This window comes from Zonotrichia leucophrys, chromosome 3 (genome assembly GCF_028769735.1).
Source record: "Zonotrichia leucophrys gambelii isolate GWCS_2022_RI chromosome 3, RI_Zleu_2.0, whole genome shotgun sequence".
Taxonomy (NCBI): domain Eukaryota; kingdom Metazoa; phylum Chordata; class Aves; order Passeriformes; family Passerellidae; genus Zonotrichia; species Zonotrichia leucophrys.
Window position 1 is genome coordinate 59,902,534 of NC_088172.1, and position 282,145 is coordinate 60,184,678.

The following is a 282,145-nucleotide window of genomic DNA, read 5'->3' on the forward strand; positions in this document are numbered from 1 at the left end:
ACAACCATCATGGGTCAGACCAGTATCCTTCTCCAAATGTGGCCAGCAACAGAGGAAAACCAGACAGTGGTGAGATTTGCCTAGAAATATTTCCCTAGTTCACCATGATTTGCAGCTTGCTGAATTCCCAAGGCCAGAGCATATAATTTTAGTATTTAATAGCCCCTGACATATTTTTCTACATATTTGCATCAGTTGTTCCACAACCATGGAACTTAGCACCCTGTGTTCTGTGTCTCCAACATTAGGAGAAGATTTATTCCCCATTTTCTTTAGTAAATCATCTGCAAAGGCCAAATTGTCTTTTGGGGAGAGCTAAGAACTTCATCCCTTCCCTCTAGAGGGAGTTCAGTCCACACAAACCTACCCCTCCACTCTCAGGACTGACATGTCCCTGCAAACCACAAGGGGCCTCTTCCTATATCCTTAGCAGATGTTTACCCAGTCAAGGTGGGCACAAAGTCCCTGAATTTGCTGTTGCAGCATTACAGATGAGGATTTATATGGTTATACAGCACATACATTTCTCTTTAAGATATGCATAGATTTATGAGGAGATATATACAGTGATATATTGTAGATCAAGGCAATATCTGAGTATCTTAAGATTGCAGAGAAATCACTTCTGGGCTCGCTATGGGGAAATCTGCACTTGTGCATTACCACCATTGATATGGCCTCCAGCTCTCAGCAAGCCCTTGTTCAGGAAGCCTACAAGACTGATGCAAATGTAGAGCCCCCTGTAACTGCTTCTGGCACAGCATATCTGGTCCAGATTTCAATTTGGTAGTCTGTGCTTCTTTTAACAAAAGCGTTGGAGAAAGATCCAGGTAAAGAAATCATTGCACCTGTATATGAATGCAGAATTGTAATTTGCCTTCATAGTGCTGCACAACTAGTAACTTTTTACTTGGATAACAGCATAATATATTTTTTCATGGATATACAGAAACAGTTCCTGAGCCATTATCTGTCCCATCTGAGGTAGCTATTTGTGGGATCTCAGCACCTCAGGACTGAGGTGCCGAGTCACCGAGACCACCCTTGGGGGGCTCGGGAGTCCTGGAATGTTGCCAGAAGTGTCTGGTGGCTGGACTTTGATCCTACACAGGAGACGACACCTGTATGAGGATAGGAGGGTTTCACCGGGGTGAATGGTGAAGGGATTAGTTAGTTAGAGGGTGAGACACAGGGTTTAGGATTTCTGTACAGGGGGGTTTAGAGAAGTAAGATGGAGGAATTGGGGCGTGTCCTGTTCTTCTTCTTCTTCTTCTTCTCCTCCATCTTCTGTGGTGATGGTGGCACTTTGAGATTGGTTGTTACTAAAAGTGCACTGGGCAATAAGGGTGAAAGGTATTGGGGAAAAATGATAAATATTGTATACGCAACTTTGGGTATAAAGATAGGTGACCGCCCCGGAGGGGAGGGGAGTGTGCTCATGGCTGGCTGCTGAGCAGACCTCTGTCGGGCCGAAAGAAAATCTTTTAGATAAGCAATTAATAAACACCGAGACCGAGAAAAGAACTGAAGCCTCTTCTGTTCCTTTGATACGCGGGCCGCCCCAAGGCCACCCCGGGCCTTTCCAGGCCATCCAAACAGCCGAAAACTGGACAGCTATTTATACCAGCTGCAGAGTTGTCTGCTGTTTCATTTTCCCAATACATTTTCAGTATAAATTTCCAATGCAATCTAACCAGACCAGTAATAACAAAATCTTATTTAATTATGGTATCAGCTCACTATAATTTTTCTAAATTATTTTCCTAAGTTGTCTAGCTTTCTACGATGAATTCTATTATCTGCTTCCAGATTTTCATTTAGCTTCAACAGTAATTCACCCTCTCCTAAAAATGCAATGCTGGAATGCACATGAGAGCCTAATATACCCCACAAAAAAGTTTAAATATATGCAAAACAGGAGAATATTTTCCAATCAAAATGTCTTTAGTTAAGTGTTTACAGTTTACTGCCAGTCAGACTCATAATTGTTTCAAACAAGACTGCAATCACTTACGGCAGCGTGCTACAGAAATAGATTAGGAGATATCGTGGCTCAAATAAGGTGTCAATTAAATGTGTCAAGCCACCACAACTGGCAAAGGCAAACAGTTCAGCAAGCTGCAATCACTTCTTAGTGATAAATTAGTGGCAGAGGCAAGACAACAGTCAAGGTCCCTGAGGCCTCACTTTTTGCCCTCATTTTCTTGTCCACTTTGCTCCATCCTGCATATGTAAATTTTGGCCCTGACCATGCAGCATTTCTTTCCAGTGAACAAACAACATTTGGTTAACTTTGAACATCAAACTTTCTTATACTTGATCTGCCAGTTTATTAGAGCATGAAGGAAAATTGGTCATGACTTCAGTTCCTGTACTGCTGGAATTAACAAGCTGGCTGATGCCAGCACTAAACTTGGAAGTGCTAATGGTAATTAAAGTCTATTTTCAAATACATCTGACAGTTTTAAGGTGAAGTACTTGTTATTCATGTGAATTTCCAGACTATGTGTAAAAAAAGGTGCTACTTTCTTCACAAAGGTGTCAGCTGTGGGAACAACATAATTAGTTATTAATTAATTATTAATTCTCTCTGATACAGCATTTGTTCCCTTTTAGTGAGTATATAGCAATATGCGTTCTCCACAGTCTCTGAGTAAGGAAAGCTTGAAACTAGAATTTACAAGCATTGCTATTTTGGTTACCCTGTTTTGCACACACACACACACACACACACATACACACCCCCTACATATATCTGAGAAAGATATGACCACATAGTGCTAATATTGAAGCTGACATAAATTATCGGTAGCTTTATCATCATTTGACAAAAGTCCATGTAGCCAAACCAGTCAATTTTCTCTCAGGTGCATTTTGGTAAAATACTTCATATTAACAAAGTACTCCAACACCTAGCTCAAATGAGACTTTGTTCTTCCAAAAGGTAATCTTAATTATTCAATATATTCACACTATGTGGAGTGGAAGATAAAGGGAGGATAATCCTACTTTGTTTTCCACTTTGTCTTCTAAGCCTGCTTCCTGGCTAATTCAATCTATTGGATCAGCAGGAGAGACATGGGATAGATAAAAAAAAAATGTTGACTGTCAGATCACCAGGGGATTTGAATTAGTGTTCTTTTGCAGAGAGTGGAGGCATATGGGCCACAGAGTGCAGTACTCCTTGGAAAATTACTGTCAAAACAGTACCATCTCAATTAACATAGCTGCTGACTTGTGAAGCAGGAATCAGATTTTTCTTGAGTTAACCTTCAAAAAGCAGTTTCAGAGTAACTGCTTACTAATAACCTCTTGCTACACCAACAATATTGCCTCTTAATAGCTTATGCAAGTCACACCTGTACAACTCCACAAGTGCTACTGTAGCATATAACATTCTATAGACCCTCTTACGATAATGTGAAGGAAGGAAAGTCATACTCATCCCTGACAATTGCTATCAAGATCCCATTTTCCTCCTGTAAAATGGGAAAGCACTTTTGATCGAATACCCTTCATATAAATAATGGGAATTTCACAGTATGAGCTTACTGCTCAATTTGCTTGCATTTCAGCTGATTTCCAAGGCTGAAGTTGTTTTTGTAGCTAATCAGATACAGACATTTCTTTTCGACATTTCTCCCACAGATGTTCTAGCTGGCTTCCCCACCAATTTCCATGAAAAATATGGAAGATCTCTTATGTGTAATTTCTTTATGTGCAAGCTATGAAATATTTTATCTGAAGAGATCATTAACATCTGAAAGTTAAGCTCTAAGGATAATGAGAGGCTGCAGCAAAAGCTTTATCTACACATGAAGTAAGGCTGCAGCCCAGTAAACAACCTATTCTGCAGAAGCCCCTACCCCTCTCAGTATGTACCAAAAAGGGGTGATGAGGAATTCTCTCAAAGTACTATCAACTTACACCACTAAAAAATTACAAATAAAAAGAGACATTCCAGCTATTAAAAATGCGTGCAACAGTTGCATGAATTTATTGGATCAATTTACTAATGTCTTAAAAGAAATATAATTAAAATAAACCTCAAAACAATGGTACTTCCATCAAGAGAAAATTTTATCTTTCTGATACTTTCACTAGCATGAAATGTAGGTCTCTGACCTCATTCATCATGCATAAAGACTGGAACAAGTCTCCTACACAAATGTGACTAGTGCAGATTTTTATAATGAAGAACACCAGGATACCAATGGAATGTGCACCTTCAAGTACAGAGTTAGTTGGTTCTTTATTGTGCCTATTACACCTCAAGATCCCTGCAGCATATGATTTTATTTTCCATATGCATCAAATTCCATTTTTAGAGACACTAGAGATTCTGAGTGCTAAATATAAGAAATATATAAGGAACCTGTTTTACAGAGGGTAGCTCTGAAAAATATTATTCAAAGATGTATTGACTGGGACTTTTTTTGTTTCTGTAGTGCAGGTAAATGTTTGGGCTCGTAAATATTGTGCACATAAATATGCTCTTAAGCAAGAAAATTGCTTGAGTGGTTTGGTTTCAGTCTGAGTAAAGGGTTTGTCCTAAATTCAGGGTAATCCTATGATATCACTAGGACAGGCATTCTGCAGCTATCTTTGGCAAATATATGAGGAATATCTGATATATTTTGAGGTTCCCTGTGTTAGCTATGTATTTTTGCAGCCCTTTTGAAGTAGATTACTCATTCTTCTCAGATAAAAAAGCAAACCATTTGCTCATAATTTACTCTCTTTTAACATTTACTTTCTCTATACAATATTACAAAAAAATACTGGAGTTTCCCCTTGCTGCTAAGTGTAAAAGCTTCATGGTTTCTGATGAGATCAGTTTAGCGCACCTAATTGCTTTCTTTACTATGACAGGAGTCAATACAAAGCAAGTAACACACACACACAAAAGTTACTTAATAAGGACCAAGTACATTGTATCATATATGGTAATTCAGCACTCCCACACTTAAACTGAATGAAATAACTTAAATGATAACTTGAATGATATATGATAATGATAAATAACTTGAATGATCTCATATTGAGTGTCCGAGTCTTCCCTCACCCGACACGTCTGCCCCAAAAAACCAAGACAGCCAAAAGAATATCCATTGCCTTATCCAATTTCTGGATTTTCAAAGAGGCTGTCAGGACTTTCACAGCTTGAAGGCAAGTGAGAAGGCAGATGGCAGAGAGAAGCTTTCCAGTGAGGGAGCAGAAACACTCCCCAATACTCTGACCATGGAAATCACAGGGAAATTGTCCTTCTAACACATCAGAAAGTCTAAATTGGGCCAGAGTGGTACAAGGACATGATCACACCTCCTGATAACATGTCCTTTGGCTCTGGGCTGTGGGAACTCAGGGAACTCTCTTTCATGTAACCACCTCAGTTAGATGAAACTCAGTGAGGCTGAGAAGCAATGGGCAAAATTCACAGATTAAAATACTGTCATTCTATGCTGCAAGACAGCACTACAACCAAGAAAAGAAATCCTGCACATGAAGTAGCTGGAAGTAAGTGCTGTGCTGAGGAAGAGGGCTGCCTCAGGAGACCACCAGGGATCAGAAGCAGCATGGCAAATCCACTTGGCCACACCCTTTCCCAGCGACATCACTAGGAATTCCACCAAGTGGTTGAAGCTATTTTGCCTTGAAGCCCACTCTATTTTACACAGTAGGGTTTTCACTTTTGCGTTGGGTGTAACTAAAAGGTGAGGCAAATATGAAAATCCTTCTATTTGGCATTTGCCTATTTAAAGTACATTTTACTAAAATACATTGTCAGTTTCTGCCTCTGTCAAAAGCTGTGTACATCAGACCTCTTGTGGGATGTTCTAGAGAGTATTGATTCCAAAATGGCTCTGCTCTCCTCTCATCATCACCTGGCACTCAATTCCAAATCTTCCTGTGTCTCCTATGGGAATAAATGTGTTTTGACAAGTTGTAGAGCTTCCTATTTCAAAACTTCCCTTTTCTTCTGGGAAATGCTCCATTTCCTCAACTCCTTTCATTTTTTCATTTCTTTTTAATAGCAGAGAAACAGAACCACTGAGAATCAACATTTCCAATTACTGTTTTGGCATAAACTCTAGTGCTTTTGGGACACAGGTACCATTCTAAGTGTACTTTGACTCTGCATTTGCTATTGTTAACACCCACAATAACCTTATATTAACTGAAATGTAAGGCAGTGGCCTCTTTTCTGGAGCCTGGCAGGAAGAAACAAATATATAAGCTTTACACATCTCTGTAATCCAAGACAGGTATATGGGAAAAACTTCCTCCATGGCAAGGGGAATAAATCCATTAAAAAAATTCAAACAGAACAGAATATGCAAAAATAAGTGAAAGAGTGGAATATCTGAATTCTGAAATAAATTAGAAACCTCAAAGAGTTAATGACATAATGAGCAGGTAGAGGCCCATAACAGTGCATAGCTAAGATGTTACTGTGGAAACAAAAGAAAAAATGAACCCCACTGTAAATGTTGAGCGATTGCCGTGCCAAACACCCCACTGACCTACTGGAATGTAAAAAACTGTCAAACTCCAATTTTATAACCAAATTCCACCTTTATTATCTCCCTTTAGATAGATACCTCCTTTATTAGATAAAGGCCAAGGTCCTCATCAGACACTGAGAATGAGGAAAAAGATGCCAGGCCTAGTCCACAAGGGAGGATGAGCAGGAACTGAGAGTGGCCCCAGCACAGGAGTCAAAGGGCAGGGCACAGCCCCACTGTCTCTGGAAGCAGCAGGTGAAGAGAGTCAGTGCAGATGGGCAGAGCCCATTCACCAGAGCCCCAAACATGTTTCAGTGATGAACTGGTCCAGGGTATTTCCAGGGATTCCAATCAGGAGCAGGAGGACAGAGATGGAGAGAAGGCTGCAGTGCAGTTTCAAGACCCACACAGGAGACAGGTACCCCTGCTGACACTGCTCAGGGCAGGACTGGGCTGCTCAGGGTAACTGAGGCCCATCAGTGCTCTCACGGCCTGAAACAGTAACAATGACACACAATGTGCTTTAGTACAACTTAACTGCAGTTGTTTTAGTTGAAGTGCTGGTGATATGCGATGCCTTACCAAGGAGAGTAGGGCTGTTTATGGATTTTGGACAGTTTATTATCGTTGCTTCAGTTTTTTTGCAACTTGTGTTTCTTTCTGATAATGTGCAATAATCTGAACAATTATGAGGCTGTTAATTAAAAGGAAAAGCAAGCCTGCCATCCATATAAATAAGTAAGTGTTATATCCTTTGAACTCCAGAAAGAACGCAGGAGTAAGCCACAGGCCTTGTCCCATGAACCACAGACAGAGAAGCAGCACGGCCCTATGCCAGGACATCTTAATACTAGGCATTACAAGGGGCAAAAGGCAGAGATACCAGACAAAGTACTGGGATGTGCATACTTTGTTAAAAGTCACAAAAATAGCGGTGTGTAGGAAACAACTGAAGGCAAGGTCTCTGTAGAACGCTATGGAAACAACCAGGAGCAAAAGCAGCTGGGGCAGGAAAGCTGCGAGCCCAAGGGCAAAACTCCACTTGCTCTCTGCTGTCAAGTACAACATGTAGAAATACGGAGAGAAGTTATGACGGATATCCCTCCTAGTCAGGTGATAGAGGTAGGCGTGCTCCAAAAACTCCCAGCCATACAGGTGATAAAATGCCACAGTCAAGGCAGCCAGCACTGATCCGGCAACAGTTCCAAAGAGCAGCACGTCGCGGCTCAGCATCGTTACCAAGAGGTGCCAGAGGCGGGCCATGACCGTGCCCTTGGCCGCCCTGTCCCGCAGCGCCCCGCGGCCCGGCGCGGCGCTCAGGCGGAGCGCTATGGGCAGCGCGTAGCTCACGGGATAGATTTTCATGTGCACGGCCAGCCCGTAGCACACGGCGGCCTTGCCCACGCTGCCCGCCTCCACCCAGTAGAGCGTGGCGAGCACCAGCAGCGCCACCAGCGCCTCCGCGTTGCCCCGGCTGGACACGGCCATGGGCAGCGGGTTCAGGAGCCAGGCGGCGGCGCAGCACCCACAGGCGCGGCCGGCGGGGGTCCCCCGGCGCCGCAGGGCCCGGTAAGCGACGACGGCAGCCGCCAGGTCCCCGGCCACGAAGAGCAGCTTCCCGAAGGCCTCGGTGAGGAGCACGTTGGGCGTCAGCAGCCAGGCCAGGAGCGGCGTGTAGCGGTAGGTGGCCCGCCGGTAGGGCGAGCGCCCCTCGGTCACCAGCCGCGCCGCGTCCGTGAACACCCGGTAGTCGACGTCGGTGTAGCGCACCCGCATGGTGCGGTCCTGGTGCAGCCCGTACAGCACCAGCGCCAGCCTCGCCAGCAGCCCCGCGAGCAGGGCCGCACCCACCCCCGCCATCCGATCCGCGCGGGGCGGGGGGAATGCGGGAGCCGGGAATGCGGGAGCGGGGACACGCGGGGCTCGGGCGGTCCCGGCGGACGGGGCGCTGGCGGCCGCGCTCGGTGCCGCTTCCGCCGGTGTGCGAGTAGGAGGCGGTCCCGCGCCTGCGCGCTGCGCACCGGGCCCGGGCGGGGTGGGCCCGCACTCCCTCCGGCCCGGCGGGGAGAGGGACTGGGATGGGGCATGGGGCGCCGCTGGGCCGGGGCGCCGCGGGGAGGGACCCGTGGGGGGCGGTGGGCAGCGGTGCCTCTGCTGCGGGCTGGGAGCCTGGCGGGACATCGGCACCGGGGTCCGGGAAGAGCTGCGGGGCACCGCCACCCGCACTGCCCCCGGCACCGCCGCTGCCCATTGCCCCTCAGCCTGCCCTGAGCTGTCGGCTGCACGGGCAGAGAGGCGGCAGATGCAGCAGTAGTTAAGTAAGAGGGGAAAACAGCATCTGTTATTTACCTTCCGCAAGTGGCCGTGTTTTGCCTAGACGTACGAGCGCTCTCCGGAGCGCTTAGGTGAGCTTCCTGCCGCAGTAGATTTCTCATTTAATTAGATCTTAAACAGTGTCGTGAAAATTGGAGCTTATAGAGAGTCACTCACGACAAAGGAATTAATTCAGCTCTATTTTGAGGGCCTATTATGTATGTTTTTCAGATAGTTTTCCTGTCTGGTTATTTGCCATGTCACATTTGAATTGGGGCTGATTGAAAAACAGGCATTTATTACTTATTGCTATTGCGGGTTTCATATTAGAATTTATAAGGGATTTTCTTAGACATGCTTTATTAATCAAAAATATGAATTTGCTTGTTTAGTAGTTAATTGCAACCTCACTGTTTTTGCTGAGTGGTTTCATTTGGGAATATTTTGGGAGCTGTAGCGTTGATGGCTCACATCACTTACAGGAAATAATCTGCTTTTTCTCAGTTCTGGGGACACCCATCAAAGAACTGGGAACCGATCTTTTGCATTTGGCAGAGGCATCTTGGAGGGTGGCCTAACTGGTAGGATATTCAGGGAACAAAAGATATTTTTGTTTGTGTGCACACAGTTACTGATTTTTATCTGTTAAGGCTGATCTTCTGTATATAACAGTACAATGGAATATAGTCTGAAATATCTGATGGGAGAAGCATAGTAACTAATCTGGAGAGTCAGTTTTTCCTCTGTCAGATACCTGCATTTTTTACTAAACTGGACATCTTCAACAGGAAATCCCGAGGGAATTGTCCATTAACTCACCATATGATGTCATGAAGTCCTAAAAGTCATTGTTAGGATGTTTTTGGGAAAGGGAATGAAATTAAGGTGGTTGTTGATCCTTGGTAAATAATTGCTTGTTCACTATTGCTGTTCTACTTTAGAATGGGAAAGATTGGTAACATTTTCTTTTTTTTCCTCTTTTATGTATCTTGTACTAATGGTTGGGGTACTTTTAAAGATGCTTCCATCCCCATAACCATTGTTGGGCCCAAGTTTTTATCTGGGAAAGCTAGGAAATCGATACTGAATAAAATCACTGGGACTGAAATAACTTGGAAGTAGATATGTGTAGATACTACTAATTTTTTGGTTTGGAAAAGTTTGCAAAGAACTGTTCTTGCCATCTGCCAATGTTTTCCCAGGATTGTTTGCTGTTTTGATGCCTTCGTGAATGGAATGTGTTTTATTATTTCTGACCCTTGGAGGAAGCTGTTCATGGTCAGATCAGAACACGTTGTAGTTTATTTGCTTAAGTGTCCAGGTTTAATGACATTGGTGGAATGAGTTTTATAAATAAACTTACGAGTATGCTGGTGTCTCATGGTTTTCTTGTCTGTTTCTGACAGTCTGTTTTCAGACAAATCTTTTATCTGACATTAACCGAAGTTGTTAAGCTGTCGGTAGTGACTGTTTATCAGGATTCTAAAGAGGAACAAAGTAGGTAATTTAATTCTAAAGGGTCATGATGTAAATAAAACAGAAAATCTGCCTTAGCTACTCTGACTGTATGACATTGCCTGAGCTGGAAAAAGAATTGATTTTCCTTATCAATAATTTAACATCTTCAAAATATGCTTGAAGCTCTTTGGAGAATTAAGATTTGGCTCAAAAATGCATTTGGCTTCAGATTTGATACCAGCTTGCTTAACCTGATTTGTCATGTACTGTAGACTTAAATGCAGGAAGGAGGGCAGTCTTATTAAAGTTATAAATCTGTTGTTCCTGTAAAAAGCTGCTTTTATTTATATCAGTCACCATGAGCCACTTTTAGAAAATGCTGGGAGATAAAAGCTCATAGAACTACTGGGACTGAGGCTGATTGATTCCAGTGCACACAAAGGTACAAACAGCATGAAGAAAAGTGTGGAGTTGCCATTACATAAATAGGATTACATATGTATGTGTATATTCACATGGGCATAAAGGTTTTATTTCACTACCTGCCAGGCATTTTGTTTACATGGTCTCAAAGATGGACCATCTTATAAACCGAGGTCACTTCCAAATTTGCTTCTATTGCCTACTTGTGTTGGGGCATTATAAACCTGAACTCAAATATTAACTTCTTGCTTCACCTTCTCTAGTAGAGACTGCTTGAGCAGCACCAGGACATACATTCCATGAACTATCTCCTGGGAGCTGCCACTACTTAAGATTTACATGGCAGTGGTAGCATTAAAAGGACAATGAACTTGCACTGGTTGTGCAAGCATTCTAAAACCTAATGGAAGTTGTAACCATCTAAAAACCAAGGTACAACTGGAGGGTGGTAGCTGGAGTGAAGTAGACAGTGCTGTTCTGGTTCCTGCTCAGCCAGGGGCAATCCACACATTTGGCCAGGTTCTTGCCTTTCAGAGGTTTACTCTCCACACTGAGGTGGAAAGTTATGCTTTGAGAAAAGTTAAGCTGAGGCTACGGTCATCAGGAAAGATGAACATATGGTCGAAAGGGTAGACAAGGGCTAAATATTGGAGGGACTAACAGATTAAATCAGAACTTTGAGGAGAATAAAGAGGCTAGTGTGTTGAAGTAACATAAGGGAGATGTTGTAACTGGTAGCAGTGCAAGGAAAAAAAGAACACATGCTGAGTTGTGATGGTGAGAACCTTACTTAAGATCCAGGTGGCCTGAGGGGCTGGACAGGCTGGAATATCTGAAAAATTATGGAAGAAAGAGCAGCAAAAGGCTTTTTAGGAGGAAGGCAGTTGAAGGATGCTTCCATATGCTGTATTTTAGGTCATTCTACAGATATCTCAGGGTGAGACCTTTCTCATGCAAGTCTCGTTTCAAAATCTAATTGTTAATGGCTAGCTATGCTTTTAGACTTTGTTGTTATGCGATAAAATTTGATCATAAGGACTGTATGTTTTTCTATGAATTGTCATACCATATGTATGCAGTGACTTAAGTCTATATGTATAAAATGTGGTAGGAAAGTTGAGTATTTAAGGAAGTAAGGAAGATACTGGGCAATAGCTGATGTTAGGTCTTCAGACTTCTGAAAGCAGAGAGTGCTGTGCTATAATGTATTAGAGTTCCCTTTTAACTCTCTTGGGTTTTGGACTCAGAATGTTTCCTTGCATGAGAAGTACTCCTGCCTAATATATTTGTAAACTGACAGTAAGTTTTTGATAATATGATAAGTACAATCTGTTTCTTGTAGCACATGAAATTCTGTAGAAAAAGTGACTAACACTTACATATTTTGAGCTTGATAAAATTAATTGGCTTTGCAAATAGGATTGATGCCTTTCAAGTATTTGTAGTGTGTTGATTATTAGATATTATTAGCAAAAGAGAAATATAATTAAGATTATGTAAGGAAGTGTTTGCTTCTGCTTTATTACTGGAATGAGTAATACAGGAGGGTTTGCAAAAATTAACTGAAAAACACATTAGAACTCTTCACAGAAGAAAATCACCATTATATATAGAAAACTACCACTCTCCTTTAAGCTTTTTCTGTTAATGTGTTTTCTTAAAACTGCCTGATAAATCTATACCCTCATTCACACATTGTGCTATAAATGTGGCTACTTGGAGAATGTGATTGGAGTTGTAAAGGAATTATTTTTTTTTCACCACATCGTGATTTTGCACAGTATGCTTTCAAGTGGTGTTGGCAGAGTTCTGCTTGCAGTGGTTATGCTGATTTTATGTCAGTGTATTAGGTACAATTCCAGCCCTTCAGGCAAAATAAATACTGGATAAAAATTAGTCTGTGGGGTAACCTCTTAAATTTACCATTAGAAGGAAAAGAAAATATTATATCTGAGAATACACATGTGGTGGCAAGAAGTCCACGGATGTATGATGCTGGCCTAGGGGCCAATTGCAAAGATATGGCCTGTTTTGCTTTAAGGCCACGGAGAATCTGAGGTGTGATATGGTAAACAGGAGTTGCCTGCATCTAGGATGGACAGTACCTGGCCCTTACTGCCTGACTTGCAATACCAAAACAAAGCACTTTCCCCCTTTGTGCACTGCTTCTGTAGCTTCAGCTAACGGCACAGGCTGCCCGGTGGATTAGCACTCCAAAAGTGGGAGCATCCAGCCGAGGATTCTGTTGAATTTCCTTTGCTTTAAAATTATTTTTCTATTCACTTCTGCAAGTAAAAGGATGCAGAGAGAGAATTGATGAACCCAGGCAAAAGAGAAATGAGCCAAATGACAAATTATTAATTTAGTGGGCTGAGGATTCCTAGCACCAGACTACTGGGTTCTGACCATTGTGCAGAATGACACGTCCAGTGGCACCTCCAGAAAACACCTGTGAAAGGCTAAATCTGATTGTGTTAAGCAGCACTTCTTGCTGGCTTTTGAATGTGTAAGGGAAACATTTTGTGCATTTTTAGTTTATAGCTGCCTAAATTTTTTCCAATTCTTTGGAAGGGGAAAAGAGACAAAACTTGAAATGCAACTTTGCTGTTCTCAGGCTGTGTTGTGTTTGCAGTTACTCACTGAGATAAGAACAAGTAACTGTAATTACAGATAAAGTCTCAAACTAAATCTTGCAGAGTTGGCTGATAGGAACAGTAGGTACAATTCTCATCACCTCTGTTTCTTATGCTTTTGTGCATCAAATGCTCATCACCTCTGTTTCTTATGCTTTTGTGCATCAAATGGATTTCCAAGGTGCTTTATTTACAATAGATACAAATATGAGTTCCAAGTCTTTAACGCAAATGGAGCAGTTATTTTATATTATATAGCACTAAAAGGTTTATAAATTTAGGCAATAAAATCAATGATGCATTTTCCTGCTTTTGACCTCATGGTTAAACGTGATTAGTTGATCGGAGAAGTTAACATCTTAATTTCTTTTATACTTCATGACCAAAAAATGGCTTATGAAGCGCTGCCTATCCTTCTCACAATAAACATCTTACTCTTTCTTCTGACTATAAGCATGATGACAATGTTGCATGTACTTGGAATACCAGGTGCAAACACTGAAAATCACAAAGAAAAGGTCTCTTAACTTTCTCAGTTTTTGTTGGCATTTTGTTACGGTCACAATGAAAAGAAAGGACAGATAGTTGGATAGGGATATAGTTAAAAGTGGGTGTGGGGATCAGTGGGAGCACATGCTTCCCATTGGACGATTTTCACTTTCATTGGGGAGATCTCAGATGCTTGGGCAAGGGATTGTTGTCCTACCACCTGCTTTATTTGTGCTGACAGGATGCCTTAGATGCCTTAGCTGTTCACACAGACAGAAGACTGAAGCAGTGTGCTGTGAGAGATTCAGACCTGCAAGCGGTGTATTGGACAATAAATAAATAAAAATAAAAGTAGATGCCTTTTGGATTGTGATTTCTTTTACTTCTCGATAATATGGTTCGGCCTAACTTTTTCCAGCAGTGACTGTGCAGCAGTTTAGAAGCAGCTGTTACAAAAGGCAGAGCTCAGCTGCTGGGGCTGACTGTGCTGGAAGGGCTCCAGAGATGCTGTTTTTGAGGAGCTACAGCATGTGTGTGTGGATAGACACCCTGGGACTCCTCCTGTGGGAGTGGTGGAAGAGAAGAGGGAATAGCTTGCTGTTTAGTTTCCTATTCTTGACTGGGGATACCTAGAGGCAGGAAAACCCCACATACCCTAGTGGAATGAAGGAACTTCCTGTAGGAGAGAGGAGCAGCTGTTGGGGAGTTCTAGTCTGTAGAGACATGAGTAGTCCTCAGGTCTACACAAAGCTGATTTTGCCTTTTGCTTCCAAGTGTGTTTAAGATCTATCTACCTAAATAGATATCTGAATTAAAAAAAAAAAAAAAAAAAAAAAAGCCAAAGAAAAACAACAACCAAAACCAAGAACCATGTTAGCTTTTCTCACAAGAGTGCTCTGAGTAATGGTTGGTACTGCTAGCAGGTATACAGTGTGAATGGAAAAATGAGAATGAAGATTATTTGGGTTTCTTCATACTTCAAAAGTTTTGAAACCCCTAGTTCTTTGTTATTTTAAGCTTCAAATACTCCCTCTGGAAAGGGAAGGAAACATTCTTTTAGCTGGCTTTGGTGCTTTTGGCCTTAACCAATAAAGGGCTTCCCTGTCTTCTCTCATGAATAATTTACAACTGGTTAAATAACTGTTTAAAATCTTTTGAACTCTTACTATTATTAAACTTTTCCCCTTCACTATTTTCTTGAGGATGGCATGGTCTTAATATTTTTTGGGAAAGAATCCTCAATTTTTCTGAAACCTTTTAAATGCATTTATGGGGATATGTCCTTTTAATGCCATTGCCTTTCTCTTTTTGCCAGCTTATCAGAAACAAAATCTTGAAAAGTGTCCTTGAGTAATAATTCTACCTTATTATTCCTTTTGCAGTATCCTGTTGTATTCTGCATAGTGGTTAAAATGCCATTGTACTTTGCACTACAGAATGATAATGTACATAAGAATGCACAAAAGAATGTGCACATAAGATTGATAAGCTAAAGAAAGATGTCCTAGAGACTCAGGTCCACAGGATGTATCCTTCACTAGCTAGGTGGAAATTCACTTTTTTTCTTCCCAGTACCTAGGGTTTTTTATCTCCTAAATATTTAGCTGCTCTTCATTCAATTTCTGGCAGTTACTTGGCCAGATCAGTTGCTTATGCACTGTCTGAGCTCTGCCTCTTCCTGCGTTAATGATCTCAGGTGCTGGTGCTTGTGCGGAGTATAATCACCTGGTAGCAAAGTCCATCCTGTCTTTGGTGCTGTCTTTGGCACTCACAGTTCTGTCCCTTCTTCTTTCAGTATTGAATGATGCCGTCCCCTAAGCTTTTGTGTGTCTGTCTCTTATCTCAGACTTCAGAGCTTATTCATTCTCTGCTGATTCAAAGTGACAGCTGTGCCATCAATCTGTTTGTCAGCTTTTCCCCCAGTTGGTGTGTCGGAGATGCTCTGCTTCACACCCAGACTCAGGAATGCTGTCTGGCCCTTTGTGCTCTGCAGGTCTGCTGCACCTGGATCAGAAGTTGGAGTCAGACTCCATTGCTGTGAGGACTCGTGGTTTCAGAGGCAGAACTCCCATTATAGGAGGGAAAACCCAAGGAAGAGGACTCAGGCAAGCCACATTTGCAGACTTGGGACAATTCATACACAGTGTTCTGTATCTGCAGTGCAACTGGCAACAGACATGTCACTTGTTTCAGTATTGCTTGTCTTTCTTCATTCTGGTTACTGTTGAATTTCAATATTTGTCCTTGCTGACTGCCACATTGCTGAGTTTGACGGGTTGTTGCCAGAATTTGAGTCTGCTGACGTAAACTTTGCATATATTTAAGCAGAGATTCAACCAGTGGTTATCCTGCGTCAGAGTGGATCCTGCTTTGCTTGTATATAGTAGAAGATTAGGAAAGGGTGTGTTTTGAGAGAAAGAAGACAGCTATATCTCATATTTATTTGATGAACTTTTCAAAGAGTTGATTGTGCCAAAAAATACAGTATGAAAATATCCCCTGGATAAGATGTATGTTGGGTTGAATACCGATGCAATGAATAGAAACTGTAGTTTTTCCTTATTTTGATTAGTGTGTATTAGTACAAATTGTAAAACAATTGTTTCTGTAAAAAGAACAGATTAGTCAGAACTTGATACTTACCAAGAAGTCATGCTATTTAAGGGTGATAGAAATTGTCAGAGTTCCTTAAACAACCAAGACTAGAATCATGCAAAATTGACATTATGTTGAACTATATGCCATGCTTCTACAGAATGCATAAATTACTTGCAATGAATCTTACTACTTAAGTGCTTTCTGGGGTAACTGTTATTCCTGAAAATTAGATGAAAAGATACATTTTCTACTCCCAGTAAAAATCTTGCTGGAGTAATTTTTAGCTAGGGTAATCCAGACACAGTTGAAAAGTGAAATTTCTGCATCAGTGGACCTGGGGGCTTCTTCAGGAGGACTGCTCTGTCTTTTAATTCTTGTTAAAATAATTTGAATTTTTAAAAGATGGAACAGTTCTTTGTACAAAATGACTAGAAAAGTAATTTATTTTGTTTTGTTCTGTATTGTTTTGATTGAGCTGATGTATAAAGACAATTTTCCTTTCTGAGAGCCAAGCTATTTATAGAATTGCATAGGAAAAAATTGAGCAGGTCTTGCCCAAAGGAACATTGCTACACTCCTCCCTTAGTGCCATCAACATCAGAAAGATGCATTTATTCAGTGTCCCTTTTGATTTTCCTCTGAATTTCAGAGTTCAGACTTCAATCAAGTAAGAGTATCTCAAGCAGAAAGAGATACCATACTGAGATTTAAGTTCCCCATATTCTTTGATGTCCTAGTGCAAAACTTGGTGTATATTTTCCATTTGAAATAAATGGACAGATCTACCTCATTCCTTGGAGAATTATTAAAAACTGAAAAATTTCATGATGGGAATTTATCTCTAAGCCTAAGTCTAAAATGGTGCATCTATTTTTCCTTGCACCACACAGATTTGTCATGGTTGTGGCTTTTCATGTGACCATAGGGGCATCACACTTTTTTGTTTGAATGGATTTAAAAAGAACACTAAGAAAGTTTTCACATAAAGTGGTGAAATTTTTAATAGATAATTCTAACCTAGGTTGTTTGTTTTAATTTTTAGGCAAATATTAACACATTCTCTGTACTGTTTCTCCAACCCTAACAACTTACAAACAAACACTGATGAAACAAATGGTATAAAACATTTTTATTACCACAGTAACTGGCAATTTTATTTTGTGGATCTTTAGGATGTCTTGCCATGACTCTCCAGTTTTAGGGATCTATTTTAAAAATAGAAGAAATTTTCTGCACCTCTATTTGAAGAGGGGAGAAAACCAACCAAGTTTTCGTAGATATTCTTCAAACCAGGAAAAATCTACTTGTGTTGTAATCTTTGCCACATTTTCTGTGGATTGAACAAAACCCTGTCATCAAAACTTTGACTTCTGTGGAGATATTTGAATATGCAGATACTGCCATCAGTCTGGGAGTTGTGAAACCAGGGGGTAAACAGGTACCTAGAGTGCTTTCAGCACTCTTCTGCTCTTCTTAGAACAGTCATAGCTGACATGGTAGGGATGGTGTAATCACAGAATCATTTGGATTCCATTTTTCCAACTATGGAAAAAGTTTGGAGAAGACACTGAAGGTCAATCTGACTGTAACGGTATAGGTTCATTTCCTTCCTGCCTTTTGTAGACCTGGGATATCTGTTCTTGCTGTAGATACCACTATTCTGATGAGAGAGGTGGATAAGAAGTTCATAACAGAAACATATTTGGTTTCTTGAAATAAACAAATAAAAAAGATTAAGCCACATATGAGATATTCATTAATAGATTTGCTCCATCTAGCATTCTTGTCCACTTCTGATTTTTTGGATATGAAGAAGTTTACTGGCAGGTTAGGGGTGGCAAGTGATTCCTGGCTTTGATTGCAGCATAATCTTTGTAGAGGTGGCAGCAAATGGGCCTTGGAACAAATAATAAAGCAGAAGTGCACAGTGCATTTGTGTGAGTTATTTACTTTGAGGTAATATTTACTTATACAGTGGAGCATGCTCCTATTGTACGATGAAAGTACAGCCAATAATGATGCTCTGAAGAGTTCCTTGTTTTCTAAAGGTAAATATATTGTTGTACATGGGGGAAGGAGAAAAAAAGATTATTATGTAGGAAACATATGTGCAACAGTTCAAGGCTCTTGGTTATCAGTCTTCCCAAAGAGTTCTGATTGCATTGATTTTTTTTCTTTTTAATCTACTTCAGGTACATCATAATTTATCTTTTATTACATATCAGAGTATGTGGTGATGTTCTGCTGTAGTTCTCTGGCAATCCAATGAAAAATTATGACAAGAATTGCTAATTTTTTTCCATATTTTTCTTTGCTTAAATGCAGAGGCATATAAAATTGAAGGTAATCAAATTAAACTTGGCAGACTGTTGCTAGTTTAAATTGTTTCAAAGAAAATGACTAGGGAGAAGATGAAAAAGCCAGTAGACTTAGAAGTCTTTTTTTTTTTCCAAGTTCTCATTAAAAGGCTTTGGCATTAACTATTCCATGTGACAGTCAGTTTGATTTGAATGTCACTGAAGGCTGTCTCCACCTTCTGTTCCTCCAGGGTCTCGATGAATCTTTCTGGAGGTGTACTAAACTAAAAATTAATAGTAATAGAAAAGGGAATATGGAAGGGTTAATTCTAAGGCATTACAGGCTTGACTTACTACCTTTCAGAGAGTAATTTGTAACAAAGATTTTTATGAAGTATTGAATTTCATGAACTAAAGTCTGTTCCCATATAAACTTAAGCCTTCATTCTTTCAACCTATGTTTAAAAGTTTGAATATGTATAAGTGAAGAAACACAAGACCCAGACTTTGGTTCATCTACAATTCCCCTCAGTAATTTTCCTATTATTTTCTTTGAATGAGATAATGCAGTATTTCAAGTTTTTGTGTATGTGTATGGTCTGAAGTGGTATCCAAGTCAAAAGTGCAGAATTGTACCAGTTGACCTTAGGAGGATTTAAGAACTGAATGACTTTCTGTATGTTTTTTGCTTTAGGAAGGTGTTAGAAACTCTTATGTAGTATAGAACTGAATGGAAGTAACCTAGGGTTATGTTAGAGTCTTTGCAGTCTGAAAGTTCCATGTCCAGCCTATGCTAGCTCTCTACCTTTCCACTGTGATTAATGGAAAGAAGTAGATACCTCTAGAGAGCTGGAGCAGGTGAGTCCACCAAAATGATTTACAGAGAAAAGTAGGCAAGAAAAATACTTTGTTTGTGTCTTTCATATATTCTTACAGTAAACATTAGGTGGGAAAATATGAGATAAGGTAATAAGCTAAACTTGCTCCTTTATAAATAGTAAAAATGAAGGTTTAAAAGGGGGAGGAAATAGATCTAAACAAAATATTAGATTCTGATTCAAATTTTTGCTGATAAAAGAGCCTGCATTTAAAGGTTGTACTTAAGGAGGAAAAAGTGTTGGTTTGTGGAGTAATAAAGTTTATGCTATTCTAATTCAGACTACCAATCCACACATAAAACCCCATACTTCCAATCAATTTTTTTCCCTCGTGACCAGTTCTGAATATATATATAGAAGAGATATAAAGGAACACTAACCAGTAAATAATTTATTAGTAATGTCTATCTGATACTATTTGATTGTCCATATAAGTAGCTCTAAGACTTTTGTGAGTCTTAAATTTTTGCTTCAATTATATGTGTTATATAATAAAGCAGCTCTTCGTGTTCAAAGAAGGAAGACAGCATTTAGACTTTGCCTTTTGTTTTGAGGAAGAAAGTATTTCTTCTTCAGATAAATGGTTCTGTTTATTTTCTTAGATTACATTTTTTTCACCTCCTGTCCTCTTCAGTTTGTGAGCTGAGAGCTTGCTGGGAAATGTGAGATACTATCTTTCACCAAAATACCCTAGAAGAGCAGTGGGAATCTGCAACAGGTCAATGATTCTTAACCCAGGAAGTCCAAGCACATAAAAATCACCCCTTAATCTTCCTTGTTCTTAGACTTGTCATAATTTGTCCATATGCCCGAATTGATTGTACAGCTGAGAAAGTTACCTTTGTGGCCAGGATTACTCAGCAGTGTAAAGCAGTATCTGTCCTCCTTCAGATTCCTGTACAATCTGTCTCTGCCTACGCACCAGCTCTCACTTCTAGCTTCTTTCCCTGTTCCAGTATCTACTGCCTCGTATTCTCAGTTCATGTCCTTTTGTTAGAACCAGTATTGCTTTCTCCTTGAGTTTTTGAGGTGGCCTTTCCAGGAGGAAAACTCTTCTTTGCTCTTCATCCAAATCTGTTCCTCTCCAATTCTTGTAGAACCGTCGCATGAAATACACAACTGGCTTCTCCCTAAAGGGTAGTGGTTGACAATGTAACATCTCTAACCTCCAGCTTGGCTGATAACAGTCCAAAACAGCAAGGACAAGGAAATGCCCAATCACTGCAGCCTTCACTGTCTTCTTGATGTCTTCAGGAAAATTCAGGCTAGGACCAACACCATTTGTGGGAATAAATTTAGCTCAACAGTTTTTGGTAGATTTCTAAGAGATTTCAACACTTTTAAGAGAATGCTAGACAGCTTTAATAGATGACTTGATGATATGACCAGCCTTTTGTATGCTTGCTTATTCATTCCCTTACCATTGTGTATTTTAGCTTGGCAAGTCAATCTTGTCATCACAATTACATCATGCTATATAAGTCAGGAGCTTTGCTCACACATCAAAATTTATCCAAAACACAACTGAGCCTTGGTTAATGGAAAGTAGAAATTATAGTCTGAAACAAATAATTCTTGCAGCAAGAACAACCAAGAACTATTTTTAGAAGATGTTGAGCATGAACATTTCTAGAAAGCCAAGGACTGCTCAACATGACAGCACTTGTCATAAAATCGGTAGGAGGGATACCTGCTTAAATTTGGAAATGAGAAAGAGTATCTGTATTAAACTGAAAATGTTATTTTAAGGATGTAGCTCTTGCCTTTATGATTTTTTTTCAGTATTAGATGTGTTGTCATTTTCACAAACTGTTCTAGTTCAGCTTCTTTCTCCCTCTCTCCCCTCCCATCTTTTTTTGAAGGAGTGGGAAGGAGTCACACATCTTTAGTGCATCTTTAACATGATAGTCTGAAAATAATTCTAAGTATAATACTCACAGTAACTGTGATGAATAAAGAAGCTGTTGTCTTAAACCTTGTTACTTTTGCACTGCACCATCACAAATATATCACTCTCAGAAAAATTTGAGAGCACAGTCTTTTTAGAAAGACCTTGCTTACAGCTCCACCAGCCAATTGTTTGACAATCCACATGATGTAATAATATTTCTTCTTGTGCACTACTTAAAATATGGGTGGGTGAGGGAGAAATAATCAGTTTGGGCCTTAAGACTGTCTGTGTTAGGAAACTTAGCAGGGCTAAGGATTGTGTTTCAGCACTACCCTGTGTATTCAGTGAATTTTCTGGTGTGATTTTCACCTGAGGCAATTGCTTTTTTTTTTCTCTGACAATGCGTAGTGATGGGTATAATGGACTAGCAACCATTTGCAATGAGGAAGAACCCTCCCTTGTTTTGAGGGAGTACAGATTAGCCATATGGATGCAGACTGTTGTGCCACGCTTTCCAAAAGTAAGTGAATGGAGAGTAGCCTCTTCCATTTCCCATAGAAATGCAGTTCTCTGGCCCAGTAAGACAAGGACTTGGTGATTGGACTGAGGTCTTAAAGGATGCAATTATGAAAAGAATTGGAGTTATTTTCAGTAATTGAAATAGTAGAAGAAAGAGAAGTATCTTGGAGGAGATGGACTGTTAGCTTGAGTCTCTCACAGTATGCAAATGTTGAAGGTAACAAATGTAGTTAGAGTTCTCCGAGAATAACAATGCCTGTATTTTTAAAAGGAAATCTGAAATGTTAATTTTATTTTATAAATAAAAGTTAATCCATCTGCAAATAGAGAATGGAGTGTTGCCTGTGCATTTTGAACCCAGAAACCTGAGCACATTCAGGAAATTTTGCCTGAAGTTGCTGAAACAACTTGAAAAGCAACTGTATGTATAAAATCACCTTCGCTTACCGTTGATATTCAAGTACTGATCATTATTCAGTAGTAACAGAAAATAACTGATTCCATACCCTTCTAGTTTCCCCCACGAAGCTGACTAGTTATCTGCACTTGAATTTAGTCAGAGCATTAGGATCTATCTTTCAATCTTACTTAATCCAAAATTAAATTATGAAGGTATTTGTTATATTAAAATACCAATCATTCTTTCCCTAAACACTCTCCTTTTACTGAAATTGTGCTCACAAATCCTGCAATAGGGTTTGTATTGAACACTGATTTTTGAAAAGCTAGTATTATTTTCCTGCAGAAACAATATTTTTTAAAAAGCCTAAGAAAATCCAGGTCTGCATAATTTGTGACACGTATGAAAGTCCTTGCCTTACATGCTACATGTCTCAAAATACAAAGCAAATGCAATTTTTTCTTCCAAAATAATGCATCTTGTGCTTGAAATTGCACAGGTTTTTCTGTATTTTGGGTCTTTTACAAGCCATTCTTTCTAGTCTCTTTCCCTCAAGCAAAATATGATCCTAGGAATACCACATATAGCTTTTTTGAAAGATTAATTTCTTATGGGAGAAATGGCTGTCTGCATGCTAAAACTGTTTTTTCTTTCTCTTACTGTGTTCCCACATACCTGTTTGACAATAAAATCCTATTTTATGTCCTTTTATTCTGTTTTTTATCTCACTGTACTTGACCTGCTATGGGCCAGAAAGGTTTTGTACTATTGTCTCTTTCCTTTAAATTCATGGCCCTAACTTTGTCTCTCATTGTTCATCTGCTTGCTTCATACCTGCTAATTTTTCAGTTTTGTTTTGCTCCCTGTGCCAGAGTGGCTGTTTTAGTGCTGTTTGCCAAATTACACATTTCATATGACCTGCTTCCATTTGTGACCTGGTGTAGTTGCACTTTTCTCTGCCATAGTTATCTCCTGTTGTGTTATGTGTCAGAAACAAGCTCACTGGCTCTTAGGATGCTGCTGGAATGAGGTTTCAAATGAGCCTTTTCAGGTGGGATTCCACAGGGTCTGAAGAACAAAGCCCCTTTCCTTACTCTACCTCAGGGAGCTGTGGTTTCTCAGGAAATTGCCATGAAATGGGATTTCGAAAGCTGTGGAATTACTAAGCCTGTCCTCACCTATGGGGTCTTGCTGCTCAAATCAGGAAGTTGCTGCTGTCCTGAGAAACACTTCTGGATTTTTCTGCACTTTGGGAAGATGTGCTTTGCTTGGAGTCCTGTGCTGATACTCCAGGTGCTCCTGAGCTCCTACCTGCCTTGGAAGTGTGAAAAATCAGTGTACCAATACAGAAGGTATTAAAAAAATTAAAAGTTCAGGACTGAGAGAAAGACAACTGGAGAGAGGAAGGAAAGGGGATGGTTGCTGTGTCTGCACCACTCACTCAATCTCAACGCTGTAGCTGAAGGGTGAAATTCAGGCCCCAGTGAGCAAGTTGGACTCTGAGTTCTCTGCACAAGAAATGAGTTTTTCAGGTCAGTTAGCACTCACTTTGTGAAGTCAGTGTGTTCTTAAGGAGGGAAACAACACAGGAAAGGAAGAAGGTAATTTCTCAGCAACCCATAACTGACTTATGCTGCCAGCAGGATAACTAGGAGTTAGAGCCCTCCAATGGTGTGTAATGGAGATATTTCTCTGGTAATCATACTTCCAATCTCTTCCCCATCTCTTTGACCCATAAACTGGGAAGATTCTACGGTTTATATGCTTGTCCTTTAATTGGCAGAAAATGAAATTCTTTGTTTAGAACAAGAGATAGCCAAACAAGACCATGGACCCAAACCTTTGTATTACATGCCACTGCTATAGGTAGTAAGAACTATGTAAATTGCTACCTAGAGGTGGATGCAGTAAATAATGTTTGCTTACAAAGTGGATGGTAAAGATTCTTGATTTTTTTCCAAGCCCTCTAATATAATTTTCAGAGTCAGTTAAAACTGTTAATAATTAAAAATCACAAAGCATTGGTGACCTGAGCTACATTAATCTGCATGAGTAATGCAAATATGTTTCTTTTAATTAAACACATTTTTAAAAGTTAAAGATCTGAAAAAAATTTAATCATACATTGTGTCCCACTTTTGATGCCCTAGAAAACTCCCTTTTCTGTTCTCTTTTTTGCTGCTTCACATGTTTAATTGTAATGTTTTAGATACTGTTCCAAGAAAATCTTCAGAAATATTTTGTCAGTGTTAAGTGAAGCCAGTTGAACTTTACCATTTGGGCAGGATTCTTTGTTGGTAAGGATGCTTTATTTGGCTCAGACATCAGCATTGCCTTTCTTTAAGTGATTATTTATTTTTAAAGGAAGAGATACCACCCTTAAATGACCTATTGGAACTTTTGAGGATCAAACCTGATTTCTTGCCTCTTAATCATGCTGCTTTTTTTTTTTTTTTCCCTAGACATGAATTCTACTAGGCTGCTTTAAACAGGTTTTAGAGCTACTTGGCTTCCACTGTGAGAATAATAATGTCTTTTTTGGCAAGAGAACTGGGCAAAGAAGGATCTTGGAATACTGCAGAAAAGTTAGTATGTTGAAATAGCAAAACTCCTCACCTCCTTGTGCCCATGCATGAAGCTATGCATATTTGGTATCAGTAGAAACTGTGACAGCATTTTCACTTTTAGGGAGGACAATGATGGTTTGAGAAGGAAGGAAGGAAGGGCCTGTGAGGTGGGGATGCCTCTGTTACAGTCTGTAGCAAAAGCTGAATAAAGCATCTCATTTCTCTGGAGTTGTAGGACTTACTCTTTGAGGATTTTTGTCCCAGAATAAAAACTGCAGTGTAAGTTTGTCTGCTTAGACATGCAGTCATTGCCTCAAAGCACTCTACTCTCTGCATCCACAGACTGCCCTGATAACTGTAGAGCAGCAGTTCTTTGCTTTTCTGCAGACTGCAGGAGTCAGGAATCAGCACTGTGGAGGAGGAGGAGGAAGTGTGACTTCTGTCCTGTTCATTCCCTCTGAATTGCTGGCAAGGAGAGGTTATCCAGGTAGCATTGCCCAAGTGCTGGATAGTGAAATGGAGAGAGGCCAGAGTGAAAAGGATGGACCTGGATGCAGCACTTGTACCCTGTGATGATGCCATTATTACCTAGTGATATTCAGAATCGAAACATTTTCGCATTACTGTTAATCTTCATCCATTTGAGTTCATGACTTTATTCTCTTTCTCCTCTAATTGACAAATACTGACCTTCCATTGTCACAGATGCCTGCATACGAATTATTGGGATGTTGTGTTTAGCCTTGTGGATGAGGCTGGGAAGGACAATCAATAGCTGTGTTGTGACTGGCAAAGCACTCCTACAATATTTAGAACATCAGGAACAATATACTGGAACATGCTTCTCCAAACAAAAATGATATTTAGTTGGCTAAAAACATGATTAGGTTGGCATGTGTACTTACATTTCCATATCTGCTGTTTGCTTCCTGGATGTGAGTTTCATGTCTGATGAAGCTTACTCTGAATGTGATTGTGAAAAGTGATTGCTGCTTTGCAAGTTATTGTCAGCCTAAATTGTAGGGTTGGTTCCATATTTCAAGGTCCTTCCTCTTGTGTGTTTGCAAATTTTGGTGCTTTAGGGAATGAAAAATATTCCCGATGATGAGAACAGAAATGCCAATATGGCCATAGAAGTAATCTCCAAACAACTCAGAAAGGAAATATGAAATCAACTGGGAAGAGCTGTGGTTGAGTCTGTGGACCTAATCACTGGACCCCTGGGTGTCTGCTGTATGCCAGGAAGTACCTTGATTGCTGCTTTTTGTTTGGTGAGCTTTTGGTCTGAGGTGAACCGAGCTGAAGCCAGATTTCACTTCTGTTTATTCTTCCACTATCAAATAGGACACCACTGTCTGTGATGAATTTGTGCCAGACATAAGTGCATTATAATGGCATAAAATGACATCTATTACGGTACCTTGTATCCAGACTGGTGAATGTAGAACAAATAGTATCATGAGGTCAAATGCACATTTGCATTGCCATCCTGTAGCACTATCAGGTGACAAGGCGCTGTATAAGAGACAGAGTGTGAAAGAACTATGAACAGTGCTTTAAGTTTGTGACTGTAAATTTCAGTTCCTTCTGACACATAAAAGCTGTTTACTTAGGTTTTTAGCCACCCTACTGTGGTTTTTTCTGCCTTTAAAGAATTCCCTGAAATCCCTTGTGGCTTAGACTAATAAATTAGCTTTTCATATTTTGCAACCAGTTTTGTTCCTTACAACCTAAATTTATTCCTATATACAAAGCCATGCTGTCCTCATCTGGAAGTTGCTCAGAATTTGTTCCCTTATTATTTTAGTCATTAATATTTAAATAATTTAAAGACTGGTTGTCCTTGTTTGGTAACTTGTGGACTCTTTCTGCTCTGTACCTTTATTGCTCTTTGTTTTCATTTTTGTCCAATCTCCAAGTATTTTGGTTTCCTGTGACTCCCTGAGTCTCTTTTCTTTGTTGAGGTGAATAGCCAGGTGCATTCTTCTTTTCTATAGCATTCAATTTTTTTCAGTGTTCTTGGATTAAGTTTTAGTTTTTATTTTATTAATTTTATCCTGAAAATCAAATCAATTTGCAGAGAAAGTGGGATCAATGCTTGCTTTCTGAATTGTCTTCCTTGCTTCCTCTCGTTCATCTTAGTCCATTCTCTTACTTTACCACTGCAAGCTGCATAAGTTTCATTTGGCATACAGTCATTGAGATAGTGAAATCTGGTTTCACTCTTCTTCCTTATTAAATAAGTAGTGCTGTCCTTTCCCACTGTGGATCATTTTCCAGTCTGGATGCGTTCACGCTACCTTCCTGCCTTCAATGTTATGACCTCTTTATTCATTTTCCCCTATCTCTCTCTCTTCTGTTATCCACAGGCTAAATATCTATCCATGGCTAAATATCTTTATTTCCTCTCCTACAAGACAAACCTTTATACTGTAAAAATCTCATGCTGGACCACCTGATAGCCTTGCATAACATTTTAGTTCCCAGTCTAGCACAGCAAAGCTCTGCTTTCTTTACTACCAGATTATTTTCCTGCTCCTGTCTGTCTCCATGCCTCTGCAAAAAATAAAGTTTAAACCATTGCTGTATTGGGAGGAAAGTAATTCTTCCATGTTAAGCATTTTATCTGTCACATACCTTATCAGGCTTCAGTGTCTGCTTCTTGTACTTGAAGTAAAACCTAGTGACAAAGCCAAATGCATATATCCTTGTGTTAAGCAGTTCTCTGACTGAAGAATGATATTGTGCACAGTGCCAAAATTCAGATATTTTGGAAAGAGAATACACAAAAAAAGATTTCTTTTTCTACATGTCTTGCTCTTTTAATTTCCTTCTAGTTTTTCCTCACTGCCTGGGTATTTCAGGCTATAATGTCAAGGCTGCTTTGTTTTCCTTGCTTGCAGAGTGGCTTGGTATTATAATATAGTATAGTTCAGTAAAGATGCATTTTTTACTCACTGACTCTCAAATACTGAAAGCTGAAGCAAGTATTATGATACAGGAAATTTGTCAGACTTTTCTTGACTGTCTAAACTACTCTGACTGACCACTTTGAGCTACTGAATCTGTAGCCAGTTTAGGTATACTTTTTTCAAAAATAAATATCTTGTTATGATTTTAGGTAATACAGCCAAGAGTTTCACACTTTTCTAAAAAAAATTTGTTTTCTCAGCCAACTGTTTTGAACTATACATCTAAACTTTTGAATTTAAGGGAGTTTCCTTTAGTATTGGGGAAAATGTATAGAAGTTGAATGTTTGCTAATAATCTTGTAGACTGAAGTAAAACAATCTTGTGGTAAGGAGTGCATTCTGGGAATGACTTGAGTTTATACTGTGGTTTGAAAAAACCCCAGCAAACCCACATCCCTATTTTGTGGTTCTGTTACTTTTTTTAAAAAACTTTTTGTTAAATGGGACTATTTAGCCATTATAGATGTTTTCTTTCTGTAGTTTTTAGTCCTTTGAGTTTCTGGAGAATACAATTTAAAAAATAAAGCTCTCCTTTCAGCCTAAATGCTGTGTAGAGTTTAAAAGAATGAGAACTCCATTTCCTGTTTGAGAATGACTATATTTATTGTGTGTACTTGGATATAAATGGATGTAGATTGGTTCATTTTGTGATGCACAATCAGCAAATTGATTCTGGCTGATTTAAGCCTTTAGAAAAACAAAGCAACCTTGGGGAAAAAAGTTGTTTTCTATTGTCTGTGGATATGAGGCAGGGAATTCATGAATGATATAGGGAACTTCAAAATGAAAGGTGGAGGAAGGAAAGAAAAATGATGAACGAAGCTGGTTAAACTGCTGAGCTCTCTTTTTCTCCAGTGCATTCAGCTCAGTGAATTAATGAGATTAAGTCACATCAACTCTGATTGCTGGAGGGAATGAGCAAAGTGGGCAATTTCAGCAGTAGCTTGCATAGGCAAGTTTGATACTTGCAGGCTGCCTATGATAGCGTGCTGCTGACATCTGAAGCTATTTCCTGACTTGCTAGCTGCCACGTTTTTATTATTTTCTGGTACATGTAAGCTTTTCTTGCAGTCTAAAAAGTATGTTGTAGAAAAATTATTTTTTAGTAAGATAAAACACCTGTGAGAACTGACAGAAACCTGCAGAAGTCAGCCAATATTCTGCATTTTTTTGGCATTTACCTATTTAACAGGATTTTCTAGAAATTCTATCTCTCTGTATAGAGGATAAGATCAGATAGAATAAGGGACAACTTTTACTTTTCAAAATTTCTCAGTTGTTCCCTCATCTCCTTCTGAGCACTTGCAAGATATCTTCCCCCAAAACCATTTCAGCAGCTTGCAAGAACCGTGCCCTGCTAACTGTGACCAGTGTGAGGGTTTCTGGATTTGTTTCTTTTCTCCTTGTTTTGTTCTGCTGCATTATTCTTATTTATCAGCTCAGTTCTTTGCCACACAAATTATTCCTCCAGATAGTTCTCAGTGTTTCCTGTTAATTCTGTTAGGAGGTCTTTTGACAATTAATCTGTTCTAGTCTGTAACCATGGCATTCTCACACATGGTAATCTTTCCTCCCTCCCTTTATAGGGCTTCTGTGTCCTCCTTTCTCGGGTCCTTTCATGCCAAAGGATTCTAAATCAATGTCTTCCTAACTCATCCTTAATAAGTGGCTTATTCTATTTTGATCTGAGCAAGTGCTGTCGTATGAATCAGGCCTGTCTGAGAGATTTTCTGGAGGAATGAAGAGGAAGAGCCTGTTCCTTGGTTTTTTGCAGTTTTTTGTTGGTTTTGTCACAAAAAAAATACTATGGGTATTTTTTTCAACCTGAGACTGCTGTCAGATTGAATTAAGCTAATAGCTTGAGCTAAAAGCATTGTAGCTAAATTTACAAAACCACAATCCTTGTGTTTTCTTTCCTTACTTTGTATGAAGTTGCTCAGTAATTGGACACTCCTATGTGAAGTATGTGGCATCTGAAGATGCAGATATTAATCTATAAACTGCTCATCTTTGCCTCTGGGGAGGATGTTGTAAATACCAGGTGATAAGAGATGCTGAGAGCAACACACCCTTATTTTAATTATTTTATCTGAAGAAGGGACAAAATGTCCCATTTTGTAAACTCAGGTTTTGTTCTGTGCCAATAATAATTTATTTACGCAAAATGGAAAACATCCACAAGAGCTATTTTGGAAGTTAGGAGACCAGGATTCAGAACTGTGCTTGAATTAAGACTGTTAGTATGATGAGATCCAAATTTGACTAAAACTTCCATCTTTTTGTTCTATTTTTTTTTCTTCCCTGCAGATTTGTTCTATCTCTCCGTGCTTGATTGATTTCTCCAGCTTGTAACTTATTGTAAGATCAGGGCTTATTAATCACAGGTCTTCCAGGCAGTTTTAAAGGAATGTGGTGTGATGTTTCATTTCTGTAACCACTCTCACTTTTTGATGAAATAATGGTATATAGCCAGTTGTGGTAACCCTTCTAGGAGGGGAAAAAATCCTAGTAGTGCGTCAGCCAGCTATCGGAGCCTCTTTGTCTGAGAAAGCCTGCCCTCTTCTGGGTGAAGCTACAGCTGGATAAATTGTCAGGACTGCAGTGGAACTGCTTGAGGTTGTCCTCCTTTGTCGAGAGAAGAAGTTGGCTTTCCATGGATAGCTTTGGTGGGCCACTATAATGATATAAAATTCTATGTAGCTGTGGACTTTCTGTTACAATAACAGTAAGGGATAAAATTTGTTGCATTAAGGTTTCAAATATATGCCAATTGTACTGTGTTCTCTGTGGGGGTGTATGTATATCTATCTATCTATCTATCTATCTATCTATCTATCTATCTATCTATCTATCTATCATCTATCTATCTATCATCTATCTATCTATCTATCTATCTATCTATCTATCTATCACTTAAAAAAAGATTATGGAAATATGGGTTTTCCTTATTTCTAATAATTTTGCATTCCTGTGAAATTATGTCTCTGCACAACTCTTATTTTTCCTATCAGATCAAAATTCTTTTTGTTAATCCAGATTTCTTTTCAGTTACCTCTTTCTTTTATGTTTTAAAAATATCTTTTTGGGTTTTTTTAGCTCCTTCCCTACCTGACAGAACACCAATAGCTTTTATCAGCCACATCATAAATTGACAAAGGTAATTAACATTTTAATAGTGTTGTAAGGTAAGTGACAAACCAAATTCCAAGAGCATAAAAAAAATGAAGAAAGTGAAGTTTCTAAGTCAGTCCTGGGTTCAGTTCTAGAAAATATATACTGTGACCTGTAATCATCACAATGACATTTGAAGACCTACATTAAACAGATTGATTGCAATTCACTCCTGAAGGAGCAGGTGTTCCCATCTCATCAAAAAGGCCAAAAGCTCGCCTGGAATCACCAGGTACCTGCTCAGAGCCTGGCATTGGAACACTTGTGGATTGGTAGGGTCACAAATACACGAGTTCCATTAAAGCAGGCAGCTTGTCTCTGTGCTTAACCAGCTAGTGAAAAAAAAAAATCTGGGTCTTATACTTTAAGGTAGTGCAATATTAACTCATGTCAGTGTTTGGAGTTCAGTTAGCATGTCTACATTATTTTAGTAAATTTGAATGTGGTTGTTTATAATGCTCTAAAGCTTTAAAAACTTGGTCACAGAACAAGATCATGCTGTGCTAAGAGCTTGCACAGCATGTCGTTACTCCAAGGAACATTTAGTCTAGCCATAAGACAAGATAAATTGATGGATAAAGGGGGCATACTGATATAATGCTGCAGCATTGGCCAGCAGGACAGACAGCAAAATTTCTGATCGTATCCAGACAGATTGTTGTACACATCCTGACATAATATTTTTACTTAAAAATGCCTTGTGCATGTGATGTTACTGGAATACTTGAGTTGTACTGACAGTGAAAGCTAAACACAGAAAATGTAGTCACCACCTTGCTCAATCATGTGTACTTTATTGCCTTGTTAGATAAAGCTGCCCCTTGGCAGCCTTTCCCCATCATCTTTGTTTTATTAATGAGTAGTTTTGCCTTGCATTTTGAAAAGGCCTTTCCTCTTCTGGCAGACCACGCTTTCTGGGGAAGCTAATGCTGGTTGTATATAAGTGATGACTTTCAGCATGGGAAAGATGTGTAAGTAATTTATGAATTAAAGCTTTTTATAGGCTGTTGAACAAACACACCCAAGTACAATAGAATGAGACTATCCGGTTACATATTTTTTAAATAAATTATTTTCTTTCTACTTGTATTTATGAAAGTAGTCCAGTCCAGGGTCTCTTTCATCACAAAATGATGGCAAAAAGCAAATTCTGTTGGGTAGTTTCTGGCCTTCTGTTTAACCCCATTAGGGTTTAGACCCATTAGGGTTTAGAGTTCTACTTCATTTAGACAGTGGGTATGCTGGTGAAAAAGTTTTGTTGTGCTTCAGTGTAGCAGGTCTGTAGCTGTAAGATGCGTGACTGAGATGTTTAAGGTGTTCCTCTGGCACTGAGGACAAGATTAAAAACTATGGAGTACACTTCCTTTTGATGTTACTGGAGAAATACCTATTAACTTCCATGGGCCCAAGTAATTGCTCTGCTTTAGAACTGCATTTATGTTACTAAATTTGATTACTTTCAAAGAAAATATATAAACTTCGCCTATTAGTATAGGATTTTGTATTTTATTTACTTGGAAAATAATCAGAATGGTTAAAACGAAGTTAAAGCAAAGGCAAAATTGGAGGTAGCATAGCCAAAATCTAACTCAGTTGGGTATGCTTCCGCCCTTAGTTTTAAGGACAGTCTCAGAGAATAAAAGCTTGGAAAATGTTGCTGCCTAAATTAGTCAGCTTTGCTGGGGAGCTTTCCAAAGACACATCACTGCTACCAAAATCTATTTGCAGAATACTTTATAGAAAGTAGGTAGTTTGAAGTCAGCTTTTGAGTAACCTCATGTAGGTAGTTCAAGAACTGTAGTACAAAACGCTTTCATTTTATGTGGGTTTTTTTGTCCCTTACATTAACAACAAAATGAGGCAGAGTAAGAAAACAAATGTTGATCTCATTGGAAACTTGCTAATGTTTGATTTTTATGCTCTTTAACACAATTACTATGTTTAGGGCCTGGCAGAGCAAGTGGAAAGAATATGTATTTTATCAATATTTTAAAAGATTTTCCTCCTGTCCCTCTTTAAGGGTAAAATTATATTTGAATTATATTTTGTGCAGTTCCCATTTTTACTCTGAAAAAGAAATTTAAACTCCAGTCTGATAAAGACTTTATTTTGATGCCATACAACCACAAGGCTGTCACTTGTGTTTTTAGCAGATCTTGGGAGGCATTTCCCTTGTCTTCTAGTGCACCTGTCAGACTTACAAAGTCAAATTGCTGAGCTCTGAACACTGCAGTGCTGCTCATCTGGGATGTCTGTGTGAAAATACACTGAGGTCTTTATTGCTGATTCCCATTTCTCAACAGTGGACTGGGCTGAATCAGAGAATCTGTTGGAAGATTAATATTTTGATCCTTACTTTATTAGTCTCACTGAGATGCTATTGTATGTGAAGTGAGTTTTAGTGGGAAACAGGTCTTAGTTCTCTGTTTAATCTTTGGTTTAATAAATTCCTCTGCTAACTACTTTCAACACTGATATTTCTTCACTTTATGGTTGTGCTGTTGAATTCTTGCCTTTGTTCTCTTCCACCTCAAAACTCCAGAGTTCTGTCTTTTCCAACACCATTTGTTTTCACATTTCCTTTTCCTTGTGACATGATAAATTATTCTCCTCTATCGAAATTGAGACAGAAAATGTCTGTCTGCTACAGAGAGCTCCTTTTCTTTGCAGCCAGTGTATCTCACTGAACAGAGTGGGTGATTCTTATTGTGTCATTTCACCTTTTACAACTTCTGTCTCTGAAAAACATTCCTATTTCTGATGGAGATCATAGTTCTTTACTCCGGTGTTCATTCTTAGGACCATTATCAAACTTATGTCTTCCTTTCCTCAGCTCTCCAAAAAGTCCAGATCAGTTCTGTCCTTTTTCCTTCCTTTTATTGTTGCCACTGCGGCTCCCTATCATTGCCTGAGCTAATTCACCACATCCTCTGTTAAAGTATCTCAAGGCATCTGCAAAGTTTGGAAGAGTAGTTAAAAGTAGTTGCAGTAGATGATAATAACAAACTTCTAGCACGATATTGTTGGTTTGAGCTCTCTGAGATGTGAGAAAGGTAGAACAAGTAAGGGTGAAGGTGACCCAGTTTGCATGGAAACCTCTGCTTGAATTGCACGATTTACCAGCACACACTCCACAAGGTGCAGTGCACAGTAGAGGATTCTTTTGCAAGATCATTCTTGTAATAAGAGCTACAGTTTCCAGAAAAGACCCTTTCAAATCGAAATATACCAAAGTGTAACCACTTAAGTACCTTGTGTTCTTGTGGATGTTGAGTTCTGGGCATTTCAACCCCCTTGCAAGAGCGGCATTGCAAAATTATTCTTGTCTGCATGGGGAAGTAAGACTGAGAGACCTGATCTTTTTCTTTTATCTTAGCCAATGTGAGGCCTTCACAAGTTAGGCAGTTGCCTAGGACATGGCAAAACAGTCCCGAGGGTGTCTTGAGGTGTCCTTAGGGTTTCTTCCTATCTGCCTGAAACAGGTTCACTCTGCTCTCTGTGTTCCACTGCTCAGGAAAGTCTGCAGTGCCAACAGAGCACAGGTTCTCCATAGTTTTCACTGAAAAATATACATGAGGTGTCCAGCATAAGACAGAGGAAGAGGCAGATTCCTTGTCGGTAAAGAAATATGAGGGAGGTGACCCAGTTTCCCCAACAACTCCCCTTTTTCTTCCCTATCCCATTAGCCCACATTCTCTTCCTGCCCAGCCCACCAGTGATGCCTAATCTCATTTACAGGGCTGCTGCCAGATCTGCTGGCAGCTGCAGTTTCTTGGCCGCTGTTTTCGGTGAGGGAGCCTAGAGCGCCGAGGAAGAGGAGGAGGAGGGAGGAGGAGGAGGAAGGCTGCTGCTGTGTGGCGGAGCGGCGGCAGCGGCAGCGGCAGCACCTTTGACGTGCCCGTCCCCCACGTGACGGCCGCTCCATTGCGGGGAGGGAGCTGAGCTGAGCTGAGCTGAGCTGAGCTGAGCTGCCGCCGCTCCGGCAGAGCACGGCAGAGCCGCAGCCTCGGCGGCGGCGGCGGCGGCAGCAGCGCCTCCGCCCGCAGTGCGTGTGTGTGCGTGTGTGTGATGAGCGATCGCCGCGTCCCTCCGCCCGCTGCCGGCTGACACCCACCGCGCGGGGCGCGCCAGGAGCCGCAGGAGCAGCCGAGGAGCCGCGGCCAGCTCGCAGTGACCTTGGCCCAGAGGTAACCGAGCGGGCGGGCTCCGCGCCCCTCCGCGCCCCCGCCCTGCGCCTCCCGCCGCGGAGCCGCGGCCCCGCTCCCGCCGGGCCCCCGGGCGGCGCCGCCGCTGTCCGCGGTGCTGGAGGGAGCTGCGGGCGCCGCGCCGGGCTGCCCGCGGGGAGCCGAGCCGGTGCGGTGAGGTGCGCCCGGCCTTTGGCCGCCCGGAGCCGCGCAAACCCCGCGGGCGCTGCGGGGGCAGCGCGGGCCGGAGCGCGGACGGGGGCAGCCAAGCCCGAAGGCGAGGGGACTCGCAGGCTGGGGAGGGCTCGGGGGGTTAGCGCTTGGAGTAGGGCTCGGCGGCTCTCCGGGCTCTCCGCATCCGCCGGTGTGGTCTGTAGATGGAGCACATTCTTACACCTGCGTGCAAAGCCGGAGCTACGGCATGATCCGAGCTCTTGCTCAGTGCAGCTCCCGTGTGACCCGGGGGAGGGCGGGGAGGAGACGGGGCTGGCAGGGAGCCGGTGTTTGGCGGTAAAGTGCGATGAAAGTAGTTGAAAGCAACCGGAACAGTGTTCTGGCTTGGTTCTTCATTTTCCCTCGTCACCTGCTCCCCTGCCCCGCCGTATGGGGGGGCACAGATGAGCTGGTGAATTACAGGGAGGTTCAAAGCGTCTGGTTTGCTTTTCGTGCGTTTGGCTGTTGTGAAAGTTGCTACGACCCGAGGTGCGAGCGGAGGGCACTGCTGAATGCACGTCACGGGCCGAGTCAGTGCTCCCAAAACTGGCCTGGAAGGCGCAGAGCGTCCCTTGGTGAGCCCGCGCATGGGAGGGAGAGGCGCTTCGTGAGGAGGCGTCTGTGTGATGTGGTGGTTAGCGGTGTGGCAGGGAGCTGCTCCCAGTGACAATTCATTAACGTTTAAATTAGATCAACACCTTACATCCATAATTTACCGGCAAAAGAGAGTAATGATAGTAAATGACGAATTAGGAGCTTCGCTCCCATGTAAATATCTGTTGGAGTGAGAGCATACGCTGATTTTGATAACGTGTTGGTAGAAAGTCAGGTCCATTAATCATCAGGGAAGCAAGGAGACCTGAGGCGATGCCCTATTGAAACCACTTTTACCTTTTACAGTGCAGCATCCAAAAGCGGATCAAATTTGTGGGACATGGCACAAGGAAATAATTATGGGCAAAGCAGCAATGGGGTGGCTGATGAATCCCCAAACATGCTGGTGTACAGAAAGGTAAGCCTTTGTATTTTTCAGAAGCTGAGGAAGGTGAAATCCTGGGCTTTTTTGCCGAGCAAGTGAAGCCATTATTTTTGTTTCTCTCCAATTTCTTGAATAGGGAAATTATTGTATCTGTTGAATGGTTTGAAATGGTAAAATTTGCACACGTCAACATTGCTGCTTTTCAATTTGAGATACTTGATGTATTTCAGTTACTTTCTGCATTGATACATATTATATGTTATGGTGGTGATGTGCCAGAGACTGGACCATGTTTTGAGCTCAAGCGTTCACTTTAAAAGTTTTATTTGTAAAAAGATTTCATATGTATTAAAGCTAAATATTAACTGTACAATACAGTGTTTCTGTCTTGTGCCGAGAAGTCGGAACCCCTTATTTATTTCATATGAGGGGAAAAACTGATTAAAGATTTCACTTATCTCTGATTGCCACAAGTCAAAAACCTCCCAAAACCATACACTTTAGAATTTTTCTCTGGAAAGGCTTCTGGTGTAGTTATTCTTACAACACCAATACACGTAATTTCGAGGCCTCACTAATAGTGAGGCTTATTTAGTGATTATGCTTTAATTTAAGTGGGAGTAAAGGCTTGGAGATTTTGCATTATGTGGTGTTTTTTTTTTAAAGTCTGAATTGCATCTAAGAAAAAAGAATAACAACATAAATTCCAATAATAGTGGAGAAAAAATAATTTTGCTGTTGTAAATTGAAATAAGTAATTATACAACTGCTTGTTTATTCTTAGAACACAGTGCTTCTTAACTTGTTTGTGGTTGTTTTTACCAGGTGGCAAAAAATCAATACTTTACTTTGTTAGAGGCATTGACTTTTCCCCTTACGAGTTAACTATAATAGAAAACATCTGATATATAATCAGTTTAGTCTTTGTGGTGAACTGAAGTATAAACAGTAACTGTGGTAAGTGTTCTTTTCCCAGAAATTAAGAAATAGTCTTGAATTGAAGTCTGATGCATGCTTTTTTCTCTTCATGATGAGTTGCTGATTTCACTTAGTTTGTTGTATCTGCTGTTTTGTGAAGTTAGGTTCCTTTTTACATAAGTGAATGTGGTTATCCTTCTACGAATGCACATCTAGAAAAATATAGGATTACCTTGCCATTAACAGCACAGGTGTGTTTCAAAAGGCAATTGCATACATGAAAATATGCTGTACATATGAAAAGCAATATACTAGATCTTATATTGTTCATTATAGGTTTTTGATCTTTCTAAACAGAATCTTTCCACATTTGCCATTTACTTCAATGCTGGCAAAAAGGTCTTTTCTCCACTTATTTAGGACACGGAGGGACAACACAGAGAAACTGTTTTTCTCTTCCTTTGGTGAGTTTTGTAAAATTTGTGACCTATGGTGTTTTGTATGACCTCATGCCAAAATTTATCATGGCCTCAGGGCAGCTTCACCTCTGAGCAGCATCGAGATTGAATGAACAGCTGAGAGAAGTAACGAGAGTCCTGGTGGTGCACAGGAGATTTGAAAATGAGGAGTGGGAATAGGACACACCACCTCAGGTGTAGGCTCAGCAAATCAAGACATCAAACACCTCTTTTGTTCTCTGTGATACATCTGCAAAGGGATGATATGAATTTGTGTCCTTCAGTGCAGCAGCGGTCCTTCCCTTGTTGTCACTAAGAGCACAAGTTGTGCTCTGAGTATTAAACTTTGAAAAATTCTGACCTTCTACAGCATTGCCTGCCCTATTTGTTTGTGGGGTGTTTTTTTACCTATTTATTTTTGTTGCACAGTGAATTAAAGATAATTTCTGATTATGCACACTGTGTTAGAGTACGGAGAGAAAACTGAGTAGCCCTTCCTTTGGCAATACTCAAGAAACAGGCAACAAAATAATAGATAGCTTTTCAAGAAGTTGTCTGCCTTTTCTTGAAATAAGATATTGGTGTAAGCAAACATGTTCTAAATTCTGGGTCTGGAACATAAAAGGAGGATAGTCAAGTGGAAATCATGTCACCTTAGAGTATGTAATCTCTGAGTATAATTCTTTAATAGGAGCAACTAAATCACAGAATTTCTTGTAATACACTTGAAAACACAACACTTCTCTCTCTGTCTGTCATTGTGTTGGGAATGAGAGCACTGTATGAACAAAGAACTAGATCTGACAGCTTCGTGAAGGACTCTCTTTTTTGGCCAACTGGAAACGTATGAACAGTTTTTAGAAAAAAAATATAAACATGCTACTGGCTGGGTTCAGTCAGAACTGAATTTGAAGTCTTATATTTTAAATAATGTTGTCAAAATGCACAAAGGTGGAAATGCTTTCTTCCAGTAGTTTATACATGAACAGATGGAAAATCACACATTTTGTGATATCTGTATTGGCAAAGAGTAGATGGGATATCTCTTACTTACGTTAATGGAGAGTTAAAATTTGGCTGTCCTGTGAAGACTGTTATTTTGGCTATAAACCACAGTTTTGTAATCTGGTCATTCTTCCAGTCTGTCTAACTTCCGGACACAATCTGATCTAAGTATGTTCCTAACTACATGGAGTTACAGCCCTGTATTGCCTAAATCCCGATTCTGTCAGGAGCATTGTATAAAAAAATTTATACAGAATCAAGTCTTAGTGTTTTCAAATTTGGTTTTTAAGGCTTAATTCAAACTCTTCAAACTCTTGACAAAAAAGGGCTGGTTTTCTATTTTTTAAAATGCATTTGTTTTTTGATTAGTTGCTTATTTGAAGAATTGAACAATTGATAATCAAATTGTAATCTCAAGTAATATAGAGTGTAGATAGTATCTTATTCTCATAGTAGCTTTTATTCCTAGCTGAACAGTGGTTTCATTACATTTTGGTTTCAAAAAAGAATTTAAAAAAATCAGCATAGGATAATTCAATATTCAATACACACAAAACTAAGAATAACTTGAATCTGGAAAAGACAGCAGCACTGATAAATAGTTCCCTATATAATTTTTACTCTGCCTTTTAAGATGCTTGTGTCAGTGTTTTTATGCCTTGGGGAATAATTTTTATTTTAATAGGATGTCAGCTGCATTATTCTTTTTGTCTATCAGCCTAATTATAAAGTAATGACATGTGACACATCATTGGCACTGACATACCTTAGAAAAAGTCCTGAATTTTTCTGCTGGTAGCCCGAGGTAAATATGAAAAATGTAAAACCCCTCCTTTCATTTCTTCTCTGACAGAGTCCGTTCTAGTCAGCAATTAAAAGAGATAAGAGACTGAAATCCCTAGTATTTTAACATCACAAATTGCTCATGCAGAAATCTCATATTTTGGCAACACTAACTTGCTGCATCAAGCTAGGTCTTAGGGAAGAAACTTTAGATGTAGTAGTGTAATGGAAGGCCCATACTGTGGAGTTTTTCTAAGTTTCAGAGCCTGACCAGCCTTTTCTTTTTTTTAATAGTTTTAAATCTCTGCGCACAATTATAAGAATGAGAATTTCCTGTTAGGAACTTCTGTTTTAGACCTACTACTGGTCTTGCTAAACCTTTCTTTATCTTTCTGGTCTGTGCTTTGCTTACTTTTTCAGTCAAACATATGCTGCAACTATTAGGAGTCCTGATTTGCAAGTTTAATGGTTATTGTATTGCTGCCTGAACTAATTTCATTTGAGAGCTGATAGCTTTATTTTGTAGCAATACGATTATCCTTGTTTGAAAGGTAATATTCTTGTGGCTGAGATTTTGGCTCTCTACCTTCCTAACTGCCCCAAGTATTAAAATAGCTTTTGCCAAGTCTGATTAAAATCACTGACAGTGGGGCTTTTATAATCTAATAAAGATAATGAGGTGTTTGTTCTGTTTCTGTGACAGTGGTGGAAGGTCATATATACTCATGTATAACAAGGGCTGACTTTGTAATCTCAAACTCCTCAGTTTATCATGATCTGATATTCTCCATAGAAACCATGCCTCCAAAGCCTGATACTTTCCAATGTTGGTGCAAATGGGCAATAGCTGCAGGAACAACATCTGAGGAAACAGTGACAGCATCTTTTAATAACCATTCTCCATCTCTGCTTCCACCAGAGATGACTTCCAGTGTAGACTGCAGATAGTGCTGTGTTCTCATGTGGCTTTTGTTAACTGCTCCCTGAAAAGATTGTTAAAAAAAAAATAATATCATGGATAACTGTGTTCCTTAGAGCATGCAAGACTAAGGAAGGACATTTTAGGTGGATTTTTCTGAGTGTCATCACTCACTTTGAAAAGAGCAGAATTACTCTGGTACTACATGTTTCTGAATATGCCATGACATTCTATGAGGGCATCTTATTTGTTACTACTACTTTGGAAAATTCAGGGTGCTCTAAGGTATTAGAGATAAATTGTGTGGGGTGGGGTTTTTTTTTTTTGTGTATGTGTGTGTGGTTTTTCCTTGTGTGTTTATAAATTTTTTAAAAAAATATTAAATTATACTCTAGATTATGCTGTTTCTCCTTCTGAGAAGAAGAGTGGCACTGGTGTGAGTCTGCTTGATGGTCTTGGTGTAATTCCAACACTCATCATTATAGAATTGGTGGGGAAGGATCTACATTTGTGAACCTTGGGAATTACTGCTGTAGGAAGAAAAGAATTTATGTTCCTACCCAATAAGTTATGAGGAAGTTGTAGTCCTGAAATAGCTGGTTGATAGTGAAGTAAGATTTTGCACAGGGAAATTTAGGGAACGGGGACTTGATAGAGATGGACAGAATAGTTGCTAGATGCTGTGGAGTGCCTTTTGTTTTCCTGTATGTTCTCACCCTCATGTTTTGTATCTATCCTCTGTGCAGATTCACTTGGCTGTTTCCTCCCCTGAAATGGTTATAGTTAGTGCTAGGTGTAGCATGTATCTAAATTTTGTCATCATTTGTGATAGAAGCAGTATAAAGGATTTGATTGTCTTCACAGCTGTGTAGAATGACTGAAAATCCCAAGGAAACTCGATTAAAAAATGCATGCGAGTCTGCAGGTGGCTAGATCACTGAGAGGGGCACTTGTCCTGTTTTGGTGCTTCCTGATGGTATTTTCCATCCCTTCTGTTCTCCTCTTCCTTCCACTAGGTGTAGAAATACGTCAAGTGATACTGCAGTGAGAGGTTTACTGCTGCTTACTGTTCTGAGCTTGATGTGCTCACATCACTGGCATTACTGTCAAATGCAAAAACCCCACAGCATTCTGTGCCACCATGGTAATTCCTTTCTCCATCCCACATGTGCCGTCTGAAAAATGTATGTGCCTGTTTTGATTGTGCATTGTCATTTTCAGTTCCTCTGCTTCTTTGCTTTGAAGCAGTCTACATTTGTAGCTATGGAAACAATGATGCTATTGAGAGTGACGTGCAATATCGAGGCAGAAATTGTTTGTTTTGGAGTTTGTTTTCTTTCAGTTTAGGCTTAAAACATTCTTTGTGGACTGCAGGAATTTTATAGTAACTCTATCATATCATAATATTTGACAGGTCCCCACCAAAGCTGATAAGAACTATACTGGTAAACACAATAAAATACTTTCATGTATGTACAACTTTTTAAAATACGCTATTGCTTTAAAACTTTTCTGTCAGGGCTGTGGGAGGGTAAGCAGTGCAGGTATATAGTAATATAGAGTGTGAACAATAGCTGCTTTTCAGCTATGACTCTAAAACACAAAGCTTTTGTGAAAGAGATACATAAAATTATTCTCCGTGTTGCAGATGAGTAAAATGGGACGCAATGACATGCCAGAGCAGAGTAAAAGCTAAAAATCCTTTAATTTTTGGTAAAAAAAGGAGCAAGCTATTTTCTACAGAAGAGGGAGCATAGAGCTAAGACTGCAAAATACTACCTGGAACTACCTGGCATCATCCATTACTCTTGCCTTTTTTCCCCTGCCTCTTTTTTTTTTTTTTTTTTTTATGGAAACAGATTTCAGTAGTAGGGCAAGAAAAAATCTGAATTTTAGTAGTGTTAATATGAACCTTACCAAAATGCATAAGGAAAGAAAACTTTTGAGGGTGGGCTTAGTACTAGTAGAGATGGACCACTTCAGAAAAGTATCTTCAGCTGAAACTTTGAGATGATGATGCATTGAAGAAAAAGTCCAATTTCCCTGGGTGAAGAGATCAGCTGAGAATTTTGATTTTTGGTGAGAGACCAGCTACAACCAGCTACAACTAAAAACTGAAGATAAAAAATGTTGAGCTCATTTTAAAAATATGTGTTGGTTATAAGAGTAACTGGAATAGATACAGTGGGAATGAGGCTGGCTGCTGGGAAGCCATGGGGGACATTGGAGCAGAAAGGTCTGAGGAGCAGAGCTGGGAGCTGCAGTTTCATTTGGCACCTGACAACAGCCTGGGTTAGTGCAGGAGAGCAGCCTGGCCAAGAAATAGAGCTGTAGGAGTAGGCATAGGAGCATCTCATAAATTCATTGCAACTGCCAGGGGAAGCTTTTACCAGATAACTTATGGAATTCTTAACTGACAGGAATGGGACTGTGGCATTTGGACTATTTAGCCTCCAAAAATCTGGGGCTGGTTTTGTGCTTGTGTGTGTATTTATCTGTGTTTGAAAGCTTCCTTTTTCCGATGCTGCTGTGGATCTTTCTCAGTTTGTAATGCTCAGTGTGTCTTTGAGAAGACGGTTTTATGGGCTTAGTTTCAGAGAAACTGCCTTGTCTGTGAAGGTGGTCAGGGCATCACAAAGCCAGTGACATCACTCTTGCTTACTCTTACTGTTATTACCTTCTTACTGTTATTCCCTCAAATATACTTCTGGCTAAAAGTTTATTGCTGATGATTAGAAACTGGAAAGATGACATTGTAATGTATATTTTATCCATATTTTTCCAATGAAGTGGCCTATTTTTCAAGATTTTTATAGTTTCACTATTTTTACTCAATGGAGGACATCTCTATAGCTGTTAAATGAAACTGAAGTCTATTAGATCCATGGTGTCATTCAAACAAGAAATCCTTTTGGGGAAGGCTCTAAGAATTTATCATGTAGTATTCATATCAAACATGTGCTGGTTTGAATCTGAAAAGCCTCAATCAAGAGCCAAATAAGCACCAAGAACCATCTGGATGGAAATTTATCCATTGCAGTGAAATGATCATTCTCCTGGCATTCATGTACTGTTTTAACCCAAACTCAGTAAAATGGGAATTTTGAAGATGTATTAGCTCTTCTGCGTCACTTCTGCTGGAGTTGTGTGTTTGCTTTCTTGCTGTGACCTGTGCTGAATCCTGTTTACTAATGGAGTGTGAAGTTCTGGGGAGATTGTGCCACAGAGAAAGAGGTAGCAGGCACAGAGGATCTCTTCACAATGCAGTTTGGATGTACAAGGATTTTCTAGCTGAAAGTGAAAACTGCTCCCTGTAACATCAAAGGAATTTTTTGTGTCTTCCACTTATTCTTGGTGATGAAGATGGTTGTATAATGTGATTGTACATGTGTGTATATGCATATCCTCCCAGCCATGCAGAGTCCTGCTGCCCTAAGACCTATTGATTATTGATTCATTATTGAGTAGAGATGACCAAATGGTTGTATTAAAAATGTATAGTATTTGTACTTAAATATATTGCAGTTTTTTTACTATGCCTCATGTATGTGACGTAACACTATTGTACATTGTCTCCCATGTTATGAAAATGAAATGCACTGAAACATTTCAATTAGCTGTTTAAAACCACCCTTAATTCTGATGGAAAGCTACAGTTTTTCTGATTTCCTTTTGTATCAGGATGAATAAGCAGTTTACTGAATGTTTTTTGAAAGACATATTAATGCTTCTTAACACCTACACTTTTCTGAACTAGAAACTGCAAGAAGTATTAATCTTCTGTGAACTAGATTCTGCCCTCGGATGTAGATTCATGGCATCTCTTGATATCAGCAGGAGCCATATAATTGCATTTGATGTAGAATCAATATCAAAAAGAAGAATGACAAAGCTTAATAATAACCCTCAAAATTACAGAAACTTTAGTCAAGTATTTTACAGTAAGAATTCTCTTTATGTTGTATGCTTCTGTCTGTATGAAGGAGAAAATACAGAACATATTGTGACTGTACTGCAAACCCCCTGATATTAGCATATTTAGTGCTGCAGGCCTAAGTCCAAAATTGTGAAAAATGATGGCTTCTTTGTAATGTAAAAGTTAATATATGAATGCTATTGTAAATGTAAAAGTTAATATATGAATACTATTGTATGGGGCTATACTAAAGTTTTTGTATGTATAGAGTGGTTTGTTTTGGCTGCACAAAATAGGTGGTGTGTGGTATAATTAAACAAGTCTTAGTGAAATTTTGTAAAGATCTGTTTGCTCTGTGTAGAGTACCTTAAGTTTATCTAAGTACTACATTAGGTGGTAAAGTGCTACAGTTACAGGTATGCAGTTTTAGACAACCAGAATGCTATAAACAAGAGTTCTGTACGGCTGCTCACAGCATTACTAGTTTTCAAATGTCTCAGTTTCTTTAAGAGTTACTAAGCAACAAAAATTCTCATTCAAGTCACTAGGAGCTAAAGGTTTTTAGTGCCCTTTCATAAATCATGTCTGTGACTTGGTGGAGTCATCACAGTACCTGCCTGAAATATCTCGATTCTGGCTGCTGTGAACTGGAGGGTGTATCAGTGTCCATCACAGTACAGGAGCCATACTACTGCCCATTAAAGTTAATGCATTGGTTTGGTTTCCAAAAGTGAGAAGAAATACCATTGGTTTGCTTAACAGATGAATAGCTGATGCAGTGTTTTATCTGTGCTCATTTCTTAAAATCTGCACCACAAGAAGAGTACTTCTGCTATAGGAAAATCTTTTTCAGAGTTTAAGCAATGTGTTGCTCTAGAGACAGTTGTGCCCTGAAGCACTTAAATTTGTTTGGAAAGGAAAAAAGTCGTTCTGATCTTGCTTTCTCGTCCACTCCACTTCTATAGCATTTTTTTTGGATGTTGACGTTCATATTCAGCAGATTACTGAATACACTGTTCTGTCCTCAATATAAGGATTGAGGTAGTGTTTGTATCTTGTTTTGAGATACATTCAGAAGAAAAGCCTGTGGAAATATTCTATTTATGAAGCTGTATTTGAATTTATCTGTGATGTATCTGTGGCTGTCATGCCATCAGCCTTTCAACAGACACTGTGGCACACAGCTGGTGACACAAGCCACAGCCAACGCTTGTTGTCTCTGGGATTATTTTGCTTTACATTTGTTTTGCTCCAGAAGCTGAGGGCTCACTTTGATTCCAAGTTACTGGACTTGACAATAATTTCCAATTCCATATTCCAAATCTCAGCTATAAATTACAGAAAATAAGACATGCTGTTGTGCAGAGCAAAGCTCAGGGCATTCACTTGCCATCTTTATATAACATGTATATAAATTTAATTTAAATGCATGGAAGATTTATACATCTTCCTTCCCCTTCAAACAGAAATTCTACCTTTGTGTTCTGTGAAATAATTTATTTCAATAGATCATTGTATGGGGTTTATTCTTGGTCTCTTTTGGCAGTATTAAAGGATATGAAGTACGGTCAAGGACAGAATGCTGAGTGTGAGGCATGGAGAGAAAGAATTTAAAATTGCATCATTCTGTCGCTCACAATACACTGTATTCATGAGAGCTACACCACCAATTTCTCCGGCTGGGGAATATGGCAAGACAATCGGGGATGACCAGGACAGCCAGAATTCTGCTGGTGCTTCAGGAAGCTGGAGCTTCACTAGGTGGTGCTCTTCCTCCTGGGTAGGGAGCACACATCCCCCAGGGATGCTGAGAGGGGTTCTCTTGAGGAAACAATGAATGCTGGTCTCATAAAGAGGTCTTCCATGCTAGATGTTGATCTTGGTGCCACTTCCCTGATCAAATTGTTGATCAAGTCTTTAGACAGTGGTTTTAATTCATTAATCCTTGTTCTGCAGTTTCCAGGGTGGGAAGTCTCCGCTGTCACCATGTGTTTGTCAGTCTAAACGCTGCTGTTAATTGTCTGCACTCGTGTTACACACGGGAGGCTGCTGGGCTTAGTATTCTGTTGGCAAGCTGAAAGGATATTTTTTGTGCATAAGATTTTCAATCTAAATATAAAATAAGAAGCGCTGAAGTGATTTGGGGAGATGAGTCAGGAAAGGCTGAGACTAGGTAATTTTTTATTTTTTCCCTCAATGCATGGAATGGTCTTCTTAAAAGTATTTGAGGATCACCGAAATAGAACTGAAATTTGCTACAAATTCAGTCAATCACGTGATTTTGTCCATATGTCAGTGATTTTATTTTTTATCTTGACAGGTCTTAGCAAGAAGAAATATGTTTCTGTATGTTCTCACTTTTCTCCCATATCCCACCTCTTTAACCTTTGCATATAATCCATATAGACATGGTAAATGGATTTTAGTCGAATAGGCCATGGCTGATATGAATATATTTGCATCAGTTTAAGTTATAGCTCTGTGGTTGGCTGCATTGATAATTTTGCCCTATTCTTTTTCCAAGCTATCTTGATTAGTATTTACAAGATGGACTGTTTCTGTGCCTAGGTATTAGCCACATAGAGTTCAGAATGGTACTAGAAATGCATTGTTACTTATCCTGGGCACATCTTTGAATGTTTCAAACCTGTAGTAGACGCAGTTAAGGGTAAAGGTGCCTCCCTTTTTTTTTTTTTCTGGCTATGTTCTTTCCTATTTATCTTGTAGAAGTAGAGGTGGATTTTTGCCTTATTTATGTGGCACTAAGTGCAGAGTAACTGCTGTTCTCACTAAAGTTATTAAGGTTAATTCCTTAAAAAGTAGTACCACAAGCTTTCTCTGTTTGTGAAATGCTACTACAGAAGTTGTTGCACACTGGGGCTCTGGTGGTGGTGTTCTAGAGGTGTAAATTCCAGCTTTTCTTGTTTTCTGCTGAACTAGGCTACATTGCACAATGAATTAGATGAAGCATTAAAAAAATTTTAGTATTTTCCACTTTCCCTTCAAAGAAAATGAATTTAATGATGACTTTTAAATTACTTGGTCCTTCTCCAGGCGAAATAAGTTCTTACAATTGACATATCCATTGTAACATGGACTACTAATACAGTGAATGATATCTGACAAGTGAGAATAAAGGACATAATAGTCAGTAACCAGCATAGCACCTTTTTCCTGGAAATGGATGGAGTCTTGAGGACATAATCTGCATTAGAAAACAGCGGCAAAACAGTGGCAGAGAATGTATTATGCTAGAATTCAGCAGTATCCATACTCTCTGCAAAGGCTAGGGTGATTTGTGATCAGTGCTCTGTTACATCTCTGTCCTAATGTCAGATCTCAGCTTATTGCATCCCTATAGGGCTGAAAGTGGGAGAAGTTGTCTGGGTTGTGCTGCTGAGTGGTTTTGGATAAACCACTCCATATCAAGTGAGCTGAAAGACACATAGATACTTTGTGCTTGACTCTGGATACAGATTAAAAAAAAGGTGAGTATTATTTTAAATAATATGTGAAAAAACATTTATCTTAAAAGTAAATGACCCCTTTCAATTTCTCGAAAAATTTGGAACAACAGAAAATCTTGATTTGTGCAGTGCTTTAAAAACTGTAAACTCCTCATGGCTGCAGAATTCTTGTAATGATACCAGAATGCTCTTTGCTTAAGAGCAAGGAGTTAGTGTAAAAATTGGGTATTGGAAACATGAAATGAATAATTGTTCTTCTGTAATGTTTGAAAAAATGCTGGTTATTCTCTACCTCTCTTTCCCATTTTCAATTTGGAGATAATTCAAGTGGATTATGAAGGCACACTGATAATAACATTGTGGTTTTGAACATTGTACAGTATAGTGATGGCAGTTTTGCAATAACTATTATTTCCTTATTTTTCTGACGCGCCTTTTTCCAGTTGTGATTCCACTGTGATTAATTATGGATCCAAACTTTGGCTTTAGTGAAGTGATTTTGTTTCCTGTTTGAGTTAGATTTCATCAGCTTGGAAAACTTTGTCTGTCTCCCAGTGGAGTATAAGTGGAAACACAGTGGCTAAATCTCCACATGGTGTGCTGATAATATGCTTTCTAGAGTCATTGCTTCTGTTCCCTTACCTATTTCTAATTCTTCAGTAAGTGATGACAGAGGAAAGGAGATGTACATGACCTATGGTACAGGCCCATCTGTGAAGACCAGATGGCATATTTAACAAATTTTCCAATGATTTGGTTATTTTCCCTTCCATTTCCTGTAAATTGTCTAGGGGAAACTCGTGTGCTGAAAGAAGCAAGAATGATGGAAGTGCTGACCTTTATTGACAGAATGGCATTTTATGCTTTATAACCACTGCATCCTAATCTCACTCTGTAATGTCTCTAAGTGCTGTGTTCAAGTGCTTGTGTTTCTATGGAAGTCAAGCACATGGGTGTTGGGGTTTTTTGTTTGTTTTTTTTTTCTCTTTGTTTTTTTTTTAATTCATGCTACTGAAAACCCAGAGGGTATCTGTAACTGATGTGTGGAGCCATGTTTGTGAGGTTTTGCTTTTCAGGAATTTGAAGCTAGTCAGAACACTGAATAGGTGTCATGGTGAGTGACTCAAGGAGCACTAATCCACACTCCATTTACCCCGAGGTTTCATTTTTGTAACATATACTTTAATTGTATCTTTCAGCAGTATATCCTAACATTCATGGTGCTGAAGCAGGCTTTCTGTTTACATTCATAGGGAAAGAGTGAGTCTAATGTGGATAGTGATGATTTGAATGAACCTATGCAGCTTCATACACAGTATTCCCATGAGCCATTGGACATCTATTTTTGCAACTTTAGTTATATTTTCAGTGCTTCAGTTCAGTATAGAAATCTAATAAATCCTTAATTTGCATGATTTTATTGCACTGAAATTTAAACCATGTTCCCTGAGTAAGGGACCAAATTAAACACGACATACAGTTGATGTGGACTAAAAAGATGCAGCTTATATAAGAGGCAAGATTTATTTCTTAGTCTAATTGAAGTATTAGCATCCTAATCAGAGTTTTTATTTGACCCATTGTAATATTTACACAGACTCTCATTTCTTTATCCCTAATTATCCTATTGTTCTGGATATCAAAAAGTTTTAGAGCTAGAACTCAAACTTGAGCTGTTTAGTATCCATTACTTTCTCTGGTGTTAGGCTCTTTAGGGCCCTAGGGTCAATAATGCCAAGTTGTCTTCTAGAAGGATGGTGAAGGAACTGCATCCTGATAGAAACAGTATAAGTTTGAAGGTAAGTATTTCTTCCTCATAGCTCTTGGATCTGCTTGTATTTCTTGTTTTGTGTTTGCTAACATGATCATATTGCTTGCTCTTTATTTGTTGCTTCCCAAGTTCTGTTTTATGTTTCAGTTTTACTATATAGGTTTTGTTTTACCCAGCTACTAAGTCTGGATTCCTCAAACAGGAATTTGACCATATAGGATTTGTGTTTTTAGTCCTGGAGCCCAGGTGTCAGCCTATACCAGTACCAGCACAAATGTCTGCTATCATCTGCTGCTTGAACTTTTGGGGATTTCTGTAAAAAGACCCCTACATTTCTTTAACAACATTCAATCTTCTTTGACATAAGTAACAATTTACTAGGACATCCTTGTATTAGGCTGACTGAATTGTTCACTGTACAAAAGCAATGATGTAATATTTAGTGATACAGGTAGATATAATGTTTTGGTAATTGATCATTGTTCATTTTGTTGGTGTATTGCCAAAAGTCCCCCATAACAGTTTTCCAGTTTTCACAAAAGAAGACAAGTTAGTCTGGTTGCAAATACAATGGCCTTTAAAGCGTCTAAATTTTTACCTTTTCTGAAGTAAGAGCCACAGGATTTGTCTTCTAAATCTTACATGGTCTACAATCTGTGGACCAGAACATACCCTTTACACATTACCAGTAAAACTGAGGTAAATATGACAGATCAAATCCATAGCTGTTATCCAAAATAGTCACTTGTGCAGACTTAGACTCTCAGTGAGTGTAATCTAAGAGGCCCTATTGAAAACCATGACCTTTAGCAAACAAGTGATTATTACCCCTGTTTCCACTCAAGTCTTATAACTGATGCCTGACTTTGCAGCAGTTTGAACTTTGCAATCATCTTAAATGAATGCAGGAGAAAGACCTTATTAAATAAAAAAAGCAGAAGCGGAATGATTTTGGACATAATTTGAACATCCTCTCAGATTAATGACATTTACAGTATTAATCAGAGACCCCGAAAATCAGAGTTGTTGATGCCCAGAATAATTGAAGCATCTCAGCTGACAATGTTTATGCTCTTGAACTTGATATACGTGAAAGGCAGTTTATTTGCATATAACTTCTCTTGTTTCCAAGTGCACTCTGTCATCATTGACTATTTTTAAGAAAGGCTAAGAATTCAATTTCCATTGTGAGGGTACAAAAATATGTATTTTTTTTATATTAATCAAGCAATATTGCTCTGAAAGCTACAACTCCGTAAATCAAGTAACAATTGCAAGTGATATTTATAGAAGCTCTGTTAGAACCATATGTCTTCTCAACCACTGCAGCCAATGACTCCTGTTTGTTACTTTTTAAGCAAGAAAGTCTCTCTGAGCTTATTTTAATAATAGTCTGCAAGGGCCTTTTTCAGTTTTGGCTGTTCATATTTTTTCCTATCTTGAAGTGCTCACCAGACGTTGTAGTTCAGATGAACAGAGTCTTTGATTGTCAGTGCTTCACTAATATGGCAAGAGAAAAATGCCTTTTATCTCACAGCCTGACAAATTGATTTTTTCCTGCAGGATACTGTTGGATCCTACAGCTTAAAAGTGCTCCAGTAATGTTCCAGATATATTTCCATTTGCTGTTCCTTAAATGGGATTTGCAGTTTCTGAATTTTGCCTTTTTTGGAGACTCTTTGAAAGAAATGAGATTTTTTTAATACACAAAAAGGTGGGGAGAATGTTTTATACATTATTTCATTACTAACTTCAACCACACTCCCTCAAAGGAGGTGTATTTATTTTCTTTCACTTTTGAAATACTTTGAATTCCAGTTTTAAAATGAAGTTTCAAGGTTGCATGAAGTTTTGAAATTGTTTCTATTATGTTAGTTCATTTTTCAAATGTTTTAATTTTAGAGAAATGATTGGGTAATTGAAACTAAGCTGTACACTTGTGATTTTCCTTTGAAATACATACTCTTATCAGTGCAGGTGCCCTAAAACATGATGTGATTTTTGCAAGCACTAATTGGATGAATTGATGGTAAACAGTATGAAAAAAAAAGCTGGGTAATATTACAATCTCATTTTATTACATGGAATTAATGTGCTTGGAGAAGGGAATGTTTAGGGAAATAAATTGCCAAAAGAGCATTGTCTTTTATTACTCTGATTTGATCGATCAAATATATGACATTGTTATTCTGTTTTTCAGTTGCTCTACAGTTCTTGACTGTTGCTCTGTTTGAGAGGCTCTTAAGTTTCAAGCTTGTATTCTGTCTCATGTGTCTCTGTATGACCACTTGCACTCAGCATTTCAATCCTTGATCATCATAAACTTTGAAATGCTGAAATACTACCTGTAGGTTCTTGTTGGCACAAGTATTCCTGTAACTGTGTTGGTGACTGATCACTTAATGGGCAGGCTAGTGTATGCTTTTGAAAGAGATGTATTTTAGTATCCCAGATGCAGAACTTAAAAAAATAAAAAATTAGTAATGGCAGCATAAACTGCAAGATCCTGATTGAGTGGTCAAATTTTATAACTGCCACAAAATGGCACTATACTTTTAAGGAATATTCTGAACCACAGTTAGTAGAAAATAATAAAAGATTTTTCTGACTGCATACCCATGACTATCTGAAATTTGACAAATATGAATAACATTGCACAGGTCACAGTAAGTTAGATGACTTTTAAATGTCCCTTCCAACCTAAACTATTCTTGTATTCCATTAAATAATTTGAAAATGGATTTCTTTGTAGGGGATTGGAGTGGTGTTTTTTTCAGTGTGGGTTTTATTTATATTTTTTCTTATTTTTGTGGTTGTTTTTGGGTTTTTTGCCTTTTTATTAGTATCAACACTGGTTCTCTAAGTCTTAGCAGGAGACAGACTGTTGCTGAGCATTTATGTTGCCAAAATGGTAAATCAGATCCATTCATTAGTAGGACTACATGGCAATGTATTTTTAGAACCTTCCTGTAGTTCATTTAAGGTAAACTGTGTGATTTGTCTTTGACACAACAACTAACAGACACAATTTACCATGCTGCTGAACTTACTTTTAGCCTGATCTGGTTTTATACCTCCTCTTGCACTGCAGAATGTTTGGCTTAGAAGCAAAACACTTGGCAGGGTTTTCTAGTTGAAGAATGCAGGCCTTAATGCTGGTGGGTACAACAGCTAGAGGTATGAATTTGGGGATTCCTTATTTTCCTTCTGAAACAATTTCTGTATTCAAGGAGAGGCAGATTTTTTGTTGTTTTGGTTCTTTCCCTGAGGAGGGTCCATCATCTAACCGCCTAATTATAATAAAATCTCTTCCTGTCTTTTCCAAATGTTAATTATCTATATTGTATAAAGTAGATGATACATATTTTAACTGAACTAGTATTTTAAAATTGACTTTTAAAAGGAATTTTTATTAAATTGTGCTTTATTTATTGAATACAAATCCAGTTTTGTTGATAATGAGTTTTGTTAATGTTGCTTTGCATATGGAACCATTTGTTGTTTGATGACTTTCTTGAAGGTGTACTAGTTGACATTAAATTAGTGGTTGATATCATTGTAATTTGTCAGTGTTCTCATCTTAGGCTGCATTGTATTGATATTTAACTACCTGCTTTACCACTGATAAGTATCTATTGGCTCACCTACTTACCTGCACATTACTGTATTGATCTCTCTTCTTATCTTGCATTTTGTACTCTTGTACTTGAGTCAATTTATTCCAAGGACACAGAGTACTTTTCAAGTCATTTAAACACACAGCAGGAAGATTATCCAGGTGATAGTTTTATCATTGATTTTTATAAAAAGGACTGTTGTTCTTTATTCTGAGCTGGCACTTAAGCCCCACACAGCTGCTCGCTCTCTCTTCTCCCTTATGGGACTGGGGAGAGAATCAAAAGACTGGGGAGAGAATCAAAAATTGAGAAAACTAGTAGGTTGATATAAAGACAGTTTAACAGGAGAGCAAAAGCTGTGTGCACAAGCAAAGCAAACCAAGTAATTTATTCACCACTTCCCATGGTTCAGCCATTCCCAGGAAAACAGGGCTCCATTATGTATAATGGTGACTTGGGAAGACAAATGCCAACACTCTGAATATCTCCTGCTCCTTTTCTACAGATTTATATGCTGAGCATGATGCTGTATGGTCTAGACTGCCCCTTGGGTCAGATGTTTTGGCTCTGTCTCCTTTCAATTTCTTTTGCACTCCCAGCATACTTGTTGGTGGGCTGGGGTGAGAAGCAGCAAGGCCTTGATGCTGTGCTTGTGCTGCTTGGCAGTAAATAAAACTTCCCTGTGTTATCAACATTGTTATCATCTCAAATCTAAAACATAGCTCCATACTAGCTGCTGCTTTGAATTATAGTTTAGTGTATAGTGGTTCCCATGTGCTTCCAAGCTTCCACAGCTATGAGGTGTGGGTTTTATTGCTGGAGGACTCATAATATTGTTTTGCAAGCTTGGAAAACAGTTCTTCAACAAACCTGCCTCCATTGTACCAGGAGGCATGAAGAGCATAAAATGTTTTTAATTGGATGATTTAATGACCAGGCCCAGAGATAACTTACTGCTCAAATTTTTGTGATGCTACTGAAAAAGTTTTATAAGTGGCTAAATTTTTGTCATCTCATCGCCTTCCTGTGAAAGGTAAAGCCCGTAACACCACTGGTATCTTAACATCCAATGCATGATGCTCTTGTTGTTGGTTCTGTTATCCTTCCTCCTGGTGCCTAATTTTCCTGTTTTTTTTATCTTGTTCTGTCTTACCATATTCTGAATAGGTGAACTCTGTCTGAATTTCTTAGTATGTGAGTGAGGTCCTTCTAAATAGACTGCTATGCAAAAATAAGATACTCTAAAACTATTGGAAGTAGCTTTTCATCAGGAATATATTCTTTCCTTGTGTGCATTTTCAGAACTGGTAAAAAGATTACCTTTTTATAAAGTGAAAGTGGCTGCAGCCACAAAGAGGCTACTTTTAGTTACTGTTGAGGATTTTGTGTGTCTGTGTGTGTCTCCACACAACTGTGAATTAGCACAAATTTAATGACTCTTTCTTTCCCTGCTTAACATTTTCTCAAAAAACAGTTTAACAGCTTCCTTTTTCAAGTTATTTATGAGAGTGGATGAAGTGACTGGTTAAGCATCTGTACCCTGAAAATTTGGTGTTAAATGGATGGGTAATGGTCTTGTCTGCTTGGTTAAGTGAGACGCTCCAGCCAAAGTTTGTTTTCAGCCAACAGAGTTGCATCTGCATAAACTGGTGGAAGATTTAGAACAGCTTCTTTTACCAACTCTTTCCTCACCAGTTCCTGGTTAACACAAGAAAAAGTCTTCCAGAGCTCCACAACAATTGTTTGTCTACTGTCACAGCAAAAGATTCCTTATATGAAGCCTTCTCTTTTCTAAAATATTAAGCTGTTTTCAATGTATTGAAGTAACAGACCTCCCACACTCTCTCTCTAAATATATGTTATATCCAAAACATGCCAAGATGATAGGAAAAGCTGTGACCAGTTATTTTCTTATAAAATGAAGCTATTCTGTAGATAACTCTCCTAATCGATCTTCTCTTAAAGAAGGCAAACATTAATTTATTGTCTATTTGATTAGTTAATATTCTCTTGCAGAATATCTCATGATTATCTTTGTCTTGTGGAGCCCATTTGTGTCTGCTCCAGCTGACAGAACTGTTCCTGGTACCCACCCTGTTGAATACACTTTAAAGAGTGCTGCAGCACTCTCTATAAGGCAGATTATTCATTGTTGTTTATCTTTTGGTACATTTTCTACTTCGCACTAAAATGGTGGAAAATTTTGGTTGGCTTGCTCCCCGGGTGTTTTATATTGGTGAAATGATATTTGAGCAAAATAATGCCAACTCTTTCATAGGCTGAGAAGTTTTCTGCTGTATTCCCTGTTCTGTACAAAGAAGTATGAGGTTTCTGTGCTGTCACAGTGCTTCTGATGAGTCAGCTTCCAGCATTGCTGTTAGGAGCCATCCACGGAATTCAGGCCTAAGGTGTGCGCATCTCTTTTTAATCTATGCTCTAATTAGAGAAGCTGTGTGGACGTGATGCTAAAACTCTTCACTTGCAGTACCACCTGTGTTTTCCCCTTATTCATTAAAGGTACTCTGCCTCACAAAGCACCCCACAGTAGACACTCTTTAAGTCCAAGTGTTTTGTAATTGGAGTTCTCCTATCACCATGGCACCTTTGCTTTAGAGGCAAAGTCACTGTTCTAAGTTGATAATGAATGCTCTTATTAGTTGGTAAGATAAAAACACGTTTTCTGAATTTATATAGATATGCCATAGAGCACTGGATTTTTTTAAAAAAATCCAAATGAGATTCTATAAACAGTTTTGAAATTTAATCTCTTGGCCAAGTCATATGCAGTACACTAAATACTTATTAAGGATAAGCTGTTTCTACTTTTAGAACAAACATTAAATGGCAGATGCCCATAATTCTAATACCAGATGCCCCTGATGGAAAGGATTTGTGACCTAAATACTCCTGAACAAGTTCTTCCCTAAATGCACATTCACAGTGGCACATGACTTAACTGATCTAGGTAACTGGAGAAGCCTTTATCTTTGCTCATGTTAGGAAACATATATTGGCAAGGTGCCCTTGATACCATTCTGTTTGCATAGAATGGAGAAGATAAAAGTACAGAAGATATGGAGTTACTTTCTTTAGTGAAATCAGTTAAAGCACTCTGACTCCAACATGGAAGCCTGTGAACCAATATTTTAATTGCAACCTGAGAGTGCTAGAGAAAAGTATATTGCTCACCTTCTCCTGAAGAGGAACTTTTGGGTATTTTTGAGTTACTACCTATTGTACACTGAAATTGCTCATAACAGTACTGATCTATGTTAAAAGATAAGATTGCTTGGAGAAGAGAAATGTTTGTGAAGACAGGGTGGATGCAAGAGGCTGGCTTTTTACTTTACAAGCCATTTAGAAGTCTTAGGCTTGCTGCAGAATTAATTAGAGGAAGTTCTTTTGTACTTTGTTATATACAAGGTCAGATTAGATTGCCGTTATGGTCTCTTGGAGCTTTGTGTTAAAACAGTCACAGTTTAACCCTGGCTAGCAACTGAATAGCAGACAGCTGCTTGCTCACTCCTCTGCCTTCTGAGTGGGGAGGAGAATCTGAATAACAAAAAGTAAAATTTGTGGGTTGAGACAAGAGCAGTTTAGTCATTGAACCAAACAAAAATATACTAATGATAATAATAAAAACAACAACAACAACAATAATAATAATAATAATTGTAATGAAGAGGAGAGAGAAAGGGAGGAATAAAACCCAAGACAGACAAACAATGCAATTGCTCTCAACCTGCTGATCAACGCTCAGTGCCCTGAACAGCGATCAGCTCCTCTTGACCAACTCCCCCAGTTTCTGCACTGAGCATGGTGTTCCATGGTATGGAATATCCCTTTGGCCAGGTCAGGTCAGCCATCCTCAGGATGTTCCTCTCAGCTTCTTGTGCTCCCCGGCAGAACATGGGAAACTGGAAAGTCCTTCCCTTAGGGTAGGACCTGATCCACAACACCGAAAGCATCAGTGTCTTACCAACAGTATTTTCATGCTAAATGCAAACCACAGCACTGCACCAGCTACTAGGAAGAAAGGGAAATCTATTGCAGACAAAACCAAGACAAACAGTCAAAGGAAATTACACTTTCTTATGAAGTTCTAAAATCAAGGTTACCTAAGCTAGAGAAGGTTACTTTTGTTTCAGAATGATTTGTCAGTTTTGCCAGTAAAATATCCAAATTTTAATTCTTATATTTATTTATTTATTAAACAGAATTCATTATTTTCTTGAAGCTCTTTTCCCTGTCTGGGGCTGTATGTGTCTGCAAATGTCACTTTGAGACACGGTGCAAGAGATCTCAATCTGTGGTGGATTCTAGCAGTGTTTTAAAGCTCAGTGCTTATCAGCTTTAGCTGGTGGCTGTATGCTTGTCACTGGCTATTGTGCCCCAAACTTTGAGTGAAGGGGTACTACTTTCTACTTTCCACTGCTGCTTGCCCTTGAAATTTTTTTAAATGAACAAAATATGCTTTAAACTAACTGACTTGAAAAAATTTAAAATCCACCTATTAATCTGGATCCTAGCTGACAGGGAAAATTTTTTGTGCATCTATAGTCTCCTTTAAAGTGAATGAAAAATGCTTGTTTTCCCTTAAACACATGTTTCTCATGGGCTGGTGATTGGTTGAGTATTTTGTCACAGATATCATCCAGTCTAAAGTTTCAACACTGAGAATCATTTAAAATATTTCTCCTTATCTCCTTCCTCCTTTTAAATTTTTTTTTAATTCTCCCAGGAATAATATGTTTGCATTTTTTCCCAAAAAAAAGTAAACCAAATTACACATAGCCTAAGCAATGGCCTTGCTCTATGGTTAACGTCAGTCTGTGTTTATTCTGTATTTTGGGGTTAAAATTGGTCCTTGAATCTAAATGTGTCTAATAGTCTCTTTTTTTTAAATTCAGGTTTCTCTTACCTTCTTTCAAGTGTTTTCCTCTCTTCTGTGTTTTTTTGTTTGTCTGTTTGTTTTCCTTTTTTTTTTTTTTTTTATTTTCCCATCAATTCTATTTGTCTCATTCATAGTGCCAGGTCATTCAGGAATGATGTGTGGTAATGCTTTTTTGGAAATGTTCTAATTTTGCCATGGATTAACCTCTAGAAATACTAAACTGTGATGCTTTGCTTAAAATTTGTTTACAGTGCCTTTCAACAGATCAAATGGAAATTTGATCTGTAATTATTGAACCTTGTCTCTTGATTCTATTTATTTACTAGATGTTCATTTGAAAAATTGGTGTTCTCAGAAGAGAGAAACTAGTGAGATTCAATGTTGAATCAGAGTTGCAATGGAAGTTCTAATCAAAAGCAGATTTAGAAAAAACAATATGAACTGTGGAAGGAAATCATAATGAATAAGTAACCTTTTCATTAGAGTTGATGTTATCACTGAACATGTTCTGTATTCTTAAATTTTGCTATATTTGAATTTATGTGTCTTTTCTAGAGAATAAGAATGCAATGTAGATGAAGCTGCAGTTGGTGGAACTTGAGCAGAAACTTCTACATTTATTTATTGACAGCAAAATTAAATTACTTTCTAAAGACATCTCAATACAGGGAAGGTAACAAATGTGACTGAAGCAAATTAATTTGAAACATCTGTTAATTTGTGGGAAGTATTTTCCTTCTTTTTGCCTTCCTCTGCTTTCATATTCCAAACCAAACAATGCTAGAATGCCAAAGACAACATAGCTGCTGTGGCGGATAAGAAGAAAATACTGGAAATCTCAGTGTGATATAACAATAAAACATGGTGTTTTGGTCTAGTAACAAGGTAAATTAACTCCCTTCTCTTTGTAGCTTGTAATGGTACAGACAGGGAAAAATACTTTAGAGCTGGAGAAACCAATAAAAATGGACAGTCTGCATTGCAGTCTGTAGAGAATCAAACGGTTCTGTTGCTAAGACCTTGGTAAATTAAATAATTTTGTTACTAAAACTGTAAACTAAGTTATTTCTGTGACTCAGAAGGCAATGATGCTACATGGTGTGAAGCAAAAATTCTCCTTAATCTTTGATACTAGTACGTAAGTGCAAATTTTGACTGCATTACTTGGAAAATATTAATTTGATCAGAAATGCAACTAATATGTTGAACAATAGGCTTGTTTTGTTTGTTTGGTTTTTTTTTCCCCCTTTTAGGTGGGTGCAGGGATTTATTGTAAATTTTGTTACTATATAGGAGAAGTTACAACAGGAGAAGTTAACTTATCCCCAACACATGCTCTAGTAAGGTCAGTGACCAATGACAATGCTTCTTGTAGAAAAAGTCAATCTTCAGAGAATTTAATCAAGATAGAAAACAAGGGTTGGAGGTATCCAATTCCTCTCTCACATACTCAACGGGACAAGAAATTTCTAGTCTGTTTACTTTGAATTTTAGTGAAGTAGCACCTATCCTCAAAAGCACTGCTATGTAGTTTTCAGCATAAATACCCTTTAGAAAAAGGTCCCTGTGAGAGTTTTATCATTCAGGTACAGATTCCTGTCTGATTATGATAAACTGGTCTTCATGATGTTGCATGTCAACACCTATGTCTGCAAGGCAGAGAGTACTTATTGCACATTATGACATTTGAATTGCCTATCAGCTGCCCATGGCACATTCTAATGTACAGCAGTACCTCTGTTATGAACTCATCTTTTTACAAGTTCAGGGTACAAATTTTTTACAAAGACTAATGAGCAAACAGAAGGAGATGTATGATGCATGCATCCTTTCAGAACATCCTTCTGTGTACCAGAGGGCTGATACAGAATAGTCTACAGTATGTGAAAGAATAGAATTTTGCCATCAAAGATGGGCTGGCACAGTATTTTTAAGAATGAGTTTATACTGTTCATTTCTTGTTAAGATGGAAAGGTGAGACACGTAGCAGCTCTTTCAGTGCATTTCTAGCTAACCCAGGAGAGTATTGTCAAGACTATCCTAGACAATAGGATATTTTTCTATAGCAAAGGTTTACACTAGTGCAGGTGAGCACACACTGATATGGCTGTTTTTGTAGTCGTCTGTACATACACAAATATTACTTGAAATATATATATAAAAGGCTGAGTGATGTAATAATAGATTTAAGAGCACTTATTATTGCAAACATGCCTTGAGAGAAATGCAGAATGTCTTTTACAGAAAACATGATGGTGAGCAGGTAGATAAGTCCCTATTGACTTGTGTGGATGTAGCTGCCATAATCATGTCTAGGAAACAAGTTCTGTTACTCATTTATCTACATGAAGTACCAGATATGGAATAAAAGCAATGGAGGCATGCAGATGGAAATTCAGTTCCTAATAGTGTAGCAAATAGGGAAGAATTTAGAAATATGGTATGCTGTAACTGGCATTGCTTGTGAGAATCTGTTACATTTACTTAGTGTTCCCTGTTGAAGTATCTGTATATATAACAACACATTTCTCATCTTTCCTATAATTTTCATTTCCAGTGAGTATTCCATGAATGAGGCTATATTTTATGAGTGATGGGGAAAAAAAAGAAAAGCTTTATGCTGGAAGTTAGCTGTAGAATCTGGAGAGATTGCAGCCAGACTCTTCTGATGGGATTTCATTCCAGCCTATACAGTCTCCTTGAGCTCAGTGGGGCTTGTAGCTAGTGAAAAAGTGCTCACTTCACTCAAAAGTTTTTGTCTTCAAAAAACCATAAGAAAATTTCCTCTCTTCTCTAATGGTAATTGGAATACTTTATTTAATCTCCACTTCAAGTATTAATGTTTAGTCTTTGAAGATTGTAAAGGTAGAAATCTTTGTGCATCTGTTCTGCATTCTGTGGTGAGTCAAATGGACTTGGGTTTCATGGAGATATTATTTGTTTATATGACTGTGCTGTAGTTTGCCCATTTTGTTTTCTGTCATCTTCTCGATTTGACGCAAATATTCACATTTTATTTAGAGATGTATTTTGCTTTCTTGGTGTTTGTTTGGTAACAAGCTAGGAGTGTTGTGAATTAATTAAATAATCCTCACCTTTCCCCTTTGGAAGCTAGTTTCTCTGCAATTATGTAAATTTCTTAAAAGGAGTGAATGAATGAATGAGAATTTTAGCAAGTAGTAACTTCCCAAGCTCAGTGATCGAGGAGACAGTGAAAAATGCTCTGCTGGACCTCCCTCAGACAGGTAAGGGCTCATTGAAAATGTGAATGTGACTATGAGATGATAGAGTTCAAGATTCTGAGATAAGGAAGCAGGGTAAAAAGCAAGATCACAGTGATGTTACTTTAGGAGAGCAGACTTTGACTCTCTGGCTTCAGAGATCTGCTCAGCAGCATCAGGATAAGGCCACAGGATAAGGCCTTGAAGCAAAGAGGGACCCAAAAAAGCTGATTAATATGCAAGTATTTGTTGCCATTATATTGCAGGAGTTCTATTGTCTTTCATTGCAAAGGTTCCATGTAACTAGAGTTTCGTTTCTCCTTGATGTTTCTTGTAGGCAGCTCCTCTAAGCACTGACTCATCCTTGCCCTCACAGTAGCCAACTGACTCCAGTTCCCCTCAGCCAACCAATCCACTCTTTTATAACACTCTTCTTCTTATCGGCTACAGGTGTGGCCTGTTAACATCGGGCCTGCTCCTAATCCTTAATAATTAACCCAGCTGCAACTCTTTAGGGGGTAAAATTACTTTCTATACTACCTTTATTTTCTTATATTTTATCCTCCTACAAGTATTACCTTGTTCAAGCTCAAGAGCAGACCATCTTAAAGAGTAGGAAGTTAGGAAAAAATGGCAGGAGGTTTGCGTGGAGTTCCTGTCAAAACTGACTCTCAAAAGCAAAGCGTATAGAAGGTGGAAGCAGGCATAGGCATCCTGGGAAGAACACAGAGACCCTGTTTGGACATGCAGACATGGAGTTAGGAAAGCCAAATCCCAAAGGCAATGAGACAGACTTCTGTAAGTACAAAAGTGACAAAAAGACCAGTAGTGAAAATGTGGACCTGCTGCTGAACAGGGCAAGGTAGTAAAGGCTGAAATACTCAATTCCTACTTTGCCTCAGTCTTCTAGTAAAGACTGTCCTTCAGGAAATCCAGGCCCCAGAGACTGGGGCGAAGACCTGGAACAAGGTAAATGTGCCCTTGGTGAAAGATGATCAAATTTTAGCAAACTGGACATACATGAGTCTGTGGATCCTGAGGTGGGAGGCACCTACAAGTGCTCAGGGAGCTGGCTGGTGTTTTTGAGTTGTGATTGAGTGTGAGGCCACTCAGTTATCTTTAAATGATTGCAGGGACTGAGAAAAGCTCTTGAAAACTGCAAGAAGGCAAGTGTGACTGCTATCTTCAAATAAAATAAGGGGGACTCAGGGGCCTACAGGCAAGTCAACCTTGAACTCTGGAAAAGTGAAAGAACAACTAATACTGGAAAGCCTTTCCAGGCACATGGAAGGCTAGAAGGTCATCAGGAGTAGTCACCATGGATTCAGCAAGGGGAAGTCCTGCTTGACCAACTTGATAAACTTGTACACTGAGTTGACTGGGATCCTGGACTAAGGTGGAGCAGTGGTATTGTCCACCTTGACTTCAGTAATGCTTTTGATGGTGTCTCCCATAAGATCCTCATAGAGAAGCTGCTGTAGGATGAGCACACAGTGAGGTTGGCTGACTTATTGAATGGCCAGAGCCAGAGGGTGTTGATCAGTAGTACAAAACCCAGCAGGAGGCGAGTAACTGGTGATGTGCCATGGAGATTTTTCAAGAGTCTTAAGTTTAACATCTTCATTAATGATCTGAATGATGGGGCAGAGTACCTCCTCAGCAAATTTGCTGATAAGTGGACTGACAAAGGACCTCATGTAGCTGCAAAATTGTTCCTGAATGTTGGTTGATTTTATAACAAAAATGCAATGGAAGTGCTAAGCACTATGCAAAGGTGAGCATTGATTTATACCATTTCCTATATATTAGTAAACATCGGAAACATACAAACTCATTTGTCAGTCAAAAGCCCTAGACCTTCTATATCTCCTTCCACTTCCCATCCTCCTGTCAAGTCTGCTTTCTTTCATGAGAGGCTGAATATGATGTGATACTTACTTTAAATTATTTCCTAAATAACTCTGTTGCTATGGCATCAACTGCTGCTGCTGCTGCTGGAATTTACATGCAGAGCACTCCAGTCAGGAGATTTACAGAAAAGTAATTTAAAATGGTCAAGTTTGTCAGCATTTTTGTAGCCCACCCACAAAGCAGTTCATTATGCATCTCTTTGCTAGAAACCATATGATCTGTTATGACAGGCACAGTTAGCAATATAATAAAAGAGAAAAAAAGGCCCAAGCTATCTAGTGTAGGGTTAAGTAATTTTTTTTAGTTCTTGTGGAATGTATTTTGCTGTTGTGTAGGAACAAGACCTCAGTATGATCAAATGATTAAGTGCAATGGCATTTTATGCTTTTGCTTACAAAATTAGGCCGAACTCTTTGAAAAAAAAGCTTTTTGATTTTTTTTTTTTCAAATGAAGACTGTTTCAGTGTACTACTTTTTGAAACATTCTGACATTGCTTTTGAAAGTGTTGTAGGACTTCTAACTTTGTACCCTGACATCTGCTTTCAGAGGTGAAGCCCAAGAATTGCCATGTTCAATTGATTTGCAGGAGTGGTTTTATATATAGACTGAAGAGAATATGAGTATCTGAAAGGGCTCAGCTTGTGTTCCTCCTTAAACTTTGTGGTGAGATTGAAGCTTTTTCCTGAGTAGTAGTAGTGGATGTTGTAATTTTTACTCTATGAGAATTAAAAATAAGAAATTTTTCACTATTTCACAAACCTTGGAATAAAAATCAACTTTAAAAGCCAACTGATTTGCTTTTGAAGTTTAATTACAGGTATTACATTGGGATGATTTGAAATTATATTTGGTTTAAAATGGAAACTCAAAGTACATATGACAAATGATACCTGGTTTAGGTGTATTAATTGCATGGCATATACTAAGCTTCATAAGAGGGTTCAGCCTTCCTTCCTTCCTTCCTGCCCTCCTCCCTCCCTCTCTCACTATTCTTTTAAGAATGGGTTAAGGTGTATTTTATATGTTTCTGGAAATAAATGCGACTGGTGACAGCACTGCATTCACACTGGCTGTCAAGAAAACTAGTTATGAACATTTGATCTAACAAAACAATGTTACTTGACCTTGTCATACTCAAAATCAAGCATAACACAAATTTATGCTCTCAGAAAAACCACTAATTACATCCTTGGTTCTGTGTTATAGTATGTAAAACAGAGAACTATTAAAATACAAATGGAGGACGTGCAGCTGTAATTAGAGATTTTGAAGCAGGATTTGAATTTTAAAAATGCATTTGCCTGTGAAATCATTTGCAACAAACAGCAGTCTATCCATGAGGCTAAATGGAAAATGCAAGTGAAAAATAAATGCATTCATAAGCTGGTTTTTTTTCCTATCACTATGTACTTCCCCAAAGTGAGGTGAAGCCTCAAAAAATATGCCCTAAAAATTTCAGGGCTTTCATTGCCACAAAGAATTTTCCTTGTATGGTGACTTTTAATGCCATAAAAAGACACAGCAAGCTCAGAGTTTCAATAATATCTCTATTAAGTCTGGAATAAAGCAGATCATGCTTTCACTTAATTAAGGAGTACCTGAAATTTGCTAGACATGCCTTTACTGAACATGTTTTAATTTATTTCAGTTCACAAGCACTTATTTATGAGGTAATGAATTGCTGAATGAAGTAAATATAGTATGATGCTTTATCAGTTTTGCTAATCAAAGTACTGAAATGACAGGATTGCATGGCAAATACAAATGCCTACTTGCAAAAGTTAAATGTCTTAGAAATCTCTAATTATACCCCTGTTCATTTGCTATGTATAAGAGATTCCAAAATTCTTCTCTGTGCAATCTGTCATTATACTATGCCTAAAATGAAAAGGGCAAATCTGGAAGAGTTTTGGTCAGATGTGGTGCCTTTGGTGGAAGTTTTGAAACCTGGTTTTGGCTGGGAATGGAAGAACAGAATGTAGGGTAATGCTGTACCAAAGAAGTCACATCCTAAGTGCTCAGGTCTTGGCAGTGGAACATTACTCTTGAACAGACTTGCTCTAGACTATGGGGTTGAAAGAATAGTTTGTAGAAAAAACAGTTTTGCAGCATGCAAATAATTGTTTCTGTAAACTTGCAGACTTCAAAAACTCTTGCCTTTTGCCATCTGCCTTCCCTTCCTGCTTTTAACTATCTCTGGCTTTACTGGCTTGCTTATAGGCAGCACTTTCAAAATTCATTATCACCATCAATAAATCTCTTGGAAAAAGTACTCAATATATGATTGGAGGTACATGATGAGGTTGTACCTAGGACTGGTACTACGCTGAGCAGAAGTGGGATTTGTTATCATTTTGTAAATTAATGTCTACATTGTTACTGTAGACATCATTATTTCTTTTTTCCTTGTAGGAGCAAAAGGGAAGTGTGAGAAAGGACAAGATTTCAATGCTAACACCATATTGACAGTGACAGAATACTAGTTGAGCTAGAACCTCAACTAGGGTTGAAAAAGGAGCCATCCTAGATGTTAGTTTACCTTAATATTAAGGGAGCTTCTGATCTGACCTGATAGGTTTTACACTGACCAAAAAAATCTGAGAAATAAAAATTTCCTAAAAGCTTGGTTATTCCCGAATCTTTTGACTGCCCTGCTTATGCAGAACTTGACTTTCTCTGCTTGGCAAGGAGCCTAAAACATGGCATGGTAATATTTTGGGTCACTCTTCTCCCTTCCTGCCCTCAAAGCACTACATTTAAAGACATTACCTATATCTTTTATTCTTCTTTCAGGTCAGCCAATTATAAAGTTTGAGTTCCATATAAAGTAATAGTAAGAACCTGTCACACTTTTCAGAGTTTTTTGGTTTTGCTTCTAGTACACATTATGGGTACTTTTGAGGAAGTTTTTGAAGGCTGCCATACTTGTTGCATGGATTAAAAGATTTTTTTGGTTAGTCATGGTAAATGGGCTCCAAAATAAAAACTCTACTCTAGGAAATAGCTATGCTTCCAGTGAGACAATCTCCTCTTTTCAGGTTTTATGTGTGGCAGCCTATTGGACAACTTGATAAATGGTATAATGCATGTTTTTTTACTGTTCCTGAAGGAAACCAAAGACTTGCAGTCTTAAATTTAGTGCCTTCAATGTGGAAAGCTCTGTGGAACTAGGAAGTGGCCATTGTCTTAGAAAACGTGTTTGGTTTTACTTGTCCAACTTAGAAACTCAGGGCTGTGCCTCTGAATCTAGGTGGTCAGTCAAGATTGCCTTTAGAGGAGGCAATGATTTTCTCTACTGCTGTTGCAAGGAAGGAATGTAAGAAAGAGGTGTTACAATTCTTAGTAAATTAAAAGCAATGATTAAAAAATAGGCTTTAACAGTAACTAGTAATTTTTGACAAGGTGCATAGATCTAACATTTTAAATACTTCTTCATGGCAAGACATGCTTTTATGAAGAAGCAGTTCAATATATGTGCGATTCTAATGTTTTTTAAAACTGATTTTAAAAAGAAAACAATCCCAAAAGAGTCATGTATGCTTTGCAATAATTATGTAATTATGTAAATGAGACCACTGCAGAGTTTTAGGCTGTAAAATGTCCAGTGCTGCTTGTCAGGACAAAAAGTGTGTTGCTGGGAAGAATATATTCCTTTGAGTATGGCACAGCTAGTGTCCTTTTTATGTAATCAAATAATTTTGCAGATTTCAAGTATCTCTAAAATTCCCTTAGAAAATAATGTAATAAAAATGCAATCAAGATGATGATAGTAGTTCTTGTGGAAATTTGTTGGTGGTAGCTTACTAACCAGAATTCTTTTTCGTTTGTAGATTGTGTAGTTCAAGTCATATGCTTTGCAGTCGTGTATATTTCAGCACAAGTCACTGAATACTAATGAAATATGTTCTTTATCAAAAAAAGCTTACATTTTGGGTGTTGAAAATTAGGAGACTTCATACATTAAAAATGGCCATTTGCATCAGCATTTTTATGAATCTTTTAAGCTGAATTTGGCTGACTTCAAAGGCAGCTGTTCTGTTGATTTTTGAGTATTACGTATCCTTGAATGCTGTAAGGCAGAGCAGCATTATAGGCAGAAGATTGGAACAAAGCCACAGCACACCAGAGCAAATAGGCTAAATGCTAAATATTTTACCAAATAATCTTAGTGCTGTTTAGCTTTCTTGTCCTGAGACAAGGATTTCTTTTTCCTTTCTAATCCATTAGGTTAATAGATATAGATGGTTTCTGTTTATTTAAGTTTTAGACACACTGTGTCCTTCTCACAATCAATCAGTTTAGGGTAAGTTTGCAGGGTACAAACCTCACAGTGCCCAAAAATGCTGCATTACATTTCTGCACTCATTACAAATCTGGGTAACAATGTAGGGACAGTTTGTTCTGTGGTTACACACAGCAGCAGCCCACGTAAGAAGTAACTGATTTAAAAGAAAGGTGTCTGACCTAGTCCAGAGCATGCAACATTAAGAAACTCCCTATCAAACCAGGTTTTGAAAAAGAGTTCTCAATGTCTGACAGCTGTTTTTATGCACTAAGAGCATATACTAGAAAAAAAGGTGACTTGCAATTTCAATAAAATTTCACAAAATGCCAAAACACAGGTTTTCTTGGAAGAGATGGAGAAAGGAAAGGAAAAGGATGAGACTTGCTTAGGTAGTACCATGAGGGAGAAATTTTGTCCTTTTATGAAATATGAATTTCCATGCCTTATCATGTGTAATGGTAATGGTATGTTGAGTCCAAGTGAAATGGCAAGCTCTCTTCAGAGCATGGTAAAGATAGCAGAAAAATCTAAAGATAAGAAGTGATGCATTTCAGAGAGTCCTACTGTTTATTCTAAGAGCAGAGAGAAGCTGTGATTAAACTCTTGCTTAAGCTATAGATGACCCAGTTAAGGCTTTGCTTGTAACAGAAACTGTAACTTTAATCAAGCCTATATATGAAATCTAATTACATTTCAATGTGTATTTAAGATTGAAAATGTATTTGTGCTTAGCTGGGGGGCAACAAGTTGCAGCTTGCTATAGGCAATTTTGTTTGTGGGTGGTAATGAATGTAATAATTTAATTCTGTTTGCCTTATATTTTAATTGATTTAAAAAATTCTTATGTAAGTCTTCATGTATTTTTACCTTGTCAAAACCACTTTTTATCATCTTCCTCTATCCACAACTCTTTGGGGTTTTTTCTATAGATATGCAAACTGTAGCTTCCTGCAGCTTGATTTGGCTTTGCAGACAGGGATTTCATATTACAGGAAAATAAAGGGGAGTAGAAGAAACTTCCGCCTTCCTGTAAGATAATTTATTTGTAAGGAGCTATATTATTGTTGGAGGTTTTTTCCAGTGAAGAGTGGAACACAGTGGTTGTTAAAGAGCAAAATATTTTACTTTGAAATAATTTATATTTGCTGCTTATAAAAAAATATCTAAAAGTGAACTGAAAGTACATTCACACTGCCTTCTAGTAAAATTAGTGAGGGAGTGGAAATGGCTTATCACCCTGAAAATATAAAATTTTATCACTTGTCATTAGACTCACATCCATGATCTTCGTTCTTACCCACTGGACATTGTTAGTTTAATGAAGTAGTCTTACATATTCCTTGTATTTGCCTTTCATGGAAAGAAATTTTATGTGTCAGATTAGAAGTGTTGGTGTTACAAACATCTATTTATTAGAAGAAAATGTATTAAATGGTTACATTTCTGAATCAACCAGAAAGCTAAATTAGAGCCTGAAAACAATACACAGAAAATATCACTCCTCCTTCCTTTTCTCCTGTTCTTTGTCCCTAAGTTGCTTTTTCTTTAATGAAAATTTTGTGAACAAAAGGAAAAGTCAAAGCTAGTAAAGAAGATAAAACAACTGGAGATAGGGGAATTGATGCAGAAGAAAAATAGGGTGGTCCAATTGAACAAGTGAGCAAAAAAAAAAAAAGTGTGTGTCCATGTCTTCCTGCATTCAGAAGAATTTAAGTCTTAAATTCATTTTAAACAGGACTCTAACCATGATTTGTAGGTCTAATAATTTTCCTACCTCTAGCACTTTTTCATTGTCTGCCATAAGCTGGAAGTCTTAGCTTGAACTACCTGATCAGGAGATGTGAAGAATAACATGCTTCTCTTGGTGAACAAGAGCTAATTCTGGACAAAGCATGTTTCCCTATATTTCTTTGTGTAAAAACTAGGTTGTTAGCTGTTTTTTTTGGTGAGGGAGACCCCTGTTTTAAACAATGCTCTGCTTCTGGCCTGTTCTCTAAACAAGCCATGTGACTAGAAAAAGAATGAGTGATTAGAGTTCTAAGTGTGTGATGGCTACCACAAGTGTCAGATGATCTGGCCTACATTATGCCTCTTATCCCATGGTTCAGACTTGCTGTGTTGCTGAGTGGGGGCATTCTTAAAATTATTGCTACATTTATAAAAGCACTTACTTTTATCTCTGGTTGTGATTAAAAACCAGAAAATAATTATCTCCAAAGCAGCGGAGAAGAAACTAAAATTGATTTAGTGTCCAAGGCCCCAGTAACTTTCCAGTCTCAACTGGTAGGTGCTCTTTTATTCTGATATTCTTTGTTCTAATTGAATAATGTTAAAATTCTATTAAACTCAAGGGAAACAAAATTGGTAGAGGGTTTAGAGCACAATTCGTACAAGGACCGTCTGAGGGAGCCAAGTGTGTTTATCATGAAGAAAAGGAGGCACAGGGGAGACCTCATTTGTTCTCTACAACTACCTGAAAGAATTTGTAGAAAGGGGGAGGTTGTTACTGATTCTCCCAAGTAAAAAGCAATAGAAAAAGAGGGAAAAGTCTACAGTTGCACTTGGGGAGGTTTAGACTGAATATAAAAAAAAAAAAAATTCTTCACCTATGGGGTTGTCATGTGGAGGCACACAGTTTGTGGTAATTGGCTGAGCCTCATCCCCAATGGGCCCCAGCTGTGAGCAGCAGGTGAGCAGCACTGAAGGCAATGAGAGCTGGAGTGCCCAGGGGCACTGACCAACCACCAAAGGGAGCAGAGGGCCCACAGTGCAATGCATCAACATGAGGGGTATCAAAGGTTGGGCTAAACAGCAGGAAGGGTCAATGCTTGCAGTCTTCTGAAGTGATGTGGTGTTACTCTGTTAGAGCAGGTGCTTGAAGCCTTCTGAAGTGGTAAGGTTTTACTCTGCAAGGGCTGATGCTTTCTGAAATTGCATGATGATACTCTGTGTATTGTGGTGGTCTCAACTGTGACACATGCTATGATAGTCAAGCATTGAAGCAGACTGCCCAGGGAAGTAAAGTCTAAGTTTAAATACTCCTGGAGGTATTTAAAAGATTTGTAGAAGTGCCTAGAAGGAACATGGCTTAGTGGGGGACTTGGTAGTGCTGAGTTGATGGTTGGATTTGATGATCTCACAGGTCTATTCTGAGCTAAATGATTCAATGATCTGAAAAATCTGGAGATTTTATCATTAAATTGTATTATGTTTTTGAGGATTTTAATTTTGCTTGTTATGGCTTATTGTCAGAAACAAGGCTTCTGCTCTTTAGATAAGTACCTTTGTTCTGATAAGCACAATTAGGCAATTGTTATTAATGCCAACATCAGCAGCTCCCTCCTGTGACTGGCAGAAATGACAGAATTACATTTATAGAAGAATATTTGCTGGGGACATGCTTAAGTGACAGCTCAGTAAAGATCAAACAAACTATATTTTGCTGAGTAGTTAGTGTGTGGGCTTCATTGGTCCTAGCTTGAGCCAGCACATATGGCCTATATCCTGTCTTTTTCCTCTGGTCCCCCCCCTTCCATGTTTCCCTTGCCCTAATACATAATATTCCAATATATAAGAAATAGTTAAGTGTTGTCATTTTTTATTTCCATAATCATAGTAGGTAGTAATTATTGCAAAATGGCAGCCATTGTAGAGCTCCAACAATCCTTGCTCCAACTAGAAAATTACAAGGTGTCAGTGTGGCACTTTCTGTATAATTACATTGATGCTGTAACCTAATTTTCAAACTTTGAGTTTGCAGTTTGGTTTTTTCAAGGGTGCCTAAAAGTCAAATATTTGAGTGTATGTGTTCAGATATACTGCTGTTACTACAGCATTTAACATTGTGTATGGTAGCATTTCAAAATGTTTTTTTAAGCTTTTAATTTTTTCCCCTCATAGAAAGAAACAATAATGTGACAAAGGAAAGGTGCTTGCTGAATAAGCATTCATTATTCCTGTACTTATTTCTCATTTATATGAATACAGGAATACACACAGGTAGAAGGTTTGAGATTTCTTGTCCTTATTCAAAGACAGAATGTTCTACTGTCTGCCAATTTCAAGTTTTGGTTGTCCTGAAAGACATCTCTGGCAGAAATTAGTCCAAAAGCAGAGTGCAAAAGTGAATAGAACTATTGCTTAGCTCAGGAAAAGACTACTAGTTTGAATTCCTCAAGATTCAAGGTTATGAATAGGAGTGCCCAATACAGCCCATTAGAGATCAGGGTAGAATGGCCTCTGTGACTGGCCAGGTTTCAGACTGATTTCTATTCTAAATTGCAGGAGTTGTTTTAATATTACCGTAATAATTATTTCATTTTCTTTTGATTCTTGGAGCTATTGGCTTTTCTGAAATATTTTCCAACAGAAGTCTTTAGCACATGTCGGCATTTGGCACCTTTAGTTAATTGGTTTATTTAGTATAGTTTTATAAACAACTAGGAAAACTTTTTATTCTGGGAAATACCAATCTGTTTTAATAAGCAGTGCTGTAGGCAGCTCTGTTAGGCAGATTTTATCACTGAGCACTGTCCACTGCTAAGCAGAATGGTAGTGACATCTTCCTATTTTACTAAATAGAGTTCCACCTTTTGGGAACCATCAAAGCTGTAGAAGTTTCTTTTGTCCCACTGTGTTAATATCATAAAATATCATAAATTAATTTTGTTCTAACCTTGGCAGACTCGATGAGGAGTGCTCTCACCCCTTTGCTCTGTTAGGTAACTTTTACTGTAGGACACAGGCAAAAGTACAGATGATACCTGGGGTGATGTTCTTTGGTATCTTAATTTTTTTTCCTAATTTACTGATAAATGGATGTTGCTTTACATATGTAGAGCTATTCTGTGTATCTCTAGCGTTGTGTTGTCTCAGCTCTGGAGATAAACACTCTAGATATACCATGATACTTTTTGTATCGTGATTTGATAAGGAAGATGCTTACTTCCTCTACTCCTTTGCTGTCTCTTCTTTGCAGACAGTAAACGTTATTTTCATTTATGTGGCAGAATTCATTCCTGATAAAATGGAATAATTCCTTAATAACAAGGATGTAAATCAGTAGGGATTCACTGTGGCTTTCCATGTTGTTGTTAATGAGGTGCAACTTTCAGGACCTCTGGAACTGCTTCAAGCTCCCTAATACTGTGTGTAGACTTTCATCATACTGACATCTGAAGTCAGGGTGTTATATTTGGTTATCAACACATTCTGCTTACACATATAACACATATTTAAACTGATTTGGTTCTCCTGTGGTATCCAAGTCATAGAAAGTCTTGCTAATCTGAGTCTCACTATCACTGCACTCCAAAATCTTGTACTTCATTTTGATGCACCCTTCTGTGATCAAACTTTGTCATCTCTGAAAAAAATGTTTCTGTATAATATCCAAGTGAATGATGTAGGTCTGAAGCTAATTTCTGTTCCTCCAAGGATGGTAAAGTTCCGTCTCTTGTTGAAGCTATAAAAGTGTTCTTCCCTAATTTGATATTACAGCAAATTAATTCTGTCAAAAAATCCCGTGAGCTCAGGTTTCTGTTCAAGAAGTCAAGGCCTAGAGCCCCTTAGAGGTTCATAATAGTTTGTTAGATGCTGTAGAATCTGAATAACTGTGGACTTCCACAAAAATCAGTAGAATTGGTTCAGGGATTAAATTGGCTCTAAGCTTCCATGACCTGTAATGTGAACTTAATATTATGTCTAGCCCATTTGTAACTTCTTTCTAGATTTTCTGATATCTTCAGATTGCCAATTTACAGCACCTGTTAGCAAAATCTCTTCTAAAGAAATGGATTGTGAATATATATTTGAATAGACCACTAGATTTTATACTTATTGAAGGCATTAGGAACTCTGCTTGAGTAAATCCTTTGCTCTTTACCCTAATGATTTTTTTTTCCAGTGGAACTCTCCTTCAGTTTTGCATGCATAAAGTAACTTGCATGCATAAAGTATGAAAAATTTGTCCCTGAATCCTTAGAATGCCTAGGAGAACACAAACTGGCATCTCTGTCTTCCCACAGTTCTTGTTGGCATGAGATCCAGACTGAGATTTCTTTAGGTTTATCCTCTATACCAAGAGCCAAGTAAACAGAGAGGTATGAATGTTCCTGTTAATGTAGAGCTGAATTTAAAGCATATGTTCTACTTTCTGGAATTAAAAAAAAATTCCTTTTAGGAACTACTTTTGTTTTTGACATCCCTGAGATGTTTGAGCAAAAATGGTTTTCATCTACCTTGAGAGACCTGGAGAAGGATGGTCAGATCACTTCAAACTGTAGCTCACACTCAGGCTTCTGTTTGTTTGAAGATTGAATTCAAAGTGATTTGCAATGAGTACAAACGTCCAGTTCTTGCCAAATTTGCCTCAGTTCTCCAATCACTTTTAACACCACCTCCAACACGATTTAGAGTCAAAGTTATATTTGTTCTGCAGTCATACTAAGATTGCAGTGGGTAGGTAAGGCTCTTCTGAATTTGGCCAAGGCTGCTAAGAGGCTGCTGGCACCCTTTTGTCAGGGATTATGGCATGTTTTTTTATAGTTGTTGTAAAAATTTTGGGTTGCAGTTGGGAAACAAAAAGCTTTTTTTAAAATGATACGTGTCTGAAAAAATATACATTGTGAGAACATGCTGTGTTGAATACTGAGAACTGTCTTATGCATTCCTTGCAAGACAGAAAGGTCTGCATCTGGAGTTTTCATTGATTTCAGATTAAAATGTGAAATTGAGTTCTATACTAAAAGCTTTGAATATGAAAATGAGTAGTGGGATGTCACGTCCTTCCTGCTGATAAAGTTTTCAAAGCCAAATCATAATATCTAAGAGTTAGAAATAACAGGCTTATTCTTTGCATTCTCATTCTAAGATGTAGGAGAGAGATGGGTTTGCTTGAAGAGCATATTTGATTAACCATGAGACAGTTAATGCTGATGCTGAAGTGAAACTGAAGAATTCATTGTTCTGAGCTCTTATGTCAGGCTTTATGCAAATTCAGGCAAACATGACTTCAACAGCTTAATTGCAGTTTATGATTTTAGGTCTTATTTCCTACCAGAAAGCTATGCTAGAATTACATTTTTTTATGCTACAGTATCTTGATTTTCTACACAGATAGTGTGGCAAACTCTACAGCTGCATAATTGAAAAAAAAAAAAAAACAGGCTCTAGTATGATTTGTTATTTGATTCTGGCTCTTCACTAATTATACCTATGCTCATTTATAAAACATTTAGAATATGTCCTTCAGGAAAGTATGCATATTTCTTTTAATGTGTTTTGTTAGATAACAAACTGTCTTTTTCTTCCTCTCTAGTTTTAATACAATTTTTTTTTGAGCTGCTCTGTCCCTACCTACAGGTGTACCTATGGAAGTGTAGCTGCACAGGGTGAATCCTACCTCTCTTATGCTGTGCTCCCATGAAGTTTGTAGCTGTGTCTCATTAAGTCAGATAAATGAAGGCTGCTTACAGTATGAGGGATAATTGGGAATCTGAACACAATTTTAGCATAAATTTACCTCTGTCAGACCATTCTTATGCCTTTGATTATAGGATATGGAATATCTTCAGCAGATTAATGCCTGTAATTAAAGAGCAATGTTTGAAACTGGTGAATCTGTTCATCAGTGTTTTGTTCCACGACATGGCTCCAAGCATCCTGAACAGAAAGCACCATATGCTTTCCAGTAGGAATTGAAATTTGTCAGTGTATGTAGGTGCTGGTGAGTTAGAGTAAATAAAAATATGAATTCAAGTTTGATAAGGGAAACCAGCTGTGAAAACCTGTGAAGTATACTCAGGTTTGAGACGGCTTCTGCCAGGTGTGTCTGGCTGTAAAAAGACAGCTAAAATTGAGTTGTAGGAATAGGGATTTTTTTTTCTATTTTATCTTTAACAACATTGAGAACTTAAAAGTAGGAGAATTATTGCGTGAAATTGTCCCTGAAATAGAGATATATCAGATTATTTTTTTTTTTCAGGCTTAGTTCACTCCATGCAACACGATGATGACTAACAGATAGCACTCTTCCTGGAAAATGTTATTTGGCCAAAATGCTTGTGTGATGCATTATTTAGAGGTAGGAGAATTTACTGAGCAGAGACGTTTGTATCAGCATGAATATTTGACTCTGGTTGAACCCATTTTTAATTTTTACTGGTGATGGGATTAGACATGATCATCCAGCTCATCACTGGGCCTTCTCCCACTTTTCAGAAGATAACTACAGGCCAGTTATAAAGTTCTGATGAGCTCTTGAAACAGTTCTTCCTTCACCACAAAACACACTCCAGCACTTCATAATAAACTGCATATGCTGCCAGATGGTAAAAATGTGAATCTTCAAATTTTTAAATAGTTTAAAATATATGCTGTCTCCTTTCTCCCTTATTTTTCTCCTTCCTTAAGGTTCTTGCTCACTTCTTTCCCACACCTTCCCCCATACTTTATGACTTCACTCTCAAGCACCAATTCTTCTTTTTCCACCCCTTCACCCAGCTGCTTCTATTGCGCCTCCAACTCTTTAATTCTATTCTCTGCTTCTTTGTTTTTGTCTTTTTGCTGCTCTTCTAATTTGAAAGCTTTAAATTATTTCCTACATTTTTAATCTGACATTGGAACTTTTCTTCCAAATTGTCTTTATAAGGTTCTCCATGAGTTGCCCATTCAGAGAGAAATTAGAGGGGTGAAATTAATGCTTGGCACCGTCCTCAGGTGTCCAGTGGTACTTAAACAAGATTGTATCAGTTTTTGCTTTCTGCTTATGGAGATGATATAACACATTTATTGCTAAACTCAAAGCAGTTCAGTACCTTTAATACAGAAAACAGATGTGTTTTCAGAAAAAAAATTCAAAAGGCTAAAAGACCACTCCTTGAAATGGGTCTTTCTCAGTCAGTGCTCTGCCTTTGGTCTATTTGTACATCCACACCAAGTAAAAGCAATTCTGATGGTTGGAGCTAAGGTCACTTCCAAATTTCAAGGGACCTAAAATACATTAGCTTTGTTTTGAATGAAATTCTCAAACTTTGGCTTTCTCTGATTATATTTCTTTTGCAAAATACAGCATATCACTCAGATCTCAGTTTTCTCATCTCCCCTCCATAAATCCTCTGGGTTTTATACATTTGGTGCAGTGCATGCAAACTTTTACCAGTCTAAAGTACCCATTTTAGTGTCAGCCTTGCAAGTCTCTTGGCATATTGGGAAATGTGAATCACTCTTTATGTAAGGAGTATTTGTAAACACAGAAAACCCATTGAATTCAATAGAGAGTGTATCACATCTCTTGTTTTAGGTACTACTATGGTGCAGTGAGGAATAAAATGCCTTGAAAATAATCTCTATCAGTGTTCTGTGAATATTTGTTTTCAATTTCATATTAATTGGTAAATATGCATTTGTTCAATGATTTCTTACCAGTTTGGAACATGAATTGCTTCCTCCATCCCTACTCAGCCATCTCAGCCTCACAAATAAAGACCTAAGTGTAGCTCAATTTTTAATAATCAAACATAAATTATGACAGGAAATATTGTTTCATTTAAGGCTCATTCAAATGGTTCAAAATTATTGAATATTACAGCCTAGGTTTTAGTGATTTAATTTGACTTTGAAACTTAACAATGATGTAGGCAAACCCAAAATATTTTAGACTTTTTCCAAGCTGCCTTTATGCAGGGGGAGAGAATATAAGAAAATAAAGTTAGTATGGAAAATAATCTTACCCGTAAGGAGTTGCAGCTGGGCCGATTATCAAAGGTTAGGAACAGGCCTGACTTTAACAGGCCACTCCTGTAACCAATGAGAAGAAGAGTGCTATAAGAGAGTGGGGCGGCTGGTTGAGGAGGGAACTGGAGTCAGTTGGCTGCTTTGTGAGGAAGAAAGAGTCAGTGCTCTGAGGAGATGCCCACAAGAAACACCAAGAAGGTATGGAACTTCTGTGTTAGGAGACAACAGTATGGAACCCCTGCAATAAGATGACAACACCTTTATGTTTCTGCATAATAGAAACGTGACATTTTTTTCCTTTCATTTAAGGACTGAAAATACATTTGAAATCTTGTCTCTTTCTTCATGGGAAAGGAAAAGTCTTGGTCTAGCTCTTGGAGCAACTGATGAGTTTTCCGTTTAACTGTATATGTAGGAGTTGGGACTTGTATGTAGATTTGAATGGGAGCGGGGATCTTTTAGTGTGAATGAAAAGAACCTGATTCTCCTTGTTTCTGTCTTCATGTCTAGTGTCCCATCTCCTTAGCCAAATGAAGGCTGTGTGAAACCCTGACGGAAACAAGATGTTCTTTTGAGCACGTTATACGTTCCAGAATTATAAATTTAGGACTGCTGGATTTTTGCCTGAGGAAACCTAGACAGACATGCAGGTGGATGTGTTGGAGAGTACACACGATGTAAAAAAGTTTTACTAGGGATCCAGCCGCTATATATACTCAGTCAACCCAGCTGCTGGACTGCACTCAGTGGGTGGAATGATGCTGGAATTGCTAGAATGCTGCAGGCCACGGCTGGGGCTCTAAGTTAACTATAGACATGCAGTTGATTTAGTGCCTTCAGATTCTCTTTATGGTCAGTTCTGATAAAGAGTTACTTTGTGGGGTTAGATTTTTTTTTCCAGCCAAATGTAAATGTTCTCTTTAGCAGAAGGAAAATCGCACCCTAGGAAGATTTTTGGGCTAAAAAGAGGTCTCAGAAGGATTGGCTTACAGGCAGATGTCTGCATTGCATTGCCTGATGGAACCGATTCAGATGTCAGCAAATCCAATGTGAGTGTATTCTCTCATAAGAGAGGGTCAAAAGTTTTGTGGTCTTTGTACCCTCACTGCATTTTCCAGGTCCAGCCTAAACCCAGTTTTGTCCTGTTGCTGTAGCTGAACTTGTTTGAGGCAAGAGACTGCAATAAGAACCTGGTATGAAGAGTAGAGAATAAGCCTGCATCAGAGGGAAGTGTTTTTCATATGAGGGATGTATTTCGAGGCTTAGACAATCTGTGGCTTCCTGAACAAGTCCTTCAAAGAATCTGTTTGCAGAATAGAATAAACTACATAACTCAGGCTTTAGTTACATCGTATCAGCAATTCAGAAACATTGAGGGGGAAAAAAAGGGGTGAACAGAGTCCCTCAAGCACTGCAGTGTGCAGGGAGCCTTGCAGAGGACTGAAGGAAGTGCTGTCTTGGTTTTCTAGAAGTGTTTTTCAAGAACTGAGGAAAGAAAATATTTCATTATTCCTTTCAGTCCTCAAAGTGTTAATGGGCTGCTAAAATACCTCAAGGCTGATGGTGGGAAGGATAGATATTTTCCCTTTGACAGCTGAAAATATTGTTCCTGTTTTTTTTTTAGACCTGTGCAATTATAAGTATTAAACGAAGTAGTGTGGTAAACTTGTAGACAGTAGGATTTTAAGTTGGTCTTGATTTTGGTAAGGAGTGGGTAATTTACCTCTTATGAAAATCCCATTTTCCAGCTGAATTTTAGTGCAGAGGTTGAAGAGTAGATTGTATTTAATAAAATGCAGACCAAATTTAGAATGGAGGTTGTTATATCGTGTCAAAGGATGTAGACTTTTTAAAAGCACATTGCTGTTGTTGACAGCTGTATAATTTCTTGTCAAAAGAGTTGACAAAACCCAACAGGACCTGCAATGTCACCTTCTCTCCCTTAGAAGAATGCCACACAACCCTGCTTCACTTAAAGATTTGTGGTTAAAATGCACAGATGGTTAAAATAATCTCTCCTGATGATTTCAGGAAATGAAATGTAGATGAACAAAACTTGTCTGAGCTTTGGCAAGGCAAGGGTTGGAAAATCAATCTGTGAAATAGAGAAAATGTCTGTGAGGTCAGTCAAACTCGGATAAGATGTGAATCCCAAGATCATGTGTAAGGATGTTTGAGGTGGGATTATACCTGGAAGGCCCTGTGCAGTGTCTGTGTGCACTTCCTCACTGCTTTCTGTGTCTTTTCACAGGCAAAAACATTGCTCTGTGTCTGGCTGTACAAAGATAGCCTAAGTAATATAAACTGTGACATTGGCTAAGCTCTGAACCAAATGTGAGGCAGCTATGTTTAATTTGAGAGTAGTAGCATTCTAAAGGCTTTAAGCCATGCTCTGTCAACTTTAACAAATGCAATGTACACCCTTTTCCTTTTGAATGGAGGGTATATTTTATGCACTGATCTCTGAATCTTATGCAATTGAGGCTTTTTCTTTTTAGTGCTCATATTTCCCTTGGCGTTTCTTTGTATTTCATGCTTTAATTGAGGAAGGGTTTGGCAGAAGGGCCTGTAGTTTAATATTACTACCCAAGGAAAGTTTTAAAGGGTTTGTATTTCATATTTTCCTCCAGAATCTTTGTTACAAGTGATTTGTAGCTGGCAAAGGAAATTCCTTCAGCTGACTGGTTGGACAGAGATGTGTGAGATGGGTGTGTATCTGGGAGACGATGCTAATATGAGGTAATACTTTTTTCATAAGGAATTGCATCTTGTCAAGAGAAATTTTATTTGGACCTGGGCATTAGTTTTCCTCCTTCAAAGGAGGTACCTTAAGATTAAAGGCATCTTTTCTACCAAGAAGGTCATTATTATTATCATTATATCTTTAAATCCTGTATTAAGGTATGTTTTTATGGCAGTAGAAGTATGTCTGAAATACTCATTAGACATTGTAGCATGAAATCATTTTCCTAACTAAAAAGTATCAGAGCAGCGAGCAGATCCACAGAATTGCTTGTTTAGGCTGAGCTGATACTGACCCTTGGCTCAAGCTCATCTATCCTGTCTCCTGCTGGGATAGTGCTTAATGACACCATGCCACTTTCTTTCTTATGTGGGCTGTGTCTCAGAAAGAGAATTCAGACTTCTGCAGCTCCTAAATGATTATATTTTTTTTTATCAAGTGAAATAAAAATAATGAAAAGTATTGTTTAGCAAGTTGGAGGATGCCAAGGGAACACCTTTTTTTGCTTCTTGAGGCTTCTTGTCAGGGACATCATTTCTGTCTGGTGTCATTAACTTTGATTGTTAGCATAAGTTAATGATAGTTAGCCGTACAGCTAATCATCAAGCCTCTATAAAAACTGGTGAAATACATCAAGATTAGAATTGTTTTGCCTGTATCTCTGAGAAGTGTTTAGTATCGTTGGAGATTTTCCATAATATGAAACAAAATGGAGACTAAATCTCAAATGGAGTTTTCTTAATAGGTAAAAATCCTCAAGGAAGCAGAACATCTTTAGGGCAGGGTTTTTCTTTCTGAGATTGTAAAGCGAAGTATGAGAATTGCTTGATGACTTTTTTTTTAAGCATTTCAAGATATGTTATTTCTTTTTTTGCTTATGAAATGAAATCTAAAATGCTCCTGAGCGGAACCTCAGTTATACTCTGAAAACTGGAGCTAATGGGCAGCCTGCCTGCTCGCACAGCACTTACTGTGTTTCTAACTTGTTATTGTTGTATCAGATGACATGGTGTTATTCTCAGAGTGGCAGTGTGGGCTTTAGGGAACTTTCTGGTGACTGGAAGATAAAACCATCTTTTTTTTTTTTTTTTTTTTTTTTTTTTTTTTTTTTTTAATTCTAGATGCACTTGATGCCATTAAGTACCAGAAAATAGTCTCTCTTAGAATGAGCTGGAGGTATTCAGAACCTTTCTCTGTAATGCTACATATTTTGTGGAAGAGAATCATAAAGGAGGTAGAGGAGAAGAAGATCTTATTAACTCACATGCATGACCTGAAAGGAAAACCATCTTTAGCACCTCAAACCACAATCTTACTCTTTTTGCAAGCAACAAAAGAATTTTTTTGAATGACTAGATAAAGTCGAATCCTGCCTTCTGATAACTTGTTTTTAATGAAATTTGCTGGGGTGTAGTTATCCCTTGAGATTACCTGTGCTCAAGAATTGTGATGCTTTGTTTATACTCGTGTTGGTTTTATAAAGCTAAATAGCAGCATTATCATGGGAGGAGGGTTAACACTCTTTTTGTGAGGCAGTCCTATTTAATATTTCAGGTAGTAATAACACCACTAATAGTCTCACTATTGTCACAGTAGGAAGCCTCAAGACTTTTGAACTACCAGTAAAAGCTCAATCTAACTTGCTGTTTACTTGAAAAAGTCTGTATTGGAATGCTGTCTTGACAGTCATTTAGTCTTCTGACACTATTTATTTATTTATTTATAGTACCATTTTTTTTTCTGTGACAATAGTCCTTGACTATCAAATCACTGCTGGAATGTGAGCAAATCCTTACAGTTCTTTTGTGCAATGATTTTGTCCTGGTTGTTACTTTTAGGTGGTAACTAGATGGATGCTATCTGGAGAAGGATTTGGGCAGAAAGGTTTGTTTTCTGGGGTAGGCAGCACAGATCCCTTGGGAAAATCCCCTCTGGGGGTCCTTGCAGCACCTTACACGTGGACTGCAGCTGAAACTTGCTTTGATGAGACAAAATGCTTCTCACAGTCAGGGATGATATAAAGCTTTGAGTGACAAAGTCTCCACACAGGGTAGCAGGGGGTAATGAGAGGAGACCTGTGCAATGAAATAATTGCTGTGGTCCCCATCACATACACTTTAGGGACATTATTTCAGTCAGCCTCTTGTCTGGTCCCCTGGTACAATGGATAATTAGGAGCATATTTTTGTGTTTACCTTAGTGTGAAAATAATTCAGCTGATCTCCTGTGGGGATGCCGCTTCATAATGCGAGATCTCCCTGGTTAGGTGGAAAGCTTGCATTGGAAGTAGATTTGTCACCTAAACTGGTGCACTAATGTAGATGAGTTCACAGGGAAGCTAATCATCCTGTTAGGAAATGCCAGCAAGAAGTACTTCACCCCAAATATCTAAGCCTTGGGTATGGTAGATATAATGTAATTTCCACAGCTATTGATTCACTGGCAGCTTCTTAATGACAGTATTTGGAATTGTTGAAGTGTGAATACTATCTAGATGTGAAGCCTTTTAAAACCATACTTAATAAGAAGCTTTCTGGAATAAAGTATGGCTTTCCTTTTGGAGAATGTTGAAATTTTAAGCATATCTCTTAAGGAAAATTTATTCCTTGAAAGAGAATAAAAACCTCAGAATAACTCTAAAGGAATGTAGTAAATGATTAAATTAACAATTGCAAAAGATTCTTTATTCAATGCATTTCTGTAAATTTTTGTGATGAGTTCTGTTACTGGACAAGAAGGTTCTGAGAGTGTTTGATTTTCAATTGTCTTTGCATTTCGACTTTTTTTCTTTTTTTTTATTACCCCATCTTAAGCTATCTGTGGGTAATTGCAAATGCAAATTTTCTTTGAAAAGAAAATTTTCATCCCGATATAAGAAACAAACTTTTACAGTAAGAACAAACTAGAATGATCTCCCAAGGAACATGGTGGAGTCCCTGTGACTAGGGATTTTCAAGATGTGACTGGACAGGGTGATGAATAATCTCATTTTAAGGTTCCCTTTCCTACAAAAGTTTGGCCTGGAGGATTTCTTGAAGCCTCTTAGAACCTGAGCTGCTCTACTTTTCTAAAATGTGATGTCAGTTATTTTGTATCTGTGTTACTGGAGGCTCAGTGTGTTCTATAGTTGCTTGAGTAGCAGTTAGCTGGAGTTCAAAATTTTCCATCAGACTTAAACACAGTGAATTGATGCATATAAAACTTATGTGGGCTTAGACATTTTTGTAGTTACAAACACTTTTACTGAGCAATTGAAGTATTTTTCTGGAGTGTAAAGCTTTATTTTCTCACTCCTTACACTGAGTAATAGCTTTGTCCTCCTCTTGCTCCCTCGTGTAGCTTAGTCACCCAGGAGTGGCTCTCTGAGCTCTGCCTCTCTGCAGGGTGAGCATTTCTGGGAGCTGTTGGTGGCTCTTCATGTATGGCTGGGGAGGCCGTAATTTGTGGTGACTTTTAAGTGTCTGTTTTGAGGTTGTTGGTTTTCTGTAAAAGATTCACCTGTCTTTCAAGTATATCATATTTGAAGAATGGGAGGAAGGCAAAAAGCCTTCTGTTGTGAAGGGGCTTTGGTGGAGAGCAGGTGTAATTTTTCTTCTACACATTAACTTCTTCCAGCTATTAATCTTCTTTCATGAGAAGTTTCTCTCAGATGTGTAAAAATGCTTTCATGACTTTGTACTGTTTTAAATCATGCTGAAGTAATTAGGATATAAAATGGCTGTTCCTCTGTCACCTCGACCTAGGCAGCAAAAAAACAGTGTTTGTTTGCCATTTGTTCTGGCAGGATAATGCATTCTTCAAGAAAGAAGGGGAGCTGAAGAATAAAAATAAGAGTTCAAACAAGGCTACCGAAAGTGTTTCAGAGCTCTGTCTTCACTACCAAACCAGCATGACTTATTTTAGGAGAGTTAGGAAGCAACTTGGAGGTGATATTTAACAAGTATGTTTAGTATGTGTCATTTTCCCTTACTGTACTCTCATCTTAATGCACAACTGCTCAATTGATTGTAACTATTTTGGATCTCGTGGCAGCCTTTTGAGGGAAAATGAAAAGACAGTGGCTTCTTTTGCTTTTGTCTTCTGATATGTGAATGATTATCTGATGTAATGAGATATTAGAAGACATAGGATGAGCTAATTTTACCTTATACTTGCATTAAGATTTAAGTTTTGAAATTAACTGGGATTCTGAGTTTCTGGCTGAAAATGAAAAGAAGGGAGGTGATGGAAAAGAATTTCAAATCAGCAATGAATGCATAGAGCAGACACCTAAAGGGATAATGTTATAAATATTTGAAATCTGTCTCTCAAATATGAAGACTAGTATGTGTTTTCTAAAAATTATCTTGTAAGTATTATTACTGGTTTCTTTGTTACTGCTCCCTCCTCCCACTATTCATAGTACAAATTGCCTAGTATGGTACTAAAACCTGGACCTGAGCTCTAGTACTTGCAACATATTTCTACTACTCAGCAGGAGCAGTTCAATGAGTTTAAGTTGCAGATATTCCAGGCCCAATTTGTATCTAACCAGGGTTGTCAGCTTCTGAGAGTAGGATGTTTGATTTTTGTGCCCGTGTGAAAAGGAAAGTTTCTTATTCCTGAATATGTTGGTGAGTTCAGGTTGTAGGGGTTTTCATTATTTTGGATGGGCTTTGGTATTTCAAAGCTAATAGAATTTTTAATCAATTTCTAACCAGATAGTCGTCTTTTCTCTTTCCTAGAAACACTGAAATGTAATGTTTCTAAATTTTAGCATTCTCCCTGTATGCTAAAGTTGCTCAGTGACATTATGAAGATAGCAGCCAAGGGTTCCTGAGGTTCTGAGTCACAGTTCTGCAGTAGGGTGCCAAAATCCTTACTAGACTTCCCAAGCATGCCTGATCGCAAGCTGAGGCTCCTGGGACTTCTAGGCTGCCAACTCTGTGACAGAAACTCTGGCACAACTTTCTTTCCTGTATCTGGCAAACTGCGGGCGCTGGTGTCCTCTGCTAGATGCACCTGGCACACTTTTCCACAACCCAGAAATCTCATTTTTGAATATCTCATGGCATGAACGGTCTGCTTGCTGTATGTGCCCTACATCTATGGATTTCTTCATTTCACCTGCAACCTTTTGTGCTGAGAGTTTTGAAGAATGTCTTGGAGGAAGTCTTCTGGCAGGAGAAGACCTACTTCTCTGTCCTCATTGTTCTGCAGGAGATGTTAGGTGTTAGAGAGTATCCTTTTAAATTAATGCATATTTTAGGATGCCAGGTACATTTTGAAATTCATAGTTAAAACATAGAATGTATTCCTGGAATTGTACCAGAACTTTTTCAACAAAAAAAAAAAATCCCAAAAAATTGTGATTGAGGTTTGGATTTTCAGAAAAAAGACTGGAATAAAGTACTCATGAATATCAGTTACATGCACAACTACCTCTTTTTAAAAGCTCCCCCTAATAAAACAGTACTATGTGAGTAATATACATGTTTTTTAAATGTCAAATGTAAGGAAGCAAATTCATACACATGAAGAAGCTCAGAAATCTGAATTAAAAAGAAAATAGTGAAAATAACTAGGAAATTACAGGGAAAAATGTTAAGAATGTCTATGATTATTCATTTATATCACTTCAATAATACATGTTATTACATATCTACTATGAATTTTATGTCTTACCAAACTGCTACAATTTTGATGTTTCAACAAGTTTTCTCAAAGCACTCCATATTAACTTAGGGCTGATAATAATTGTTTCAGAATAACAAACATGGACTTTGAAACAAGAGCATAATGTGTTATGGCTGTTCGACTAGCAGAACAGTAAAAACCCTGTGTCTTTCATAATGGTAAATTAATAAAATGTGTCTGTTCACATAATGGAGATATTTGGATTTCATTTTTCAGTCAGGCTTATATTGTTATGGAGCAAAATGGCTTGGATCTAGCATCTGTCCTAGCAATTTTTTCTACCCATGCACACCAGCAGTCAAAATGCCTGGGCTCATTTCTATGTATTTGTGGGTGGAGAAAAGCTAACAAGGAGAGTGTTCCAAGCAATGTCTGTTTTTTGTTTTGCTGCTGTTATATAAAAGGCCAAAATAATATTATGAGATCATCTGAGCATCTTAAATATGCAAATATGGGTTACTGTTACCTAACACTTGCTGTTTATTTTTCTGTGATTACTTGTTAGTTTCAGGAGGATTCTATTTTGTAGAAGAATGCCAAATTTTAGGGATTTGCTATAAGCAGCACATTTAGATTCTGTGTATTTTTAATGAAATAATGCAAGTGTAAATTTCTGTAGCTCAGTGGACCTTATTACTCTTATATTTACTTGATTAAGTAAAACATTGAGTTCTCCATAAATTTTGCCTATACCCAATGTGTCAGTGGGGTTTCTGGCATCACAAATCAGTTGGGTAATTTATGCTGGTGATGTCAAAAGTCAGACAATAAAAATAATAATATATGGAAGTGAATTTGATTAATTCAATTTATTGAATTGCTTATTTGAAACGTTTAATTATATCTGACAGTTATACTGCTTCAAAATGTGGAACAGGAGGAGTCTTTCTGTATGTCTGGAGAGCACCTACTGCCTTGATAACAAGCTACTTGGAAGAGATGGTGTTTGCCCAGGAGTGCTGCAGGAATTCAAGTGGTTAATAGCTATATTACTACTGGTGATGTGCAGTTTCTCATTTAAAATTTTCTTGATGCCTAGGATTAGAGGATGGTTAACACAATGCCAGTGTTTAGAAAGGACTTAATGTGAAATCTAAAGAACTGCAAGCCCGTAAGTCTCTGTTCTATATATTATAGTACTAATTACTTAAAATAGACTTTGTGAACCAGTGGACAAACGTGATATAGGTGCATTAGATACCCTTGGGAAGTGTTGGCAAGGCTTTTGTGAAAGGTGGCCTGGCATAACCACTGTTTTGGAGTTCTCTGAAGGATTTGGCTCATTGTTGATGAGGGTGACCTGAATGCTGTACTTGGACATCCCATATAAAGTAACAAAATCTGGCTTCATAAACAAGATGATTTTATGGAAACAAGGCAGTCAAGACCCAAGTGGGAAAATCTTTCCTTTGACAAAAAGTCAGTGGAAAGCCAAAAAATGAGAATAGTAATAAATTATTTAGTTTGGTGATGGGAGGAGGGAGAGAAGACTTGCAGGGGTTTGATCTGCATTCTGAGCTATTCAGCATATTTTTAAATGACTTGGAAAAGGGGACAGTGTAATGACAAGTTATTGTGGGACTAGGGCTAAGGCTAACTGGGCTAACTGTGAGGAATGGCAGAGGTATGTTAAAACACTGTCTGACTGGTTAAAGAAAGGGCAGGTAAAATTTAGGTAGGTAAATATCAGCATCTTTTTACTTCCATCAATTCATATATGACATGATGGTTTCCAAGGTGGTCCTTTCTACACAATGAGTTACTATCTAACAACGACAAACACCAATCCATCCTTGCAGACACTGTCACGGAAACATCAACTTAGTGCTAAATAGTGGTAAAAGAAGGAAACAAAATGCTGGTAGTCATTAGAAGAGAATGCAGGGCAAAGCAGAACACCAGGGCAGTGTTGCAGAAATCCGTGATTTGTCAGCATTCTGAATTCTGTGGAGGTTTCTGCTCTTCTCAACGTAATGAGGAGAGAGTGGAGAAAATTAAAAAATGTTTTTCAGTTGCTATCATTATTATTTCTTATCAGGAAGCTTGTTGCTTGTGCACTCCATAAGATGAAATCACAATATTTCACCCAGTTTTTAGTCTCTTACAAATAGGAATTCAAGCTACTGCTTCCAAAATATGCCTAGTTTGATACAAATTGTAATATGCATCCAATTAATGTTATTTTCCAAGCAGTTTTTCAGGATGCAGCTGAATCAGAGCTTAATGACATCAGCTGGCTAGGTTCCTGTGAACTGCAGTGGGCCTGGAATCAGGCGTCCCAGAACAAATTACAAGAGGGTTTGGGTTCTTACATAACAAAGCAGCAAAAAATAAGCATTGTGCAGTTTTGCCAAATGTCCATTGGATGCACTCTCCCCTAAAAAAACTAATTCTTTATGCCTGCATCCCAATTTATAAGGGGGAAAAATGGCTTTTTAAAAAAGCTTTATCACTCTTCAGATTTTTCTTCCTATTGCCAATATCTGGGTGGGATATTGTAGGAGAATTCAATAGCAAAATATGTAATAAGGAGTAAGATTGAGAAGGTTTTCTGCTCTTTCTTTGTGTAAGAAAACATGTAGCATCTTGAAATGCATAAAGAGATATATTGCAGAAAACTATTTCCATTAAACCACTGCTAGTTACAATCAAGTTTTTGCAAATCTCATCTACTCTTCGTGTTATCATCTGCATATAGGGCAGTTTCTCAATTTTTCTATTATTTGCAATTTAAACTTGTATTTCAATCACTGGCAGGAGATATTATTTTTAATAAGTATAAGCAGATGCCTTCTCTTGCTTTTGGCAACTTTAATGGGGTGGGGGGTGGGGGGAAGATTTGCTAATTAATGTTTTTGCCTGCTGAGACGTCTTACCTTAAGCAAGCCCTGTTTGTCACAGTTGTGAAGCAAATGTTTTGTCCTGAGGACTAATTGGCAGGCTAGATGGACTGTGACATTCAAAAATATGGAACAGAAATCAAGAAAATGGAATGCAGCCAGAATTTTAGACACTTCTGTGCATTTAATATGAGGTAATCTCAGTGGTTTTTCATACTGCTTACAGCTTCTAGGTATTTTAAATTGCAATGGATTCTACAAAGGTTTTCTTTTATTTATTTCTTTTTTTTTCCCCTCCATTTAGAGTAAGCATCTGATTTAAAACCAAACCATTTTTTTCAGAAACTACTTAATATTTTTTTGAAATTGTGGTATAATGATGGAAAATCAGTTGTGGTTTCAATATACTCACCCTTGACTGTTGCACTATATTTGGGATATTTTTTCCCCTTCTTCCTTTAGTTTACTGAGAAATTTAATAATTGGCTGTAGTGGGTTGATGCTGGCTGGATGTCAGGTACACATCAAAGCTGCTCACTCCCCTCCACAGCTGGGCAGGGGAGAGAAAATATAATGAAGTGTTCATGAGTTTACATAAGGGCCTGGAGAGACTGCTCATCAAATACCATCGTGGGAAAAGCAGGCTGAAAGTAGAGATAATAGTGGGATTTGTTGCTAACAAAATCAGAGCAGGAAAACGAGACCTTAAAAACCTAGACCTTAAAAAACGCGTTTCCCACATCCCTCCCTCTAAAAACAACACCTCTCCCCACCCCAGGCCCCCTTCCCAGCTCTGTCCCCTCCCCCAGTGGTGCAAGGGCATGGGGGTTATGATCAGATCATTACCTGTGCTTTCTGCTGATGCTCAGGGAGAGGAGTGCATGCAGCAGGATGACATCAGGCATTGGGGGGCACCTGCTGCATTGTGAGGTGCCTCCCACAGGAGACAGTTTGCTGAGAACTTTTCCAACATGGCTTTGTCTCATGAGCATAACTGGTATTATAAATACTCTGCTCCCACTGACTCCATTGTGAATACTGATCCCATTCAAAAAAATTGAACCTTATTAAATATTTGCTTAAATTTGTGCATTCCTTTTGTTTTGTCTAGACTTGTCCTGCCACTCTCCCTTCATTCTCCATAGGTTTTATATTTTTACTTATCTGCTGTGTACACTGTTCAGAATCAAAACTCCTGGTTGCTTGGATTGTGGCAGTGCCCATAAACCTCAGCCAGGATCTGCACCTTTCTGCGGTGTTTGACAGAAGAGCATGCTGTTTTTTCCCTTGGGGAATCCTCTGACAGTTGCATCCTGGAGGTTACTTATCCCAGCAACTATAGGCTGGGTACACATCTGACAATTTTCCTGTGTGCTGCAATTCTGTTATATTTTGTGATAGCACACTAATGACCAATATGAGTGCAGAATACTTTGCTTTGGCTTTAATGGTGATATTGAGATCAAGTTTAATCTCTGGTAAAATAAATTTGAATTTGAAAAGAACAAATTTGGTGTTCTTCATCATTTAAAAAAGCTGAGAAAAAATCCAAGCAAACCAAAGAAACCTGTTGTGCTAAGAATCCACAAACCATGAATGGAGAAGGGGTAGTTTGCTCACTTGGGGTGTAGACTTTAAATCACTTGTGCTCCCTCCAAATTTGGGCCCTCTCTTTTCAGAATACTCCTAGTGAATGCAGTAAAACAAATCTTTTATGGATTAGTTGCAAGTTAATTCAATGATTGGCAAAGAACATGCTAGTTCAAGTGTAGCCATACTTCCTGTTTGCATTTTCCTATGCCGTTGGCATATTTTATTAAAGTATAATCAATCCTTTTTATCCCCAGATGCTAGCCCTTTCAGTGTTTATAGTAATTAGAGAGCAAGTCTCTAAATTTACCTCATCAATGTCAAACAACATTGAATACCTATTGAGCTTTTAACACTATGTCTGTAGAACCTGCAATTGATGTTTTTTAGGAAATATATGGGTTTTACTGTGTTTCTAAGTGTTTGATTATTTGATCCTTGTTTAGACTCAGTTGTGAATAGTTAGCCTGAATGACAAATTAAAATAATATAAATCATGAATAGACCTTAGATGAAACTTTTTTAAGACTAAAATGTTTGCTGAGAATTTAAGGTATGGGTGAAATGTTGACATGAAGGGAAAAAAATTAATGCTTAGTAAAATGATGGGTTTTCAGTTACTAATAAATGCTGGTATAGTTATTTTTTTGCAAAATTTTGTTTGTGGGACTTTTATTTAGCTGACTATTATGCTTTGTTGCTTTGAAGCCTAGCATTGCTAACACGAATTGTATCAGCATACCTACTGAGGCTGCCTTATTCAGCAGTGATAACTTGTACCTTAATCTATGATTTTCTGTAGCTATGATTTTGTGAAGCAACAGGGGCATGATAGAAACTACGTAATATTAGACAGAAGCAAGATGTGGACCAAATTTGAAAAGCTTCCTTAAATTTATCTCTCCTTAAAATAGTATTTTAAAGAATTATGTGGGATCCTGTCATACCTCACATGCCTGAGTGCTTCAGCACCTGAAATGCTGCTGGGGATTCAACAAGCTCTGTGTTAGAGACTGCTATAGCTTTGTGGACATGTGTTTTTTCTAGTTTTCTTGGCCCTTTAAGAGCTGTTTAGGTGAGAAAGGATTTTTCTGTCCTTTAATATATTTTAATTTTCATGTGTTTTTCTCACACCAATTTTCAGTCTGTTATTGCACCGCTGCCCTGAAAGGATGTCTTGCTTTTAGATTGACTTGGATGATAGATTTGTGTGCATTAGCAGTAAATGAATATATTGCATATGTAATATTTGAATTCTCTGCTACTCACATGTTTTGTTTGGGGCTTTTTGTGGATTTCCTACTCTGCATTATTTGAGAAACATGAAGGTGCATTACTCAAAGCCCTAAGTTCTTCGACAAAATTCAATGTGTATACAGTAAAAGAAAATCAGTTTCACATTTTTAGTCATCTGTGGGCTTTGAATTGTATGGATTTTAACATGTAATGTAACTTAGCAAAATCCACCATGATCCATGGAAATATCAGTGGCTTTTTGATCATCAAGCCTCTTGAATACTCTTTGTGAGGTATGGGAATTTGCGAATGGCCAACAAACATTGTTCATCTGGCCTATGACTGATGCATTCTGCTTTGTTTTCAGAAGGAGTCCAAAAAATTAGTGTTCAAGGCCTTGGAGACTTGATTTTTGTATTTAAATAGGGATTTAACCTAGCTGAAGACAAAGGGGCTATTGATAAAACTAGTAACAATGATGTATGTGTTAAAATGAATACACAAAACATTTAGAAATATCCTTGTGCACTTTTTCTTGGATTGTTGTCGGAAATGTTTGGTTCAGAGAAGAAGAAAATCTTGTTTGTGTTTTGATTTTTTTTTTTTTCCAACTATTAAAATCAGGCTTGGATTTTGGAATGTGTTCTGTCTGTATGTTTGATAGCAATTTTTAATTAATTGAAAGAAGGAGTGAGATATTTGTTTATCTGTATTTGTGTTCTTGATAGGAAATGTTTGACGCTGTTCCTTCTTTCTCTTTTATTGCTTTTCCTCTTGAACCACACCTTGTTGCCTTCTGGTATGAAAGAAGTATTTTTTTATTAATTCCTTCATTAACTGCTGAAGTTTAGCATGGCACTCTTAGGTGAACTGAAGTTTGCTTCTTTTGGACACCTTCATATTTTGGATGAAGTTTTGAAAGTCTGAAAGGTTTCTACTCATCCAGAACAGGGTATAGATGAAGAAAATCCTCTGCACGATTTTATGGGAAGGCTTTTTATAAAAGAATGAGAAATTATATATCTTAAAAATTATTCAAAAGACTGATATAGCAAGTGCTTATATTATCTCAGAGATTACCTTAAATGCTTCTGTAGAGTTTCAGTATGTTCTAACTGAAAGTTATATTTAGTACTTTAGCATTTTCAGTGTCATTTAGAAGGTTAATAAATTTGGAAACTGTATCAATTGCTTCCCAGAAATTGCAAAATTACTCTTTCAGTTGAGACTTCCAAGTACATAATGTTCTGAGACTAAATATCAGTATTTACTGATAATAAACCCGATAAGAGGCATCTTCAGTGGGCAAATGAGAGAAATAATGACATGATAGTGCTAGAGGTAAATGACTTAATGAAAATAATTTTTCAAGAACACCTTTGTTCAGTTTGAAAAATGGGCTTCATTCAAATAAAAAACCAGTTAAGTTACCAACCAGAGATGGTATCAGACTTTTTTTCCTTCTGTAGTGTTTTGCCACAGGCAAATGGCATCTGATGATTACAGTGGCAAGATTGCTTTTTCCCTAAGACAATTTCTCCTGAAACCATGCAGAATTTAGTTTAGATTGTTTTCCCACTTTGTTGCCAGGAGATTGTAAATGACATGAATGGTTAATTGAAAATACTGTTTCAAAACCTTCTATTCTGCATTATGTGTTTACATGTTTTGAAGGGATTTTTACCTTTAAATAGTGTACACTTTTCATTACTGGATTCAATGTGATGGATCTGAACGTGTATTTGGAGACAAAGCCCAAACTAATTCAGAGATGTGCGTGTTAACGAATGTAACTCCCGAGTTTCGGTAATTCTTTGTGAATGTTCATTTTGTTACTATATGGGTCATGTATGGCTTTTTGTAATGTTTTTGATAAGACAAATTCTATAGTCTCTAAAATATCTAACCCTGAAACACATCCTAAAACTGAGACTAGCAGGTGATGCCAACTGGTGTTCTGCCAGTTTAGCTGTTACTGATTATATGGACTAGATCAGTGCGCCTCAGAATAAATCCATGGTTAATCAAAACCATGAAAATCCTTTGCAGTTTTTCCTTCCCTTATCTCAGAAAGGTTATATTTAAAGCTAAAAAATATTCCACGATGGATGAGAAGTATGCTTAAAGGTATGGAATGAATTACTTGCTATCAGTCCACTATTAAATTTTGCCAGAGCGGTTTTTTGTCATTATGAGAATTTGTGCTCATGCGTTATGAAACGGCAGAGCTTATTGGTTACAGCAAGTACAGATCACTTGTTTCCGTTGTTGAGACTGTGATGTCATAGTGTGACATATTAGAAGCAGTAATGCTTCTCATGGGATAAGTTTTGACTTTCTCTTGACCCCAGATAACAAATAGTAGCATTTTTTTTTTCCTTTAGTGTACGAGCAAACCTAAGTATAAAGATTGTGTTAAAAATCTCCTTTCCAGAATGGGGGTGTTAAAAGAAAAATCTGCTGTTCCCATCTGCCTGGAATGTGTCTCATGCTTACCTTAGAATGCAAAAGAAATTCAAAATACCTCTGCAGTACCTTCTGTTGGAGACTCACTTTACTTTCATTAAGTAACTGGAATTATATGACTTGAGGGGGTTAGAATTTTTCTCCCTTCTGAAAAAACAGCACACAACAAAAAAAACCTATTTTTTTGTACAGATTAGATTCAGAAAGTTTTTAAGCAGTGTTTTTTTAAAATAATTTTACAGCAGAGTTTGAGTAAGGAAGTACTTGTAGCTATGTAAAACTGCAGTTCTGTCTATCATAGATGCACATTTTATTTAAAAATTCCTTGAGTGGCAGCAGAATGGAAAATAAATAACAATGGAAATAATTATATAATAATTATATAAACAGATTCTGCACTGTGTATTTTCATGTAGGAAATATAAAGATATGTAGGTGGTGACGTGGTTCATGAGGCATTATGTAGGAGGAAAAACTGTGTTCATAGAACTAAGGAATATGTGATTAGCTGTGCTCACACTGGGGATAATGTGACATGTAAAAATTGTAGTAGTAAGCATATTTGATCATGTGTAAAAATTGTTCTCTGCGTCATGCATTTTTTCAAAAATGCAATTGATTTATCTCGACTGCATTCATACTAAACTATGGCTTGGATACCAGCCTGTGCTCAGGGGTTGGAGAGGTTTAGGGATTGAGAAGAAAGCCCTTAAGATAAGCCCAAGAATGTTTCTATGAGGACATGGGGCAGGGAGAGCATACCAAGTGTGTCCTTGTCCTTGCCACATGTTCTCTCTGTCCCTATGCCATCTATAGCCAAGCCCCTGACTTGTCACCCAAGATACAGCTTGAAAATCTTATATCCCTACCTAAGATTTATTTAGGATTAATAAAACCTGGAAAGAAAATTTTTGGATCACAAATTATGTGGCAAGGAGATGAATCCTCAAGATATTTAACAAATTCTAGTGTGAAATTCATTTTCAAACTGGCACTTGTACAATAAGCAAGTAAATATGGCACTCAATCAATAGAAAATTAAATTAGAGAATTAGAGTGGATCTTAAGAATTATCTCAACTTTCCTGATTGTCATGAAATAAACAAAACTAAACTGCTCAGTATAGATTTAATAAGTACATGAACTATTTTGGTCGAGTTTGTATTACTAGAGCCACATACATTGCCTGATGGGTAAAATTGCTTTTGAAGTAAGTGCTGTAGAAGTGGTAGCCATTGATAAATTGATCTCACTTTTTCTTTAGGCAACTTAATACTTCCCACATTGAGTATAAGGAGTTTATCTATTAGCACAATCTTAAGAGATTATCTTTGAAAGGAGATATAATTTGCACATGAATACTCAGCTTTCCTAACAGATGTTTAGTGGAAGAGAAAGATGCTACCTGTATGACAGAATGATTTGTATGATACTAATTGGCGGCTTAATTTTGACAGACAGACAAAAGGATGCTCAGAAAATGTGGAGAATGTTGGATCTGAGGGACAGCTGTGCTTACATGCTGGAAGAATCTTCACAGATGTGAATTTATGAAACCCAGTTTAATGGCAGCAAACCAAAGACGCTATGACTCATACAAATTGAAATCTGCTTTACTTATTCATCACTTTAGCAGGTTTTTTTTTGGACATGTGCATTAGTTAACAAAGACATGGACTATATCTGGTTACAGTGAGTTACTGGAGCTTTTTCTGAAAAAATGCTGCCAATTTTGCAAGAGAAATGCGACGCTAGGGTGGGTTACTGAAATTTTAAAATCTGTAGAATATAAGAAAGGCCTAGGAGTAGTTACTTTTCATAATGCACTACAAATACTCTTTTAATAACAAGCACCAGTTGGAAAATATGAAATTAGTATATACTCAAACTCTCCATCTGACTATTCCGATGATCAATGATTATGTAACTGGACCATGCTGGAGTCTACCTTTGAAAAAAGTTCTAAATTTCATAGTGGTTTATAAATGTTTTTATTTAAGCTTGCAAATGTATTTGAAAAATACTTGAAAAACATAGAATGATAGAATAATATGGCTTCTGACTTCATGCTGAACAGTTTCTTTTACTGGGCAGTGGTGGAACTCAGCTGTTTTGTGGCAGAGGATTACTGCAGCACTTTGTAAGTTACATTAAAAAAGAAAAAAATTAGTTGTATTAGTATATTTCTGCATAGACACATTTATTAGAGGTCTGCACCTGAAATTTTTAATAGCTTCACAATTTGATTGTGCATCTAATTCCCTAGTCTTGAAATATAACCAATTTAAGTCCTCAATACAGATATCTGCTGAATCTAATAAACTTACATGTGATTTTGGTGCCAGTAAATTCTGAAAAAACCTCAGTCCATGTCTCATTTGCATGTCCTTGTATTTTAGGTAAAAGCTAAATAGTGTAAGTTGTTTCTATTTTTAAAATTCTTGTAGTGTTCAAGAGCTAATAAATTGCCATCCTGGTTCTGACTAAAATAATCAGACCTTAAGAATAATATGTATTTTATTGGCTTTCTTTGTAACTATTTTTCTACTAATTTTGAACTCAGACTTTTCTGACCTCCCCCTTGCCCATGCCAAAAGATCAGTTCTGTTTAGTTTCTTCTTATCAGTTGTAAGGGACTAAATTTGTGTGGCTTCTTAGCAGTACATATGTTTATTAACATAGTCTATTCAAACATGGTAGCTAGAGGAAAAAACTAGAAACTGCCATCCCCTAGCTGTAGACAGCAGTTAGTCATACAGATGAGGAAATTTTCTTCAATGTGTGGAGCTGCATGAGTACTGAGTGGCCAGCACAGGAAATGAATAAGAGCTAAGGAGTGCCTCTTTCTCAAATTAGTTTCTTCCATTAGCCACTGATTCTCCTAAATTTTGCAAGAATTTAACACTCAGGAACTTTACCATTGAGTAGAATGGCTAAAACTGTCCCTTGAATGTAGGAACTAATAGGACTGAATGAAAGGGAAAAAAATATCAAATAGGTGATAATAACTTCATAGCCTTGATGTTTTTTGGAAGCCAGCTACAACCTCTCTCCCTTGCTGTCAAAGTTAGGAGTAGCAGTGTAAAGCACTTCCTCCACTCTTGTCCTTGGACTCTGAAGTGGCACTTCAGCTCTCTGCTACCAGTAAAACCTTTTTTTATGGTTCCCACTGGCTGAAGGGCAGGAGTGGGACATACCTTTGACTCTCAAGCTAGCATTCAGTTTTAAATGTAAACCATCTTCTTTGTGGTAACTGCTGTTATTTAGTTTTCATGGTTTGTCTTTCTTCCTTTACATGATCTTCCTTCCTTCATGCCTGTCTGTCTGTGGAGCACAGGCCAACATCCTTGGTCCTCTTCTTCAGTGATAAAGTTACAGAATGATTTGGTTGTGATGATTTGAACTACAATTAGTGTGCCAAATTGATGGTGTTTTTCTATTTGAAACTAGATATTCTTGTATCCAAACTAAATCTGTTTGTCTAACCTACATGGTCAGCTGGATTTTTAACTAGGAAAAAGATTTTTCTTATAAACCTTTTCTTAAAAATTGTATTAGCTCCTGGAGACCTCAAGCTAACCAATACAAATGTCTTCAATTCAGACTGACTGAACCTAGCCATGTTTTCTAGCACAATATTTATTTTATTACTTTTTCTCTCCAGCTGTGCAGCACTAATCCAGACTTTGCCTAATTATACATGTTATTGAATACTTCCGTCTCTGTTTTGGGAAAATGCAATCTAGTCCCACTCATACCTTTCAAATGCTTTTTAAAATTCTGCCTGTTACTTTCACTATGGATACTTTTTCTTCATTTACCTCTCCCAGTCCAAGTTCTTCAAATATTTCAGATTTACAAACCCTTTTGTCTCAAAATTTCAAATTAGTTTATATTGAAGTCTTTCTTTCACAGCAAGGTGTTGCTACATTTTCCTGGCTCATTAGTGGTGACAGATCTCGTTCCCCTTTTGTTAAATTTTGAAATGAGTGCTTGTTTGGAAGCACTTGTTTAATGCTCAGTTAATACTTGGGCACTCAGATTTCCAGCATCATCTTAAACTTTTTGTGCACTGTTTTGCATGTGCTTATCCACTCATTTAATTTTGTAGCATCTCTTCCTTTGATGTTGTGTCACTCTGGGTTTTTCTCTTCGGTACTAACTCAAAACTATCATGGGTCTGTAATTTTGTCTTGCTTAGGATGTTCAGTTTGAAATATGCACTGAATTTTCAAAAGCAAATGTGTCCCTTATTTTGTGGTATTCCAAACACATTTTGAAAACTAGATTATCTAATGTTTAATATTTTTATGCAAAAAATGCTAATTAAGAAAGATTGCCATATCACAGGCTTTCTTGAGTGGTAAACGTTTGACTAGAAACAACAAGTATCACTTCACAGTGTTTGAAAATGTATTAGCCTCCAAGTTATACAAGTTTGTGTGGGTATATGTCTGATTGTTTTCTTTTTGCTGTGATTGCTGTTGAAGCAGAAATAAAAGTCTTGGATAAGAACAGGAAAAGGTACATATCCACAATAATGGTACTGTCTTATCAAAAACGCTAAATACAGCAGATTTTTGGCTCTTGACAAACAAGAAATGTTTTCCAAGTCAATACTTGTCATTAGACATAGAGATAACATTAGAAATTCAGATAAGTGTAATGAAAACATAAGGGGATTGAATGCATCTCTTGTTTGCTCTTCTCACTGCTGCAGCCTAATTCCAGACTGTAACTCTGTAGACAGGAAATTTAATTTAATTAAGGTAAAGTGAGGCATAGCATTATAGAAAGAAATATTGAACTTCAGAGGAAAGAAATAGAAATACAGTTCGTTTCTTGACAAGAAGCTGAAGAGATCTCTAAACACTGCAGTTCTCAGTCCTTTTACTGGCCTAGGAAAAGTAAATGGCTGTGGTTATATTTAAGCACATTACTGTAGCACAAAGTTCTGTCTTTTCATTAATCACATTATTTTGAAAATCAGCTAGCAGAATATTGGCAGAGCTTCACATCAAAATCTGCACCACAAAGTTCATAAGGATGTTTGAACATTGGTCCAATTAAACCTAGAGCAACTGATGCACTTACTGTCTCCCTTTCTTAGGATTAAACTAGACATGAACAAACATTTCTGTTTATATAAATAAGATGGCCTTTGTTCTTTTGCAACACTTGCGTATTCTCAGTAGCATATAGCCTCCTGGAGTTCTATTTCCCCATGTCAGTTGGAAGAAATAGTTAATAATTTCTTGTCATTACCGCACTAATAAAAGCTGTTCAAAGAAGTTAGTGTAGAAGTTTCTCCACAGGTGGCATTAACAGCAACTTTGCAAGGACTTTTTCTTGGGAATGACAATACATGATAGGAAAGGATTTCTAGCACAAACAATACAATGGTTTTCAGAGAGAGAGGGTTTAGTACACAACCCTAGACTAAAAGCTGCTGATTTGTTGCCAGATTACACAGGGATGCAGAAATCTTTTGCGTGCATATTTTCAGACTGCAGGCATCAAAGGAGTTTGTTTGCTGAAATGCTGTACCGAGATCTGATCATAGCAGTTATTAATTACTGCTGGTTTTGTTTGTGGGATATACCCTGCAACTTTCTCTAAGCTCCATGTCTCGCTCAAAGTGAAATTTAAGATCTTGATATTTTTCTGAGGATATAGCACCAGTGTGCTTTTCACAGTCAATCAATGTTTTTTCCCTAAGCTTCAAGGCATTGAAAGGAAAATTTCAATCAGTCTCAAACAAATTGTGAGAAAGGAGACCAGGAGTCTTTATTGAATATGCAGGAAAAAAAGAAAACAACAGGGAAATTTAGTTAATACAAAATGCTATTAATTTGCTTTATGAACTGGATTTCTTTTGTGCTGGGATGTAAATGAATGAATGTATCTGTGTTTTTCCTCCCTGGTTTTTCTTGAATTAAATTTCAGCTTGTCTGCCTCCAGAAGTACTTCCCAACTGACATTTTCCAAACTTTCTAATTGACATGATGCTATTCTAGTTAAGTCCCCATGGTAACCTTTTCAAAGTCTACAAGTGGAACAGCAGTAAGATGGAGCTGTCATTGAGATGGTGAAAGTTTTTCAGGCCCTTCAGCATCGGGGAAATAGCACCATATAAAAATGTTAGTGGCATGATTTGAGTTACCTTTTTTACATAGAATGAGTACTTTGGTTTCAGACAGATTCTGGGCATTGGATGTGGACAGAGGAGAAAATCAATACCAGCTATGTCAACACTTAGCATTATTTTGAAGCTTGAAATGAGTTTAAAAAGTCATATTTTTTTAGGATGAACATCTGTGCAAGAAATAAAAGATATTTGTCTAAGTAAAAGCGCACATTTTTTTCAGAACTTTAGCTCCTGCAGGCATATAACTAAAACTGTCTCCCATTCATTAACATCTGTTTAATGTTTTGTTACTTAGTGTTCATCAGTAAACATTTTTCACTTTGCTGTGCACTTTTAGAGTGTTTACCATTCTTTAATTAGGATTTTCTTACATCGATGAAAAGGTGAAAGCTTAAATAATGTTTTACTTATTCTGTAGCACGCATTTCTCCCTCTAATTAAAAGGGACTATTATTTAAACCAAGCAAAGCTATTTACAAAATATCTTTGCTTTTTCTACAAAAATGTAACAGTTTTAACTGAAAGTTCATAATGTTCTGCTAGATAATAACACCTGCAGGAATAACAAAATGATTTAAGCTATTAGCTTTGGGCAATGCCACAGAATTTTTAATGCTACCACTTGCAAGTGTTCTAAAATTACAGATTAGGCCACTGAGGTTTTGCACATTCAATTGCAGTGTAATTGACCCTGTTTTGAGCAGTGTCTTGTGCTAGATGGTTCCAGAAAACCCTTCTAATCTCAGTGGTGCTGCTTCTGTGTCATACAAGTGAGCAATAACAAGAGTGATTTCAATGTGCTTGCAAGGTCCTTTGGCCTGGTGTTTTAGGGAAAGGTGTGGAAGGAGAGCAACTGGACTAAATCTGTGTTAAGGAATGTTTTAATTGTCTACAGCTTTATGATGATATGCTTAAGGGTCTGTTGGGTAAGGCTCAGGAGCAGAACCAGTAAGGCAGATGCCATGGTGAGAATGTGTAATAGACCCTTCAACCAGGTGAAGAGCCAGATGAAACGCTCTGTGAACAGCTGGGAGAAGTCTCACCATCACTGGTCCTCATTCTCTTGAGGAACTTCAGCTTACCAGATGTCTACTGGAAATAGCACACAGCAGAGAGCAAACAACCCGGAGCATTGCTGGAGTGTGTGACAGATAACTTTCTGATACCACTGATGCGAGACAGCTAGGGAGGATACCCTGCTGCATCTGTTTTCTGTGAACAGAGGGCTGGCTGGTGAAGTGATGGTTAGAGGCAGTCTTGGGCACAGTGATAACAAAATGATAGCTTTAATTATTGGAGAAAAAAAGAACAGGATCACCAAAACATGGTCTTCCAGAGAGCACACTTTGCCTCTTTAGGAGACTTGGTGAGAGAGTCCCTTGGGAGGCAGTACTGAGGAGCAAAGGAATCCAGGAAGGCTGGGCAGTCTTTAAGAAGGAAGTCTTAAAGGAATTGGAGCAGGCCATCCTCTGATAATAACTATAAATACATTGGCAACAAAATTAGGGGTAAGGAGAATCTCCAGGAAACACAGTGACAAAGACTGAGGTTCTCTATCTCATCTTTGCTTCAATTTTTAATAGAAAGACCGGTTGTTCTGGGGATCTCAAATCCCCTGAGGTGGAAGACTGGGACAGAGTGTGAAATGAGGCCCTCACACTCCAGGAAGAAGTGCTTCCCAGCCTGCTACACCACTTAGACCTGCACAAGTCTATGGTACAGAATGGGATCCACCCTGGAATCCTGAGGGTGCTGGCAGATGTGTTCACTGAGCCCCTTTCCATCAGTGACCAGCAGTCCTGGCTAACTGAAGTCATTTGACTGGAAGAGACACTCATCCATGACAAGGGTTGGAAAGAAGATCCAGGAGAGTACAGGCCTGCCAGCCTGGCCTCAGTGCCAGACGAGGTCATGAAGCAGATCATCCTGAGTACCATCACATGGCACATGCGGGACAACCAGGGGGTCAGACCCCATTCATGAAAGGCAGGTCCTGCTTCACTATCCTGATCTCCTCCTATGAAAGGGTGACCTGCTTAATGAAGGAGGAAAATCTTTTCTTTAGAAAGACTTTAGAGTCTGGATGTCAAGAAGGAGTTGTCATAGGAAGAATCTGTTTCCATACATAGCAATTTCCTTTCGGGGAGGAGTGATTTTCAGTGCTTTAGCATATTGGTGTATCATCCCTGAGGTGAATTCTTAGACTGTTTGTTTTTTATTATTGAAACTCTTATTTAAAACAATGGTTTTCTGCCCCTTCAAGAAAGCTCCCACCCACCCAACAAAAGAAACATGAAGTAGGCATGACCTGGATGCTGAGACAGCTCTAAGACAAAATCTTTGTGGCTGATGTTTTGGTACATGTGTGTCATAGAGTTTGAGGTAATACAAACTGGCTGCAAAGAGTTGCTTCTGTCTGCCAAAACTAAGTCATAAAAGGAGAAAAAGTTCCATGAAATGACAAATGTTTTCTTCCTACCCTTGCATTTTGCAGTTCCCCTGTGGAATGTAGTCAGCTGGCATAAAAGCAATAACTTTATTTTGGACCTATCTTCTCTCTCTTAAGCCCAAACTTGTGTTTCATAGTCACCACACTATATCAAACTTGATTCAGACTGACAGCTCATGGAGCAGAAAGCTTACCTCTGAGAAATGCTGCTTATGTAAGTAAAAATCTTACTAAAGGTGCTTTCTGTGCATTAGGTCCAGAGTATTAGGTAAATCATAGAGGTTACTTAAGAATTTCTCTTTAAATTTGTAGTCCATTGACTACATGTTCTTTCACAAAATTCATGGCTATTCTGAGTGAATTAGACAAGAAACTAGTACTAAGCAAGTGTTGCAGGCTTTTAGAAGTATTTTCTAATGGAAGCATAGAAATAAAAATATGGAAGTCTTCACACTTAAAAGTACCAAGAAAAAGATTGAGTATGTAGTTGTTAAGAAAAAGCACATAGTTACTTTCTCCCAGGGAGGCAGAAAAATATGTCTGGTGTCAAGATTATGAACCGTTCAGTTGCCTGCTCCTGTTTGATCAGAATATTGTTTATGAGTTTATTTAGAACTGTCTTTGCTGATGCATGTTAAATATATGCAGCTGTTTGGGTGGTTTGTGCATTTTTTTCTTAAAAAAATTTGCTAACTTCAGTTCTTGAAGATACCCTACAGGTGCTTTTGACCACAGTTAAAATAACTCTACTTTCAAAAGAGGAGCATATTGCCATTGTTTAAAATTTAATTCCTGTGACCTATACTATACTATACTATGCTTTTTCTTAAAATGACTATTGGTGCTAGCATTTAAAAACAGTTTAATTCTTTTATAGTGTGACCAAAAAATTCCCCAAACCAAAGGAGTTGGAGAGAGGGGGTGGGGGGATAGTATTTCCTTTGCTTGTAAGTGAAATAATTAGATATAATCAGAGAACTATGTATATTGTTTTGGGTTTTTTTTTTTAAATTATAAATGTACTCTTTCTGTTACAGAACTGCTACTAAAGAGAAAAAGGCAGGTAATTTAGGGATTTTCCCAAATCTAGGGAATTTTTTCCAAGCCAATATGGTTTTCTCACATTAGGATTTCTAAACCAGCCCCATCCTTGGCTGCTTTTTTTCATTGTTTTGTTGCCTCAAACAGTTGTAAGCAGAGACCAAAGTGTTGCAGAGGGAACTTCTTAATGAAACTGAGGGATGGATGTGTTAGCTGAATCTTCTGCTGTTTCTATCCTATTGTAATTATTCAACTTTTTCTAATTTGCATAATTTTAATTAGGAGACTGTTGGTGTTAAAACTCACCAGCCACTCAGTAGTGCATAGCAGCTTTGAGGAGTATCATGTTTTTCATCATACTCTGTTCTTCATTATCCTGTGTTGCTTAATCTTATGCCTAATACCTACTCCAATACACCTTAGATACTTCTCCTGTTTCAAAGCATTCTTGAGTTTTCCTGACTTATTTTGATTTTTTTTTTTTTTTTTGCTTTTAATATGGAGGAGGATTCTGCTGTGGTATCTCTTTGGATATTGCTATTTAATCAGCCATCTCCAACTTTCTAGCTACCCTGTGATAGGACAGATGTTTGTTGAAAGATTCAACAATCTGTTGTCTTCACCCCACAAAGGTGACCCACAAAGAGTAGTGGGGGGAACGTGATTTTCCTTTTTTTGAAAAAGAGCAGGAGCAGATTTTGTCAGGAAGGAGGGAAGGAAAACAAAATGCTATTTGTAGTATTGCAGTAGGGTAATAATCCTGAAGTGAATCATGGTGATTTCTTGGTGAAATGGTGATGGTTAGTCATGGTGAATTCTTATGTGTCCTTGAGAAGGGTGATAATCAGATTCATGAGGACAGTGATTAATGTGAGCTGGGGGATTACTACACAGGCTTAGACATCCTGCTCCAGGCTACCTGCAGATTCAATTCAGGATGGCTGTGTCATTTATGCTTACTGTACGGTTGTGATATGTCAACTTTCTGAAAAAAGAAGTCAGTTTTCCAACAGAACTGGGGGAATATCACCTGCTTTTTTTTTGTAAGGATGCCTCCCATTTGGGATGAGGACTATTGGCAATAATGTAAATAGGTAGTGCTGTCTCTTGGCCTCCGGTATTGACTGCAGCTTTTCCTTAGCAGTGGTTATTCTCATTGCTTAAGGAATAATCAAGAAAGAGTATAAATGAAAGCAATAACTTGTGAGCTTTTCTGTCAGTGGGTTGTGGAGTCAGCTTGGACTGCTCTAAGTCAGTGCTTCTGTAGCACTTATCTTGCCAAATCCTCTTCACATGGGAGCTGTTTGTTCTTAGTGGAACAGATAATCTAGAGTCCTAAGCCTCTTTTTCTTCCTTTCAAAGTAACTACACAATTTGTCCTCAGTTTATACAGGAGATTAACTTAGATCCAAATGCCAATGCCTGTCTGCAACAGTCACTTTGTTGATAAGGCCTAATGATTCCTCAATTCAGTAAAAGAGCCAAAAACCATAGTATGACTCTCTGGCTGAAGGAAAATACTGCAACAGATTGAAGAGGACTCTGGTTTATATCTTATGAACATATTTATAAGCCTTGTTTGTTTCTTTTGCATCGTTCCTTTGTCCAAACAGAAAGAATACCTATTTCATTCTACTTGCAGAAACAAAAAGGAAGGAAAAGAAAAAGAGCAGAAACAAGTCTTACTTTCAGAATAACTGTAGGTGATTAAAATAGGCTCAAATTATCTACATTATAACTATTTAAGAAAATAATAATGAACTTTAAAATGCGTGTTTATTTTTCAAATAACTGCTGAAGAATACTATGTGAAAATATAAAACAGACTTATAACATCTACATATCTTTTTAGCTATATGTAAAGAAAGTGTCAAATGTTTTATCCTGGTTTCTTGCCATCTGTGCACTAATGAAAAAGATAACTTTGATTTGAAAATTGTATTAAGTGTCTTCATGCAACACACCTTGTTATGGAAGCTATGATGGATTTTGACTAAAAAACAATATCCAAAATGTGTCTGAAAGACATTATTACCACAAAGTAACAATAATAAGCTTCATGTGGTTATATTTGGCAGTTTGTATCACCTTGATTTCATTGTGCCCATTAAACATTACATTTGCATTACTGCGAAGAACCACAATAGTCTTTCAGCCTGACCCTCACAGGTATCTAAAAGGATTTTTTGATATACTCTGAATAGCTTCAATATGAAGCTGAACTATAATACATTGTGAATGGCCATTCTACGTACATTAGAAGTTTTTATGCTTTATAGCCCCATCAGGCCATATGTCCTTTCGCATGTCAAAGGTAAACTGTTACACATGACATCAGACTTTCACTGCTTTGGTGCCAGTAAATAAAATACTGAGGTCCACAAGAAGCCTGCCTTGTTTCTATTTTTGTGCTTAAAATGGCAAACAGACATCTCTCTTTGACCTTTAATGAGGACAACACTCATTAGCAGCTGCTTGTGCATCTCCCATCTCATACCGTTTCTGCCTTGGCAAAAGCATGCAGCTGTGCAGGTAAGGTTGAGTGCTTTGGAGGCATTTCCAGCTGTGGCAGCAGAACCAGCAGTCACCTGGTTCTCCACAGGCAGAGTCTAAAAGCTTTTACAAGCTGAGCTCTTCCTGTATTTCTGTACCCTGAACAGATCTGCTTTGGGTGGGTCAGCTGTAGAGCTTCTCATGGCCTCCTCTCATTCTGTGCAGTGGGAGAAGAGGGAGGCGGCCTCCTGCTCCTCTGTTTGCTCTCCTTAAGCTGAAGGGACTGCTGCACTAAGCAAACATGAGTAGCCAGTGGAAGCTGTCAGTGTGGCTTTTCTGATGTCAGCAAGTGAGAACCCTTGCTGACAGCACTTGCTTGTTCTTGGGTGATGGGCAATGCCTAGTTCATGCAGTGCTGTATGTATTTTGTGCAGTTTTTGTTGAGCTTTTCTGTAGGTTTTCTTCGAGCAAATGATGGCAAATAAAATTGTCAAGCAAATGACTAAGAGCTAGATAGCACGGCATATATAAGCATTTCAGCTGAAACAGTGAAAGTAATAAAATCAAGCTGAATATTTTCCCCCAGTGCATTTTCTATTTCATAATTCATGGTAGATATGACAAATTGGGCTATTAGCTCCATATCCCAAAGCTTCAAGAAATATTTTGCATGTGTTGAAACTAAACTTATATGCAGATCAGGCTTAATTATTCTTCCTACAGCCCAGACTTTTGTATTCTCTAGGACTCACAGAAGACTATGTAGCCACATCTAAGAGTATTGCAGATTTTGTTTAATAACAACAAAAAAGAAGCAGATATGTACTGATCCTTAGACATATGTATATGAACAATAATTTGTAAAAGTGGAGTTGCATCAGTAGCTTTTGCCATCAAATCTATTCAAATTATACACAAATGTTACTTCCTTTTGATTTATGATGTCTCTCCATTTATGAACGTATTGCTCAAACTTCTGAAAAGTTGAAAATGCCTTTTGAATTAAAATAGCTATTTTGAAAAAACTCTCAGAAGTTTGTTGTTGTAAAATAGTGTTTAATTCTGACTCCTGCATGTCCAGAGAATGTTGAACAAAAACTCAGTACTGCCAAAAAGCACTAAAGCAGTAGGCTGGAAAAAAACTATGGAGTTGTCAGCTATGCCTCACTGTTTTCAGTTAGACTTTGATCTTTTGAGGTGAGGCAAAAATAGTACAATGTCATGTTAGTGTCTGAAAGGGAGAGCATGAAGGCAGCTAGGCTGTGCAATTCTGGCAACCCTGATTTTGGCTTTGCTTGGTGTTTGTAATGATTAAATGACAGTTTATGTTTTTGTTGTTTACCAGTTTTTTAATATCTATGCAATGATAATATGGTTATTATATTATGCAATTGTGTGTAAGTAGATTAAAGCCAAATAATAAATGCCTTGTTTGTGAAAGAAAGCATATTATATCTTTGTACTATTCAATTTAACTTAGCTTAGCCTAAGATTTTAAAAGGTTCATTGTTTGTGTTTTGGATGTTCTTTCATTTCCTTCAGAGGTGAACATGGTGTTTCTGAGTCCTCAAGCTCAGAGAAATTGAAAAACAGAGTAGACAATTTATAATCTCATTCACACATGTTGGTGTCTTTCAGACGGCAATATAATCTGGAAGAAATTACATGTCATTCTTTTGCTTGAAATATGTTTTGGCAAGTGACATTTCATAACAATTCACAAAGAGAAAGTTTGCTGAAAAAGACTTTTGTTTTCATAATAAGGATTCAACCGAATGGGAACATTAACATGAAACAATTGATTTCTAGGTAGAATTTTGAAGGAAACTTCCATCGTGGCTTTTTCAGTTTCTATCACTTTTGTATCTACCTTAAAATAAAGTTTGCCATATTTCATACATAGTTTCTTGAAAATGGACCGTGTATAGAGCGTGTGCTAAGTTTAAGGTATATTTGTATATGAAAAAACCAAAGAATGAAATGAAAGAATGAAAGTACGAAAAACAAAGAATCTTCTTTGTAGTGCCAAAAAGCCAGAAACATAACTATAGTAGGAAAGTCTTGCTCATTGCTGGTGCTCTCAGTCATGCATTTTGAGATTGGTAAAAGGAGTTCCTGAGACTGTTTTCTGTCAGGTTTACCTCTTATGATTGGTACCACCATTCTGGCAAACCTTGGCAGAGCACCTTGCTTCATGCTTCATCTTCTGCTTGCTCAGCATGCACACAGACCATACATAAATGTGCAGTTCCCGTGACTATGTGAAAGGTACTGTACAACTCAGTGCAGAAGCATCATAAATATCAAAAACATGTGTACGCTGAATTAGATAAGAATCATTGAGATAACCAATTTAAACCATGATATTAACCATTAAACCATGACATCGGCTTTCCTTCCTCAGCTCTATCACCTTCAGCACAAAATCGGCCAATAATCCTTTTTGTCATAGGCACAGCAATTGCTGTATTCCAGTGAAACAATGGCTGGTTGTATTTGTAACATATCAGCTCTTGAATCTGTGATGGTTTTCATGAACCAATGAAACAGTGATCACTAGTAACCCTCCTCCCCTACCCCCAAATTACTGATAAAAATGCAAATTTATTATACCTTTTAAATATTTCAGTTTGCATTCTCTAAGACAATCTTGTACCAAAAATGTGGTGATACTCTCAATTAGCTTAATTGGTGTAGGTTCACAGCAGTGAAGAAACTCTAGAGGCAAAACAATAGAAAACAGTATAAATATCTAAAGATTTGTCACAATACTCCAAATACTCCAGATGACACGATCTTAGCTTTGTCACTGAGCTGATGGAATTAGCATGCTAATCACATTAAATGGAAATGCCTTCATGGATGTTTTTCAAAAGCCTCAGTGAGCTTTCTAACTCAGTTAAATATCAGTGCTGCTTTTGTAGATCAGGTACCTCACAGCTCTGACCTCCGATGACACACTGGCTCAATCTGAGCTTGTAAAAAGTCACTCTTGGGGGAACCATTTGACCATAAAAACAAAGCAAATCGGGCAAGTGGAGCAAAGTTTTGCAAATGCGGTGCTCTGCTGCTGAGTGCTGTCTTTGGAGAGAAATGTTTCATGCAGGTGTGAATGGTTTTCTCGACTTTTCCATTGAGCAAGGGAAAGAGAACAGGCTGAATATCAGGCTTTGTCTGTGAAACCCTCTTTTTAGTTTTGATATGAGCACATGTTTGTATCCCACGTTACCAACAAATTTGTGGGAGGAGCAAAGTAACTATAACTGACAATGGCACAATTAGAAATGTAAATGCTTTAAATGCCTTTGCATGTGAGCTATCCTTAATCTTCTGAAAGAAAATACCTTTTCTTTTCTAGGATTAGCAATAACAAAATGGCATTTATGGACTCATTTCAAGCCCACCAAAGTGCCTTTACACTGGTAGTATTTTCTTTTTTAATGGAGGGGAGGTTTAGGGCTGTGTAAATATGCAGTCATATCCACCTGTTCTGGCTGGGCTTCTCTGCAGGCTGCCAGGGAATCCTGTCCCTGTGCAGATGGCACAACTTCCCGCCCTCTGGGATGACCTGGGTCTTTCCAGAGCTGTTTCTCACACATTTGTCCCTTGTTGATCTACAGGCATTTTTTGTCCTTTCAGAACACACTTTCCTCAGGGACCCTCCAGAGTGGCTGTGGGCCTCAGCAGGGCACTGCAGTGGGTTGGTGGGAGCTGACTGGCATGACCTGCTCCTGGCAGGGGGCAGCTCCTGTCTCTCCTGCAGCACCCTGGTACCTGGCAGGGACACCCAGAGCAGAGACTTGTGACAGTAGAACATCAGCTTGTGCTGTATTCTGTGATTCTTCTGGAAAAGCAACAGTGAGAAAGGAATCTGCCATTTCAATCATGGCCACAGATGGCAGACTGAGAGTGACTGAAGAGGGGTACCTGTGCTCTCCACTTCATGAAGTTTCCCTCAGGCTTTGCAAGGTGTGAGTTTTAGCTGAGTGGCACTGAAACACGGAAATCTTTAAGGATTAAAAGAGAGGCTGAATGATGAGAGCATGGGCACCGCTGCTGCGAGCTCAAGCGTGGGGAGGGCATCCCTCAGTTAGGGCACAGGTCTCTGCTGCAAGCTGTGAGCGCACCAGCCTGGGCTCTGAAATGCCATCCTCAGCCTGGGCATCTATGGTGGTCAGCAGTTTTTAAGGCTTATATGGTTTCAGTGTCAAGTAATTGTTTCTCAAACTTGAAGCAGCTTTATAAAAAGTAAATTATTTTCTCTAAAATCTCACTGATTCCATGACCTCCAAAAGCCTTGAAGAAAGATTTTCTTACCTACTCTTTTTGCTCTCTTTTATGTGACAGACTGATGACTCATTTATCTGTTAGCAAAACTATAACATCTGAAACTTAAAAAAAAAATCAATCCATATGGAGTGCTGTGCCTAATTACGGCAGTTACTAAGAAGCTGATAACACTTAATAACAATAAATGGTAGAAACATTCAAATTGAAATATTAATGCAAAGACTGTTTTCAGTTATGGTTTACTGAAGTGTTGTACATCTCCATTTCATAAAACTTGTGTTTAGACTCAGGCAGAAAGCTGTGGTGGTTTGAAATGGCCGGCAGCAGGACTGAGATCTTGGCTTGAAGGGCTTCTGGTAGCCAGATAAAGACCAGGAGGGGTTGAGAAATTGGAAGATGAACAATTCCTGTTTCTTTCTTCTTGGTGTTTATAAGTGTAGGAAGTTCTGTGCGTGGTGAATATAAAAGGAAACTCTCAGAAGTCAAGGCATTGCTAAGTTGTTCACTATGATGGTATGCCCACTACCTTCTCCCTCTCTTTTCTTGCCTGCCTGAGTACTGGATATCAGTGGGGATCTGACTGCCTGTCTCTGGCTTAAGCTGGATGCTGGGAAAGCTGCAGAACACAGTAGTTAGGACTGTAAGCCTTGCTGAAAAGCTGCGGGCTATGTGCCAACCAAACTACAGCTGGTACATGAACGTGACTATAAGTAAATCATCTTACTCCCTAAGTAGTGGACAGCCCAGGCCTTGCTGAACTTCTGTGCATGGCAGAAGGCTGCATGCCAGAATCTTCCCTTGAACTGGGACACCTCTCAAAGTTACTGCTTTGGGCTGAGTCAGTAAGTGAATTGGGAATAAATATGCTGAAACTTTGAAATCTTTTCCAAGTGATGTAAAGGATTGACTGTACACATATAATTCTTTAGACATAAACTATTGGCTAAGTCTGGGATTAGGTCTGGATCCAGCATGCCTTAAACTCCCTCAGAAAGGAATTTAGAGAGTGAGGGGGTCCTTTCTCAGTTTTGTCTGACCCTCTACTCAAGAGTAAATAATGAAGTGTACCTTGCCATTGAGTCTTGTTAAAGCTCAGAGACATTTACTACTCAGCTTTGTTACATTGCTGTTTTATATCAACAAACTTATTGCTGCTTCTCTCTTGCAAGTGCAGTGCATTGCTGCATCCGCAACACCCACGCAGCAGAGTGTGTGCATCCTTACGGGGCCTCTTGTCAGCAGCTCTTGTTTTGTTACAGCTTTTCTCACAGCAACCCAGCTCATTGACAGCATAGTAAGTGAAGACCTCGTGGAGTAATACAAGGTCTTACACACACACAGATTTAGGATTTGATCAGCGTATATGATGCGGCTGCAAAAAGAAATGTATCCATATGCTATCTTTGAAATAGATTCCTTCTTTTGGATTTTGGAACTATTAGGTTCTTACACAGAAGCTAAGCAATCTCTCCCTGTTTGAGGTTTGAATGGGTAAACTCTGTTTAAAAGAATTTTAATATTTCAATTCTTTTAATAAAATTTGTACTAGAATAGATGTTTCTAAATGCTTTAAATTATTATATTTCTAATTTTTTGATGCTGTGTACAAGCATGTGTGCATAACATGTATAACCAAACCACGGCTTGTGATGAATAAACTGTCCATATAAATCTGAATGTGTATGTAAAAGAGAACAGTTAATATTAAAGTGTATTTGTATGAATAGGCAGAAACATAGTATTGTTATTAGCTTACACTGGAAGTCTCTTTATCATGTTGTCTTTCCAAACAATGTGATACTTCTTTCTATTTCTTTCAGTCTTGTTTGCACAGAAAATGCAAGTGTACCTTTAAAGTTCTCACTACTGTGTAAACCTAGTGGCAGTAGCAACTCCAAATAAGCATTGGATAGTATGTTTCTATTTCCATAGCCATAGTGTGGTGTTCTCTGTTCCTAGATGTTCTTTTGAGATCTTGGCATGGAAAAATTTGTCATATATCAAATTACAAATGACACTGTGCAATTTTACCATTACAAAACAGAACTAAACTTGAAATAAAATGCTCTTTAATTTTCATAATTCTGAATTAATAGAAACAGTGTTTCTATAGTATATGAACTATTCAACACTTTATATTTGTATCTAGCAACTTACTTTAAATACAATAGAATTGAAATTTTTAAAAAGTAAAAAAAAAAACCCAACCAAGCAAAAACCCCCTTTCTCAATAGAAGGAGCAGAAAGTGGGAAATTGTTAGTAAGAGGAAGTGCTCGGCTTTAAATAAGAAATACAATATTAATTGAATTTATTGTATGAAAACTCATTCTTTGGTAACTGCATCTTGAGCTTAAGCTTGGTTTTCTTTGAAATTATGCATCAGGATGCATATTTTTTGTACTAGAAAAACACTAAATTTTAAAATGTCTTTTTAAAAAATATTAAATGTCTGTAAGTTCTATATGCACTTGTTTAGTTTTTTGATATGGTCATATTGAGATTATCCTTCTGTAAATGAGCACAAACCCTGTTAAGATTTTGTGAGTATGTATTTGCAGTTTTTGAGAAATGTGTGAAGTGAGGAATTTTTTGTCCAGGTGTACCAACTTGCTGTTTCCTTTCCCTCTCCTTTATGCCCCTTTTCTTTTAAGGATTGTCTCTTTAATAACTTGGATATAAGAAGGTTGTAGTGTAGTTCAGTTGTGAAAGAGAGTGAATGGCAACAATGTCTTCATACATTTATAAAAAGGCCTGAATTAGCACCAAAAAAATGTAAAACTTCTAGCTCAAGACCTGAACTGAAATGATAAGTTCCTGAGAGGATTCATTACCAGTACCAGTCAGTTCTTTGTACGTAGGAGAAACTAAGCTCTCCATTAATAGCAATAAAAAAAAATCACCAGAAGTTTTTTATGCTTTTTTTTTCTGACATTTTTTCCTCTCTCATTCTGAAGCAGTACATCCACTATGTGCTCTCCATAGTGTTCATTAGCTGGCTCATCATCTGTCAAAAATGGATTTTTGATTTTTTCAGACACCTAAAAGAAACTGCAGAAATCAGTCTACATAACTACAAAATCATTAACAATCAAGTTGGAACAGAGTTAAACCATCTGTCTACAAGTAGCTGTCTTAATTTCAAGATGTTGCATGGGAGATATTTCTGTGTAGTTTACGAACAAATTATTGTTCTTGATTTGAGGATGTCAGTTATAGTCTCTACCTGATAAATCAATGACATGGGGGATATGTACTGTGGGAGCCTGGCAATGTCACAATTGAATTCTGGAGGGCAGAGAAGAGTTCTGTTTGCTGTTACTTTGGATAAAAGTAACTTAACCTTTAGCTGAATTCAAGGATGTATTACTAACAGCCAGAAGGCAGATGAGAGGGCAATGAGAGTTTGAAAGGGAAGAAGAAGTAGGTTACATTTGGAAAAGCAGAAGGCACAGAGAAAAAGAAAATGCTGAAGTTGATACTCAGACAAGTAGTGGCACGCTTTTATATGGAACTGTTGAGAAGACCAGCTGTAAATATTGGGGTTGAATTGCATTGTACAATAAAAAAAAAATCCTATATGTATCTGATAATAACTGTGAAACCTTGATTCAAAAATTTGGAAGAATTGCTATATGTTATGGTAGGAATTGATTTAGCTTCCAACATGAGCAAGCATTCCTGTATTGCTATCAGTCTTAGTTCAATTATCTTTAATTGATTAAAAGAGTTTATGAACCAAAATTAAATCCAAAAAGAAATTTACATACTATTAGGTGAGAGGCTCTGCTGACAAGTACAAAAGAATTTATGAATTTTATAAGCCCTTAGCTGCCTTGGGAATAATTCTTTATTATGACTGAAATAAAAATTAATTCCATGGTAACATGTGCTGCAGTATAAGCAAATCATTTTTAGTGGGTTTTATTTTATTCTTTGCACTGTTATTTAACAGTATCATTTGATCATATAGATTACCTAATGAGCTGAACATTGAGCCTCAAAATAGTAAGTTTTTTTAACTGATAAGCTATAAGTATAATATATGCATAAAAATCAATTACAATATATGCAAAAAAAAAGTAAATCTCATATATGGAGAATCAAAGCTAGGACAGAGGACTTGAGTATTATTCTACTCAAGGAGGGACAGACAGGAGCTTCACTATCTTGCAGCTTTAAGCAACAGTAAAGGAAGTCTTGAGTGGTCAGAAAGTAATAAAATATGAATAATGTAGGTGGAGTTTATAGAAATCTAAAATCAGTTTCAAATGGAATCCTTTGTCATTTTTTGTATGTGTGTGTGACATTTGTGTGTGTGATTTGAGAGAAGGATTATTGAATCAGTGTCTTCTTGGCACCTGAGCTGAGGCCGGTATTAAAGATACCTCTGGTCCAGTAGGAGTAGAAGAAAAAAAAGCTATAAAAATGCAATGTTTTCTACATTTTATTTTATTCCATTTCTTTTAAATTATGGCAAACCTCTTTTGAATTCAAGTTGATTGTCTCAGTCTTTGCAGTCCATGTGTCCTAGGCCCAAAAACTAGATTGCTTCAAAACATGGGATGGTGGTTGCAAGTACTGATGGACACCTCAAGAAGGGAAAGAAGTTTGACTTGCTTAGAGGGTATCCTTGTGAAGCATGGATTAAATTTATTGGGTTTTCCTGTATTTATTTCACAACCCTTATTTAGTTACTAATAGCAGAGATGTATTGTAGGTGAATGTGACTGAGTTTTGCCCCCACTGCCTTGGGGCTGCACACAGAACACAAACCGAATCTCGAGCTGAAAAAAGCTGTGAGTCTGGCTATCTCAGGTTCTTGCCTTTGTGTTCATGTGGCTTCTTGGCTGCTCATTACTGCAGAGCACAGGCAGGGCCTGCTTGTGTTTGTGTGGAGAATTTTGCCTAGGAACATTCTCTTTCTTCAGTGCCTTATGTATAAAATACAGATATCACGTCTCCATAAAAGGTTGCTCTGAGGAAAAAGGAAGTGCATGTTCTGAGGTGATCAGACTTGGTCACTGCTGCCAAGATTGCCCCCCAACCAGGTTTTCTTGAGAGGTTGTGAAGCTCAAAAGGGCACTTGCGCTTCTCAGATTATCAATCATCTCTGTCAAGAAGTTACCATCAGTGCCCTCCAAAAACCTCCTGGGAAGATCCAAGATCTCCCACTCCTCCTGCTTGTTTCTCTTGCTGTTTGAGTTGGTGTACAGGCGCTTCAAAGAGGCACTCTGTGTTGATTTCCTAGGAAAGGCAGGATGGTTTTTCCTCACAAACTATGTAGGCACATGCTTACCTAGTGGACACGCTTGAGGTGGGCTCATTTTAGTCCTCTGCTGCTGATTAGGAGGACTCTTGTGTCTAATAAACCCCAGACAGCTTTTGTTTATCCATCTGCTCCACCACTTCCTCACTTGATTGTCGATGGTCTTTTTGCATCCCTTGTTGGTCTTAGTTTATAGCAAAGATGCTTTTGCCCTATTTAGTCAGAAATAACTTGAAATAATTATACTGCTGTGTCTGGGGAAAATATGGGTTTGAAACCAAAATGTACTATTGTAGAATTTTTTCAACATTAGTGATATAAAATTGAATTACTGCATAAAGAGTTAAATGATATATTTAAAAAATAGTGTTACTTAAAATAGCTTTTGAAGATCAATGTTCTTAAAGACTTTGATGGGATGGGGAAAGGATGAACATATGATAAAGTTCTGAGATCTAAATATTGAAAACATGTTTTTGTGTCTGTGCACTGCATAGCATGCACAGCAATGTAGGTTCTCTTTAAAAAGTGTTTCCGTTTTTTTTCACTGATTCGTTTCATTATTACTTGATTTCATCATAAAACCACTACCTCATTTTCTTCCTTCTTCTGTGTCTGAACTGTTTTCAGTAGTATGCACAAAAGACACGATATATGTAACACTCCTCTGTCGTGCATCATCCTAACCAAGCCATTAAATGGTTACTAAAGCTCTCAAAATCAGTCACACCCTGCCAAACTTTTTGCAGTGAAATTTTGAAGATACCAAGGATGAGAAAACATGACCTGAATTGGAATAATGTGTTTAAAATAGTATAGTGCTATGCATTTTTAATAACTGCAATTGAAGTTCTTGCAACAGCACTGAAAGCTGTGCTTTGCTCTCAGTACAGGTAATATAAAGATCATTTAAATTTTAAGAACTCCCATGTGCTGCAGAAGCTGGAGCAACCATTTATTTTATTTGTCTAAATTGAAGTTGTGTCTCACAAGTCATTTGTGTACTCATTTCTTTCCTTGCCTTAAACCTTTTACATAATATAATTTAATTTTTTAGTTTGTGTGTTACACGAAATATTAATTCTCTCATACTCGTTTTGTTTTGCCTTTCATTGATCAGTAGATCATCTAGTAAATCTCCCCTGCCACTGACGTGGATATCTTTCACTAGATCTAAAACCTGTATATTTCTTTCATATCTGTCCTCTACCTATTTGGTAATCTTGATTCTTCCTTTTTCAGTGCGAATGTTTAACCCCTTCCTTCATGGACCACATTCCATAACTTCATTTGTTCTTTTCCACACTTCCCTTTTTCATTACTACATCTTATCCAGATATAAATATTAATTATTTCTGTTTCGTCAGAAGATGGAGTGATACTGTTGTTTTTACTTCTGCAAGTTAAATTTTAAAAATCTAGAGAAGTTAAATGTTTTAAATGCTGTTAAGTTTGTAATCAAGGTAACAAAACTACCGTGAATGTTTTAATTACATGAGCCTTGCTGTAATGTCTGAAGTTCTAAACTAAACTTCATGTTAATCACTTATTAATTATATTAATCTGATTTTTAGTGCTGTAGTCATGGATTTGACAGCATCTGAGAAGACATTAGGTGAGCATTAGTGAGGCTAAGAGCTAATTATTGTTTTATGTATGTGCTTGGCAAGGATGCAAGAGAGAAGGCAGCAAGAGCAGTTTGGTGTTGAGAGCAGCCCTGGGGGCACTGCAGTGTCCCAGTTCCTCCCTGTGAAGTGCAGAGGGGCTGGGGTGGGGCTGTCCTGGTGCTGTGCCCTCTCAGGCTTCAGGCAGGGCCAGGGAGAGTTTGGCCCTGAGCTTCATATGGATTGCAGAATGGATTTTCATAGATTTCAGCAGTGTGGCTTACTGCTTCACCAGTGTGAAGAAAACTTATTTTGGATATGAATGAGATGTTCTGGCACAGTAATTTTGTAGGACTCTTGGTTTGCCAGCAACAATATTCAGTATTTATAAACTATGGGAATTACCACATGTTTTTCTGTATTTTGGCACCTGATTTATCTTTTAATTTCTATGTTTTTAAGGGCTGTTGTAGGACATGCACTGTGCTGCTTTTGAGCTTTTGATAAAGTATTACCGTTTTACGATCTGGTTTGGAATAGGTAGTCCTTGGAATAACTTGGATCCTAAATTAAAGTCTAGATTCCTAATTTTGCTATGCATACTGTGGAACAAATTCTGATTCACACTTTCCAGTTGCTTGTTACCATTCCTTTAGATGCTTTAGAGCACAGTGGGGATGGTCTCACAGGATAATGAGCCTAACTGACATAATAAAAAAGGAAATAAAGCAAACCATAACTGCCCCCTTTTTTGGGTCAAATTGATCTCACAATTATTCCTAATGAACTTTCTACATCTGGGGATATCTTGCATGTAAGTACAGTTAAATGTGCAAGTGATTACTGTGTGGATTCATAAATATAACAAAAATTTTAGAATTTTAAGTCTAGGGTTTGATAAGAAATCTAAAAGCAATACAATATTCCAAGATCTCCAGGAAAGCCATTTTGCATCAAGTTTTTTTAAGACATGCCCATAACTACTTTGGTATGGAGAATGGACTACTGCTTAGGAATGAATGTATTAGACTTCAAAGGTCCTATCTAATTATCTTTAAGTAGGATTATGTAGGAAAAAAAAAATTCCTAGAATTTAGAAAAAAATAAATAGAAAAATAAAAATGAAAAAAAAATTATAAGAGTCTGTATGATGACCATTAACTAAAATGCAAATCTACACATTTTCAGAGGAGATGAACAGATAATGAGTGTGGATTTTTCCTTTGCTCACCTTGTGATTCCCTCCTCTCTTTCTGCTTTGTCGAACGCATAAGAGCCTTTTAAAATTATTTCAGTGTGCAAGTTATTCCTTATGTTTCTCTTGCAACATCATGTACTGCAACAGGATGTGATAAAGTTATGGTGGAACAAAGAGGCATACGGTAAACAAATATCTCTAAAAATTCTCCTTCACAATAATGAACTTCTCAGCTAAGTTTAACATATTAAATGCATTCAAGACATCAACATCTAAGAGGTTAAGTTAGTTGTAAAAAAACTTTAGAAAGTTTATTATTTAATGTTTGTTTCCTTAGTTGTTTTTCACATTTCTCAGCCACTGGAGGTTACAGTGACTTGCCAAAGGTCAGTTGGTAGCAAAATGGAGAAGAAAACCAATGATTCTCAAATCCTCATTAAGTGATTTCTGTACTAAGTGTAACTAGTTCTGTTTTTTCCAAATGCCAGAGGAATCTTCTCTGTGTGTGGATATTTTACTTTTCTCTGACCTTATTTTAAGCCATTTAAAAGAGCAGAGTTAGGGACAGAATGAACAGGTGTTGTACTCAACATCTACAGCCCCTTAATTTTTTCAGGTAATGACTAGTTGTCTAATGTAGTACAGATTTTCAGCCAAAAGCAGGAATCTCTGGTTTCTGCTTGGAAGATGTAGGTGCTTGCAGACTACCTCTATGTATTATATTTTAATATATTACTGTGGAGATCACTTTCAGTGTAATCACTCTGTATAGGAAAATATGGGGGTTTATTTAGTAAAAGTCTCATTTCTTCCAGCAATTTTTCATATCTATTTGCAGTATGAGACAGGTCATTCTAAATGTTTCCTAACACAGCTACAGGATTAACTGAGGTTGTGCTTCAGTGGTTAAACCTGGTTACTTTCTATCCTTTAAACTGGTAAAACAGATAAACTCATGATGAAAAAAAATCTCTTTCAAAAGGCTTGTGATTTCTCAAGTGAGAAATGGCTTTATTGCAATCAAGCTTTTCTGTTCTGAAAGTAACTTTTTATGAAAATTGTTCCCGTTCATGCTAACAGATCCAACTGGATCTAATACGGAGATTCTGACTTTTCCAAGTATTCAAATTAACCAACTACATATCAGTTGAGAGATCTGAGGTTGAGTTGAGAATGTGTTGTCCACCCCTACAGAAAGGCTGACAAGAAAGGTGGCTATGGCATTCAAAATTCCAGGGAGCATTATGTCATATGTGCTGCTCACTGCACCAAGTAACTAGAATGAGTTTGTCCTTCTGGCAAAATAAAATTTGACCAAAAAATAGCATTCCATGATTCTTTCCTGCGGTGTTTTGCCTATTTTTTTTTCCTGGAGTGAAAAATAATTCCACAAATTAATTTGTGGACTTAAATTCTGATTTTGTTTGGCTTTATGTTTTTTAATTTTAATTCACTCAAATACATTTTCATTTTTTGGTTCTTAAGTTACAGTGTGTCTGATTTTAATATTGTTCTATTCTCATTGCATACATATAGTAGTATGTGAATACCAAAACTTGTTTATAACAAAAGAATATCTCCTTTCCCAATCGTGTATCAGATAGAATAAATAAATGGTTTTACAGCCAGTATTCACAATTCTCAGAGCTCACATATTTCAAATCTGTTAATGACTTCTGCTCTACTTTCTTTTGTGGCGCAAATGTGGTTTGACAATAAAGACATAGAATGTTTCTAATCAAAAGGAAAATGACTGCAAAGGAAAATAAAATGTAGATACTGTAAATGTCAAACTATGACTAAATTGGACAAGTACAGAACATCCAGACCTGATTTGCTTTTAAGTGTCTAAATAATGAGAATTCAAAAGCTCTAGTGTTTTGATGGTAAGATAGCCTTTTCTGCTTTCTTTATTCCAAAGTATGATTGGTTTTTCTGGGAAAATAGAACATGAATTCATAAGAAAAATTAATGTTTTTAAAACTGAGAAAAATTAAATAAAACAAAAACACATAGTCATTTTAAATTTCCTTAATTCCTTCAGTCCAAGTCCAGTGAAGTCCTAGGGCTGATGCAATTTCTGCATACAACTCAAAGGAAGTATCATAAAATGTTCTGCTTTTCCTAATTATGCTGCTACCAGTCGAAATGTAAATTGGGAAATGCCACATTGGAATGGGATCCTATTTCAAAAAGCATGGAACATACACACTGTGTCACCCACTGTCTTTTGATATGTCAGTTCACTGGTTTTTAATGAGTTAGGTCTTTAGTTGCTTCCATTTTCTTAGAAAATTTCATCCTTAATGTTTACGAATAGTTTAAGTGCATTGATAAATAAGCCTTTACTGAGATTGCTCCCAAATCATTGCATGGCAGAGGATCCCTGTGAAAATACAGCAGTTTAGAGTGGGATTGAGACCAAACTATGTCCTTTTTCAGTGGTGGAGAAAGAAATCAGGTAAATTTAATTACAAGCGGTGAAGCCAAGAGGTCTTGGCTTGTGTGTTTGTAAGGTGAGTGTGTACAATGGAAACAAGTGTGGACTGGCATTACTGCTCTTTAGCAGTGATTTCTTTTAAGTAAACTCCTGTGAAAGCTTACTTTGATCAAAGAATATGGCTAACTTAGCTTTCATTTGTAAATAAGGAACTTTCGTTTCTGTTTTGCCCATTTATTGTGTAGAATCAAAAACCCATATGCAAATTCTTTCTGACTCTCTTCTTCCAAATGGCTCCTAAAAGAAACAATGGGCTACATTCTGTTAATCAAATTATTTTTCAATGACTTCAGTAATTTTTAGAAGAATGTCAGGATTTTGTGAATGCCTATTTTGTAAACAGAAACATTTCCTCTGTTCTAGGAAAATAAGATTTTAAATTTGTCTTAGAGTCTGACTGCTCCAGTTATAATCCTATACAGGTATAACTCTGGAGATGCTGAGAAATTATAAATCAAATAGTGGCAGTTTTTGAGTTCTTTGCGAAATGTCATTCCTTATTTAAATTAAATTTTATAATTTTATTTCATACAAATGCATTTTGTTTGTGTGTTTTTCCACAGTCAAAACAAAATACATTTTAAAACTGTAAAAACCAATTCAGAAAAACCTGTTTATTTCCACATAAATTCACCCCAATGTTTTTCTTTTTAAATGCATGCAGAATTATTTTTTATTACTCCTTTCTGAATAAGAAGACCTATGACCTATATTTCTTAAATTCTAATGTTCTGATGGATGAAAATCTTGACTAATTTTTGTAGTCAATAGGAGATGAAAAAAATTGCTTGGCATGTAGAAATGCATGATTTTTGTCACTGAAGGGCAGGCTAATATTTGTATGCATTGCTTGTCTTACATAAGCCTATAGTTTGCACTACAGCTTCTGAATTGCTAGTAGCAAGTACTAAATAAAATAATTTTGATTTTTAGCATGAAAATTAGTATGAGTGTGTGTGTGATCGTCTCAAGAGGAATAAAAAGATGATCAGGCCTGGAGCTTCTGCTGGCTCGAAGGGGAGATAATGATAAGACTTTTAATAAGGAGGGAAAATGTACTGGTGTTATTGGGGTGCTGGGAGCTAAATTGTTATGGAAAAAAAGGTGTAAGTGTTCTGGTTCATTTATTTCAGTACTCAGCTTGATGTTTAAGAAAACCCCACAATCATGATACATTTCCAATTTTTCTGTGGACTTTATCCATTATTATCTGTATTGTTCACTTGGCAGATCAATAGTTCAGTATTTCATTTGTTTTCATTTCTTTTACATTATTCTTTAAGTGAAAATGGGTGAATTCAACATGCTTAAAAACTGACATAGCCAGAACATCCACAACTGTCTATCTATTCAGATTAGGTAAGAATAAAATATTTGTTTTCAAGTAAGTTGTGTAACAGAGGGTGAACAGACTACTGTGAAACCAGTCCATCTGTCATATAGTGCTACATTACTGTATTACATCAGCAGCCTGTTTTTTTAATGCCAAATAGAATTGATACTGAAAGCTTTCCATACTGTAATACAATTAAGAACTCTTTTTTTTACAACAACATGATTTAATAGTCACTTGTAAAAATTTATTTTGATGGTACCAGTTTTACTTCTGTATTTAATGGAGTTTAATGACTCAGAGCAATTTCAAGGACCAAGAGAATAGAAGTGAAGTTTTTATACAGTATTTCTGTTCTCTAGGTGCTGAAATATTAACAGATCAGCTTGCCTCCTTCAGTCTTCCCCCATTACAGAGCAGACAGCAATGTAGAAATCACCAAAATACTTACCATTTACCATAAAATGTTATTTCTGTCAATGTAATTTGAAACATTTCTTGTAATTAATGTTTTGCTTATCAGTATTGGAAGGATAATGATATTGTACTTTTTAAGAAAAGTTTCATCCATGGTCAACCATGGCTGCTTCTAAAATGATCTGTGGCTCTGATGTGGCTTTGTAATCTTTGGGATCATCTGACAAGTGAGGAATAGACATTCCAACAAGAGAAATTTAGATTTAAAACCATTAGTAACAGAACACATAAGAAAGATGTACCAATTTAGATAAAAACAAATCTGTTTTTCAGACTTCAGAGTTAAATGAAAATATTTTGGAGTAAATGTAAGTATTCTCCAGAGGAACATCACTTTTTTTTGTTAGGTGGATGAATATATCATAACTGTGTTATAGCTAATATTTTTGTGACTGTTTTTTGTGAAGGCAAAATATGCTATTGGCTAGAATTCACTTTTGTATCTGAGTTACATATGTATAAGCTAACTTATTTCATTATTTTCTATCTCCTACAAAAATGTCTGCATCTGTTTTCTTCTTTTAAATTGCAGCCTGTGTACTGTCCAGAATCTCTGCTTTGACTGGTTTTTTTGCTGTTGAATTTTGAAATTTTACTTTTTTCTTTTTTGGAAAAACAATTGAACATTTTGACCACTTTTGTAATATCGTGTTGAAAGGTGCATTTGGGATCTCAGAGATCAGGTTTCCATTGAACTTCTCTGTTTCTGAAATGTACAGGGGACTTCACTTTTAGTGTCAGGACCATTGTATTACAAATGATCAGTACAACCCAGGAAACAGCCTGGCTTTGAAAGACTGTATTTTTAAAGATTTATATTTTGCCTAAGAAATGTTATTTCTATCTCTGGTAGCAGAGTCTTGAAGCTCAGATTTTGGCCTAACAGATTAATGAAAATTATTTATAGTTTAGCTGCTGTAAAAATACATATTTTATTCTGAATGAAGTATTTTTGTGGACATCTCTCTATTAATAAAAACAGTCCTTCACAAAGACCTTCTTAATCAAGCCGTATTTTCTTCTGAAGTGTCCATAGTAATGCTTCTCTTTCCTCTGTCATTCCAACCAAAATTTCATACATGTGATGGAAATAATTATTTTACTGAAAGCAGAAATGCAATTTCCAAAATTATCATTGATTTAGGTGGTTTTGAATTTTCACCATCTGGATATGTTTTTTAAGTCCTTTGGGTAAGCTCTCTCTGGGTTTTTTGTGCAACAATAGCATTCAAGGTTTGAGAAATGTGCCTTTTTAATTTATTCTCATTAATAATTTCTAAGTTCCAAAAACCAGGTAAATAAAATGAAATGCTTTTCTTTATCTATCTGGAATTTAAACATGAGAACTATTTAAAGTAGTAGTTTTTCCATCAGTTCATATATTTTATATTTTCTGTATCTGATTCTGACATTGACTAAATATAGGAAATGCTTCTTAGCTAGGAAAGGCCAGGGTAAAAAAAAATATGACGTATTAGTGATATGAAAAAATTTAAAATCATATCTGAACTATTTTGCAAGTGATTAATTTAAAAAATAGCCTTTTTTTTTGCTTAAGATATCTTTTCGTTGTCCGAAATTGCATTTTTATGAGGGCTAGGGAGCTGGGATTGCAAGCTGCCTGACTTTTCATAGGCTTAGTATAGCATTTTCTATAACCTTTTCTTGATTCCAAAGCCGAATCAGTGTGCTATATTCCTCCAAAGTTATAAGATCTTTCTGCAATGCCAGTTGAGTTGTTTTTAGCAACTACTTCAGTCTGCTCTTTGCAGTCCAGCTATATAGCATTGATATACATTCAGTAAACTGAGTGTATGTCTTACAAATCCAGATGTAGGATTCTTAGGTGAGATAAAAATTTAATTGAAAAGAGTGATAGTAATATAGCCCTTGCAGTGTTGTAGGTTTGTTGGCAGTGTTCTGATACGTTGAGTTCTCAAAAATATTACAGTGATACAGGCAAACTTGGACTATTTTTCTGAATTAGAATGAGGAATTTTTTTTTAATTTTTTTTTTTTTTGGTGGAGGAGTGGAATGCAGTATTAAGTGTTTTCAGATCAACTTATCCAAAGAAATAACAGTGAGAAATAACTGTAGAATGATGGAGGAAATAGAAAGTCACTGGGAGATCTTCAGTTTGCCCAGTGTATGCAGCTGAGAAAGAGTGATGCATCAAACCATGAGCTCAAGGCTAGCAGTCCTTAGGAGAAAAGATAGTTACTGATTGGCATAAATTACTACCTACAGAATGTACTGTGTGGTATCGTCAAGATTTTCCATTCCATCTTGTACACTTTCTGCTGACAGGGATTACCCTTTATTCAATCTTTACCTGGGCATCACTGACAGCTTTAGCTTCCAAACAGGCCACATGGTTACAGGTTAGTGACAGGAGCTCAAAGTATGCTTTCAAGTTGTCTTTCTTTCAAAAAGCATTATAATAGGTATTTGAAAAGCCCAAGAACTCCTTGTATTGTTCGTATTAAACTACAAGAACCTTTTAAATGAAATGCTGGTTTTGATGAGTCAGCATTTTGGTTACATGCACAAGACAAGATCATGCTTAAAATTGTCATTCAAACCCACAGTTTTAAATCAGTGAAGTGTGCAGAGCCTATCTTACTGATGCAAGTTCAGTGATGAACATACAGGGTTGATAGTAAGGGGAAGCCCAGTGGGACTGTTTGTTTAATTAGGCCTCAAAAATAATTCCACAAAACTGGCGTCAATTTTCAAATAAATTCAAAATAGCCTTAATTATTCTTAATAAATGACAAAAGTTTTCCCTGCATTCATTAATGTAAGCACAGGCTCATATATATAGACCCACTCTTGTTTTACAACCAGTCTGAAACATTACCTGTATGTTGAATCTGAAACAGTATGGATAATTAGGGAAAATAAATTTGAACCTTAATTACAAATTCACATTGACAAGTACAAATGAAGCCCTAAGATAATGATTCAACACAGATCTTTGTGTTGAATCTTTGCTACTTGTGAAGCCAGAACATCATCTCCTCTCCACAGATAATTCTGTTTAGGGACAGAGTATGAATTATTTGCTCATACCAGTGTCATATACAGATGGAAAGGAACATGAGGCAGAAGTGCCAGTGTACATCATAGGTACATGTAGAAAATTAGGCTCTTGAAACCATATCCAATGCATCTATTTAATATGATTGGAACCTTTTGTGATGGTTTGTCACTTGATTTTATGATGTCAAATAATTATTTCAGCAAATAGAGGCTCTAAAGAAAATGAGACCAGTTATTCTTGTATTCTTTTAATTAAGTTATTCTATAATTTAATGTTCATCAGAGAGTACCTAGGGCTGTTTCCTGTGTTGGTAGACCAGAGATGCAACACTGCTGTCTTGGAAAACTCGTGACTGACTGCTTTTATATCAGCAAGCTCAGAGAATTCGTGCATGACTGTCATTAGCAGTTTGGTTAGTCTTGCATGTTTCCAGCCATCTTTCAGCACTGGATTTTAGTCAAGAATCTAAATGTACTTTTCTGAACTTCTGAATATTTTAAACTTGGTTTTCATACCAAGTAGGAATAAAGAGTTGAGATAATCCAATTCTGCATTAAATGGAAAATGCTAAAACCTTTGAAGATACTAAACCATCTTGTTTCTACATATTTGATTTAGAAAAAAAGTTGTCAGCATTCTTAAACTGAACTTATTTATTTTACTTTGGTGACTTTGCCTCATACACTGGATAAACTGAAGGTCTCCCATAAACGTATTTCCACCTCCAAGGTTATTCCTTACTGATTAGATCTGGCAATCAGTTTGCCTGTACCTGTGCTTTTCAGTGAAGCAGTCAGAAGAAAAGAGGCCCTTACTTTGTAAGGAACCTTGTATCTGTTTCCTACCCTGCAAGTTTTGTTCAGCTCATGTTGCTTGGTGTGCATCTCTGCACAGGGGACAGGCTGAGGAAAATTTCCTGTGACCTTCTGGCCAATTGCACTAATGACCTTGGACTCTGTGAAGTGTTAAAGTAGGGGAGAAAATGGCTAAGGAAACATGTTGCATACTGTAGGAAATATATTGTGACTCTTTGTACTTGTTAACAAGTTTGGATCAGGTTTATAGCTAGTTCCACTGGGCTATTCCACCCCTGCATTTGTGTAAAAGGAGAAAAAAGATTTTAGCAAAATGAAGAAAGCTGTAGTGTGGGTGGACCCCAGCACACTCAACCTAAGAGCAATCCCTGTTCTAAATTATGCTAACTAAGTACAAAATTATGCTTATTTCATTTTGGTATTCTTGAGTACAGTCTTAATTCCTTGGCACAGAATTTATTTATTTTTAAGGGACAGAAATCAAATTAACACATCTGTGTATGCGTAAGTAGGCCAAGGCTTCAAGCTTTTACTACATATCTCTTGAACTAGCTTATTTCCAGATGAATTACTTTTTCTACTATTCTTGTGTCTAGTGATCATCTTTATTTGGAGTAGATTTAGGTTCAATTTTAGTGGAAGAAAAAAGCTCTTTTCCTGCGCTAAAAAGGGTTTTGATTTTCACTTTTGTTGTGTTTGAATTAATGAAAAAAAGAAAACCCAAACCAAAACCAGTTCTTAAGATGCGGTGATGCTGAATTATGGTTCAAGTTGATAATTTTTGCAAGATGTGCAGATGAGCAGCAATGAAATTATTATTTAGATTTGAAAGTTTAAAGATCAGGGTTTCACCCCACAAACCACACGGCACAGTGGCACTGAGGAACCACAAAAATTCTGCTCTTAGGAGCTATATTCCTTTCACCTAGCTGTAAGTAGCTAAAAGATACTGCCCCTGGTGTGTTGTCAAGACCTCCACTGGTCCTGGGGTAAGCTGGGCATGCCTAGCTCCCAGTGTGTTCAGAGCTAACTCAGTTGTCATTTTTCAATAACTCCTGTATCCTGTAGCCCTTCTATTACAGGATATTGTTATCTGCCTTCTTTTTGCTTTAGAAAAGATGCATTGTCACTGTTGTCATAGAGTTAGGCTTTGAAATAGATTTCACAGAGTCTTCATGTGTCAAGATGAAGGCTGCAAATTATCTTCACAAGGAGACAAGTGAAGCCTTAAATATTAATATTGGAAGTTTGTTCTGAGTTGTCTAAGCATCAGAAGTTTCGTGAGTTTTTGTTAGGGTTGGAATTATCTCACTGGTAAAAATATGGCACAAATTTTGAAGAAGACATTTATTTAGAAAGCTTTCTGTAGGATCTGTGCTTCACTGAAATGTCTTTCTAGCTATACTTTCCCAGTTAATGATGTATAATGATGACTGAGAAACTAAAATATATGCTTTTACAGCTTCCTGTTCTCAAGCATATTGACCTTCATTTGCAGAGTGATTGAGACAAATTATTTGTGGGTTTATTTGAGTTACTTGAGAATGTTTAGCATTAAAAAGGATCCCACTACAAGATGAGGGTCAGGCAGATTTAGCCGGGTAAGAGCATGTGACTAGAAAAAACTATAATTCTGAGGTGAAATGAAGAAGCTTCTATTTAATTTTTGACCATTGGGTCAGGTGACTCAGAAACAAACAATGATACATCAGGAAGGAAAATTATTATATCAGGCAGCAGCATGTGTTTCCCAGATTAGGCTTCTTGAGCAAAATTAGATTAAGATTTTCTTTCATCTTTCTAATTAAAATATTCTGCCCTTTTCATTGTCTTAGGTCATTGTTGATGAATGACAGAGGAGTGCCTTGACTGCTGCTTCCCAAATATAATTAAGTTTGATGGTTTTCAGTGGAAGAGATTATATATTTGCTGAATTTAAAGCAGCTGTAACAGAAACAGCAACTGCATATTTTTAAACTGTGCTCCTGCATATATTAGACTGGATAGGTTTGAATCTTTAATTTAAACATTTTTCTTTTAAATTTCCCTTCATTTTGTAGAGCTCTTTTGTTAAGATTTAAGATAACCACAAACCACAAGTAACTTCTTAGATTTCCATGCAAGAAGTCAACTGTATCTAATTAGTGGACTGCTGTTGTGTTGTGTGTTGGGAACATTCCTGCTCACTTAGGAGGCGATCTTTGCTCACTGAGTTATCCAGGCAGTTCCCAATAATGCTGGCTGCAGGGTGAGCTGCCTTTTGCACAGACAGAACACTAATATGAGCTTGATATAAAGGGTATAAAAGTGTAATTTTGCAGTGCAGACATCCTAGAGTTCATTTTGCTAATCAAAACCAGAGGAGTCTCCCAGAGCTTCAGTCTCTGTCAGAGTTAGAGTTTATGCTACTTAGATTCAATCCTATGCATGAAGAAAGTTTAGGAAAGCATATGTAAAAGTTAGGAGTTTCTTCAGTGTACTCTCAAAAGACTGACTGCTGACAGCACTGGGCATTTAACATTTGCACTCATGTGTTCTTGAGCAAGCAGTAACTCTATCTCTCCACCTGCAATGCTGTGTTTGAGAAGTTTGGCCTGTGTTTGTAGCAATCCTTATTATATTGAAAATTTACCTTTAGCATGTGCCCTTATGTACAAATTGTTTTCTGTACTTTGTCCAAGTGTAATGTACATTGTTCACTCCGTGGTTCTAGCAACGTTCTCACAACCTTACTCTGCATGCGTGGAATTTATCACCAAATATGATCAGCAAAAATATTTACTTGAATTCGAGTGAATTCCTATTCACTTAATGGCAAAATAAGACAGTTTACGGTCAGAATTTGGAAGGAGTTGATACAAACCTTCAGTTACTATGTGGATAAAAAATGTAGGGACAGATGCCATTTCACAGACAATGGCTGAAAAGCATAGATATGCTTAACAATTTTCTATTAATAGCCTTTTCTATTTAAATAATTAAATGCCATGTCAGATGAATATTGGCTCTTTTCTTCTGTTATATTTTGCACACTGTTTAATTCTGAACAATAGACTCAGTTTTCACACCTTGCTAATAATATCTACTCTTTGTGCTTACTTTTTGGTTTGGACAATGACCCTGGATTTGTATCCCTTAAGTTGTTAATATGTGATCTATAAAAACAAGCAACATGGGAACCTCTAGACACTCTATGTATAAGTAGCTTTTTCATGAGCAGTCATGCTAAATGATTTTGTTTTCTTTTTTTTTCTTTTTTTTTGGTATGGATATTTGTTCTTTTTCCTATGTACACCCCTGGTGGCCCCAAATGCTGTTCCCTTTCCTGGATCTACATAGCTCCCTTATTTATTGGTCCAGTTAAAGCACAGCTGTGCCCAATGCTGGTTTTCTATTTGCTGATGTGGGTCATTAGCAAATAAGGACTTTAGAGGAAAAAGGGGCATGACAGAATTTTTTTCTGTTATTCTGTTTCCACAGTATAGCCCAGCCACAAATTTTAATGAAGTTTTTGGGAATCTATTAGGGATATAGAAGTGACATACAAAAATTTTTAAAACTTTGAATAATAAAAAAGTATAAAAGACCCTGTCACTCAGAGTTGTTCATATGGAGCATTTTGGTTATTTAAGAAAAAAGAAAGAATAGTTGTAATTGATGATTTCATCATCATTTTATTGAACATTTTGAGAAGTTAGATACTGAAAGAAAGAAAGAAAGGTGGAAATTATCAAATCTGTAAACTTCAAATATGAAATGGGAAAAACTGGCCTTGTAAGCCAGTGACTCTACTTAAATATTCTCCTTTTTCCAGTGAAAGAGTTTTCCAGTCATAGTTCATAGGAAAGTAGACCTTTGAGTTGGGCACAATTTTTAAAATATATGGTCCAAATTAGCCTAAAAAGTGATCTGGAAAACTGAGCCAATGTAAAAATAAATACATTAAAAAAAAAATCAGAAAATTGATTTAAAATATTTTTTTTACCTACTCCATTATTGCCTATAAAGAAATCCTAGGTTTTTGGCTCTGCTGTCTCCAGGAATTACAACATGTTGTATTTTTTCCCCCTTCTCAAAACAAAAGAAGGAATTTTAGCTTTGAAGTTAAAAGCTCTTCTTTGTCTTGAAAATTCTATTTGAGTACTTTCTCAGTCCCCTAAAAGCCTGTATGTGTCTATTTTGCTTTTATATGTGGTACAATACCATTAAAATAATCAAAACATGAAGTTTAATATCCAACAATGGTTTTTGACAAGTTGTTTTAGGTACTTTAACTAAATTTAACTTTAGCTAAGTTGTTCTGCATTGCTGTTTATTTCTCAAGAGTCCTTGAATACATATATTTTCTACTGTTTGTCATGAATAAATTACTTGCAGTTTTAGCCTGTTCGATAAAATTATAGAATATAAATTAAAGAAAGAACTAGAAAGTGAGGACATATCATTCTGAGAGACTGATCTAGATTTCTTGGAGATTTACTTTAGGAAATAATTATGGATTTATTTTTTCTTTATATTTTTAAATTTGTTTTTTATTTCTCTTTTCAGATGGAAGATGTCATAGCCCGCATGCAAGATGAGAAAAATGGGATTCCTATTCGGACAGTGAAAAGTTTTCTTTCCAAGATTCCCAGTGTCTTTTCTGGTAAGAGTCAAAGTGAATTTCATACTATTTTAGTTTTGTGTAAGGGGATGCTCTAGTGAAAAACATTTTTAAATAAGTACTGTCAAGAATTCAGAGTGATCTGATCTGGAGGAGACATTATTTATCCTTTGAATAGTTTAATTATAGAAGTCTGATGTTTCTCTCAGATTGGAGTGGATTTACACAGGGATGTTTTTGTCCTGAAAATTAGGTGAAGGGAATACTTAATTTGCTGCAAAAAGTTAATTATCTCAGACTGGGAATATTTTTATGGCAGGTCATATCTGATTTTTAGCCAACTTCCATAGCAAGTGTAAGTTTAGTGTGTTGGCCAGTACATGAAGATAAGAAATTTCATAGCAGCAGAACAAAAGAAAAATCATCACCACGCTTTGCAGCTGGTGCTGATCAGGAACTGTGACATTTATTACAATATTCATGATCTGCTTCTGCAGCTCAGTGCCTGTGCTTGTGAAACTAAGTGCTGAGATCTTTGTGGGGATTTGCACGACAGCTCTAAACTCTATAGCTGCTTTAGGTCAGTACAGTCATAGGCACAAAAATCTGTCTATTTATTAATTAGCATGTAATTCCTCTGCTATTTACATTATTTTATGACAATTTATGCATTTGTGTATGTGGGTATATACTCCATTGAGTATTGAGTTTCTTTGAAATAGATGCCATTTTTTAATCTAATTTTTCCATAATCTTTAGGAGCGTATCCTTGTACGGAAAGTATTATACAAGTTTCTACAGTCCAGAACACCAAGAAGAACTCTATATTTTAATTTTCAACCTGTGGAAATTTTTTTCTAGTGAATAATCCTGTCATAAAGAAGGATAGTGTCCTAAGAGTGAACAAAAGTGCTTCCTGATTTTAGAAAATAAATTTTAGATTTTAGAAACTTGAACAAAAAATAGCCTCTGTAGAATGGGCCTTTATTTGCCTGGAGTTGGTGCAGCATGGCATTTTATTGAAGAATTCACATTAGTTGTTAATCTCTGCCTTAACTTGTGTATAATAGATTTCAAAGTACACTGACCAAAATGTCTTTTTTCTTTTTTTTTTAAACTGGAATAGGCATCATACTTTTAAAGGTTGAGTTAGAACATATATTGAGTTCTACATAGTAGTTACTGATGTACCAACTTTTCTATTGATGCTTTAACTTTATTAGCTTCAGAGGGAAATAAAAATCATAGGACAGTTCATTTTTTTTTCTCTTTTATGATTTTCTGCCTTAAATACCAGGGAGTGCCAGTAATTTTTGCTACACATGACTGAAACTCCCACCAGAACAGCAAAACTGTCATTTCATTTCAACTAATCTACTTTCCTGTCAGTTCTCTATCCTGAATGGAATCTGAAAGCTTCAACTCTATGTCCTAAGTCACTAATTTCATTTGATGTGCTAGGAGTTTGTATATGTAGCAAACAAATATCAGCTGAACTCAAAGCTGTTGATTGCTAGGAAACATGGGAATAGTGTCTAAGGGTCGCAACAACAATAATGCAAATACATTTACCAAAAACTTAGAGTACTGTTCATACCCTCAAAAGCATCAAAGTAGATGCTCTTCAGTTAAAATATATATATTTATATTTATATGCTCATATATTTTATATATATATATGTGTGTGTGTGTGTTATGTGTGTCTGTGCATAAAAGATGTTGTGTACACACCATTTGTCCTGGATTATGCCCCATAAATACGGGATCTTTGCAACTGTTTGGTATTGTTTTTTATGGGGAGAAGCAAAACAGATAATTCTACCACAGTGAAATGATATTCCTTCAAGCACTTAGGAAAGACTCTACAAGTCCTTTAAACAAAGTGTAAAAGCTAATGATGTCCATAAGTTGTCATAGGAATAGGGTCTTATGTGATATAGTTGTCATTGTTTTGTTACATATGTTTATGTAATCTACTTCTATTTCATAGTATTGCTTCTAAAAACAGCAAGTGATAAACTGGTTGAGAGTCCCTTTTTATTGCTAGTTTACTGACCATCTCTAAAGATGACTGCATTAGCAAAATCAGCCTGAGGTGTGGTATTTGAATTTCATGGAATGTTGTGATTGTAACAAATAGGATGATGTAACCATACTATCTCATTTACTGAGTCATTCCTGAAATATTTTCACAAGTAAAATATGAACAGTGAGAAACATTTGAAGTACAGATATTTCCCTATACATTATACAGATTTTTGTTCTTGAGAAAAATATAATCCCAAATTAAAGATTATTCCACTTTGTGAAATTTTGAAAAGATGAGGAATCATTTTGCTTTATGTTGCATATATTCTATACATTCACAGAGAGCTAATAAAAATTTGAAACTTTCAAGGCTCAAAGGAAAAATGTAGGCAGGAGATTTTGCACCTTCTATGTGATTATGCATTTTGATGAACAAAGAAAGGACATACTGTTTTTGTCCTCATGCTTTGGAAATGTTTTGGAGGAGTGAATAAGATAATGTATATAGACATCTTACTGGTCAGCAATAGTGATTGCATGAAGGTTGTCATGTGCATTTGTTATTAACATGGATTAGAGTATTAAGAATAAAAAGGAGGTGATTTTCCTGGTCCATGGTTCACCTTTAGACCTGGAAATGGATTAAAAAAAACTTTCTTGAAATGATGAATTTAGGGAGTCTGACATATGAATCATAGAGATTAGGAGCTCTAAAATATAATTTATATTTTTGCTAGGGAGGGATACAAGAAAATGCCAAAGATTTGCTGTTCACTTTGAAGAAGAAGGAATCATTCAGAATTTACTGACAAATCAGTTGTTGGGTGTTTGTTTTGGAAGTCTTTGTGAGGTGGCGTGGGTGGTTTGCCCAGTCCTTTTGCCGAAAGCTTCATAAGCTAATCAGAACATGAATATTTCATTAAGAAGGTGTAGTGATGTCTTGTGGTCATTAGGAATATCAGTGTGATTCTTCATAGGGCTTTAAAGTGTGCAATACTTGGGTGAGCTTGCTGATAAAACCTGTGGAGAATGTGCCAGTTGAGTGATGTGTAAGTTTGATGTGGAACATGAGTATTTTTATTAAGGAGCAGGGAGAATTATTGAGAAATGTAAGTTCAGTTAAAGAATACACACAGAGGGAGAATAAAACCTTTTCAAGAAAAACACGCTCATACTTGTTATTACTGGGTGTTTCTGATGCAGGGCTCATTGATCTTGGAATGTAGTCACAGCTTGAACCGACAAAAATAGGAGAAGGAGATCAGTAGAAAGGTGTGGTTTTTACATCTCCTGGGATAAAGAGAAAATGAAAACATTCATTTACCTTTCACTGGAAAATATGATCCATGTGAAGTCTTAAGTTTTTTTCTCATTCCTGCAGGTGAAGCTGATATAGTATCTTTTCCAAATAAATATTGTGGTTTTCCATTTTTTAGAAAGATTATTGCAGTTATTATATTACATCTATTTTTTGTTAAACGTTTGCTATTATTACATCAATTTTTTGTTAAATGTTTTACTTGATCTCAGAAAATGCTCATTTCCCTTTTACCTGGGAAATCATGAAAATAACGAGATGTTGCATTTTGATTAGCAAATGTATTAATATAATGATTAATTACCAGTAGCAGTATGCTTGGTAAAAAATTAAAGAATTTATGTTTCTGAACATAAAAAAATCCAACTTAAAGCAGTCTTAGTAGCTGGACAGATGTCATGAAAGACTCCAGAGGAAAGCAATGTTATAATTGCTCATCATTCTCACAAATCACAGGTGGGTGAGCCCAAGGAATGAGTCACAGGGGCTACCTGCAACAGTATTGCTTGTTATACAGAGGCAGGCAGCAAAAGGTGAGGCGTATAGTGGGGATTGGATGACTCAGGGGAATAATAATAGGAGAGTTTCATCTGTCATTAGTTTTGATCTTTTCCAGTTGAGTAATGAGTTGTTAACATCTGATGACTTCTCAGAGCTGCAGGTGAAATTACTTGATTGGTTTATCCACTTCAGTACTGGAGATTACCAACCTGAAGCACAAAGTGAAATAGAAAGCCCTCTTGGTTTGACAAGAAGCAAAAGCCACAATGCATAACACTTCCATCATCTGGTGCCTTTGGAGCAAAGTAATATTGCATTATAGGTAAATAAAAGGTTTTTGGAATTTCTGGTTTTAAGAGATTTTTGAGAGTAAATGAACCATTTTGGACAATCTAGGATTCCCAGATACCAAGTCTTGAATTTTATAGACTTTGTTTTTAACTTCTGTTTCTCCCATGCTGGGTTGATGACAGGTTCCTACGTTGTTGTTCTATCTATTTCTTCATCTCTCTTTTCTTGCATTGTCCTAGTGTGATTAAATGATAGAATCATTGCTGATTTCTTTGTTCTAAATGAGCCTCTTGTTACTTGCAAACCAAGCTTTCAGAGTTAAAACTGCAAGCTCACTGCCTTGATGAGTTTCCACTCTTAGTGAATGCTTTGATGAAAAGCTTGCTGTCAGTTCAGCAGGGACAAAAGCTGGATCATTTCCTCTCCTGTGCCCTCTCAGATGAGCAGATTGGAGCAGGAACTTGCCATGTTTACTGTTTCACTTTTCAAAGCAGAATTTTGAGAACAAAAAGTTAATAAGCCTCTATTCCCAACTGAATAGTTTGTTTGAAGTTCTACCACCAGTCTCTTGCATTTGTAATTTTTTCATAGTGACTGATTTGCGTTCAAATGTTCATAATCTTTTCAGAGTGGATATTTATTTGTTTATGATTTTTAGTCATGAGTAGAAGAGATTGACTAAGTGGAGCCATAAGATAGGACACACAGTAATTTCCAAGTACTGACATAATTAATGACTGATTAATGACTGGTGGTTTTTATGCCTTACAGAAAACCAAAGTGGATTTTTGAGTGCTGCCTGCATCCCTTCACCTTCTGTTTCTGTTTGTTTGCCTGTCTTGGCCTCGTGATTGGGATGGTTACTGAGGATGATCTTAAGCTGCTTAAAACTTGACAGAGGTTTTGTATGTTACAGAAAATCAGGATTGTGACAACTTTACCATTGGGAAGTGCAGAATGAACGAGCTGGGGTGGGCTGGGATCAAATAAGATGGATGCTCCTCAGAAAGAAATTAAAAACTCTTTCCACTATCTTTATTAGTAGAATTAAATGAGAGTAATTCTATAAGAGTAATAGAATTGTTTGGGTTGGAAGGGATCCTAAAGATTACTTAGTTCCAGTCTCCCTGCTATGGGCAGGGGTACAACCCCACTAGATCCTGTTGCCCAGGGTCCCATCAAACCTGACCTTGAACACTTCCAGGGGTCCTGCAGCCAAAATTTGTCTGGGCAGCCTTTTCCACGATGTTTGTGCTCTCCATTTTCATTTTAAGGAATGTATTAATATCAGACCTTTATTAAATTACTATTGGAATGAAAGGCTTTTCAAAATGTGAAGTTATTTTAAACAGAACAACAAATACTAATTCTAAGGTTATTACTTATTCCTAACCAAACAACATAGCAAAAAATTTTATTCATGTGCTTGCTTTTTGATTCAGTGGTAATTGCCATTGGGAGCTTTACTAAAAAGAAGGAAATAAAGTATAAAAAAGTCCGAGGCAATTTTGCAAAATTGTCCTAGGAAACTGAAATATACTGAAAACCCATTTAAAAAGTCTTTTAAAGTAATCTATGTGCAAAACAATCATCATAAATTTCTGTTCCCTCAAAATATGAAACGATTATTTTCATAGACATTTGCAAAAGAAATAGGTATAGAAGTCCTGCAATGATGGCAAAAATAACCTTAGTAGTTATTGACTTACTGTGAGATGGAAAATTGCTAGGAACATTCATCTTTGAGGTTTGTCCACATAAAACACGCACCTTGAATTAAATGGTCTTGTTTCCCGAATGCATACTTTCTCCCAGACTCCTGTTTCCAGAGAATTTGCTCTGGGCCTTGTTGATCAGCCATAGAAAATTTTTGTTGCCTTTTCATACTATGTTGTTTCATAATGAAAATACTTCCCTGCCTTTATTACGTCTTCTTACTAATCTCCTTGTGTGTAAGATTTTGCCACTGTTTCAAGTGGAACAAGATTGCAGCTTTGAAGTATTAGAAAATTTAAGAGGAGCAGGGGAAAACCTACTGCATTCAGCAATGCCGAAAATGTACCTAGTCTGGCACCCTTGACACTCAGTCTCTGGACCCTGGGCGTGTGACATTCATGGAAAATGTGGGGTGAAAAGGGAGCCCTGAATCAGCCTCACATAAACCTGAAATTATCAGAAATTCCACAATCTTTCACAGCCTCAATTTCAGTAGCGTGCCATTTTTTTCTGTTGTTAACACTGGTTAATAATAGTGTTCTGCTGGTTTTCCATTGGCAACAATGGATAGTACTTTGAGAAAGCAGAGAAAATAGCCCCATCCAAATATAAGTATAAAGCTTATTTATGCCATTTGTATTTGCCCATGGAGGCAGTGCATAATATATCAGCTTAACAGAAACCCTCTTAAGCTGATGTAAACTACATCTGTAGTAGTGATAGCTTAGCTAAAATCTGTTATGTGCACAAAGCCCTGTAGGAAGAAAAGACTAGATTATGTCTAACAACAAGAGAATGTACAGAAATATGTTCAGGAGTTTTGTGAAAAAGGTTTTCTTTCCTTGCTATCTCTTGGAAATCTCTTTAAAATGAATATTACTGATGCTGGATAGCAATGGTTAGAACAAGTGGAATAATTATCAGTGAGAATTTGTTGGAGATGTGTATTTTAAGTATTTGTTTTAATTAGGAAACAGAGCAAAGTAAACTATTTAACTCCACATGTTTAAGAGGTACTTCTATGACTGCAAAGATATTTAAATCGCATGAGAATTTTTACACAGAGCAATTTGAATGAGGCAGAAGTGCTTTCTCAGGGGAAAGGGTTGGTACTGTGTCTGCCATCACTAATGATGAGACAGGAGGGAAATTTGCAGCTCATATTAAGAATGGGGAGAGGAAGTGTGTAGCTGAAGACAAATGAAGTCCTCTTTCAGCATTAGTAATGTTGCTGCAATATGAAATCTGTTTCATTGTACTCTTATTAAGTAGTCTCTGGATACTATTTCAAGAAGGAACATCCACTTGGACAAAAGGAAAAGAAAACCAATCTGGTTTCTCTAAGGTCATAACCCTTGAGTCCCAAAAAGTATCCATAGTCTTGCTAAAAATCAAAACTTTGCAATGGTACATGGGATTTGTAAAAGTCAGTTTGCAGAGTGCAGTGTAATTCTGAAGCTGAGAGTACGGATTAGCAGGTTTGGGTACTGAATATATTGTTGGTTAGAATGAAATAAAATAGTTACAGGGAATTTCTGCATGCAATGCTGTAGTTAAGCAGATACTGTAATTGTTTTATAAACAGACACAATAATTATTGATGCAATTATATTTTGGAGTGCACGGTGAAAAATATCTAATTTCTAAATTTACGTGACATTTTACCCTATTGTCCGGTGGCATGTTTTTGGTTGCGTGCTGACTATTAACTATAATTTAGCAGGCAATGTAGACATATGATAAGTATTGCTGGTACAGGCAGAAATAACATATTATTTACAGACATCCTGCTAGGTATAATAGAGTGTAAGCAAATTTCCTTTTCTCTTTAGGATGATACATATGTGTCTGGAATAGTAGTCCCCTTTTCCTCTTAAATTATGTCTAACATTGATTCCTTTTTTGACTTATCGAGCATAATTTCTTTCTAATTCAGTTTTACTTTTTTAGTACATAATTTTCTATCTTATTGTCTTTAAATCTGTTGTTTCAAAGTAAATTGAAATATTTAATTTTCTATCTTATTGTCTTTAAATCTGTTGTTTCAAAGTAAATTGAAATATTTAAATGAACTTTATGCAAAAAGAAAGTGGTTCTGTATTTGCAGAGTTCAATCTTCCATTTTTACAGGCTCATACGTATAGTTGGCCAGCAGTTAAAATAATCAAACTAAGTAAAATCATTCCCCAGAGAATATGGCCCTTATGCAAGAAATCAAGTTAGCAGGGTTTACAAGGTTACTTGTGACTTAGCCCCTAATTCTGTTGGTTCCAGCTATGAGGAAAGAGACATTGGCATTGCACTTGCATCAGAAGACTGCAGACTTGTATTTGCAAAAGGAAGCAAGGAATATATTGTAGTAACTGTAATTGTTTATATTTCTGCTTTTGCTGAAGTTATCTATAGGCTAGTTTTGCATGGTACTGAAGCAGTTCTGCTGCTATTTTCTGTCAGCTGCATTCCTGAATAAAGTAACACACATTAAATTAGAAAGTCACCCTTGTGGGAAGTAAAGGTAACTTCATGAAGCATACATACTGTGACTGACAATCTATCACTATGCACATAAAGGGTCCATTGATAGTAATAAATTTTCTACAAATTAACAAAATTATGTTAAATGGAATTATGGTATCAAGAACAATTTGTTAACAGGAAATAAGGGTGCTCAAAGGCACGATGAATGTTGCCTACAATGCTCCACACATTTGACAAAGCCTATTTTACTCCTGAGCTTCATAATAAAAGTCAATAATTGAGTTAATTGTTTAAAAACCTACTTTCTAGTCTATGCAGTTGGCGAGTAAGCCTTGATGTTACAAAACCAACACGTAGGCTGGCTGTAGTTACTGTGTTTTCTCTGACCCAGCCCCACAGTTTCAGCAGTTCTCGAGGCCAGAGGATGTTGGCAGCTTTGGAGGCACAAAGCTTGGCATTCCTGCTGGGTGCCTTGCCACACAGCATCTGTGTCTTTTTGTCTTAAAGGATGAAGACCTCAGTGGGGATGCTCTTGGTTTGCTTATTTCCTCTTCTGGGGAAGATCACTGGCGTAGGTGCTGCTTCCTGGCACGGCTCTCCATAACAAAGACCACAGTGGGAAACAGGAAAGCTGTTGCAGTGGTTGTCAGGAAGTCAGAAATAGCAGGCTGGTGAGAAACAGAGGAGAAACCCAGGAATCCAAATTTGGTGTCTGAGGAACAGAGCAGAAACCTAGGAATCCTCTGGAATCCAGGTAGATGGCAAAAAAGAATGACTTGGTTGTGGGAAGGAGGACACAGTCATTGCTGAGACTTGGCTAGTGAAGCCTAACTAATTGGAAAGCATTAAGAACATTAAAAAAAAAAAAAAAAGGCAGGGAAATTAGTATTAAACTCCCCTCCCCAAGCAGGTATATTGTGAGATAATATTTTTTTTATTAAAAGGCATGGTGGTGCTTGAGTGTAGAAGCAGACACATGGGACTTTTTTGCATTCTTTTTTCTTCAGAGTCAATTACCCTAATATGTGCATGCAAGGCTCTCATGGATACTAGCATCCATATTCTTGTCTGATACCAGAATTCTTGCCTTTTGAGATTTTCTAACAAAAAGTGAGACAGCCATAATGTGGAACTAGTTTAAAAACATATAGAACTCAGTCTCTAGGTCTATACGTCAGATGCTTTGCCTTTTCATCAAGACCATCTTCTTGTAGGTTTTGGAATTATTATGAAAAGAAGGTTGCAGATCCTAATAAGTGTACAGTAAAATACTCAGTTGTTTTCTGAGCTGTATCTCTAGACCAGGCAATATGCTGTGAATAGAGAAAAGGCATTGAGCCAAACCTGCCTGTTAATGGCTTGATCACATGAAATCAACCTTCTGCTTTTCTTCCCACATTTTTACCGTCTCCTCATTTTTCTAGTTGTTTTAATCAGTAATCAAGTTGAATTCTCATTTATTTCATACACTTTAGAGAAAAATAGACTTTCTTTGTTCTCTATTCACTTGTTTTCTGAGTAGTAGTATTTTTGTGTTCCTAGTACCTGAGTTCTAAAGTGGGTGTTTAAAAAAAAAAAATCAATTCCTTTCATACTTAGACAAGCATCTGTTCAATAGGACAAATCACAATCTGTCTTAATGAAAGGTGGAGGGGGAGTGACTCATCTCCTTGGCTTTTGTACCGGAGGTCAAATATAGTTTACAGAAATATTTAGGCCTTGCCTGTTACTTACATCTTTTCAGACCGTTGATATATCATCTAAAGAACTTATCATCAGTACTAATATGACAAGCCATGAAGACATGGTTACCATGGTCAGCATTTGCAGAGGGACCCCATATATTCTGTGTGAGTGATGGGTTGGTTGCTCTGGACTGGAAGTAGGTAGAAAATATGGTTGTGTTAAAGAGCATCATGTTGCTGAAGCAGGATTTATGAGGCTAATCTTAATTTTGTGTTGTGTGTACAAGGAAGCTTCTGTCAGGCATGATGACCCCAAACTCTAGACCATTTAAAGGCCAGTAATTGAATTTATTTTCCAGAAAATGAGTGGAAAACTGGTCATAGTAGCAATTTACTGTTCTAGGACGGTTGCTGAAAGTAAATAGAAGGGTACAGCTTGTCTCACTTTTTTTCCTCTCTTTTAAAAATACATTTCTTCACGTTTGAGAAGAAAAAACAAACAATCACCCCCAAACAAGTGGACATCCATCTCTCTCCATTTGTTGGTAATAGCTCCTTTTGACTGCAGTGGGAGGGAAAGGGAACACAGCTCCACATGTTTAAGAATTGTACTGAGCAGGTACAATTCAGCCCTGGTTGTCCTGAGCTCTGTCACACCAGCAGAAAGGTAAAGCATGCATGGATTGGATGATCTAATGTATTGTTTAATTTCATGTGATGTCACTGAGATCTAGGACACTGCTTCTAAATTACCTCTGCAATGAGTTAAATGACCTCTGTAATTTAGTCCCAATTAGTAGAGCTGCCCTCCTATTATTCTAAGGGATGATATGCCATATTTAATCCAAACAGTCGCCTAGTTAGTTTTGGATTTAGTCTGGTATAATTACACTTTTGATTATTATTAAACTTTTTATTTCTAATCATTAATGATGGGACCCAAAATTTAAAAAAGCATTTGAACAAGTGTATATGGACACAACTATATTAAAATGGAATTGTGTATTAGGCAGAGGAAGCCTTATGCGGCAGTTTATAGGCTATGAAAGCCAGGCTATTTTAGGAGGCTAGAGGGAAACCATTGTCAGTGAAATGCTAAAACTGAGAATAAATTGAACATGAGATTCTATTTTAAAATGTATTTTAGTAGAACCAAATAAATTGGTAGAGTAACAAATTCAAACTAGTGTACTAATTGGAAAGTCCCAATAGAGGAATGGAGGACTACCTGATTTCAGAAAGGGGAAAGGAACCTGTGAGCTCAGGGAAGAATTGAAACAGACTTCTGAACAGGAAAGGTGCTGGGGAGGGGGAAGGCACCATCAAGTTTTTTTAACTAGGGAAGGAATGACATTACCAGACATTACCAGTTTAAATGTTCCAAAGTGCTTTTAAGATTTATACTTTTTGATCAAAAGCATTGCATTTTTTTGGAAACTGTATCTGTTTGCATTATTTGGGAGCAGTGATTACTCATGTATGTGTCAGAAGAATAGGAAAAGGCTTCCTCAGTGTACATAAATTATTAAACCTGTAATGAGTCATAACTTCTTGTGGAAGAAACAGAATTTTATATGGATAGTGTGTCGTAACATTTGCATGATGTGAGTTTTGAAGGACATTCATGTTCTATAAAAGGCTGTTTGAATTACGGTTATCCAGGACAAGGTGTCTGTGTAGACATTGTTTTTATTCTCTGCAGTAATCTTACTATTTTGTAAGAATTAAGTATCTCCAGTACATATGTAATGGTGTTTTAAAATATAGTATTATAATTGGTTTCAATTGAAAAATCACTGATTGATAGCTGAAAATTTAAAAAATTAAGTTTCTTTCCAATTTTATTTCTTTTACAACAGCACAGAAAGCAAAATAAATATTGAGGTTAGAGAGTGAAATGCCAATTTAGTTCTATATATTACATCTATTTTTGATCAAGTCATAACTGTTTGTCTGAGAAGAAGCTCCCACTTTAAGGGATTTGTGTAAAATAGTTTTGGATCTTTTGTTATAAAAAATGAGATAAGAATCTCTAGTTCAGTGTATCTGAAATACTCTTCTGGCACATCTCTACAGCTCGGCTATTCAGGCCAATCCATCAAACCTAGACATCAATATTTGCTGAATCTCTGTGCTCAGTTTGTTACTAGTCAAGCCAAATAGAAACTGTCTGTACTATCTCTACTCAAAAATGGAATCCTGATGTGCAGATAGATGTAGTGAGAGATCAAGAAGTCCAGAAATAAGAGAAAAAGATAAAATATAATTTCATTATTAACAATTTGGTACCTTCTGTCCAAGACTACTTTCAGATGCAGATAAGTATTTGCTTTAAAAATTTACATGTCATTTGTGCTTTAGCAAGGCAGTTATTGAGTGTTAATGCTGTATAATTTTATAATGGGTTATCCAAACAGGAAATTTTATTTACAGAAAAATAGCAAACAGAAAGAAAAAGGGACTCCGCACAGATTAAAAGCAAGAGTTCCTAAGTTTTGCATTAGCTTCAGAAATCATAAGAGGTGCAATACATGGCAAAAGGAAAAATTGACTATATTAGTTATAACATTTGCAGTAGGTATCCTCAGTCAGCTGAAACTCTTCTCAAATCAACAGATCTGTCAAATAAGAAGGAGATTATGGCCCTAGGTCTCATATCTAATGAAGATTTGTATCACTATTGGAAATCTTTTGGAACTATCTTTTCTCCCATTATTTTGGAAAGGAAAAAGTTCCTCTTGCTGACATAACTAAAAAAATAAAATGTGTTTTTCATCTGTGATTAGTATTGACTTGGTAAGAAAGAAGAATAAAAGAAAGAGTGTAAAAAAATTCTGCCTCAAATCCAAAACGCACCTTTTTTTGCTGAGTATTACTATTTCCAATGTGAGATTTTTCTGTTGGTAAGTGAAGCCTGAAACTTTAGTGCTAATGAAATAAATAGATTCATGTAAAAAAATTTATACTCAAAACCAATACCTACATATCTTTTATGGGAAGACAAACTTGAGTAAAATCCATGCACATTTGATTTGATCATTCTTCACTCAGAATCTAACTAAATCACTGAACTGCACACATACCATGGCACCAGTACATGATGTATGTGTCTAAGCAGCTTTGAAATAATCCAGTTAATTGTCTGAAATCTAACAATGTGGGGATGCACCCACTAGGAGTTAGATGTTGCCTTGGGATTCCAAAGGTGTTTACTCTTTATCTGGAAGGTTCTTTACAGTTTCCAGTCCAGGGTGTTTATTAACAGCATCAACCCTAGCACTGAATCACACAAATTGTCCTTTCATGACCATTTGTAACTGCAAAATAATCCTGTTTTCCCAAAGCAACTTCTGTATAATATAGCAGTCTGAGTGTAATTAGCATTTCAAAAAATGTAAAGGACATGATAAGAATCAAAGATCTGGAAAAGAGTGATTGGTGTTATATACATGCTATATTTTTTAATGGTTTTTTTTTTTATCTGGCAGATACTCAGGGTAATATATAGTTATAGTGCAACAAAACCAGATAGAAAGCCTGAAGTTGAGCTCTTTTCATTGCTTGAATGTTCAGTTTATATTCCCTCTCACCTGCTTAAATAACAGCAAAAAAAGAAAACCTGGTAAAATGAATGCTAATGTTAATAAAAAAAGCACAAAACCCCATTTCACTTATGCCCAGCCATCAATGCAAATGATATGAAGAATTTTCATACAAAATAAAATCAAGAACAAGCCTGATATACTTTGAAGTCCTGCCTGAATTCATGAGGTTAAACACTGACCTTTATCTGTATGTTTTCCTGTAACTTGCATGGCTTTTCTAAATAAATAGACCAAGGGTCATTCGTTATTAAAGAAGTATTGCAATAGATAGTGCAGCAGGCTAACAATCAATGTTATTAAGGCTGAATCTTCCCATTTGAAGCAACATGAAAATTTGCCTGTCATTCTTTAATTGTTTTTTTAAAAATATTTTGAGTATGACTATAGTATTCGTCTTGTAAATGCAGCAACCTCTGCACCTCCTCCCCTCAAAAAAAAAAGAAAACCCCAAAAATCGTGGTGTTGCCAAAGGCATACTAGCATAACCTATGGCTCTTAAGTGAAGCTTGAAATTAAGGCCCTTGGATTTTCAATATTGACTTAATTATTCTCTCTTTGTGGCAGTAGTCTTTTCATTTGGCCTCTCTGACCATTACCACAGCTATAAAGTGAACTGTGTGCTCACTTCATCATAGTACAACTAGGGGACTTAATGTTGCTGGAGTTCTTCCATATACCATTGTACAAATTGTAAATCAATTAAATAATTTCTCTGTAATTGTTTGCAGGGCACTCTGTAAGTTTTACATCTTTAGGAAATAGCACTTGTTTTAGTAGTGCATCTTCTGGGACAAACCAAGCATTGTTGTTTCCCTTGCTGAAAAGCTTTTTTAAGCAGTGATCATTCTTCTGTCAAATCCTTTCCCCTGTGCCAAATATAGGTAACCAGCTTTGGTGCAGGTGACCACATCAGTCAAACCCAAGACAACCGCAGGTCCTTCAAATAATATATCCCTCAATAGCCTTGTCCCACTTGTTTGTACACACCCACTTGTCTTTCCTTTTGCTTTCTTTTCAGCATGGTTACCCAACTGGCCTCTAAGACACTGCCTTTTCTGACACCCCAGGGACCTGTCCTCCCTCAGCTTCCCTGCACACAGAGAGGAGGGAGCACAGCCTCTCCTGGTTTTTACACACATGACTTTAATTACCAGCATTCATCTTGTGAAGGCATCAATCATACATCAAACAAAGTGTTTTTGGAGGACGGAATATCATTACATTGCTAATGCCTCTGGTAAAACAAATGTGGTTTATGTCAAAATAGTCTGAATGTTTCTTCTTTATAGAGTGTGATCATGCCCAATTTAGAGCATGGTTGCTTTAGTTTGCATATCCCAGGGAGGTGCTTGAGAGACGATCAACTTCTTCAACTTCTTAAACAATATGAGGAGTTGGAGCCTTTTTTTGCACATCCCTTTCACCTGTCAGGTAGCCAAAGTGCAGATGAGAATTAAAAATGTACAGTATTGTACAGAGAAGTTTTATGTTAGAAGTAAATAGCTCTAGATGGTTGTGGTTTCACCACAATTTTGCATGCATAATGACTTTAGAAGGAGTAAAAAAATAGATTTAAAATTTCTTAAGCAACTTTAAATAACCATTTGTTTTCTGTAAGTCTCAACATATGTCATAGCTGAGAAGAATTTGAGCCATATTTCAATATCTTTTTCAGTCACTTATTGAAACTATGTTGATTTGAAACTTTTAAAATGTTTTTAGTGACCATAATGGAGTTACTTTGGATTTTCCCATTGAAACTAAGACAGAGAATGATTTTTTATTATATTCCCTTTGATTTATCATTCATTAAAGAGAAATTGCTTTTTAGACTAGTACCAGAATTAAAAATAGATTTGAAATTAAATCTTAGGAGGACATGAATCAAAACTGCCAAAATAGTAAGTTTGCTCTTACTCTTATTTTTGAAGAAAAAATCTTTTAGAAGCTAAATTCCAGATACTTCCCAAATGTTTTCATCCCCATTGTATATAACTCATTGTCTGGAAACTGGCATAGTAGTTACAGGAGCTGTTTTTTAGAAATACACTTCCCAAATGGTATTTGCTATATAAAATTTCAACAAGTGTTAGCTTTTCAAGGCTCATCTGGTTTTTTCGCTACATGGTAAGAGGAGAGATGACTCATCAAGAAGAGAGAGGAATGGTATGAGATAAGGAGAGCTATCACTGCTATCATTATAACGTTTGTATTGCACAATAAGAATACCTTTGAATTTAGTTTAGGTTAAAATGGAAGTGGCAAGTTATTAAAGATGTACAGTGGAATAAAAATTTTTATTTATTCTGATAATGATTGACAAGCTAACACCTTGAGAGAAAAAGGCAGAAAAAATTGTCCATTATTTTCTTTTTTATCTCTTGTGTCTAAGACTCTCAATGGAATGTCCTTGAGTGCTCTGTGTTGCAGATCCTATGGCTCTGTCCTCTGGTCTTGTCAAAGAGATCATAGAATCAGAGGATAATGAAGCACATCCATCTTAGTTCTGTTCAAGCTTTCTACATCTGCTTAATTTAGAAGAATTATCCATTAAGAGCATTTATGATGCTATATCTGAAAAACCAGTTTTCTGCTGTGAAATGTTTTCAGAGCCACACTTTTTCAGGAGGATGTTTTGACATTGTCTTTATCAGAAGGTCTGAATTACTGATGGTTTTTTATTGTTTTATTATTATACTAGCATTAGAAGCTGTCGTATGAGTCAGAAAGATGAAGATGAAAAATTCCGTTTGTTTTATGCTAAGAAAAAGGTTTTGTCCCTGTTGAATCACACGTTTTGATAGCATTAAAGGAAAATATTTTTAATTTTTCAGTTTGTGCAAATCTTTGATGTTTGATGTTGGGGTTCCACTTCATATCAAAATGAAGTTTGAGAGCCTCAAAGTTTGCTGCAAGTTAAGAAACTCTGGTGTCTCTAGTTCTGTTGTGATTTGTGAAGCATCCTTCTGAAGATGCACTTTTGACTGGGGATACTCAGAAAATAACAAGTCAGGAGCTTTATTGAGCAACCACTGAGCATGATAAACACAGAACATCTTAATTATTCAGTTAAATTGTCACATCAGAAATGCTGATTGTAGGGTCCTTAGCAGAGGTACTGGCTGTTCCAACATGTTTGAATAACAATTAGTATAAAATGCTTCCAAATTAAAATTACTGAATGAGCTCTGCAACATGAAATAGCAGAGTAACTCTTACCTCTGCTGGATGATCTGTCTTCACTGATATGCTTGGTTTGATAATCAAGTTAGATAATAAGTTTAGAGTGCATCAAATTTAGGCATCGTTGAAGCATTACATGTTTGTATTTGCTGTGTGTGTAACAAGAGTTACTTGTGTGGGCTACATCTTAAAAACCTGTGCTCAGGTCTGTAATTTTCCTCTGTATTCTCTGTGTACACGTTCTTGTTTGAAGAACAAGAACTTGTCTACCTTTGTTAGTTTACTTGCTAAAAACAAGAAAACACTAACTAGCAAGGACATCTTTCATAATGCAAGCTAAATGATAATTTTAAGTATGTGAGAAGGAAAAATTGCTGAAAAGTGTATTAACAGTAGTAAAACCTTGTTGCTTCCTTTCCCTGAGTGACAGTCATTTCTAGAAGCATAGCTTGTGAGGGAAAACTCAATACTGTAAGTAAGAAAAGAAGACAGTTTTAAAGTTGAATCTACATATACTTTTTAATATACTTACTTAAACTAGTAAGCCATCACTTTCTTTTAAAAAAATTAAAAATACAAGCACATAAATATATTCCATCAGCCATTACTTAAAAATGTGGAATGTTGTCCCTGAAATAGCAATAGCCAAAGACATACTCTTTGTTAAGTCAATAAAAAATGAGAGCAGTGCATTTGAGATGAAGAAATTCTTCTGATATTTTCTGACTGGTGTGAATTGCTGCTGTGTTTTTGTGCTTCAGGACAAATAGAGTAATCTCTCGCTTGAGCGCAGCATGTTTTACTGGCTGTTAATGTGGCCAGCCTGTTCCCATCCACTGGACATAATTTGTTGATAACAAACAGTGCTAAGGCAGGTATTTATTTGTGTATTGGTTATTGACAGGAGCCCAGTTTTATGCCAGATCAGATAGACTTGCAATAGTAGAAAGGAGGACTAAACCAGCCAAATATATTCTTTTTTTGTTTTTAAGTACAAACCTGCTTCATTCAAAGTGAAGCTGAAATTTGAAGGGGATAAACTGCTTAAGACTTCCTTTCTATGTGGGGAATTATTATCCTATTTTGCATCAAGCAAAGCTGTCACCAGTAATATTACTACTACTCCCTTTCCCCTTTATTTTGAGAGGAGAACAGTTCGGTTCCCAGGATGTCAAGCTGCCATAATCAGTCTTTTTGCTAGTCCAAGTACAAGCACCCTTTGCTGCTGTCCCCTGATTTCTTATCTGACAAGAAGGTAGCAGGAGAATTATATTAATTGCTGGTGCCAGATTGAGCAGGATATATTTATCTGTGAAGAAATACTTTAAATTTTTGAATTTTTGGGTTTTGTTGGGTTTTTTTCCTGTTGCAGGGGAGTGCAGCTAGTTTTCTTTTGTAATCTGTTGATGAATTCATTTTAGCTCCTTTAAGGATGTAAGACGATTGAGCAAGAACATGTTTTTCCCAAATGTCTTCTTACTCCCCCCAACCTTGGGACCATATTTCGGGTAGACGTCAGAATTCCTTAGCGGATTGACAAATGTTTATTGTCTCCAGGCCCTCAACACAAGAGTTGTGTTTACTTTTGCCTTCCACTAGTGAACAGTAATCCTAGTACTGGATTTCTATTTGCTTTATGTTTCTCCACTGATCCTGCCTTTATTTTCCCAAGAGAATATATATCATCTGTTTCTGAGTCTGTAGTCAGTGGTTAAGGAAGAAATGGTGGCCATCAACAGTTTTACATAAAATATGTACAAGTCCTCAAAAATTGCATGGAGAAAGCAAAAGTCACATAAATGGTTTGTACAGGGGCTGGGAAGAGGGCCAGGTTTGGATAGGTAGCTGAATGGCTGTGTACCTGTTCCCTCACCAAGGGTGATTTTACATCTAGATACTATTTATTCTTACTCTGACAACGTAAACAGCAAAGACGCAACAGGTGCTAAAAGTAGTATCCACGTCACTGCATACTCCTAGGCAACAGTATGAACCTAATTTTTTTCTGCATTTTGTGAAGAAGGAAAAAAATAATGGAAAAAAAAAAAAAGAGAACTACAGTCTCATGTTTACAAAGAGCTTCTGTACTCACAAGTCTAAGTTATAAAAGACCCATCCTATATCCACGGTAAGACACCGTCGGTTCTTAGTTCTTTATTTCTAAAGAAATAAAATGTTGAAATTTACATTAAAATAACCTGAAGAATAGACTTCAGGCTCCAGGACATGCACTATTATTTATTGCACTAATTCTTGCAGGTTGATCTTTTCAAAATTCTTCTTTGTTCTCTAGCCCCCAAAATCTACAGCACAGTATGAGGAACTATTATCTTTACTGTAGGAATAAATACCAAAGGTTACATCTTGGGCTAGTGGTCCAGGATTGTTCAGAATAATGTCTTTTTATCATTCTTCTAGTTGATAATGGTGGAAAATTACTCTCTCCAGCTTGTCCACATAAACTTACAAATGCTTCCCATGAGGTTGTGGATTAGTGTTATTAAATGGTTGCTCTGGATGTAATGAATGTGAGGGAAGGGATAGGAGAAAACAGAAGGTTTTTGCAGAAATTTTTTCCTTATCCAGGCTCCAAAAGAGATTCCTAAATTAGAAACATTAGTGATGGCTCTCATTGCCTTATACTGATGGAAAAGCCAAGTACTTTGCTTCAAAAATGTATTTGAGTAATGTGGTACCACATTACTTGTCAAAGCAGAAAGGTGGCTTTTGAATTCCTATAAAAATATCATAGAGAAAAAGCCAAGAGTAACCACAGGGCTGCAATTTATATCTTACAAATGCTGATATGAATATCCCTTAGGAAACATAGCAGCAAGAGAATGTGTGTGGTAAACTGAAACATAGAAGGATTTATTTTCTCCAAGTTTTACTTTTTGGTTTAATAAGTTCACTGTGATGGATGGGAACATAATATATAAAATGACTGGCTTGTATACTCAAATTTATGAGTATATACCATTGAGCATATACCATACTTCAATTTTCAGATTGAGATAGAAATATATTACTTATTATGGATGATATGATTAAGTTTATTTTAAATCCAAGAGCCATTGATTGCAATTAAAATAGTAGTTCATTTCTATCTCAACTTCTGGTAAATCTCTATTGATGGATAAATCTTTTTAGAGAATTTAAATTGTCAGCAGAACTTATATTTCAGTGAATAATTGGGAATTTTCTTCAAGAACTAATAAATTTTACCTTTATTGTGACAGCGTTCTTGAGGTGCATATGTAAGGAATGGCCATGAGAAGAACTCTGAGATTTTTATATCTTTGAGAAGAGACCCAGTAATATCTGCTTCAGATAGTTGCGCCCCACAATTATCAACATTTAGAATAAATTAATTCATAATCTCTGAATAGTGATGAAAGACTGCAAATGAAAATTATGCTGAGTTTGGTGAAAGTATTGAGTTGGGGGAAAGTAATTTTTATTTCTAACTCATTTCATTCCATACTATATAGTTTTTTTTGTTATGCCAAGCAACTAAGCGTACTAAAGTCATATTTTGGTAAAAACTGGATGGGATTAGATTTTCAGTAAGAATAATGCTCAAAAATATAGGTACTTAAAATTTGAATAACTTAATTTTCTTTCTCTTTTGAAGATGTAGCCCTGCAGCACATCTTTTGAAGTGTAAACTCTGAGACATAGGAGTATTAAAATAATCATGGATCTGGAGGAAATACCACAAAAACATCCAGCGCAGATTAATCAAGAATAGAAATTCATTTGAACTTTCTGTGGTCTATTGAATATGAAAACATTTCATATTTCAAATAGAAAAAAAAGGAAGCCTTGAGCAAAGTTTTGATCAGTCAGTGACATTTCTGGTGTAAGACCTGAATACTCTGATTAAGGCTTAAGGTTTCTACGCAGCTTCAGCAAACTTTCTTGTATTTTATACTTTTTATTTATTAGTACTATTTGAAAAACAGCTGATCTGTGCTACAGGCTGAGGAACAATGGTAATAAAGAATGAAAACTTCCAGATGACTGCTTTGGCCAGACATAGTATTTTTATTCTGCAGTTTCTTGGCATTCTGTTGTGAAATTCATGTTTTCAGACTTTCTGTTATAGCCTGTTTCCCTACACTGGATTGTTTCTTTGAAGATAATTATTTTGTGCAACTCCTGTATTGCAGACTTTTTTTTTTTTTTATTGGGCAGAAGTTTCCTGTTGAAGTGGTTTCTGTATGTGTGAGAGTAGCTGGGTAATGATCAGATTCTTGGGAAACTGGTGGTTCAGGAGTTTCTGCAGAGAACTTTGCTTTTGTACTAAGCATTACTGAATCTCTAAAGGGTATATTTTTTGTCAAAATAACTAAATTCAATAGATTGGACTAGTCAGGAAATCGATACTGATCAAAGAGGTTTTTTTGGACATCAGTTTTGAGAGTCTTTAGTGAAGAGAACAGTAAAATCATGAGTCACAGAAAGAGTGTTTTGAAATAGCAACAGTGGAAAAACCCGTTTTCAAACCAACTGTATAAATTAACTAGTATTGTGTAGGAACACTTTGTGAGGAAGTACATTGACATTGTTGCTGGGCAAATGTCAAAACTGCAAGTCACTGTGTCGCCACTGACTTTCTTCCTGGAGTCAAAATCCCAGATCAAGTCTAATATTATGTATATATTTATTCCCATTACCCCTGAATTAGGACTTGAGGGTTTTCCCCTGTGAAAATCCTCCATGAATGTTAAAAGTGTCTAGCAGAAATTACATTGCTCCTCATTTCCTTCCATTGCCATCTGTGTGTGGGTGTCTTTTGGGGGCCAGTATGACAAGAATTGGAAGAAGCATTTCTGAACTAAAATATTGTATTTCTTAGAGATATTAATGTGGAAATATAAAAAAATACATAATTGCTTGAAGCATGGTCAGAAGTTTCACAAAGCTTTTTTTGTTGAACTTAGAAGATTTTTGGTTCTACACTCTATTTTCAAACTACTAATATAAAAAAATAAGAAAGCAAAAGAGTTTATTGTGGCAGAGATAAACTCAGGCAGCTTTTACTGTGCTGTGAAGATTATCAAAGTGCAATGTGCAAACACTTACTGATATGTGTATGAGAGAAAGCACATATGCTTATCAATCTACCTGTTTTCTATATACAAAGTTGTCAGCAAGACACAGTAAAACATCCAGTAGATAGAAAAAGAAGACTAGATGAACTATTTATGGCAAGTAGCAAATTTTTCTCTTAAGAATACATTGTCAGTTTTCCTGAAACAATCTTGGATGAGTTTTTCACAGTGAGAATTCAAGACAATTAGACAAAAGTGATGTTACTATTGCCCTTTTACATGCTGTTTTAGGAATGGAAGGTCAAACTTGGCATAGGAGTCACGTATTAATTTCCTTCTCAGCTTTTCTTGAGGGTGACTGGTCTTACATTCATACCCTGCAGTGTTCTCCACCAGGGTACACGTGCCAGTGATGTTCTGCTTCCCATTAAACAGACTGCACAGCAGTAGGGAGGGGAGTCCAGGTGCTCAACTTCCCACATGGGTGTCCTACAGGGCTGTAAATAATTTATTTTCTCATCTCCCCAGCTATTTAACACGAAAGTGCTACAGCTCCGGGAAAAGGAATTAAAAGGGGCCAGAACCAGAATGCCCTGACCAGAATGCCTAAAAAAATCAAATTGTACTCTGATCAATGATGGTTTTTTTTCTTTTAAAAAATCAACCCACTTAAATAGTAAAGGTCAGAAAGGTAAATATGTAAGTGCAATCAGCAGGGTATTCAAATTATCGTTATCAGCTCTGTTGCCACTCATGATAAAAAATTCTACCTAGTTAAATCTGTAAATATATTTTACATTAATCCAAAAGAATACAGAAAAGAAAGAAAAAAACTATTAACTATAAATATAGGATGGTAAGAATTTATGGGCTATATGATTTTTCAGGCACTTCTGCAACCCCAGTCTCAGAGAGGAGTCCCTTCATTCTTCTTTCACCTTTCTGTGGACAGTGAAATCCAGTGATGCAAAGCCTGTCTTTGCTCAGCTGTAATAGACATAGGGAAAAATTAATTTGAATAATCCAGTATATGGATAATAATGTATTTTTCCATACTTTAAGCCAAATATAATATAGCCACTGTTTTTCTTCCCTCTGCCCTTCTGTCTGTAACTATATAGTAATTGATTTCTTTCAGATATATGCATGAAGAATTCATACACAAATAGTGTTTCTCAGATAAAGAAAATAAATGTTAAAATATCCATGCTGATATAACTGTGGCAATATATGCTATGGTTTGTGACTGTGAAAACTTCAGGGAGAGTACAGATAATTTTTGCCCCATTCACCAATGAAAGGCCTTTCTTGCAGAGTCCTCCTCGCCATCAGACAGCAATTTTTGTTAAAAAGCAGGTAGTGCTGAATGCCTGAGAGACCACTGGCGTTCACAATCTCCCTGCTCATCTAATCCACTTTCTGTGTTTCCAATGTCTGAATCAGTGCTGAGAAATGGAATTGCACATTATATTTTTTTAGTCATGATCAAGAATTTTGAAGTTTATATCAGTGACTAAACTTAATTTCCTGATGCATCACCACAAAGTGATGATATTGAAGAGGGAAGTTAAAATGACCCCATACCCTCCTCTCTCAATATAAGAATAAAGAGAAATAATGGAAATAGAGTACTGCTTCCTTGCTGACTTAGTAGTGGTCTTGTCTTAAATTTAGACAGTGATGTTTTCTAGAGTAAGGTTTATTAAGTTTTCTTAATAAAAGAAAAAAGCTCCAGGTTCCCAAGGCAAGGCAGTGGTGAAGCAATGAAGCACAAGGCTCCCGTGAGGGAGCACCCAAGGGGTCTGCTCCTGCCTCCCAGCACCAAACAGGCGCAGCTGCCCAGATTTCACAGTGCTGGGCAAACATGACCATCATGGTTATGTTGCTCTTGAGAGCTCAGATGGCACAAGACTTGAGTGTCAACAGCAAAACCCTCTCTCTTGCTGTGAGCAATGCAGGGGAGCTTCATGCGTTGCTTTCCCTCTTCAATATCTGCAGATATTCTGAGGTCTAAAAGTAAAAAGGAGAATAGGTTTCAGTTATTAAACCAAGATATCAACAGCAAAAGACTATTTTCTTTGCAAGGTTGAACCTATGTCTTTATGAAGTAAGAAATCATTGAATTGTTTCTCAGTGGTCTCTTGGTTTGTGGTTCTAATTAATAAATTGTACTTTCTTGCAGCTGTTTCTTCTTCCACTAGATATGTTATTGAATTTTGAAAAAGAGCATTTTGAATTTTACTTTTTTTTTTCCAGTACTACTATCATATCTTTTTTCTGTCAGATCAAGGCTTACATGGCTCATTGCATCTGTGCATAGAAAAAATTTGACTTATAATTCCCGTGAAACTTTCTATAGATCAGAACCAGCACTTTTTGAAAATGTATTCTGTAAGGACTTGTTTAGAATAGGTGATTTTCTCTGAAGGGTAACCTTAGCATTGCCCTGGCCTTTATGACTTTGACTTGGAAATTACTATTGCAGAGTTCAGAGAGCATGCTTTCCTCAAAAATATTTTCTTAAAATGCTGTGACAGCCTCAGCAGCTGCTATTTTTGGACCATTTCATTTAAAATTAATCACTTGTAGAATCTTTAGCAAGTACATTTCACAAAGAACATGACGGAGTCTTTTTCATTTGTATATGAATATAGATGTGGTTTTACCTATTTCTTTAAAGAAGATTAAAGTCTGTCTTTTTTTTGGACTTGAGTAAGATCTTGTGAATTTTATTGCCTTTATCAGGATAGGTGTTGGTATTTAAGGAATCTGAGTCTTGGCTTTCAGGTTCTATGTCTAAAAAACCCCTTTTTTCAAATGTTTTCTGCTTTTGCTAGCTTTAAGGTATTATTAAAAATTATTGCTTTGCCTTGTTCAATTTTATTTGCTTTATAAATTGGCATGACTACTGAAGGTTTTTCTGGGATTTCAGTTGGCAGTTTGACTGAAGTCTTGTGCACCTTGCAGATCTAATATCCAACTTGCCTTTTTTTGCTGCTTGCTGGAAGTGAGGCAGGGAGACCTGGAGAACTTGAGAATCTGCTTTGACAATGTTATAGCTGGGTCTTTGATATCACACATTAAACAGTATACAGAAACTGAGTATCTGAAACAGCATTTTCTATTTTGGATTGCTGAAATTTTCCTTTTCAGGTGAGTCCAGTGCCAAGGTAGTGGCTTCCATGAAATTTACATCATCTGACTAACTTATCTTTTTGCTAGATTTCTGGTGATAAGACAAAATCAGGCTTGAAGGTTAAAGATTTTTCATTCCATGAGTATTAGTTCTTGTTTTGAAATAATGAAGTTTATAGTCTTGAATAATAATTCCTATAGATGTCAAGTGTCATGTATGAAAACTGTCAAGAATTTACTGAAGTATTATTTTCCAGCAAAACAGTTTTCAGCTGTTTTGCTGCCTTGGTGTAGTGTTTTATTTTTTTTTTTCTTTCCCTGAGATAAGAAATTAGAGTAATGGTTTTAATGGTTTTGCCTTTAGAAACACTTTGCCTAAGTAATAAACCTTAGAAGAGGGCACAGGAATAATTAAGGGAAACAATATTGTTGATTAGACATTAAAACTAGTAGCTACAAAAACACCCAGCAAGTTCTACAAGTTAATACCTTTATTATTGTAGGACTAGAGTTGGCCCCAAGATCTCCCAAAGAAATATGAAATAATGCATTTCTTACTTGCCATATGACAAATTGCAAGTTTGTTTCGCTTGAATAGCCTTCACTCTAGAAGGAGAGTGTTGATGTTGATATTTATTCATCTGTCATGAAAGTCATACTTCTGAAATCATCAGTGTGTTAGAATGCAGCAGCTGGCTGAAACTCTGTCCAGGCTTTCATATGCCGGGGCAATGGCTTCAGGGTAAAGTGTGAATGGAGCATCAATGAACTTTCATAATCAGAAGCTGCCATTTTCAAGCAAGTTGATTTCCCACTATTATTGATAATAAGCCAAAAGACATCGGAACATATGGAGGTGAAATTTCTGGTGTGCAGGCCATGTATACTCAAATGTGAGTTTTAAAAAGAGGTAAAAAGGAAAAAGTGTTTGAAGGCAAGATGAAAAGAATAGAAAACTTCTTCCCATATGGTACCTGAGAGATTTGAAAGAAGACTAAGTTAAAAATCAGTTTTCAAAATGTCATTTTGTTTTTCCAATTTTTGTCTGATCTATGAAGATTTAGGAAAATATTTAGGGCTGACTAACTTCTCTAGTCAGCTGACAGAAAAATATAGCTATGCTTGGAACTGCATCATTGACGTTTATGAAGTTTCATCTTATTTCTTTTAACTAAAATTCTTCCTTCAGTGTCAACCTTGTAAATGTCATATATATATATAAAAGGGATTAAAATTTTATTTTAAAAAATAAAATATTTTTGGGGTATGAATATCTGTCTGAAATATTGTGTATCCCTCCAATAGCATGCAAAGGTAAGTTCCATTTCAGGAATACAGCAGTGTAAATACTGTGAGAAAGTCTGCCACTGCAATTTAAAATCTCTCAAGATTTAGGCATTTAACATAGCAATGAAAAATACTTGCTCTGGACATGGTTGTTAAGTCTCTAGAGATTTTTACTGCTATGTAATCAAGTTTGTAATGTGTACACACATGGAAAGCTATGATATAATCAATGAGGCTTTGTAAAATACATGATAAAGCTATTCACTGAATGTAATAAAATAAAAGCTAGAAGGAGAACAAGATTTCCTTTCTTTTCTGAAATGCCATTTAAAATACTGTTTTCATTGCTTAAGAACAGCAAAGAAAAATATGCAGTATGTAGAATACAGGAAGAAACTGAATCTAAGGAGTGACAGGGGAAATATACTCCACATTCTAATGTTATATATTATAGTGCATTCAAGAGCTTTTATTGCTTTGATTTGGTTTATACTTGTGTAAGTTGTATAGATTTTTATTGTTGTTTTAAATTTAAGGTTTATAAAAGTGGTTTGTTGTTATGCTTGGTGGGGAATGGATGAGCAACTTAAATATTCGTTCTATAAGCAAATATGTGATGTCTCTCTCTATTACATTGCCTGTTTGAACTGGGTTTTTTTTTCATGAAACATGAAGAACATGGATGTAACATCCCTCGGTGTTTCACCCATTTTCCCTCTAAGCCAGTTTGGTTATTTCAAGTTGCTCAAATTATGAATGTGGTTTGGGTTTTTTTTTTTATTGTCTGCAGCAATGATTCGTAATTTATTTTGCAAATCATATTCACAGTGGGTAAAGTTCAACTGTAGTTCTCTGTCTGAAATACAAGCCTGACTTCAGCTTGTGGCATAAAGTGCAAAGTGTGATACAAGTGCAGTTGATAGAGGTGCATGCCCAACAGGAGCAGATGGATTAGGAATTAGGAGGTGAGATTGGAAGGATCCTCAGTGTGAAAGGCAGGAAGAAATCTGGTAGAAAAGGTGTTAGGAGGTAAGCAATAGCATGGGACCTTAAAATAAGGCAGGGAATTAAATAGAAAGAAAAAGATATGCAATAAATGAAGGGATAGAGAGCAAGGGAGACTGGAAGGTAAGGAAAGCACTTCAGCACTGAGGGAAAAATTAATTTTGTCAATAGCTTAGCCATGAGGTGGAATTTGATATGCTGGTAGTCCCTGTATAGGTAACCTTGCCTTTACTGGTAAACTAATTTTTAAGCAGGGTTGGGGGGGTGCGCAGGGAGTGGAGAAACAGATTAATAAAGTGTTTTTCTATGTACATTTTGTGGTAGTGTCATTTTTAAAATGCAGACTACTATTGTGCACTTAATGCAATTCTACTTTTTGTCTTAGCCTAAAGTTCTATGCTTCACTGCTAAAACAAAGCTAAAAAAAGAAACTAAACTAAAATAGAATGGCCAGTGTTTTTTTTTCTAGACAGACTGAGCAAAAAATGTAGATCTCTTCTCTGAAGGAACAATATGAACTGCCTCAGGGGCCTGAAAAATAGCAAGAGAAAACATACTAATCTATAAATGCCTTTTCTTTTGCTCCTAGGTTCAGATATTGTTCAATGGTTAACGAAGAACTTATCGATAGAAGACCCAGGTAATTTCTCATGTTTTCTTGTCTTCAAATTCCAGGGTTTTTTTTCAAAGTTATTGGACTTGACTTTGTTTTCTGCTGCAATGAGAATGCCAAGACAAACATTGGACCGGAACAATTTCAATGGTTAAGCACACATAAAATCTTAGATACCTTTGCTAACATAGTGAGGATTTTGGTTATCCATTTTATTGCAGCAGGTATCAGAAAACAATATGAGAATGATAATGACAGTTCTTTGGTAGAAAATGTGTTTGAGTGCATGAGGAATTTACTCAGTGTTAGACTGAAGAGTTTGTTAAATACAAGTTGTTTTCTTACAGAATTTTTCAATACACAAAAGATGCATAGAACTATTAAAATACATTCTTGTACTGTTACCAAAAGTGAATCTTGAATTTGTACACTTCTATAGCATCTTAAATGGAAAATGAAATGGAAATAGAATCAGTGAAATGAGGAAATGAGGAAGAACAGTTCATTATTGATCATCTGCGTTAGGACATGAAAGTAAGGGCTTGGTTCCAAACTCTGCCTTGGTTTCTTATGTGCCCAGCAGGAAACACAGTTTGGTTATTGTATTTAGCTATTATTTATTTCCTGGACTTACAAGAATCTATTTACCTGATCAGAAATTTTCCATAAAGGAATTATTTCTAGTAGAAAATGCTGAATTTGAGAAATAAAATATTCTATGGAGGTTCTCATTTTCTTTTGGTGAGAGGAAAAATAATCTTCCTTCTTTAAAAAGGATCAGAAATTATCAAAATTTGCTTTTTCTCCCTTGCTTTCTTTCAGTATTTTTTTTTTCATTTTTGGGTGTAATTTTTGTCTTTATTTTTAAAATGTGTTTTTCTGTCAAATTAGAACTCAAAGTATGATCATTGCAAAAAGCAAAATCATTTAAAATTGCGACTTGAGCAAGGAAGAGCTATCCATAATTTGATATTTAGAAGTAGTCAGTTCACAACATATTGACATGTTATGTGAGAGAGATGACTACTTTTTTAGCTAACTTTTAACAGTGTTGTATGCTTGATTCCTGGAGATAATCTGGAGGCTTCAAGTGACCTAAGTGTGATATTGCATTTCTCAGTTGTCAGCTACAAAACACTCACCTATTTGTGTTTATGAGAGTTTGAAAGATTTTTAGGCTAAGATTTTTTAGGTTTGTTTGATATGGAAGCTTAACCTTTATTTTTCAAACCAGAGCTGCAGTACTGGAATAGGTTGTCGTTCAGATTACCTGCTTGTTGCAAAATTTGGAATAGAAAAAGCTTCTGCTAAACAGAAAACATGTCTCCTTGGTTCCTTGTGTTCGTATCCAATTAAAATTAAACAAACACACAAACTACTAACACATGGAACCAAAACACCACAGTAATTTAAGTGAAGCTGGGTTTTAACCTCTCATATTACATGGATGGAAAAAAATTATCCACAATGACAAAAATGTCTTATGTATTTTGGTCCTAATCCAAAGTCAGCTATCTGGAGCTGGTTAAATTCTGATCTTCAGAAAACAAATCGCCCTAAATGCTTCCTTTGGGTAATGCTCAGAATTGCCAGATGACAGTGAACTTCACAGATGGTGAGCAAGAGATTTTCACATGACAGAACTTCTGAAAATGTTCTGTTTTTTCAAAATCCATAAGTGTCTTTCTTTTCATTTCGGTTCTGGACAAGTCAGTCTAGAACCTTGTGTGGAAAAGGCCTTAATTTCTGCAATCTGTTGTCACTGTAATTTGGATTTCCAGTGTCTTCTGATCACTTTTTACCTGTGTCAGGGTTTAACTTGGTTGTCTTTTAAAACTACCCTACAGGGTCCTGTTACAAATCATTTGTGAACCTGTGCAGTTTTGTGATGCAGAAATAAATAATGCCTTAGTTGGCACTGAGAATTGTCATCTCTGTCTAAATCTGATATCAGCCACATACCTGGAAGAACAACATAAAGTAGGTTGGAGTGCATATTTTAAGAGTATATTTTACTCTGTTCAGACTCATGCAAGGAAGGCAAGTGAATTGTGATTTAAGGAGTAAATAGAGAGATTCTCAGAAGGGTCCTCAGGTTAGAAGGAACCTCAGAAGATCAGGTGGTCCAGACTTCCATGGAGAGGCAAGCCTGGGTGAGATTACCGAGCTCTCTGTCCTCTCTCATCCTGAACACTGCCACTGACGGGACCTTCAGCACATCCAGTGATTGTTCTCACTGTAAAAAATTTGAATAGATGAAATGTCTCTCTATGCAACTTGTATTCATTGCCCCTTATCCTCTCAGTGTGGCTCCCTGTGAAGAGAATTTCTGTCCTCAAGGCACTGGAAAAATGTGTTGAGGCCCCACCCTGAGCCTTCTGTTTTCCAGGGTGAAAACATCTAACTCTTACTGTCAACTTGTTCTTTAACAAAACACAACTACTAAGAAGGAAGTGACGCTACCTCACTCTATATAAAAAGGAGTAATATTTTGAAATGCAATTTTCCCCTTTGTTTTGCATAGGGAATACAACTCCAATACCATTTAAGTGAGAATGAAGTAGGCAACAATATGGGGAGTGGGAGAACATAAGGCAGAAGGCCTGACAGCAACATTTGCTTCAGTGTATTAAGAAGTGTAAAGCTTTCACCTGGAAAAAGCAATTCAGTAAAAAGTAGTAACAAGCTGGAATTTATAAACTGCCCGTCAAGAAAACCATGCAGATTTTTAATAAATGGAAAATAATATTCGGTGGAATATTCGAAAGATTTTGGCTTGCTGCAGTAGATCTCCATCAAGAAAATAAACTGGAGATGAAAGGTGGATTCTACTAATTTGTACCAGATTTGGAGTTATTTCAGTGGAGCAGAGCTTGTGCCCAGAATAGCTGTGCACAATCACTGTACAGTTGCTGTTACATTGTTTGCTATTCAATATGTAGTTAAAAAATGTTTGTGTTTCAGCCTACAATTCATCTGTAAAATTTTAAGGAACAGAAATTGTCCAAGTTATTTTTAATAGGGAAGTTTTATTCAGGCATAAATATAAGCATGATCTCAACCTGAAACGAAGCAATTAACTGAGTTTACAGAATTGTAAGGGCTTGTGGTTTGGCACTTAGACATGTGTTGTCGAATTGACCATTACAGGGTAAGTGCTGACACTTCACTGATGTTGCCAATTATTCTTAATGTGGAAAATCTACTCTGTTTTTCTACATTGTGTTTTTCTTTTTTGAAATGATCATTAATGACGTGAAATGCACCAGACTGACCACATCAGATACTGAAGTTCCTTTAATCTGTAGTGGGAAAAACAGAACAAAAAGGGTAAATTATTTAAAGGTATCAGCTCAAATTCCCAAGAGTTGAGTCCTGTACTTGGTTCTTGCACTGATTTCTTCAATGCCCTTTCAGCAAACACTTTATTTCTCTATTCCCTAATATTCAACATCCTAACAGTAAGTGACGCTGTTGTCTCCTAAAGGAGAAGGGACACTATGAGTTTTCCAGTCTTTTCACAAGAAAATGGTGTTATTTACAAACACTCATTTCCAGTCATCCTGTGAATAATTTTCATCTAGATGTCTCAGAAACTGCCTTTAAGTGTAGATAATATATTTAGACATAATCCTCGTGTTCCTTTAAAATACCTTTATTCCTGAGTGTTGCTTATTTAATTTTCTCACAGCTGCAAACCAGCTGAATTTGGCTGGAGGCACTTCTTTATCAAATGGTTGCTGCAGCAGAACCACTGCAGCTGCTCTAGAATGCTCAGCCTCTGCATTCACATTGCTTTGCTCCAGCTCATTTAGACAGCCTGTTGAAGTAGTTTACTATTGCTCTTGGTCATCAGGAATTACTGAAGTCAAAAATATATATTACTAAATCTAAGTTTTAAAATTATGAAAAAAAGACTACCTTGATTTTTACACCCTCCTGTGATTTTCCAGTTTCAGTTCTCACCATTTGTACGTAGTTTTATCATGTAACTGGTGTTACCAATCTGTAGCTAGATGCCCACCAGTATCCATGTGAACTGTGGTCATTGAGCCAGTGCAATAACAAGGGAGGGCTCAGTAGCACAATATCTGTTTTTGTTTCTTAGTTTTCCCTCTTTAGTAGTCTCTCTCCAGCAGCTGGTGTACTAATAATGACCTAGAAAATACACAGTACTTGTTTGAAAGAGTTAGAAGAAAAATGTCAAGGCTTTTATTTGAGTTTATGAAAGTTTACTTGAAAAATTGTTCAGTTCTCAGTTTTGCCTTTTCCTCAGTTATATGCAGAAAGGTAGCAGCAAAGAGCAGGAGCCAGACAAGATGTTCTAAACAATTGCCATTTGGGAAAATGTACCAGAGACCTGCAAGCAAAGGGGAAGTACTTCCAGAGATTTCTAAGAGAAAAAAGAGTCTCTTATGAGAAGGAATGAAGAAGAGAATGGAAAGGTCACGTTTATCTTTGCGGTCTTTGCACTAATCAAAACCTGTGGAAGTGGAGCAAGAGTAGAATGCTCCCTTTTTATTATCCTGACTTAAAAAAATAACCAGCCCAAAAGCTGAATAAAAGTAATTTATACTGCGGGCACACATGCTATACCTCTCATACTGGGAACCTAGGAACATCAGACCCTCTCATTTTTCACATGCCTGATAGAAATTCAGGCACTTTTTTTTTCCATAACAAACCTCACAAACCTTTGTCAATTCCAGTGTAACTAACTTGCCAACTTTCTTCTACTGGGTGAATTTGATCTGAGCTTGTCAGATCTTGTAACATTTCAATGGAATAATTACTTTAATCTCAGATGCACAAAAAGAAAGTAGAACAAAATTCTGTTTGAAATGGAAAATCTCAGAATTTACAGACACTCCTTTATTACCAATAATATTAACATTGTGATGCTCATGCAAAAAATCTATGGGTCAGTTTTCCTATAATTACAAGCAGCATAGGGAATACTTACCTGTGTGGCAATCAGCAGGCTTCTAGCCACTCCTGAGGTTCCAGGAGTGCAATGGTAAATGTTCACATGAAGAGGGTGTTTTATTTGCCCAAAGGCTTTAGAGAGGTTTTGTAAATGGTGAACAGAAGTGTAAGGTCTTCAATTCGGTTGTGACAGGATATGTCAGATTTAATGGATTTCATGTTTTTTTCCACTGAAGCTTCTTCCAGATTAGTATAATCTATTATCCTGTGTAGACTGCATGTGTTAGGAATGTTTCCAAGAGCACACAGACCTGCACAGCCTCTTGTTGTGAGATGTTTTTTCTGCAAATGTGCCTGTACTGTTTGAACAGTTTAATTTCCATGTAGTCAGTCTTGGAAGTGATTAATATGTTCCTTGTTAGGCCATTTTATTTTCTCACTTGTGGATAGGTAGTAGGTTACATCAGCACTCATTTTCAATTTTCTTTGATGGAGCAGTCATTTCTCCTGGTCTTTTTGGTAGTGTGGCATCTGGTTAAAAAAGAAAAGTTTTTTGCACTTATTGGGAAGGTACAAATTTTGTGACTGGGATTGATGCAAAGTATGTTATCAAGGTATTGGTGACAAAGTGTTTCCTTCACATAGCCAGACAGGTCAAACTATTACAACTGTTTTATCATGCTAAGCATGACTAAATAAAATTCTCCCTTTGTTATTCTCTTAAGGAGGCATTGTTTTGCAAGATTTCATAAAAATAGTTATGTATTTTCACCCTAGTAATTATGAAATTTTATAAACTTTTGAATTACCTGAGAAGTATGAATGAGTTTTGTCTGTTTAATTTATAGATAAATGTCCATCTTGGAGTAATGGGTAAAGATGACAAGTATGGAATTTGTTGCTGTCTACCATAATATTCTGTACAATAAAATGATTGTGAAAATAAAATTATAGTACTAGGCATTGGTATGACAAAATACACAAGTTCAGCTTCTGTGAGCAACCTTTCTGATATTGTCAGTAAAATACTGATTCAAAATGACTCTCTTTGGGCTTTGAGGAACCTGACCAACTGAAAGGTGTCTCTGACCATTTCAGGAGTGTTGACACTAGATGAAATTTATGGTCTTTTCCAAACCAAACAGTGCTATAATTCTCTGATTCAAATATAGTGTAACTATAACTTGTGTGATATACACATTTTCTGTATAAAACTGATCTCTATTGATGCTTTCTTATTTCTGGTTAAAAGCAAGGCATCAATTGAATTTTTTAAATTTTAGTTTTCTTGATAATTTAGTTTTCTTTTCCTGATTCCATGGTGCTGACTTCAAAGACATTTATTTTAACAGGAAATAATATTGTCTTTAAAATGAAAATCTCCAGATTATACTCAGAATTGTTTTCAGTAATCAGTACATCAGTGTCTGATACTCAATTTGGTTTTAAAAATTGAAACAAACCAACAATCATCTTACAATTCAGTAGGCAGCATGGCCTTTATTCCACTGAGGACTTTGAGAGTCTTACTGAGAGAAAAGGACGAAAAAAAGTAATGACTAGAATACAAAATATTATTACAAAAATAAGTCTGAAGAAGCCTACTGAGATAAAAAGTTAATTGTAAAACTATTACCTGATCAAGATGATAGTAGCTGAGACATCAGTATACTTTAATTTCAAGCAAATTTTTTTGAAAATACTTCAGCTGCTCTGTTGCATCATTTGAAGGAATTATTTTCATCCTGTTGCAGAACAAGTTAGGGCACAATCTAAATTACAATTGAAATCTTTACCAATGAAGTTAGGGCAAAATATGCTGATAACTTTTAGAAAGAAATAAATAATTTAATTGCATAAGTTGAATTATAATGATCCTCTTAATAAATTATTTTATCTCATTTCTACTACAGTTACTAGGAATTTTTGTAGTTTTCTTACCATTTGACAGCCTCCTTCTGAACCTTTGTGATCAAACCAAGTTTTGGAGGTTTAAGAGAAAGAGCATTTGCTAATTCCCAATTCACACTGGCATAATTAATTAAAAGCAGCTAAATAACAGTCTAGAGACTTCATTAGATTTCTGCTTCCTTGTTTGCCAAAGTACTGTGCTACATAGTAATGGAAAATGCAAGTAGGTGGAAGTGAGATTTTAAATCTGGCCAATTTAATTGAATAAAAGCAGTTGAAATCCTATTTCATCTTGCCGACAGCTGCTGCAGCTATTTATAGTCAAGTAAACAAAAATGTTTTGATATTTACATGTCATATGTTAGTATTTGATGACTGGAAGGTTAGTGTGAGGCTTTCTCTTGATTTTGCTAATTATTGACCTTAGGAACATTTTAAGTTTTTCCATAGTACATGTAGAGAAATACTGCTCTACATAAAGAGCATACATAAAGGGGCAGAGTGATGGTCCAATATTTACTGTGCAAGGACATGGCTCACAATTTCTTCTTGGACAGATTAATATTCCCTAGGCACTCCCTCATTTTTTTTTCAATATTTCCTCTCCTCTGCTCTTTTGTTTATCTCCATGGTTCATGTTCCAGTTTTACTGCATAGAATCTTCTGGTTCTCATTTTTATGGCTGGTGGTTGGATCTAATTCATGTGTTCTTCTACATTCAGATGTTCTCCCTCAAATGTTTCTCCCTTTTTCAAATTTCACTTGTTTCGTTCCGTCATCTACTCAAATTCCACAAATTATCAGGATTTTAATTGTTTATGTCACAGATTGGATGACGAGAGCCATGTTGACTCTGGTTTTGTAGCTGCAAGACTGCATTTGGCTTCAGAACACTTGAACCACAAAGTATAAAACATCTAGTGTCACTAGAATTTAATTTTTATTGGTGCTAAAAAACTACTGTTCTCACTAAGTCTGATGCTCAAATTAATTAAAAAAATTAAAATCAAGCCATAAAAAGACTCTATTCACCTCAATTAGGCATGCAGAAATTGTTACAAGTAGTTTACACTTCCTTTTGAAAATTTGCTTCCTAATTGCTGTCTACTTTATAATATTCAGTTAAACTGGAAAACTTAACCTTCTAATAGCCTTTAAGCTTATTAGAAATGTTAAATATTTGCTTCTTGAAATGTTGGAACTATATCATCACATATAATCTCTAGCATGAATTAAAAAAAACCCAAAAATATAAGAAGCAGCTACTATAGCATGGTATCTGCGGAACAAAATCATAGACTCATTATAGTTTGAAAAGATAATTGTGTCCAACCATTAACACAGCGCTGCCAAGTCCATCACTAAACTGTGTCCATAAGTTCCACATCTATACATCTTTTAAATGCCTCCAGAGATGGTGAATCAATACTTCCCTGGGCAACCTGTTCCAATGCTTGACAGCCCTTTCTGCGAAAAAATGTTTCCAGTCAGAATCATCCCTTGTGTAATTTGAGATCATTTGCTTGTCCAATCGGTTGTTGCTTGGAAGAAGGAGCTGACCCCCACCTGACTACAGCCACCTTTCAGGCAGTTGTACAGACTGATAAGGTCTCCATAAGATTTTTTATCTCCAGGCTCAGGAGCCCCAGCTGCTTCAGCCACTCCCCACAGGACTTGTGCTCCAGACCCTTCACCAGCTCTGTTGCTTTTCTCTGGAGATGCTCCAGCCCCTCAAAGTCTTTCTTGCAGTGCAGGCTCAGAAAAACACCGCTGGTTTTTCTTGAGCAGCAGCAGCAGCAGTTACCTAGCAGTCTCTTACTGGGCATGTATAATTGGGAAGGTTCATATCTAAAAGATTTAGCATTTATCAAAATCCTATTTCAACTCTTTTATTGTGTAATGAATTAGTATCATGTAGTTTTACATTTTCTCCTCTCAGTTTACTTTTTGCTGACCTCAGTAATTATACTTCCAGCAAATTTTATATCTGATGTAATTCATCATTCACAACCTTCTGTAGATAATGTAGGATTATCCTGAACAGCCTAGGACCTACTAAACATAGTTACTGTGATTAACCCCACTTCAGTGTAATATTATTATTTCAGTGTAATATTACACTATTTAGTGTAATAACTGACCTGCTGTGCCTAACCTTTATTCCCTCTTTTCTACCTATTACTTTTCTCATGATCTGCTTAATACCTTTAGAAAACATTTGAGGTAATCGTGCCAAGAGCTCCCTGGGAATCCAAGATAATATGTCAACCAGATTTTCATAACCTTGAATGTTCTCTATTTCCACACAGGAACACTCACAGAGTTATGAGATGTATCCAGCAACAAAATTCATCCTGAATCTTCCTTTTTTGTTGCATTTATCTTCATTTTCATTCCTTCTATCCTTTATTATAGTCCCTAACGTGCTGTCTGTATGCGTGTCTGTTTTGTGCATCCTTTTTTTCCCTCACATTTCCCCAGGGTGTCTTTCTGAAACCTAAGGACATATTTTTCAATTTTTTTTTCCTTTAGTACTAAGGATTATTAAATTATAAGTGGCGCACTATGGCTAACAGTTCAGCCATTTAATATTTAACTTGCCATAAAACACAGATTGACCATTATTTTGAACCAGATTCTTCTGCTCATTTGATCAATTTATTTTAAAGACTTTGATAGTTTTTGCTGCTGCTGTTCTCATGAGCCTATCTCTTCCTTCTGCATTTAGATTCTGTCATCAGAGAAGAAATAGGTCATTCATTGAGGCTTCTCTTTTTGTGGGGAAAAAAGGCACTTCTGAAAGAGTTTTCACTGAGCTATTTTTGCTAGTTAATATCTGTCAGTATTTCTCTATTTTTAATAGCAGAGTTTGTCTGGCTGAATTGATAGTTCTCTATAATTATCTGTGTAAATCCATTGCAAAGGGGAGAAGTGAGCACTAGGAGTGGGAGTTATGATAATAGAAACATGGGATGGTATAAAATGGAAATTGGCAACCTTGGAAATTTTGCTCCCTCATTTTGATTAGGACAGTGAAATATATTTTATTTGCCAACCAAACTACTATAAATAATGGACAAATAAAACTCTCTAAAAGTGATCCTGTTTGTAATAACTGCCTTGGGGAGCCTTGTATATGTGCATCCCAGATAATTGAATCTGGTCACATGGGGAGTGGCATGTTATTCTTCAGAAAAACCACCTCCACACTCTTTGTTGCTATCCTTCCTGAGCTTTGATGCCATTTTTTTTCTTGGTGTGTATCTCAATGACACTGATTTACCTATAAAGCTGTTAACTCCTCATGGACTTTAAAAATCACAGCACTCTTCCCACAGAAAAAAAGTACATTATTTGCAGTATTTTATGCTCTCAGTTTGCTGGATGTATGAAGAATGTTATAAAGAGAATTCTTTTATTCTTTTTTGAATTGAGTGCAGTGAAAGAGGCAGTTATTTTTCTAGCTGTGGCTGCTGTGTGTTCTTTGTATTTTCTGAACTGTTTGGTCATAAGTGGGTGTTTTGTGATTATGATAGCAATGCATGGCAATGACACAAAGGTAATGGTTGGTGCAATAGCAATTCATATCAAAACAGACTTAGAGACTAAAAAAATTGTCATGATTCATCTTGACCAGCAGTAATCATTGTGAGAGTCAGGGCTACCTATGGCTTCCCTCACCCAACCTCACAACCTCCATGCTGACTGATGTCCCTATGATTCAACAATATTATTTTCTGTACAAATGTTATCTTCCGAACAAATATTTTGTGCACTGAAAAAGCCTGTGCTTACCCTGTGTATTTGCTGGCCACGAATCCAAGTGGTGCATCAACCACACTAGTTGTTCACACGCCCCACATCCGCCAAACTTTAAGGACAGGTCTCCTCCTTTGAAACCCCATCCCAGATATAAAACTGCCTGTGGCAGTGCCTATTGGTCATGTGCCTGGAATGTGCTTTTCTAAAAGCTCCAGTGCTTGTGGTGTCCAAGCAGAGCTGACTGAGAGGGGAGTTGGCTGCCGTGCCTTCCCTTGAGCATGGCAAAGAAGGGGAGAATCAATGGCTCTGTGCTGTGGCCAGGAAAGCACACCATCACACAGGGCACTGTATCTGAGGGAGCTGGGATGTAAAGTACCTTTTCTGGCTGATACTAGCACGCACAAATTCCTGGGTGTCATGTGGAGAATGAATCACATGCTTCCCCACCGAACATTTGCAGCCAAACAATTTTGTCATATATCTGTAGACTCAGCCACTGGGGGCGAGAAAAGTAGGAAGATCTGGTGTGCTAGCACTATACAAGAAAACCTGAAATAATAGCATAGTAATTATGATACTGAGCAGAAGTATTCCATGCCCAGTATTTTGGGTCTTTTACAGATGCTTGAACCTGTGGAGCAAGATTTCATCTGAAGGAATTCTCAGAAGTAGTGTATTTGCAGTAATTGGAATTTTTGTAAAACTTTGTTTTTTGTCTTTGGCAGGTTTGGTCACAAGGGTGCACATATGACTTTAAATATCCACTCAGAGTTTCATACTGGAGGAGGGAATGAGTAAGGTGTTTGGAAATGTCTTACAGAGATAAGTTCAGAGAGTCATTAGGGAAAACAAGACACACAGGTTTTGATTTCCTCTATTTTGCCTTAGAGAAGCATGGGAATCAAAGCTTAAACCAAAAAGTTGCAGTTTCAGAGGAAGACCCAGAAGGAAAAACAGGAAACCCATACTTCAAAGGAGTTTGGATTTCACCCTTCTATCATTTTGATTTGAAGAGACAAGACATATCAGTGATAGAAGAGCAAAAAGTCTGTAATTTCTACAAAACTGAAAATAAAAAAGATCAAAGACTAGTAATAGTGAAATTAGAGGAAAAGTTTTATGAATGCTGACTTTCATTGGTACAGCACTAGATTCCACCACTGGAAAGCCTGATTGCTACTGTGATATTGGTAAGTACTTTAAAAAATTGAGGCTGGAGATGACAGGGAAACTATGAAGGCAATTCTAAACATTTTCAGGCCACTTGTCATGACTGCGTACTGGACGCACAGTGGCAAAATCTAGTTACCAGATTGTGCTGTGATCAGTTTTGTGTGGTAATTAAGCCTACCTGTAGATTACAGTTTGGATGAATTTCTTCCAGCCTCTGTAGCGGAGCATTTCCAGTTTGCCAAACAGCCACCACAAACAAATATTCCAAAGGTGAAGTTACAGCACAGCTCAATGCCAGCACCTCACTCCTCACTTGTCTGTTTCTTGACACCTCATGTTGCAACTCCAAATTTTTTTTCTTTTTATTTTTTGGTCAAAATGAAAGCTTTGGTTATCATCTCAAGTCATGGCATTTTGACATGTCAGGCATCTGCCTTTCAAGAGACAAACTTATTAAGAGAATAAAAGCAGATTTTAATAGGATATAGCAGCAGTTAACGGGTCTGAGCTGAAATACAGCGGGAAACAATCACATAAGAAAATTAATAGGAAATACTTAAAAAGTTTTAAAATGGAGAGTTTGTGTGTTGCTAGCTGGGAGATGCAGCTTTTTTTAAAGGACTTTTTCCCCCTCCAATGTGATAATTTCTTGCTTTTATTTTTCCTTTCCTGTATTTGAATCAAGGTCTTTGGTTTGTTTTTGTTTTGTTCTTTTCAGAAACTGTAGGCCAGCTTCCCCTTTCCTTCAGTCTTTGATGGTAACATGTCTTCTGTTGATCCTATCTGGATAAAAGTTTTTCAGATTTAGGTCAGTCCCCCCATTCACCCACATCCTGAGCACATTAGGCAGGTGTCCCTGTAGTACAGTAATTGAGAAAATGTACTTGATCAGGCATGAGAAGTAGGACATTGTGATTATGTAGATGATTATGATCAGATTTATTGCTAATACAGTATCTAAATCTTACCAGTACAATATATAAATAATAACTGTATCATCTACCACAGTGGATTATAGCATAATCAGGCTGTGGTCCTTCCTGCTGAGTCAGTAAGACTCCTTTGCTTTCTGAACTTCTCGGGCAAGACTGGGTGCAGCTGAGTCCACTTAGTCTCAGATTTGGTCAACAGTTGATGTTTAAAGCCTTATATTATAAGGAGGTGCAGCTAGAAATGTACAGTTTCGCAGTCTTTGGCCTTGCAGAATTCATAATTACAAAGCAACAAAGTATAAATATAACTACTTCAGGATTTTCTCTCTGCATTTGACTGGATCTTAGGGCATTTTAGTCACCCATCCTAAGGTGTTCTTCACCTTTGGGCTGGATGTACTCTTCCAGATTCCCTGCTGGGGGGAGTTTCCACCCATAAACTGTATCCAGCCTTGGAAGACCAGTTTCCCCAGCGGAGTCAGTCTCCAGAAGCATTTTACACCCTCTCGCAGGCTGACGTAGATGAAAGTCAGTCACAAGCATCTCATCTCCCCATCGCTGGAATACACTAATCATGTGAGCATGGAGAAATTCATCCTGAAATACCCACCTGGCGTTCTTATCTTAGGGCAAACTACACTGCTCATCAGAGACGGGGCAGAAAGGGGAGGTGGCAAGAGGATCCAGCTGTCTTTCATCACTGTCACAGTGCCTGTTGTGTTGGATGTTTTGCAAAGAAAGTAGTTGATGTTTCAGGCATGCATCATTATTCTAGACTTGGGATGCACCTCATGTTACGCATCATCTCAGACTGTAAGGGTGGAAATTACCATTCCTTGGGCAGATGGCGACACATAACCCATCTTTGATAGGTTTTCCTCCTTAGCTGCTGAGTGATGCTCCTACTAAAGCTTCTGCCCTGTTGATGGCATCAGCAGGCACTGTTTAGCACAAGAAAAATCCTACCTATTTAGATAAGATGCTTTGTTGACAGATAATGTAGATTGTGATTGTTATCTTGAAATCAAGTATGAATCTCGTTTTAATTGTGTTTGAGTAAATAGTGCCTCTTCCTTCACCACTGAGTTTATCCTCCTTAAAATGACTCTTACCAAGTGCTTCTCCCCTAAGAAATTCAGATGGGACAAAAGAGTGTGGTTCATGGTCTTGTGGGTGTTCAAGACTGTTTCTAGCTGGTTTATTTTCCCCTCTTTAAACACCAAAGTCAGGCCAAGACAGCGAGTCTCTCCTACGCTTCGTGTCAGCGTGAGAGGAAGGTTGTATTTTATTACTCTAATCCTTTGCAGCTTGTGTTCACACTGGCAATGAAATGACAGCAGGAGTGAGGTGAGAGTAAGTGATAAAGTCTTGGCATTAGACACTTACAATGAATGTGTGCTTGTGAAGTTCTGACTCATTAATTCCTTTTCCAGGCTGCTGTGTGACTTAGCAGTGCACTTCAGTGCTGTGGTGGATTTTAGATTCAACAAATAACCCAGAATACCAAACGCTTTATTGTTTCATGGAAAGGGAAGCGTTCATTTGTTTGATATTTTTGGACCCAAAAATATATGAGAACTGGGCAGTTTGGGGTTTTCACTGTTTTTTACATCATAAAGCAATTTTAAGGATGCAAAATGCCCCAAGTCACGTTCTGTGTAGGAAATCTTTCCACACAGAACATAAGACAGACTCCAAATAAGGACTTTCAAAAGTGGAGCATGATTGGAAAATACTCTATTTTTCTTTCCTCACTCCCTCAGAGATTACTGCAAGGTGGCTCAGATGTTGTAAGACTATACTGTTATGATAGCATGAAGTATTTTATGGACTTTGGAGTAAAAATAAATATAGATATCACATCACAGATAGACCTTAGATGTGTAAGAAAAATCAGAATTCACACTAATCACAGAAAACCTATCCTTTAAGGGTTTTCAAAGCACAGAAACATCTTTATTCCAAAGAAAAACAAGGAATGTTCTTCCTTTTTAATTCCCTCCTGTGGACATATTGTAAGAAACAACTTGTTCCACCAATACCATACCCTGCAATTTAAGATGAACAAACTGTCAGCAATCCACGTGATAATTATTACAGTAAGGAGAAAACTGCACTATGTTTAAAAAGAAAATAAAGTCAAAACTCAGCCAGTAGGGTATGTTTTTTATTCCTTAGATTTTGTCAGATTACACTGTCCCAAAGCATTGAAAATATCTGACTCTTGTATAACAAAGTATATTAAAAGTGACTGACATTTAATCTGTCAAGATCACTGTTTTGTAATGGCACAGCAGATGGCTGGGCAATATTATTTCTCACTGAAATGATTTCTAATCAATCTATGTATATGTGTTGCTCACTTCACCCACTCAACTAAATAAAGTTCAACAGCAGAGTGAACCATGGAATTTTTAGCTTTTTCTGAGAGCTTTTAGCCCAGCAATAAAATACACATTAAGAATCAAACCTACACTCAAAGCAGTATTTTGATTTTATATGAAGTATTTTGTGTCCTATTGAATTGAAGTGGGCTCATAAATATGCATTTCTGTTTTTCACCTGAGGAATTCTTCTTCCATTAGCTATTGTTGCTCCCAACACTTTCCTATTTATACCTATAAAAATTAAAACAGTGGTTAGGGTAAATTTGTGTTTTAAATGTGCTGCTCCACTTTTCCACAGTTTAATTGCTAGGAAGGATCTGGAACCTTAAATCAGATAGTTGGTATATTCAAAAGAGGGTGTTGAGTTGAAGAAGCCAAAGTCTATTCCATTTTACCAGTTACACCTTCAGGAGCTTGGTCTTCCTCAGATTTTTTACAAGACATCTTTGGCTGCAGTTTGTACCCCATGTATAGCAGCTGACTGCCATTTGAATTATAGCTCCTCAGTGAGGCTATCTGGGTGTGACTGAGGATTTTGTTTATGTTCTGTGTTTTTTATACAGTGTGACTGAGGACTGCAAAATACTAGTTGCGTAGATATCACATTTCTGTGTGCATCTATGTTCACTTGCCATCTGAAAAACCTGTATTTTTTTTTTTATTCTGCTCCTCCAATTTTTTGAGTTTGTATTCTGAATACATATAAACATACTCTTTCTACCTGACAACCAGTATGTCTAAAAACATTTCTTTCAGACTTCTTTTTTCTTCTTATCTAATGCACTTCACAGATGTTTTTGATGTTCCCAACCCACATTTGCCATTTTTCCAGATGAAATGTGCTTCTTAAATGAAAATCCTCTAACCTCATACACAGGAAGGAAGATATATAATCTGTCTGTATTTGAATTCTAGGCATTTAGTCGTGTCAGATTGGTCTGCTGCTGGCTTCATTTTCCTTTTCAAGCTCATGGGTTTATTTCCTAAATACTGCCGTTGTACTTCATTGGCTTCTTATAGTAGTTATTTTCTCAGTCTGATTTTAGCAAATTGAGATGGGTATCAAAGTGTTGCCTCTGTAATACACTGGACAACCTCTTGCTTAGAGAATAGAAACCTCCTGAGAGCTGAATTTTCTTTCTGTGCTGTAGTTCCACTGCTGCTGCACAGAGAGTATCAGTATTGGTCCTCTACCAGCCTGGTGTGAGACAGGAGACTTGTGGATATTACTCACTGGGTATAATTTTGTAACACTCAAAATGTGAGCTATAGTGGATGTTAGGTGGATACTAAAAGGGAATATTTATGCATTTATATTCATGTAATTCTGAAAGATACCGATGGATTGGCAATCATAAAAAATGAAAATTAATTGTGTATTAGTTAAAGAAAAAAAGAGAAGTTTGTTTGTCCTTATTAAGGCTTAGTAGGTGAAAGGACAAAGATATACCTTAACATTGAGTTAGTGTGGATTCCAGCTCAATGAGATTGCCTGAGGTAAGAGTATAATCACCTTACTCCCCATACATAACTGGAGAAGAAATATAGGCTGCTGTTGGGACTAATTCAGACCTTAAATAACTGTAATTGACTTCCAAAGAAAGGCAGGTAACTCTTTCTATTTTTTCGTGATTATTTCTTTCTATTGTGACTCTACTTGCTTATATGTACTGACTCAGTCAGTGAGAGAAATACCAGCCCTTACTCCTACTGCATCCAGCCTTGCCTGGAATATAGGCTGTTCTGTCAGGAGCTTCCAAATAGTTTCTTCTCCAATTGTCTTCATCCCTTTTTTATCTTCTGTATTCCACTTCTGCTTGACCCATCTAGAGTCACAGAGCTGTAATATAATTCAAGCTGAGAGGGACCTCAGGAGGACTCTAGTCCAACTCCTTGCTCAGCTCAGTGAAAACTATGAAGTCAAACATATTGCCCTGAACTTTATCTGTTCAGGTCTTGAAACCCTCCAAGGATACAGATTACACAGTCTGCCGGGGCAGCCACTCCTGCTGCTTGTCTGAAAGTCAGAACTAGACCTGATTTGGTTTATTACCATTTTCTCTTTTATTTTTTTCTTCTTTTGTTTACTTTATTGCCCTGCAAATCCATAAACATCTTGCCTCCTACATTTTGAAATCTTCTTTCAGGTATTGGAAAAGTTCTTCTAGCCACCTCCAAAATTTTGACACCTTCCTTTTTTCCAGTCTGACCAAGCCCAGCCCCTTCAGCCTCTCCTTATGGGGTGCATTCTTCAGCCCTAGTGATATTGGTGGACTCCCACTTGACTCACTCAAAGTTTGTTGCTGTCTTTTTTGTACTGCAATGGACATGTTAATCGTAACTGGACATAGTAGTCCAGATATGCTCAAAAAATTGCTGTGTAAAAGGAAATAATATGAGTTTCTTGTGATCTTGAAAAATATTATGATTCAGAATTCAGGAAGCACATGAAAAAAATCTGGAGCCTATTTAGTGTAGGCTTAATCAAGAGAATGCACTCATCTGTGTCAGAGCTCCCTGGCAAGCCGTCACCCTTGTCTGAGAAAGCTTTTCTCTAGAAAAGTCAGCACATTTCTTCTTTGTTTTTCTCTCATTCCACCAAGATACATAATACATGCAAAAATAAAAAAAAATTTGGGTTGGCAATAAGTTGCAATGGGAAGAACAAAGAAAAGCTTAATAAAATTGAAAGGCAGATGAACTGAAACAGTAAAAAAAAAATCTCACTGGCTGACATGATACAGAAAGCATTGATTCAAATTTCTGATTCAAGGATAATAGCATTTAGCAGCTTGAAATGAATGAATAACAACAATATATCAACTTTTTATATTAAGGACAAAGTTCAGATGGGAATTTACAGACATTGCAGGCACAAGGAATAAAGCAGCTCCCTTCCTTCTGTTAGAGAGATTTCTTCTAGGCTTGCAGCTGGGAAAAGTCTAAATAGCATAGTGGAGTTTTACATCAGGCTGGAGAGCTCATAGCCAGAGAAGGTGTGTTGTATTTTAGATGATGGTTCTGTCTGGAGGGACAGGAATCAGTTTGCTAAAGATGGGGATGACAATAAATGTTTGGTATCAAATAAGCCCTGTAGGGTTATGTGCTCTCAGTTAATACTGTCCAGATCCCCTTTCTTGTTCCTTTCATGTGTTTGCTGGCTTTGGGTTAGCCTAAACTTGTCCCACTGCTCCTCCTGTATCTCCTATGTGAGTCAATGTCTTCAGGTGAGCAAAGGGTGAAGGAGGGAATTTTTTGAATGCTAATGAAGTATGGGTAAATAAATAAGCCTTCTCATATTGAAAATAAGAATGGGTGAAACATAAGTGAATGTCTCTTTCTGTGTTTGTCAGCAAGAACACAGATGTCAGGACTTCAATTTCTTTCTGTGTGATGATGCTTGACTGCAGGTCAGGTGCTGCAGTGGTGCTTTTAATACAAGACTGTGCTGGTCATTACTGACAGCCAAGTTATAGGCAATAGGAACAAATGAGCATTTCTTAGAGGATAAATATAAATCTGAGCATTATCCAGAGGGGTTGTGGTGTTTCACCCCTTTGAGTTATTCAAAAAACACTCAGACAAAGTCCTCAGCTAGTAGCTTAAGGTTTCTCTGCTTGATTGAGTTGGACAAGATGACCTTCGCAAATACCTTCCTACATCAACTGTTCTAGGAACCTATTATCCCTTGATATTTTTCCAGTAATAAACTTTTGAGGACATCTCTATCCTTTACAGTAGCTCTGACAAAGCTACTGAGAAAGATATCATGCAATTAGAGTCAACTATTTTAACATGTAATCAGAAACTGTTCTGAAGAAGAAAAGCAGGCTGAGCCATCAAGGTAAAGGTGATAGCTGTTTTCAGCTTCAGAGCAAGTGAATGAACATTAAGGCTACCTTTTAATGTCAATATAAGTAGTGGAACCGCAGCTAGAAGTGGGACATGTAAAAGCTACTTGTTAAGGAAAGTGCAGTGTTTTTTTGGTTGCATCATTATGTTACACAGAAAAAGACAGCTCTTTCAAGGTGGTAGGACTTTGAGAACAAAGTGGTTATCTGCAGGGTATCAGGTGAATATTAACAACAAAACTAAATTGCTGAAAAGACGTTATTTAGCTCTTTAGTTTATCTTTCTTTTTTTTCTTGAAACAGTTGAAGCTCTGCATTTGGGAACTCTGATGGCAGCACATGGCTATTTCTTCCCAATCTCAGACCATGTTCTAACTCTGAAGGATGATGGCACCTTTTATCGATTCCAGGTAAGTATTTTCAATATGTTCTTGACTTTCACAAATGGAGCCTGAAAGGCCTTACAGAAAAGTTCATGGCAAATTTAATCATGCTTTGTTTTTTACATAACCTGGTAAAGAGTAGAAATTCTCCGAAAAGTAACAAATTGTAGAAGTATTTTATTTATAAATTTTCGGCAAAGTGTTGAGATGATAATGGCTATTTTGATATTTGGGAAAAAAGTGTGAAAATGCTGAGTGTGGAACTATCTGTCATGAAATAAATTAATATAGTATTTTTGAAATATAGTAAACTATATTATGTTATTGCCTCTTATTTCTAATATGGTCTGACTTTAGAAAGGGGGAGATATTTTAAATATCAAGTCTATACCAGAAATCTGATAAATAATGGAATTAATATTTATGTTTTTTTTATTTTGTGAGTGTTTCCTTACTGGTAACTCAGTAGTATTGGAGTGGTGTGTATTCTTCTAGCAAGTGCAGAGACATTTTTATATTGATCTGTCAGTCCCATTGCATACAACCAATGGGAAGATGGTTCAGAAAAAGCTGGAAGCATAAATATGTATATATGTCTATGCCTACACTTTCACATATATTATTCAGAAACACACATAATTGTATTTCATTATATTCGGTTTCAAACTAAGGCCCTGAGAGCAGAAGTGTTGTTTTTCTAATAATGACTCGTGGGCTAGAATTTTGCAGAACAATATTGCCAATAACTTCAAACAAATATGACTGCAAAGTACCAGATTGTAGATTCAATTGAAAGGATTCACTTTGTTTGTCATGTGCCACTTTTGACAATGGTGGCTGTGTTCTGTATTGCTCTTTCTATCCAGTGGTATTCCTGGTCAGTATCACCAAGAGCAGCTCCTAGCTCTTGTTTAGATATTTATTGCTTTGAAATGACATGATGACTCTCACTATGAAATTAAGTTTGTTAATTCTTCTGGTAGAACAAAATCTATTTTCTTCAATATATATACATCTAAACTTTGTCTTAAAGATTCTTTAAAAAAGATGCCATCAAGAACAAAATAGTACTGAAGTTGTGCTCTTCCAAATGCAGAAGAAAACTGGTGATTGGAGACCAGTCATAGTTTCAAACATTGTATTATATTAATCTCTCTACAGTATTTTCACCAATATTTGGCTCAATTCGCATAGACCTACATAAGGGAAGAGAAAGACTTGTAATATTTGTACAAATCAAAATCTTAGCGTGAGTATAATTAAATATGCACAGCACAGTCTGGCAATGAAGAGTATTGTTGCATACATGCAAACAATATTATCCTATTTTCATATTTAGATCTTGTGAGTCAGACTGCAAAAAAGTTGTTCTTCAACAGAGCAGAAAGTTAGATTTGTACATGGGTAATACTAAGAGTAAGCATTCCAAGCCTCCTCCCCTAGATCCACAGTTACCTTTGATCCTGGAGAGACTATTTGAAGGAAAAGGGGTTTTTTAAGCTCATGAGGCTTCAATCTCCTCAGTGCTCAGTATAAAGTTGAAAGATAGCACATGGTTGAAGGGGCTTGCTGAAGTGCTTATAAGGCAAGTGGAAAGGAATCATGGAGTGGGTGAGGTTCCAGTTCTTGGGTTGGTGTCTAAATAAACAGCATCCAGAAGGACAAAATGTACAAGAACTTAATTTTGTGGAGAGTAGTACTTACCTAGAGGAGTGCTTGTCATTGAATTCTGCACAGCTGCCTCCATCTCCAGCACGAGAAATGAGCACCTCTGCTGGCATGGCAGTCTGACTGAAGGAAAGTATGGACTAGAATTATCTGCACCATGGACCACTCAGAGTCCTGCAGCTACTCTGCTTTGAGCTTTCTTCACAGAGGTCCACAGCCTAAGTTTGGACACAAAACTTCAGTGAGGGCTAGATTATATTATCTTCTCAGTGTATTTACATAAGTTAAGAATTTGGCACCTATTTGACAAATGCATATGAAATAAGACTCTTTAATCAAGTGTTGCTCAGCCTGTATCTGCTGTGTTTGGCTTGTTTGCTTTTCTGTGGTACCTTTTGCATTGCCATTCCTATGCCAACAGCATGACTTTGTTGTTGTGACAATGCAACTTTAGCTGTTAATGTATAGGATGAGAAAAAATTCATGGTGGTGACATATTGTTAACTGGAGTTATAACAACAAAATTTGTGTGCTTACATCTCCACGTTCCCCACCAAAATAAGGCTGGTATAAAATCTGTTACTGAACTGCTAAATTAGAAGATGAAGAGAACATATTCAACGGGGAGGAAAGTTTGACTGCAAATGTGTGAATTTTGCACTAGAATAGATGTTCAGGTTCTCTGCGCATAGTACCCTCTTGGTACTGGACAGGATTCACAAATTTCCAGATATTTTGATAAAAAGAGAAAACCATGCACCTGCCGGCACTGAAAAGTTCGGAAGCCACACCTGCAGAGAAATCTTTGCAATACAAAGACCTAACCTACAAAAAACAGATTAGCTATAGTAATGTTCTCCATATGCTTGATGTTTTGTTCTCAAAAGGGTGACACATTCCCTCCTGACAGTAAAATTATCTCTAGCTTGTTTTAAATCACCTTCTGTTGTATAGAAATAGCTAAAAGCAGTGGAGCTTCGTTTGGACAAATGCTCTTTTATGGGCAAAAATTATTCTTTTCCAGTTATTACTCTTGCCATCAGGAGGCAAGAGTATAGTTACATCCACTTTTTTAAATAATATGAAATTAAAAAAAATTATGGATCATTCAGTGACCTACTCAGGTGTTAATTAGGTTCGTTTCTGTGATATCAATTTAATTCAAAGGAGATGAATATAAATATTAATTGCCTTATTAAGAGAGGAATCTTTTTATTAGACTCAATAAGAAAAAGCAGAAACAGCTACATTGCCTTTTCCTGGTAACTTAAACCTGTGACCAAAAAAGGAGCTCACCATCTTCCTCTACCCGAGACCAAATAAATTTGAGGGGCCCAAATAAGAAAAGCAAGCTGCATCTTGGAAAACATAGCTTCCCTGGGCCAGGGATCGCTCACAGAGATATTTAATTTATGTCCACACAAATGAGAATATGACCATGTTGGTGAGGAATGCCTGACTTGCCCTCTCAGCTGGTAAGCTTCTGTAATATCATCCCACAGAAAAATATACTAATTTCCTCTACAAGCCCTGAATGCATAGTGTCTCCTGATGTTAATTGTGAAAAAAAAAAACCCATTTCCCAGTATCTTTTGGCTGTAAAAAAATTCCTAGGATACCCGAGACTAGTGACAGTCGCACTCTCATTTTTAAATGAGATTACTTCATGATTTACATTAAATAATTTTCTGAGATGGGGGTTAGGTTTTGCTATTGTTTTGTACCTTTTAAGATGAAAGACACAAATATATGAGGAAAAGTATGCAAACAGGAACAGTTTCTTGTGAAAGCAAGAGTGAAGGTAGTAGCAAAATTAATGGACCTTGGAAACATGAAGGACTTTAGTATCTTCTCCTGTTCTGCCACTGGGAACACTTTCTCGACAAATGCATTTAATTGATCTGGCCTTGTTTCCCCATGCCTAAAATTTGGGATAAAATTATATAGGAATCTCTGTAAGGATCTTGAAATATCTTTGTTGGAAAATAGTTTAGAGTGTGAAGTGTTGTGGGCACCTTGTGTCTCAGGTGGAATGACATTGCTTCACGCATCTCTATGAGCCAGCCTTACTGAGCTGGCTCCTTCTAGGCTTGTTCTGGACCAGCCTTTGGCCATTCTGAGTCTGCGGCTGAACATCACAGCTCTTCAGCCACTCTCCAGAGCCTTCCTGGATAATCTACTGTGCCTTGAGGGAAGGATTTTATTTGAAGTCAGATTTTAGAAATGAAAAAGAAACAAGTTATATTATGCAGAATTTTGCAGATTTTTTTGCCAGTTGCAAGTGTGATAACTAAGTAATTGTCTTTTCAGATCAGGCTTGGTATACACAGGTTCTGTTAAGGTTTCCGAGGGAAAAAGATTTCAAATCCATGTGTCGTTCTGACTGCCCCATCAGTGCCACTTTTGATTTTTTTAACTCCTTACTCAGACACACTTTGCCCCACACTGCTTTCCGTGCTCGTCCTCTTTTTGGTTAGAAAAGAGGAGCCACAGAGCCAAAATCTTGTTTCCAAATTCCTCAGCCTCTTTTTTAATTATATTGAGCTAACTATGGAGCACTACTTGCTTCCTGTATGGGCATGATAGTGCTAGACTAGCAATCTTACCCTTTTACTTTACCAAGAAATCATGCTTGTGAAGTGCAATGAATGTAAAACAGAATGCCAGTGAAATCCGCCATCCATCATGCAAAGCATTTGAGATTGTGCACAGCCACTTTTCAGCAGAGGCTTCATTTCTGCTGTTTATAAAGACTCCCTGGTGCCTGAGAGAAGAATAGCAGCAATATGCAAAGGTTTATAAGTGGTTTGAATACTCCCCCCCATCCAAGTAATTGGATTTTAAAAAATTTTGTGGAGTGGAACGGAGCAGCTTCAGAGACAGCTCTTTTCTTATTACTATCAACAAGGGGTAGCTGAAAGATGCCTAGTGATTTCCTTCCTTGGTTATAGAGTTTAATGCATAGAAATTAATCATGTTTTATAAAAGCTGATGGGTGACACTGATTTTTACAAGTGGCTGTTTCATTAGCTCAGATATTGTTATTGATTAATTTTGAGGTAAAGCCGAAGCAGATCTATTTACTTTATCACTGTATTCCTTACAATGCATAGCAGCCATTGCTGCCAGTTTGTTTATTGTGGAATATGTGCTATATTACAGGATTTTGTTTCATATGACTTTATTACAGAAGGATTATGGATTTATGTGGTTAGGTTTACTTAATGATATTAGTGTATAACTCAAGAGAACCAGTATGTGTTCGTGTGTGCAAATCTTGTTTTCTGGTTAAAGGGCATGAAGGTCCTTATAATGTTTTGCTCAGCTTAAATGTATCTGCAATCGTATCTGCAGTGCTAGGTAAGCCTTGTTTCTCTTGCTCCTGACTTGTTCTGGCTGCTGATTCAAGTTACACCTACAATCAAGCAAAGTGCCTCAAAAGCATACTGATAAAAACTGGCAGCATTATTTCTGCCTGGGCTGATAAACAGTTCTTGACTTTCCCATAGCCGCTCTACCGCCCACCTTCCTTCAGCTGCAAGTGGGATGTCATGGCAAAATGACAAATGTTCCCTCTTTAATACTTCTTCATGATGAACTGCTTCATATTTCCTTCTGCGGAAAAGTAAAATTCTTAAGGATGATAATTCCTAAAAGTTTTCTACACTCATGAAAGATAACCAAACCACATCAGTATTTCATTATCTTCCCTTTGAAAATGGTGGAGTTATGTAATGTACATGCTAATAAATGTACATGTTATACCTCATCCATAGCTCTCCTGGGTGAAATCTTCACTTAGGAGCTTCTAGATCGTGAAACCAGGCACAGAGATTGTGTAACATTAATTGTATAGGAATATTTGACATTGTAAGGGATGCTGTAATTATTTTACAGTGTATTTGGATATGTGATTTGTAACAAATAGTTGAACCAAGCTTTGTTTGCATAGTCCAGCAATTTAGAAGGTGATTTATGTGAGCAGAGCCTCCCTGCATTGCTGTGGGATATTTTTAATAGAACAGATGAGAACAGGCAGGTTTTTTCCTTTGCACATGCCTCCTATTCTCATTCCTGACCTCATTCCATTAGACCAGGGATCTTCTTATCTGACTCTTTTTATTTCCTAATCCTTCTGTGTTGAACAAAGCAAATCTTTTTCCCAAAGTCTTTATGGATAACCTCCCTAGCAAGTTCTTCTCAGAGATTGTTAAATATCTGGAGCGTGAAATTGTGCGGAGACTTTTGGAACAGAAGTGGAAATGTAAACTCAGCACTTGCATTATGGTCACATGTTATGTGATTAAACTGTTTGATGTCTATAAGCAACAAGGTATATTTCAGATTAAGACCAGAATTTTATGACTGTTAAAGCCAAGCAATTAGACAAGAAAATGTGGAATATTCCTTTGGAAAAATATCAGTCATTTTAACTACATGCATGTTTATCGTTGGTGCTTTTTGTCCATACAATCACAGCATTGCCAAAGTCCATTAAACAGAAACTGATTTTTACATCAGGCTTCTGTTACATCCAGAATTTTCAAAGATCTTTTTTCCTTGATGTTTTGGACTTTCTTTCTATTTAAATCTTTGTCTGTACCTCATCCTATTTTTTGCCCTTTTTTAGGAGAGTTTTCCTAATCTCTGCACACATCAATGCTATTTCCTGCTTTGAAAATGTATGTTAGATATCTACTCTTTGAATACAACTTTATCAGCAGCTGTAGCTGTATTTGAGCACATATCTTAGGGTGATACCATAAGTCTTCACTAGCTGGTAACAAAGTAATGTAGGACTTTGCCTTGGTAAAAATACATAGCATCTAATGTTTATTTCTCTACTAGTAGGGATTTTGCACTGTCAGTGACCTAATATGCTTTTGAAAAATCTAAATATTAGCAATCCTTAGCTTTCAAAGATTGGAAACATATAGAGTATTACACCTGTTCAATCTAAAGAGTGGACATAGAAACATTATAAAAGAGAAAATTTTAGATTTATACCTTTTCTGGAAATACATCTCTTCCCTTTGCTGTAATCTTCTGAAGCTCCTCTGCTTTATGCAATATTTTTAAAAATAACTGTCCATGTTTCAAAGGTTACTTGAATGAATATTTTTTCCATGTATAAACTACCCTTCAGGTAATTGCACCCCTTCAAACATCATGCAGACAATTCAGTACTTTTGATAACTCTCATCAGTTATATAGTCATTGTTACAAAGTCCTGGAGATAGAGGAGAAAGAAAAATACCAGAGGAAGTATTTCATCAAAATATTTACACATGCATATAAATCACAGTCCTGGGGAGCCAGGAGTTGTTCTTTAGCTTGGTGAGGTTTTTTGTTTTGCTTTTTTGGAAATAAACACAGTTTACCAGTGTGAAAACACAAAAAAATCCTTAAGCTTTCTGTGCTGAATTTCATCAGCCTTCTAGCCTGAACTGTCTGACCTCATAAAAACATTTCCCTCTCTGAATTTTTTTTTGCCCTGTGCTTTGCCCTGTAGCCTTATCTCCATGTCCAAATTAATTTTGGGCATGTTGGCAGAGCTGATTGCAGGCAGAATTGAGCTCTGTTCCCTCTGGGAGGCAGCTGGCTGGGGGCCAGCCCTGGCCGTGCTGCAGTGCTGAGCCCTGAGCTGCGCTTCTCCAAGTCCCATTAAACGCATCCCAGAGGGGTCAGTGCAGAGACAGCGCTGCCTGCCGGGCTCAGAGCCTCGGCACGGAGACCTCGTGCCTCTGTGAAAGACCTCTGTCTGCCCACCATCTCCTCCTTCTGCAGACTCAAACAAGGAAGGCATTTAATGATCTTCTGTACTTAGCTGTACTAGCTGTTATTTGAACCCCTTTCTCATCTTGTGATGTCTGCCTTTTACTGGGGTTTCTTTTTTGCTTGCCATATCACACATCTTTGAAACCTTTTATTATGGCTTGTCGTGTGCTTTGCTAATTAAAACTAATGTTCTGTTTTAACTTTTCTGCTTTTATCTCCCTGACACAGAGACGCTTACACTCATCCTTAGTAGCCAGCACATTATTTTCTGCTTTTTCCTCAATCTCTTCTCCACATTTAGGTTGCACCTTTTTATCCTTCAGAAAAGCCTTGGTCACCTCTGCCTCCTAGCGAGCTAAAGTGACAACATTTCACAACACTGAGGATCATGCCCCCTTTCCAATATTGTGTTTAGTGTCCACACTGCTTCACCCCCAAAGTGCAAGTTTCAGTAAAATTTAAATGTGTTATTTAAACTAAATGCTGAAAAAAAGTACTCTGGCCACACATAGCTTTCCATTTATGTATGAAACAGGAGAGTCCTCCTCTACCATCACTAACATAATTGTGAATATATAGTATTTGTTCATAGCCTGCTGTGAAATGAGTGCTGAAAGCAACCTTTGGGATTTTTCCCTAAGTCAGAAGATGGAATTTGTTTTTAATTTCAACTGGGATGGGAGTATATGCAATTTGTCATGAGAAATCCTACATATGCATGAGGGGCTTTAATATGGACTTTGCAGCAAGTATGCCCACAACTGGGAGTTTCAGCTGGAGAGCTGCTTGAGCAGATATGGCTTCTATGTATTTAGTAACCCTCACTACACACTTTTTTCAGAAGCTCTACGTGAACCTGTAAACAGAGGTTAATCTTCCCTTTAGCAAAGAAATGATGTAGCTGTGCTTTTCTTCTTGGGCCTCTCTGGATTTACGTTTTGTGCTCTAAGGAAGGACTGTTCTCACTTCCTGAGTTTGTAAACTGTATATTTCAATGATGGTGACTTTTTGCTTTATATGAATCACTTTTTTAAATTTTATAGTTGCTTCTCCAAATTGCGCTGAGTACTGCAATTCATTCTTTAGGAGTTAAACTTCTTTCTATTTGTGCTCATATGTGCTTCTACTGGTCACTTTGATTTCAGTGGCACTGTGAAGGAATGGTTGATTGGAGAATTACTTATTGTTGGTCCCTTAAAATGTACCAAATGGCTTTTAAGAAACACATCTTAGCCTTTGAAGTTAACTTGTGATAGCTCCTTTTTTATCCTTTAGGTCTTTGCTGTTGCTTGATAAATAACAAGTTCTAAATTGGTTCTATTAAATTTGATGTGTCAATGTTACAAAACCAAGAGATTTTTCACAATATATATTTAATTTGACAATTGCTGTGAATGTGTCACCCTTCAGCCCTGTTGGTTTCCAGATTAACATTAAAACAGTTTTGAAGGCAAGTGGGCAGCAAAGAGGTTTCCATTTTTGCAGCTGGGAGATTTTTGAGAAAAAAAACAATAAGAAATAGAGAGTAAAGCAGAAGGTTTTCCTGAAGGACCACCTGTGTTTTGAAATACAACTCAAACCACTTCACACATTTAATGAGTTGCATTCAACTGCTCAAATATTATGTAATTCTCTGTAGCTGTGTGTATATGTTTATGGATAGATCCGTGACTCAGTCACAGAATATTCTGAATTTGAGGGGACCCACAGGGATCATTGAGTCTGACTCTTAAGTGAATGGCCTGTATGGGGATTATGTGCTCTATAAAAATGCTATAATAATTTCCATTTTAACCAAAAGTTATGATTTAAAAAATGAAGTCATTTGTATGAAAATATATATACAGTCTTATATTCTCCATTTGTTTGAAGTGAATTCTTTGAACAATACATGTAGCACAGTCTTAATAAGTATAGTGTTGAAGTAGTTTTTGATACTTTGTCTTTCCCTTACAAAATCTCCACATTTCAAATCACAACCAGTAAACAATTATTAAAAAGGAGGTGTTGATGTCTTTGGGAAAACAGGATGTTTTTAGAGGCACTGTTAAACAAATAACACCTGGGAAAGATAATTGAATATTAATCTGTGAATGAAAACTCTCAAAAATCAAGAACTGAATGAACTTCAAAGCGTCTTCTGTCTTTATACCTCTAAACCTGATTCTCCAGGACATATGAGAGATGTATTTCTAGGGAAAATGTAAAAGACAACCCCATTATCTAGCCTTGTGGATTTTGTTCCCTTAACTTTGAGAACAAAAACCCCACTTTTTTTTCTTTTTCAATGTCATTTCTTTTTCAATGTTTAGTGTGATAAACAGGTGTACAAATGTAATTTTCTGTTCTGATGCCAATTTTAAAAATGTCAAGTTAACAGTTAATAGATCTACCAAAAATATAAAATTATTCTGAAAACCAGTAACAATTCAAGGACTGTATAATGCTTGTATTGTCTAACTTGAGTTTCCTACTTCTTTTTTTTTGCCTATAGACGCCCTATTTTTGGCCATCAAATTGTTGGGAGCCGGAAAACACAGACTATGGTCAGTGTAGAAATACTTCCTATTTCTTTTGCAAATTACGCATTTTGTTAATGAATGTGTCACAGCAATCTGTCTTGTTTCATCCCACTGTTTAAAACATAATATGTCATGTAATTCCTGTGCAAGAGCTACTGATATTGAAATGAATATGTTGCTACCTTTTTCAAAGTTTGTGAGAAGCTTATCAAAGTCATATTTTGGAGTGGATCTGAGGAAAAAAGAAAAGAGCCCAAGCCCCAAAAGTCAAGAGTCATCAAAATCTACCTTACTATTTATATTCTCTGTTTGCTCCAGCAAGTGTGATTATTTACAATGAGAGAATCTCAGTGAAGCAGAGGAGACTTTATTGATGGTTGTGCAATGCTTATTATGAGATTGAGAACCAAAGATTTGCCTAGTTTAAAACTCTTATCTCCAATATACACCATGTGGAAAATTAGTGATTATGAAAACTAATATAGTTCTAATATGAACTGTATTGGAAAATACAGTTTATTTTTTATTTGCCTGTGACTTGGGAGCAATGTATTAGGAAAATATATTATTAAAAATTATAACAAATTCTGTACTTCTGTACAGATTCTGTACTTCTTCTGTACTCAAATAGTGACCTAATTTTTAAAGAAAGTGTATCCATGAGCAGCCTCCTGTTCATTCTAATCCAAACTGTAAGTACTGAGCTCATCTGAAGACCAGGTAACTGAGCATATACATGATAGGTTATGTTCTCAAAACTTCAGACCATGAATATCTTATTTTACAGCTTTTCAGAAATGTAGGTGAATGTTCACTTGTAATTTGGATTCTCTGCCCTTGGGAGCCAAAGACTTCGGGATGGATGGTTCCAATAAGTTCTTCCTTCCTTTTTAGAGCAGGCTCAGTTTAATTTCAAATACATTGCCAAATAAAGTAATTTTAAGCTGAAACGCTCAGCAGAGCTGCATGTCTCCAAGGTATAGTTTGAAAATGTGACAATTTCGTCATCCTATTGGAGTAGAAAAGTGTTCAATTTTTCACTGATATTTGAAGATGTCCAGTAAATAGTTACTGAGAGCTCCCAAGGAAGAGGGATTGTTACCATATGTGTGTGCTGAGCCACTCTGTATGAGGAAAATAGTCACTAAAGGAAAAATGATTGATTTACCATTTATTACTTCATTAAAGTCACCTAATATGTTAAAGATCAGCAAGTAATTAACTGGTTTAAGAGACATTGAGTTCTTCAGCTATAATGTATCACATTACTGGGATGGTTTTAATACATAATTACATGCTTACCATGTCTGAATTTAAGATCAGGCTGAGAAAGTTTATATTATTGTCCTTTATTCTAAAGTAGGAGATACTAACTTTCCTGTCATACCTGATCAATGGATTGGTCAATGAATTATAAACCTTAGTAAGTAGAAATCTTGTATAATGTGTCCAGGTTTGCATGCCAGGAATACAGAATTAAACTTGGAATCAGCGTCTTCATCATGCAGGGAGGTGCTTTTGTTGAACAGTAAATTTACTCATTTCAGAGCTTTTGAGATTTAAATATGTTTCAGTTGCTGAGGTAAGCTCTTTGGTGGCAGAGGGAGCAAGGAAGGGAAGCAAACCCTCCAATCTTGCTATCACATTTCTCCTTCAGTGTCATGAGTCAGAAGTGCAGTCCTGTATGAAACAGACCCACAGCCTCCCCACGCAGCAGGGCCAGAGCATTGTACTAGAGCTACCAAAGGGGACTGTAGGTCACCAGAGCTGGATAATGCTGGGGCATTTGCAGGAAAATAAACTTTTAAGGCACCTTTTCAATAATGTTTTTATTAGGTTAGCATCATCCAAATCCCAGAGATTAGGATTTCCCTTGTAAACAATGGTGATCAGAGGAATGCAGGAAAATCAATATATTTAATCAAAATGTTTAAGGAACCAAAATAAAGCTAAAGTAGGTTTGCACATTCTGCAGATTTTCATGGTAATTGTTATTTCCTGGAAAATATAGTACATAGAATTTATGTTATTACAGATATGCAAATGCATTTCATACTTGTCATGCATTATGGTGCTGTGTAGTGCTACCAATTTCATGGACTTGTCTTGAACGAGCTTAAAACTGTGCCCTCTAAAATTATTGACTGAGGCAATTTTTAGTGGCAGGCATTAGAAGTGTCTCAAGAGCAGGAAAAAGCAAACTCCCTCTGTAATCTTCCTTGATCAGAATTACTAACAAGGCAAATAAATTTCTTTGCCATTAACCTATTTTAACTAGCCATTGGAAATACTCTAGAATTTTATTTTATTTTAATTTAAAAATTAATCCTAACCATTCATCTTTACTCATCCATAACTGAGCTACTGTCCAGAATGTAGCATACTGCCAGGAAAATAATCTATCTTAAACAAGAAATTAAATGAGATTGAGATAATGTGTGTTAGTTTATTGCCAGAACTAACTAAGAAAAAAATAATCCTTACATATTTGCAAACATGTTAATATCTTCTATAAAATATAATTTGATCTATATGGGCTTGTAATAGCAATTATTTGCCTTAAAAAGTATTTTTCTATGGAAAGTATAAATGAAAAAGATCTACAAACAGAATCTTCCAATATGTCACAGACACACTCTGATAATAAAGCTGTAGTGCACTGCTACGTCGTAGTGGCAAAAAGAGGGCTTGGATTAAGTTATTTTATGTCAAAATGGAAAATAGCCTTTTGATTGTAATTTCCAAAATATTGACTATGATCATTCTGAAGTAGCTGAGAAACAGTCAGTTTTCTTAAAGTGCTGAAAATCTTCCTACTTTTTCTTGAAAATCATGCTTTAAGTGTTGTCAAGAGAGATTCCTCAAATTGCAAATAATTTTTACAAAGGCAGGTCCTTAAGTTCCATCTGTTGAAGTTCTGTTTTAGTGCCATATGTCTTGGAGTCCACCCAGGCAGGACATGTTGTTCTTTGTAGAATCCCATTGGTTTTAGAGTGATTATGTTAGTGAAAATAAGTAATAATGATAACAACTACTATTATTAAGGCTAGAGTAGTTCAAATAAATTTGCTTTTTCCTGTGAGTTAAGTCATGTTCCTGAATGTGTTTTTGTGACAAACAGAATTGGATCTCAATTCAGAAAAACTGGCTCTTGAAATAGGCACAGCTAGTGGCTGAGCATGTGACCTGCTTGGAATTATCTTCTCTTTTGTTACAGATAAAATTTTGTAACTGATGGATTCTTTTTTTTACTGCATATTATAAACAGGTCATGTCATTAAGGATTAGTTAAATAGAGGAGCTAATTAAGACAATTGCATCCCAGAAAGGGGAGATATAATGCCACATATGATGTTGTTATTCAATGTGCATTTGGTCTCAGTTCTAATGGAACCTGTCAGGTTCTCTTGGAGGTTTAGTGACTCACAGCTGTTGCAAATTTGAGGCATTTAGTCCATTACTGTCCTCTTTTTTGAATAAGTAGAAAATATGAAATGTTAGGGAAAAATTCCATTCACAACAAAATGGAAATTTGTCTTTTTTTCAATTCTTTAGGCTTAATTTAACATATTTGTGAATATGTAAGAGGATTGTAAGAATTTCAGACATAAAATAAGAAGAATTAGTAACTTCTATTCATTTTTTCTAGTGAACTTTTGCTGATAGTGCCCTACTATCAGAGGGCACCCAAAAGAATCTTTGACATATCAGTAATAGTCTTAAGGATGTTTGAACATACTAGAAGACAGAAAGTCAACTGTGTCTATATAGTTGCAACAGGATGTTTGAGCATTGTAAATTTTTTTGTGTGCATTTCTCTCAAATGAGTTAAAAATGGAGGAGGACTGCAAAATGTTGTTGAGTTTGGTGAGTTATGGAGAACACAGTAGATAATTGATAATGCAACATAAGTTTAAGGGCACTTGACCATGTGATCTTTAAGTGATGCTAAATGAGACTGTTTTTCTCTATCTTCAAAGCAATTTCTTAAATTCTGTTGAAAGACAAGTTTTGAAAATGTAACATATTTTCAGTAGCCTCCCAAATAAAGTCACTACAAAGTATTACAAAGGCAATCTCCTAGGAAATTAGAGCAATTATGGGGGATGGGGTAAGTCTTAATTAATTGCTCCCTTTTAAAGCGTGAGATACTTTAAAAATAAACTGACAGAGGCTTCTCCATGCTTTGTCTCTTCTGCTCTGTTCTGAACATGAGCCATGTCAGCTGGCTCATTTCCCTCTTCTCTCCCTAACCCACAGCAATGCTAAAAAGTACATATTGCACAAAAAGTAACTGCAGTCATGTATCATGTTTTTCATATGTTGAAAATTTTCATATAATTTTCTCTTTGGAGTCTCTTGCCTGCTTGTTTTCCATGCTTAGCTTCAAATTCCTCTATGAAAATTTGAGTAGTTCAGGAATTTCCTCTCTCACTTGTATTTCTATATCCTTTACCATAGAGTGACTGTTTGGAAGAACTGTGTGGAGAATGCATTGTATATTTTCATTGCCCAAATGCACAGGAAGGATTTCCTTGGCAACAGCTTATTAGTAAGCAATTTGTATTTGAGAAATACTGATCCCTATTGCTTAACTGAACTCTGCTGGAACACTGCATGTTCTCAGCATCTCTGAAAATCAATCCATAACTATGAGTCAATAGCTTGGGGCAAAACTGGTAGCAGAGAAGCACTTTTGATACAAATTGTCATATATATATATATAAAATATTTGTTCCAATTCATGCCATGAGAATTTACAAAGAATGTGTGAATAGTTTCTGGAGAGCTCTGCCATTCTATAATCTCAAATCTTGATTCTCAGTTCCCTTTTTTTTTTTACAGCTAATGTCAGACTATGTCAGCAATGACTCCCGCAATCTGTTCTTTAAAGTCCTTAATACAGATCCCTCTGTTAAGGACACATCTCTCAAATTTTCTGGATTTCTTGGTGTAGTAAGAAACAGACTTTTCCTACCAGATCTCAAGTAATTTATTAAACTGTTTCTACGACTGAGTTGTGACTCCTTAAGTGAATGACTTGCCTTTAGGAAGCTATATATACATAATATATTGACTAAGATCTTGGTGACAGGACTAAGTGTCACTACAGTCTACCAAGAATAACAGCCTCTCAGGAAAAATGTGACTAGTGTCAGTGCTTGCTATGCATAAAATTTGATCTGGGTAGGATCAAATCAAATGAGCTTTAGGAAGGACACTTATATTAGCAGAGAGGTGGTAGAGGTTACCTATAGTGTTTTTTCCCACTCTGAATTAATATACCATTATATTTCTCTGCATAAAGACATTGTTCACTCATTAGAAGCTACCTCTGTTATATAAATGATGAAAGTCTCACTTCAACAAGCATGGCCTTGAGTTTTGTTCTGATCCTTGCTGATTCTGACATTGACAAATCACTGCAATGAGGCCTCTGTAACCAGAAGGCATTTCCAGATAAGGCTTTCCAGTCATCTCACCACTTCAGAGTTTTGTGCTTACCTGAATGATTCTTTCCATAAAATTGTAACTTATTCCCATTGTATGAAGAGCATGAAAAATGTATTTGGTCAATGCACATGGATGCACACATAAGAAAGGGTAACTGATGCAAGTACATGTTTCTGCAGTACTGTTTCAAAAGCATTGATAATCTGCATCTAGGTCCTCTAATAATAAAAATAAAGTTTCTTAACAGAATTCTGATATTTCTAAACATAACTTGGAATTTTTTTAATTGCTTTTAAGTTTCTATGTTGAGTAAACTAAATAAGTTACATAGAATGTCAGGAATTGGAAGGGAATCACAGGGATAATTGAAGTCCAGCTCCTGGCCTTGCACAGGACACCCCAAGAATCACACCATGTGCCTGAAAGTATTGTTCAAATGCTGCTGGAACTCTGTCAGGCTGGTGTTGTGACCATTTCCCTGGGGAGCCTGTTCCAGTGCCCAACCTCCCTCTGGGTGAAGAACCTTTTCCATGTATCCAACCTGAACATCCCTGGACACAACTTCTGGCTTTGTCGTGGGTCACTACAGAGAGGAGATCAGTGCCTGCCCCTCCTCTTCCTCTAAAAATTAAGCTGTAGACTGCAATGAGATCTACCCTAAGTCTTCTCTTTTCTAGGCTGAAAAGCCAAGGGACCTCAGCCCCTCCTCCTGTGACTTTCCCTGATCCCGTCACCACGAGTGTCCCAGATTAGTAAGGTGTGGAGGAGGCAGTGTTGGTGTGCTGCTGTGATCACTGTGGCATGTCTCACGTCTTCTCCAGCACTGGGGTCCCTGTGGGCACTGTGGCTATTTGAATGCTGACCCTAATGGAATCTTAGTGCTGAGGCTGAGGTCCCCATCACCGTGGGAGGTCCAGGTAGAAGGTGTGGAGGCAGCAATGCTGGCACTCTGACATGCTCTACTTTGCATGCCTTTTCCTGCCCATTGTCCCTGGAGCTGTAGGCTTTCTGACTCTCTGAAAATATAACCATAATGGAAAGTTGAAAGCATTATGATAATATCAAGAAGCATGAAATGATTCAATGGATGTAGTTTTAAGTCATATTTGACAATTGGATATTCTTAGTCTGATCTTGGGTGACTGTCCGGTTTATCTCGGCTGTTTGGGGGGCCTTAAAAGGCCCGGGGTGGCCTTGGGGCAGCCCGCGTATCGAAGGACGAGAAGAGGCTTCAGTTCTTCTTTCGGTTTTTATGTTTATTAATTGTTTATCTAAAAGATGTTCTTTCAGCCGAACAAAGATCTGCTCAGCAGTCAGCCATGGGCACACTGTCTGCCCTCCCGGGCAACCACGTATCTTTATACCCTTGTGACGTATACAATATTTATCATTTTTCCCCAATACCATCTATTCTTATAACTCGGTGTACTCTCAGTAATAACCAATCCAAAGGTGCCACCGTGGCCAAAGAAGATGGAGGAGAGGAGGAAGAAGAAGGAGGACAGGACACACCCCAATTCCTCCATCTTACTCCTCTAAACCCCCCTGTACATAAATCCTAAACCTTGTGTCTCACTCTCTAATTAACTAATCCCTTCACCATTCACCCTGTGAAGCCCTCATCCTTGTCGTCTCCTGTGTAGGGTTAAAGTCCAGCCACCAGACACTTCTGGCAACATTCCAGGACTCCCGAGCCCCCCAAGGTGGTCTCGGAGGCTCAGCATCTCAGGACTGAGATCTTGAGATCCGACAGGTGACCTTTCTCCCATACCAGTTTTTTGTCACCTTGGCAGGGTTTTCCAAGGGCAACATCATCTGGGGACTTCTGTATGTTGAAGAAGAATTAGCCTTTTTCTAATTCTTGATCTCTTTGGTAGTTTGAAATTTGGGTTCTTTCTTGCCCTTTGTTTATGTAAAAAAGTCCTCTGCTTGTGTAAATCTATAATTGAATTGCTTTCCTGAAGTGTTATGGGAAAAGAATAGGATCAAAGAGTAAAGACTAGAAATGGAGAAAAGTGTTTCATAAGTTAACGTTTTGATGATTTGGCAATTTAATGCAAATAAACCTGATCATGGTCTTCCTTCTAAATTAATTTTATTAGCCTTTACTTAAAAGTATGGTTTTTTGGTAGATACACAGGGCTCTGTGGTGACCCATTTTTAAGACTAAGTGAAACTCAATAGCTGTTGCTAAGGGCAATTTTTTTTTCTAGACTAAAAGCAGAGGTGACCTAAAGATGGTATGAAATAGCCCTAGAAATCCCAATGTTTAAATAAAAGAGTTAATTTCATGCTTTCCATCCTGCAGTCATGTTTTGTGCTGATTGTCCTGTAATTCTCCATCTGAAGCAGGCACTTGCATATAGAGGGAGAACTGCCTGCCTGCAGGGCACTTTGAAACCCTTAGACCTTGCAGTACTTGCTTTTTTCTTTGCTCTTAGATACAGACTAGGCTTATAACACACTGGCTCTGAAAACAGGATTTTGGCTCAGGGAGTACATAAATTTAGCCTGGTCTCAGTGGAGATAACGAGTGGTCAGTGAAAGCACACTTGTGTGAATCCGGCTGTGATCCCACTGGTAGTTATGGAAGGAGTTTGTGTGCGTGGTGGGAGGGGTGCAGGTGCCATAGTCTGTGGTCTTCAGAGGCCCAGTTGAACTCCCATTGAATTTAGCTGTGGCCTTTGCTCCACTGTGGCAAAAGGGAAGATTTAGCCCCTGTTTAGCAATAAGATAAAATTCCTCAGTGTGGGTTTTGGGTGAAAGTTCTGGGTTTTTTTTTGGTTTTTTTTTTGTTTTTTTTTTTTTTTGAGTAACTATAATATAATGTGTATTCAGTCCGGTTTCTTGAGCTAGAATGAAGCGTGTCATAAATCTCTATGATCTTATCTAAAGAAAAAAATCTATTGAGGTTTCATAGGAGCTTTCAAATGCAAGTGAACTGTCAAGAATAGGAAACAAGTAGCGAACCATGAAAATGGTTTGGTTTTTTTTTGGATGTGACAGTTTAAAAACTTGCAAGAGGCAAAGTACAGGCATCCTCTCTATGCAACTCTGGCTTTGTAGTCTCACTTGAAACTCTCAGATTGCCCACATTTTCTGAATGCCTGAACAGAATTTTCGAGAGCTAGTAGACTGTATTTACTGCATAGCTACAGGAATGTATTTCAACACTTGTTTCTTGTTCAAATACCCATTTATAAACATCACTGGCCATCTTTCATTATGAAATGTTACAAATTAATACGGCCTTTAAAATTATTGGCGAATCTGTTCGCTCATGGTAATAGTCACTTCTAAAGCACAAGCTATAGCATCTAATACATAATTCACTTTAGTAGAGGCAATTATGTTGATTGCAAAATCCATCAGAATACACTGGCTCTAAAAATAAGTGTATAAGGCAGTCCATATTTAGCAAATTGAGGTTATTAATCAGACCCTGTTCCTTGCATATCATTCATCCCCATGGTGAACATTTTTCAGCACCCTTGTCAGGGAGGGGCAAGGAAGGGCAGGTAGGCAAGAACTGAGGTTGGCAAGAGTGCAGGCAGGAACGAGGTAGCAGCATGGATAGGCTACAGGGCTGGTTAGAGATCTATCTACAACACGACTGGAGCCTGTGCCAGGGGCAGTAGCTAGGCTTGAGCACAATTCCTGGGTACAGGCCTCAGTGGAACCCCTGGATGGGGTCCTCGATGGAATTACAGATCCTTGGTGTTCTGAGGGCCCTGACCAGGAGCTTTGTGGGATAGATAAATAGAGAGCTATATACAGAAATAGAGAGCTTCAGTTAGAGATCCTTCCTACAGGCTGCACGTCTTGTGAAGCTGTAAAAGCACTGTCAACATGTGGGATTAGAAAAGCAGACACTGTAATTCACTGAAATTCTGCGAGATCCTGACTCTGCTTTGAGAGGGAAATTGATTGACATCTTCAAAGTCCAGCTACTGGACAAGTACACTTACTCCATGTGTGATTTGGTGCAGAAAAGGAGTGGTGCCTGTGAAAGGTACCATATTTCAATCCATATTTCAAATGTCATTGTCCTGAAAGTCAGAAGAACAAAACCTCACTACTCTATATCTTCAAATGATCTGAAAATGAGGGTGATATTCACTTTCTTGCTTTCCAACCTGCTACTAATTTTTTTACAGATAAGCCAAATAATGTGATAGATAGCATAAACTGGTGAAGACAAATTCCTGAGCTGCTGCCAGCTTTTTGTGGCAGTACAGTTAGCTGTTGAATAGAGGCTCAAACATGCACTTTTATAGGATGTAATTGTTAGCACAAAGCAATGGCAATAAATTGAGTCAGAGTAGGAATGTCCTCCAGCACTTTTTCCTCCGACAGTAGTGGATATGCTGTACTTCTCACAACAGTAATTTCTCCTTAGGCATATTCTACCTTATTCACAGTGGCACATGGAGACATTTCTGGCATAAGGAATCCAAGCCACAGCTGTTTTAACCATCAGACTCCTCTGAAGGGGAAGGGATCTGGATATTTCAGTTTAAAAAAAAGGGTCTGAGGGATAAATATGATTTTTTGAGTCTTGGCCAAGTCATGCTCATAAATGAAAACCAAACATCTTTATATGGACTGGGAGGAAAGAGGGTCATTAAAAGAACCCTGAAGGGAAAATGACTGCAGTAGAGTTACAGTGTTAAATTAATAATTTGTCAAGCTAATTCATCTCCTGGTGACCTGCTGGTTGTTTCTCTGGTGTTGAAATCTCTCGTATCTGAAGATACTTTTTTGATGCAACCTATCCTGACAGAAAGATGAGCAGTCAGCTACCTCTGAAACAAGAATTTTTGTAGGAGTAGCAGGAAATATTATCCCAAAATTTGCCCACAATGGGACTCAAGGAAGAGCTAAACTAACTAAAAGTGTCTGCACTGGGACTATAAGAATGTGCTTTAAAAGTTTTGATCAAGTGCAGGAACAGGGAGCTTTTATTGTTTCTCTTCAGTTGGTATTAAATTGGTAGAGAAAATTTTGACTCCTGGAATTCCCAGAACTGTCTACACATTATATAAAGTGTGTATTTTATTGCTAATATTTACAAGGGGCTTAGGAATTTTTTTTCTTGTTCAATGAAATAACCAATTTTGAAGGAAAAGAGGAAAATACTTCACCTTAAAAGAAGTGAAATGACAAAGACTTTCTCTCTCCTCAAGAATCTCTTACCAGTGTACTAATTGTGAATGCAGCCTAGGTACAAAGGGTCCAAAATTCATCCCCTCATCTTTTTGTGATGTTTCAGCATGCATGCCAATGCATTAGTGTAAGTGTATAATATAATGCAATGCATGAAAGCTATAGAAACTCTCTGTCTGCTGTGTGTGACGTGGATCTAGATCTGTCTTTGTAGATTTTGTAGACACAGAAACTGCCTTGGAACCAGAGGGTATGTGGGGGGGCAGGGAATAGAGAAAGAGACCGTGGCTTCTTATGAGAGTGGAAAGTGAAATATTATAAAATGAAGTACACCAAATAATACACACAAAAAGAGGAGGGGAAGAAAAGAAAAAAAATTCATTAAAATAGAACTCATTTTACATCAAGTAACACCTTTAATTGCAGGTAGAAGTGCTTGTAATCAATTCAACTAAAAGAGCATTCACTGCAGTGGGTTTGCATGCATTTGCAGGTATCTTGTCAGGAATAAATATTTCCATGGCATCTTAAATTATATTTGGGTTGACTAACTTAATATTCAAACCTACGTGTAAGATGAGCACATCCTTCTTCCTAGTTAGGAAGAGTTAAGTTCCTGTGTGAAGTTATTTCCCAGAGAGGCTTTGCTTCTGTACTAGACCAGCTGGCAGTGGGAACATTCCTAAGCACAACCAGCAACTATGGGCTCTTTTTGCTGATTGTGGAGATAAGTTAAGGTTTTATCACCTAATCTGATCAAAAGATTCATCCATCTCACATGAGCAGTGCTCTGAAGTAATGAAGTGGGTAGGAATTAGGATAGAATTCCAATTAGGAATTGTACTGCACTCACTGGTGGGGGAATCTGTAAAATATTCAGAGTTTTTTGGAAAGTATTTGCTGCTAAATAAGGTCTATTGAAAATGTACTTTACCATTTTATTACTAAAGATTCTGCATTCTGTCTAAATGAAGTGGAGGAAGGACAGGTCTTCTGAAGGATTTTTGGATTTAGAAAATAAATGAAAGAATATTTTTTCTCATATGTAGCAGATGACGCTTTTTTTCATTTTTAGGTCTCACATTATTTTCTAGTTTAAGTATTGGTTATAGCAGACTAATCTGTATGAGACATGAATTTTATCTAGAATTATTTTTTAGCTAAAATCTTCTTAGGTTGAAAGTTTGTGTTTTCTAAATATAGACTCAAAATAAATAAAAACATGTATTTGTGGTCTTACAATCCTGTTTGACTAATGCAGCAGCAGCTCCTGCTGAAACTCTTATGCATTATGATTTATACACAGACAGTTTGAAAAATGTCTTTGCCATTTTTCTTTAATGTGCTAGTTCCCTGGCCATTAAAAAGCCCTGACCTTAAGTACCTCATGAATTTTGCACATGATGTCTGTTGCATAAAGCAGATTTTATTATTATTTAATGAACCTATGTATCTGATCCATCATTTCAGTTACAATCCTGGTAGCCTTGATCCCATATTTAAAGCTTTCTAGAACAAAGGGAGAAATCAAACAATAAAGCTAGCTTTAAGCCAGACATGAAGCTTTATTTCTCATCTGCCATGTTTGTGAGATGGTGGCAAATTCTGTTTATTTTATTCTGTTCCAGCTGTTTACCTCTGCAAGCGGACAATGCAAAACAAAGCAAGGCTAGAACTAGCAGACTATGAAGCTGTAAGTACCTGGCAAAAAGTAAATTTCTCTGCTGGGCCTGATGAGCCTGTGAAATAATGTGAAGCATGAGAACTATGGGCATTGTGTGTGAAAATTTATCAGTTATCCTGTTCTTCCAGCTTGTGGGTGTAACAAGCTGGAAGAAGCTTGTCCAGTTAGCCTTCACTGTCATCTCTCAAACACCATTTAAGAAATGATAACGAAGGCTAACTGGACAAATGTTGAGAATACAGCCCATCTGTAATCATACTCTGCTCAGATCCCCATGCCAGGATCGCAAATAACTTCACAAATCCCAGCTGCACCACGAGTGTTTGGAAGAGGTTGTTCTCTACAGCATCTAAGGTTTCAACAAAGGATCCCTGGCAACATTTCCAAAAGCTCTTGATGGATGTAGAAATGTGAATCTCATTCTTTATAAGGGATGCTGACACTTGAGCCTTTTCCCATCAGCTAGATGAGAGGCAAAGAGGCTCAGACTAGAGGCATTCCTACTCCCTGACAGCTGTGCTGTGCCTTGGGCAAGGTAAGATAATTGGGGCCAGGAAGAGCTTGAAAAAGGGAGACTTGGATTAGCTGATGAGGATGGCATTAAATAAGAAGAGAGATGGCTCGAATTCCAACTCTACCCCCAAAAATTCCTGAATTTTTCATGAATCTGTCAACACAAAATTCATGAACAGCCCTGTCTCTGGGCTGAAAGCTGTCCAGCTGTGCTGCTGTGACCTGATAGCAGGATAGTCAGCCTGGCCTCTCAGCACACCAGACACTCCAGCCACAGCGCCATGCTGACACACTGCATTGCTTCTTTTGGCACAAGCTTGTTTTTCAGTGTGCTGCGCTGTGGGACATGCATAATTTTATACTCACACGTCTTAGAAAACTCCCCTTCAATGTACAATCCATAAGAGCCTTTTCTGGTATTGGCAAGACCTCTAGAAAGTCTGCTCTTCTCTTTCTGTAGTCTTCATTTTCAGTGAGTATGGCACAGAGATATGTTTGCAATGCATAGAAATATAGTAAAAATAACACTTTTGTTAAGAGACTGCATACATGCTGTTTAAACTGGGAAGAGATTTAGAAAGCTCTGTTGGAGACAGTGAAAATGTTCCATCATCAATGGAAGAAAGAATTTTGCAATGATTTTACAATTCTTCTTCCTGTTATTATTAGTAGGCTGCAGAATAGATACATTTCCTGTACAGTATTGAAGAACTATAGTCTGTACTTTTAAAAATGAGGATAGCTGTGGAGGTTTGACTGTACTACCAAAAATGGCAGCCAACGCTGTCCAGTGGAAACCATTTGCATGGATGACTGATGAAGAATTGTCATGTGGATCATCCAAATGGACATAGCTGCTGTTATCTTTCATTGATACATACTTTCAAAACAAGGATGTTTCTTTGTACTATTTCAAAATTGCTAAAATAGCACACAGTATATACAAATGTTTCAGAAATCCCATGTTCTGCTGAAGGATGCATCTACCCTTTTTATCAGAGTTTCAAAACTAAAATAGTCGAGGCCTTCAAAAGTATTCCATCTCATTGGGTGGCAAGAACAAACTTTATATCAGATAAGTAAGGTCCATTTACACTGACACAGATATCATGACTTGTATTACGTTTTGGTGAGGGGGAGGTGAGGAGAGGAGGGAAATATAAAGTCAGAACCTATTAAGGAGTAAATAACTTGCAAGCTAACCCGCTAAAATTGTGATGTATTTGCAGGAGAGTTTGGCCAGGCTACAGCGAGCTTTTGCTCGGAAATGGGAGTTTATTTTTATGCAAGCTGAAGCACAAGCAAAGTAAGTTCCTTTGGAGATGTGCAGTTTTCATGTCGCATGATTTTTTCAGGGGAGGGGAAGTGGTTTGACACCTTTGATGTTTAAAATTACTGTCCTTGACACTGTTTCCTTTAAATGTCCTGTGACATTGCCAGGGTTGACAAGAAGAGAGACAAGATAGAGAGGAAGATTCTCGACAGTCAGGAGCGAGCATTTTGGGATGTGCACCGTCCGGTGGTGAGTGCTGCTGGAGCCACGGGGTCTGTGAGCAGGGCTGCTGAAATGTCACCTTCTCTGCAGCTTTGGGGTGGCCTGGGCACAAGTAAAACAGCAGCAGGGTGAGGGGTTGGGGCTTGCCTCCCTCTTGTAAGGATCTTGAGTTTATATGAATCTGGTATTGCAGACTTCAGATGTGTCTGCATCCAGTTCACGATTTTCAGTGAATAGATGTGTTGTGCCTGGTTTTTTTGAATCAAAAAGTACCTGTCTTTGACTATTATCATCTCAAAGGTTTCCTGGGTATGAGTCACACAACCAAAATTATCAGCATAACTAAAAATACTCTTAAATAAGTCTGACTATTTTTCTTTTTTAGTCTTCTTTTTTGCTTGCTAAGCCTTTTAACTTCATTCCAGTTATGCTTCCAAGCTATTTTTGAAGTACATAAAGATTAAATATTGGCTTTGAGCTGTGGGAGTCACTGTCTAAACAAGATTTGTCTGAGTTCTTTGTCAAAGTCCATCTGAAACAGAGGTTTAAAAAAGAAAGTTTCTTACATACTCAACTATACTTGAGTGCTAAAATTGTGAAAAAGAATGTCAATTGTTACAATAATTCCAAGTAAACTGTACTTTTTTTTTTGCTTTACTACAGAGCAATATTGTTTTCCCTTACTTAGATTTGAGCTTTCCTTTCCTGTTTATGCAGTTTGGTATCATTACCAATGAAATCATATATGAACTATATCTTTTGCTCTGACACTGGGGAAAGCTACTTTTAGTGGGGGAAGTAAAATTAGGTGATGACACATGTGGAAGAATAGAATGCAATGAGACAGTTTAAATACAAAATAATAAATTGATCATGGTCAGCTTACATTTGCAGCTGTGGAAGTGAAGTGGTCATAGAAGAAATGGATTTTTAGGTAGGATTTATATTGTCAGATAGCAAAAATAACTTGATGTGAAAAATTCCTGCCACAGGAAATAGATTCAAAAAGACTGGGATATTATTGTCTAATCACTGACATAAAACAAGGAAGGAGATCAGAAAGTGATTTTCCATCTGATGTAGGTTGGAGCTACATAGGGAATAAACACAAAGTATCTGTGGACCTGAGACCTGTGAAGGTGAAGAGAGCTTTTATATTTGCTGCAGAAATGGATCTAAAGGTTTTGAATCTGAGAATGAGATGTTATTTTCAGGTTTGGAAGAGATGCATTGTTGAAGCTTCAAGAGAGTAAAAGGGACCAGGACAAGAGGAAATTGAATCTGATTAAGAGCTTTGGCTGAACTGTGGATAAATCTGCCTGGTCCAGCAGATGTTTTTAATCTGGCTGTAAACATACCTAGGAAATATCAGAGGCAAAAGGCTGGCTTACAGTCAGCAATGCAGGTCCTGGCTTTAGAAGTTATAAATAGATGAATGGAGAGGTTCATACTTTGGTTAAACTGCTCCTCTCAAGAGTCAGTGAAATAATATTATTTTTAAAAACACCATTATAAATTTACTGTCACAGTAAAATCCAGAAGCTTCTTTTGAAAAGAACAAAAGATAAAACACAAAAAGACTGAAAAGAGGAGGGTGATGCTAGAGCTAGTTTCCATTTGTAATGGATTTTCAAGCCTCCAAAAGGCCTCCCAAAAAATTACAGAAATGCTACTGCAACTCTGGAGAACTAAATTTTTTAAACAGTTTTTAAAGGTGATGTTTGGATAAGAATCTGTGTATAATATAATGCTTATTTTTATTTACAGCGTTTCACCTTTTGATAAAAGTTCAGAGGCTAGGGGCAGTGACAACATAGTTCTAAATCCACTCCAATGTAATTTTTTTTTTTACTGAAAACAAGTTTTGAGGATCAAATGTTTTATTATTTTTGGTTGGATGGTTGGTTGAAGGTGAGTAAATAAATATTTTTTGGGGTTTTCTTGCAGGCATCCTGGTCCTTAGTTGCTTTATCGCTATGTTTGTTACCTACCCAGATACAGTACTGATACAGAAGATGTACATGAAAAATATAAACTATGAATATTAAATTTGCATTGTATTTCAACTTTAAGTTGATGAAAGGAGCAGAAGGGGAAAGCAAGGCATCATTCCTAAAGGACAGTGCAGCAGTGCACTATGGGAATGGGAGACATGAGAACAGCTGCATGGCACTGGAGCCAGGAGAATGGGGAAGCAGAAAAAGCGGATGATTAGGTATCAGAAATGTCACTGTGACTCATAGGTTTAAAAGAGAAAATTAGCCAAGGTTCGACATGTGAAGAGGATTTGACTCAAAAAACACCACTGTTTCATAGGTCCAAGTCAAAGGCAAGCTTGTAGGTGATTACAGAAGTTCTAGAAGATTTATGCCAGTCTGAGGGACAGACAAATTCTTTAAAGTCATTTTGACTGTTACTTTGGATTTGCTGCTCCATAATTTTTTTTCCTGGGTCTTCAGACTGAGATGATGCTTGGAGACAAGCTAGAGAAATTGGATTTGGAAAGGTTTATTCAAATAATCATCTACTGCTCAATTTTCTTCTGAGAGACAGTTAAGAGAACAGCTTTGTTATCTCACTGTTTAGTTTCCATTCCAATGTTTATGTAATTGCTATTTCCCTGTGGGGGTGTTTTGGTTTGGTTTTTTTTGTGGGGGGGAGGAGTGGGGGTTGTTATGTGTATTTCAGGGTAGGTATGTGGGAGTGCAATCTTGGCCATTTCTGTAAATCCCAATTTCTGCTTTATGCAGAAAGATCTTAGCTTGCAGTTAAAAAGTGTATGGCCGAGCTTCAGCTGTACATAACTGCAGCCAGCAAAGACATCCCAAACCATATTTAGTTTTACTAGTTCAGATACCAGCCATAGTAAAAACATGGAAATTTGTGTCAGGGAGAGCTGTATAAATTCCCTTGCAATCCTAGGAGAAAGTCCATGTTGTTATTTCCAAGGTAGAGCCAGTATCTGGCATAGGTCTCAGATTAGTATTATTCACATAAGTGATGCATTTCTCTCGTTGATGGCAGAGTAAACACATCTTGAAAATCTTTCTCTTCTTTTCACCTACCTAGAAAGTGTATTATTTTCACAATTTTGAAACTTCTGTTGATAACAGTGTGAAAATAGGCAAAAAATTGGTTAGGAGGATTAAGGTGTTAGTCAGAAACAATAACAAATCAGGCTAAATTGGGGAAGTGAGTTACTTCTAGGAGAAAGAAATTGAGAAGCTGCTTTTGCTCAAAAAGAAATATCATGCTCCTTATTAAAGTCTTTCAAAGAGAACTTGTTTCATCTTTTCTGAATTATTATCTCTTTTTAAACTCCATAATCTTACACTTGTTAAAAAGGGACAAACAGGTACTAAAGCAGTAAATGCTCTAAAACATTCTCAAACCCACACTAACTACAGTCAGAGCAAAGTAGCTGTGGCTCACTCTAAAATTAACTCTTTTAGGTAACAAGCAAGATAGCTGATGTCTTGCTGCTACAAATTATTCATTTTTCTTCCTGAGTTACATATTAATGAAATAATATGGCCATAATAAAAAAGTCCTTTTGGATACTTGCTGAGATTCACATTATTTCAGAAGATAGTGGGGGAAGTATCCTTTTCTTTGAAAGTCACCTGTGTACTTTGTAACTGTGAAAACTTGAAAAAGCATTTCATTTTCTCCAATGCCTCTCTGACCTTTGCCATCAGTCTGTGTTGATTGTATTACGGTCATGTTTAGTAGGTTTCTGTGCAGTTGTTTTTAAAATGAAGATGGGAAATACACAACAGATGTGCTAGAAAACTGCATTGTCATGTGTCGCTCTTCAAAGTTTAAACACTGGCTGTGGTTTAGTCATACTGTGATTTGATAAAGCATGAGCATGAGTCAAAGTGTGAGCCAGTTCTTTTATTCTGCCATTTTTAACTTGGTTAAACCCAATCCACAGGACTTCTATTCCCATAATAGCTGTTACTATTTTGCTTGATTATGGTGATTATTTTGGTTCTCTGGGAAAAAATGGATATAAAATATTGATAAGGGTCAGACTTAATGACCTTCAAGGTCTATTCCAGATTCCATCTATTCTAGATGATTCTATATTTTATGAAAAACAATAACGGTAGTTTGTGTGATTTAATACAGGACAGAGAAGTATCTGGGGCGAGTATGTCTGGATTTGGGTGCTCCTTGCCATTGCTTCCTAGCACCAAACTAGGAAAACAATGTTCTTGAAATATTTTAAAATTTGTCACATATCCCACACCTTTTGCTTCTCTCTCTCTTAATGAGACTCTATGTCCATTAATTTAATTTTCTCTTTTTTTTTAATTGTATTTTGAGTCGTCTGAACATAACCCTTGACACCTGACCTGGCAGGTAACATTACCAGGAGGTGAGAGCCAGGCAGTGGGTTCTTCTGTATTTTAATAATTATTTCATTCTGTCTTTCAAGATCAGCCTCAGAGAGTTGTCAAAACAGTGCATTTACCTTGGATAGGATAGTGCATGCCTGCATTTCACACTCAGTATTAGACTTCTCTGGGCCAGTCACTTGCAGAGCCAGAGAACTCTGCTTTTTCATAATATTTTCAAAAAATTTATAGGTGTCTTCAGAAAGCAAATGTGAATCACGCCATCCAACTTCTCTAGTGATATGTACACATATAATTTTCATGTCTTCTTTTGCACCTCTTTCACCATATATCATTACAAGGGAGTTACCTCTACAGGAGTCAGGGAATGCAGCCAAACCAGGAGTTGTCATTCTCAGATAATTGCCCTTCTGGTAATGAAATGAAACCCAAGTTAAATGCTTTAACTTCAAAAAATGGTTGTAATGTTTATGATCCATACTTGCATGTAATTGAGGCACATATTTATAAGCCCTCTAGCTGGCCTGCTATCTAAGATCTTTGCAGAAGATTTTGAACTCACATTATTTTAGCATTTTTATTTAGTCTAATACTTGAGTAAAGGTGGGGCAGATGGGGAAAAAGAAAGCAAGTTTCTTGCAAGAGTGCAACAAAACGAGTTTTTGGAAGTTAAAATTGAAAGGAAAGCTGTGAGATAGTTAATTGATGAGATGGTGGAAGGACACCAAGAAAAATGATATGACAATATGGTTTTGAGTAAGACCCAGTTCTGTGTGAAAATAGGAAAGTGACCTGAAGAAGTAAGTATAAGGAATTTTTTTATAAGTGCAATGTTTATACACTGATCTTTGTATCTGTGGGAAATAAATTTTCTCCTTTAATCCAAAGCATTTTGTCAAAGATCTTCTTATAAGTCAAAAGGCATATAATCAATTTCTAAATGTCACCTGTATTTGCCATCAGCTTTTTCAGAGATGTGCTAGACTTTTCTGTTGCCACTTATTTTCAAGTGAATAACCTCAATTTCTTCTGTATGGAATCTGTAAAGCAGCAGTTTCCTGCCTTTTGTGGTAAAAAAACTATTGAGAAAGCAATAATGAATCTAAGTATTTAGCAAAGGGGCAAGAAAATGGAAAAATTTAACAAGTTTCCTTGTGCAATACTGGAATCTTGACATACACAAAAATCATTTTAATACAGCCTTAAGTAAAATTAATCCTACTGAAATATCATTTGAATAAATACAATGGATCTAATTTCTGTGCAACAATTTCTGATTCTGAAAACCAGTCATGACAAACCTGAAATGCCATATCATAAATTAAAACTAATTAGAAATTTAATCAACTTGCAAAAATAATTAAGCATAGAACTTCAGTGCAGGAGTATTTTCTTGGGTACAGCTTCTTGTTTAATTTCATATAACTTGGCTCAAGAATTAAATTTTAACATTCTTATGCATTTTGCATAATATGTAATTCTGTGACACACACACACACACACACACACAACTAATGTTTTTTTTAAAAAAAATGATCAAATCTTGTTCCCTGTAAGGTGAAAGCTCAGCTTTCAACAACATCTGTCCTTAAACAACCAGGTGTGTGAGAACATGAGGATCACTGTCATGGTTTAAGATGTTTTATCTCCTATGGATACATTTTATGGTTTCATTAATTAGTATTGCATTCCTTGAAAATTTCTCTGAGTCTCTCTCCTGTTTCAAGCTGATCTTCCATTTGCACAGCCAGTGGGATTCCTCGTGTGTCTGATGTTACTCTGGGAAAAGATCTGAACTCTTTAGGCATGAAGTGGAAATTGGTGCAGTGTAGGTTTCTTTATTTCGGAAATATGCTAAAAATCTTTGAAATTTTAAGTGGTCCTAAAGTCTTTACTAAGTGAGACTTCAAATCTCTTAGTTTGAAAATCATTTGAATTTTACCTTGCTGCAAACATAATTAAAGTTTGATCAAACTGGTTGATCAAATGTCTCTTCTTTATCTGATTTTGTTTGAATCTCATTTATCTTGTCCAAATAAGAGAAAGAGCTCATAGTTGATCTTTTATCCATTAATTGCACACCTTTCAGTGTTTTGATTAGGTCAGCTGCAGAACAACAGTGGAAATACTGTTATTTTGGTAGTAGTCAGTGATCTGCAAATCAATCCTTTAATAAAGGATGTATTGATTTTACTAATTGATCCAGTTGCAAGATTCTGTCCTCCGTGTGGGGCTCTCTACAGTATGTTTAACTTATGCATAAATGCAAAAATTCATTATTTCTCCATCAGTATATTCTAGTGTATGACACAATAAGTTTTATTGTTCATTCATCTTAGTTTAACAAATAAGTCTGTAACTTTTTTATTATTTATCTCTGTTCTTTAATGAGTCAAAATGCAATTAGCTATTGAGGACAAGTATTGAACATTTAAATTCATTCTATGCTATCTGCATAATTCTCTACTAAAACCTTCAATGGAAGAGAACACTTAATCCTAACAAAGGTTTTATTAATTCTTATGAATTAAGACAATCCCTTCCTTTGAAGGAAGAAGCTCAATAAGATTTTACATTCAACATTCTGTGGCCTGAAACATCAGTCTACTAAATGAATAAGAAAAAATGAAAAGCTTTTATTTCCTTAATTAAAAGCCAGCTGATAGCTGGTTTTAGCAGTTAAGCTGTGTACAATTTATTTCCATTATCCTACTTGACTGTAGATCACTATTTTCAGGTGTATTTGCAGCATATCAACAGATGGTTTGCATGGTTTATAAATAGATTTGTATTAAGGAATATGAACAAATTTGAGGTTATTCTATGCAAGTCCAGTTCCAAGTTGTATTCACTTACTTCAGTGTCATACTAATCCATACATTGCAAGTATTTATCCTATCCTGAGTTCCAAAAAAGATAGTGTTTGTAAGTATAACACATACATAATGAAAAGACTATAGGTATTGAAAATATCTAATGAGTTAGTAGGACAAGCAGGTTCTAATAACTTCACCCTGATTATCTGGCAAATTTATGAGGCATCTAGAAATAACATATGAATCGTGCTTGTAAAGAATCTATACTTGAGAACAGTCTTGTGATTTGCTTACTAAAAATTATGTTTCATAGGTGGTAATTGAAAGATATAGCTATAATTCTGAGAGGAAGTAATTTCTAACAGGCATGAATCTGTAGGAAAGCTAGTAACATCATGAGCTAATTTGAGAAGCTTGGTCTGGAACTGTAGAGGTGAAGTGTTGATAGGAGCTCTTTCCAAAGTAGTCATCAAACTTACATACTTATTACAATTTACATTTGTGGTTGCCGTGGCTGTTGGACTGTATTCCAAATAATAATCTCTGTGTTTGCTTCTCATTAGAGCTATGATGCAAGTGAGAGCTCCACAAAAGCACTATGATAAAACAGCAGGTGTTGAAAGTCCAGTCACACTACTTGTTTGTCAGTCACACAACTGAATCAAAAGGGCATGTTTCCAGAGAAACAGTTGTGCTAAAATTAACTGTGCAGAAGCTTGGACTATGGTACTACTACAAGTAGCATGTAATAAGATAATTTACACTCTACTATATGTGTGTATGAAACTCTAAGTACCATAACATAATATAATATAACCATTAAGTAGCTAGACCCATCCAATTTAGTTTAGAGTTTGTAGTTATGGGATTATGCTGCGTAGTGAAAAAAAAATCTACCACCTGTGTCATAATACTTCAACTCAGAATAATATTTTCCCTTTCTTCAGACATCTGCTGATTTACTGGGAACTTGTTGCTAGAGGTGTTGTCAAGTCCTAGTGCTCACACACGTGATTTCTCAGAGTTATTTTCACAGAACTGCTGAACCAAATGGGAATAGTAATTAAAACATACACTTTTAGGGAGGATCATAAAGTTCATAAAAGTGTTTCAGATTAGATACACCTAGCTGATTGCAAATTAACCCCTGATTAGGTTCTGCAGTTTTATGTAACAGTATCTTTTTCTAACCAAAAGGAAGTGGTTCCTGTAGTCCAGTCCCTGTCATGACTGGTTTGTCTTTGCTGCCTTGGATGCTATAACAGGGGCTGGTGAGACCTCCTCTGGCAGCACTATCAGTGCACAGTCCTATGGATTTGCAGGTGCTGGCAGATACGGCTCCTGGGTTTCTTTTTTTCATCACTTTGTTGAGGTTTATTGATTTCTAATTATAAAGTGAGCTACATTTTTTAAAAGGTGAGTTTTCTGAAATTTTTATCTGAATTTGCAATTTTGCTAAATTTCCTTTGACTGGGCCTTAAGATAACAGCCATTTTTCCAAATCCTGTAAAAAGACCTGGCCACATGTACTCATTATGTTTGGAATGTTCCTCTGAGACTTTCTATTACACCAGCAAAATTTTTAACAGTGCAGCTCTTCCACTGGAAAAGCCCCTTTATTTGTTGACCCTGAAGTGTGTAAAATGAGGTAAAATCCCAGCATACAGTGACAATCATTACCTAAACCTCAGCTTTTCCTTGTAAGCCTTAGTGGGTTCTGCACACTCGAATAACTTCCATCTCAGTGAAATGAAAAATTGGTGCAGTGCAGAAGAATGTAGCCTGTGTTTTTCTTTATGAGAGCCTCAGTTTTAGCCATTCCTGACAACTTACTCAATATAGGATTTTAATGTCTCCTTTGATGCTAGATTCTGTATGAGAAACAACAGTCTTCCCCACATTACCAGAGTTGAACTGGGTATTTTTCCAGCTAGTAACTCTCGGCTTTTTTCCAGCTGAATGCCACTGATATTTTTTGCCCTCTCATTTCTTTATTTTGTAATCTTCCATTTCTTTTATATAACCTTCTCCCCTTGATTTTTAACTATGTACTGTTCAGATGACTGCACAAATAAACTGGACTCGAAAACCTACAAATAAAAGTGAACTCTGCTGTTTTGCTTATCACTCACTGCCTAATTAGCTTCTTTTCTCTACTTTAGAAAGTGATATGAATAGTTACTGTCGAGGGTTAGACGACTCCCAGAAAAATGACAGGAATAGCACCAATGACAGAAATAGCAGAATAGGTTGTTGCAGAATCCAACTCTAACATTTGACACAAAGAAAATTTCAAATTTTAAGCTTAGTCCTTTGTGATAATCTTCTATTTCAGATAATGTAAAAGAAAGATTTTAATCTCCGCTTTTCCTTTATGTTTGTGTGTCTGACTTTTATCTTTTCCAGCGAGAGAGACAATCTGTCATGTTTGTATGCAGGTCCATAATTTAAATTTAAAGTCTTGTAAATTCTGAAGCCTGGAGATCTTAAAACTTGGTATTTTGCAATTACACTTAACAAGTTAGCCTATGCCTGCAAAACAAATAAAAATATCTATTTCACAGTATACTGACACTGAAATGTAATGAAAGTGCCTAAGGTATGTGAATCAATCTACTTAAATATTTACTGCTTTAATGAACTCTGAATTTATGGGTGTGCATATTGAAATGAGGTAATTATTTTAAATAGCACCTATGTATTTGTAGCTAAAGAGAAATTACATTTCCTTAAATCAACCTGAGGTTTGTTTGTGTGGGTTGGGAGTGCAGCACAGGCTGCTGCAGGGCAGAGGCAGCAGTAAGGAAGCAAATACCAGTCTTGTTCCCACTCTGCTGCTGTGGGGCGGGGAAGGCAGAGAGATGAGTTTCACACCAATGTGAATACTTGATTGGAGTGTTCTGTAAAGTGGATTCTTTGAATTTCACTCCCTTCAGTTTGTGAAAAGTAGGCTGTACCACAGAAGTGTAGGCTGAGAGGGACCTCTGGAGGTCTTCTAGTTCAAATTCCTGGTCAAACCAGTGCTGACTTCTAAGGTGAATAAGATTGTCCAGGCACTTGGGTTAAACAAGCTTTGAAAATCACCAAGGACGGACATTCCACAGCCTCTCTTAATTTTATTGTGAAGTATATTTCTTTACAGCTGACTGGAAATTCCTTTACTGCAATTTCAGATTACTGTCTCCTGTCCTTCCAGAGTGCACCTTTGGAAAAGGTCTATCTCCCTAAGCCCCCCTGTAGGCACAAAAGGCAGCAGTTAGGTCTTCCCTTTTGCAAGCATAAAAAAAGTCTGTTCCTCCACTGGATTTTGCCATTTGAAATATATTTCTTGTGTTGTTTGTGGGGCTCAAAAGTAGTCTTGGTGTCCCAGAAGTTTCCTTTTGATGCTGAGTAGAAAGAAATAAGCACTTTGCCTGCTGGCTAAGCTGCTGCTCGTGCAGCTGGGGATGTGGTTTGTCTGCATTGCTGCAGAGAGATACTGCTGACTCATGTTCAGCTTCTCCTTCAGATCATTTCCTACAGAGCAGCAATCCAGACAGATAGTCCCCAGCCTATCAGAATGCAGGAGCTTACTCCCTCCCACATCCAGGGGTATATTTATCTCAGATACATGAAAACTTCTGGTTATTTTGGCTTAAGTAGATTCACAGTTAAATTGCTGTCTTCTTTGTGAAAGATAAAAAAGACATCAAAACTTCAGCTGACCTAATTATAAATATTAATTTACTCTCTATTGAGCATTCTGCACTTTCTAGAATTACATCATAGCGAAGAGGTTTTTATACAAAAAAAGCATTAACAGCTGTTGATTTGGGCTATATGGCCAGGCAATAAAAAGGGTACTTGGAGTGTGCAACTTTGTGCAGCAAGCAGACTATAAATACTCCATACCCTGCACTGCTTGGATGGAAATGTACCGTGGTTCAGGCATGCCATATTCTGTAAATAATTAATTCTTCCAAAGAGTTGTTACAGGTTTCCTAAAATTAATACACTGTAGCACTATTAGAAGGGCTTAAATAATATATTCACTGTTGCCACAGTTATCAGGGATAGAACATTAATATCAAGTGGATTTTTTTAACTCACCATCCTCTCAGATAGCTGCTTCAAATGCTGGTGATAGCCAGATCAAGGCATGTATGTTCTGGTTCCTCCTCTGCATACAGACAAGGCTTTTTTCTTCTTTGGTGTGCATCCTCCTAGACAGCATCAGTAGAAAGTGCTGCTGCTTGGGATTCATGCTAACCTTGTTATCCAATAATTGAAGTAGGGATTGAAATTTCTCTATATGTGAGGTTCTCTATATGTGGGGTTCTTTTATATTATATGTGATTGAAATTTATCTACATGTGGGGTTCTTTTATATTATTTATCTGTATCCATTTGTTTCAACAGTGAATTTATCATGACTGGACTGACCAGTCCTTTGATTAATAGTAGGGCATTTGTACTTTGAGATAAGTACATGCTAATAGATGGATGAAAAAAACTTAGTGAATGTATGACAGATTTTCACAGAGATATTTAAAAATTGATGAAGACCAGATTCTACCCTGCTTATGATCTTGCTCTATGATAATTTCAAGAAGGTCACAAGGCTTTCCTCTGTGTGTGTTGGGGGAAAATTTTTTTTCACACAGAACATTGCTCCTGAAAGAAATAAGCACTCTATTTACACATATAGAAGACTTCTCAAGTCTTCCAGGAAATCCGTTTGAAAACTATTTACAGTATTAGTATGCAAATTATATACCACACACTAAATGGGATTCTTGTAGCAGAGCACTCTGACAGGCATCTCACTATTTGAACTATGGTGGTACAGTTAAAAAAACAACACAAAAAGAAAACACAGCTGGATATAATTGTATTCAAACACATACTTATTATGTTAATGAGGGCATACAAATAAAATTAAATGTTGTCCAGCAAAGGTTTTCCCACAAAGGCTGAGTTATTTTAGCAAGATGTTCACATAATGCAACTTTTTGTGTTTATTTTAATTGAAAATATGTTTGATATTTATCCCTAAATATTTACAGATGAAATTTGGCAGCATCAGAAAAACAACGAAACCCATCTTGTATCAAGTATAATTTAATAAATATACTTCAGCTAAGAAGAAAACTTAAAATGTGTCCCAAACTACATTAGGTACTTCTGATCATATAATTTAAATAAAGAGAATGCTCTTGTGTAGAGGTAGTGATGCATGTCTTGAGCTCCTATTGTTACCCCAGTTTGTCAGAGTAGCTGATGCACCCTTTAGCCACCTCCCCTTCTGCCCTGAAGCATCCTGAGAGTTCCTTGCCTCTGCCTTCCTGGGGCTGCTCTCCTGCCAGCTTCTCTTCAGTCCCACCTTTGTCCAGCTTCTGCCCCCACAGCCTCTCCCTGCCCGAGCAACTTCACTTCAGTGTGAGGGCTTTGAAGCAGCCAGGTGTCCATAAGAATCCACAAAATGCTGGACAAGGTCACTACTGGGTTGGGCCTCTTTGCAACCAGCAAAATGTTGCTCTTGTTTTGTCCCTGAAAGTCTCCCAGGAGTTCTTGTCCCCCTCACATCAATCTGTACAATTCTGGCATGGAAGGTACCCAGGCAAGTTGCAAGATCTGTCCATACCAATTTACTTCTGGTGGGCTCAAAATTTTTAAAAATAAGAAGCTTCAGATGAGGTTTATCCCTTTCTTTTCCCCCTCTCCATTTTTAGGACATAGAAGCATAACTTCAAAGCATGCTTAGAAGCATAAAAACCATAACTGAAAACTGAACAAATAACAGTTTGTGCCTTATGTAAGTGTGCCTGCTATTCAAATTGTTACATTCAAAGGCTGTGGATGTTGTTAAAGCCCCTGCTTTCTTCACTGCCAGCTGCTGCTGTAATCCTAAAGTAGATGCACTTGGTTTTTTAAACTTTATATCTCAGTATACTGCCCTGGGAAATTGCTTTCTGCTTTTAAATTGGCCATCATGCAGAACTTTGTATTTTTCAACCTGTTTTTTACTTTGAGATTTGCAAGTTATTTCTGAGTTTAAAACTTCCCGTTTTTGTTCAGAAGCACAAAAGATACTGTCCCAATTCTAGTGTGTCAGGTGCAGTCTTAAGGATATTGTCTATTTTTATCATTAGCAGTGAGAAGCTGTTTCTACTTCAAATGTTATATTATCAAATGCACACTAATTTATTACTTTAAAATAGAAACTTATTTATATATTAATTTTTTAAAAAAACATACTGGATTAAAAAAAAAAAATCAGTCTGTTGTTTAGAAAATTCTCCAGAGGCAAAGTAACATTGCTTTGTTTAATAAAAGCTATTTTTTCTTAGCTATGTAAGATATTCTTAGCCTGTATAAGCCTAAATTTTGTCTTATTAAATTTAGAGTCACATCAAGCATTGTCCATTATGATAAGAAGACAGAGTTGTATCTTTAGAGCAATAATAAGTCCAGCTTGGCTGTTGGGCAAGTAAATTCAATATCTAGCTACTTCCATTAAAAATACCCCAACCTACTTTCAGTAGAAGCCTGTTCCCATTAGAGAACAGATTTTGTAGTTTCCACTCAGTGTCAAATGTAATCCCTCCAAAATCAATAGATAAAACTCACCTGAGAGCAAAACACTTTTTTAAAATTTGTTTCCAGCAATGGGTAAAAAACAGATGTACAAATAGATTTTTGTACTTAGAGGGAAGTGTCAAAAGAAGATGAATTAGGAGATAGAGTACTTGTGTGCTTTGGGAGGCCACAGAGTTGTGAGAATGAACCACTGAAACCCAAATCTGATGTGTTGAGAGTAATTTCATTTAGGCTGTCAGTCTTCTGGTTAGGCTGCAGAAGCCTTTTTTGTTGGTTTGGTTTGGTTTTTTCTCTTTCTTTTCTGTAGAAACAAAACCTTTTTTTTTTTTTTTTTATTTAGTTTTAAAACATAATCCTCTTTAAATTTGACCAAAACCAACTGCTCCTGAAGCGAACCTGAGGTGCAGAGCTGAGGTGAATATTTCATAATTCTGTTTATTTTGTCTCATTAGGTCAACCATGCTCCTTAGAGGGATAGCTAGAATGTAATGAATGGCTTCCTTGGCAAAACCGAAGCAGAAACTGACTGGTTTCCACTGTCTTGGCAATTTATTTTATTTCAATTTCATGGTGGGGAATTTATTTTTCAGTCTTGCACTCTGAAGAGGAGTAGCTCAGAGAAGTTCCATCACAGATTAGCCTTTGCTTTCCTTTCTCTTTCTTTTAATAGCCTGGCTGTGTAAACACTACTGAAGTGGATATAAAAAAATCTTCAAGAATGAGAAATCCACATAAAACAAGAAAGGTAAGGTATTATATCAAAAGCAGGAGGTGGAAGAAAATTTATAGAATGAATTTTCATAATTTCTTAAAGCACTTTTTTCTTACAGCTTCAAGGAGCAAATGCATGAAATGTATGTTAATATTTCATAAGCTCTTAGTTGAATTAGTATTAACAAATTTGCTAATGCTAAATGAATGCTATCACATAGAATTTTGGAGAAGTATAAACAGATTTTGAAGATAAAATTCATTTTTGCATGCTTTATTCATGTTATTCAGTAGATTGAATAAAGCACATTAAAATGTTTCTGTCAGTAATTAAAGAAAAAAAAGATTAAAAATTCAGTATAAACTCTAACAGCAGCTCTTGTCCTGGTCTTCATGAAAAGGGTGCCTCTATATTGCAATTATGCCCAAAATGGATGACTGGAAATGATGGAAGAAATTAGCTCTATCTAAATTAGGTTGTAATTACAGTGTAACTTCTCTAGGGATGTACAGATGGATTTGCTCAACACTTTAAAATCCTTTGCACCATAACCATATAAATTGACTCCCACTTAAAGTACTTCCTTTGAGGTGCATTTGCATGTTGACCTATAGGAAGGTAAGTTTTAAAAAGGAAAGTGGATTTAGAGAAAGTTTTAGCTTGGCTTCTTTATGGTAGTGAAAGGTCCAGATTAGTGTAATTTACCAGATAGTAATTGCAATTTTGGAAGTAATCCAAATAATCTGTGAGTTAGTGTACCTCTCAGGATACTCCACCAACCAGTCATCTCCTTACTGTAATAGCATCTCCCAGTGTCGTTCCCCATGTTTGGTGTGATGCTAATATAGAGACCTAATAAAAGTGGACCCTTGCTTGTGGCTTTATGGAACTGTGGGAGTTTGGGAGTCTTTGTTGTACACTCCAGTGCAGAAGCACGATTTTATCTGAGTGCATGGGTTATTGAAGTTTCTTTAGGTAAAGATGATCTTGGCTAACTTGTTAAGCACAATGTAGTATGGGTATGTGTAGAAAGCATTGTCTGAAAGCAACCATCATTGTTTCATATTTTTTTGCACAGTCTGTCTATGGCTTACAAAATGACATTCGAAGTCACAGCCCTACGCACACGCCGGTGCCAGAGAGTAAGCCACCCACAGAAGATGAACTACACCAAGAGGTTTGGAACATAACTACAAAAATGTACTTTTAAAAGAACTTTTTAGGTGGTAACTTTTTAGGTATAAACCCAAAAATTATTGTAACTGGGAAGTTATTCAAAACAGCTGTTGCAAACATTTAATAAACCTTTTTCTTGTCCCAAGGTATATGGATTTAGGCATGTAACATCATCAAAATTAATGAGACAAAACCTGAATTTTTTGTATCTTTATTCAACACCTAAAGGCTGTAGGAAGTAGTCAAGTGAGTGGGTTCATTGCATAGCTCAGCCCATTAGCCCCTTTAGCTGTAGACAGCTTGCTCTTCTTTCAGCGCTGATTTGAGGCTTGGGGGTATACTTACCACTCCATACTTGCATGTATAGGTTCACACACTTATCTACTGTTAAAACTTAGAGTTTTAGAGTCTGGAGAAGTTAAATGTCTGAAGAAGTATTAGTTCTCCTCAAAAAATCTAAAAAATGGCTAACTGGATTTCTGTTGATGAACCTTTAGGGAAAATGTTCTATTGGGCACATTTTTTGTCTCTATGAGCTTTCCTCTTTAATGGAAACTTCCATTTATTTTACAGCTACACTGGTGAAATGTTGTTTTAATTCAGATATATTTCTCTTCTGTGCCCTAGGGTAAATTAATGTTCAATTACAGCTCTAATAAAAAAAGTTATAGAAATAGAGTCAAGTAATAAATTACTCATAAAACTCTTTTCCTTCCTTTTTTGCAGATTAAGCACTGGCAAATGCAATTAGACAGACATAGATTAAAAATGTCAAAAGTTGCAGAGAGGTACGTATATTGTCACATTTTCTATTTTTTTCAATTAGACCGGTAACTATTGGGAAAAATGTCAGTGTGAAATAGCTTCAAAGAGCTATTCACTGCAAATAGGTCTTCAAAGAGAGACATGAGAGCTCAGATGTCATAGAAATAACTGATGAGAGTTTACTTTAAGTGGAGAAGTATGAAATTCTTTTAGTGATAAAAATATTCTAGATATTCTGTGATACATTTCTGATAAACCTGAGTCTCTGAAAGAGCCTCTGACCAAGTGATTATAAGTTTCACCTTTCACTGGCAGGGAGGCTAAATGGGAATAGGTCTGGGGTTGTTGTTTTGATATTTCAAAAGGGCAGTCACTGATGGAGCAAGGGAATTGGCTGGTGTGGAGCTCAGTCAGTGCTTGAACAAAGTGAGTTTGGGCTCAGGTTGGGTCAGAGATGTAACGCTAGTAGGAATATGTCTGTAAATATGACCTAAGTTTGTCAGGAAGGGCCTAGAAAGCAAATAAAACAAAAAGCCCAACATTGCAGAAAATTGAGCTGCATGGGGCTTAGTAAAGGAAAATAAGGCCAAATACAAATTGCTCTTCATCTTCTCATAAACATTTCTGCATATATGTCTACTCATTTATGTGTATGTGTGTATACATATGCAAATCCAAATAAATATTTATTTATAAAGAGAGCAGGCTAAGAATTTTTTGTTTGCTGAACAGTAAAAAAAAAGGACACTAAATATAATAGGAATTGAAAAGAAAGAATAGTTGTCCTCACTTGTCAATAATTTTACAAGAATTATGAGACCAAAGGAAACAGCAAGCATAAATAAGGACAATGGGAGATGTAAATTACCAGAATACAAGCAAAGTTTTTAGTGTGTGCGGCTGAGCCTGGCCAATTCCTGAATATTAAAAAAAAAAAAGTTTAAAAATTGATTTATTTTTGCTGGGAATAATGTCCTTGGATTAGGAAATAATAATAATAATAAAGATATTTAAGAGAAAATAAAAGGAGTACTAGCAGCTGCAGGCCAATAAATATAAAAATATAACCTGTGTCAAATGCAGTGTTTTAGAACAGATTTTAAGGAAACTGTTGATTAAAACCATAAAGGGATATAAAACATGTTCCTTTATGAAAACAAATGTTCATGGAGCAGGTTGTATGATTTAATTTATTAGTGCCTAAAGGAACCTTAAATGAGCTATGTGGAAGTATTAGGGAAGCTTATTTTATTTCTACTCTGGGTATACCTGAGCCACCTCTCCTTCTTCAGTGGTCCACTGTCAGACAGCCTGAGCAAACCCTGAGCTTGTGGCTGCCTTCTGAGTGTGGGCACACAGTTACCATGGCTTGGTGATGCAAGGTAACTTGTTAGCTGGGGTAACCTCATCAGGTTTCTTCTCCTCCTGACGTTTGATGCTTTTGTTTTCCTAGTCTATTAGCTTATACAGAGCAGTATTTGGAATATGATCCTTTTCTTGTGCCCCCTGATCCCTCAAACCCTTGGATATCAGATGACACCACTTTCTGGGAGCTGGAGGCAAGGTATACAATTTTATTTCTTCTTTGGAAGTAAGGCAGTATAACATGCTTTTCTGGAAATATGAAGATTTCAGGGAGAGGTACTGCAGGAGAATACTGAGGCCTTAGAAGGGCAATGCAGTACCCTTTTGGTCTCTCCAGTTTTACAGATTTGTAAGATGGGAAGTGCTATACATTAATAAATCTGTGTGAAATGTTACAGTAACCAGTTTCCAGACTTCTAGGTTGGTAAAAAAAAAAAAAAAAAAAAAAAAAAGAGACAGCTTTTAAAATCTGATAACATTCCTAGTTGGAAATCTTTATTTTTCTGTGTATTACCTTCTTCCTAAGTAAGTACTAAAAGTCTGTTTTCTTATTGCTGATTGTTGCACAGATGTGAGCACTCTAAAAAGTGAGAAAACCATGGAACTTTAGGACTTAGTCTAAATTATGAATACATTGTTAGAATACTGAAGTATTGGTCACTTTGCGTTCTGTTGTTTTTAATTCTGCAGCAAAGAGCCAGGACAGCAGAGGGTGAAACGATGGGGATTTGGCATGGATGAAGCTTTGAAAGACCCTGTGGGAAGAGAGCAGTTTCTGAAATTCTTGGAGTCAGAATTCAGTTCAGAAAATTTAAGGTAAATGAGAGTTAGTTTATTTTTAATAGCTTGTAAGTTATATTGGATTTTTGCTTTGTTGTTGTTTTTTCCTGATACTTTTCATTTTTTGACCCCTTCAACAAATTTCTTCATCTTTCAGAATTAATTAATCCAGATTGTTACTTGCTTTCATGTATAGGCTGATGGAAATATTCATACAGTTAACAGAGACTCACATGAAGCATATTCTTCCATTCATATTCAACTTTTGGTCAAACTACTCATATAAGAACTTTTCTCTAAGCTTGTCTTTTAAACAGATATAAAATGGATTCATTCAAAGCCTGTTAAATATAATTTATTTAGTCAAATATTACGAGAAAAGTAAAATGAAAATAAGAAATATTAAAAATAAATAAAGGATCTAAAAGTAAAATTAATCTACTTTCATCAGGTTGATTGGTTTCTGGGGATCATTTTGAATGTCTCCACCAATATTCTAGTACTTGTACATCTGACACAGCTGAAGTAGGGTGACATCTAGCTCTCAAATTCCTCACTAATTGTAAAATGGAAAGTGTTCTCAGTGTATGCAGCATAGATGGTATGTTTTTAAAAGTGTGCTTACAGAATTACTTTTAAGTGAGGGGAAAAATGACTTGATTTTAAAAATGGCAGTCCATCAATTGGTTAATAGCATGTATTGTTTTTGCTGTTCTAAGAAAGTCGTATTTCAGTAAGAGTTATTTCAGAGAGATTATTAACAGCCTTTCTATAGACAGAAAAAATAAGCTAAGCATAGTACAAAAATATAGGCAACACATTTTTATCTTAATTCCACCTTCTTGTCAGATGTCATTTGTATCACTTTCCATTCACCAATAACATAAGTAGTATAAAATTCTATTTGCATTTACATTCTAGAACTCAGAATAATCCTAACCTACTTTTTTCCTATGCCAATTCTTACTCTAAAGTGGTGCAGCATAGCCATTCATACTAAAATTATGCTTTTGTAGCATCTTACAAGAGGCATTTAATATTTATGGTGTTGATTTATAAATGCCGGGTAATTGCACAGATCTCCTTGTTGTTAATTTAAATTTGTCAGCAGAATAATTAGTTGGAGTCCTCTAAGTTAAGTAAAGTTTGAATATGACCATGTTCATATTCAAACATTAACTTTGCATCAGAAATATAGCCTGACCTGTATGTGTATGTTGGTGACTTTATTTGTCACAAATACAGATTTTTCTTATTAAAAATTCCAGTTGGTAAATGCATGTTTAAAAATCAGAATAAGACCAAGAAAAGGAAAGGTAATTTTTTTCTTTTTAAATAATTGTTTAAAGAGCGTCCTTGTTATTTGTTATGCAGAGCAGCTGTTCAAACATGAACCTATTGAGCCCAGTGTGTGCTGCAGTTTGTGGTGCTTTTCTGTGATTAATTTGTCTCTCTGCCAACTAGACTGTTACCCACATAATCCCTAACTCTTTCGTCTAATCCTATTTACAACACTAAATACAGGCAAACTGCAAGTAACTGATCTAGAAAAATTCCCTCAAGAAATTTCTTCAGAGATGATTCCTTGACATGCCATCTACTCTTCTGTCTCTTCCTCTAAATTCTTAAATTGGCATTATAAAATATAATATCTGAGAAACAGTGAATATGATCTTAAAGGCCAGGCAGGGGATAAATTTGCTCTGAGAAGGTGCTTTCTGTGATAATTAGCTGAAGGGAAACTATCTCAGAAGCTCAGAATTATGTTTGTAAATGCCTAAGCTGTAGGGAAATCAGCCCATTAGGTTCACATAGTAAATTTGGGTTAGAAACATGAATTTGTAAAGCTTGTTGTGTATGGCTGTCAAAATGTTTTAGATGTCAATAACAGAAGTTAAAAGCTTGATGATTTCAAGCATTACCAATAAATAAACCTTAGAAGGCAACCACTTTCATTGCTCACCTGTTAACTCCATCGTGGTAATTTGGGAGTTTTAGTGGTATTTTTTTAATTATTATTTTGACAGCCACCCTAAGAGAAATAATTACGTCCACCCACATATTCCCACTGCAACAAATTCAACTCAAATCAGTTGCTGGTTGTTGTACTTATACAGATCTAATAATGTTAAAATTTACAGCACTGCCAAGCCTATAGTTGGATAGGCAGCTGGGACTGCTTTCGAGCTTTCAAGCTGAGTACGCAGGATACAGCAGGGACTGCAGGCATGGCAGGAGCTTCAGCATTAGGTGATTCGGTGTCTTATACCTCCTTTTGTGAAACAAACACCAAAACCATGAAATGATAAGTCTACCAGATACACCATTTCTATTCAAGTGTAATGATATTACATAGCAAGAAGTTCCAGTGTTACTGTTACATTACCTTTGACTGAGAGTGCCTACGGTATTTGAGAATTTTATTCTTGGCAGATAAAGATCCTCTCTTAAAGGGTCTGTATCCCTGCCTTGGGATACTGATCCTGTCCTAAAGGGTCTGTATCCTTTCCTTGGGACACAGATCCTGTCTTAAAGAACACAGCGAGGATGAAGGATCTTGAGCTGCGATTTCATACTAAGAATTGTGCAGTGATCAGGAAAATAACCAGGTTTCCCCTTCTTACTTTGTATCTCTGTTCTTTTTTCTTTGCCTGTAAATGGGTCTTAATAGTATTTCACTCTCTGAAGGAGTTTTGAAAAGGAATAGCAAAGGAATAAAACTGCATAAGCAGTCCTGTCAGTGCAGTAACTTCATTACAGTGTGACTGCAGTTAGCAGGTTGGATTCTGCACTCACCTGATGCAGGGTATGACTTGTGATCTCTTGTTACCATGCGCATTTTTTGGAAGAATTGCTTTGTGTGCTGCTCAATACACAGAACAAATAGCCAAAGTAACATATGATTTGGATAATAGATTTATGAAATTCCCAATGCCTATTACAAAAATGGTGACCATTGTTTAAAATTCACAAGACTAAAGTCTGAGCATGATCCAGTGCTATTGAGCTTAGTCACAAGGTTTTCCAAGTGCTAAAAAAAGTACTTTTCAAAGAGAGTGAGTTTATGAAATCAAACTTACTGCAGCATGGCACCTGGAGACCTAATGCCTTTACTTTCTACAGGAAATTGTATTCCTCTTCTTGTCCTTCATTTGTCTGTAGAGTAGCAGAATTATTTGGAAAATTAATATTTGTATGCTGACTACAGGTTTGCTCCCAAGTGGTTATTCTGTAGGAATTGCAGCCTGTAAAGATTAAATAATTTCAGACCTGCCAACCTGAAAGCCTGTCCCAATCCTTGTGCAGTGAGTGTGATCTCCAAAGCAGTTCAAAGAGTGAAAAACCTCTTAAGTTAGTGAAGGGAGAGTGGTGACAGGTTAAGTTCCATGATACACAGAAGGAAAAGCCACTGGATCCCTTGCCCCTTCCTTGATGCTCATTTCTTAGGTCTGCAATGTGTGACTAGTAGGGGAAAAGGGACTTTGCACTCTTGTTATCCAGACAAAATAAGAGAGACTGAGAAATTTGATAGATTTGGATGTCTTCCTTCAATAATTTTTGTCTAACCATCTCCCTGCAAGCTGACATTTTATGAGGTGTTTATCCTTTACAGTGGTGATTATGAGGCCCTGTTGTGGGTGCTAATAACCTGACTGAAATTTAATCCTCAAAGCTGAAATTGCCTGTGAGTTATTCCTCATTCAGACTCAAGATTAAATGCCCAGTGCCAGCAATGTTGCCATTTCTGCAGAGCAGATGAGAAAGAACTAGTTGCAGGATTTAATGAGTTTCTCCGTCATATTCTTGAAATCCTTCAGTTCTACTATGCCTTGAAACTTGAAGTTGTAGTGGGCAAGGGGGTGGACTCTAGAAAACAGAGGGCAGTGTTTCGTGGCCCTGCAAAAATATAATGTGATTTTATTCGTTTGTTTAGGTTTTTGTTTGCTTTTTCTGAAAATGCTTAAAGGTCTAGCCTCTTACTTGTTTTGTCACATGCACTGAGTGCAAAGTTAACATAATTCCCACTTCAGTGTTTCCACACTGACTCTACCTCATGTGTTTCACAGAGAACCACTGCAGCCTTTCTCTCACTCATTGTTCCTGTGGGCTAAATTTAACTGATGACCTTGATCTGGAATCTGGCTGCACCTGCCTTTAGGTCAGTTAATGGGACAGAAGCTGTGTTGCAGCTGTGCTATTTATCCATGAGGCCGCTGTGGCTTTGAAAGCAATCCAGCTGGAGGACATAATCCCCAGATACCTTGCAACATGTGTTTTAGCAGCCCATGTGGCTGGATGTGCTGCCACTGTGCACTGTGCACCCTCACTCTGCTCTGTGACCCAGCAGGTGGCAGCCCAGATGCTGGGGTAGAGGACAGCAGGGAGGTTCACACTCAGCTACTCAAGTCTCTGTTCAAACAGTGCTGAGCATCTGCTAGAAAGGGTCTCCATGGCACAAGCAAACCTCCACCAACAGGAAATGCAATTTCAACCCAGGGCAGCCAGACTGAGTTCTAGTTCCTTACACAGTCTGTGTGTATCATTGCCCAAAAACTGTAATTCCCCTTCTCCCCTCACCTGCCCTTGCGCACAGTTAATGTTGCAGACTGTGTGCTTTTTGCCACAGGAGTCTTCCCTTGCTCTGGTCACAGCTCATGAGGCAGAGAGCTGTAAAAAGGTACAAGGGAGCTCTTTTGATTTGAGGTCCTGTGCTGAGGTCTTGTGACTCCATTTCAACTTAATCTGTGCTGTTGGTTGCCATGGGATATTTGAAAAAAGTTATTTTTGAAAATGCAAGAGGGAGCAGCCTTATTTTTGTCATTTCTTAACTTTGAATATTTGAATTCAACTCTCTGTGGGAGGAGGGCAGGCATCTTTTTCTTAAAAGATAAGTAGATTAAAATCTTAAAATGTGTGTTGGCTGTGAAATAAGCACCCTAGACATAACACAGAAATCATATTTCTTCCCACTTTTGGAGAGGTTTCTATATTTAGAGTTTCACATTTTTAGTTGGGTCTTTGAATGCTATTGTTAGAAGGGTAAAATTAAATTAATCTATCAAAGAACTGGTGTTCAGCCTGCAGGAATTGGTCTATACAACCTCCCTATTCTATGCTGCAAGCATAGAAGTTAAATTTATTGAAATTTATCTCCCATCTATTTTCCTAGAATTGAGTATAACCTACTATATGAAAACAGTTTACTTGCAAAAGCAAATAGCATCCTAAGGCATGTTTGCAGTGACTTCCAGAGTTATTGGCAGCGATACAATGGAACAAAAAAGGGAGTGACATCTCTGAGCGAGATCTGCAGGATGTCTGCAGGGAGACAGAAAATGTGTGTTTACAAAGAGCATCCTTCCCTTTCATTTTTGTGTTCCTTACCTGACTTGGAGACACATGAGCAATCAGTCAATCCCAGAAGATGCACTTGAAGGGGTTAGCACTGCAGGATATGTGCTTTTAAATGCAAATATCTAAAGCAGCTTAAGGAAACCAAAGTAGGTTGCCCGTATTTGAAAGAGTGAACTGAATTAGAGTTTGTGAGCCTTGCAGTTTTAAAACTTGAGTTATCAGGCATTCCTGCATTGCCATCAGATTCTCAGGATACATCTCCAGGCTCTGTGCAGAACTATGTTCAATTCACACTGTAGTTCATTAATAAAAGAGATGCTACCCAGAAGTTTTGAAACTGGAGTTCTATTGGCACAGGTCCCCTTTGTGACCTTGGAGAAACCATTGTACATTATTACATTAATAATATATTTGCAAAACTGAGACAATATTGCTTCTCAGTCTCTTGGAGAATCTTAGATGGAAAAATTGTGCTTATGTACAATTGAAATTGAAGGTTGTAGAAATACCTAAAATAGTCTTCTTGGTAGCATGAAGCTAACCATGCTGGCTTGTGGAAAATGAACACAGGCCTCTTCCATCTTTGCTAAAAGGAAATTTCAATACAGAACTATGAAGGAATAATTGCTTCCTGAGAGGAAGTGAAGGATATCTTATAGCAAGAGTACTATAAGGTTTGATATGCTTTACTATCCTCTCTTAAGCCTTTTGCAATAATTAAATTAGATTTTGGATTGAGGGTGATGTCATTTTGCTTTCTTGGGGATCTGAGTACAGTTTCACTGTTCTCTCCTATCCCATCCTTGTTGAACTCAGCTAAGAGAATTTAAGTTGATCTCACAGTGTAAGCAGGAGGCAAACCACAAGGTGTACCCAATTTATTTGTGAGCCTTGGAAAATCCAGCTGATTTCAAAGTTAAATCACTTCAAAGCTCAGCTTCTCTGTTTCATAGGATCAGCTGTGTCAGAACAATAATGAAAAGTTGCAACAGTATATATTGCATGTTTACCAAAGTCAAACTTTAGTTGAGCTTCTTGGATTTGGAGGAGAACTAAGTGGTCTGGATCATGTCTAAGAATGGGATCCTGAATTAATTTAGGATTATTTTGTGCCATGAGAGAGTTGACACACCAATAGAAGAAATAACAAAATAAAGCTTGCAGCTACTTAGCTATGATCATAAAGTGCTCAGGACCTTTTCAGTGGTCTTGTTCCAGACTGAATGAGGATACAGTGAAGTGGCTGCACTACATATGGCTGCCCAATGTTGGTTTGCTCAGCAGCAGAAGAGAGAATGCGCAATTTCATTTAGCATTTTTAGCAAAAATATGCATGTAAATGGAACGCTGAAAAGAGAAATTAAATTATAATTAACAAAAGAAATGCTTTTTCAATGTGTGCATGATTTCTGAGTAACAAAATTAGTTCCATGGTTTAGGACTTAATAGGACTCAGAGATTCATGTAGATAGCAAGAATATAAATGATTAGTTTTTGAAAGAATGTCAAAAAGCAGTTAGGTTATAAGTAATATAAGCCCTTGTGGTCCAGCAAAAATGAAGTGTCAGTTTAATTCTAGCTAAATCTGGAATCTTCCTGCAAGCACGTTACCCATACATAAGTAATGAAGGATTTCCTATCTATCCCATGAAGAGCCTTCTAAAATTTGCTTCCCTGGGTGGATTGATTGCCTTGAGACAGTACACCAGAATGCTGATCCCAACATAAAATCACTTAGCTTTTTCTTATTTTAGCATGTCCAGATGAAAACTTCAGTTACTTAATTTTTTTTTTTAAGAGCAAGGAAGAGTGTGGGCACTTCATTAGTGGTTATCCTGAGCTGGAAGTCAAGGTGCTGTGTTGTGCCATAGGTTCTGGTTAGCAGTAGAAGACCTGAAGAAGAGGCCAATCCGTGAAGTTCCTGCTCGCGTCCAAGAAATCTGGCAAGAATTCCTTGCTCCAGGTGCACCCAGCGCCATCAACCTAGATTCAAAAAGTTATGACAAAACCACTCAGAATGTGAAGGAACCTGGAAGATACACATTTGAAGACGCTCAGGTCAGTTTGAAATTGTGTTTATGGACATCTGAAATGGAATATTGGCTAGTGAAATCTATATGCAAAAATGAGATGTATTTGGGAATTAAATGATAACCCCCTGTTTCCTAAAATGCCATTTTGGCAATGCAAATGTGTAACATTCTTTCTTTCATGAGGCATATGAAGTTCTTCATGAAACTCCTGTGCTTGATACTGAGGTTTCAAGTGGACTTTGAATGGAGGAAAGCACGTAGTGAAGAAAATATTAAGTACTTCTGTATTACATGCAACACTTCCTGTGACTTATAGCTTAATATTTAATCTCTGAAGACTTCTGAGAAAAGCAATAGAAAATAAATGGATTCACAGTAAAAGTACCAGAACTGGTATCATCCCCCATTTTCATCAGCAGCCCAGTGATGAAAATTTAATTATTAATGCAAAGTGAAATGGTGTCAAAAGGAGAGATTGAGATCATATCCCTGCAGAATTTCCTGCAGTTTGATTATTAGGTCGTCATCTTGGGAGTCAGGAGATGCTGCTACAGGGCCCATGAAGGAGAAAAGGGAATTGAATTGAGGCTTTCTACTTTTTGGGAGAATGCCTCTGCTGTAAATGTGAAGGAGAATAATTTTACCTCCTTTTAATTTTTCCATTATGCGAATAGCAACCTATGAAGAAACAATAAAATTTTCAGTAGACCCTACGTCATAGCCACTGTTTTGAAGTACTCTGCATTAAACCACACATACAATTTTTACTTGAGTCTGCTGACCCCTGGAGATTTAAGAATGCAGTGTATAGCAAAGACATAAATGGCAAAAGTAAAAAATAGAGCAAGATTAAAGGTTTTTAAACAATGTGTCTTTGCAGCTGAGTGAGTAATTGACATTTAAATTCCTTGCCAGTATTCTTTTTTTTGTAATAAGTGTAAAATTTCAATACCCTTTTACTGCCAGATCTCCCTTCTTGTAATTTTGTCCTTCATTTATGAAAGACATGGAATATTCAGTGTTTATGCAAGCAGGACTTTGCCACCTGGAGAGGACCTCTGCTTCATCCAGTTCAGCACAAAACCTTAAACCTGGAAGCCTCAATTCCTGTGGAAAAGGAAGAGGCTGCACCTGCTGTGTTCTTACTTGAAACTTTAGGAACTTTAAAGTGTCCCACCTGAGGTGGAGGATTTTGTCAGGGCTAGGGCTCTGCCTCTGCAACAGGCTTTTTTTGGCCTGCCAGCTGGGAGGGAGACTGCTGGTGTGCCATTCTGGCAGTTGGTTGGTCATTTAATTGTGGTTAAAAATGCATTCAAAGCATTTCTGGACTGGAAATATAGAAAGATGAAACTCATGTCCAATATAGATACATAGGTAAAATGGGACACACAAGTAAAAATAGCCCATTTGTGCTAAATATATGCATTAATGTGTCCCTGGCCAACTTGTACATTAACAATACTGATACAGCCCAATTTATTCTTGCTTTTACAGGCATATTTCTTGTACATAAATTAAATTTTAGTGCTTGTCACCAATTTCTGCTCTCTGTTGACTGCATTGTCTGCTTTCACAGACACTAAGTGGAAAAAACCTTCCCCAAATAAAGCAGTCTAAGTTTTGAATATACACCAGAATTTCTCTGCTTACTGTAAGAAATACATTTAGAATAACTTCTATGGTTTCTAATACAGCACAAAGTAAATATCAGTTCTAATTTTACTTTGCCTTAATTTTCACACAAGGTGGGGAGTTTTGTTTGGGGCTTTTTTTGTTTGTTTTGGCTTTTTTGTGTTTACTAATTTTATGCACTACCAAGCTGAGAAACAGTATTTTCTTTCCAGTTTGTTTGCTGTTTCCCAATTGCTGTGCTACAAGTTTCCTACAGCAAAAAATAGAATCTGAATAAAACAAAAAGTCCATGAAAATAGGTAATGATAGAATAGCTAATGATTCAGGGTTTTAAAAATATATTTTTGAGAGTATTTTCTGTTCTGGCTGCTTTTTCTACAAATCTTTTCTCTAGCATGTCATTAGAACTAGAATTATCAAGTGTTCTACATCACAGATTTTTTGTTTTTCATCTTTTTCAGAAATTAGAACATTCCAAAATTAAGTTTTTTTAAGCTGCTCTTGTCATTTATTTTCTGAACAAAGGTTTCCAAATGTTCACATGCCTCTGAAGAATTAATATCTTGAAAATTAGATTAGCCTGAAACTGTTTTCCAAATTGCATATGTATTTTCCTTTTTTATATTGTTAACTGGAGAGCAGACTAAACACCTGTCAAAGGATTTTGTCAAGAGTAGCCAGTGGAAATCCTCAGTCACCTAAACATTAATTGTGATGCTGAATTGAAAACCTCTTCTTAGACTCTGAAATCACATGAGTATCTCCAGAAACTAATTCAGAAAATCTGGTGAGGAGGGACCCAGAGCTCTTAAATTCATCACTTAGCTAAACTAACTAATGTAAGGGAGGTTTGAAGCTGGACCTGAAGCTAGGACTCGGTTACCAGTTCTCAGAAAATAAATTTGTACTGGAAAATTTGGTCAATAAATTAAAGGAAGGTGTGTTGTGTAATTATATATAAGAAATGGGTGGGATTTCAGATTTAAGAATAGAAAGCAATTCAGCCTTCACTTCAGGCTGAGACCTGCTATCCTGTAATACTTCCTATTCATTAGCAGTGCTACCTGGTGTACATTCCATGGCCAAAACATGTGGCTGCCTCCCATTTTACATGCGTCCTCTTCTGTGGCAGTAACAGCTCCTCCTTTCCTTTTCAGGAGCACATTTACAAACTGATGAAAAGTGATTCTTATCCTCGTTTTATACGATCCAGTGCCTACCAGGAGCTGCTACAGGCCAAGAAAAAGGTATTGGTCCATCTTGCCTTTGTCTTGCCACTGTGCAAAGCAGTGGTTATGTTTGCAACAATACTCAGTCTTCTCTCCCCTGTGCCAGTGCAACTGGATATCTGGTAGGTGACCAGCTTGGCGTTTTTGGAGGGTCACATACACACAGGAGTTCTATATACATATATGTGTATATATCCTGCATGCGGGCATGTTTCAATAAGTTAATCTAGCAAAACTTATTTTTATTTTTACATCCCATATTGTACTGTTTTCTCTGTTATGAAGCACCTTAAATTGCAAAGTGCTTTAAAAATACATTAAAAAAAATAAAATAAAATCCCAGAAGAATAGTCTTTCATGTTTGCAAGTTTGCTTATGTAATAATTGTTGTTCTCTTTATTCCATCTATGAAAGCTACAGAATGTGTTTAGAAACAATCTTATTCATATGAATAACTTCTAGCTTCAACTATAAATATAGGGGCTTCCCAATTTTGTTTCTGTCCCTATTGCTACATGAATAGTTTTGAGTAGGCTAGAAATCTGACTTGAAAGACTGATCATGTCACACTTTGGCAAACAGAGGTTCATGTCTTGGTATGTAATATTTTCTTAGAAAAGTCCAGTTATGGAATGGGTTCTGAATAGCCACAGCCCAGAGTATGTGGAGCAGCTTGTACAATGGAGATTTCCATGATGATAAATAATTCTATTAGCGGGCTCTAAACAGTAATCTCCTAGAATCAGCTGGGGGCCCTGTGCCTGGCAAAATCGGGGCCCCGATTGTTACTGGAACAAGGTAGTTATTAACACTAGCATTCTGTTGTTAATAATGACAACCTAAAATTATATGAAAGTACTGTGTGATTTTGTTTTTTGTTCAAACGTTGATTTCTGAAGATCCAATATAGAGAGAGATGTTGAAAATACCAGAAAGCTTCAACTGTCCGTGTGAAGTCCTTAAGTTTGTGAATGTCAGTTCATTAACACAAGATGTGCACTTCATTATTTCTTTTTACTTTCAGTTTTTCTTTAAATTCAAACCAGTTTGATCCCCATGAAAAATTACTTTTGTCTAGTACTGTATCTGTTTTGCCCATCCCCTGTTTTGCCAAGTCCCATTACAGCCTCACACCTGTGTTTGCTTCCTAATTTATACAAACTTTGTTTTGCAGTCCATTGTTACATCAAACCTCCTTTTCTACTCCATTGTTCTTGCTTTTCTTTTCCCCCTCCTTTTTCTTTTTGTTTCTTTTGTTTTATTTATTTCAAATTTAAGTTGGAAAACACTCTGGATCGTCGAACATCTTTTGAGAAATTCACACGCAATGTGGTAAGTTTGTTGCCTCGGAAGACTAGTAAGCCTGATGGGACATCCTTCTTCCCTTCCCCTCACTGATCCCTACTTTCCCTTTTGCTTCTCTAACTTGGTGGTTAAAAGTGTATTCATCACAGCTTGTGAATTTTCCTGGGAATGACAGCTTTATAATGTGCTTTCATTACAACCCCTCCTCCCTAGTCCCTTTCCCGCTGATCTCAATAGTCACACATGGAGGAATGGACCTTTGGGAGCCATGCTTTTTGCATTAGGAAGCATGAAACTAGTCACTTCCCCCCCACCACCTATAATTTTAGTAAAGAATCTGTGAAAACATGCTTGATGTTGTTTCTTTTTCTGGTGCCTTCTAAAATACTAAGTCTAAAACAGTTGAATGCATTGGAATTCCATCCTGTCTTCTTTTTATTTTACTAAAAAAGACTCTGTCCCTGTTTTTTCAATTGGGCACAGGGAAAAAAACAATAATAATTTTCCCATCTTCCTTAATGTCTAACAGCTTCTACAGGACCAAAGAATTCACGCTGTTTATGTGCAAGGGTTTTATTTGGATTCATTTTCATAATGAACTAAAAGAAATGATTTTTTTTTCCTTTCAATGTATAACTTTCAAAAGCTATTTATCAAAGGCAAAAAAAATGAAGGCTGGTAGATTTTGTCTGGGCATTCTTTTGCCACCTGCCAGAAGATCCACTGATTTCATGATACTTGGGATTCTTTTTACTTATCCAGTTTCTTTGGGATTTTTTTTTTCCTTTTACATTGTGAAAGTTCCAACTAAAGAATTCAACGCATTTATTTTTGTAGGGCAGAAACATCCCTATTTTTCCATGCCATAAAAACTGTACACCAACACTGAGAACGAGCACTAACCTGTTATGAAAAGAGGTAGAAAGATCTTGGATTATACTCGAGTTTGTCTGCATTGTCTGTTGAATTGTGCAGGTGACGCTGCTCTGTGTGTGTGTGCGTCAGTGGCTTTTTCTGTGACCTGGTTAGTGGAGCTGTGTGTGTTGAAATGAACAAAATGAGAGCTTTCAGCAAAGATCATGGTTTTTGTTTTTTCAGTGTCTAGGGAAGGAGAAGCAGTTGTCAGAAACTGTCTCCCCTGTAATGAGGCTCAAGAGTATTGCCTCAAGTATTTAAAAAATACATGTATACTTTCCAGTAATCAAAAAAAGAAAAAAAATGCAGTGAAAGTTTTGTGAGGCTGTGGGAATATCTCACTTTTAAAAACAAAACAGTAATTCTTTAACTACTTTCTTATAGGTAAAGGCTTCCTGTAATATACTTTGAATCCACTGTAATCAGGAAGAAATTTGGATTCAATGGGACAAAGTCAGTAAAGGACACTAAAAGTAAATAAACAGCTACAAAGGAAACGATCCCAATGTTTGAAACAAAAACCCCTATGTTTTGCATGGTGGTGTTGCCATAGCATGTTGCAGTGTGATTTGTGTGTTGTCTAAACAGGTTGGATCTATAAAACAACATTGTACATGATAGCCTTATACATGGTAACTCCATTATAATTCAATAGGAAGTTCCATATTAATAAAAAGTCTGTAAAAGAGAGTGCATAGAGGGGGGAACACATACGGATCTCTGCAAGCCAGACTTTTTCCCAGTCACAGTGCCTGGAAAGCTGCAATGCTACATTTATTCATGGCTTTTTGAGCAGCCCAGGGGTCAGGAATTGGCTGTGGTAACACTGTGAAAACAGACGGCCATGAGGGGGGAAATAGCAAGCTGCAGGTAGAGGGGTCGGGAATACAGTGCAGAAAGGGAAAATGAAAGGACAGGATGGGGAGATGCTGAAATCCCTCCCAGAGCAGCCTTACAGATAAACCAGCAGTTCCCCAAATATGGGAGCATTGTGCCCTGCAGCCATGCCCAATTTTCATCCTGCTAATCTCAGGGCAGAGGTACCAGAATAGCAGCATGACAGAGATGCAAGACAGGCCCAATAAACCAGCTGTGAACTAGAAATGGAAAAGAGGATTTCTGGACATTAGTTTGGTAGAAGAGGAGTTGTTTTCTTTTCTTTTTCACTGAGCAAACTCTGAAATAAAATCTGTGGTTTTGCTTTTTTTCCAACTACTACCTGTTAACCTGGGTGGAGTCTGTCAAGTCGGGTGAGGTATGAAAGAAAAACATGTCACTGCTAGATTTATAATCTCAGATTGACAGCTCTCAGCCTTGGAAATTAATCCAGAGCATCAGGATGCTCAAACGCAAACCTTTTTTCCAAGATGACTGAATTCATGTCAACCACTTCCTCGGGACCTCTTTCCACCAGACATCCTTGTTCTTCCACTCTTGTTCTTGGTTGTGATGAGTTCGTAATATGTAATTATCTATCTTGGTACAGTGGTTCCAAACAGCAGGGATGAGGGAAACATTTCTCAGAATATTCCACACTGTACAGATTAACTTGATCAACTGTGAAATGAGGGACTGTGGAATAGATCTGTTCTACTGATTAGTACAGAAGATAGGTGTGAAAAGGGTCTTCTGCAACCTGGATAAAGCTATCATCTCTGCTTTATTGAGATGAAAATTACAGTTTCTCTTCTCTGATGGTTTGCAATATTTAGACTGATTTTCACTGGATTTTTTCCCTCAGTTATATCAAATATATTTATATTATATCAATATATTTGTATTAAACTAAATTGGACCTCAGTTTCTTCCATTTGAAGTGTTTAATAAAAATGCAGTAACCTTGGCTGTGTCTAGGGACTCAGTCTGAACAGATGGACTTGTAATTCATTATCTGATTAGTTGACTCTAGGAGGCTCCGGATCAATGTTAAACTAAATTGGGTTACACTTGCCACGCAGAAAGCATTTGTTAAACTAGAAACTTTAGAAACTTTGTAAAGGGCAATTACTCCATACTATTTCATAAATTACATGGAAATAACCTATTATAATGACTCATTATTTTAGTCTGATAGAGAAAAAATAGAAGTGGAGCTACACACTAGGCTCAGCTCTGCATTTCTTTGACATTGAAAGGTTTTCTTTCCAGAAAATTTTCAGCAAGCTGATGCAGTTCATGAAAGGTCTAAATGCTCAGTTTAAAAACTGACTAATTAGATGCTCTGTAGATTTTATATTGCAAAATTGCTAATGCCTTCAGCAGTCTGTGGCTGAAAATATGGTTAGCCTTAGAAACAGGTCTGCATTCACATAAAATATACACAAGTAATAGCAAGCTGGCATTTGCTACATGTAGTATTTATTACTGAACATTTTATAGTTTGTATCTGAGTAGTAACTCCAGCTATGCTTGGTCTGCCTCACTCACACTCCTGGGTGCTGTGTGACAATTCAGAGCACAGACCCTGCAGCACTGCTGGGATGAAGCCATCAGATAAGTGGAGTGACACAGGCAGCCAAGTGTGTCACAGCTTTGAGTCAGAGGCACAGAGAGCACTGACACTGCTCTGGGCTCCCCCCTGCCTGGCTCAGCCCCTCAGCTTTCTCTTTGAGACTGATAAAAGTCCAGTCACCTGCAGCTCCCCAAGGGACAGGGGAAGTTAAAGATCTAAGTGATGGAGCGGGAGGATCTCATTGCGCGCTAAAGCGGTAGAGAGACCAAAACCAGCAGTTTCTGTGACATTTAAAAGCTCAAATTCTTTTGAAGAATTCACATGGGGGAAAAAGCAATGAAAAAAATTAAAAATGAAAAATTAAAAAGCTCAGCAAATTTACCTCAAGTGCTAATATCTAAATTACAGGGGAGAGAAGTAGGTGAATGCATGCTGGTAATGTTGATGGGGGAAAAGAGGTTCTTTAAGGGACAATTTTGTCTGTAATTTCTCATGTACATGCAGGACTTATGACAGTGGCAGACTGAGCAGGACTAGAGCCCCAGCCTGGTGCTTAGCTGTGATTGCTGGTCTGGAACCCTCAAGACAAAGGCACCTGCTTTACAGAGGGATGAGTTAGTTTCATTTCCAGTCCATGCAAATTTTATTGTCCTACCAGGGACTAAGTTAGTGAGGCAAGAAGGGGTAGCCTCCCTCCTTAGAGCTGTGGGGGAGCCACTCTGTCCTCATGCCTTGGTGCCATGACTCCAGACACCACCATCAGCATTAGCATTTCATCTGTCAGTTACACAGAACACAAAAAAAGAGGTGCTTGTATGTTTGTGAGGTCTTGGGGAAATACAGCCAGTACAAAACAGACCAAGTTCAGTTCTTCATATATTAATAGTAAGCTAACAAACTATATTTATCTCCGCTCATAACCTCATAAAAAGGACCCCATTTAACAATTCTGAGTTTGAAACCATTATATCTTATATTACCTGTATCCTTTCCAGCTGTCTTCTCCCACTTACCTGGAAGAACTTGCTGACCAGAGCCCTTTGATTTTTCCCCCTCCGAAGCAGTAACAATAGACCATTTCATGCACGACATTTGAAATGCAAAGGCCATTGAACACAGCACATTTTCACTGAGTTTCAATCCAATGTCCCTTAACATGACATTGTGAATTACTGCCTAGAGATGGAAATTAAAACTCATAAAAGTAGCTTCCTCAGTTCTTATCAGTGGGTCATAGACTTTCTAGATGTTTAAAAAGTGTAATCTCTTTTCAGGTTAAAACCTATGCCTTTTATAGAGGAACAAAGCACATAAATAATTTCATCTGTTAATCATGAAATTTTACTATATGAATAGGTAAAACTTGTGTACCCTACTGTGCCAGACCGAAAGTCCATCTAGTCCTGAAACCTTGCCAAAGGCTAGATTTTTGTCAAGTATATTTTTATCCAAGAAACTCAACGCTGTTTCAGCTCTGGAATCTCATTCTGAATTTACTTACAGGTTATTCCCAAAAATTAAACAAAAAAAAACCAGTTAGTCAGAAGAAATATAAATCACAAAGCTACTTATTTGACAAATCCAAAACAAGAATGAAAATAACAATTAATTGTAGAAATGAAGGCATTCTCCATTTCAGGAAGAGATGTCTTGTTCATATTTGAACAAAAAGAACAAATAAATAATAGAAATTTTTATTTTGCCTACTAATTTGTAAAGACCCCTAGTTTAAGGAGTTTTTTTAAGAACTGTGCCCACAGAGGAGAATTTTAAAGCACATGCCAGTGAGGAATGGCCTCCTTGTGCTGTTCTGCACTGACTGGAGCTCAGCTGCTGTGCTCTGTGCTGGAAGAGAGGAGCTTGGGAGTAACACTTCCACAACCAGGGTCATCCAAGCGAGGAGGCAGCACAGACTGCTCAGGTACTGGGCCAGTGTCTGCCCTTTTCCAGCTGACAAAAATTTACCTGATTCTTAGGCTATTTGCAGGAATGGGAACTGCAGAGAGGTATGAAAACCTGAGGAGTCAGGCCCAGAACAAATATACTAAAAAAATATTTTTCTTGTGCATCAGTTCCTACATTTCAGATGGTTATTCAAATTCAAACTACCCCATCTGGCAAGAGGTTTTAGGTCAATCACAAATGAGAGCAGCTCATCAGTAAATGCAAAGTGCAAAAGGAGAAAGAAATGGATGTCACTGGATTTGGAGTGAGCCAAAACAGGAAAGCAGTTGTTCAGCCATTGCCTCCTGCTTCAGATCATTGCAGGAAACAGTTTGGGCCTAATGAGAAAGGAACAAAAGGCTGAAAATCTCAGTCAGAGGCAGAAGGATTTCCCTGCACATGTTATCACTTAGGCTGCAGCTGTGCTGACTACTTGTTCCCCAAATTCAGTAAATATTAGCCTTGTCCCCTTCCTCTCATCTGCAAGAGAAGTACACCTGCACAGATGGCTGACAGCAGCATCCTGTGCTGCTGTGGAAGCTGAAGCAGAAATCTGAACCCCAGAGCAGTGCTGAAGCGATTCCCTTGTGCTGGTAGAGCAAGGGCTGCCTCACCATGGAAAGGGATCCACTGCTTCTTCTCCCATGTCTCTCCAGATGTGCTCCTGTCAGGGGCTGTTTACCCCCCAGCTCTGTGTGTCGTGCCCTGCAATGTCACTTGGAAGCTTTCCCTGCTGATGTGGCTGAGCTGGGAGTGTGCTGCAGGTGTTTCACACGTGAGCAGATGGGGAACACCGAGACCAAGGAGGGCTGCTTCTCACCCCACATCTCATTTTGCTCTCAGTGGGACTCCACCTCTCCTTCCCCATCAGATGCATGGAGTTCTTTTTTCTACTGCTACCACTATAGGTCCTGGGGAGTAGCACCTGCACTGGCAATAAAGAAACATGAAGAAGGAACAGTTGAGGTTGCATAGCAGAAAGGAAGATAATTAATCTTCTTAAAGGAAAAGACCTGATCTTTCTCTACCATACGTTGGAACTTCAGTGTCTGTAGACATTTCATATTGATTTCTTTTAAGCCAGATGTGTAAGGAGGTTGTTGCTGACTTTTTTCCTGGATCATTTGAGGTGTTAGGGTCATGCTGCATAAATGGGTCAGTCAGCACAGCTGTATTTAGCAGCATCTGTATATAGCTTTACAATTTTGCCCCCTAAAATCACTAGAAGTAAATCTGAGAACTCCATGTCAAGCAGTTAGTATGCTCAAATAGGGACTGAATGCTGAGGCCAATTGATTTTGTACTTTTAGATGTATTTGGTTGTTGTAGTGTAGGCCAAATACACCTCGCTGCACTTGGTCACTCCACCTGCTGTGCTGCCTTCTTGTACTCTGACTCCCTTGTCAGGGTATGTGTGCAGGATTCCATTTTGGCATCTGCATTATTAGTAAAATTCCTAAATAGTTGTCCAAAGTGCACTAATACAGCCAAAAAAATCCTAATCATCTTTAGAATTTAGCCATATGCTTCTAAATGTTGATGGCAAGAATATATTGAAAATATTAAGGATCTCCTCTTCATTGTTCAGATAAACATTTACTACTTCTGATTTGCCCCTCCTCCCCAATTTTGTTTAATCGAATTAGCACAAGAAACATCCTCATATGCTACAGCTCTGAAAACTGCCATGTTAGATGCAGGTTCCCAAATCAAAATCTATCTTATAGAAATGCTATTAACATTGTATTTGAAAGAAATAGTTAGGCTGACCTCTTAAATTATGACCCACAATGGATGATCCTTACATCAGCCTGTAAATTAAGTAAATCTGGAAATCTTCTAGAAGCAGTAATTATGAAACTCTACCACAGAGAGCTAAACTAAAAGTATACTCTGGAACAGAGTTTGAAAGGAATATTTTGTAACATGGAAAATAAGAAGTCCCTGCAGATCTAATAAGAAGATGTGATAATTCTGTATCTGAGCCTGTGTATTAAAAGCTTATTTTCCTAATCAGAAAACTAAATATTATTCAGAATAAGCATTTAAGAAGATCTCTTAAGGAGGATGTATCTTCTGAGCTGTCACTTTTCCAACTTTGTGAAAAATTAGAACTTCTAAGGCATGGAAAAAGGCCATTTGTTGTTGTTGTTGTTCAGATGGAGGTTTCTCTGAGGCAGGGAGGGGAGGGTCCCTCTGAGAAGGAAGGGACCATCAACCAGTGATCCAGTGATCACTGTAGGGCTTTGGAGAAAAAATATCCAAAGATCAGCAATTGGATATTGGGAGCAAGTTATGTGGAACACAGAAAAAAATTGTCACGACATCTTACTGTGTCTCTAGGGGGAAATTCAAACAATATGTAGAAAATGATCACGCAAGTGACATCAACTAATAACTACCTTTTGGCTTGATTTTATCTCAGGACTTCCTATTTTATGTGATAACATAACTCATTCCTAAGATGCTAGAATTTGTTTATGGTCCATCTAGAAATTCCAGAAATTTTGAAACTCCTAAATAGTTGTTACAAATAACAAAAAAAAAAAAATTATTTCACAGATTTTATGCCACAACAAGCATTTATGCAGCTTTCCAGTGTAGTATTGAGCAAATTGTAAATAATAGAGAACTCCTGGTTTTAGTATTTTAATTAAGTGGGTTATACAGTTCAGTACTAAAGGGAACTCATACATGTTTACAGAAAGTAACCAGACTTGTACACCTGTGAACTTAAGTGCAAATAACCTAATGAAAAGCAAATATAAGCATATGTTCAATATTTTCTGAGATTATGTCTAGCACCAAAAGTCCCAAATTGTCTAACAAAATTGCCAAACAAAATGTTAATCCAGAAATGCTTTTAATGTTTTAAATTGTGTTCCAAGGCCACACTGCTGCTGAGGCTCTTTTGACTATTTGAAAAAGAAAAGATGTCTTACTATAACAGCTTGCCTGCTGCATTAGAGGAAAACATAATTTAAAGGTTAGAAAGTACCAAGAAGGTGTGAATTTAATGTACATAGAAAGTGGCAGATACAGGGAAGACAGAGTGCCAGGAAGGAGACTTTCCATCTTTCACAGAAGTAGGTAATAATACTGTCAGGTGATATGGGGAACCTGATGGATGACCAGTCTAACCCAACAGTGTAAATCATGAGTTTCCTTTCAAATTATGTTGTAAGGGAAGTATTAATCCTAATTTGTTCAACTTGTATTTCACAGTACAAAGAATAAAATAGTTATTCTTCCTTTTATGGAGACCCACTCTGATATATTGCATTTGAGCGAATGCTCAAGACCCACTTACAGATCCCTGTGAGCTTAAATTTAATTGATAATGACAATAGACATTAAATTGTGTAATTCCACTGAGTTATAATACTGCAGATAGCTTAACAATTTATTGATATGGCAGAATATATTCATTTACTGCAGAAAATGAAGCATCTCTCCATAGTTACAGTTTTTTTTACTGTATTCTCCTTGAAACCAGTTTGATATTTCTGAATTTGGCACTTAAAGTGAACAATATAATAATTGCAAGTATTAAATATATAACTGGTGAGTTAGAGCCATTTTCTATTTAGTGTTTTATGATATATTTGTGTTACATTGTCAGGGTATGCCTGTGATGTCAGCTTGCTGTGCCAGCTCTGCCTCTGTTGGATCAGAGCCACAGTAGGATGGCACTTGGGGAGCTAACTCCTTTTATGTGGCCGTAGGAGAGCTAATTCCTGTTCTGTGGTTTCTGTCTGGCTCAGATAAAGCTCAAATCTGCTTGAAATATACCAGAGTGACATACCTTACACCATCTCCTTCATGCTGTAGACCTAGCTCTTGTGGGACAGTCATTACACCTTATTAAAAGAACTTGTTAAACGATTGAAACCACATCCTTGCAACAGGAGAAATGATGAGGAAAACAACAATTTGGAAATCCAACACCTTCAAAGCAGTGTTATGCAGTCACATGTAATATACCTGGCCAATGTTCCTTATAAATAGTTAATATGGTCTCAACAAAGCTATAACTGTGTTCATGGAAAAGCTGCTTTCCTACCTATATGCAGTCTGCCTCTCACTTTCTTACCTTAACTCAAAAGTAGCTTTTTTGTCCTCTGTGACAGAGCTACTGCAGTTTGCACATTCATCTTTGCAGCACAATGCACTCCTGCTTGTCGTAGCCTTCAAGTTCTGGGTGTGACTGACAGCAAAAACTTCAGCATCAATTTCTCATCAGCCAAAACCAATCTTGTTCAAAAATGGCCTTTGAATTTGCTGGCCTATTCTGTGAAACAATCTGGCTGGCTGGCAGTGCAGGTGTTTAAGTGTAAGGACTTCCTGTGGTTTAAGATTTGACAGACTCCAGTTGGTGCCCCTAGTTATTTGAGAGTGATGTGGCAACACTGAGTGGTTGCTGATGAACAGGTTTGCAGTGATCATGCCTCTGTTTTCTGTTTTTGTTTTTTGTTTTTATCTTTTCCTCAGGGGAAATCGCTCACATCAAAGAGGTTAACCAGTCTAGTGCAGTCCTACTAAAAGGATCACCTTGTAGCATGGAAGCAGACTCAAATCATTATACATACTTTGTAGCTCACTGATTGCCTGACTCAGAGGACAGTAGAACAAGATGTTGCATGAGCAAGGACCTGACTTGTTTTCTTTTGTGTATACTAAGGCATTACAGACTCCGAGGGACTCTCTAGCCTTTCGATGCCTCCATTTCGAAAACTGTCTGCTCACTTCCTCCTTCATATCAAGCTGGATCTGTGTCTTTTTATTTTCTGCAAGCTCAAGTACAGTGAAAAAAAAGCTTCTGCTAGGCACAGTTTATTAAAAAAATACGTCAATCAAAAACTGGAAGAAATGTAAAAAATGCATATATTAATAAATATACATATGGCATCACATTTATTGCACAATAAATTAGCACAGAAGGTTTCATTTCACTGATGTATTCACATTGAGAAAGAAAGCCTGTGTCTTTGTCTGTTGTCTGTATATTCTCTGTTAATGTTTCTTGCATTTATTTTTATACCATATTTAAAAAAAAGAACACCTTTTACTCCAGATGTATTAAAGTTGATCCTTTCTCTGTAAATTTGTGTATGTTTATATTGTTGTTTTATCTTTCATTAAAAGATGCAGAATCTCTTTCCTTTGGGAAGTTTGAGATTTTAATATTGAATCTGAAGATTAGTCAAGAGCAAAATGATCCCCAAAAGTTACACACCTTGTGCTTTCTAAAAAGTGACATGAAATGGCATTTTCTTTCTCTCAGTGACACCTAATCAAACACACTTTATTGATAATCATTTACTTTTTCTTTTCTTTTTATCAAGCTAGCAGCAGAGAGACCTTTCCCGCTTGCTCACCATGGCATAAGCAAACCTTTCTTTAAGGCAGGCTGTGTAACAGCGCGGCCCGAGCGGCGACTCAGCCGCTGCCCCAGGGCCGATGGACTGGACTGCACTTCCTTAGCAATGGACATGGGCAAAGCTGCCTGAGAACAGCAGGCTGCACTTGCTAAATAGGAAGGACAGCGCTTCTTTCTCCTTGCTGTCACTCACGACGCAAGGCAGCATTTTAAGCGGAAAAGGTGGTGCTTTGGGAGTGATCTGTGCAGTAAAGCTCCAGTAGGAACGCAGGAGCAAGCTGTCATTTTAATTCTAGGGCTCTGTTTGGGGATGCTGTTGTGTGTCCACCGCTGAGCTTACTCACACACAGACCTGTTGACAGATTTGTGAGCGTGTGTTGATGTTGCCCGTGAGACAGTAGACACGGAGCTCCTGAAGCTGTATCTGAACTGGAACCAGAAATCTGCTTGGCCTAAGAAACAACACTGTCGGCTGATAGAGGTGATATAAGGATAGTGAGACAGAACCTCAGAGTAGAAAAGAAAGGATGGGAACTAATTCAAATGACAAAATGCTGATACCTCCAGGGCATGGTAGGGTGCACATGACAAACAAGCCTTTTTAGCAATGCACAGAATAGACTCAGTACAGCCAACTTTACTACCATCTGTCATGCTGACTTTGGTTTGGTATTGAGAATCTTGCTTCAAAGGGACTACGAGTCCTAAACACGCACACACAAAGTGGGATGGTCATAGATACAAGGAGACAATCAACTTGAATGCCTTAATACCAGAGATATCTCATTGAGCATTGGAAAACCACCTGCACTGGTGCCATTAGGGACAGGACCGTTGCACACAGCAGCTCTGGGCAGAAGGGAGCTGGGCTGCCTTCTGCAGGGAGCACTCACTTCTCCACCAGCTCTGTCAGTAGCCTGGTGCAGCCACAACCAGGAATGCAGCATCTTTAAAGAGGCAGTCTGAGTGAACCCAGTACAAAATGTATTACAAATCCATGAATGGCTGTTCCCTATAATCTGCTCAGCTGAAGTTTTTTGAGGTCTGGGGATTCTGTTTGTTCATTGTTTTCATATGCCACTGTGTTTCTGGTTTCTAGCTAGGATGACAATTACTGCTTTAAAGTGTCTCTGTTTTTGTTAGCACAATTCTACTAAGCCTTAATAGAAATACTCCATCAGAGCTGGGTCCTATCAAGATCTTAGCAAGAGCTCCATACAGGTCAACTCAAAATATTCACAACATAGGGAGATCAGATGAATTTTAGTAAGTAGCTGCAGTGAATCACAGATCTTAAACTGAGATTTAATTTTACCACAGAAATGAGAGCTCTGAGACATGAGCTTGGGGCCAGGCAATCCACAGAAATCTGAGCTCTGATTCACTTCTCACTGCCAAATAGAGATATTTATTTCCAAACTCCTGCTGCCACCAATTGCATCAACTGGTATATTGCCTCCTTTGCCTTAGTAGTTAACTAATTAGATACCGCTGTCTGCTTCAAAAAATCACTGGCTCCAAATACCTAATGTTTCAATTGCAAGCATTAGGCATTTCATGCAGCTTCACCCTAAGAAATATTTTCTTTTTTTTTTCCAAATCACTTTGCAACACCTACTGGTCTATAAAAAGTCACTGAGCATTGGTACTCCTGAACCCATTCTGTACTTATTCTAGTTTTTTCCTGATGGTTTAACTCTATCTGGCAACTAAGTACCCTGCAGCTGCTTTTTCACTCTCCTCTATCTCCAGTGGGACTGGGAGAAAAAGAGGAAAAAAGTAAAACTCATGGGTTAATATAAGAAAAAATTAATAATTGAAATAATTTATATTAATAATAACAGTAATCTTAATGAAAATGAGAGCAAGAGAGGAAGGAATAAAATCCTCCACCCAAGACAGACAAATTATGCACAATGCAATTGCTCATAACCCGCTGATCAATGCTCAGCGCCCTGAACAGCGATCAGCTCCTCTTGACCAACTCCCCCAGTTTCTGTACTGAGCATGGTGTTCCATGGTATGGAATATCCCTTTGGCCAGGTCAGGCCAGCCATCCTCAGGATGTTCCTCTCAGCTTCTTGTGCTCCCTGGCAGAACATGGGAAACTGGAAAGTCCTTCCCTTAGGGTAGGACCTGATCCACAACACCGAAAGCATCAGTGTCTTACCAACAGCATTCTCATGCTAAATGCAAACTACAGTACTGCACCAGCTACTAGGAAGAAAGTGAAATCTATCCTAGCCAAATCCAGGACATTTCCTTTCAAGAAATATGAAGTCTGTATTGAATGGCTGCCTCTCCCTGTATTTGCACAGGATTTAACATGATGTCTCTAAAGTAAAACCAGGCATTACTAATAAGGATGTCAAAGTAGTCAGGGAGCTGTGTTAAGGTTTCATTTGAGCTTGCTCCAAGTGATAAAACTCCACTGTTACATATGAGTGAACTTGGCCCAAACAAAATCAATCCTACTACTAGACGATTTTTAAAAGGTTTGTCTACAATCTTCTGGTACTTCACCTCATCACTGTCATCAGGCAGTGAGTGATACAATACTGGGACTGGAAACTCCAAGCAGGCACAAACTTCCTTTTGCTTCCTCACAGAGAAAAGCTAAATTTGTGTTTCAAAATTTATACAAAGATTCACTTCAAGAATTAAGATTATCTCAGATAAACGCATGTTTGTACAATAACTGGACAGTTGCAGCATAACTTTGGTTACACAGCAATTTACCAATTCAGAATGTCAGTGAGGCCACAAATCTGCTGAAGAAAAATGGACCAAGAGAGAAAATCACTCTAAAGGAACCATATTTCTTGTCTTCTAGGGAAAAGCCATCAGTCAGTGCCTCCTGGCTCTGCCCAAGAAGCTTAAAACCCCCATGTGAGATATTAATTGTACTTGTCCTTAAAACAACTGGTTGGAGCTTAAAACTTTCAGATGAGAGTTGGGGTCCTTCAGCCTCTTTCCCCAAACATCCTTGTACATAAAACAGCTCTAAAGCCTACAGGATGAAGTGTTTGATGGTGCTGCTACACACTTCAGATGGTTTTGTGCTCCCAGGTCAGCCTGTGAAGGAAAATGCCTGGTGGGAGAGGCAGAAGATGCCCTGGCACCTACCTGACAACAGTAAAATATTCACCCATTCTTCTGTAAGAAGCTAGTAAAAAACAGTCCTTCAACCCTAGAAAAGCAAAGGGGGAGAAAAGGGGGCTTACAATAGTGATGAGTTAAATTGCAAAATGCTGAGCCAAAACAGTAGTGGAGACCTGCCAAAAACTAATGAGTTGAAGGTGAACACAGGACTAAGAAATGAAAATTAATTGTAGTGACCAGAACAGAACCAACAAGGGAGGAGAACTGGAGAGCTGAATAATTAGGAGCAATAGAGTCAGAATGCAGCTGGTGAATTGCCAGCCTGTTGGCCACAGCCATGCTGAGCTGGAATTAAAACCTGAAAAATCAGGCAAGAACAACTGTGACTGGCACCTTAAAACCCAACAAGAACATTTTTTTTTCATCTAGAAAGCAATACTGAATAATAATAAAATATCTGAAGTTGCTTTTGTCAAATTTCACAAGATATAAATGCTAGATAGTCTCCTAAGAAATAAAAAATAGGAGGGCAACACCCAGTTCCAGATATCAAGACTTGTAGGAATTAATTTAGGGTGTTTTTTTAAGAAAGAAAAATTAAAGCCAAAGCAGGTAATCTTAGTCAGGAAAGGCTGTTTATTATATGTAACTGGAACTAGGAAAAGCCAGAGATTTATTTGAAACTTTTCCAATTATTTATTTTTATGCATGGTGAATAACAGCATGCATAAAAATAAATAATTTGAATTTAGGTTTTGAAACTGACATGTTTTTTGTCTTTTCTAGCTAAAGACATCATGCATAGAACTAACACCGCCCCTATTTTAGTAGGTGCATAACACTGGACTTATAATAACAGGGCCATAAAACGTAGGAATTTTGCTAAAAGAATTTTAATAGCCACAGAGATTTAAAGAAAATAAGGTTTTAATCCCAACATGTTCAAGGGAAATTATCAGCAAATTATTTAAACATATTCTGTGTCCACAATTCATTTAAGCAAGTTGCTAAGTGATTGTGACTCACACCAGTCTGCCTTTTGATCTGACTATGATGAACAGATTGCTTTATTCTCCTGTGAATTGAAGATATGCTGAAGTCTCAATATTAAAGAGGTGAAGGGGAAGAGAGGATGAGTTCTCTGAGGGTGGATTCCCCTCCTCATGCTTTTGCTGACTGTGGAGTCCTCAAGTGGTATTGAAAGTATAATTAAAAGCATTTTGTTTGTATATACATCAACTTGAGGGCTGCAGAGTCTCTCCAGGCAATCATTATCTCTGAAACAACGAAATTTTGTTTCCCTAATAACTTAAAAGAATCTTACTTGCTTTGATTTATCCCTTTATTTTTGACCAGGCTGCTGCACTCACTACAATAATATGTTCCTAACATAAATGGATATTGCAACATCACAGCCTCCTTTGGTTTTCTCACTGGTTTTCTCTGAAGTGTTGAGTGATTTTATTATTCTCCTCTGGGCCAGGGTTTCTTATGAATTTGTTGGAGATGATTCTTGCAGGAGTCCCACCAGGGTTTTACAGGAGGAGGTCAGAGGATTGTTGTTGTACTTCTGCCCATACACACACCTACAGGAGTTGCCCATTTTGCAGTAGATTGCCTCTACTGAACTTTGGCAGTTTATGTGGCACAGTGATGCCCAGATCCTGTGCAGTCCAGCATAGATCGTTGCTCCCCTTTGTGTATAGCTGACTCCTCTTGGGTCAGTGAGGGGCCTTGAGTTGTCTCTTGAACAGCATCGTCTTTTTCCAGACCATCTTTCTCTTTTATTTTTTATTCTACCTGTGCAGCACTAGCAGTCCTTTTTTCTGGTGGTATCTTTACGTGAGAGTGAGGAATCTGCTGGCCTGGTTCTTTAACACAAACACTTGAATTAGAATGAGTACCATCATCACTATTTGCTGTGAGGGATCTGTATGTGTAAATTGCAAAGAAAAAATTGTCCAGATAATAAACTCGGAGAACCTGCTCAAATGCTAGATGATAGTCCTTATTTACAAGTGTGGACATGGACAGTAAATATCAAACAATATTAAGACACGATGGTAAATGTTACCTTGTTAGTGGCATTTGCACAATTTTTATTGTACTTTGCTCCCAAAATATATCTGCTGCATTTGCCTTCATTGGCTTTCTTTTTGATTTGACTGGATTTTGAAATATCTTGTTAGATTCATCACATATGTCATCTTTCAAAGGGGGTACTTACTATTTCCCACCCTTCCTCTTAACCTGGCAGCTGCTCCTTCAGTGTGGGTATCACATAAATGAGGCATTTCATTATGCACATTATCTGTTCTATCCGCCTTTTTATTTCTGTACCCCTTCCATTTTTAAAAGATGAGTGGCACTGACATATTTAATGTGACTTACTTTTCTACCTTTTTAGCTGAGAGGAATGTATAACCTAAAATCTGTGAACTTTTTTGAGTTCACCTCTTTTGATGCACTGTTCTTTAGACAACTTTTCTTTCAGATTCTCTTTCTTCTCTCCCCCTCCCCATCAGTAACATCTTTTTTTTAGGATTCTTCATCTTTTATGTTTTTTTTTTTTTCCCTTTGTTCCTCTGATTCTTGCTCTATTGATCTCTCCTTCATGGTCTTATGGTGCCCACTAATGCGGGGGAGGTGTCTCTGGGAGCCTCAGGAGATTCCAGGGAGCTCAGTTGTTCCTTTGCTTAGGTGAATGGAGATGGACAAAAAGTGTGACTCCTCTGGAGCCCGGGACTGCTGGAAGGAAGGGGGTGGGTACTTGGGCCTTTCACTCCCAGCATCACAATTTGGAATAAGTAAGGAGCTTGAGCTTCTTCCATGATAAGAGTGAGGTGAGGGTGTCCACAGAGTGATGCAGAATGTCTCTGTCTGTTATCAAAGTGTCTGTGGGAGGCAGCAATGAAGATTAAAGCCCAAGATTAGGAAATATTTCCAAGTCCTGGTCCATACTGGTCTGGGTGGCAGCTCTAGTGAACAGGTCTGTGGAAACCCATGTTGTGCCTAAATCACAGATAAAATGTTTTGGGGGAGGAGGCACAAATGTGGAATTTCATCAATGGATAGAGTAAACTGCTGATAGAGTTCAGACATTTAGATAGATATGCTCAACTAATGAGGGAATTGGTTTCCACAAAGTTGTTGTTAGGGAACTACAACTACAATGTTAAGTTTTTAATTCTTAAGTAATTTTGGGTGACTCCATTTCCGCTTCGTCCACCCCTTCTGAATTAGTTCAGCAACCTTTCTTGACTAGCAATCTTTTTTGGCTTTCTCTCTTTCCTTTATTTCCTTCTCAGCTGTTTTCCTAATCCTTTTCTGACAGTGTGGGAGACCCCAGCCATAAAGGAGTAGCTGAAGCTGCTCTCCTACCAGTCCATTTGTGTGCAGAGGGGAATTTTCACTTCCATCTTTATTTTTACCCTGTAATGAGAAAATTGAAATATTAGACTTCCACTATGTTCCAAAGGGTTTCTTCCCAGTGCAATTCCCACTGAACAGACCCATATAATCTACCTTTTCTGTATACTTGTGGTATTAGGAAAAAAAAGAGACACATCTCATCCTCCGACCAACTAAAAAGCAAGCATGGAAGATATGATTTTTAGATTTTTCTTCTGCTGCTGGTCAGAGATAAGTGGAACAACAGAAAAATACTTTCTCAAACCTCACTGCTGTATTAAAACTGTACTCTGGGATCCCATCTGCAAGGAGTGCTGGTTATTCCTGCACCAAAGCATACCTCCACTGAAATCAGAGATGTGAAACCTTTCAGACTGGTTTTAAAATGCAGTTACTCTTTATTCCTAAAATTGTGCTTGCTAGCTGGATGTCAGTGAGGGAATCCCTTTGATACAGTAGAGTGGACTAGTAGGGTGGATTTGGGTTTTTTTTGAAAGATGGTTTGGATTTCTCCTGCTTCTTTTTTCACCCCAGACCAGAGGATGTGCTGGGAATGCACCTTTAGGTCTCTAGAAAAGCTTTTGAAGACAACTTCTTTCCATAGAAAGCATGGACTAGGTGGAGTGGCTTTGATTATTTTGCATCTTTTAATAAGAAAGGAAAAAGCAAAGGTTTACAGGCCAGAAGACCTCAAGGAATACGAGAGAGAGGAGGGAGTGATAAAAATAACGAAACCAGCTGCTTTTATTGGACATCTAAGTAAAGGTTTTTGAATATGTTACCCTCATAGCATCGGGACGGGAAAAGGAAAAAAAAGGAAGAAAGAGGAGACACAAAAAAGCCTTTCCATGCCCAACATGGTGAAGACGACTGATGTTGCCTGGAGAAGCTTCATCCTTTTCAGATCCTGAGAGCTTCTGCACCAGGATGGAGGTCATTACTCCACCTTACTGAGGTCTTGCTATCTTGTGCATGCAGCAGCAGCTCTACCAGAGAAAATCTGTCTGCAGCAGTCAGCATCAGTCCTTCATGTAACACAGAAATGGCTTTTTAGCACCTCCATCCCCTGCATAGTCCTACTTTCTGTTTTATAGGTACTGACATGGTAGGACCTGCCTTGCTAGTGTATCAGCACTGCTGCACTGCTGCTGCAGTTTCCTGCAAAGAAAAAATGTGTAATCTGAATGGTACTACTATGAATTGTGTAATGTTTGCTACAAAAAATACTCATTAGAGAAATTTACTGGATGTGACTATTTTGGTATTCATTATAACACATTGTTTGAGAAAACTAAATAGAGCATAAAATCAGAAACAAAAGAAGAAAGTCAAAGCAGTTTTCTTTAACACAGTAGAGCAAACTAGCTAGGTATTATCAAAAGCCTGGTGTTTTTTTTTTTTCCTTCCTTTTCCCTCCCGTAATCCTGAAGTGATCATATACCTCTTTTTTTCTATTTGACATTTTCGGTTTGAGTCTTGCTGATGTGCGTGCTGACAAGTGATCGATATCCCTCGGAAACAAGCAAACCCGATATTCCGCTCCTCCCGCGCACCCTCCGCTGCGGCGATGTTGGAAGCAGCAATTCCGAGCGTCCCTCCCGGCGCCAGCCCCGAGGGCTCTGCGGGTGCGCGCGGCGCGGGCGCGCTCCGTGCCCGCCGGGGCTGCAGCGACCCCTGCGGGAGCGCGCAGGAACCGCGCCCGCGCCGCTCCCGGGACGCGGCTGCCTCGGGAACAGCGGGACCGGCGCTCCCTGCCCCGCCCCTGGCCGGGAGTCACCTTCTGTCACATCCTACAGGGAGACCGCGGAAGATTTTTTTCTTACATCGGAGAAGACCATCACCATCTGCTTTTAAGATATCCAGGGAGCCAGCGTTGCTGCACTACCTGAGCTCCTTCTAGGATGTTGGGGTTTTATCAAGACATATTTCGTTTGTCAGAAATTTGCTTCAGTAGCCAGTGGCTCTTGGTTTAAGAAGAAAAAATCAGAGCGCTGTGCAGCCAAATATGAAGCACCCCCAAAGGAAGAAGTAATGGTGACAGCTACGGAGCAAAGCCAATACATCAAGGTCTGATTCGACTCCGGAGACGTGCAGAGGCTGATGGAATAACCAGTTCTACTTCTACTAGTATCATGTCCCCAATAAAGACTGCCCCTCTTCCAGCTGGCTGCCCACAGGAAGGGCAGTTTGGAAGCAATGCATGGGAGTGCACAGTTGTTCCTGTTTTCCTCCAGAGCAATGAGATTTTGGACCAATGATCTGTAAGGAGGAAACCCATTGCTTTCTGATTTCAGGGAGAGCCTCTTGACAAAGGCCAAAATATAACTGGTTAACAGCTGCCAGACTGCAGCAGTATGGTCTGTATTGCTCTCCATGCTTCATTTATTCTTCATTTGTTCAATTCTGTATCTTGTTAAGAATGAGAAACCAAATCTAAAAGCTGTGCTTGATTTTCCTGGGCTTCCACCTGCGCAGTTGCATTGATTTTGGTCCTTCCTCCTCTTCTCCAGAGCCCCTACTGCCTCTGATGGGATTGCTGAGAAGCTCTGATTCTGTATTTCAACCTTTTTTAATCTCTTTTTTTTTAAATATACCCCATTCCAGCTTGACCAAAGAACCTGTGCTCTGCCCATAAGGACAACAAGCAAACCAGAAATAGGCACCCTAAAAACCTCAGGCACTGAACCATTCTGAGGAGGTTTTTCTGTTGAGAACCATGTATGGGAAGGATCTGCTCTCCAGTTTTGAAAGCTGGAGGATAAAAGAAATGCTTTCTCTCCATTAGTAATAGACAACTAACCTTCATAACACAATATTTAATGAAAAATATTTCTGTTATTTGTATATAATATAGTTTTATTTCTGCAGTCGGTACTATGGGAAAAAATTGTCCTGGCTTTAGAGGATGGAAAGGAAGTTTGTCTTTACTTGGATATATGGCACTACCCTTTGGGATGGTGTCATTTGATAATTCCTGCCACATGTTCTTATAAGTAGGATGTTTTTGTTTCCTTACTGTGTCTCCCCTCAAGTCCTGCTGGGTAATATTTCAGATGGTCACGGTCAGAAAAGGCATGTGACAACTTCCAGATGTGCAAATAATCAAAGCGAGCTGCAGATCTAAGGGAGCACACCAGCAAACAAATGGAGGATAACTTGAAGGGCTGCAGTCTAGGTGGGGGGTCACGTTCAGAGGAGGTGCAGCAGGCTGAAGGATAGTCTTTTATTATCTGGAGAATTCACTGATGTCTAGATCATTTGCTAAAAATGAGGTAGTCTGATGATGTGGCTGGGCAGGCAGTAAAAGCCTAAAACATGGGGTCTGGTTGTGGTTTTCCCACAGCTTGGAGCAGAGCTGGCTTCCCTGGGGAGCGAGGAAGGCTCTCGTAATGCGCCACAGCTCTGAGCTGAGCTGCTCTCTGGGCTCCAGCTTGCGTGATGTATCAGAGACTAAGAAATGCCCTGCTGTCATCCACACCACCACCGCATCTGGGGCTGCATCCTTGCTGAGCTGGTAGTGCCTGAGACAGTGCTGTGTTCAACTGGGAGAGGGGAGGACGCATCTCAGCTCAGAGAAACCTGTGTGCTTCTGTTTTGCTCCAACTTGGCTTGTATAGGCACCTTGTATAGGCAGCTTTTAGATTTGGCTTGGGTACTAATAGCTAGTTCTAAGCTGAGTTTGAGGAGCCCTTAATCAAAGCTCTTAATCAACCCAGGTGACTCTTGTTAGTCCATCCTCCCGGCTTTATAGAAACAGACAAGACTATTAAAAATGTGTGGTGGGACACAACATTCCTCTTTGGGAATGTAGAACCATTCATCATCAAGATTTAAAGAACTCATATTAGTCACTGGCAACCTGGAATTTGTAGAGGTGAATGCACATGACTGTGGTGCAGTGTGTGTGAAGCAGCAAGGAACACCAGGATGGAGGATGTATGTTGCTTCTGTGACACAGACTGAACAGTCTTCTCTCTGGTCACAGGAGGGACAATGTTCACTCCCCACAGGATCCTACAGCAAGTTTCCTGGTGCCTTTTTGTAAGCTGACGTTTGATGTCACAGTGCCTGCCCTACTGGCACATCTTTTAAAACAGATGTTCTCTGCATCTGCCCGCTCTGTGTGCAACGGGCACAGCTCTGCTGGAAGATTGCTTTCCAAGCCCTTCCAGTGATGGAAAGGGGTGGGCAGTATTACTACTACTATTTCTGTTACTATTAATTTGTTTGGAAACACTGCTGGCTCAAAACCTGGCTCAGCTACTGATGAAGAAGGGAAGATCTGCTCATGTCCAGAGAGCTTCAAAGGTTTTGAACTACAGGCTGATGTTTTTGAAGCATAGCTCCTTGGGACAGTGCTACCAACTGTTCTTTCCCCTTGGTAATAAAGCTTTATAGGATATTTCGTGCAATCCTAGATGGGTCTTTTGCTGCCTGGGAGGTAATGGTGTTGTGTGCTAGAGAATTCAGTTCCACTCTAGGAAAAGGAACAGCTTTGTGCCAGTTTGTCCATCATCAATGGCTGCTTTTGTCAGCTGGTTTCTCCATATGGCATTCCTGAAGCACCTGGAGAATTAATCTGACAAAATTAGTCTTTGGTTTTGTGCAAAGAATACTTTTTTATGTACATGGAAGGGGAAAGACCAATACACTGCTCTCCTGGAGAACCAGACTGGTGCCTGTGTGCTAGGAGGGGCCTCAGCCTGAGGAGGGCATTGACAGCAGCAAGTGGGGGCTTGGAAGAGGCGCACCACAACATGGGTAAACACACAAAAGGGAGGAGGATCCTTCAGTGCATGAGAACACTGGTACCTCAATGTGCTGCAGGAAAGTGGTGGCCATGGAGAATTAGGTCTGCATCATATGACAGATATTTATTGTCATGGCTCATCTCTGTCCTGATCCATGTTCGTAAGACTGAGCTAACAAGGTCATCTTATGTAGTAAACTCTGAAAATATTGGAGGCCTGCATTCTTCTACTAGCTGGGGCATTGACAGCACATGTTTCCATCACTTAAAATGTGGCTGTCAAAATTGCAAGCTCTTTGCCTATGTCCACAGGGAAAGATATAATTATGTATGTATGGTATATTAAAAATGGAAACCATTCAGCACTGGAAGCCAACTCAAAAAGGACAGATGGGGAGATGTGATAAGGGAAATAAAGCTACTACAAAGCAGAAAATTGTAGAAGAAACAAACTAAGTGGCCTCTATCTACCAACTACCCATCTGTTGGTCATCCACCAATCTCTCTACTTGCTACATATTTGGATGTTACTATTTAAAAAACAGACAAGGGAGCAGCATGTGGAGGTCTGGCTGGGACAAGAGGAAAGCGGCTAAAGGACCTTTTTACTGGCTGGTAAATTCATGCCTGGTCTCCCTTCAAGATTTCATAGTTTAGAAAGAATTTCAGTTTGCTCTTCAAAAGATGCGTCAGTCTGTTCTGGATTAAGAAGACAATATGCCTTCCACATTTACTCCCCCTGCAAAGACTGATTTTTGGAGGATTTACTAGTCATTTTGTTTCAGACACATTTCTTAACAAGTTGGCTTTCTTCATGGTTAAGCTTAAATTCTGTCCTTCGTGAATCCTATAAGGCTCCCTATGTGGTGTTTGTCCTTTCATGGTCATTGCTGACACATAATCGCTGCACTCACTGTGCTCTACTAAAATTATTTTGTCAGGGTAAAAATCGCAAATTAAAACATTCTCTAAGAGGGAGGACCCCAAATATAATTACATAACAAAAATTCCCCCAATCATTTCCAAGCAATTTAAAATTGAATATAAATCTTTTCGTTACTACCAGATGTGATCTTCCCAAAGCTTCAGACATGAATAATCTCTCTGAATTTTCCTGCTATTTCAATATCCTATCCATAGAGAAACCAGCCTGTGCCTCTACCACCCATTCAGGAAAATTTAGAAACCAGGTCAATGACTGGTATCTTTATCCATTAAAATCAATGATCATACATATTTTAATTTACTTTCTCAGTTTTCCTTCCCTTCCATTGCTTATTTGCAGCTGAACCTCCATTTTCCTCTCCCTGACCCTGCCTTTTTTTTATGGGAATCTAGGAATTTCCCTCTATTTTCCTTTTTCTGCCTTTTCTTTCTTTTCAGTCTCTAGTCTCTTTCCCTTATTTTAATAGCCATGGTTCTCTGTTGACTACAGATCTTGGCTATATCCTGATAAAGTCAACAGAAAGGTTTTCCCTGGAATTTCAGATGTGTTTCCATATTGGTTTTTCTTTCCACTCCTCTCCTTTTATTTCTTGATGCCTGGCTGGCCGATTTAAACAAACATTTTCAGAACAACTTGTCCTCAGCTGACTAAACTGGTAAATAACAGATAAATATAGTTTCAATTGGGAACAGCTTTCTGGCAAAGGATGGAGAACAGCACTAAAGAAGAATTTTTCTCACCTTGAGTCATGGGACCTGGTTGGTTAAATTAAAACCATTTACTTAACCTGCATGTAGAACATGCAAACAACAGAAATATCCTTTACTTGTACAGATGCCTACAGTACCCTTGTTGTTGTGAAACACAAATAGACCATTTTTCTTTCTTTCTTTGAATCCAAAGCAGCAAAAAAACAAATTTATGTATTTAAGCAAAGGCCCAGGCTTATTTTTTCAGTCATTCTTTTTTTTTACCCACTACCTAGAAAGCTCTGTCATAAGCTCCAAGCTTCAACATGTAATGATAGAATTATAAATTCTTTGATGTCCTAAGGCCGGCTACCTCCCATCATAACTCAATCTTCCTGCTACGCATTACTGTCTTCTTATCAAAGTGCACTTCACCAAGCACACAAAAGGAGTGTTGCTATGTTTGTTAAGATGATAATTTGTATATTTGCTATGAAGCATACAGAGGACTTCTATATATATTTTTATATGTGTTTATTCATACAGAGGGGCTAGAAATCTAGATATTATAGTGCTTTTGATATATGGAGAGAAAATAAAAAAACAATTCGCAATAGTAAGTCATTGTATTTTGAAATTTATTGTAATAAATTATAGCAATAGTTCACACAACCCAGCTATTATCTCAGATTGTCTCTCTGCAGAATCACAAAAACAATCTGAGTCATCCTGACTTGATTCATGTTCAGTTCCTTTTTGGGAAGACTTCCCTCACCATCAGGCCGCCTCGCCTGGTAGCATTTTTTTTCTGTAAAAGCTCAAATTCTGTACAACAGTCCCACAGCCTATGTTGGGTTCTGCAGAATGAATCATGGAAAATATGCATCCCTGCTTGTTTGCAGCTGGTTATTTTTTGCTGAGGTCCATGTGGAAGGAGAACTGTGCAACTTTTTCCTCCATGATACGTGTCGTTTTAGCACTCTGACAGGAATGGATTAATAGAGACTTACCAAAGATATCAAAAGATGTTCAGCATTTCAAAGAGGGAAAAGAAGAGGAGCTGACATGCAGAACCAAGGTTGAGTATCCACCATTTTCAGAAAGAAAGTTAATTCATCTTTATGAATAAAGCAAGGCACAACAGAGTTGTTTCCCTTTTCCTCCCAAGGTCCTTTGCATGGCCTGTCACTAAATTATTGTGAAAATTTTATTTATATTTGCTGTGGCTTTCATTTCACCTACATATGTTATATGAGTGGGTACATGCAGAATATATTATTTTAATTAGATCATGGAGTTGATTAATTAATAACTTGCTTCTCTTACCTGAAAAGCATGACAGGAGCTCAGAAAATTACTTGCACTTGCTACCCTTCCTTACATTATTTGAGAGAGATCTCTCTGAGCTGAAAATGCAGCACGGTAACTTTATATAATACCTTAGACATGAAGTGAATAATAATGTGTGACTTCAGGGAAATGAAGGTATGCAGAGTACCAATGACACTGGCTAATATTTCTGCAGTTGAACAGTTCAGCAGTGAGCAGTCTTGCTTCTGACAGTGTCCTGAAAAATTACGGTACAAATTTTACTATTAAAATCATCACTGAAAACATGACAATCATTACGAAGATTTCCAGATTCCTCCAGCTAAAATGAGGACTGAAGGAACTTTAGAAGCAAAAAGTTGAAGTGTTTGATTATGTGAAGCTGTATGACTGAACAATTGCTATTTATCTGCTGAAGAAAAGTGAAGTCAGGTGCAGAGAGACAAGTTGTAGGGGCTGCATGAGCTGTGGGGAGAACACCTCACCGGGCTCAATGGGCTTAAACTGGATATGGATATATAAACTGGGCATTAACTGGGTGTCAACTCCAGGCACAAAACTGGTTGGGAACTAATGTAAACCCTGGGAATATGCATTTTTGGCATGAAGTCCTGATTTCCTCTGTATGTGCGTTGAGCTCTGAAGCACGGTGCTTGCTTCAGGCACTCTTAAAGATTGTACTGAGACCAACTAAAAGGCTTGAAAGCATCTTTGGATAGAAGTGGTAGGTGTGCAATCATTTAAGCATGCCAAGAAAAAGTTTAAGGATTTTGGTTGTAGATGGTAAGTATTTACTTCAGGACAAATGCTCTTCCAATCTAGCAAGAAAAGATATAAAAAGACCTTGTGGCTGGAGCTGGACAAATACACAGGATGAAAAGGCTACACATTTCGCCAGGGAAATACTTAGCTACTGGTGTGGATTGCAAGAGGTTATTGTGGCTTTTCTACCATTAGCAATTTTTAAATCGAGAATAGATGTTGTTGGGTTTTTTAAATCTAAAAGATTTACTCAAGTTTAAACTGGATGAAATTCAAGGATGTCCTGTGTCCTAAATGGTGTGGTTAGGTGACCACACAGTGACTCCTGGTTTTATAATCTGAAAATCCTATTGCTCTGGCAAATGGGTCTGGAGGAGCTTTCACTGCGACTGATGCCTTGGATTCATGGATGCGCACTGTGTTTACTGGGGTCAGCACTCACCTTTCTTCCTTGTGAACCAGCTCAGCACTGACTGTCCAGGCTGCAGAACTGCACTAAGCAGACCTGTCCTGCCTAGCCCAGGGATGCTCCTTTTTCACTTATTTCTCTCCTCCCAGGCTGGAAGCCCACATTCCTTTTTCCGAGGAGCCAGGAGCCACCTTGAACCGGGGAACTTCTGTAGCGCTTTGAGAGTAACCATTCACAAAGACCTTACAGCTCTGAACTACAGCACGCACAAAGAACACTTTTTTTCTAACAACTACAAAATGCTGCAATAAGCTTTGCTCCAATGAAACTTCTGTTAGTGGTAGTGGAGCTTGGTATGCTAGTGACTAAGGATTTGACTATCAGATAATTGCAATTATATGTTCCTTCCAGAACAACTTGCATTATTTAAGAAGAAAAACAAACTCCAAGCAAGCTGGTCAGAGGTTTTGAAATATTCAGATGCAGAGCTCCAAGCTTTAGCCACTGGGGTTCAGTGCAAAGTGCTGCTAAGCAGGCAATAGGCTCAGGATTTATTTCAGTGACTGAACTTACAAATACAGAAAGTTCACAGAAAAGCCTGCTCTTGTGAACTTTCAACCAGCATTTGCAAACTAAGAATCCATAGATTACTTATATAATAAATGGATGCATATCTGTCCAAATGTTTAATAAAGATACTATGTGAGAAGCATGTAAAAGTAATTTTCCTCTGCAGTAACAATATATTTTTGGCATTGTATACAGGATAGTCACAATAGCAGTTTAAATCTTTTGAAGCTTCTATGTTCAGAAGATGATATTTTGACAACAATTATACCCAAAATGCAGGTATTAGAATAAGAATTTTCAGGTCAGATGAGACTAAAATTTGGTAATGACTGAATTCTCTTTAATTGTTATTGCTATATATGCACCATTTAAACAAGACCTTGATACTTAAAAGTAAACTGAACTGTGCAGTATGATCCAGTAAAACCTGTTTTTATAAGTGCTCTTTGTACCCTGGAAGACATGGGGATGGTGACACTATTGATTTTCAAAGGCCAGCTCACCTGTTTCTGGTTACTTTGGCTAATGGAGTGTGCGTGGCCTGGAAGGGAGAGCCCTGTTTGGCCACAGTTGCCATGCACCCTTGCAGCTGCCTGCTCCCACGCCTGCTCTCTCTGGCTCCCCTGCGAAGCGCTCATCAAGTGCACACGAGTTACATCCACACCAGCACAGCCATGGTGATTTTTATTTCCCGGTTGCTCCCAGAGGCATGAACACGAGCTCCAGCCCCAGGCTGACACTTATTGCCCTATTGCCAGCACAGCTGGCCCCAGGTCTGGAAGTCTGGTAAGATGAGTTGAAAGTCCTGTTTCTTCCACGTGCACTCATGTTCCCGTTGCAACTCAAATATATTAAAGCGGTTTTCTCTCTCTAAATGTATCTTCAAATATCTGCGTTTCAGATTTATGCTGTTGCCAATTCACTTTACATTTTGCATTTTATCAAATGCCTGCTTTAACTGCGGATATTTGGGCTCGACAAGAACAAGAGGGAAGTGAGGAGAGGGAAGAGATTAAAATGACTTGTGAGTGTATTAGTAGGATTTCTAAACTTGGGTTTAGGTCTGATGAGTCTTTGGCAGCACAATTTCTGTCTCAGAACTGTAGTGGTGGGTGCCTACCAAGACTGGGCAGTTCCCAGGCTGGGAGCCCGTTCTGTCCCACTGGCACTAACCACACCTGGAGCATGAGATCTGCTGTTCTGTAAGCACCAGTCTGCTCTCTCACCTTGTTTGCATCTTTTCACTAAAGCACACACAGGGAAAATGCTTCTTTTGAGTCTAGCTACTTCATCCTGAGAGGATGCAAAGATACTTGTTCTTCTTGCAGCCAAAGGACTCTCAAAGCCTTGCATTTTTGGAAGAGGTAAGTGACAGAGGAGATGGATCTGCAAAGGTAAGAAAGACCATTCCTCAGAGATAGAAATTACAGCACAACTCTTGTTAAGTTCCCAAGCTCCAGCTTTATGGATTACAGTGGAGAACCTCTGCCACACTAAATGCTGCTTTACTCCTGCTATCTGTATCAGGCAAGGAGACTCTACAGTACTTCCAAGATACCACTCCACAGGATACCACTCCATAGGATGCTATTAGAATAGCAGAAGGTGAAGCCAGGTGATGAAAAACACATTTGTCAAGTGTTTGGTGTGACAGACATCCATTCCTGAGCTGTCATGTGCTCTAGTATCTGTTTTACATTCCTACACAGGGTTTTGTAACAGTGAGAGGAAGTGGTCAATTCTTTCAAATTTGACAGAGATGTGCTGGCACTGATTTCTGTGGCTGCAGTCATGTGTCAAGAGATTATTTGTGCTGGCACAGTGAGCTCAATACATGTCTACATTCTTGATACTTGAATCTCAAAAACTTCACTAGAAGAGATGCCAGTAAGCTGTTATTTCCTCTAAGTACCAGTTCTCCGTAGATATAATCATAGTAATAGCCATCATATTTGTGCTAACCCTGGCCAGCAAGGATTGAAATCTTGGCCCTGTTGAAATCTTTGGTAAAGATTTGGCTGAGAAGTGTAAATAGGTTTCCACACAAAAAAAAAAAAAAAGTATGGAAGGAAAAAATAGAGGTCTGTGTAACAGCAGTAAAATGTTTTTTATTTTCAGCATCCCCAATGTCAATGTTCTTCCTCTATAAAAAGTTCAAATTTGTTTGTGCTGCAAGGAAACCTCCTCAACAAAAGTTCATTCCTCATTTTCATATCTACCTCCAAAACAAAATTCCTGTCAGGGCTGTGTTTTAATCCAGATGGTGGCAGAACTACAGCCTGGCGAGATACCCAGCAGCCCAATGAGGGGTGATGGGACAAGTCATATGCCAGCTGAATTCCTTCTGGTGAACAAAGGGATTTTGTTATTGTTCTTAAAAGCTGATGATGCCCCAGAGGGTATCCAGCCTTCGGACTGAAAGTTTCATCTTTGCAAATGTGATCTAACAGGTGCCTAATCAAAACAAGTTTGTTCCGTGATTGGTTTTAATTGATTTTGGAAGCCAGCTCCGTAAAACAAATACCTGTGGCACCAAATATCTAAACCATGAAAAACACTGTGGAGCATCAGGTCCTCGACCTAATAGCCACAGGAAATTCCAGACTAAATGTTCCCAAAAGTTGAGTTGATTGTGCCTCATCTTTTTGATGACCCTAAGAATTACTACTAACATGTTACACAAGGATTTGAAAATGCTGCCAAAAGTTAAAGGTTGAGATTTTTCCATTCTAGGCTCTTTACCTATTTCCCTTTTGATGTACCTTTTATTTATTCATGATGCTGATTCATTTTTGCTCAAAAACGTGGGCAGCGTGAGCAGCAGGAGCAACAGCAGATGGCAGCACCAAGCTGCTGGATCGGGGCTGTCAGCGCAGGCAAGGGGAAAACACGAACTGAGATTTTAACAAAAGTTTCTGGGAGTTTGTTTGCTTTCAGATCTCCTTCTTTTCTCCCATTCCTTTGGATTTATTTTGTTTTATTTCGATATTTCTACTCAGTATTGGAAAAATAAAGAGAAAAAAGAACAGCAGATGAGGAAAGTTGCTATGTCAGGTCATCCTGTATTGATTTAGAAGAAGATGGTAAGACCTGATGTGACCTGCTGAATGGATGACATGAGGTTATGGCCTAGCCTACCAGCACTTCACGTCCTATTAAACACTCCACAGGGGCCACATCTGGAGGGTTAAACAGCTGCTGGGTAATGCAATTTTAAATACCACTTCATCAAAGTAATAGACTCCACAGGACCCTCTTGGGATCTGCACACTGATGTGTTCCAGGCTTTGTGTGCTGCAGCCCTTTTGTGTAACACATTAAGGAGATTCTGATAGCTCTCACTTTAGCAGAGTGATAGAACCGAGGTTTGCAAATTCATCTACGGAACAACGCCTTGCTGAGCCTGGGATCAAACACATAGCCTTTATGGGTTTTCACTTTTTTTTTGTTTTCTTCCTCAAAGCTTGATATTTGGTGTACCCAAAATTACAGCAAGCTAAAGAAAAGATTTAAGAAGAATAGATTTACTCTTGAGTCTATTTTACAGCAATATATGAGCTTCCAAAGGAGATCACAGCCATGTTTTCTGTTCTCCAGGAGAACAGAGGAGGGAGCAAATCTTCTCTGTTCTCAACATAACCAGCCAAGCTCTCAATCTGAATAACAAAAGGATTCCTCAGGCCCTTACCAGACCTGGCTCCTCTTCTGCATTCTTCAAATACAATCCCTAGCTGCAGCAACACAAATCATGAAGGAAATGTGGTCTCCAATTTGGTCGACCATGGAGGCTGGTGCCACCACCTAGCTGCAAATCAACACGCCTGAGAGTAGGATGGTATGCAATTTTCCAAAATAAATCCTTCCAGTTTTTCATAGCTGCTAAGCAACAGTTAGGAGAAGATCCATTAAATAATTAATTAATCAATCGCTTTAGTCACATTGAATAATTAATCACTGTGAGAGACGACAGCCAAATAACTTTTTCTATTGCCTGCTAATGCAACATTTGCTTTTTGATTCTGAATCCAGTGAAACCCTTAGCAAACACATATCCCTGCTCCTGGGCAGGCAGAATTTGGCAGCTGTCACTGATTGAACTTTGTCACTACCTGGAGCATATGGAAGGACACTTGGCAACTCCTTTCCAGGGAGAAAAGCACAGGGTAAAACGTGCAGTCAGCATGAGCCAGTATCCTTTGGCCCAAGTCCATTGAAAGACTTCAGTTCTTTCTGAGCGAGTATCTGCCCTTGGTGTTGTCTTTACTTGGACATCATTCTCTCTGCTATATTGCAATCATTTCAGATTAAAGGGCAGAGGAAAATTCCTCACTTACCTGCCATAGTTTTGGTTGAGGTATTCTGAGCAATTTTCTTTGTGATGCCTTTTAAAGAGGGATGTAGTCATAGAGAAGCAGGAGGAGTTATGAACCTAGCAATAGCCACCACTGCCATTTTATTTTGGCTATTGGGTACTTATAAACTTTGGGATGTTAGGAAAAGACCAGAGAAATGACTTGTTTCATCTTTCTCTACTGAGCTGTACAAAACAATCTCAACAGAGGCACTGAACAGAGCCCTGAATTGTCTCTGAAGTGTATGCTGTAGCCTCACTTGACATCCTCCATGCCACTCCTGCACAAAGTATTTACACCAGTACTATCCACAAATGATTCTATTAGGTAACTATTCTTTGGAAATTGTAACACTTTTGAATGCACATATATGAAAGATGCCCTCTTCTCACTAAACTAGTTTGTGGCCTATGCTTTAGAAACAGAATCTATTAACACTGCAGGCATATGAGCTACTGTAATTTACTGACCGAAGTTATTTTCCCTCACTCATTACTGCTGAGGACACCACGGCTGCCCTCCATCTGTGGAGAGGTCTTCATAAGAAAATGGGGAGCAGTAGGGAAACAGCATGGATTCTCCAAAGAATGCATTAGTTTATTTATTTTTTTCAAATGTCTTTCATGTCTTGGCTTTGTGCATCTTTTCCAAGAAGCAAATGCTTCACAGATGGAAAGAAGCAATTTTCAGTTGTAAAAATTCTAAACAGTTCAGGTGAAATGAAAAACAGAGCTTCCTGGAGACATACCAGCTTTTTCTTTTTATTCATTTTTTTTTGCCCCAGCCTCACTTTGATTGTAAAAATATTCACCCACCTCCAGACTTTATAGCATGAGAAATGCCCTTCCTGGGGTCTAATCTATGCCTGAGGTATCACTGCAGGTCGATCAGAAAGGAAGGCTCCTATTTCCACACAGACTTTACACATCTGCTCTGATTCTCGGCAGGGTGGATCCTCAGTAACCCTGCTGCAAAAACTGAGTCTTGTATAAACCAAGCTTATACTGGCATAGCTCCTCTTCTTCTACATTGCGATCAGGCAGAGGTCTAATTTGTCCACTGATACTCTGTTTTCTGTCAATTCAAAAGGTTTGGTAGTGAAATTAGGGGAAAAGATCACAGTCAATTGGTGAGAAAGAGTAATGAGCTTATTTTTGGATTCCTCCTGCTGATAAAACCTTTAAGGATTTATGGCAGATCAAATTAGCAGGAGCTTTAGTAGATAGCCTCATAACCTTTGGATAGCCGACACTGCCTATGAGGCAGTTAAATCTACTGCAGACTCCCAATGGGGAGCTTAATTCATCCTCCAGGACATCTGCCTTGGAGCCAGACACCCATAGCCAGACTCTTACACATCCAGGGCCTCCCATGTGGAGACTGAGGCCCAGCAGTGGACAAGAGTGCCTGCCTAGCGCTGCTGGTGGCCGTGAGGGTGGAGCTGGAGCAATCCCCACATGGGGCAGGCGTCTGCAATGAGCAGAACAAGCACAGGGCACCAGATCATCTCCTGGGTGCTGGGGGGTGAGTCCAGTTCCATGGGCTCTAAATCGTTTGGGACCCTCAGGATTAGAGACCAAGAAAAGCAGAGAAGGTGGCCTGTGATTGTAGGCTGCTGCCACGTCTTGGGGAAGGCAGGTCTGACACACACTAATGCCTAAAGCTCAGTCGCTGGCGCCCTTTGGATATTGCAGTGGATTTTACAACGCACATTTGACAAACATGCCGTGCGAGGGCCTGCAGGAAGAGAGCAAAACACTCAGCAGTGGGTGCTGAATCAGGGTCTGAGCGTGTAATCCAAGGCTATTTGCTATAAAGTCTAGGACATTCCCTTAAAAATGTTGAGTTGTGCAGGAAATGTCTGGTTACTTGTGTAACTGTTTGCAAGATACACAAACTCATCAGGCTCTGACTCCTAAGTCTTATGACAATAATGCATTTTCTTCCAGACATGTTCAGTTGCATATCTGATACACATACTGCTCAGCCAAAATGACTTGTTAGTGATTTATTTGGAATATCCAGCCTTTACCATATGACATCACCTCCTCAACTTGATGAAAAAAAGGTTTAGACTGAATTCTTCCCATTAAAAATAATGGGGCAATAGGTTTCTTGATGCCAATATTTACTGATATCAAAGAAAAATATTGTCTTGGTTATTTGTCTTAATTTAGCTCAAGCAGTACACAAAGCACAGTGTACAAAAACAATATGTTCCTTCTTCTAAACCAGATCATCACTTACTAATTGCTATATGATTTTAATGAAAACAGAGGCATGATTCAGTTATGCTTCATAAAAATTATCTCACTATATTTGTTTCTTTTCTTACCCTGATTGATAGAGAGGCATGTAAAATTGCATTCTATATCTGCCTTTACACAGAACCTCAGAATGATTGCTTTTAAACTGTGCATTATACACAATACAGGAGAATGAGACCCAGATCCTTTGCTAAGTTATGTAAGAAACAGTTACATTATGTATATGTAATTGTATATATACAGGTAATAAAATATGTACTCTGTGTCTGTGTGTGTCCACACATATAGAATTAATTTTTATACTTTAATTAAAGCTTATGGATCTCTGATATTTGAACATTCCTAAAATTCAGGTGTTGTATTTGGATACATTTTGCACAGACCATTCAATATATTTAAATCCAATATAAAATCCAGCCTAGCACTAGGGCAAGTTCATGTGAGAACTGATATGCTCAGAGAGAATGCTTTGCTTAGGAGCAAAGACCCGGATGCAGACAGAGCTGTGCCTTACCTTCCTGTGACTTTTGTCCTGTTTAGAAACTCACATGGAATCCCAAGTGTTGCAAGCTCAGATAAAACATCAGAGAAAAATAATTTCAAGCAAGGACAGACATGTGAATAGCTAAAAGACTTTGTAAGAACTAGTCTGCTTCCAGCACACCAGAATAAGAAAGCTTGAGCCCAGATCTTTTACTGAGGACTCTAGGACACATTTGATGATGAATGAAACTGCCCCTTCTCTGTTGCCTTTCCATTGCTTAAGAAACCTTCTTCAGAAGTTACAAATGCATTTTTCTCAGACCTTTCTACCACAGCACGACTCATTTACAGGCATTCAGCAGATCTTTGCTTCCATCTACATTGGGAAATTTCTCTTCCTGCCTCCTCTTGAGCAGTTCCCATTCCAGGCTCCACACCAGGGGTGTGATGCAATGGCAACCATGTTCTGTCAGTGGCAATCACATCAAAACCCATGAATTGGTGTCTCCTGGACTTCAGTGACTGTAAACAAGCCCAAACCCTGCCACACATGCAAAACTAACTTTTAGCCATAGCTCACACGCTGTTACTTTGGGGAAGGAGGAGAGAGGATTTCTGCCTGGTTGCCACTAGATGGAGTGAAGCCAAAACTGTATATTTTATTAGGCTTGTGATGGAAACACATTCTTTCCCTACATAGGTTTGGGGGTTTTGTTGTTTGGGTTTTTTTCTTAAATAAGTCTATTAAGCTGAGAACCAAGCCTGTCTGGTTCTGGACTGAGAGAGCCCTGTTAATGTTAGTGTGTTGCTCTGATTTGTGACTTGGGTTCACGCAAAGGATTGATAACACATGGACTTTCCATGCTGTACACCAGAGAACTGAAGTAAAAATTTTCTAATTACTTTCCTTTCTTTGTCTTCCAGCACCCAATTCAGATGAGTAAAAAAGGAGTTTTAGCTGTGGAGAGAGTCCTTGTGCTGTGACTACAGAGGCACACAGGTTCTATCTTTGGGCTTCTAAGGCGGATCATTAATACCTGGTGGTGCTGGCAACCTTCAAAGAGTTTAAGCAATAGCCCATCTTTCCTTTTCCTCTTTCACTCTGTTAGCCCACCTTTTGCACTTGTCCATGCGTGCATCTAAACTCCTGTGCTCTGCTCGACTAATTATATGCTCATAACACATGGGGAAATCACAAGATATTTCTTCTTGGTGTGCAGTATATTATCAATCACTGTTTTCATAGCACAGCTGGTACTCCCTGATGTGCTCAGCATTGTTCTACTCCATCTAGGGGAGCTTGGTTATTGTTTTAAATGGCAGATGACAATAAGGTCACAGCTATGGTTTCTCAAAATCTAGTACATACAGATGTGTACTTTGAAAAGTGCAGTGCAGTTTAAATGGCGAACATACCTACATAAAGTTCATTACACTGTTGTTTTTTAATGATACCAAATCTGCATATGCCTGAAACACTTAAGTCCCTGAAAGCCCAAGGGTGTTTTAGGAACTGTTTTGCTTAGAAAATAGAATAGAAAAGAATAGAATAGAATAGAATAGAATAGAATAGAATAGAATAGAACAGAACAGAATAGAACTACTTGAGTTGGATCTTGTAGTCTGATCCATCAGATCCATCAGCCTGACCAAGGGCTGACCAAGTTTAACACATGTTAAAGGCATTGTCCAAACACGTCTTTAAGGCACTGAAAGGTTTGGGCATTGAACACTTCTCTAGGAAACCTATTCCAGTGTTTGACCACCCTCTCTATATCTACTAAACTCCTAAGAATATTTATTTTGTCCTACATTTCATTTGGCAAGAAAGTAAGCAATTTTTTCATACTCTTCCTTGAATCTGAATTATAAGCTATTTTTTTACCCTTATTCCTTCTGAAGCAGGAAATATTACTACTTTACAAACTTTGAAGGCCTTCTGTTAAGCAAATGAAAACCTTGCAGATCTCTGCTACTGCTAATACTCTTCCAGATGAGGCTGCTTGGGTGTTACTTCTTTTCCACCAAGTGAGGTTCCTTTTTACAGAACTCAGTGATGAAATGATTTAAGGCAATAGCTGCTCAGAAATCCAAATACATCTCATCAAGAGCCTTTTAAAAGAAAATTTTGTTGAGGAATGTTTCTGCTTGAAGAATAATCTTGTATTTTCTCCAGGAAGTTTTGAACACATTCAGGAAAAAATAGAAACTTTGAAACATTATTATTTATACTTTAAATATTCTGTTACTGTATTTTTCATATTTTTAAGAAAGCAATGAAATTACTAATCATAACAGAATAAGAGATCATAAATATGATTATTATTAATTGATGGATATTTTGACTCTAAACATAATTTTGTTTGAGATTTTGAAATGGGTTAGTGGAAATTACAGAACAGCAAAAAACCCTGACATTTCAATGTAGAGTGCATCAATTTGAAACCAAACCACTGTTTCTGTCTGAAAGAGTTTTTCAACCACTTTCAGAGAGCTCCCCATGCCAAAGGCTCACCTCCCCATGTTGTGCATGCACACTTTCAAGTCTGCCAGCGTTTAATAATGAGGGACAGATTGTGAGATCTCAGTTGTGCAAGCAAAGCTGATTTTTTCCATTCCAAGACTGGAATTGAAATGAATCAGGGCAAGAGCCAGGCATCTCATCATGGACAGGAGAAGAAGAGTGGGCAGGAGTATAGAACAGAAAGGGACAAGGACATGCTCTAGCAGCCCAGGCTTGCTGCTTCTGGGACTTCCAGGGGGAAAGGGAAACTGAGCACGGCTGGGCTGCTTCCAGCTAGGATTCTGACAACTTCCCACATCCCAGCTCTTCCTTCAGCAAAGCAGTGGAAACATCCAGTTTAGCCCTCTGGCACACACAGTCTATTTTCTAACCAAAAGGCATGACTTTCTAAGCAACCAAATTTTTCTAACCACCACTTTAAGCTGGATAGAGCTCTCATATCATGACTTCCCAGTTAGGAGTATGGCAAGGCTGTCCCAAGTACTACAGGACATTTTGATGCAAAAAATAAAGGGTTCATTGACCCTTCTTCACTAATGATTTTCTGATTGTCTCCCTCTTCCTTGAAAATCCTGATGGAGTATTGGTTCAATATCACATGTTACAAACATCAGATACATCAATAACTCTTGAAATTAGCATAGGATTTCTTTCAGGGCTCTCACACACCTTCTAACTGTTCCTCATCCTATCTTCTTCACAATAGCTGGCACCACTGCATTAAAAATGTGCTACAAAGAAGTTTATGATTATTTGTTGCTTTGATGAAACACTGACTGTAGCCATTAATATCCATATAAATTTCTAACCTGCTTGGGTGAGGTTAGAAATTAACTTCACTTTCTTAAAAATCACATTAAATACAAAAGACTTTGTGAGATTTTTTGATACTCAGTGGAGAGAAAGAAGCATGTTTATAGGGCAAATAATTTCTTCTGATGCCATAGATGAGGCTATGATACCAATTACTCAAGGGTATCTTTTTCCTTCTGCCAGTCACAAAAGGGCACCTAGGTGAATAACCTAAAGTTGCTTATTAATACTTTAGAAGGTAAAATTGCGTCAGATGAATCCCAACAACCATGTTGTAACTTTATCTTGCAGTGAAAAACAAGGGTTTGGCAAGCAAAAAGCTCTATATTAGACTATAACTATGTATATGCTAATGTATATGTATTTAAATAAAAATGAAAACCCTTAAATGAACAACTGTATTATTCTAATAATATTCTAATAATATAGTGATTCTTTGCATCAGCTACATTCTTTCCTCTTTCACCTACCTTTCTACCTCTTCATAGTCTGGAAGATATCACTATCTAAGTACTCAGTATGTGGTCTTAATTTTTTAACTTATTGAAGAAAAACTATTTGGAAACATCTCACTCTCTTAATTGCATATTGTTTGGCAATATTCTGTAGTGCAAAAAGGGTTTTTAAATTAGGTTGCTTCCTGTAACTCACTTCCTGAAACTCATCTTGCAAGCCTCAAGTCTCCATGTAGTTTTGCAGCAGCGAAATACCATTTCATTCTGAGGCTGTAAAGAAAATTGCTTCCTTCACCACTGCTCAGGCAGGATCACCAAGCAGAGGGGAGAAGGGATCCTGCTGGGGGCTGCGCTGGCAGTGCCCGAGGTCAGGGAAGGGGAAAGTGAGCGGCAGCAGCTCATGTGCACGCAGTGTTTGCTCCCAGTGCGCTTGTGCCTGCGAGCACAGCAGGCACAGCCTGCGCTCAGGGCGGACACAGCTCTGGCAGCGTGTCCTTGCCGTTCAAACCTGCTATTCAGCCTGCCCAGTGCTAGGCCTGTCCTTAGGCACGAAGGAAAATTATGCCAGTGAAAGCAATTCTTTTTGATATGGAAAAACGTCAGAAGGGGCTCGGATAAGATTAGAAAAACAATTTCCTTTGCTGACCAAACACAAATTTTAAGCCAGGTCACCAAAGGTGAAATGTCACTACACCAAGTTATGTAGTTTTGACTTCCCAGTTAATCCTTATTTCAAGGTAATGAAACTTAACTGTCAGCTGGAATACCGTGTCCAGCCCCAGTATCTACACCTTCAAAAGGATTTTGAAAAATTGGAAAGCATTCAGGAAACCACTTCAGGAATGCTTTGAGAACTCTTTAATCCAGCAGACAAAGGCATAACAAGATCCAGTATCAGAAAGCTGTGTTTTGAAATATTCAGATTAAAATAAAGGTTGTAAGAATTGCATAAGCAGGGAAGGACTTACTACATTATCCATAACTTCAAACTTTTGAATCTAGACTCCTGTATCTTATTAAAAAGATCATCATTTGCTTAGCTAGAACTATGGATTTGAGTTGAGAATTTCAAGATTTTTAAGATTCTTCTTGGGCCTTGATAAGCAATAAGTCAATGTGAAGTAAGGTACTTAACTTTCAAGCATTATGTCTCTTGTCTTCTCTCTTTGAGCATGTGCTTAAAAGTTGGTACAACAGTAGCGTACCCAAAGGAAAACCCAAGCCAAGCTTTAGACAAACTTTGATCTTTGGTTATTTTAAACTATGGTCTTTGATTCTTATAGAAGAAAAAATACATTGTGGTGTTTTTTGTTGTTTTGTTGGGGTTTGTTTGTTGGGGGTTTTTTCTTTGTTTGGTTTTTTCGGTTGGTTTTTTAGGAGGCTTGGTTTTGGAGTTTCTGGGTGGTGTTTTTTTGTTAGTTTGTTCGTGTTTGTGTGTGTGTGTGTGTGTGTGTGGTAGAGATGTGAATTATGATCCAGTCTTAGACATATATTCAAAGTGCTGGGGAAGAGATCATGCTGCAAAGAACAGCTATAGATAACAATTTGCTCTAGGACTCTTTCCATACTTATTCAAAGTTCACTTGCAAATTATAGACTCATCAGACTTGATCAGTATTTTGAGGCACTCAGCTATATTTTACCAAAACAATATACTTCAGACTGTTTGTATTTTCTGTATTTGGCATTCTTATTGCAATGGTTACCTGGTATTCTTTATGCTACCTGAGTAACATAAATGATACCAGGAGTGGATGAGTGGTCTAATGCATCAAGCCTGAATACTTGTACGTGTGTCCCATCCACAGAAGCTTCCTTGAGTAAAATTTTATTACTTAATCAGAATATGAAAAATTGCATAAACAAAACTTTAATTATTTGAGGTCCTTAAAATATTCTCTGAGTTCTTTGCACCAGCCCAATGAATTTTCAGAGGAAAGTGGACTGATACATCAGAGAATTGTGATGTCCCCTTCTCTTTAACACATAATTTTTCTAGGTGCTATGCTGCATGTCCATATCTTTGTATGTAATTCTGTAGTTGTCAAATCCTTCTGTGACCAGAGCTTTCGCAGACTTTTCCTTATGTCTGTTTTCCTCTCATCCTGACCACTCCAAATCCAGATTCTTCTGTTCCCACAGGCCCTAGGTTTAGAAAATTATGCAAATTGTGAAAATCAGAAGGCATATGGGCAAGTCCCCTTGCTATAGCTACACTATGGAGTTTTGCTCATCTGAAGTTCATTTTTCCACTGCAGATGTCCAGGACACCTCAATGAAGCATATGATACTTTATGACACGAAGTAATTTTTTCACTATGTGTACCCAGAGCACTTCAGGAGCAGCAGAAGTTCTAACCTTTATCTCTGAATGTTTCTGAATTTCCTGGTGGTTAGAGGGAATAGCACTAAGCCTGCCCTCTTACATAACATTTAAGCAGACAGTGATGGTATTGAAAACAGATCTGTAGACATGCTTATATATTCAGAAGTTTGTTTGTTCACTTCTAATTATGTAAGTTGGCTTGCTAGGAGCAACATACACCTTCCTTTTCAACTAAAGGATTCATGAAGTTGTTAAAAGAAAGTACAGATCTAGGACTAAAACAAAAATAACTATGGGGTGCATTGCCTTCTGGTTTCCAGAATGATTCAAGTGGTCTAATCTTATTTCATTAGCCTGTGAATTTCTCCTTATTCCCACCCAGGCTTATCATCACATATAGAAAAGTGGATTATTCAGATCTTAAATAGCATGGCACGAAAAGAGAGATAAGTACACATGGCAGTACTGTCATTTTTAACTTGCTTAAGATCCTTAAGTTCTTTGCAGTTGGAAGCTTTATAAATACTTGGTTGTAATCAAATACATCATTTAGAGAAAGTACACTGCTTTTCCACATGCAGTGTCAAGCACTCATGACAACTGCTGCAGAGCCTGTAAATAATCAACATACCTGCACTGCCTGGACTGCTCTGTGTTCCCTATGGATGAGCCCCTCCTGGTCCCTGCATAATTTACCATAAATTAAAATAGATAGTGTATTTCATCTCTGATTGATATCAAAATGGATAAGCATCTATGTGAACAGCAGTACGTCTCATTATCAAATCTTATAATCAAATTGAATAATTACTAAGTGATTGGTATAGATACCTGAAGCACCCTACCTTTGATGTCTATTATTCTGGTAATGATCCTAGTCGGTCACTAAGAAAATATAAAGAACCACAGAAGTTCCTGAGTTGGAAGGGACCCAAAAGCACCATCGAGTCCAACTCCTGGCCACGCACAGGACACCCCAGGAGTCACACCCTGTGCCTGAGATCAGCGTCCAAACACTTCTCAAACTCTCTCAGGCTGGTGCTGTGATCACTTCCCTGGGAAGCCTGTTCCAGTGTCCATAGCTCTGGATAAAGAACCTTTTTCTAATATTTAATCCAAACCTCCCCGACACAACTTCACACCCTTCCCTTGTGTTCTGTCCCTGGGCACCAGAGAGAAGAGATTGGTGCTTGCCCCTCAGCTTCCCCTTGCAAGGAAGCTAGGCACTGCCATAGACCACAAAAGACCACAAACTCCCTCAATAGTTTTCTTGAATGTTAATAAAGGGCAGTTGATTTTTGAGAATGGACACTCATCTGCATTAATTTAGATTCTAGCTCAGCTTCCCAGAGGTGGCAGGCAAGCTGGGTTAGCAGCAAGAATTCTCATGGAAGTGAGGATGGCTGGAGCGGGAAGATGGCACACCTTGCTCCTAGAATTTGTGATAGAACTCTTCAGATGCCAGATTTGCTCTTGAGATGTATTTTTCTTTTTTGGTAGCTCTGCTCTTTTATCAGTTTGAACCTGACATTGTATTTTTGTGGTAAAGGGGGGGACATAGCTCTAATTCAAGAAATTCCTTGTCTCTTCAAGAAGAGGAAAAGACAAATCTTTATTTAATTTTTCCCTCAATTCACTCTCTTTAAATATTATCTCTTTACATACATAATTTTTATTGCATAACACACAGTACTTGGGATCATGTTTTATTTAAAAGAAGACTTCATAGTGAATCCACCCACAACTGACAAAGGTCTCTTAATAACTAACAAAAAATAAAGAAGGAATTGAAGAAATTAAGAAACAATGTGCTATATTAGTTACTGCACATATATCTCTCAAAGTTTACATGGATAATTTAGTCAGAAATGGACAGACATTATGGTGTGACATTAGGAGCAAAGGGAAGGAAAGAATTTCATCATTTACATAAAGTTGATAAATTAAGTATTAACTGTGCATAAATTTTATAAAACTGGCCAGGTAAATTAACACAACTTGGCAAAAATAATTAAATTCATGGTCAAATTTTACAATTAAAACAAGCTGATGCTGTTCAAACTGATACATTTCACTTAAAAATACATATAAATATTCCTAGATTTCCAGCAAATAAAAGACTGCACTTATTCTGGCCCAATCTCAGTCCATTCTGTTTCATCCAACACAAGTGAATGGTTTTGTAGTGATACTTTTTTTTTGGTTGTTATTCAGTTTTAATGGTCTCTGATCACATCTATTTATTTCCTATTATGAAAAAGTCTCTTAAGAAAATTACTTAGAATCATAAAATGTTAAGGGTTGGAAGGGACCTTAAATACCATCTAGTCCCAACCTCCCCTGCCATGGGAAGGGACAGCTTTCACTAGAACAGGTTGCCCAAGGTCTTGTCTTACCTGGTCCTAAACACTTGCCAGGGCTGGGGCATCCACAACCTTCCTGGGCAACCGGATCTAATATCTTACCACCTTCACTATAAAGAATTTCTTCACCATAACTAACCTTTTGTTTCCCTAATTTTGTTTGCAAATGTTACTCCTTGTTCCATCACTACAGTTCCTGGTGAAGAGTCCCTGGACAGTTTCCCTGCAGGCCCCCTGCAGGCACTGGAAGGTTGATGTGAAGTCTCACATAACCTTCTCTTCTCCAGGATGAACAGCCCCAACTGTCTCATCCACCTTTTCAGGCAAGTGGCTCCACTCCACTTAAAAACTTCATGGCCCTCCTTTGGACTTGCTCCAACTGTTCCATGTCCTTACGCTGGGGACACCAGAAGTGAATACAATACTCCAGGTGGGGTGTCACAAGAGCAAAGTAGAAGGGGAAAATCCCCCCCATCAGCCTGCTGAGCAGACTCCTTATGATGCAACCCAGGATTCCACTGGAGAATCTTTCTGTGTTGCCAGCACACACTGCTGGCTTATGTTGAGTTTGTCATCAACCATCACCCCCAAGTCCTTCTCCTCAGGGCTGCTCTCAATTACTTTTCTGCCCAGCCTGGAGGTGTTCCTGGGATTGCTAGGACCCAGGTGCAGGACCTTGCACTTTGCTTCGTTGATCTCAATGAGTTTTGCATCAGCCCACCTCTCACATGTGACAAGGTCTCTCTGGATGGCATCCCTTCACTCCGGCATGTCCACTGCCACTCAGTGACACCATGCAGCTTGGTGCAGCAGTAAAATTGCTGAGGGTGCACTCAATCCCACTGCCCATATTGCCAGCAAAGATGTTGAACATAAAGGGAGCAGGCATTATGTTTTCAAGGGCCTGCAGAGACAGCCATATGTGGCAAACATTACATTATAAGATATTCTGTGCTCTATCACCTCATCAACTAATTCAGAAGCTGCTTAGTATTATTTCTTCAGAACAATTAGCTGACATGTTCATAATGCATTTGAAATATTGAAGAGGATACTGTCTTTTGTTTGAACTGATGGTTTCAGTTAAATGCTTGTGTATTTCCGAAAGCATCCAGTGCCAATCACTATCAGTGAGATATATTTAGGTTTAATTAAAATATCAAATTCAATAGTGCCATGTGATATTAATATAACAAGGGATATTAACTTCTGCCTTGTGTGATGCACATATTAAATTGTTATCACATGTACTCCATCCTCAACAAATCCCTGGCAGGATTCTTGTCACTTAAAATCTGCCCCACTGTCAGAAAGAACCACCCATAATTTTATTTGTTTGATTGGAGCATCTTCTTCTGCTTGGGGTGGGGGTAGGCTCTGTTTGCTTTGGGCAGCTCAAACATCTTCCACAACCTTCTTGCTCTGTTGTAGTGAGGAGAAAAGAGAGCTTGTTAAGTTTAAAGCAGACATGACCTGTCATGGACAGCAATGGCTGCTTCAAGAGCATTACCAGGGGAAAGACTGAAGTACATAGAGAGCAAAAAAAGATGGAGCATTCCTTACAAAGTGTAACAGTAACAGCAGGCTGAGAATTGTCCTTTGCTATCCTTCATAGCTGCTGGACATGAGATCTACAAGCAAGGACAATATGTTGCTTTTTGTGAATTTCTTATCCTTTGCAACATGATGCAACTACTTAGTTTTCTCTAACCTCAGGGAAGTTCTGAATGATTTTTCCTCTGAAACACTAGAGATTTGAAACACTTCAAAAAGGAAGAAGCTAAAGATTCAGAAAGGAAGAAGCTTGGGCATGTTATATGAGGATAAAATAATTACAGCTGGATTGTAGAACCAGATTTTGAGAGGAAAACCACCAGGAGATGTAGACCTAAAGTGAAGCAAGGATACACTAGCTGATGAAGCTGGAGACAAACTCTTCCCAAATTCTGAAACTTGAATTTTACTTTTTCTCCCTTTCAAGTTGCATGAACTTGTGCTGTTTGGGAGTAGAGGGAGACATCACACAAAAAGTACCACTTGTAAGAATCTCACTCAACACGTTTTCATGAAAGAAATTAACCAGAGACCCTGTTAATTACTCACAGTTCTTGGAAGAAGCTGCATTGGCTGCCTTCCTGGTTCCACACATATTGCCTTTATTAGGCGTTATACAGCAAGTGAATCATACATGACAGGGCTGGTCTGGCTCTAATATTTTGAGGTTATCTGGTCCTATTTAGTGATGTTCCCTAGAGATCCAGATGTCCCCACAGCCCATCATGGCAGAGAAGAAGGAAAAGAACTCATCTCAAATGGGCTTCTGTTCTCTGCAGAACAGAAGCCCATCTCTCTTCTTTGTCTAGATAATATTGCAATCTAACCAGAGAAAACAGAATGGAGTGGAGATTAATTTGTGACTTCTTTCATTCATATCATCCCAGATTTTGGGAGGATAGTCTGCTCTAAAACTAGTAGAGCATCATGAAAACAGGGAGAAAGAGTGTGTAAGGTTAATTTAGAGAAGGAAAACATCAGACTTCAGAGAGATTAACACTTTTTTTTTCTTTTAATTGTCACTGAAAGTTGTTACAAGCAAAAGTCTAGACTGGTCATAGAGCGAATGAAACAGAAAATGTAGAACGTGTGATGGTTTGGCACATGAGATCACTGCTTTCATTCTAGATTAGCAGTTTTTGAAGGATTCTGTGTAGCTCAGGTTCCTCAAGTTATTTTGGAGAATTGAAAGGTTTTGTAGTGTTCATGACTTTATGAACAACAGCTTTAAAGATAGTGTTGAGAGGCACTTCATCAGCCAAAGCTGGAATCATCCCCAGGGAAGAAAAAAATTTCAATCATGGAGAAATTTTCTTCAGGCCCTGTGTAGACTAATCTTATTTAATCTGGTAAAGTGAGTTTGTGAGCCTTCTGGAGACTTTTCAAAGGTAGATGTGTGAGGAGCTATTATTTCCTCCCAAAGAGCAAACAAAGCAGAAACAACTTTCAACTACCTGAAAGCCTGAGTGCCTGGAGCACATAGATGGGCTCAGGGCATCTAGAGAGCTCAAATGAAATTTTGATGGGAATGAAGTGAAAGAAGCTAAAGAAATGTAATAACAGGGTTTTTTTCCTTCTAAGGTGTATAAGGTGTGCACAGAGTAATTTATATTTTAAGTCAGAACAAGGCAATACTAAGAATGTTTCATTCATGATGACTGTGTAATATAGAGATGGCATTTTTGTCAGGAATGCATTTATCCATGTTAATGAAGTTCTTTATCGGGGGTTGTACGAAGTATTTACTCATGTTCTGGGATGGGATGTTGCCCTGTCTAGGTAGACACATATTTTAGAGTTGTTTTCCACATAGCAAAGATAAAGTACTGAAAAAAACAGGATCAAAATTACCACTGCTTAGAGTGCTTTCCTGGCTTACATCCACAATGTTAGAAAGAACTCCAAACTAAAAAACAGGTGCACTATGTCCAAAGGCATTTAGGTGCCTAATTGTCTGTGAAAACAGTACGAGCCGTTGAAGATCTTGACAAGTGTGATTTATCTTGCAGGGACGCCACATTCTCCTGCATTCTTGCATCTTCTCCTAAGCCACGACCCGACATTGCCCACACGACCTATCCCACCGGCAGCTGAGTTATCGTGCAGATAAGCTGTGTGCCAAATGTTCTGCGTCAACACTGGGATATCATGTTTTGTAATTCCCATTCAGAAAGGTGGCTTTGAACGGAAGTTATTAAGGAGCCACAAGTGGAATACTTGTGCTAAGTGAGTGTAGTTGGGGCGGGTCCAGCCACTGAAATGGAAGAAACTCAAAACCAGGAGTCAGTCACCAAGAACAGACCAGCCCAAGGCTCCAAATGGAAATGCACCCAGGAAAACTGAGAAATCATGGGTACCTCAAACCAAAGAGCAAATCAGGAACAAGGTGAAGAAATCAACAGCCTGCACTTAAAGTTGCAGATCAACATGAGCTAGGACTAGAACCAGGCAATGCAGGTTACTTGAGAGGCAGGAACCATGAAGAAACAAAAGGGGTATTTGTAAGGCAGTGAGATCAGTTTGTGGGGCTGTACCTGAGTCAGAAAGGTATGGCATCCCTTGGACAGTCAGGAGTCTCAGGACAGCAATCTCCCAGGAGGGTATTGAGCCAGATCCTGTCTGCAGAGCTTGACTGCTTACTCAGGGCCTAAGAGAGGAGGATATGTGTGTAACCTGACACAAATCACTTGTTTGTTCATTCAGTGCAGATATGTAAATATACAAACAGGAATAATTCATGTGATCACCAGTTGGGACCACCAGATCTCCCAGGTTTCTTCTTTTCTGATTTATGTAACTGTGGATTGTGTCTTGGGGCAGAAATGAGGTTGGGTTATGTGTCTGACAGTACCATCTCTCAAGCCTCCTTTGGCTCTGGGGCTGTGCTAGAGCTCTTGGTGCGCTGCAGGCACTCCTGCCAGATGTGCTCACAGACCAAGACAAGCTCTGTGTTCAGGGCTGCAAAGCAGAACAGCTTCTGTAGTGGCGATGACAAAAATACAGACCTTGCTGTGAAGGAGATGGGCACCAGTTGTTTGTGTTTTGTCTCAGTGTGAGACAAAAGACGTGGATTACAGTCATTTCTGAAGCGTGGCCACATCAGAAGTAGAATATAGTCATTAAATCTGTACATTAAAAGTAGGTAAAGGCTCCAACATCTTGCTGAATTAATGGCTCTGTAATTGCCAGGGAACATTCAAAGCTTAGTCTGTTAGTTTAAGTACAGCATACAATAGAAGTCAGACACTCACAGTGGAGGAAAGAAGCAGCAATATCAATACTGCAAAATGTGCTTTACAGGGATATTGCTGGAGAAATGCTATCTGCAGAATATAATGATTTCAGTTTTTAAAATATAAACAAAAACCTGCACAAGTAACTATTTTTAATGGCATAAAATGCTAGTTTTAGACCACACCAAAGAATAAATATGCTGTGTATTTTCCCTGTCAGATCAAGACCCTGTGCAATTCTCATTAACCAAACTGTAAAAAAAAGGAAAAAAGTTGTTTTAGAATCCAAAATGTCTCAGATTGCTTACTATTATATATGTGAAAGAAATATGTGTGAAAAACAATAATTTATCCAACAGAAAATGAAACATTTTTGGTTTAAAAATAAACCCCATAATGAGAAAATAAAAATTATTTATGAAGTCAAACGACTTTTAAATCTTTAAATTCCCCACATACCTTCTAGGATTATAGTAACCTATGGAAGGTCATTATAGTTATAAGGGAAAAGATTAAATAAGCACTTAAGCAGACATAAATAAAACAGACAGGTTAAAAGCTATTAAATTGAACAAGACTAGAGGGAAACTTATCAGCGCTGTAAAGGAATCCAAACACAGAAGGAAACAAACACGATGTTGAAAATAGCTAACTGGAAGTAGCAACTCTGCAAATACAAAATCTTACTAAGTCCCAAGTCATCTATACCAAAGAAAGTTCTTGGTCCATAAGGAGGACTATGGCAAATATATCACATGAAAACTTCTCTAATGAGTTCAGAGGTTTTTCCCCCAAATAACACTCAGTAGGATATACTATTTGCATTAAAATTAGAAGACAATATGATTGCAGCCTAGTGGCTAGAAGGAAGCCTAAGGGAACAGACTGCTATAATGTTTGCTTCAGCCAATGCTCAGCTGGAGGGCCATACCCCTTCCTCTGACACAAATACCTGTCTGTTCAGGGAGAAAAACAGAAGGCTGAGAAGAGGCCTTGAAAATGGAGTCCGCATTCTTCCCAGAAAAAAGTCAGAGTGAAGACTTAGAAAATACTGAATGAGTGTACGCATATATATATATGTGTATGTGTGTATTTGTATATGTATGTATGTATGCATGCATCTGTGTGTGTGTATATATATATATACATATATATATATATATATATATATATATATATATATATATATGTCAGCCAGTCACTTGGATCAGGAGCATGCAGGGAGAGACATGCCTGTGATGGAGGTGTCAGGGCTGGGGGGTGACAGAAGTGCAGGGGCTGCTGTGTCTCTTGGGCCATGGCTGGAAATGTAGCTTGGTCTCTAAACCAGCAATTTCATTTCTCCAGGGAAAAATAAATCTCAACATGTGAAGGAAAAACATTTAATAAAAAAGAATCAGAATTTTTTAGTTATTCTTGGGGGGTAACTTAAGTTCCAGAGGTGTAGCTTCACTGAATTCACTGAGGGATGTTTCTGCTAATAAAGCTTTTAAAATGAGGGATGGACTATATTCCAAGTATGGATATTTCTAAATAGGTCTGGGTTTATATATTTCTCAATATTTCTATTTTTATTTTTCTGACTTTTGCCTGTACAAAATATAAACAAAACCATTCTTAACTAGTTCTGTATGCCCCAAAGAGACAAAAGTATGCGTGTGTTATAGGGAATGAAAAGTAACATACCATTTTGTTGGAAAAAAAAATAATTAAATACAGAATCAATTAAAAATGTTATGAAGGTCACCATTAAGAAATGTACATTCTGGTGTCATGCAAAGGTATCTCTGCAGCTCCATCCTCTGTTTCAAATGCTTCAATCTGCCAAATTTGGATCAATATTGACTTTTAGTGGCATCTGATGTAGCAACAGGCATAGATGCTGCTAAATTCAACAGCATCAGTTAAATGCAGGTCATTGAATTAATTAAGAGTGCATCTGTTACAACTCATCATTTTGTTCTCCCTAATTTTAATAAGCAATTTTGTCAGCATGCTTACTGGAAGTATTACAACATCTTCCTGCACTGAGGAAAACCCACAGGACCTATTCATCTGGTTCAACTGTACATTGTTTAAACAGAGGGTCAAACCAAAGGCTCGCCACTTTGCCCATAAGACAGGTCTAAAATTTGCTTTAAGATTACAGCAGATCTGCAGGAGGGAGAATACTTTTCCACAGGTCACTTAAGTCATCCTGAGCAAAAGGAATACCAACAGCAAAGATGCACCAAGGAAGGACAACCACAGCCACTGAGTGAATAACCTGAGACTGAGGACGAGGAGCCATCCC

The 282,145-nt window shown here is 37.7% G+C and overlaps 2 protein-coding genes across 8 annotated transcripts; one reads left to right on the plus strand and one right to left on the minus strand.

The window, feature by feature from the left end:
- Positions 1–6,989: 6,989 nt before the first annotated feature.
- PIGM (phosphatidylinositol glycan anchor biosynthesis class M) lies at positions 6,990–8,761 on the minus strand. Its single transcript, XM_064708432.1, has one exon. The coding sequence runs from the start codon at positions 8,685–8,687 to the stop codon at positions 7,128–7,130; it is 1,560 nt and encodes a 519-aa protein (XP_064564502.1). The 5' UTR covers positions 8,688–8,761; the 3' UTR covers positions 6,990–7,127.
- Positions 8,117–243,291, plus strand: RGS7 (regulator of G protein signaling 7). Of its 7 annotated transcripts, none has more exons than XM_064708435.1 (19): positions 35,163–35,302; positions 36,413–36,524; positions 131,151–131,247; positions 159,084–159,134; positions 178,353–178,459; positions 188,373–188,424; positions 200,649–200,713; positions 202,447–202,523; positions 202,658–202,739; positions 217,142–217,216; positions 218,262–218,360; positions 219,086–219,147; positions 220,578–220,688; positions 221,180–221,305; positions 228,496–228,682; positions 231,447–231,536; positions 232,797–232,850; positions 233,661–233,741; positions 242,816–242,950. In XM_064708435.1, exons 2-18 carry the CDS (start codon positions 36,447–36,449, stop codon positions 233,733–233,735), a joined length of 1,488 nt encoding a protein of 495 aa, XP_064564505.1. In that variant the 5' UTR covers positions 35,163–35,302; positions 36,413–36,446; the 3' UTR covers positions 233,736–233,741; positions 242,816–242,950. The 7 variants fall into 7 exon arrangements, with proteins under 7 accessions (XP_064564509.1, XP_064564503.1, XP_064564506.1 ...); XM_064708434.1 differs by lacking the exon at positions 242,816–242,950 and adding an exon at positions 242,626–242,763; XM_064708436.1 differs by lacking the exon at positions 232,797–232,850 and having other exon boundaries at positions 35,023–35,302; positions 242,626–243,291.
- The last annotated feature ends 38,854 nt before the right edge of the window (positions 243,292–282,145 follow it).

What these genes read in the sequence shown, in the direction of transcription:
- PIGM (XM_064708432.1), bottom strand. Translation starts at nt 8,687, where the DNA reads ATGTCCCGCCAGGCTCCCAGCCCGCAGCAGAGGCACCGCTGCCCACCG.
- RGS7 (XM_064708433.1), top strand. Translation starts at nt 36,447, where the DNA reads ATGGCACAAGGAAATAATTATGGGCAAAGCAGCAATGGGGTGGCTGAT. An exon ending in ACATGCTGGTGTACAGAAAG is followed by an intron (nt 36,525 to 131,150) that starts GTAAGCCTTTGT and finishes TTCTCTTTTCAG; the next exon opens with ATGGAAGATGTCATAGCCCG. An exon ending in TTCAGTTCAGAAAATTTAAG is followed by an intron (nt 221,306 to 228,495) that starts GTAAATGAGAGT and finishes GTTGTGCCATAG; the next exon opens with GTTCTGGTTAGCAGTAGAAG.